We start from the raw sequence: 288,358 nt of genomic DNA, 5'->3' as shown, positions 1-288,358 counted from the left end.
CTCAAAACTAACAGATTGTCACATAAAGACATTCAATACCTATTGGATAAATGAATTACTAAATGAATACTTGGACATTATTTTTACCCTATATAAGCAAATTCTCAGCATAGGAGAAAATAGGTAAAAAATAATTTATTGCATACCTAATCTTGCTTCTAAGTCTGTCTTTACCCCTTTGCACCTAAAATTATTTTCATCTATTTTTCTCTCTTGGTTTTACCAGCATTTTCAAAGTACTTTATGTGGAATATTTATTCTTTAGTATGCTAAATAAATTTTACCAGCTAAAAGTCATATTTATCGAATATGTTTGCAATATTCAGGGTTCGTTTTTAATGTAATTTCTGTGATCTCAGAAATTTGATTAAAGTGCAGATACAGAAACTATGACAGGTAATATCACATGTAACCTAAGTTCCCCAACTATGACCACTGCTGGTAGATTTTCTCTTTTTCTTATTTGTTTGCTCATTATCTGTACATTTCTTTGCATCGTACTCAATTTATAGGTTACTTACAGTGCTTGCAAGAACAAAGGAAAATGCTAGGCTAAACGGCAAATAAAAGTGGAAATTAAATAATAACTAAAAAAATGAAAACATACGCTCTTAGATCATATATAATTTTTAGACTTGTTCTACTAAGTCAGCTACAAGATTCTTTCTGACACAGAAAAATAATCACAATCAGTTACAATAAGAAAAATTAGTTAAATACAAAATATCTTGAGAAGCTCATATTTTCAAGACAATGGAAGTTAAGAATAATTTTTTTTCTTATAGAGTCTCATGAAAAAGAGAGAAAATATCAACAAGATCTCTAAAATATGTTCCATATTAAAAGTCTCATGACTATCTTTTATAATACTCAAAATATAACCTTAGATATCAAGATTGAACTAATAGAATATCTGAGAGATTAATAAAGTATAGTGTTCTTCTTGTATGATATTTTATGATTTTCAGGTTCTATCCAATTATATTATTTCACTAGTTCAAATATTAAATATAACTAAAAAATACTAAATTATGTTCTATTAAGTTGACTATAACTTATTAACTTCCACTACTCTACTAGAGCTATATAATATTATTCTGGATGCCATATTTGTTCAAATACATTCCACAAAGGGTCTAGGATGACATTGGGGGTGATTTTACTATTAAAATTATCACCTTTTATTCACCCAATGATGCTGCCATACACTGGAAAAATAAAAGGATGTCTGAACTGTATTTTTTTAATTCTGAGTATAATATAGAGAGCATAACAAAAGCTTATAACTTATTTCCACATATTTTTACTGTTCAGCTGTATAAAAACCATATGCAAAAAAATGCTGGAAAATGTCTTTCAAATATTTTATGTTATTTTATTTTAATTTTTGCTTTCATGATGACCATATAGGTTTTTAACTCAGAATGTTATTATAATGAGAAACAACAGTCATCACCCTTATGCGTCAACTGAAAGATGATACTAATTTGGCATTTGGCGTGAAAGAATGATAGCTACAGGAGCAGCTACATCCTATACAGCCATCTGTAGTCTCTTAAAGACTTTAACATCAGTTCTTGATCGGAAGCTGGCATTTTTAAAGGTCATCTGGCTTCTCAGTGCTAGTCAATTACTGAACAAGAGAGTACCACTGACAGTTAAACACTCTGCAGAATTAGCTAAAGCACTGCAGAAAGACACCAAGCACTTCTTACAGAAATATTCTGCATACATTTCAGAAAATCCTCCTGGTATTTTCAAATCAACTTATGTTCAGCTGTACATAAACAATTCTATTTCTGTCTCCAAAGAAATTCTCAAACTACAGGTTGTAGAAAATGGTCAGAATTTCAATCGTTATTTCTGTTTTGAGGTCCTGATTTGGAATTCTTCCTTTAATGCTTTCTTACAATAGTATTTTGAGATAATATCCTTAAAAATGAACTGAATTCTATAGTAATAATATTACATAAAAAATATAATCTATTTTCACATACATACATATGTAGTATCCAAGATACTACGGTGAAGCCTACATAGACTATAAACCCATCACTAGACTACAATCTTTATGAGTGTATATTTTTTTTGTCAGTTTTGTTCAGTGCCATATGTCCAGTGCCTAGATCAATGCCTGGCTTTGAATAGTTAATAAATATCAATTGAAGTGAAGAATAAAAAAAAGGGAGAAAAAATAGAATTGGCTATCTTTTCAATATCTAGTTATTGAGCAACCAGAATAAACATAATTATGAGGTAAGCATTGATATTTAGGAGGTGGCGCTTATGTAATGAAAAGAACACAAACTATGGGGTTTGAAGAGAGCTTTTTACATGTTTAAGACATCTAGCTTGTTTCTGAGCTCTGAATTAAAACAGTTTGGGTGAGAATTCCAATTCTAACTGCAACTTGTTGAATGGCCGTGTATAAAAGATTTTCTTGTCCACAGGGTTTTCAAATAAAAGGCAAAGGTAAAATTATTAAATACTTACCTCCTTGGTTTAACCTGAAGATTTAATGAGGTAATAGAATAAAAATATTTGTCATCTACTGTGGGTTGAGTTGTGTCTCCCTAAAAGACATGTTCAAGTTCTAACCCCTGGTCCTCTGGTACCTGTGAATATGAGCTTATTTGAGATAGAGTCTTTGTACATATAATAAAGTTAAGATGAAATCATATAGGAATAGGATGGGCCCTCAGTACACTAACAGGTACCCTTATAAGAGGACAGGACACAAAGAGAAATAGGGTAGAAGGCTATGTGAAGATGGAGGCAGAATGTGGAGTGATGTAGCTGTATCCAAGGAATGCCAAGAGCCACCAGAACCTACAAGAAGGCAAAGAAGGAGTCCTTCCTGGAGACTTTGCAGAGGTCGTGGCCCTTCTGACACCTTTGTTTTAAAATTCTTGCTTCCAGAACTCAGGAAAATAGGTTTATGTTGTATTAGCTACCCAGTTTGTGGTGGTTTATAGGGCAGCTCTAGGAAAATAATACAGTGTAGTTAAGGTTCAATAAATATTATCTCTTTATAAAATATTATCACTCCATGACATTATTTTCTCATAAAAATGAAACATAATAACATCTAACTTGCTATATTAATGTCAGAATGTTTTAAAAATATGTTATCAACTGCTTTCTTGTACTGATCTCTGACAGATGTTGATATAGTTTGGCTCTGTGTCCCTGCCCAAATCTGATGTTGAATTGTAAGCCCCAATTTTGGGGGAAGGGCCTGGTAGGAGGTGCTTGGATCACGGGGGAGGATTTTCCCTTTGCTGTTCTTGTGATAGTGAATGAGTTCTCATGAGATCTGATTGTTTGAAAGTGTGTAGCGTGTCCCCCTTTCTCTCTCTCTCTCTCTCTCTATCTCCTGCCAGCCATGTGAATATGTGCTTGCTACCCCTTCACCTTCTGCCATGATTGCAAGTTTCCTGAGGTCTCCCCAGAAGTAGAATTGTTTTTAGTTCTGTACAGCCCACAGAACCTTAAGCCAATTAAATCTATTTTATTTATAAATTACCCAGTTTCAGGTATGTCTGTTTAGCATTGTGAGAACAGAATAAGACAGGTGTTATCATGAGAACATATTTTAACTGTAGATTTTATAAAAGAAATATTTTTGAGGAGTAGGTCTTGTGAGAGCATGTATCCATGTGCAATGGAGATATATACTTACCAAAAGGCAAATCACTATATATTTTAATCAGTATCTTAGAAAACTTGGTGTACCATTTTGTGCATGAGTTCCTTAATAAATACTATCTGATAAATCTCACTGATATAAGTGGTACTAAACATTTATCTTTTAGTATTTTTGAGGCTAATATTATTAGCATGAGAAATTATGGAGGAAAAACAGCTTAAAGCAAATATAAACATTCAAAATTATGCAGACTATGAAACTTTAAAGTAAAGCATATAATTTATTTTTCCCCTATGTTTGATATCTAGCAGAAAAAAAAAATCCAACTGAATTAAGAATGGTAATCCAGATAGATGATTGTCCTTTTGGTCCCAGATGGCACTGACATAAAACTCATCCCTTCGTTGGCTTCCAGACAGCATCTAATCATAGCAGTATAATTTGTTTTTTATAATTTTATTCAAGATATGTGGGGTTACAAGAAGGGTCAAATTGCATTGTACACTGAATACTGCATTTTATTTGAATAATTCCAGTGTCATTTTTTTCTCTAATTTGTTATTTATTTATTTATTTATTTATTTATTTATTTATTTATTTCTGGCTGCTCTTACCCATGTAACACCCAGCTTTCTGGCTTTCTTTCTTTCTTCCAGGGAAAGTGCACTTGGCTCCTTTCAGTTCCATTAAATTGACCTTTGATTAAGTAAAACAATTAGTCTGTTTGTCTGTTACTTCTATAAGCGAGTATTTCAATACCAAAAGGTTTTCAGCAAGAAAAAGTCTTAACATATATTTGGCACAACTTCACATCCTCACTTAGAACTCACTGTCTCTTTCACATCCTTCCAGGTTATTTTAAGAATAAAATCACAATCATTTTTAAATTTTACCTTCCTCTATTTCTTTAACTCTAAAAGAAAACTCTTTTTACATACTCTGTGATACAAATACAGTACCTTAGAAAGGAAAACAGGCTTACAGTATAATTTCTCACTAATTATCAATCTGAAATCATAGGATGTAAATGGTGTCTACTATCAGGCTCTTTCTTTCTCTTCTCAAATATATTTCTATTTATCTGAGAAACTGATTACAAATTTTGTCAAACACACAAAATAAAAAGAAAAGATGCTTACGTATCTAGCCTCTGCCTTGATATATATTGATTTTCTAGGTACCTTAAAATAGAGTTAAGATTCAGCGCACATCTAGAGGAAATCTGCTCCAAGGGGCAATGTATTGGGAAGCTACAGAAATAGGGTTAAGTAGAGCTCTCAGTGAGCTCACAAACAGTGAGAGGACAGACACGTATGTAACTAAGCAACAAACAAATGATACATGTGCCGTTAGAGGACTCCAAAATCAAAAGTTGTTTTTAAAAACATGGTTGCACTACTCACATTTTGATACTGAGTAATTTTCTTAACATCTTTGTGCCTCAGTTTGTTGTATATGAAAATGGAGTCCTAATAACACTCAACTCAGAGGGAGGTTACAGTTACATAGGAGGACTTAGTTCTGGTGTTGCACCGTAGGGTGACTACAGTTGACAATAATGTATTTTTATTTCCTAGCTAAGAAAGAGGATTTTGAATGTTCTCATCACAAAAAAATGACAAGTATTTGAGGTGATGGATATGCTAATTACCCTGATTTGATTATTACCCAATGTATACATGTATTGAAACATCGCACTGTACCCGCAAATATCTAAAACTATGAATCAATTAAAACCATGAATCAATTAAAACCAAAATAGAACTTTAAAAAATGATACAATTCCTATAAAACTCTTTGATTCCTGTGTGGTACATTTTAAGTACAAAAATACATGTTTGTTCTTATTAATGCTGTTATTCATATGAGAATGAATAAATACAATTTGAACCAATTTTTTCTCTTCTAAAACTTGAATGTCTTCCTTTTCTTTGTTCTCAGCTGATACCCTTTGCATTTATATTATGACGATATCAAGGAAGGAAGATGCCAATGCTTTTAATTTTTCAAAATTACAAAAAATAATAAGTGTGCATACTTGAACTGCAGTTGCACCATATTCTCCACTTTTTCTCCTCTTATAAAGAAAAAGCATATATTTTCTAATTCAAGACCAAATCCTAGCCCCTTATTATGTAAAGTACAACTGAAGGGCAAAATTTCCCCAGCTCAACCATTTCAGGTAAATTGAATCAGAATGTTCAGTATTTCTCCAACTTTCCTGAATTACGTATGAATTCCTGGGAATCTTGTTAAAATGCAGATTCTGATTTCGTAGGTCAGGGATGGGGATAGTTTTTGTTTTTCTAACAATCTTCCAGAAGCTGATAATGCTGCTGGCTCATGGACCACATTTTCCTTAGCAAGAACCTCACAGATAGATTCCTCTATCCCACAAGGATTCCTTCTTTTCTGTAACACTTTTCATGCAGTGTAACAAACTATCCCTACGCGATAGATCAATTATAACTTTACAACTATTCTGGTCTCTCTTTCATAAAGTAATATTTCCCCACCTAATTTTCAATGTTCTGCCAAACTGGTACTCTCTTAATTTGTAAATGTGACAGGCTATTTTCCTCCCTGGAGACTTTATCCATGTATTTTCCTATTACCAGAATACACTCTAGCTTAATCTCTGTTGTGTCCTTAAGTGTTTGATTCCTTCTATTTTTATGTCTCACCATGTCACTGATATGATTTAGCTTTGTGTCCCCACCCGAATCTCATCTCCAATTATAATCCCCACATGCTGAGGGAGGGACTTGGTGGGAGGTGATTGGATTGTGAGGGCGATTTTCCCCATGCTGTTTTCATTATAGTGAGTGAGTTCTCAAGAGATCTGATGGTTTAAAAGTATTAGGCAATACCCCCTTTTCTCTCTCTCTCTCTCTCTCTTGCTCCACCTTGGTAATAAGTGCCTTGCTTTCCCTTCACCTTGTACCATGATTGTAGGTTTCCTGAGGCATCACCACGCATGTGCAACTGTGAGTCAATTAAACCTCTTCTTCTATAAGTTACCCAACCTCAGGCAGTTCTTTATAGCTGTGCAAAAATGGACTAATACAGTCATCTCTTTGAAGAGCCCTTTAAGAATATCCAAAGAAAAGCAATCCAGCATATACTTGTTATGTTGTGTCTTCAGCAACACTACAACTCTTTTTTTTGGAGATGGAGTTTCGCTCTTGTCACCTAGGCTGGAGTGCAATGGCAGCATCTTGGCTTACTGCAACCTCCGCCTCCAGAGTTCAAGAGATTCTCTGGCCTCAGCCTCACAAACAGCTGGGATTACAGGTGCCCGCCACCTTGCCAGGCAAATTTTTGTATTTTTAGTAGAGACGGAGTGTCATCATGTTGGCCAGGCGGCTCTCAAACTCCTGGGCTCAAGTGATCCACCCATGTCGCCCTCCTAAAGTGCTGGGATTACAGGTGTGAGCCACCATGCCAGGCCCAACCCTCTGTTTTCTTTGTGGCAGATATAGTCTGGATGTTTGTCCACTCCAAATCTCATTTTGAACTGTAATTCTCACTTGAGTTAATTTTTGTACATGATGTCAGAAAGGGATTCAGTTTCAATCTTCTGCATATGGCTAGTCAGGGACAGAAAACCAAATACTGCATGTTCTCCCTTATAAATAGGATCTAAATGATGAGAACACATAGAGGGAAGCAACAGACATTGGGGCCTTTTCTAGGGTGGAGGCTGGGAGGGGAGAGAGAGGATAAGGAAAAATAACTAATGGGTAGTAGGCTTAATACCTGGTTTATGAAGTGATATGTATAAAAATCCCCATGACACAAGTTTTACCTTTCTAGCAAACCTGCAGTTGTATCTCTGAACTTAAATTTTTTTTTAAATACAAAGAAATGTAATTTCCAGTGTTGAAGTTGGGGCGTCATTAATTGCTTAATACAATTTCCTTAGTGCTGAGGGAGTTCTCGCTCAGTTAATTCACACAAGACGTGGTTGTTTAAAAGGGTCTGGAAGCTCCTCCTTTGTGATCATAATCCCACTCCTGCTAAGTGCCCTGCTGTCCACCGTGATTGTAAGCTTCCTGAGGCCTTCACCAGAAGCTGAATAGATGTTAGCACCATGCTTCCTGTACAGACTGCAGAACCATGAGCCAATCGAACCTCTTTTCTTTATAAATTACCCAGCCTCAGGTATTTTATACTAACGCAAAAACAGCCTAACACAGTTGATAACTTTTTAGTCATCTCTCAGAGATAGTGCTTCACCAAATGAATAATAATTTGTGTTAATTTCCTATTGCTGTCTTAGAAGTAACACTACAAGGTTAGTGACTTAAAATGGCACATATTTATAATTTACAGTTCTAGAGGCCCGAAATCTAAAATGAATTGGAGGAGCTCTAGGACCCATCGTGCCCACTTTCTGTTTGTGAAGACATGTATTTCGTTAGAGGAGCTAAGTTCTATCCACTAGCCATATATATTAAGGTATCTACCTGAACAGGCACTATGTTTGAGGTTTTTATTTCTGTGTGTGTGTGTGTGTGTGTGTTTATGTAAAGACAGATCAGGTTGTGTTTGAGTGATGAGCAGGGATGTATGAACAAGAGTATAAGAGATGTATTTCCAAATTCTAAAGAGATTTAGATAAGATTTTGCTTTGTTAGTTTCTGTTTGTTTAGCTGGTTTTGAAAAAAAATAGATAATAGATCTGCTATTTAAAATGTTTAAAATAACATTTAAAAACTGTTTTCATCTGTTCCATCAGAAAGTATGTGATTTTAGAGCACCTGTGACAACAATATTAGCATTCACACAAGGAATTAAATCGGTAAACAGTATTGGGGTACCTAAAGACAGGTGGAAGGCAGTAAACTTAGGCAAGGTGGAGCTATAGCTAGAACAACTGCGTAGTAGACACTTCATGGTGATTCTAGTTATCAGACTCATCTGTGATAACAATAATACCCTGGTTTTATTTAATTTCTCAGAAATTCCAGTTGATATTTGGATGGAACTTTTCATAAGGTTTAGGATTAGGTAAGGCTATTGAACTGTTGGGTGCTTAAGGACATGTCATTAGACATTAATATTGATTATGAACTTGGTATCCACAATGATGGTCATTCTTTAATGACCTTAAATCTTTCTAGCCCCATTCTCAATGTGGTATGTTTGGTGCATACAGGTTGGCTAAACATTGAAAAAAAGAAACCTGAGTTATAATGAAACTGAGGTTCCTTTACGGGCCTTGGGTTTTCTGATTGATGATATCCTAGTTAGTTGCTTGCAAACAAAAAAAAAAAGGTCAGGGAAGAAGAAATGAGGTTTACTATTAGAAAGGAGACAAATAATAAAAGTCTAATATCTTACTTCCTTCTAAGCAAAATTGAGCCCAATAACAAAATGATACTTTGTTTAACATGAAAATAAAATATTAATCTTTAGCACAATGAGTTTGACATACTTGAAGATATTAGTAAATGAGTGTTAAGGCCCCGAAGCTTGAAGCTAGAAGCTAGAAAATTTCTAAATCACTTTGTCTAAATAAAAAGCATAATCATTCATCACCTGACATCGAGAAGATTTCAAGTTATGTGGGATAGATTCAGAAATAAAGCAAAGTAAAAGATTTCCCTAGGTTCTGTGAGGATTGTTTCTGATACTTTTTATGTGCTGCTCTTTGAATAAGCATCTTGTACAAGACTGTGTCTAAGAAAATAACTCTGCCATACTCATCCCAAAATTAATCACTTTAGTGTGAATGACACATCCAGTGTGTGATTCAGTGAGGGTTGCATGCAAATTGCAAAGAATCTGAATTTAGAGCTCTCCCCATTTTCCCATGTATCTTTGAATTCTGTTATTTCTGTTTGCACTAATAACAGTTACTTACACACCACTTTCCTCAAAGCAAAGAGACAGAGGGAATGGCTCATCACTAAATTTGAGTTGGAGAGAGGAGCCTGATGCAAGCTCATAATCCTTTCCAGATTGTGAAATTACCTTCATGAATTCTCTCTGCTGCTGAAATATTCCCAAGGGACCTTTATTCTAATTTCATAAAAGAAGAGAAGGAAACGATTTTTTTTTTTTTTTTTTTTTTTTTTTTTTGGAGACGAAGTCTCGCTCTGTCGCCCAGGCTGCAGTGCAGTGGCACAATCTCGGCTCACTGCAAGCTCCGCCTCCCGGGTTCACGCCATTCTCCTGCCTCAGCCTCCCGAGTATCTGGGACTGCAGGCGCCCGCCACCACGCCCAGCTAATTTTTTGTATTTTTAGTAGAGACGGGGTTTCACCGTGTTGGCCAGGATGGTCTCGATCTCCTGACCTCATGATCCACCCGCCTCGGCATCCCAAAGTGCTGGGATTACGGGCATGAGCGACCACGCCCTGCGGAAACAATTGTTTGTGTATGGCAATCACAAGGGTCGGTTGCCTCATATAAACTGTATGTATCTTCCTCACTCATTTCTCTCATGGTGGAAAAAAAGTAGGCCACCATATTTCTTGAAGAAAAAAATTTTTTGAAGAATATTTCTCTTGAAGAATGTGACAGGGAAAGAGACATATTCAGGCCCACTGCTTTCTAATGAGAATTGGTAGTATGGAATCGGCTACATGGAAGGCAACAGCTACAAAAAAAACCCCTCTACTTGGGATAACAGATTTGGTTGGGTACAAAAAATGAAACATTATATGGGGGGATTTCTGAAAAACAACAGCCATCTAGAGGTCCAGCTAGGAAGAGAAGATTGTGAAGGGTATTTAGTAAAATATCACCTGTGGAATATTTTATGTTCCTCCAAATAATATCTCTCTTAGAACTCGAAATTTTTATGAAGTAAATTTTCCTAGAGTAGTAATTGCATAAACATTGATTAATGGTATGTGTAATCTTTACCCTACCCGAGGTGTCCCCAATCCCCAGGCCACAGATGGGTACCGGTCCATGGCCTGTTCGGAACCAGGCTGTACAGCAGATGGTGAGTGGTGGAAGGACCTCCTGTTGGTTCAACTGTGGCATTAGATTCTTATAGGAGCATGAACCCTATTGTGAACTGTGCATGTGAGGGATCTGGGTTGTGTGATCCTTATGAGAATCTAATGCCTGATGATCTGAGGTAGAACAGTTTCACCCTGAAACCATCATCCATCATCCCTCACCCTCCATCCCTGGAAAAATTGTCTTCCACAAAACTGGTCGCTGGTGCCAAAAAAGTTGAGAACTGCTGCCCTACCTCATGCCCTAAACGCACTAGGGATTCACCTGTCTTCTTTATAGTTTTTCTGCCAAGACTGCTATACTAGCTGCTTCCTTTTTCTAAAACTTTTTGGACTTATTATTTAATTGATGAGAAATAACTGAATGTGGTAACCCACTCCTCCAGAGTGGATCCAGAGTTTGCTTTTCCAACCAGAAGCAAGTTACCTGGCTCACACAGGTTCTGAATCCTTAAGGATTGAGTGAGAATTTTTTCATGCATGGTAAAAAAGCTGACTTATCCAGACCTTGTATGATAAAATCTCATTCCAAATGGAATACTGTATTAAATTCTAAAAAAATTATATTCAGATCCTCAAGTGTCTTCAGAAAACTTGAGTGATCTTCCCTAGAAGCAAAGTCAAAAGAAGAATTTGAGGAATCCTATGTGTAACAGTGAACTAGTACAAGGCCCCTAGTACACACACTTGTTTTGAGTGGGTTAGGAAATGAGACTTATTCATTGGCCCAATATAGAGGAGAATTCCTTTAATCATTCAATCTAAAATCTATTGGAGTATTAAAACAAAAACTGAATTTTAGAGAAAATATATATTTAATTTTCAATATCTTTTTTCTTTCCCAGGATTCTTAGCCCACAAGAGCACAAGCAGTGAACTTCATCTCCAGGTATTCATATTTTTATGTAGTCCTCTCTGACCATAAACCATAAACATGACTGATTTGTAGAATTAATAGCATACTGTGGCTTTCAAGTTTAGGTTATAAAAGAAATCGTGATTTCATTTTGTTTTATTTAATATTTTGCTCTGAGGGAAGCCTACTGCCATGTTGTAAGGACATTCAAACAGCCATGTGGAGAGGTCCACATGGTCTGAAGCTGTCGCCTTTTGTTGATGGCCAAGACCAACTTATCATCCATGTTAGCCAGCCATCTTGGATATAAATCTCCCAGACATAGGGGAGCCTTACTATGACTGTAGTCCTGGCTAAAATCTTAACTGCAACTTCCTGTGAGTCTCCAAAGCAGGACAATTAAACTTTTATGCACCTGATTTTCTGACCCAGAAACAATGTAAGAAAAAACACATTTATTATTTTAAGCCACTAAATTGTGAGGACATTTATTATACAGCAATAGATCATTAATAGCCCCTGTTCTTCTTTTCTTTTCTCTTTCTTCTATGTTTTAATTCTAATCATCCAAAATAATATATTTTCTTACAATCAGTAATCTGGGGTATAAGTGACCATATTAAGTCTTGCCTTTAAATATAATGAGCTTACTAGCACACCCACATTTCAGAGTTATCATAAGAACTCTTTTCTTGCAAATTATAATTGGGTTTCAATAGAAAAAATATATATACACATATATTCATGTTTAATATGTATTTATGTATAAATTCATATTTATGTATATATGCATCTACATACATTAAAGTATTATATAGATGTATATATATTTATAAAGTAGGAACCTGAGATAAACAGACTTTAGCGGAGGAAGTTATCTTTTGGCTTTTTTATCTACTATTCTCTTTTGTTCCCCTTTTGTTTTTATGATTTGATTTGTTACTGTGTTTTACAGGCACAAAAATGTTTATCTTTCAATAGCAGCAATAATAATATCCAATATATAATTTTACAAATAGCTACTGGTTTTTTTCTCTGACTTTTACATTAAGCACTGACAGTTCAGCTTTTATAGTTTATTTACAATGTAATTAGGGTGGGTAAATTTCATATTAAGATAAAATGAACAGAAAAATATTACCAAAAATAACAAATGGAAAATGGAATGCGATACAATATAAAATTGTATCTAACAGAAAATATAGTATATTAATATTGACAAGTTGATGCAAAGTGTGGAGATCCATTTAAAAAATGAAATCACACCCTTTATTCAGACTTTAAAGCTAAAATAACCTAAGACTGTAGAATGTTTCTTATTTATCTCTTAACTCCTGGGCTAGTTTCCAGATTATTGTCATAGTATTAATTTGCTTAATACATTGTTTTGTAAGTTTAGTTTCATTTCAAGGATTTCTTCAGAATTTCCAGATATGGTTTTTACTGTTTTATTAATGATATTGACATTTTTATTATTATTTATAGTACATGTTCTTTCTTGTTTGGATGCTTGGCAGTTCACACTTTGTACGTAAAGAATTATCCCTACAACTGCTTGCATTTCCACTCGCCTTCTTATACCGAAAAACAAAATTGACAAATTAGTATATGATAAAAACTTTTTAGTATGTTATAACATTATAAGTAATACACAATAAAATTTTCCCAAGTGATTCCTGACTTTTAATTACTTATTTATATGTTTTTTTCCAGTCCGAAAATCTTTCTTGGACTTCTTTTTGTTAGACTATCTAGAAACCAGGATTATTTTTAAAGGAATAATTATGACATCTCACAAATGTAGTTTGTCTTTTAAATTCCAGTGTATTCTGCCCTTTTGTATGGCTCCTTCTGTGTTTTTTTCTAAAACTTTTTCAGAAGTAGATATTAGATTTTGCTTTCCTGAAATTATGCATGTTTTTCAGTATCTTTTTTTGACGTTATTATTTTGTTATTGCATGTGGGTGTGTATGTGTGTATTTGTGTATTTGTGTGTGTTTAATGTGTTTGATGTTTATCATATTTGCAGTGTGGTCATGTTTGGCTGAGAAGTTTGTGAATAATATAGCTTAAGAATTCATAGATTTTTATGTTTGAGGTATTGGACAAAAATATCCATTTCTTCCCAGATGTAGATAAAGGAGACTGGGGAAAGAGAGTGACCAAATCGTTAATCACCGAGATAATTAAAATGGAAATAGTCCTGGAAGGCACCTGTTGTGGCCTTTCCTGAAAGTATCTTTGTTCAGATATGTTTAATGCCTAAGTCCTAAAGGAGATCAACTTAATTATCTCTAGTACATATTTTAAGTGTTAGAAATTTTAATTGAAATAAAGACATTTTGAATTTAACTATGATAGTATTTATGAGCAATTATCATGAATCTTAGAATTGTCACCAAGAGTTAAAATTATTATGTTATTTCTGAGTAAATTTTATAATTATTGCAAAAGGTCATCCAGTAGAGTTTAGTTAAAATCATTTGTCTTAGCAATAAATGTAAAATATTTCTACTTGCTACTAAGCAAAATATAGAAATAGAAATGAGCTTTCATTTAAATTATTTATACATATATAGACAGATTTTTGAATTGAACTTTTGTCTGTGGGTCTCGTGAACAATAGCTTTCACATAATTTATAGTAATCATTCTAAAATTTAAAAATTTCCAGCAAATGTAAGAAAAATAAAAAGATGACGAATCCAAAATTCTTATTCCAAATTTTGTGACAATAGCCACACCCTCCCTGAGGGTCCTTGAATCTCTGATTTTATTTGAGTGACCTAGAGGTTGACACATTTTAACAGTGAAATAGGTTAGCTTTCGTTATTCATTTGATAATAAAAGCCATAGGAGTAGCCACGAGACATCAGGAAGAATGATCATATATACATTAGTGTCCCTGCTAGATTTCATACTCCTCACAATTTTTTAGTTTTTTCCAAACCCAGTCCCTTAACCATGGCCAACCCATATCTAACCAAATATCCTGTAGTTAAAAGTCAGCACTGCCCAGGACACAGATATAATATTTTTGTTTGAAGAATGAATAAAGACTAGAGCTGCCTGCGGACCCAGGTAAGATGACTAGCCCTTCCAATTTGAGTAGAACAGGAGGTATAGCAACACACTGGACTTTTGGTGACAAAATTGGTACATTCTCGAATAAAAAGGGAAAGCTGGTTTTCCTAGGAGTATTGGTGTAGGAATTAATACCACTGCCATAACTTAAGTACATATGTTATTGGTCAGTTTGGTAGACAGAATAATAACTCCATAAAGATACCTACCTCCTAATTTCAAGGGAATGTGAAGTGTAACTTTAAATGACAAAAGCAACTTTGCAGATGAGATTAAGATTCTTGAGAGAGGTAAAATATTTTGGATTTTTGAGGTGGTGCAATATAGTCACAAGCGCTTTTATAAAAGAGAAGTAGAATGGTCAGAAGTAGAAAGCTATTGTGATTACAAAAGCAGGGGGAGATTTGAAGATGCAAAGCCTCTGGCTTTGAAGATGAAGAAAGATCAGATGACCTAAGAAATCAAGGTGGCCTTCAGATGCTGGAAAAGAAAAGAAATGGGTTGTGCCCTGGAGACTCCAGAAGAGACTAGCCCTGAAGTCATAATGACTTTAGCCTACAGAGATTAATTCTGGACTTCCCACCTCCAGCAGTGTATAGTAATAAAATTTTGCTGCCTTAAGCCATTCAGTTTGTGATAATTTGTTAGAGCAGCAATAAGAAACTAAATAAAGTCCAATTCACTGAGTTTTGTTGTTATTTCTTGGACAATTTAAATGCTTTTGAAAAATCATTGTGTTTCCTTTTATCCATATGATTAAAAACATATTAGCTATTAACTACTAATATCTTACTTTTGCAAATAATTATATGCATGATAATGTCTGCTTGGTTAAAATGTAATTTCTAACATCCTTTTCCTGTTTTCCATAATTTTCTTTCTGACTAACCTATCAGAGACACAGGAAATATACTGTTGTGTCATCAAGAGCATGCAGCACATTGGAATGTGAGATTTGTATTTAAAACTTGATTTCAAAATGAATAGCTTAGGCAATTAACACAATGCATTTAATCAACCAGAATCAGGCCTTGTGTCCAACTCTAGCTATAACAGAGGTGAGGAATTTTGTAACTGTCCTTTTTAACCTGCAGAGGATGGACAGAGCACCGAGGCCGAGGCGGGTGGATCACGACGTCAGGAGATCGAGACCATCCTGGCTAACATGGTGAAACCCCGTCTCTACTAAAAATACAAAAAATTAGCGAGGCGTGGTGGCGGGCGCCTGTAGTCCCAGCTACTCGGGAGGCTGAGTCAGGAGAATAGCGTGAACCCGGGAGGCGGAGCTTGCAGTGAGCCGAGATCGCGCCACCGCACTCCAGCCTGGGCGACAGAGAGAGACTCCGTCTCAAAAAAAAAAAAAAAAAGAGACTCAGTTGGGAACTACTGGTGTTTAGCTAGCCAAAAGAGTCTGCCAAAAGGTTGGTCCTGAAGCCCCAAGGGAAATACAAGTCTGCTAGGGGTTCCACATGTACACTAACAACGGCTCATTGGAGGGTTTGGATGGCACTAGGAGTTAAGACTTGATTTTATAGACAGAATATATGGCTGGAAAACAATTGTAAGAATTTTAAAGGGCAGAAAAGATGAGTAATTCTGCAAAAACTAATGAGACTGTAAAAATGGTATGGTCAATATCATAATAGAATTCATCAATTGTTTTCAAAAGAGAAAATTGTTAACATGTTGGAAAAGTATTAATAAATGTAAAGGCATGCATGGATCTGCTCAGTTTGGACTATATTATTAGCTTTTTAATGTTGAACACATTATTTCACCCTTTTGAGTTTAATTTCGTCACATATGTTGAAATTGATGACATTAATATTTGGTTATTAAAATGAAATAAAATAAGTAGACATATAATGCAGCTACTGATCCCTGGAAAGTCTTCTGAATAGTTTTTTCCACTCTTCATCCTATACATCCAGTTTATTTTTTCTCCTTAAAAATTATTCATTAACAAAGACTCAATAATTTTAAATTCATAAAAACCTAGTCAATGGATTACAGTTTAGTTTGTTATGAAAAAATGTGTTTTCTTAACAAAACAGAGTTGTAAAATATTTCTTATTAAGCTATTAATTAGTGATATATTGAAAATGATCTTTCATCAAAGCACATTGTCAATAGTAGTAAGCAATATTTAGATAATCTCATATTTTTAATTAAAAGAATCAAAAAGTTTGCAGGTGTGAAAAAGTCATTTTCTTCACTGGTGGCCAGGTTCCTGGATGAGGCACCTATAATAAAAGAGATTAAAAGAGAGAAGCCTACAGATTCATTTAATGTAAATTTTACATGACATGTGAGCCTTCAGAAGTGTTTCCAGAGAAATAGGAGCCCCTGTGTATTTCTGTGCTCGGATTTGATGAGGAGTGGTCAGTTGTGGGGAAGTATGATTGGACAAAAGATATGTTCTGATGGTAATGAACTGGTGGTACTTAGCAGGCCTGTTTGTTCAGATGTTTGTTGACAGGTGTGTGTCTTTGAGAATGACAATGTTTCTTTCTTCTGGATATAGGGAGGCCACCTGTGGAAAAAGATCTTTTGACCTGCTTCAGGGGAGAAGGGTGAGGGAAAGGGGACAGTGGACTCCCTACTTCTTCTTTTTTCTTGAATGTCAGTGTGTCATATTGGGGTAGTGTGTCCTGAACCTCATCAGGTGAAAGTCATACTTGAAGTTCATCTTCTTAGAAATTGCATTTTATTTATTCATTTATTGATTGATTTTGTAAAGACGGGGTTTTGCCATGTTGTCCAGATTGGTCTTGAACTCCCGGGCTCAAGTGGTCCTTCCAACTTGGCCTCCCAAAGTGCTGGGATTATAGGCATGAGTCACCATGCAGGCTGGAAATTTTATAAGAATGTAAACATAATGCTATTGGTATACTATTTTTTAACTTAATTTTGAGTTGCCTTTGGTGCATACACTCATAATTAGAAAGTTTGAGTTAAATATTGAAGACCAATTAAAAGTTTCAAATGATTAATAAGCATGAGATTATTAACCAGCAAAATGACATTTGTGGTCAATGAAACTATACAAGCAAATTATAAGGCACAAAAAAACAAATACAAAAGGAAGTATAACAAATGGATGATAATTTTTGATATAGAACCATTTAAAAATTGGCAATACTACAAGGTAGACATGATTCTTGCTGTGTACTTTACAAATGTCAGTGTTATTACCTTTTATTCACATTGAATAATGATGGATCCTTGCAGTCAGTTTCCTATAACCCTCAGGATGTGATGTATGTGATATATGAGCTACGGTCAAATTTTATTTCATAAATCAAAAGAATGTGTCTTTCAATGACACAAATAAAATGTAAAGGTTAAGTGCTTCATCTTCTAGACTATGAGGATAGAACTGTATATTTATGAAAACATCTTTAAATATTTTTCCATTTCCATATTTTATTAAAAACAAATATTATTTTATTTCTCTTTAAATGTCTTGTTTTACTTTGTAGTTTTGTATGACATGTAAATAGAAAGGGAGAAACATATTTCCACTGTAATAAGGATCTTGGTTTTATTCCATAATATTTAATCACCAAAATAGAATTTTTAAAAAGTGTAAAACATTCACTTCCATAAAACACCCAGAGTCCTCGCGTTTACGTTTCTAAATCATTACACATGATCCATTATGTATCAGTGAAAATGTCAAACATTTAAAATGATCTCTGTTCATTTAATGAGTCATTTAAGATGCTATTTTATTTTTTCTTTCTGTAGAAACCATTGAAAGCTAATTCATATAAGTATATCACACATTGTCATATTTTTATAGTATTGCATATGGAATGACTGTACTACTAAATCAAGTTTAAATAGTCATAGTATAGTTTAACCAGAAATCAACAACCAACAACATTGTCACTCAGGGAAACAAAACAAACAAAAATCATGCTTCCAGGGCACGTCTATTACTTTTTTATTTTTGTTCCTCTATTTATGACAACCTCCTCTTCCTTTAAAGACTTTGCTTATGCCCCATTCCCACCCCCTCACTGTATCACTCATCTTATTTCTGTTTCTGGATTTTCCTACTCTTCCTCTCTCCTTCAAACCATATTTTTCAGCTTGGAACTATCTATATATTTATTTAGTAATTTACACTGACTTATGTATGTTCTTGGTACTCATTTCTATCCATACACAGATTTTGACCTTTTACACTGACCACTGAGATATTGTTTCTCAAACTGGTCGATCATAATAATAACTTAATAATACATAGTGAGCAGGAATCCCTATAAATTCAAAACTTTTCACCAAAAATACAGAATTCTCTAAAAATCACTGGCTTTACTTTTCAAATTTATGGTAAAGTTTTTATTTCACTCTGTGATATGTTGACTACATGAAACAAAACTCTAAATTGCTTAGCTGATATTGTGAAATGCAGATTTTCTTAAACCAGGACAGGCACAGTGGTTCACTCTTGTAGTCCCAACACTGGGAAACCAAGGAGGGCAGATAGCTTGAGCCCAGGAGTTTGAAAGCAGCTTGAGCAACGTGATGACACCCTATCTCTACATGTCTATAGTCCCAGCACTCAGGAGGTTGAAGAGGGAGGATAACCTAAGCCCAGGGAGGCCAAGGCTTCAGTGAGCTGTGATCACACCACTGCACTTCAGCCTGGGTGACAGAGAGGAGACACTGTCTCAAAAAAAAAAAAAAAAAAAAAAAAAATCTAAAATCCAGATAATTTTTTTGATTTGAAAACACAAAATCAGATGAATTGGTATGAAGTATCTGTAGTGTTCATTTTCTCTGTTTACATGAATATTGGTGTTTTATTGCATATATATGATGTGTTTGTTTAGCTATATAATACACTAGACTACATAGTATATGCATCAAATTAGATTTTAAAAAACCAAACATTTAATTTGAAACCCATTTGCCTGCATGAATTTCTATGTAATGCGGACCAGAACCAGCTAAATTGCATAATAATCCTTTCCTTGTATTTGCAAGTATAATTATGGCTTTCGGGTTTCTTCTGGTTAATTAGCTCATATGTGCAGTTCAGAGTGAGGGCTAGATTCTATTTGGAGAAGAAATGATCTACATCTTACAAATGTATTATGAGTGCAGGTGTTAACTCTTCTTTGCAAATGTGGAGACTGAGAAAAGGAAAGATGAGATAGCTTGCCTAAGATCATATTACCAGGTCACCACTGAATCACAGCAAAGCACCTTCCTCAATGATTATATTATTGCTTTTCTCTCTCTCATCTATAATTCCTGCAGTATTCTCTGAGATAGGATTCTTAGTCTCAGAAATGAATGTAAGCTGCGATATTACTAGGTGACAATAGTTAGAAAACATCAATATTTTATCTGCAGCTTTCAGTTGCCTGTAATATGGCATTATGGCAAGCCCCAAGGAAGAGAGACATAGATTTTTAAATGTGGTTCTATTGTTGATACTTAGGGAAGATCAGCATGAGCTCAAAATCTGATTCTTGTGTTTAGTGAAAATCAAGGTTAGGTGAATTTAGGGTGCTACTATTTCTGGGAAAAAGTAATTGCATGATTAATTGATTCATTATTGTTAAATAGTCTTGTCTTTTTATGTCCATGCTAGTTTATACTTTAAGATTTCTATACAGAAGTATTTTCAAGAAATTGAAGCACTATTGAGTTAAAGGCAGTAAAAAATGTCACAACAGTTCAAATCAGTGGTAAATACAAGTCATGGAGAAAATTATTATTACATGATTCATCCTAACTTAAGAATTAAAGGTATTCTTTTGCTTACAATATCACCTGTGCTTTTTCAAGTATATTTCACTTAAATAAAAGAGTGAAAAATATAAAATACCACATGTAAGCAACCTGCCAAATACTCATGCATTATGGGTACTGAGGTCCCATAAGAAATGGAAATTTTTAAATCAGCAAATAGCTATATAGTTTATTGCAGTATTTTACATTAGTAAATCTTTAAATTACACTTTATTGTCCTGTAATACAAATATGACTAAATGACAGGTTGTCTTTTATGTTTCAAATATAACAGAATATAATCATATCAAATAATTTACCATAGGCCTTTAAAACTACATATAAATATGTGTTATATTTTTATCTTAGTCCATTTTGGCTGATATCAAAAAAGTACCCCAAACTGGGTAGGTAATAAACAACAGAAATTGTTTCTTACAATTCTGGAGGTTGGAAAGTCCAAGATCAGGGTACCAGCAGATTCACTGGTCAGAGCCTACTTCCCGGTTCATAAAATGTGATCTTTTCATTGTGTTTTCATATTGTGGACATGGCAGAAAGCTCCCTTGGGCCTTTCTTATAAGAGCATTCATTCCATTCATGTGGGCAAAGCCCTCACACCCTAATCACCAACAAAAATGTCCGAACTCCTAATACCATCACTCTGAGCATTAGGATTTCAACATAGGAATTTTGGGAGGACACAAACATTCAGACTATAGCCATCATTATACACAAAAATAATAAATATACCACTTAAAATTTCATGTTTATAAACTGACATTTATTCTTAAGGGAAAAAGTATTTGTTTACAAAGAGCTTTATAATTACTTATGTTACTGCAACTTATTAAATGAACTCAGTTTGCAAATAACCTTAGGATACATGAAAAATGAAGCATTATCAGAAGATAATATACAGTCATGAATTGCTTAAGAACATGGATACATTTTGATAAATGCATCATTAGGCAATTTTGTCACTGTGCAAACATCATAGCATGTACTTTCACATATACAACAGAAACCTCTATTGTATAGCATACAACCCACCTAGGCTGGATGGTACAGCTTATGACTCCTAGGCTACAAACCTGTATAGCAGGTTACTATACTGAATACTGTAGGTGACTGTAACACAATGATAAGTATTTGAGCATCTAAACATAGAAAATCTACAGGCAAATATGGTATAAAAGACAAAAAATAGTACACCTGTATAGGATAACTCCACTATAATCTTACAGGACCACCATCATATATATGGCGCATTGTTGACTGAAACATCCTTATGTTGCACATGAATAACCAGTTTTCTGAGAACCACACATTCTAGTTTAGGTTGTATTCAATAATAAAACTGTTTTATTTCTTTACTACCTTTGCAGAAGAGTTTTCTCGATTCTTCTACCCTTTATTGCATATTTGTAAGCCTACGAATGAATTTGAAGAGAAACTTTATTGAAAGTCAACTGAATTTTGAGCCAAGTCATGATTAATACAGCATTTGCATCTGGGTTTTTGTACTAGGTACAGGGAGTGAGAATGGACAGCAGGAAAGTCTTCATTTACTGCAACCTATTGAGTAACTGCATCAGCCAGAATCATTTATTTGAGGCAAAATGTCACATTAATTACCTTCTTGTGAAATCTGGGGCTTTGGCTAGCCACTGCCTTATGATACGCCAGAATTTAAGTAGGGAAATTCCCACCCAAGACTCTAGGAAAATGTCAAAATCAAAGATCAGGTAAAGCTATGAGTACAGTGAGAAAACAAAGTAAACATAAACTAGAGCAAGGGCCACAGAATTGGTAAATTAGAAGAAACAGGAGATGTACAAAAAACTAAATGTGAGTATCAAGATATAAAAGCCAAGGGAATAAGTGCAGAAGCTAGCAGATCAAGAGCAAGTCTAAAAAATTAAAAAATAATACCTAAAAGAGGTTATCATAAGACTATCATAACAGAAAATATATTTACTTTTCAATGAGTGGAATTGGATAACCATAAAGGTCTTAATCCTCATCCTTTTCATTCTAAGTAGGCTGAGGAGGAGGAGGGAGAAGAGGGGTTGGTCTTGCTGTCTTAGAGGTGGCAGAGGCAGAAGAAAATCCACTTATGAGTGGGCACTCGCAGTTCAAACGTGTTGTTCACGGGGCAGCTATAGACGTAATACACAGAAATACATTGAGTACAACATTACCTAATTCAAAGTGCTCCAAGAGTGTACATTAAAAACACACAAACACAAAACCTCTAAAACTTTTATGTAAAGAACCATCAGCTAGTCAAAAGAGAAGTTAAAATCTTCATTGATTGTGGGGGATGAGTCAGAGTGGTGGGAAAAAGTATAGGGAAAGGACGCAAACCTTCTGAAAGGTTGGAAGGTTCTTCGGAGCCCCGGGGGAGAATAGCTAAAGGCAGCTGTTACGATATTTTTATATATACTGTTGCTGTTGAGCTGATAACTGTTTTCCCATGATGAAATCCTAACTTTAAAATCCCCTAGAACTTGGAAATCCCCTGCAGGCACAAATTACTTACTGCACAGTCACTTCACTTTCGTTTACTAGGATTCCCTCGCGATCCGCCGCAGAGTTCCTCACACTGGGCACCACCTGCGGGGTCTGTCCCGCAGACCTTGGCTGATGGATGAAATGAGTACTCAGACACAGGTATGCAGCGTAAGAGCAGCTAGGTGACTGCCCCACTCTAGTGGCCAGAGAGCAGCCCTGAGAAGCTGGAGCGGCTTGCTTTCATTCAGTGCAGGCACAGTGCCAAAAACCTGGAGCCAACACAACCTGTAGGTAATTAACCTTTATTGTTACCTTTCAGGGAATGTCATGCGTGCTGATGACCAAAGGTCAGTTCCGGGTCAAGATAAGTAAACAAGCCTGTTTAAGATAAATTCCTCCACACTCTTTTGTACCTACTCCTTGCCCTCTGCCTCAGGGTTGTAGAACAACCACCTACAGCTGTTCTACCCCGCGGCTCTGCAGAACCTTCTGACCATTCAGAAGGTTTGCATCCTTTCCCTATAGTTTTTCCCACCACTCTGACCGATCCCCTACAATTGATTTTTCTGAATGAGTATCCTTGATTCACTATTAGCAGGAAAAATGTATGTTAGAGGATAATTTTATTCCATGATGTGTGCTCTGACTTTCTGGCACATATGTGTCTGAATATTTATCTTCCTGCTTGTAAATGTGTGTGTGTGTGTGTGTGTGTGTATATATGTATATACACATATATATGAATATAAACGTGATTTTATCTTACTTGCAGATGTAGAAGTTAATTTCTAAATTGATCAAATGCATAGAAAGATGAAACATGTTCTAGTTTGAAATAGACACGGTTTTGATTTTTGCTGGTCTTCACTTCCCTGCAGAGAATTTTTTAAATAGTTTCTAAGGAAGATAATAATGCAGTATCCCTGAGTGACTGTCTCATCTTGAGACAGCACAAATTATAGTTTCTAAATCATAATGAATTCGAATTAAATTTTGGCACAGTAATGAGGTTACACCATTTCATGCTTTGTCCTTGCTTCAGTCTTTGTTTTGAAAAGAAAGTGTAAGATTGTTAACAGCTGATATTATCAAAGCAGATAATGGTAATACAGACATCTTTTCTGACAGATTTTGACAGAATGCATACCATGGAAACAATCTCTCAGCAACAAAATTGTTCAAATTGGGAAATAATGCCCAGGTCTACTTATCCTTTTTACTTACACTTCTGTGATTTTCTTTAAGCTACTCTAATTTCCCTGTTAAGAAAACTCCAAGGATAAAAATATAGACTGCATTAATACTGTGTTCTATTTGAATTAGAAAATCAAAGCAGAGAATCATGGCTTGAAGCTTCCCTTAGATATAATCGAAAGTAGCACATTCATTTTAGATAGGAGAAAACCAAGATTCAGGATGCCAATGTGCATTGCCCAGGGCCATTTAGCTACTGACTGGCAGAGACTCCAGGGAAATAGAATTATCCTTGTTCTTTGTCAGGGGCTATCTTACTTAACTGGTAACAAATGTAGAACATAAATGGAAGAACTCATCGGCATTATTAGGAATGAAGTATACTTTACACAACATTTATTTATTTATTTATGAGATGGAGTCTCACTCTGACGCCGAGGCTGGAGTGCAGTGGTGCGATCTCCACTCACTGCAAACTCCACCTCCAGGTTCAAGTGATTTTCCTGCTTCAGCCTCCTGAGTAGTTGGGATTACAGGCACACACCACCATGCCCAGCTTATTTGTTGTATTTTTAGTAGAGACAGGGTTTCGCCATGTTGGCCAGGCTGTTCTCGAACTCCTGACCTCAGGTGATTCGCCCACTTCAGCCTCCCAAAGTCCTGGGATTACAGGTGTGAGCCACTGCACCCCAGCCTAGTTTTAAGAAAAATCTGATTCTAGAAAATACTTTCTTTATAAATCCTTTCTATTAATATTATGTGTGAAACTCATATCGATTAAGAGTATATAGAATTTAAACATTATAGTAAATAATGTTTCATTAAATAAGCCCTCAATGAAAAGCCCTCATTAAATATCACACAATATATTTTCTTAAGACCATCCAGAAAATGATTACATATAAGAAATTGCTTATAATTGTAAAAGAGTCTTATTTCAAATTATACCATGAAAACCAAAGACTTTGAATAATGACATTTTATTTGTACAAATTTCAAGGGTACAAGTGCAATTTTTTTAGATAGTTATATTGTATAGTGGTGAAGACTGGGGTTTTAGTGTACCCATCACTCAAATAATGTACATTGTACCCATTAAGTGATTTCTCATTTTCTACTGCCCTCTCATACCCTTACCTTTCCAAGTATTCACTATCTAATTTTTCATTCTCTATGTCCATATATACACATGAATAATGATTTATGAATAATTATTAAAAATATAAATGCTTCCTCTATTCTATAAGTAGATATATCACCCACATAAATGTATTTGATTTTAATTTATTTCATTTTGTTTACATAGCATGTATTTTCTTATATGAGCAGCTGCAATCTGTTTAAAGATTAAAAAAATCCAGAATGCTCCTTTAGTTGTGCAATTCTGAACAATTAGTTCCAGTGTTGTCTCTGGAACTTTGGATCTAAAAATATAAAGAAAGACAGCAAAAGAAAATATGCTTTAGTTAGTTTAAAACCAGAATGCTTCCATACATTTATAATAGCCATGTCTTTGGGAAATTATAATATAGTCTATCGAGTCAACGCATTAGTATTGCAGCCAATACATTCGTATTTCCATGTGCTTTTGCTTAGTCATTCTTTCAACAAGTGTTTAATGAAGACATTTTATGTGCTAGGTTCTATGTACATTGGTGGAATGATGGTGAACAAAACCACACAAGATTGTTAACAACCCAAAGCTTCATTCTAATGAAATAGACATTAACCAATCAAATAATCACAAAACATGCAAGTACATATAAAAATGTCATAGCTCTGATGAAACAGTACATGATGTAGCCTTGAAAGGGTGCAAGAGGAGGACTTTATCCTTTCAAACAGGTCAAGGGAATCTCCCCGGAAAATGTGAAATTTAACTTAATATTAGAAGATTACAATTTAACAAAGTAGAAGGATGTGTGAGGAGGCAAAGTGAATAATGTCCCAGGATACGGAGATAATGAAAGTAATTTTGGACGGAAATGTCACGTTTGCAGTAAAAGGACAGAATAACTGATGTCTGGAGAGAATGGGAAGGGCATTGTAAGGCAAAGCTGGAGAGGCCTATGAGGGCAGACCTTCTATGTTCTGTTGATTAGCTTAAGAGAAATGGGACTCTAGATCTCTTATTTTATATTAATCAAGACAATAAAAATATTAAATAATTTCCCCAAAAATGTAAAAAAAAAAGAGAAATGGGAATACATTGATTTGTGTGTTTAATTTTATTTTTAAACATACAGAGTAACATAAATAAGAGCTGAACTTCGTAAAAATATTGCTGAATGCAGAATAAATAAAACGGTTTGAAGGAGGCCAAAGTTAATTATGTGTCTAGATCTTAGAGTGAAAATGTAGTTTTGCTTGTGAAAATAGACGATTTTAAACAAAATTTAAGAGAAAAATAATTGACAGGACGTGATGAGGGATTGGATCATGAAGACTGCAGGAATGTGATAGCATGGTTTCCTGCTTGTATAATTGGGTGGAATCAGTTGTTATTCACTGGGACAGGCAATGCCAGAAAATAACCACTTATAAGGGTGGAAATATCATAAGTTCATTTGGTTTTGTTGGGTCTAATCTACCCTATAGTCTGCCAGGAGTGATTCAAGTAGCCATCTTTGTTATAGATCTGGAGCTGAGTAATTTTTTTTTTTTTTTTTTTTTTTTTTTTTTTTTGAGACGGAGTCTCGCTCTGTCGCCCAGGCTGGAGTGCAGTGGCGCCATCTCGGCTCACTGCAGGCTCTGCCTCCCAGGTTCATGCCATTCTCCTGCCTCAGCCTCCCGAGTAGCTGGGACTACAGGCGCCTGCCACCGTGCTTGGCTAATTTTTTGTATTTTTAGTAGAGACAGGGTTTCACCGTGTTAGCCATGATGGTCTCGATCTCCTGATCTTGTGATTTGCCCGCCTTGGCCTCCCAAAGTGCTGAGATTACAGGCGTGAGCCACTGTGCCCGGCCAAGAGTATTTTAAATGAAAGAGTTATATATGGAAGCTGTTCTGACTAGAGGTAACTGTTTTGTAAGAAGTAACTTTGGCTGACAATGTAGAACTGTTATTAAAATCGTGTTCATCTCAAGCTAATTTAATGCAATCACATCCTAAAATCCACTCACAAATATGACTTTTATGCAAATGAATAGAACCTTCTTTATTCTGAAATTAGTGCTGATCTTCAATTTACTACTTACGGACATACTGAAATTTGAACTACAGTCTAATTGCAACAAATAGCATTATCTGAATAGCAATTTTTCTTTACATATGGATTCAAATACATGCCAAAATAGAGTTCATCACCCAAGACAAGTTTTGACTGATTTGCCTGAGTAGTGAAGACACTGGTATCAAAAGCACTAAAATGTATTTTAATTACTCTCGATGGATTGTTGAAGACATTGTTGCTTATATTCTAGATTTCTGAAACTATCAGTAGTGTAATTTGGGATGTTTCTTAGTTATCGTGCTGTGGGAATCACCTTATATGTGAACCTTATGAAAAAGGCTTCAAATGTTATCTCTTAACTAAGGCTTCATCATTATTTATGGTATCGTTTGTTCTTTCAATTTAACATGTAGAAAGAGATTATATGATAAGCACCAGGCATACCACGAATAATAAGACAAAAGTTCTTACCTTTGAGTCACTTACAGTCACTCAGAGTGAGACTATAAATTTAAAGTGCTAGAAAGTGTTACGGGAGGAACACAGCATTCAGGGTCAAGTAATAACCCAGAAGAAAGGGTGGTCAATTTTACTTGGAGGTGAAGCTTAAGTCTTGAAAGAGTAAAAAGGAAAGTGTTCTTTCTTCAGATAGGATTAAGATTAAGTACAGTTGATGGCAGAGATGCATTTTCTTAGAGACCTATGTCACATCTTCTCCTCTTTTCTAAATCACCTACAACTTTCTTTTACTGCCTTATTCCAAAATAGTTTTCTTCACTAAGTAAATGGAAGGAATGAGAGGAAAATTTCTACAAGTATTTACCATCAAGTCTATTAAATCTCACTGAATCTATGTTCTTTGTCTTCCTTTCTATCACAATGAATACACTGTTTGCTTTCTTATTTAAGGCAAAAATATCCACTGGTACGCTGTATCCCTTCCCTTTTCGACTATCATTTCATGAACTGTCCTGTCTTCTCCCTCACTCCCTCCCTTCCATCCTTCCTGACTTCCTTCCTTCCTCCCTTCCTATGAAGCTGGCTGGGCTTCTGGGACCGGTGGGGACTTGGAGAACTTTTCTGTCTAGCTAAAGGATTGTAAACACACCAATCAGTGCTCTGTGTCTAGCTAAAGGTTTGTCAATGCACCGATCAGCACTCTGTAAAAACGGACCAGTCAGCATTCTGTAAAATGGACCAATCAGCGCTCTGGAAAAAGGACCAATCAGCAGGACATGGGTGGGGCCAAATAAGGGAATAAAAGCTGGCCACCCGAGCCAGCCTCTGCAACCTGCTGGGGTCCCCTTCCATGCTGTGGAAGCTATATTCTTTCGCTCTTCACAATAAATCTTGCTGCTGCTCACTCTTTGGGTCCCCGCTACCTTTATGAACTGTAACACTCACTGCGAAGGTCACAGCTTCACTCGTAAAGACAGCGAGACCAAGAACGCACCAGAAGGAAGAAACTCCGCACACATCTGAACATCTGAAGGAACAAACTCTGGACACACCATGTTTAAGAACTGTAACACTCACTGTGAGGGTCCGCAGCTTCATTGTTGAAGTCAGCGAGCCCAAGAACCCACCGGAAGGAATAAATTCTGGACTCCCTCCCTCCCTCCCTTTCTTCCTTCCTTCCTTCCGTTTTTTTTTTTGACGGAGTCTCACCCTGTCACCCGGGCTGCAGTGCAATGGCATGATCTCGGCTCACTGCAACCTCTGCCTCACAGATTCAAGGGATCCTCCTGCCTCAGCCTTCTGAGTAGCTGAGATTACAGGCATGAGCTACCACGCCCAGATAAGTTTTGTATTTTTAGTAGAGACGGGGGTTTCATCATTTTCTCCAGGCTGGTCTCGAAATCCTGACCTTGTGATCTGGCCACTTCGGCCTCCCAAATTGCTGGAATTACAGACATGAGCCACTGTGCCCAGATGACTGTCCAGTCTATTTGCCCTACCAGTCCATTTTCTATTGAGTCATTTGCATCAACATAAACACTGGTTTTAGTATCTCCCACCTTCAAGAACTCTTTTTAGATTCCAAACTCCTACCAATTAGTATAAACTTCATTAGCTCCTCACATAGAAGAAATGATTTTAATAAGTGCTGGTTTCCTTCTCTCTTTGTCCTTTGTGCACACTTCAGTAGTGATTAAATTCCCACTACTCCATTGACACAACTCGTGTCAGAATTACTAATGGGTTCCAGATGACAAATCCAATGGAAAGCATAAGATCTCCTCGTCTGTCTCAAGCATCAGTAGCGTTTGACAAAAATAATTATCTGATTAAGTCTCTTGAATTTTAAAATAATTTATATATTGATGAGATTCAAATTTATGTCTCAAGTATAGATCTTACTCCTTAACTCCAGAAAAGTACTTTCTCAATTACACTTCAAACTTAATGTGAACAAAAAAACTGTTTGTAAACCCCTATCAAAACTAAACCTTCTGCAGTATACCAACCTCAATGAAAAGACATTTCTATTATTTCACTTGCTCAGAACAAATCTAAGGAATCATCTTTGAAACTTCATCATATCTCATCATATCTCATATTCAATACATTGAAAATACCATTGTTTGTTCCACTAAAATTTATCTCTTTTTTTTTTTTTTTTTTTTTACTGCTACTCACCATTTCCACTGCAGCCATCCATGTCTGTGACACCAAGTTTGGTTCTTTATAAACATGTCACATCATATCATCCAAGTGTGTTTAGAAAAATGCAAACGTTAAACTGACTCCATAATATAGTTAGGATGTGTTTGTGTTTTAGGCATTTTGGAAGGCATAACAGAATACCATAAACTAGATAGTTTAAACAATATTTTTTTTTTCTCACGAGTTCTGGTTGCTAGGAATTCCAAGATAAAAGTGCTGGTAGATCTGCTGTCTGGTGAAGGCAATCTTCCTGATTTGCAGATGGCCACTATCTTGCGTTGTCCTCACATTTATTTTGCTTTTGGTTCTGACAACTGTACAAGAAATATGGTGCCAGCATCTCCTGCTGGTGAAGCCTCAGGAAGTATATAATCATGGCAGAAAGCAAAGGCGGAACAGGCATGCTTTTAACATCTAAGATTCAATGGCAGTAAAAGCATTGTGTAGAAATTCCCATTCCATACTACTCAGTCATAAAAAATAATGAAATAATGTCTTTTGCAGCAAGGGATGGATTTGGAGGCCATAATTCTAAGTGAAATAACTCAGGAATAAAACTGAATACTATATGTTTTCACCTACAAGCTATGGGTAGGCAATGGCATACATACAAAGTGGCATAATGTACATTGGAAACTCAGAAGTAGGGAGGATTGGGGGGGATTAGGGAAAAAAAAAACTACATATTGGGTACCTCATATACTACTTGGGTGACAGGTGCACTAAATCTCAGACTTTACCACTATACAATTCATCCATGTTACCAAAGTCCACTTGACCTTCAAAACTATTGTAATAAAAACATATATCAAGAAAGGAAAATAAAACAATGATGATGAAAAAAGAGAAATTACATTTTCAAAAGGTAGAAATTGGCCTAAAGAAAGGGACAACAGACCCCATGCAAGTCTAAAACTCAGCAGGGCAGACATTACGTATTAAAGCTCCAAAATAATCTCCCTTGACTGCATGCCCCACATGATGGTGTAACGAGTAGGCTTCCAAAGAATTGGGCAACCCCATTGTTATGGCTTTGCTGAGTGTAGCTCACGTGACTGCTCTCATGGTTTGGGTTTGAATGCCTATGGCTTTTTCAGGCTGAAGGAGCACACTGATGGTGTTTCTACTATTCTGGGGTCTGGAGGTAGGTGGTCCCCTTCCCATAGCTCCACTAGGCAATGTCCTGCTGGGGACTTTGTATGAGGGCTCCAACTCCACGTTTCCCCTTGGCATTGATATAGCAGAGTATCTCTGTGGGGGCTCCCCTGCCTAAGCACCCAGGCTTTCCCATACATCCTCTGAAATCTAGCTGAGAGCTGCAAAGCCTCCTTTATTCTTGCATTCTGTGTGCCTGCAGGATCTACACTACATGGAAACTGTCAAGACTTATGCCCTCCAAAACAGTGACCCGAGTTATACCTAGCGCCCTTTGAGCTAAGGGTGGAGGCAGAGTGGTGGGTGGGATGCGGTAAGCAGTGTTCTGAGGCAACACAGGGCAGTGGCACCCCAGGCCTGGCACCTGAAGCCAGTCTGTTCTTTTAGGCCTCTGGGCCTCTGATGAGAGGGATGGCCTCAAATATTCCTAAAAAAACTTTGAGTCCTTTTTCTCATTGTCTTGAATATTAGCACTTGGCTGCCTTTTAGTTAAGCTAATCTCTTTAGAAAGTAGTGGCTCCATAGGCTGTTTGGATTCTTCTCCTGAAAATGCTCTTTCCTTCTCAACCACATGGCCAGCCTGTAAATTTTCCAAATTTTTATGCTTTGCTTTTCTTTCAATTACAAGTTTCAATTTTAAGTCATTTTTTGCTCCCATATCTGTTCATAGACTGTGAGAAGCAGCCAGACCATTTTTTATCACTTCGCTGCTTAGAATTTTCTTCCACTAGATACTCTAAGTCATCACTGTTAAGTTCAGGCTTCCAAGAAGTTATCAAGTATGTACATAATACAGCCAAGTTCTTTGCTAAGGTGTAACAGGGTGACCTTTACTCTATTTCCAAAAAAAAAAAAAAAAAAAAAAAAATTCCTTATTTCTATCTGAGACTTCATCATCCTGGACTTCATTATCAATATTTAAATCAGCATTTTTGTTACAATTACTTAACCATTCTCTAAGAAGTTACAACTTTCCTTTATCTTTCTGCTTTCTTCTGAGCCATCCAAACTTCTCCAACCTCTGTCCATTAGCTAGGTCCATAGCCACTTCCACAATTTTAGGCACCCCACGCCTGGTACCAACTGCTTGTATTTGTATTAGTCTGTTTTGCATTGCTATAAAGAAACACCTGAGATGGGGTAATTTACAAAGAAAACAAGTTTATTTTGCTCATGTTTCTGACAACCATACAAGAAGCATGGTGCCCACATCTGTTTCTGATGAGGCCTCAGGGAGCTTACAATCATGGAAGAAGGCAAACAGGGAGCAGGTGTGTCAGATGGCAAATGAGGGATCAACAGAGGGGGAGAAAGTGCCAAGCTCTTTTTAACAATCAGATCTTATGTAAACAAATAGAGGGAGAACTCCCTTATTACCATGGGGAGGGCAGGAAGGGAGTCCTAAGAAATCTGTTGCTGTAATCCAAACACTTCCCACTATGCCCCTCCTCCAACATTGGTGGGCTCAAATTCCAACATGAAACTAAGAAGGGCAAATATGTAAACAAGATCTCTCTCACTCTCTCTCTGTCTTTCTCTCTCTCTCTCTCTGTGTATGTGTGTGTGTGTGAAAGAGAGAGAGAGAACATAGGGCATGCAGGTTCTTTCCTTTCTTTCCTTATTCCATTATGGGCCCTTATTTGATTATGAGGGCTAAACTTTAATGACATAATTACTTCTCAAAATCCCATCTCCAACTTCAATTTCCATTACATTGGAGATCAGGCTTTAATATATGAATTGTGCAGGGATATAAGCATTCCATCTATAGCAGTTTGTATAGAAAAAAAAATGGCTAATTATTGTTTTTCCCCCAGTGAACTATTGCAATTTCTTTACATTCTTCTGTAAAATCTCAAGGTTCTACTTTATTCAGTATTTTCTGATATAAATAAATAATTATATGAGCCTATCATGTGTTTGGCATCACATCAAGTAATAGGTATACAAAATGAATGAAAAAGACAAGATATCATTGACTACAGAGAACAACATCATTTAATTTCTACATAGAAAAACAAGTGCTATGATTGGAGGGCATAGTTTTAAACTATACTTAACAGAGGAATTCCAGATGCTCTTTATTCTAGACTCTGCAGATTTAATCATCAGGTAAACTAAATACTTGTCTAAGCACCAACAAGGCAAGGATATCAGCTAAACAAATAACTCTATTAAATTCTTTTATTCCTAAAAATGTCTCCGGGAACTTTTAAAACTGCCTCTGTTTCCTTGCTTCTTCAAGTGTTACAAAGCACAAAAGTCTTTAACCACATTTTTCCAAGAATAATTCTGCCTCCTTAATTGTATTAGCATATATGCGGTACTAGAGCCTTTTGTTTAATGCTTATGACTACATTTACCTAAAAACAGAAAAGAGCGTTATTGAATTCTGATGGGTAGAGCCATATGCCATTTCAAACCTAAAATTCTGCTATACCAACCAATTAAATTTATATGTGGTAGACCACAAAAAGTTAGAAGCAAACGTGTTATTTTTCCAGTTCCTACTTACCCCTACTCTAATGGCTTATTTGACCTTGCCAGGGGCTTTAATTGGGACTTCAGAGTGAGATAACCAGGAGCTTCACAGGCAGAGGAGGAACTTGTTTTTTGGTTTGTTTGTTTGTTTTTTTGCTGAGGTTGTGGTTATCTTTTTTGTATTTTGTCAAAGAACATTTTTAAATTCAAATATAGAATCCTGGAACAAATATGTAATGTACCTACTGTGCAAAATGGGGTAAAATAATGATGACCCAAAAGTAAAGTTAAAAAGAGATCACGCTACACAATGGAGAGTCTATTTTGCATTGATGTTAGTAATACAAGAAGTGAGGTGGAAGTAGAAGAAAAGAGAGACTGACATGGCAGAAATAGAATCTTCAAAGAGCAGAAAAGAAAAGAAAATGTGGGGGAAAAGAGAGCAAAGGATATAGAGAACTTATATAAATTTTCTCAGTGAGTACAACAAAGTTTTAATAGAATTAGTAATTCTTACACATTGGTTTGTTTCAGAGGGAGGCATTGCAGAGAGACCCCTTTCAAAGCACACAGGAAGTGGCTGAAGTCAAGAAAGAAACAGAAGAACAATTTGAATGAAGATGGATCAAAAAGAAGACAGACATTTCTAAAAAGCCATCTTTAAATATACCGTTTTACAAGCTCCCTAGTAAATATCTTGAGACAAAATTGGATGACTACACATTTAGCATGTTATCATGATGCTTTGAAAATATGTATGTGTACATATATATGTAATATTTATACACAAAATGTATAACATAATATTTCATATGACAATAAATATAAATGTAAATATAAATTTGACTTAAGAAGGGAGTATATGTTGAAAGCGTTGAAGTAAGCTTAGATGATCACCTTAAATGTTGTTACTGTCTTTGTTGCCATAGAATAAACACTTAAAGAGAAATAACAACTTTGTTTTAAGTTTGGAGCATATTTTTGGCCCTGGGATTATTGATTAGAGAGATTAATATGTATTTTCCTTATTTCGTCTGTAAAATTTAAGTTATTTTTAAACAGTTATTTTATTTACACATAATGTCAGGCTGGCACCTGGAACAATAAATGTGGAGTTTTATTGTAAACTTGATCCAAGTATTTGAAACTCAATAATTTTTACAGTGCTAATTGATATATTACATGGTTCTAAGAATTTAGAAGAAGGAAATAATAATTTAAGATGATATCAAATTAAGTATTACAAATTCCCACTATTCCCTTTTTGGGGTAATTGAATAGTTGCTGAGTTTATATAAAAAAAGTTGAATTTAGATGAGATTGGAAATTATGCTATTAAGTTGACCTTATGTAGAACTAATGCACGCTTTAGGGGAAAATTTTCTTTCAGTTGGACTTGAAGAGATCCTTTAATTTCTTAAATTATCCATTTGGAACATTTACTTAAATAAATAGTCATAAAATTCTGTGAACTTTAAATTCTGTGAACCAAAGGCTCCTACCTTTGGTCCCCACTATCTTCCACTCTGAAATGTAATGTGTAATCATTTCACCATGAGCCTCTGATAAACTCACCACATGGGAAAAGAGTAAATGTTTTCCAATCATATCTACAAAAAATATGACTATGGCTTTTGGTGATCAGAAGTAAGCATACATCTCTTAGGTGTTGGAAAATGAGTTTGTCCTTGCCATAACCTGTAGGTATATATTTTTTCCTGCTAACATGGTTTCACAGCAGAACCGAAAGTCAGTTCACAGTCATACACATGCCGTTCAGCTTGATAGTTTTAAGACTTGAGATAACTGTGTTTGATGGTTATATGTCTAGAAAGAGAACAAACTGAGTGGACATCATCAATCTTTTTATTCTGAGAATGTCATAACAATCGCTAACACTTGAGAAATATGTAATAAAGCCTATGCTCTCTTATGTGGCTTATATGAAATGCTAAATTCAATGGCATTTAAATATGGCCAAAGAAAGTTATACTTTTAAATGTTTTAGATGAATCACTAGGTTAAACAATTGGTTATGTGACAGTTTACAGCACCAAAATCAGATGCTGTAAGATGCTATTCTGAGAATCTTTATTGAATATGCAGATAATGCTTCCTAAATTTAACCACAGAATATTTTTTTCTTAATGCAACTTGCAAGATGGATAGTCCTTGAAATATAATTTGAGAAATTCTAGTCAGCTGTTTCAAACTTAATTATTTTCCTCAAATTTTCCATTTCTAGCACTCCTCAGTTAACAGTAAACCACATTTCATTAAATAGAAACTCACTAAAATTTTTATCAGAATTTCAGCAAAATTGTTTGTACTTGCATCAGTTTGTTTCACTCATCTCCTACTTGAAAAAATGCCTCAAACTATACAGTGAGTTCCATTGACTCTTGTCTTCTCGGAATTCTCTTCGATCTCAGTTCTTTCTATGTCTTCAGTTTCTCCAATCTTACTTATTGTCCTCATTATCACTTACACATCATTTTCTCTTTTGAAGTTCTACAGAAAGGCATTATGATATGACTCATGTTGCATCTCAAACTGCAGGGTCATCCCCAACGACAAATTGTCAGAATTGTTGCCCTAGAAACTCTGATGTGACTCTGGAATCTTTCAGTCAGAGATCTCTGACCAAAACTAAAATATTAAGATTTCAAAAGTGACTTAATAGCATGGATTTTTGCAGAAATACTTGGAGTGCTCCCTTTTGAAATTATCAGACATTTTTCTTACAAAAAGAAAGAAATGGAAGATGCTATTTAGAGAGAGAGACTGAAGTCATTGAAGTTTGGGAGAAACACTTGTCCTGGTTTGTCAGAGAATAGCTATTATTCTGGCTACTAATTCACAAAAATCATTTATCCTTCTTCCTGAAACTATATCTAGATTATAGTTTCCAACTTCCCTTACATGTGGTTATGTGTTTGCATTTTGGCCACCTTAATGTGGAAGGGAATTAGGTATAACACTTCCAGCCTATTCAAAAAAGCCCCATACTAAACTCTCTATTTTTCTGTCTCTCCCTCTCACTCTTTAATTATCTCTCTATCTTGTTCTCTCCTTATCTCTGTTTCAATCTCCATCTCTCTCTCTCTTTTGCTTACAGGCCAAACGTAAAGGATGTTGTAATTACAAGATTGAAGGGATCAGTTGAGTTCTTGAGTTGCTGTGCGGAAAATCACTTTCAGTAAAAACATACAGAACCGCTAAATGAGCACAAAATAAACCTCACTTATCTTGAATTACATCAACGAGACTTGAAGTTTGTTTCTCTCTTATTTATTAGTGAGGAATAACTTTTGCTCATGATATTTAGATGGCATATGAGTTATACTGATGAGATTCTTTGAAAGTGCTGTGATACAGGAAGAATCTGCTATATTTAGGAAGGAAATCCTTAATCGAAAAGTTTCAACATAATGTATGTGTTTGTTTACATGTACAAGATGCAGACTACACGGAACGAAGAGCAGGGTTATTTTACAGCACTACATTTCAGGTGCCAACTTTCTTATCTCCTCTTCCTTTGTTAATTTTTTTGTGATCCACACCTGGGAAAGTCAAGAATATTAGTTAGCAGGTGAGGAAGAAAATGATCAAAAGATTTGATGGACTAACGTCTATAGCAAATGATTAATCCACAGAAGACTCTGGCTGGAGTAGCTGAGGGTATTAGACCATAAAACAAGTTCTGAGTTTTGATGTGTGTACTATCTATTGTTTCTGCTCTTACTGTGTTTTTGGCCTCAAAATTTAAGAGCGAAGTCAAGTGAATACCAATAGTGCTTATCTTCAGATCCTTGAGTCTCTTTATGTAATGCTGAAAATTTACATAAATAGTTCACTTAATACTTATGATTAAAAATACCCCTGTTTTTTTAAAATACACACAACCAAGATCTGGCTGTGGAAATCAATAATTAAACTGCCCTTTTTCTAGCTTGTTGGGTTTGATAAATGATCTGAGTCTGGATCAAAATCAGAATTGAATGAATATCATGTCATTTTCACAGATGCAGCACATATTACAAGAGAAAATAGGAATGTCCTATGAAGAGTTCAATAGAGAAGCTGGCCTATATTCTGATATTGGAATAAATAAACAGGCTGGGAGATAGCAGATTGAGTAGGAGATTAGGTGTCTTGGCTAGATTTCTGTATAGAATTTGCTAAGTATGAGGCCTTTCACTTAATGGCATGAGGATCCTAAGGACTAAATTTGGTGGCTGTTCCCAAATCTAAAATTGTTTCTATTCTACATGTGGAGGATGGCTAATGGATAACCTAGATTCAATATTTTTCTTCCAAAACAGTATTTTGAGTATTTGGAGGATTACTAATGGATAAGCTAGATTCCATTTTTTTCTTCCAAAACAGTATCTTTGATATTATTAGTTATATATTTTTCTAATTAGAAGACTTGATCTGAATTATTTCATAATAATTTTGGGAGGGTTTATGATAAAATTAGTCTCTAGCAGAGAGATCCAAAAATAACTTAGTTACTTAAAAATGACATAAATTTCTTTTTCTTTTATGTATTAACTCAATGTCCATCTCAGTTTTTTCCAATGACTGAGAGCTGAAAACTCTGTTCTGTATGGTCTTCAGCTTCGCTATTCTCCTTGAGATTTGAGGCCTGTTTATTTTCCCATTATATACTAATATATTTAACTCCCTCAGGCACTATTTTCATCTTTAGACTCCATGATTTAATGAATCCTTAAGCAAGCAAATTTTGGGATTGAATAAAATCTTCAGTTCGGAAGCTAGACTGGTCTTCTGATAAAATGTTCCTGAATTATAATATAGTGATTACATCTGCAGAAGTTGGAGGCAGATTGTCTAGGGAAAATAACCAGCTCTGTTATTTATTAACTGTGAGAAGTTATTTGGTCTCTCTGTCCCTGTTTGCTCATCTCAAAAAATGTCTCTAATAACACCAACCTCACTGGTAGATTAAATCAATTAATAAATTTAAGGAACATAGAATAGTGGCAAAGCCATTGTAAATGCTCAGTAAGTAGTATTGAATATTATCCACTATAATAATAAGTACCTTTAGGGAAGGTAAAGATGAGGTAGATTGTTATTCTCTTTCTGCCTCTTTTTATTGTTTTATTTCCACTCCCCGAAGTACCTGGCATATATTAGACACTGAAATATTTGTTGAGTTAATCAATTTCAAGTATTCCAAAATATTCTTTCATTATATAACTATTATTAATACAAAGAATCCAGAAATCAAAGCTCATTTAATGTAATTGATATAACTTAACATTTGTGAGCTAAAATATCCGTATCATGATGAGATTTTCTGAATTTGAATCCTTGACCTGCCCCCCTCTAAGTTTTATTTAACCTCCCTGAGCCTCGTTTATCTTATCAATAATGTAGGTTTAAAAATAGTACACCCCTCAAATGTATGATCAAGTAAGATTACATACCTAAAGTGCTTAGCTTCATGCTTGGAAAAATAATAAATGCACTATAGGTACTTTTATTAGTATATTATTGTTATTTAGCACTTAAATACTCATTAAAAGTGTATGGGTACTCTATGCTGTCATTACATTAACATTCACTAGGCCTACTTTATTCCCTTGTTGTTTTGTCTTTCATTAACTTTTAAAATGCTTGTTTCCTCAGTAGATATGTTTCATACCGTTTTATATTCCATCTGCTCTCACTGGTATATGACTGCAATGAATGCCAACTGCTGATTCATTCTAGTGATTTAGAGAAACAGTGTTCTTTAGATATAAAATCAAGTAAACCATTTTCTCCATGATCAATTACTCATGTCTTTTTTCCTAAAAAGAGATATTATTTAACAGGGCTGCCATTCAGGAACCTCTCAGAGACATGATCTTCTCCCAATATCTTCTTCATTTAAATGAAATATTTTTGCCATTGTGTCCCAGAATAGCAAACCTTCTCTCAGGCATTGGTTCACTGATCCTATAAGCACAGTTGCTAAGAGAGATCTTCACAGATTTTTTTTCCATTTATTGATCTTTTATTAATTGTCTCACTGATAAAGGACAAGAAGGTGAGCTTTGACTTTATCATTGTTATTATTATTCATGATTCTTTGTAGTGGAGACAATTCCTTTGGAAAGACTGCTATCCCTCATTTAATTTTCTCTCTTCAGCATCACTTGGAACAATCTCTAACTGTTATTTGGTAAGATATTTCTAATATCCTCCACTCTTAAAACAAGGGTTATTCACCCTAAATATCTATTATTTAGATTATATATATATCTCAGTTTATATATATATCTCAGTTTACATATATATCTCAGTTTATGTATGTGCATATATAGGTGTATATATATCATATATATATCATATATATATCATATATATAATATCATATCATATATATATCATATATATGATATTATATATGATATTAACTGACTCTGGAGCATAGGCATGTGCTATGACCTAAAGATAAATGAACAAGTAGGATTTGATTTCTACTCTCCCGGACCTAACACACTACTGAGAGAGATGCTGAATTTAAATAAAATGATGTTACACAGCTGGTGCATTTAAAGCCAATATTGAACGGATCTAATGCATTAAATTCTGAAAAATGAGGGGAAATGTACACATCTTAGGATGTTAATTGAGCTGACTTTTGAAATTCTTGAATTTTCCTTACATTATTGTTGGTCACTATATTTTAAAAGACAACCTATTACCAAGAAGTAGGAATCATTTATTTTAGACATATAGGCTTTTTCTTTCTCATATTTTCTACAAGAAGACTGCCAAGATGAATAAAGTACAAAATTCAACTAAATCATTAAAAAATCACATTTCATGAGGATTTATTAACTCTCAAATTTTAGGAAGCCAATTACCTTTAATTTTTTTTACGCTTATTAATAGGAAAAAGTGATTGCCATATATGCTAAGATCTAATACTTCCAAAATGACCCTTTTTGTCTTAAGTACAGCACTTTTTGAACTATGGAATAATTGCATAATTATAAAATTTGACCTACAAAATGTTTCATAACAATAGATGTCTGTACGTGTAGAAAAATTGTTTTTCTACATATGTTTGATTAATCAGAATGGTGTTACTATTACTAGAGAAATTTGTGATTCTATCCCAGACATTTAGAATTGAGAATAAATTAAATAAGAATTGAGAATAAATTTAATTTCCAAATTTCTTATGAAAATTGAAATCATATGGATTTATACAAACTGAGTATTTTGGTAATATTATCCTGCAAAAATAATTTGAAGTTGTTTTCACTTTAGATTATCCTTTGATTTATAACTTACATGACAACTTTATTTAAAATCTTTTGAGCAAATCACAGTCCTATAATATCATATTCAGGTTGTTTTATTGTCTACCTTGCATTAGAAGAACATTTTCCAGAATTCGATCCTTTGGAAAGAGTTGACAAAAAATTTTTCAGCTTGTTCAGAATCCAATTAGGAGACGGAACTCATGTATTTAGGTCAATTGAATGATCAGCTGCCTGAACAGCTATTTGGTATGCATTAAACAAGTTTCAGTACAAAGCACTATGTTAGAGTTTGCTTCTGGGTTTTAAGGAAGAACTGTTATAGAATCTTCAGGGCAAAAGAGCATGGGGGTCTCTTCCTCTCTGAACAAGCATGTGCCCGTGGGCCCTGCTGGCTGAGCCTGCTCAGTGTTTGTGGAGAATAACAGGGAAGTAGTGCACGTATCTCTCTCGGGTTCTTTTTGACAATCTACTTTAATATAAGCCCTTGAACTTCAGTGGTGCTTCTTAGTGCTATGTATTTTAGGTTGGTTAGCCTTATTTCAACAGCAATGATTCCACACAATCCTTTGAACACAATGCAAAGGATCAATCAAATCATACATTCTGGAGCCACAGTGTCTTTCTTTTAAATCCTCAATCTTCTTGCTTTTAGCTTTGTGGCCAAATACGTCTCTGTGTTTCTGTTTCCTCAACTGTGGAATAGAGATAAAAATGACAGCAACCTCAAAGTATTTTCAAACGAATAAATGTATACATAAACAAAAATACCCAACACAATGCCCAGTACCTAAGATCACACAGTAAACATTTTTATATGTATAGAGTGTGATGAAGTTGGATAGGACTTTCACCACGGGCTCCTAAAAGAGCCCTACTGGCTCTTTTTTTTTTTTTTTGGTTCTTTCTAGATCCATTTTCCATGTTTCTTTAATCTTCTCTGTTGATAAGCTACATGCTGCTGTCTCCTAAAATCTATAGACTGCATCACTGGACTTTCTTGTCTTTAAGTTTCCCATAGGGTTTCACCAATGGGAAACGCCAGTAGATAAGAGAGCAAATGGGGAGAAAGGGCAATATATTGTTGTCTCTGCTTCCGCGAGTAAGGTATTAGACTGATTCCTCTGCCACAGATCCTGACTAAGGACCATACTCCAGTGTTGTTCTTGAAACACTGCTTCTCTCCTTATTTTTCGGGACTCTGGGGAAAGTCTTCTGTCACTGGTCCCTGGGTGCTTCACTGTTCTTTGTTGGTTCTCTTAATTCTGTAAACTCTTTCATATAGAATCTCTTTCTTCAGTTAAACACATTGAACATGTTGAATATGACATCTTTTTGTTTTGATGAATTAAATATGAGGGCAAAAATGTGTCATTAAAAACTTTTTTCAGACTCACTAAAATATCCCTAAAATGTCTCTGCTTTCCAAACCTGAGGCATCTTCCTTCATCTATTTGTACATGCTTAATATTATAAAGAAGCAAGGGGTTAACCATGAAATGTCAGAGGTTACAAAAATATCTTGTTCGTGGAAAATGGGTATTTGGATCCTCTTCCTCAATGTGCAGGAGAGGAAATCATTCTTCTGCTATCTGTTGCTATATAAAAAGTCTCTCCAAAATGTAGTGGCACAAAACCAACCATTTCATTTGGATCACATTCCATGGATCGGCAATTTGTCCTAGGCTTTCATGGGTGGCCCTTCTCATATTGACTTAGATATTATTTTCTGGGCTTAATGATAGTTCTAGAGCATTAACTGTAACAGCTAAGAGTCTCTCTTTACATAAGTCTGAATTCTTATCCTCCAGGAGGCTAGTCAGGCTTGTTCCCGTGGTGGAGGAATGTTTCTTGGGGCAAGGGCAGAAGCTAAAGGTCCTCTTGAGGTTCAGAACTGGCACAGATTACTTCTTTCCTAGTCTATAGGGTTAATGCAAATTAGCTCAGATTCCCTCAAGGGATGAGGGAATAGACAACAGTTTTGGGTGGGAGAGGTTGTAGAGAATCTGTGTCCATTTTTTCGATCTACCCCAGTCCTAAATCCCAAAATCAGGTGAAGGATTGCTACAAAAAAAGCAAACATTATTCACAAAACCGTTGTGGGATATCTTTTAGAAAATGAAATTCAGCTTCTTTTCTCCCCTTAACTAGGCTTTGCTAATCTCTCGAATAAGTGATTTGCACTATTGTTATAATCAGAGCAGAACAGAGCATAGTGAGAATCTTTTGGGGGGAAATCTGACATGTTTCCTATGAACATGATTCTGGAGGCAGTTTTCACTAATGTTTAGGTATTGAAAGCTTTGATACTTATTGAAACCGCCCATTGATGGTAAGAACAATGTGGAATAAGACTGCCCTTTTTTTTTTATACTTTAAGTTTTAGGGTACATGTGCACAATGTGCAGGTTTGTTACATATGTATACATGTGCCATGTTGGTGTGCTGCACCCATTAACTCGTCATTTATATTAGGTATATCTCCTAATGCTATCCCTCCCCCCTCCCCCCACGGCACAACAGGCTCCGTATGTGATGTTCCCCTTCCCGTGTCCAAGTGTTCTCATTGTTCAGTTCCTACCTATAAGTGAGAACATGTGGTGTTTGGTTTTTTGTCCTTGCTATAGTTTGCTGCACTTTTAAAGAGGGAGGCTCTCTCCCGACTCCTTAATGCTACCCCTCACCACATTCTCCATGACTCTTAGAGGCCAAAGAAGAGTATCTTGGAATTTCTGTAGTTTCAGTAGTCCCCTGGGAAGGCTCTCAGAAGCATAGAGAGTTTACCTGAAGTAAAGGCACAAATGATCTCTAGAAAATGGGAGAACATTGATTTGTGAATATGAAGGCAATTGGTCAAGTTAGTAAATGGTACTATACAAAACTGATTCAGTTCTTACTGAAGGAGATGAAGTTTTCATAGACATTACTAGAATCTGATAGTATTTTTTAAATGTTATCTTTGTAAGTGTTGTCTTGAGTCTTTAAGTTTCTTCAGGAGTCCTATCAAAAATTTAATATTTAAAATAATGCTATTAACCCAAACATTTGACTGTCCTATGGGAATGGGTATATACATTCGGTCAGACATTGAGCTTTGAAGGAGCCTGATTGCCACTTTGTTTACCCAATCTCCAACATACTGCTTGGCTCACACTGGAGTCTCAAACACCTTTAGAAGACAAACCCATTAAAACATTGTGTTTACATGAAAGGTCACAGTTTATTATAGAACAGATTTTAGCACAATGGTTTTCACAATAATTTTTGTAATGCTTACAAAGGTAAATAAGTGTTTATTTTTCCCTGAAACTACCTGTTAGAAGCTAATCAGAAAACAATTAAGTTATATGATCTTGACATATTAACCTTAACTTAAAAACATAATTATATACAGACACTCCTTGAATTACAAAGAGGTTAACCTATGTGAGCTGACGATATTGCAAGAAACAACACATTGAACATCATAGCTTAGCTTAGCCTACCTTATATGTGCTCAGAACACTTATATTAGCCTAGACTGGGGCAAAGTTACCTGACAACAACAGTACGCTGTAGTATATCCGTTGTTTACCCTCATGATCACGTGGCTGAGTGACAGCTACAGCTCACTGCTGCTGCCCAGAACAGTGAGAGAGAGGATCCCACTGCTCACTACTAAATGTGTATGGCTTCTGCAACCATGGGAAAGTCAAAAAATTGTTAAGTTGAATCACTGCAAGAGGACTCTCTGTATATGTATGTGGAAATTATATATATATAATATATAAATATCTTATATATAAGATATATATAATATATAAATATATATCTCATATATAAGATATATATAATATATTATATATTTTATATATATATATATATATATTTCATTACCAATGGAAATGTTATACCTGTTCCAGGGAAGTAAGTGTCAATGAAGCTTCATCAGGATTTTGAGTACAGAATTCTTTTGGCCCCATGCAGTTGACAATCGCATTACACATATTTATAAGTACCTATTCATCTTATTGTAAAAACAGTTTCAGAAGGAAAGATTTCTCTATTGGATAAGTATAGTATTAAGGAAACTAATCACTTAGAAGATCGGCACTTCAACAGCTCCAAAAGTGCAAATGGAAAAAAAAATAACATAGTTTAAATAAGATAAGCAAGACAAACAAGGGAAGGTCAAGCATTTTGTTCTTACTACTTAATGTCCCCCAGTTACCTATTTTTAACTCCTGTCAGTACGGATTGTTAGCCTTTGTATTCATAAAGTACATTTGGCTAGAAAGATGATAAATGCTATAAGAACACGTGAGAACTTTCATAAGAGCATATTCTTTTTTAAATCATTGTCATCTTGGTTCTCAGTGGGTTAGAATTCAACTCATTTCTATGGTTGTTTTTTCTCTATCTGGGATTTAATTTTAAATTAAATTTTAATGAAGTAGTTTCCTTCTCCTCATAAATTGGAGAAAAATGAGAATGAACATTCTTCTTCTTTCCTCAGAATAGACTTCTGCTTCTACAGTACTTGAAAATACAACTACCCTAGAGATTTGTCGCATATATTTTAGCTTGGGGCTTTCCTTTATGATCACTTACATTTACTACTTTTCCTCTTGGACTCTTCAGAGAAATCTGTAAAATGAGCTTTTTCATCAAAGATGAGCAGAATTTCCACTTAATCTTAAATTAATATTTTAACCCCAATTCACAAATGTTGTTTTTGCTGCATATGCAGAAATTTATCAAAAATAGATGCCTAAAATTGTTAAGTACACATTTGTTTTTGTTCTGAAATATTATTTTATTTGTAGGCTTCTGTTGCCTAGTGGCATTCATATGTATCCTTAAATGGAAGAAGAATATAGTATTTTGAGGGTAATAGAACACATTTTTAAACTACTGAAAAAAAGCATATCATGCTAATTAATTAATTTGTTATACATAAGCCAATAGCAAGCAGTTTAGTTCTATTAGTTTCAATTGAATTAGAGCAGATTTTAACATAAAAATTTTTAGAAATTCCAATCACTCTTACAGTTACCATAGATTTAAATTTAAATATCTTTTAGCATTTGTCCTAAATTACTTGTTATTCAGTGAGCAAAGCTAATGGTTATTGCATTGGAGATTTAATAAATAAAAGTTGAGAATATTTAATAAAATTTCATGATAATAAGCACGAGAGTACATTAATAATGAAAAAATGCAGAATGAGATTTTTCATCATAGCTGGAAGGTTAAGGAATTAATTTTACAGACCATGAAATGGAAATAGCTTCCCCACCGTATTATTAACCAATGCTTAGATCAGTATAATCAAGTCCTTTATTCAGAGCATGTCTATTCTCATATTTAATGGCACTAAATAGGCATTTCCATCAGTTCAATAGGTTAATATAATTCAATAAATAATATCCAAGTAAGAAGTAGATCACATCATGTGATGATTCCTTGATAAGATGCCTTATTTTATTAAGCAAATACATCAACAATTCTGAAGCTAACGTAAGTATAATTTTTTTAGCTACATTTTTACAAGTTACACAGTATATTAGCATGCTGCCACCAATACAGAATGTGACCATTGTAGTGAATGGAAAATAAGTGGGATATTTAGAAACGATGTTTCCCAGATAGATCTTTCCCAATAAACGATGAATTGTGATTCAAAGTGTGGATTATGTTTCTATAAAAATTAAAATATCAGTTTTTAAACATATTCAGATAACATAACCCTCCACACTGTCAAAATATATCGTTATATAGATGTCAGCATATGACAGGGAACCAATACATTAACTTCTGTTTAACAAAATGTTATACTAGTTTTTGCCCTTGGCAGCGTATGGAGCTTTCTGTCATTACAAAGTTGTCTCAGCACTGTAGAAAATATTTGCACTTTGACACATTTAAAGTCATGCTGGAGAAATGGGTGGATATGTGTGGAGCAGAGCAAAGGACTGCTAAAATACCTCCTTGGTTCACCTCTGAGATTTTATTTAATTGAATACCATTGACAAAAAACAAAACAAATAAACAAAACAAAAACACAACATCTTATTCAGAGGCCAGAGAAAAATAAATATTGAAATTAGTGTCACCTTTGTTCATTTATCTAGTTTCTCATTTACCCAGAAAGATGTTCTTAAATTCCAGGCTATTCTCTTTATGATGGATGTAGCTAATATCAGGTGTGATGTTCAATATTATTTCTTGGAATTAGACTTAACTGCTGCTAGCCCTCATCTTCATTTGATTGCTCCACAGATTAATTCAAAAATGGTCTTTCACAGTTTTAAAGCATCATAGGGATATGTCAGACATATGGTCTCACTCCTGATCTCAAATCTCTATTTGTCACGGTACTTCCTATCTGTCTTCAAGGTGTGAATACAAATTTATCTATTAGTGTTTGTTTTTGCAGAAGTCTCAGACACTTCAGCTTTCAATGAAAAGTGGACTTATATCTAACCCTACAAACACACCACATGATGTATCCACAGTCAAATAATATTATACAAAATTCTGTGAGAATTTCTCCAATCAGAGACTATTTTTTCCCTTTGAGAGGGATAATTGACAGAAATTTTCTGATGTGCTGCATTTTAGCTTTACTGTTATGATTTTTTTGGACGTTGATTTTATAGTTACTAAAAATTATTTCTTAAAAATTTGGATATTTTCTATAAGGCAGATATTATTATATTGTTCTTTAATGACATTTCTCATTTTTCCACCTAGCCTATCCTTATTTTCAGCCTTTCAAGAATGGTAATGAATATAATATAAGTACACAGTAAATCTTCATTGTAGGTACTATACTAAACTGCTTGCTTTATACTACGGCAGGGGACATTGCTTTAATATACTGCAGTTTTAAGTTAGCTTTGGCTATTTATTATTAGACTTTTAATGGCATCAGTTTCAGATATTACCCTTATCAAGAACTTGTTTGTATAATTTCAGATCCTTTCTTTACAAGAAAAATGTCATATTTTTTGTTTTTTCAAAACTCCAAACTCTTATTAGACCATTCATTATTTTTTCTTCTCTCTCAGCAAATTGAATATAATATTATATTATCTGAGAAAAATAATTTGATTAGACAGTTCCCAGCTCAATGCCACCATCCTCTGAGTTTTATACAATGATGCTGATCTGGAATAATATACTGATTAAAAGGAAAGTCTACTGAGTCAGATTGTCTGAATTTAAAACTTTCCTCCACATTTTACCAACTTGTGATGTTATATAGGTTTCAGTTTCCTATTACATAGAGTGGAGATAACAATTATAACCAAGTGAAAGACTTTTGAGAATTCAATGAGTAATCCCTGTAAAATGATTAGTACAATGCCTGGCATTTATCAAGTATTCAATTCATGTTCACTGGGCTTCACATATGTTAATACATGTTGTTATTCTATGCCTCTATTTACGAAACTCTTTAGTCTTTCAATAATCCAATATAAATCACCCTACAGTTAAAATCACAAATACATTCTATACTAATATATAGTATTTAACAAATAAATACAATAAAATTTTGAGCCATTTCTTTATAAGAAAATCTTTAGAAGATATTATCTTTAAAGTATTGTGAAGATGGGGATAAAAAGGCAATGCAAAATATTTATCTTTAAATGTTTATCAGAGTTCTGTGTGTATTAAGTTGCAGTTAGCCTAATCAAATGACCATATTAGACATCGGTAACTTTGCAAAGGCTGATGGACCTTCACTTACAGTTTGGTATGGACATTGACACTAACGATGCCCCCCACACATCAAGAGGTTATGGAAAGGTTGATCATTTATGTAATTGAGGTCTCTGGGGAGAGCAGGAAGGACTCGCAGGAAGGACTCTCAGGAAGATCCTAAATGGCTAGAGAGAGGAAGGAAAGAGACTTGCCTAGGTTTTTATTGTACAAGCTGGTGAGATCTTGCTCATGTAGCGAGGATTTATGAGATTTGAATTTCTTGCCTGCACCAAAGGAGGGAACACCAGCGCTTTCTTGCCAGCTCGTCCAGAAGCGGGGATCAAGGGGAAAAGGGAAGGATGAGGCTCGAAAGCTATCAGCAGTCAAACATCAAAAAATTGAGTCAGACTCCTTGTTAACAAACCGTGACATTAAATTTTAGTAGCAAAATTGGCTGAGTTTAATCAACCAGAGAGTGTCTTACATATGTTATTCAAAGGTACCTTTGACTGATTTTTACTGGATATAGTAATCTTCATTCAACAATTTTTAAACAATATAATGTGACTTGAAAACTCCTAAAAATGTGAAGCCAAAAACACATTTTGTTAATTTCTGTTATTTCTAAGCCCTTATCACATACCACTTTATATTTTAGTTAATTGTGTTTATTGAACTGAATTCCAAAATCTTAAGAAAATAAGAGGTGCGCATTATACTATTTTAAATTTCTTGCATGGCTTTGCATAATGCTAGTATTTAAAAAGAATTTATAAAATTAATAAATCAATTAATTGTTCACTTACATAAGACTCTATCCATGGAGTTTTTTAGACATAGCATCCTGAAGAAAATAAATTAAAATTTGAAGCATCAAGAATACTTTTGATTAAAATCATTACTTTTATAAGTATAATAATCCTATATTTAATAAAAAAGGCTCTAATGTATTTTCTATGAAAAAAAATGTTTGAAACTACCATGTCATAAAACTGAAGCATTCTTAAGAAGTTAAATTATAAAGTGGTTATAAATGTGACATGCTCTGATAATTAGAACTCTTAATTCAAGTAAATATATAGGAATTGTATACTTGCCTGGCTTCATTTGCTGCCATATAAATGCTGTTCTGGGTCATGTTATAATTGGCTATTAAATGAATGTGTGCATAATAAATTTCTAATATATGAAAGGCATTAAATGAATCTAGAATACAATGCACTGAAAAGTAGTATTGAATGAATGTGAAGACAAATAAAAAAATCTGAATACTTACATTCATCTCAAGAACATAATCACCTGAAAAGATATTTTTCTTGTAATTTTCTACATATGAATTTCTTATTTGCTAATATGAATAAGGATTACGTACTGGACTTAAAATCATCAAAAATCAAAAATAAGGTATTTATTAACAGCATTTATAACATTTAAAAAATTGTAGCTAATGTTACATAATAGAAGTTACCAACTTAAATGCTCAATACCTGCAAGGAGCAGCAGATAATATAATTTAATAAAACAGCGTGTAAGTATCCGTAAGAGAGATTTCTGATGACCAAGGAGTTAAAATACATCCTTCCTTCTAGCACAACTCCAAAGTGCCCAATACAGCCAGAGCAAAAAGCACAATTGATTACCAGGAATATTTTTAAAGTATAACAAAGCTACAATATTAGACAAAAATAAACAATAACATCATTTGGGAGATGTGTAGTCCAAATTATCTTATACTTGGGAGGAGACAGAGCAAGGAAAACAAACAGAATGTGATTGCTGTGGGATATGGGACTCGGAACTCTAGCTCTTCAGGGGAGATCAAGGCCATCCCCAGTTGCTGGTAGAATGAAACACCAGAATGAGGGCTCAGCACAGGTAGAGTGAGGAACTGGTCTGTCCAGACTGAAGCAGTTCAGCAAACTGCAGGAGAGATTTCCTCAAGAATCTAAAATCGATTCCCTACTTGTTTGTGTCTGAAGCTGAAATTTAGACAACTGCCATAGAGTCTGGGGCAGAATTAGTAATAAGGAAACATAGAAAACCAAGCCAAAAATGTCATGGAATAGCATACACCATAACATATATATTTTTGATTACACTAAAATTAAATATAATAGAAAGATAAGCCTCTTATTTGTGAAATATAGCTATATATCATTGAAAAATTATTACTCTCAAGAGTTTTGTACTTATCTGTTCATAAATAATAAGAATGTTAAAACATCTAAAAGAAAACTGTCATAGGCATGAAGTGGCAAGTTATAAAATTACCTTAGTGGGACATAAATATAATGAATAAATGCTTCAATTAACTTAACTGTTGTATTATTTTAGAAAATCTACAGAAAATAATTTATAGGTAAAATATCTTGATTTTTAAATGCGGTCAATAGTGTGGTAACTTGTTACAGTTTTAAACACAATATGAGCTAGCAATATATTTTCCAAAACAAACAAAACAAAACAAAACACTGACTACAGGTCAGATGAGGTTCAATGTCTCTGGGTTGCTATTGTCAGTGTTTTTTTTTTTTTTTTTTTTTTTTGAGATGGAGTTTTGCTCTTAGTGCCCAAGCTAGAGTGCAATGACACGATCTTGGCTCACTGCAACCCCCCGCCTCTGGGGTTCAAGCAATTCTCCGACCTCAACCTCCCAAGGAGCTGGAATTACAGGTGCGTGACACTAAGCCTGGCTAATTTTTTGTATTTTTAGTAGAAATGGGGTTTTACCATGTTAGCCAGGCTGGTCTTGAACTCCTGGCCTCAGGTGATCTGCTTGCCTCTGCCTCCCAAAGTTCTGGGATTACAGGCATGAGCCACTGTGCCTGGCTGCTATTTTCACCATAAAGATTGAAGTAGCTGATATTTCTACAGCATTATAAACTATTATATAAGTGCATTTATTCTAAAAAAAGAGTGCCAATATTTTTATTGAAATTTGGAAAAAAAATTAATCATATTTAAGTAAGGCAACATTTTCTTAGAGCTTAACTGTTCAGTTTGCCAGAAACTATATTCCATGACCCGAGTACAAGATAATAGCGGGCTAAAAGCTGCCCAATAACTAGGCCATCATAAAGTTAATTACAATTGCAGAAGAGAAGTGTACATATTTTTATTCCTTCTCTGTGTGAGCTTGTGTTTTGATTCTGACATTTAGAATTGACGGTCTGAAATGTAGTAAAATTCCTTTACCGTTATCTTTTAGAAACCAAGATTATTAAATACAATTTTAGTTGCGTCAGGTTTTTATTTTTTAACTTGAAAAATTATTCAAGTTTTTCAGAAATTTTGAAAAGATTCTTTCGAATAGTGATTTAATTGTGATCAACCAGAATTTAGCAAACTATCTTTCAATTTAACAGTCTAGAGTATATTCAATATTGTGTTGAAGGCAGGTACATTGTTGCAAATTTGAGTATAATTTTCCCTTTTTTTTCACATTTATTTATTTATTTATTTATTTATTTATTTATTTATTTATGTTTGAGACAGGGTCTTGCTCTGTTGCCTAGGCTGGAGTGCAGTGGTGTGATTATAACTTGCTGCAGCCTTGAACTACTGGGCTCAAACCATCCTCCTGACTCAGCCTTCCAATTAACTAGGACTACAGGCATGCACAACTCCACCTAGCTAATTTTTTTAAAAAAATTCTGTAAAATGAGTTTCCCCCTGTGTTGCCCAGGCTGGTCTCGAACTCCTGACCTCAGCAATCCTGCCACCTCAGTCTCCCAAAGTGCTGGGATTACAGGCATGAGGCATGAGCCACCACTCCCAGCCACATTTTATTTTTCATTTCCCATGTATTTATAATATTCTACAAAATTTAAAAAATGCTCATATACAAATATTGAGCATTTTATTCAACATTGGGCAAGTATTTGCAGCATGCCAACAAGTTATGAGACAACAATCTGGGCACGTGAGATACTTTAATGAATAAAATATATAAAAATTGTTGTCCAGAGAGATCAAGCATTCTAGTAGAAGTAGACAGACACAAAGTTAAAGGATAAACAAATTCTCTATCAAGTTGACTGGTGCTATGTGCTGTGGCAAACATTTATTTTTAAAAATAGAGAAAGGAGAAATGGCTGTGGAGGATGGTGATTTTAAATAGACTGTTCAATGTAGTTCTCACTAAGACAGTCACATTTAAAAGTGTTCTTGAAGGTAGTTATGAAGTTAACTTTGTGGATATCCGGGGAAAGATTATTCCAAAGAAAGTAATTAGCCAGCCGAATGGAAAAAAATGCTTGCCAGTTTTGAGGAAAAACAAGGAGCCCAGAATAATCTAATTGAAATGAGTGAAAGAAATGAGAATAATTTATCAGAGAAACACTGGGAATCTGATCTGACAGGTCCTTAGAGGCCACTGTGAGGACTGCGTCTCAATGCAAATGAACAATTGGTAAGTTCTGAAAAGAGAACTGAGATGTCCAAACTTAGCTAGTTAAAAAAAGAAGCATACCTGCTCTGTATTTGGTTGACAATAGATGGCAGGAGCGGAAGCTAGTGAGAAGAAACACTTAGAAGAACACTGCAATAATCCAAGTATGGGTGTTAGACCAGCATTGTAGCAGGAGATATGATGAAAAGACATTGTATATCAGTTAAATTCTGAAGGTATCACTAGTAGGATTTTCTACAGTATTAGATATGGAAGATAACAGAATGAAATAAATGAAGATTGACTGCTTGGTTTATGGCCTGGACAATTCGAAGGATAGAGCTGACATTAACTGAGATGGGGCAAGTTGAGAAACGACAGGAGTGAAAATTAGTAGCTAAAATTTGGACATGTTACTTTTGACATGTTTATTCCAGCAGAAATTTAGAATAGTTGGATATATGTTTGGATTATTAGATAGAGGTGAAAGTGGGAGGCATAAAATCAGAAAATTTCAATCTATATCTTAGATACAGGTATAGATATAGACGTGTATAGTAACATGGAAAATTGCTAAGAATACCGAGGACCTGAATTTAACTAGAAAAGAAAAAAGCCTGGACAACTCTAAAATAGAGAGCAAGAAAAGAAGAGAAAGAACCAATAAAGAAGACTGGGTGAAGTTAAAGAGCAATCAACAGAATAAAGAATCCTGGAGGCTAATTATGATACTTGTGCCAAACTGAAAGGAATGATCAATATCCGCCACTGACTAAGGTGAGGTATTATTACTTTTTTCTTGTTTGTTTGCTTGCTTTTATTGTTAATTCCATTTTATTTTCTTTACTAAATTTGGTATTTAAGTCATTGAAATTGATTCAATGTGCCTGACAGCAAAATTGAATGGAATAATATCTCCGCTGTGTATTAAAATGCAAACAGTGTAGACAGGTTATTCATACTGAAAGAAATTCAGATATAAATATAGACATATCCTAAAAATTATTGAACTTTCTAAATAAAACAATGAAATTAAGTTTAATTATATTTGGGATAATGGTTACTCAATTTATTTTAATTTAATTCTATTTTAGTTTGACATAATCAGAGCTAATTAATTTAGTTTGGTAAGTACACATTAAGAATAAATTATCTTCAAATTTTAACAACCCCATAGTTCATGAGAATAAAGTAACAGAAACAAATCTTACTGAGAATGTTGTGTGTATCTAGTAAAATAAATTCCAAATTCAACAGGGTGAATATTATGATGTCTGTTTTTCTGAAGAATTTCAACGATTCATTTAGTTTGCTAGTAAGGAAATAATAAAATCTGGTCCATCTGGCTCCTGAATGCATTTTTCCTATTATGGACATTTCATAGATTACTGGAAAAGTATAGAAAGTGTTAGTGTTACACAGATCTGTTAATTTCCTTCATTCAATCAGATCCTCTGATTCATTGCTTTTAAGTCAGGTATATAAAAACAATCACATACCAGTTAATATTAATTCTTGTAGCTCTGTCCTTCTTACAAAGACTACCATAGGGCAGTCATTTCACAGATCAAGAAAAGTGAGAACTTTGAAACTGACTTCATTATTTCTCAAAAAAAGACAGCCAAATAATATTTCGCAAGTTAAAATATTTAATGTCTCATTCTGTCTAATGACAATATGACTCTCTCATATCAATCAGAGATCTACAGCTTGTAGGTAGCTTGGTTTGTTGCAGTGTTCTTAGTATTTCAAGCATGGTAAGCCCAGGCAAGCTATGTAACTACGAATTTCCTCATCTCTCCTGCCACATAATGTCTTCTTTTTTTAAACAGCCATTACATGTACAGTCAGTATAGGTCTTCTTAGAGCTGATTTACTTATTGTTATTTAACCTTGTAGTGATTACAGAATAAAGTGATCATAAGAGGCCTTGCTCGATGCCTAACTTATTTTTAATCACCTCAAGCCACTCTACATATCCTATTCGAGTATTTGTCTGATCTATGATGGATGAGTTTTGGCAATGGGGGAACTAATTCCTTTCTAAGATAAAACTAAAATTATCTAAATTAAAACTGAAACTAAAAATCTTTCTGTTTCCTGGGTGATTGTGTCCTGAGAAACATTTCAAGTAATTCTTAATAGTCCAGTATGTTTTTTTTCTTAGCATTAAATTCAATCTTTAATGTGTGTTAGCTACTGAAGATAAAGTTCTTGAGTTAGTCCTGGTCTACAAAAACTTTACAACATAGTGATATAACAACAAATAAGTACATGTTTATAATTTTGTATTTGCTCGGTAAAATCTTTTGGTAACAGACTAGACAAAGTTAAATTTCTCCTATATGAATTCCACCTAGGAATCACCATGAGCATGGCATCTGCTGCCTAAAGGATGAATAATTAAAGAGGAATAAAAGGTTAATTCTTGGCACAGAAAATAGATAACATGCAATCTCTCTGTGAAGTTCCCCTATCTTGGTTTAAATTTTACACTGTAGGCCATATCAGAGCCAGATTACACATGGCAGTCTTTCAAATATTTGCAGATGATGATTGTTTACGATTCCCATCTCTTCTTCTCTCCCATGCTTTGAGGTGCCTATATTCTATTTTCTGGACAATCGCAATCATTAGTTAACCATTACATTCTTTTAGGTTTCTTTTCTCTACTTTTCCTTAGCTCTTTCAAAATTTTCTCAAATATAATGACTTGGAATTTCCTCAATAAAATAATAAATTTAAAAACAAGCTCTCTAGTCTTCAATACACATTTTAAACATGTTACCCACCCCTGAGCACATATTCCATTAATTGTCTCATCATGAAGAAAAAAAAAATTAGAACTGTGATTTCTCATTTTAGAGAAGGTTGATTTAGATTTTTTCTATATCTACATAACATTACTGATACACACTTCATTTACTCTCAAATACAATCCACTAGTTGATCCATAGTAAAGACTTGCAATAAAAACTTAAAGTTTATTATCCACAACTATATATATGTATATATATATAATATTTTATATTCCAAATGTGTCTCATACTCTATTGATGGTTAGACATCAGTGGTTCTATAAACATTAGTCAATATTTAAGTGATGAAACGGAAAAATAACAATTTGTACCAAAGCTATTTTATAGTTTCACTACATTGTAGGTCCAAATCCATGCAGTAGTTTCTGAACTGCTTATTCCCTGAGTGAATCATGTTTTACATTTAAAGGTGTAAAACATTTTTGTTATAAATGAGATCAGATCTGCCTCTAGGAATTAAATAAAATGAAATGTGTTTTATAAATACTAGTTTATTTCATAAAAATACAAAAATATAAATATACATTTATAAAAATATGAATGAATTAACACAAAGACATTCTTCAACTAAATAAATATGGCAGTAATAGTCATTCCTATTTCATTAGGGATATATCTTCTTCATATTAATTTACAAAGCGGTTGCACAATATTTAGTTTAATTGTAAAGGTGACTGAAAGTCAGTTAAGAAAACATTTATAAATTATTATACCTAAGAAAAGGCACAAAAAGCCTTTTACTTATTTTTATTGATTATTGATGTGATATATTTTCCTTCTGAGACTGTTAGGCAAAGAGGGTGAACTGGTTATTACTTTTTTAAAAATCTGTATCATTCGTATTCATTCACAAAGACTTACTGATTAAGCAAATCCCTACTTGACAACACCTACGTATTGTTTGTAATTTCAATTTTTGAAAGATTTCCTCCCAGGAAGAGAATGCAGGCCACTCAATCTAATAACATAGACAGTACTTCCACTAATATTGATTAAGTCAAACAATCCTCTTAGTCTCGGTCACTATCATCACCCCCATACATATCGGCAAGTTTTTTGAAACGAGGCCCCCAGTCACTGAGGTAATCATAATCTTGGTTACAATCAGCTGTGAGAGATTCCAAAGAACTGAGCGAATCTGCTATGGAATCATTCCCTTCATAGGCATACGTTGCCAGCGAATCATATGGAGGTGCACTTGGGTCTGCGTCGTTTTCTTTTAATCTTCGATGGATAAAATCTTGTACATCAATATTTTCCCACAGAGGCACAGTCCTCCTTATCTGAAAAATAGTTTCAGGCATTACATCCCGTCTAAGTTTACTGTCTTCTCTTGCCTCTGGATTCCTTAATGTGCCAATGTCAAAAGCTTGGGTATCTTCTTCCCCGCCGCCTTCATCGTTGTAGGTCACAATGTTGTCCCGGACATCGTCTTTTGAAATTATCAGAGGTTCCTTTTTTCTTTGCCTCTTCAATGCAGCAAACAACACGACTAAAACTATTAATAAGAAATGGGAAAATAGTGAGATTTCATGAGTCAGGATAAAATAGAGTACACTTCTGAGTGTGAAATGTGTTTGGTGCAGGAGATATTAAGATTGATCGAATAAAAAGAATTAACTACCCTGTACAAATACAGAGTTCCTCTAGGCAATGACTGGATGCACTGTATTGATAAAGGAGCAGATATTACCATGCCTTTAATTTACTGTCAAGACATACTCTCCTATGAACTTCTGGCTTTATTCAAGTACAACTATTATATTTATCCAACTGCAATTGCCTGACACCTCAGCAGTCTTTCCAAATGTGCACTCATTTCAAATACAAAAACGCTAAAGCTCTACTCATGGTGATATTGATCATTCCTTTCACTTTGGCACAAGTATCATTTCTTAATGATTCAAGGGAATATATGCAAAACATTACTCATATATAGATACATATATACTTGTATGTGCATTATATTTATATATTATGAGTGTACATACACACATACATGAATATGTATGAGTCACTGATTTTACCACTTCCCGTATCTCATAGGTTTAACTAAATTCCTTTACTGGTCTAATTTTATAGGAGGCTTAGAAAGCTGAAATATAACTTTAAAAGTTACAATATAAAACTCAAACTCAAACTCATCTTTAACTTATTTTGCAAAACACCTCAGACTGTATCTTGTTAATGAGGACTTCCTTGACATACAAGGTCCGATTTAAGCTTTTGGAATGAAACGTTAATTGTATTCCCTCTATTTGCTGTATTATTTTTATTGTTTACATGTCTATGTTACAAAGTTAACTGTGAACTTCCCCTCATATAATATATTTTCTTATTTCTCATTATAATACTGGAATTCAAATTATGTGTACTGGAAGATGAACCTTTTTCTAATAAATGCATGTTGCAATTAATAAGATTCATTTTAAAAGAAGCAAACACGATTTTTAAAATATAAATTTTCCATTAAAGATTGCACAAGCCCATAACTTTACATATAAGAAAGGTGAGAATAAAATCAAGAAAATATCTTCAAAACACACTTCAGCATTACCAGGGAAAAATACAAACTAGATTTCCTTTACTTTAGGGTTCTTAACTGTTTGTCAGTATTATTTATGCTTCACAGAAAATAAGAAAATGTTGGCTGAAGAAGCTATTATTCTTTTTCTCAATTTTTACATTGAGATTAAACAAAGCATACTCATTGTCATTGAGACTACACTTCAACATGGCCCATGAGGCCCCTATAACTACACTAAAGCCCTGTCCAGTGTTATTTTCACATTGGCCAGCAGACTTTTCTCGGCTCTTCCTAACTGAAAGTAAGATTTTACGAAAGATAATTAGAAGTATCTGTAGTTAGCCTTCACAGAATGGGCTTTGGAAGCTGAGCTATATTCAGGATCATCTTAGAGATATACATAAAAAAAAACTGCAATAAAAATGAGACCTCCGCACTCTTGTTTTAAAAGGTGGACATAAGATTAATTAAGTCCAACATGGATCTGACATCTATCAAATTTGAGCCATGCACTAGAAAAAGAGATTTCTTTCTAAATTTAATATTAAATAAATTTATAAGTTCTCCACTTTTCAATCAGTAAAATAACAATTGTGTAGTCAAATTGTATTAAGGGTTTCTCAGCTAATAAAAATGTACTAATTCCCACAAATGGTCCTGAGAATCTGTTCTGAGCTTTTCCTTTTCTACCGTATTAAAATTATCCGATCATTTCTTAGATTGAGGTTATTAATCTGGGGCACGTGAACAGAATTCAGGAAGAATAGGATAAGAAATGAAAAAAAAGTACATCATTATTTCCATCCATCTGTAACTCAAATTTAGCATTTTTTTCAATAGGATTATTGGCATAAACTATGGTGATAGTGGCGGTGTGTGTGACAGATATTTCATATTGCATTACAGTTTGACAGATAAATCAAACCATAGTTAGACTTGCTCCAGAACCCAGCATGCATGATTTGATAAGCAAGCACGGTTTTCTTTGTGTTTTTTGTTTCATTTGTGTAAGTGTATTTCCTTTTTGTCTTACATGTTTTACTCTAATACATTTAAATCATCATTCTGGCTAGATCCATTCTTTTCATCAGGCTGCCAAAAGTGTCCCTACAACCAAAAAGTTTAAAAAGCCCTGCCCTAGATTTTAATCTTCCATCTTGCCTTATAAAATAGATATAAACTAAGAGCTACATTTCTTCAAAATGTACAAAAGTACATTTAAAATATTATTGTCAGTGCTATGTCACTATCTTATGAAAAGCGAACTCTCTTAACTATAGAAATGCATTAACTACATCCAGCTATTACCATAAAGACTCAAAATAACAATAAAGTGCTTTAATAACTTTGCAAATATAAATTTCTAAATTAGAAGCAATTTTAACTACAATAATAAAAAATTACTCCACATTTAGGCAATGAGCTGGGAAAGTGAAAAATAAGAAATTAGTGCTTTCCATATTGCTCAAGGAACAACGGTGGCTGACTGCAGAACAGAAGAGGAAACCTTCTAGGATTTCTGCATAGAAAAAAATAGTATCAAATTAATTTGACAATGTTAAAATATCTAAACTGATTTGGGGGGATGCTTTCAGTTCCCTATGTGTGCGTGACTGTCTTTGTGTGTATGCACATTACATTAATATAGAAATTTTAAAAATGATCTAACGATAAACGTATTTACATGTTGTTCTAAATTAGGAAAGTGGAACTTCCTGAGCGAATAAAACAATATGAAATCAGTAGCACTTAGCTAAAAGGCTAAGCCAAATTTTTATCTCCATAGGAATACAAAAATATTTTACAGAGGAGTTGAACTCTCTAGCAGTAGGTGGGGATTGAAACTGCTGATGGTGATGGTAGCAGTGTGTTTGTTCTAAACCACACTGAGAAAATGTTTTTCAAAATAGTTGGAACATCTTAACTGAGACAAATATTTTTCCCTCACTTTCATCAATCCCCTACTGAAGTCCTGCAAGGATATCTGGCCAAAGGGATTTCATCCAGATAGCTTGAAAGGATTTGCAGAGAAAAGGAGCCAGCACATACGAGCATTAGAACATAAATTTGGCTAGCTCTCCTGCCCTAAGCATAAGCATTTGGGCTGAATATTTGATAGAAACAATTTTTTTGGGAATGTTTTCCAGTGGAACAACTGTTTAATTGAATTAAATCATTGTCCTGTTAGTGCATGCTCAAATAAAACATTCGCTGTTGGAACATGACTTTATTTAGAAAATATTGCAGGGCTAGGTATGACCACAGCGACATAGTGATATTTTTTAAAACAGAATTTTAACTTTTTAATTTGTTATGTCACACCAATGCACAACAAGTTATATAGGGGAAAATGTCTAATTACTGTGACAACTTTAACGAATTTGCATGTTAGACATCTGATATAGATAATTCAGAATATGTTAGTAACTGTTAACAGTTAGTAACTGTAAGGGCAAAGTAGTCTTTGGTTTGGGAATAATAGAAAGGAGAACTCTATGGTAGAGTAATCTGTGTTTGAATACTAGCTAAAGCTTTTTCTAAATGAGTGACTGAGTAAATTATGTAGCCTTTCTCTAGAAGAAAAGTATTTACCTTATACAGTTGATGCAAAGATGAAATCAATGAAATCAAATGTCCTTAGAACAGTGAACATAGTCAAACATATAATAGCTAATGCTATAAAATATATATTTTTAAATACGCATGTGTATAGCATTTGTTAGATGTTTCTTTTTGGTCTCTGGAAAGCTGGGCCTATCCCCTCACACAAAAACGCTTATTTTTTCCTAATTGAAAGAAGAATTTTAATAAAAAGTGAAAATGCTCTATCTTTATCTATAGAGGAAATTGTTATTCAGTGCACCATGCTCAGACAGTGAGGGAGAGATTTTTGTGAGTTAAAGGATCATTCAGAGGGGCAGAGCTTACTAAGCAGTATGAGGACACAGAGTAGAATCGCAACGAGAGCTCCCGTGCTCAGGCCGGCTGATAGGATCAGGGCTTCTGCGGTGCAGGATTGCATGTTTCCTTGATTATCGCAGGCACACACACGAATAGTGAGTGTACCAGTGCTGCTTTGAATTGGATAATCGTTGTCGAAGATTAAAATCGGCAATAAGTAGGTGCTCATTTTGTTGCGACTGTAGCCATCTTTCCGAGTCATGATTCCTGCTGTATTATCTGGGGGAGAAAACATGTAAAAAAACAAAAACTTTCGTATGTGTTTTTAACTGTGTATCTTAAAGTTTCATAATTTTTAGTTTTAGAAATTTTCTTATACCTTTATTATCTACAATGGTGAAATTCGGATTGAGAGTAAATTCTGGCACTGGTTCAAAAAAGAATTTGTGACCTCGGGGAGGGTCATCCTTATCCATGACACTGACAGTCTGAATCAACTGAAACCAAAATTAATTAATTAAGCCTAAGGCAATTTTCTTGTTATTACAAGATATCTTAAATCCATGTATTTGTGCTTTAAATACATCACGAAAACAAAGCAAGAAAACAAAATAAATGCCATTTTCAGAAAATTATGCCAATGTCTTATTTTTTACAGTTTTGTCTTACATGACTTATTTAGTTAAGAGTGGAAGACATCCATTAAGCAATGGTTTGCAAGGTATCTTAATGCATTATTGTCTTATACCTGGCCAGCTTAAAGAAAAATTCAATCCCTCCAATACCTATCCTCTTTTGATATTGTTGAAAGGCACAGTCCATTGTATTATTAATTGATGAGCAATCTGTTACTTCCACTAGACAATAATTCTTCAAAGGATGAGTACACAGAAGATGCATTTTTAAAAACACCAATGCTTAGCACAATCACTCCTATATATTAACAATATTATTGATATATTTTTAAAATAAATAAATTTGTCATGTACTATCAGAAAGAAAATGATTTTGAAGCTATGGACACCATTACTATAATTAAACTATTTTATTTAAATTGTTTGCTTTTCCTTTAACAGTATTTGCAAAGACAGATATACAAAGAAATGCTTTTAAGATTTTGTAAAATCAATGTTGAAGTTTCAAAATTAGAGCACCTCTTGGCTGAGCTAGTGTAAGTAAATAAGAAGTGTGTCCTAATGGAATATGGAACAGCCAACTATGGGTTGGGCAGAAAAATTTCACTGAGCATTTTATAGTGGAAAAAGCACTGAGCTACACATTGGGGTGCCTCCCATCTGTGTGATTTGAAATCACAGCCATTTAATTACTCTGACTTTTAACGTTCTCTTCTACAAAAATAGACAGGTCTCATAGTCTAACACTGTGTGGCGAAAAGTTATTGAAATTCACAATAGTTTAAGCTTTCCATTGTTTGACTGTATACCTTTTATAACTATACTAACCTACATACTCACTAGTCAGTGCTATTTTCACTTTAATTTTATATTAACGATAATTACATCATTTTGACAGCGTGATATGTAACTGTATTTTTAATAAAGTGCTTTTGAAAGTGCACAATTTTTAATAAACTTTTCTCCTTAGAAAATTGGAATATAAGAAAATAATTATATAGGATCTAATATTTTTGCTCAACCTTCTGTTCCTACATAGCAATAACAAATCTAACTTTTAGTAATAATTTAAATCATAAAAAGTTGGTCTTTTAGTTATATATGACATTTGAAGTCTTGAAATTATTAGATGGGCTTTGTATAAGTATATTTTATGAGGATATACATATACTTAAAATCTATTTTATTTTTAACTTTGTTAAATTCAATTAGGGTAATATATATTAAATAATTATAATTAGTTAATATCAATTATACTTAATTTTTATAAAATATTAGCATATAATATATCAATAACACACATGAATCAGTAAAAGACAAGCATACTGATAGATAAGTGAGTAAAGAATATTTATATGTGATTGTAGGTTGACTTGTGTTCCCCCAAAATATCTGTTTAAGTCCTAAATCCCAGTACCTGTGAATGTGGCTTATTTGGATATAGGCTGTTTGCAGATAAAATCAAGTTAAAATAAGATCATTCTAAATTAAGGAGGACTCTAATTCGATGACTGGAGTCCTCATAAGAAGAAGCAAATTTGGACACAGAAACAGATACAGGAAGAATGCCATGAAATGATGGAGACAGAGATTGGAGTAATTGGCGTCCACAAGCCAAAGGATGTCAAGGATGGCTGGCAAGCACATGAAGCTAGAAAGTGCCAAGGGAGGATAGTCTCCTAGAACCTTTAGAGAGAGCATAGATAGCCCTGTTGCATGTTAATTTTATACTTCCAGCCTCCAAAACTATGAGAAATAAAATTCTGTGTTTTAAGTCATTCTGTTTGTGGTAATTTGTCATGGCAGCCCTTGGAAACTAATACAGCTGTAAATTATTTTTAAGTCCACGTTTTTATGAAAAAAAAATGTTTGGCCTTAATGATTTTAAAAGAATTCACACTAAAAGTGTTATGAGAAATTTACATATTGGCAGACATTTAAAATCTAGAGTTGCCAAATATATATGCAATCATATGTATTTGGTGGGAATATCACCTAGTTTACGACAGATTTGGAGAAGTATTTGGGAATAGTTATTAATATTTATAGATACAATTTAATTTTTCCTACTTTGAGAATTATATCAAAAGAAAGAGTACCAGGTGGTAAGCAAGCAAAATGTACTACAGTGTTCATTATAGTATGACTGGGGTACTGCTAGGGTAACATTTTGTGGATAAACCAAATTTCCATTGAGAAGGTAATAATTGAATAAGTAATATGTAACTATGTTATGAAAATTAAGAATCAAATTCAAAAAAATCATTTACTAAACTGAGATGCCCATTATATGTTGCAAAATGAAAAAGAAAAGCACATTTTTATCCAAATAGCTATGTGAAAATTCCATGTTATTACAAATAAAAATCTCATTTGCATTTTTGTATATGTAGGTGGAATGTGCTGCGTATCTCTGTCTTAGTCAGCTGGGCTGCCATAACAATCCCACACACTCAATGGCTTAAACTACAGAAATGCATTTTCTCATAGTTCTGGAGAATGTAAGGTGGAGATCTAGAGGCTAGCATGGTTGGCTTCTGGTGAGGGCTTGCAAATATTAATAGCTACCTTCTCCCTGAGTGCTCTCATATGGCTTTTCCTTGGCCCACGAATTCAGGGACAGGGAGAAAGAGAGAGCATGAGCTCTCTGTTATCTTTTCTTTGTATGCTAATTCCATCAGATCAGGCTCTATCCCCTTATAACTTCACTTCATCTTAATCACTTCTTTGAAACACCATCTCCAAATACAATGACACTAGGGTTACATTTTCAAGATTTGAATTTGGAGGAGGGCTACAAACATTCAGTTTATAATATTCTCTACTGGAATAGAAGAAAAACTGTATTTCAGTTTATTTTCTACCTTAAAGAGACACGACAGAATTAAAGATGATTCTTAACATCTACCTATTTTATCTTTAAAGTAGTTAATTACATGGTTAAATTACTTTTGGTAAAATTTATGCAGTTACTGTTATTGAAAAATACTACATTTTTTGTCAAAAATGAGCATATTCTGCATTTATTTAAAATTACTTTATACACATTTGAAAGAATTACTTTGTAAGAAGACTTCATAATTCTTTTACAAACAAATCTACTTCATTTCAATGATATGAAACTTTAAAACTTACAAAATATCACTCATATCAAAATCTGAAACTATTAAAAGTGGCAAAATGTAATCAAGAAAACAATGATTATGATTACCTTTATAATAACATGAAACAATTTCATTTTCATACTTCAGGTTTTATTTAATGATATATTTTCATTCTATTAGTGAAGATAACTCAGCATAAGCATAATTATGAATGCAGGTAACAGCTTCTACATATGTGATATTCACTATAAAACTAGTATATAAATTAAAACATATGTTATAATATTCCCTACTATATTATTGATTCCATTATAAAAACATTTTTAAATCACCTTTTTTAAAAATCACTGTGAGTTCTTTGTTAAGGATAAATGGTGGACAAGAAGTATTGACAAGAAGCCTGCACAAAAGAAATCCTGCAAATAAAGTGATGTAATGTCATTTGACTTTGTAATGAGAAAATATATTCTTTTAAGTTTTTAATGATTTTATTTACCTGCCCAGGTTTTGCATTTTCACAAACAAATGTTTCATAATACATGGCAAATTCCGGAGCATGGTCATTTATATCTAGAATTCTGATGAAGACAGGGATGTGGCTACTTTGTTTTGGGTTATCTGCAATGAGAACACGTGTAAGATTTCAGTCTCATTTACACAGAAGCAGTGAAACCACTCACCCATTTGTAGCTTAGCAACAGATCCTTTTTGTGGTGTTCACTTTCTCAATTGGGCTGCTGATGAATATCTCAGCTCTCTTACATGGTCCAAAAGAAAAGCACAATAAAATTGAGGAAAACATAATTGAAAATGAAGTATTATTTGTAATAGATAATTTTCTTAGATTATTTTTATGAGGTTAAATTATATTTCTCTCCTATATAAGGTGTAAAAGAAAATCAAATTTGAAATGAATGATTTGATAATCCTTAAAAATAATTTAAAAATGTGTTGATATTCTAAGCCATTTCTCTAAGATCTTGCTAAGGATACAATCATACCACTCAAGAAAATGAGTCTAGCTGGTGCTATTATTTTACCACTTTGATGAAAGACAGTGTCTTCAGGTAGATGTAGCTCCAACTTACTTATTTCTGTGGCTGTAACAGTGATGTTATGCCAAGGAGATGATTCCCGGTCAAGGGCTTTCAAAGTGAAAATAGAACCATTTTCTGAGTGAATGCCGAAAATACGGTCCATATCAGTATGCCGATCAACAGAGTACCTGGCAGAAGACAGACTCATAAATCCAGGCATTCTTCTAAGGTTATTAGTTCTACTCTTTCTTAAAGTTATAGGTAATTTCCACAATGATCTGACAAAGACATGAAATGCAAAATGCTAACAACTTTCTTGAATTTTTATTTTATAGAATTGTTATTTGAGCAATTTCATATATTTGACTCTTTCTACTTACTATATTATCCTATGTGTACTTTAGAACTGTTATTTATACACATGAATCTGGATGGCAGCTGTTAAAGTGAGTTCTTAAGTATCACTTGGTTCACTTATCCTATCATAGGCCTACTGCAGTGCTTGAGACACTTTAAACAGTAATGTTAAACTTGACTGAGTCAATAGTAATGAATAAATCAAAAGTATGTTAAAAAATACATAACTGTGTCCAGAGTCCTCTATAAGTGAATATCGAGAAGGCTATTATAAAATACAGTGCTCTTGAATGTTTTTTTATTCAAGGAATATCCAGCTGAATCAAGGTCTTTCTCTACTCTATCCCTCCAACTTATTTCAAATCAAAATGAAATGTTATATCACCACAGAGTTCTGTGACTTTCTCTTCAGGGCTGTATGTGGAAGAGGTCATTGTAAGCTTTGTATCTTATTAAAGATAAGACTCTGCAGTTGGCAAAATAATATCTCCTCTCCCTAAGAGGTCTATACCCTAATCCCCAGAACCTGTGAAGATGTTGTTTTACACAGCAAAAGTAATTTTGCAGATGTGATTAAGGTTAAAAACACTGAAACAGGGAATTATCCCTGATTATCAAGGTGTGTCTAGTTTAATCCTATGAGCCCTTAAAAGTGGAATGGGACGACCAGGTGCGGTGGCTCACGCCTGTAATCCCAAAATTTTGGAGGCCGAGGGGAGTGGATTATCTGAAGTCAGGAGGTCGAGACTAGCCTGACAAACATGGTGAAACCCCGTCTCTACTAAAAATACAAAAACTAGCCAGGCATGGTGGCAGACACCTGTAATCCCAGCTACTCGGGAGGCTGAGGCAGGAGAATCACTTGAACCCAGGAGGCAGAGGTTGCAGTGAGCCGAGATGGCACCACTGCACTCCAGCCTGGGTGACAGAGTGAGACTCCATCTCAAAAACAAACAAACAAACAAACAAACAAAGTGAAATGGGAAGGCAGAAAATTGGTTTAGAGAGATGAAACAGAAGAAAAAAAGAGATTTGAAGACTAAGAAGTACTTGACCCATTGTTGCTGGCTTTAAAGCTGAAGGAATGGAGCCACAAACCAATAAAAAATGAACATAGGCAGCCTCTAAAAACTAGGAATGGTCCTTAAGCTGACATCCAGCAAGGAAACAGGGGCCTTCCCCACACAACTGCAAGGACTTGAAATCCGTTCACAACCTGAATGATCAAGGAAGCAATTCCCTGCCTAGAATATACGGAAAGAAATATGGCCCTGTTCACACCGCCCACCTTGACTCTAGCCCAGTGAGACACATACTGAACTTCTGATCTACAAAAGTTCAGACCTATCTATAAGATAATAATACATTTATAGTATTTTTGTGGCAGCAATAGAAATCTAACATATCCTTAAAAGATAAATTTTTGAAAAGATTATATGAAAGTCCTTCAGTTACATCAGACCATGTTATGCCGTACTAGTTAATTCTTTACATCTTTTTGAGATTTCTGTTGCAGTCTTTAATTGAGCCATATCAGAAAGTGAGTGCTTCTCAAACATTAACATTTAGGTGAATCACATACGAATCCTGTTAAAAACAGAGTTTGATTCAGTAGGTCTGGGGTGGGAGCTGAGATTGTGCATTTTTAACAAACTCTTAAATGAATCCTATGCTGTAGCTCCACAGGCTAGGTTTTATATAGCAGTTTTAGGCTATGGGATGAAGTGATTAGAATAAGAACAGAAACAGGAAAAGCAATGAAAGACAATTAACAGGCTAATCAGCCTCTGGTGTAGTCCTCATTTTTCTAGGTATCTTATTAAGGCATCTTATCTTATTATGAACTCCCTTTTGATCAAGTGAATTGGGAAATTACAGCTCCCACTGTAAATCTTAAATAAATTCACAGTTTGGTGCTGGCTTTGGCAAACATAAGTAATAGACATTTAGGTTTTGAAACATTATGAAGTACTGGCATTTTTTTGTTGTTGTTGTTGTTTTTCTTTTCTTTTTTTGAGACTGAGTCTCACTCAGTCGCCCAGGCTGCAGTGCAGTGGCGCGATCTCGGCTCACTGCAAGCTCCGCCTTCCAGGTTTCCGTCATTCTCCTGCCTCAGCCTCCCGAGTAGCTGGAACTACAGGCGCCCGCCACCACGCGCGGCTAATTTTTTTTTGTATTTTTAGTAGAGACAGGGTTTCACCGTGTTAGCCAGGATGGTCTCGATCTCATGACCTCGTGATCCGCCCGCCTCGGCCTCCCAAAGTGCTAGGACTACAGGCGTGAGCCGCCACACCCTGCCAGTATTGGCAATTTTTAAATTATTGGGTGAACATACATTAACCTAAATTGTATGATTCGTTTGAATTGTTTATTAAAGGACATACTATTTAATCTATTGTTTAAGAATTATGCTGAACTTAAGGGATCTATTAAGTAAATGGGTCTGATCATAATTTTAACAATTTAATATAGTACATGAAGATGCTTGCTTCATTTATTTTCTGCTAAATTTTATAAAACAATTATTGCTGAGTCATAGATACTGCTTCAAAGAGAGTATTTGGGCCTTTGGAAAAAAGTTATTGGGTGTCATCTCAGTGGTGGAATGGCTAAAAACTTATGTACTTGGTCTCAGGTTTTACCTCACTCCCAGTACATGGAACCAGTTCAGTTGTCTCTGTTTTGTCATTCAATAGGATTTTACAATGCACAACGGAAGTACATGCAAATGATAGTATTCCCTCAGTTTTTCAATAATCATTATTGTAATCTTTTCACATGGTGTTATGAAAAGAATTTAGGCACTTAAAATACACTCATTTGACATATGATTGCTGCCCAAGAGTAGCCTATATTTCTTGGGTGGGAAGTCCTAAGGCAATAAAGGAGAAATAGAAACCTAGATATAAAAATATGTAAAAATGCATAACAGCATATATGTATTTTTTATTTTATTTTATTTTATTTTTTTCTGGAAGCAAATGTCATGCTGGCTTTTAGCCAACAATTGTTTGTCAGAGTATTATCAGAGATAGATCCGATTTGCAAAATAACAATGTAGTAAAATTGAGCATGCAAGTCATACTGAAATTTTTCTTTTAAACCTCTATTTCCAGTTATGCTAACATGAAACAAAATATTATGTTTCCTACCTATAGGTTTCAACCCTTTCACAATTCCTGATGTGGGCTTTATTGATGTTGGGACCAAATCACTATTATAAGGTTTTTTAGAGAAAAGCAAATAAAGTCATTGGAACAACAAAAATATTTTATTTTCCTTAGCTACACAAATTCTGCTTATGAATAAAAACAAACCTAAAATGTACACAAAGAAAGTGGAAGCAAAAGAACATAATTACATCTGTGCATTGAATGGAGCTCAATTCATAATATTCACCTGTAAATATTTCTCTCTATTGTTGGAAAGGTCAGTAGTTAACCATTACCTGCTTATGTCTGAATAGATCTTGGATTTATTCCTACTGTTTGCATTGAAGGTCAAAGAGGAAAATAAAATTTCCTTTTGTGCTCATTGCTAGTTGCCCTAGAGTTTAGCCTAGAGATTTTGATGATATTTCTACGACTGAGGAATAGCTAACAATTGCAACATGATAAAAATCAAGCTTTGATACACTTGTATCTTTTTTCAGGATCAAAATAGATTTGGGTTTCTGGCCACCTTACTCTTAGGTACAACCTTGAAAGACACTGTTTTTCACTTTAAGAATTCATGAAGGCACTCATGGACGATACAGAAATAGCTCACTTTTAACTTTGACAGTGCCAACTTCCAGGTCTATATTCAAATTTTTGTTTCCAGTGCAAGTGATGTCTCACAATTTGTCAAAGCTCAGAGATAATTTTCTTTTATTTAGCAGCCAAACTTCTATTTTCACCCAGAATAGCACATTCGGATTTACTTATTAATAATAAATACATTGGATTACAAAAAATGATCAGAAAGAGCCTGATAAACCCTTAACACAGAACAAAGCTATTTCTATGTTCCAGCAGATGGCCTACTATAACAACAATATTTTATTGATCCCCCTGCATTGAATTTTGAACAATCAGTTTAAAAAGGCCATTGTCATAATTTTGTATGAATACTCTCTGCAGAGACAGGATCCAATCATATAGGCATCAAATAACATGTGAAAGAGAGCACAAGGGCTCTCTTCCCACAAAAGCTGAACTCTGCTTTTCATTTTTCTTATTTGCTTTATATTTTTATGTTCTACCATTAAAAGTCAAGCATGTATCAGATATCTATATTTTTACCTAGCACAAATAATCTAAACTCAATTATAGACACCAGAATAAATGAGTAATATGCAGAAATATGTCAAGAATGCATTCCCTTTTCTCTGCTAGATTCCATATATTTCTTCCACTGACTAACTCAATTTAAGTAGGACATAATTTGCTTTTTACTTTTCAGCTACTGCTTTCCAGAAACATGTTTTCATAGCTGTGACCTAGCCAAACTTCATTATCCCTCAAAAATGAATGTTGAGTATTAGCTATACAATGACATTATTTATAATTTCATTTGAAAAAATAGTTCAAATCTTTTTTGCAGAGATTAGTGATATTATTGTTAGATTATTATTATTTTACCTTTTGCAATAAAATCAAGCAAATATGAGAGAAGCACCACTATACAGGAATGCACTTACACATTTATTCCAGTTTATTTTGAAGTCATGGACATTTTATTGAGGCATAATTAAATCCCTCACCAGAAAGTTTGTTTTGTTACTTTTCAATTCCACAGCAGTAGAAAGGATCTTTTAAAAATCATTGAACTTTAAATATGTTAAGCATAAAATAGGTGTAAAATGAGGCAACATGTTATTTCAGATCTTGTAAAGCTATAATCAACCCTATAACTTTGGAGATTCATGATTACTAATGAGGTGAAGCAGAGCTGACAACAGCTGCTAATTGTAACCATAATCTCATGTTGCAAGTGGCAGATGTATTTCAGAAAATATATTTGATGAACAGATTTAATCGTGGATGAGAATTAGTTCCCAATCTTTCCCTGGAAAAATGTTTCTCTGTGATGCTTGTCATAGCCTATTTCTGCTCTGAGATCAGTCATCCTTCTAAATTTGATCGTAGCAAACAAAACAGTCCCATGTTACAATGTTGCATTCTTGTTGAATTATTGCTGATTTTTCTTCGCACTATAATTGGATATCTAAGGCTTTTTTGCATACATTTTGAATGCTAACAGAAACCGTCCTCTGTGCTATGCTTTCCGGTATGGCCTTACAAATTGGCAGAATTGGTAGTACCATCTGAAGAATACAATTTGAGATTAATTTCTCTCAATATTTTTCCACTCCTTATAATAATCTTGAGATGCTACAGGTGAAATTATAATTGATTATTTCTGGGACTTGAGTACCCTATGCAAAACAAAGATTTCCGGATGACCTTTAAACTGAACTTTTTTAAAGCCATTTTTTAAACACTGGGAAGCAAGTTTGCAAATTTTACTATCAGTCTTTGAATGAGAAATTTTACTTTTGAAATTATATCTTTGGGAAATTATCAGATATAGGAGAGGTTTTATATACACACATGGAAATTATCAGATATGGAGAGATTTTATAGGCACATACACACCAAGTATATGTGTGTATGTAAAGATTGTATATATGACTAATCTAAATATTTATGATGTATAATATACATGATAGTATATCATTTATACAATAGAATGAAATGAAATGAATTTCATTTCATTATACAATAGAATGAAATGAAAATTTCATTTCATTATACAATAGAATGAAATGAAAATTTCATTTCATTATACAATAGAATGAAATGAAGGCAGAAATAAATAAGTTATTTGAAACCTATAAGAACAAAGACACATATAACAGAATCTCTGGGACACAGCTAAAGCAGTGTTTAGAGAGAAATTTATAGCACTAAATGCCCACAGGAGAAAGTGGGAAAGAGCTAAACGACACCCAAACATCACAATTAAAAGAAATAGAGAAGCAAGAGCAAGCAAATTCAAAAGCTAGCAGAAGACAAGAAATAACTAAGATCAGAGCAGAGCTGAAGGAGATAGAGACACAAAAAAACCCTCAAAAAAATCAATGAATTCGGGAGTAGTTTTTTTTTTAAAAGATTAAGAAATAGGTGGACCACTTGCCAGACTAATAAAGAAGAAAAGAGAGAAGAATCAAATAGACACAATAAAAAATGATAAAGGGAATATCACCAGTGATCCCACAGAAATACAAACTACCATTAGAGAATACTATAAAAACCTCTATGCATATAAACTAAAAAAACTAGAAGAAATTCATAAATTCCTGGACACATACACCCTCCAAAGACTAAACCAGGAAGAAGTCGAATCCCTGAATAGACCAATAACAAATTCTGAAATTCAGGCAGTAAGTAATAACCTACCAACAAAAAAAAGCCCAAGAATAGATGGATTCACAGCCAAATTTCACCAGAGATACATAGAGGAGCTGGTACCATTTCTTCTGAAACTATTCCAAACAATAGAAAAAGAGGGACTCTCCCCAACTCATTTTATGAGGCCAGCATCTTTCTGATAACAAAACATGGCAGAGACACAACAAAAAAAGAAAATTTCAGGCCAATAACCCTGATAAACATTGATGTGAAAATCCTCAGTAATATACTGGCAAACTCAATCTAGCAGCACATCAAAAAGCTTATCAACCACGATCAAGTTGGCTTCATCCCTGGGATGCAAGACTGGTTCAATATGCATAAATCAATAAAGTAAGCCATCATATAAACAGAGCCAATGACAAAAACCACATGATTATCTCAATAGATGAAGGAAAGGCCTTCAGTAAACTTCAACACCCTTTCATGCTATAAAATTTCAATAAACTAGGTATGGATGGAACGTATCTCAAAATAGTAAGAGTTATTTATGACAAACCCACAGCCAATATCATACTGAATAGGCACAGGCTGGAAACATTCCCTTTGAAAACTGGCACAAGACAAGGATGTCCTCTCTCACCACTCCTATTCATTCAACACAGTATTGGAAGTTCAAGCCAGGGCAATCAGGCAAGAGAAAGAAATAAAGGGTATTCAAATAGGAAGAGAGGAAGTCAAATTGTGTCTGTTTGCAGATGACATGACTGTATATTTAGAAAACCCCATCGTCTCAGCCCCAAATCTCCTTAACCTGATAAGCAAATTCAGCAAAATCTCAGGATATAAAATCAATGTGCAAAAATCACAAGCATTCCTATACACCAATAACAGAAAAACAGAGAGCCAAATCATGAGTGAACTCCCATTCACAATCGCTACAAAGAGAATAAAATACCTAGGAATAAAGCTTACAAGGGATGTGAAGTACATCTTCAAGGAGAACTACAAATCACTGCTCAAAGAAATAAGGGAGGACACAAACAAAGGAAAAAACGTTCCATGCTCATGGATAGGAAGAATCAGTATCGTGAAAATGACCATACTGCTCAAAGTAATTTGTAGATTCAATGCTATCCCCATCAAGCCACCATTGACTTTCTTCACAGAATTAGAAAAAACTAGTTTAAATTTCATATGGAACCAAAAAAGAGCCCTTATAGCAAAGACAATCCTAAGCAAAAAGAACAAAGCTGGAGGCATCACGCTACCTGACTTCAAACTATACTGCAAGTCTTCAGTAACCAAAACAGCATGTTACTGGCACCAAAACAGATACACAGACCAATGGAACAGAACAGAGCCAGCAATAATGCCACATATCTACAGCCATCTGATCTTTGACAAACCTGACAAAAGCAAGAAATGGGGAAAGGATTCCCTATTTAATAAATGGTGTTGGGAAACCTGGCTAGCCATATGTGGAAAACTGAATCTAGATCCTTTCCTTACACATTATACAAAAATTCACTCAAGATGGACTGAAGACATAAACGTAAGACCTAAAACCTAAAAACCCTAGAAGAAAACCTAGGCAATACCATTCACGACATAGGCATAGGCGAAGACTTCATGACTAAAACACCAAAAGCAATGACAACAAAAGCCAAAATTGATAAATGAGATCTAATTAAACTAAACGGCTTCTGCACAGCAAAAGAAACTAGCATCAGAGTGATCAGGCAAACTATAGAATGGGAGAAAATTTTTGCAATCTATCCATCTGACAAAGAGCTAACATCCAGAATCTTCAAAGAACTTAAACAAATTTACAAGAAAAAATGAACAATCCTATCAAAAGGTGAGTGAAGGATATGAACAGACACTTCTCAAAAGAAGACATTTATGCGGCCAACAAACATATGAAAAAAAGCTCATCATCACTGGTGATTAGAGAAATGCAAATCAAAACCACAATGAGACACCATCTCACATCAGTTAGAATGGCAATCATTAAAAAGTGAGGAAGCAAAGGACGCTGGAGAGTATGTGGAGAAATAGGAACACTTTTACACTGTTGGTGGGAATGTAAATTAGTTCAACCATTGTAGAAGACAGTGTGGTGATTCCTCAAGGATCTAGAACCAGAAATACCATTTGACCCAGCAATCCCACTACTGGGTATATACCCAAAGGTTTATAAATCATTCTACTATAAAGACACATGCACACTTATATTTATTGCACCACTATTCACAATAGCAAAGACTTGGACCAACCCAAATGTCTATCAATGATAGACTGTATATACACCATGGAATACTATGCAGCCATAAAAATAATGAGTTCATGTCCTTTGCAGGGACATGGATGAAGCTGGAAATCATCATCTCAACAAATTAACACAGGAACAGAAAACCAAACACCACATGTTCTCACTCATAAATGAAAGTTGAACAAGGAGAATACATAGACACAGGGAGAACATCACACACTGGGGCCCGTAGAGGGTAAATGGAGTTGAACAATGAGAACCCATGGACACAGGGTGGGGAACATCACACACCGGGGCCTGTCGGGGATTGGGGGAGCTAGGGGAGGGATAGCATTAGGAAAAATACCTAATGTAGATGACGGTTTGATGGGTGTAGCAAACCACCGTAGCACGTGTATATCTATGTAACAAACCTGCCGGTTAAACACATGTATCACAGAACTTAAAGTATAATTAAAAAAAAAAAAAGAAAAAAAGAAGCAAAAAATATATAAAACCAGAAGTTAGATTTTTTTTGAGAAAATAAATAAATTTCAAAAAAGTTTTGTCACACTGATCAGGATAAAGTAGATAAAGTAGATAAAAGTTAACAATATTAAAGATAGCTTTCATCACTACAGATATCAAAAGGGTAATGTGAAAATATTTTGAACAACTTTATGTTAATACATTTGACAACTTAGATGAGATTTACAAATTCCCTGAGAGATAAAAATTTAAAAACAAAACTTAGCTCATTAAATAATTAGATAACCAGAATAATTCTGTAACTACTAGAGAAATAAAATATGTAGATACAACTCATATAAAAAACAAAATTACAGCCCCAAATATTGTCATTTTTAAATCCTACCAAACATTAAGGAAACATTCTAATTCTATGCAAACTCTTTCAGAAAATTAAAGAGCATATTATATATCCTACTGTATTCTATGAATTAGTACTTCCATTTTACCAAATTTAGACAAAAACATTACAGAAAAACAAAACTATAGAAGGTATCTCTTATAAGCATCATGCAAAAGTGACTAAGTGGCTAATTTATTTTACAAAATAAGTAGCCTTGGTGACCTAGAAGGGGCATCATGCCTCTTTTTTTTTTCCTTCTTTTTTTTTTTATTTTATTTTATTTTATTTTTTAATTATACTTTAAGTTTTAGGGTACATGTGCACATTGTGCAGGTTAGTTATATACGTATACATGTGCATCATGCCTCTTGCAAGGTGCCCAGCATTTACTGAATTCCTAATAAGCAAATATGCTAGATGAATGAAGAAAAGATAACATGGATTATTAAAAAGATTTGGTCTCATTCAGACTCAAAAATGTTCAATTGTCCAGCAATAACATGGTTCATCATATAAGTTGATATAATGTCATTGTTTACAGTTTTCCAATAATGTGTGATTGCACTGAAACAAGTTACAATCAATTACTTCTAAAATGAATGTAGGATTTCTAGCATAAAAATATGGTGCAACAGACACTAAGGAGAAATCAAGACACAACCAACATTGATGATTTTTTTGAAACATGACAAATACTATAAAAAAACAGACACTTGTTGAGCATTTGTAGCTACTGGTATGACCAACCCCTTGTCCTTTAAAAAATAGATGAATACTTATTTCCATTTCAGTACTGCAGAAAACATAAAAATAATTTACACTCTTTTCTAATAAACCCTCATACAAAAGACACCAACAAGCACTCATATACCATTTCAATAAAACACAAATCTACATTGCTTTGGATATGAACACGCTAGTGCATATACATTGGTCATTGGACAGCTAGATTAATTTTTCATTTTATTTCAAGAGTTCTACTTTAAGCAATATGAACATTTTAATTAAGCATTTTATGTATTATGGTAAAAATCCTGCCAGAGGTAATCTCCAATAATAACAAGAAGGTGTGTTTCAAAATGATGTTAAACAATATAACAAGTACATAATTTGATACTGATAATTTATTTTTTTAAAACAGATGTTTAGTGAATTATACTGTAATAAACCTAAAACTAACCCTAATTTTCAATCTAATATAAGCTCTAGGCATTAACTACACATTGGATTTTATGGACTGTTTCTTAATTACAAAGGTTTACATGTTCTTAATCTCACCAACAAATTAAATCATCATTAAAATATATTTAGTGCAACAAATTGCTTTATGAATTAACATATTTGGATAGTCCTAAAATGAAAATTAAATGGTTATATATTTAGTATTGTGATTATTAATTTGCTATATGTAAAGGACAACATGAAAAGAATTTAACCATTTTCCCTAACTAATTAAATTTTAAGCAAAGTAGAATTTTAGATAATTTATTAGTCATATATTTAACAGATTAATGTATTGTCTATCTCTTCAGCTGTCTATATGTTCCTCCACACATCCACCTATCATTATTCATCCCATGCATTAATCTATATATGCCCCAACTACATTTAAATTCCCCTTTGAACAATATATGAGATTCATTTATATTTCTGACATATTTAAAACCTTTAAAATGGTGAAAACTATTCAAAATTTGGAAAGATACGCTATACAAATTAATACTTTTACCTTTCTTATTCACTTAAATGTCATCTCTTTAGTAATACTCTGTTATGAGAATATAATTGACATAATATTCTTCAAAAATGTTGATATGTGTTAGGCCTTACTAACAATTTTCAAAAGAAAATGTTTCATAATTTCTAGGAAAACATTTTTTTCTAATTTATTTATTTAGTTCATTATTAATTTGAACTTTTATTTAACCAAGAGGGACAATGAGACAAGGACTACGGCAACAATAAAGGTATTAAAATCATTGACTCTGGCATTAAACTGCCTGGTTCTTAAAATCAGCTTTGCTAATAAACAATGGGCAAATTACTTAAGTACTTGGTGCCTCAGTTTTATCCTCCCCCGGAACAAATTATAATACTATCTACCTTGTACCCAGAGCATTTCAAAGACAGCCAAGCTAAGAATTTGTTCTCTGGAAGTGTTTGGTATGATTACTGTGCTTGATTATACATTGTGCAACCATTTTTTCACACAGTTTGTAAATAGTGAGATTATTATATTTCTAAAAACATAATAAATGTTTTCAAAGTACTTACTTTATTAAATTGTTCCTGGCATCTGGATCGTATGCTGTAACCTGTCCAATGATACTGCCCTCCTTTACATCTTCATCTACTTCTATCAAGTAAGAGACTTTAGTGAACACAGGAGGCTCATCTATATCTTCCACAGATATTTTGACCACAGCTGTATCTTTGAAAGGTCCCAGATGTAAGAATCGTGGATCAGGGTGAGTGTTACTTGCATCCACTCTTAAAGTGTAGAGCATTTGATTTTCAAAATCTAAATTCTGGAGTTAAATAACATAAAAGAAATTAGCATAATTCAGAAGATATGACAATGGAAGATGATTTCAAAGTTTAACAGCCAGCGATCATGATTATACCAACAATTCTATTTAAATGACAATGATTGCTTCATAGGTATATGAAATAAATTTATAAATATATGTTTTGCCATACACTTATTCACAGAGGGTTAACTTAATATAATGGCATACACATTGAGATTGATTCTCACTTAGTAATATGCTTCATTTTTTTGGTGACAAGTAAATGAAGTATTATCTAATGGATTTATACGTTACGTATTATCATTATTAAAGTTATGCAGTTATAATCAGAAGAAAAATATAAACTAGAAGTATAGAATAAAAATTATTTCTACTTCAATTATTTGAGCACTTGTGGAAAGTAAGATATGAATAAAAAGTGAAATAAGGACAATATGAAATGATAATATTGAGCTGTATTATTAGATGTAAAGATTGAGAATGTTCTCCCACATTGCATTGAAAATCGAGGCAACCAATGGAAAACACAAAGCATCTTCAGGCTTTATTTATTTAAATATATCATCACACTTACAATGAAAATATTTTGAAAAGTGCATGAAATAATGATGGCTGTGTGTTTATTTTTTCCTCTATGGAGAAATACAAAACAAGTACCTTGAAGTTTATCTAATTTTAATTTGACTGTTTTCTGGTTTTAGCATGAGCAACTGAGGTTTTAAGTGTTAATTATGAAGACATTTAACTTGCTTGAAGTGATATCACAACTATTCTCATTTATCTGAAGGATAGACAGCATGTAAAAGATGGGAGAAAATAAATCCCAGGCTTTCCTTCCCTTTACTGAAAAGCAAACGTAAATTATAAAGCACTCAATGAAAAAATGAAGACAGTGAAAAGAAACCTGTTTGACAGTTATAATCCCTTCCTGTGTATCCTTGTCAGTGATGACATCGAACATGTCTGCACCATCTCCTTCAGCAATGCTATACTCCATTTCTGCATTTTCCCCCACGTCAGGGTCATTGGCTTTTATCCTTCCAAGATGAGTTCCAAGAGGTACAGACTCAGGAGAATTAAATTGATACGTACCTATAAATTAAGTAAGAGCTGTTTTGACATTTCATCTTTATATAACATTTTTTCATTTCCTCTGCATTTTTAACTTAAATACATTAATTTTAAATAGGGAGAGTTTTTATCATATTGAATTGTAAGCTGTCAAAATTGTATATTTATTAATTTGGAAAAATAATTTATAAAACAGAACACTCTCATTTAGTAAATGAGAAGTGTAAGTCCCAGAAAAAAAAAAAATTAGAGAATGTCCCAAAGTTATTTAGACTATAGATGGTAGGCCTGATGTAAGAATCCAGAACTTTTGGCTTAAAAGAACATGAAAAACAACTATTTACTGCTCATCTGGGGCTTTCAAAATGGTCATCACACTTTTTTTTTAACATGTATTCAATTATTTTTTAAAAATGCATTTATTATTTTATTCTAAATCAGGAATAAAAAATAATGCCATACAGACCAATGTTTCTTTTTTTTGCTGTTTGTTTTAGTTTTAATATCTTTTAGTGGGGCATGGATGTTTGTATTTTTTGTAGGTTCAGGCAAGTGTTATACTGTATTCTGGTAACCCTAAAAGCATTTTAGTTTGTGGCTACCTATTCAAGAGACAATAGAAAAAAGAAAACTTTAATGTTAATGAAGGTCAGAAATATTTTTAAACACTTAACAATGTGCTGCAGTCTATACAAGGTCAAAAGTCTTATATGCTAATTTATTTAATCCTCACACTAGTCCTCAAAGGACCAATTTAGCTATATCATCTTCAGGGGCAGGTCTTAAGGAAATTATCCTGCAGACTTGGGAAAGGGAGGATGCAAGAAACCAATTCTTTCTGACTTCAAAGTCTATATTCTTTCCAATTTATTTGGTGGTTAAGAATATGAGTAAATAAATTCAACTGCCTGGATTTGAATTCTGACCACCTGGCCAGTTAGTTAAATTCTCTAAACTTTGATGTCTGCGTCTAAGAAATAAGGATGATAATGATAGTAATTCACTCATAGGTTTGTTTTATGGGTTACAAAAATTTAGTTCTGGGTCTAGTCCTTAATATTTTATTATTACTCTTATAGTTCCAAAGTTTTGTTAGCATTATTATAGATAACAGAATTACAGAATGTCAAGGCATTAAAAATGCATCGAGTAATACTCTTTATAAAGGAATATGAATGCAAAGATTAAGTTTATGTTATTTAGGCTTCTTATTTATGTTCTCAGCAAACTTTATTGTTTTACATATAACATATGAATATGTCCACCAATCAAAGATCAATACAACATTTTAAATATACTTGGCCTGGAAAAATGTTTTACTGTATTGAGATTAGCGATATGAATTTAAGTTTCAGCTTTTAATTGAATATTTCGAAATAGGGGTCCTTATATATTTATTCACTGCAAAATAACAAATTTCAGCAGAGAATGGAAATCTTTTTCTGCAGGACATCATGAAATGCAAAGCATCCATGGTTTAATGTCCATCCTAAAATGGTGACAACTGAAAGAGTGTTAACTGATGTAATCTTCATAACTTAGTAACAGAGATACTACCAAACTTGAATACGTCTAAAATGCCCTCACAAACATAGTAAACCATAACTCTATGGGCCACTAGGAAAATATAAAAATGATGCTAAATAAGCCCATCTGCACTGATGTCTTTAAACTATCAAGAAGTCTGTGTTTCAGAATCAGTTAGATAAGAGATTATAAGTCTGCGTGTAAAACAAGGTAGCTGAGGTAAGAAAAGTGAGAGACACAGGATTTGAATCCAGATAGCCAGACATGAGAGCCCACCCTCCTAACCAAGAAGTGGATCCAAAGGAAAATGTTGAGACAATCTCAGTGAATGATGAGAAAGGAAGTCTGGAAAACTTTATAATCCTTCAAAGTTAGAGAAGTTAATTTAAAAGTTGCCAGAGAAGCTTAATACTTTTCTTCCACTACATACTCCAAAAAATGATGAAAATAATCACCATCACTCTCTATTTGTGGGAAATTGTGGGGTTTTTTTGGTAGAGGAATGGATTATGGTTTTTTCTTTATGCATAAACCAATAGCAAAACTACTAGTATGAAATGTGAATATTAAACTCGGCTACTAGTGTATTTGAGAAGTTTTTGGACATGAGATCACTGAAACATTTCTTACTCTGGGGAAATCGAGGAGGGTTGTTGTTGACATCTGTCAGTGTGATGTTCACTGTGGTGGTTCCAGAAAGGCCTCCCATCTGGCCACCCATGTCTTTGGCCTGTATAACAACCTGGTACTGCTCTCTATTTTCTCTGCTCATGTCTGGTAATGCAGTTTTTATTATGCCTTTTGGAAAAAGCAGACAAAAGTTTTGCAATTAAATCGCTGAGTTTTAAAATTAAGCTAGACAACACTCATTTTACAAAAGTTGATTATAACAAACATAAAATGTCAGTGTATTTAAATATGTCTTTCAATCCATAACCACTTTAAGATAATTCACAGAACAGGAAGGATTTCCCCATGGGCTATTGTTCATGAAATGGGTTTTGCTAAATCAATGTATTTAATTTTTTTGATTACAAAAATTAACTTCAGTCAAAAATCTTTAGACATATACAGTTGTTTAATTTTGATAATTGTCATATTCAAGTTTTGAGTATTCTCTATGCCACATAATGTGCTGAATCTCTGTGAAATTTTGTATTTAGTGTTTCAAATTTAAACCCAATGAATAATAGTTTAAAGAGCTAAGCGTTCAAATAAGTTATTAAAATAATAGAAAGTTTGCATTTGTTTACATTCAATAATGACAGGAAACAAATAGAAACATGAAACTGAATGAATAATGGTTTTAAAATACTTTTAAAATCTCTAAATTAATTATGCATCTTAATGTATTATACAATAAGAAGTCAGCCAAGTTTAAATGTTGTACCTGATTCTGGGTCCACTGAAAAATATGGCTGTCCTTGCAATATGCTATAGACCACTTTGGCACTATTTCCATAGTTGGCGTCATCTGCATCTGTTGCAGTTACTTGTATAACAGATGTACCTACATGAAACCCCCATCCCCAAACAGAGACATTTACATACTTCCAAATTTGAAACAATCTTTCTTAAAAATATGTTGCTCTCAGTGTTTTGTAATTAGACGATGTTGTATGTTTGAAGAAATTTATTTAAATACTTCCTCAAAAAAGTTACTTTCCTTTCTCATTTTCTATAAACTGAAGTGTTTCTTAATTTTTTTGTTTATCTAAGAAAAAGTATCAAAATATATTATCAGTAAGGTGAATATAATAAGACTAATTAATGCATCACATTTTTAATTGATTGGAAATGTTTTAGGGCAAACATTCTTAAAATGAATATAACACACATGAAATTTGTAATTAATACATTTACCACTAACTGGAAACATGTATTTAAAAGATAAATCTAACATTTTTTAACCTGCTGCTGCTTTTTATTCTGGTATATTTGACTGTGAATGGTAAATAAAATAAAAAAAAAGAGACAATTTCTATGAAGAAATAAACCAAAATGCTGTGAAATTGACCTGCAAGATATTTTTTGTTCCCAAGATATATCTAATTATGAAGGGCCTATGCCTCTCTTTTAAATATAGATAATATGGTTCTTATGATTACCCCTATTGATATGCTGCATAATACTGGTTATTTGCTGCACATTTGTAAATCATTATTCTCCAAAAGAAGATGTAAAGTGTGTAATTCTGTGTCACATGCAATACTGCAATTTAACCTTACTATCTAATTTTATATCATTAAATTTAAATTATGTTAAATTTTGTTTCAAATCTTTCAAAACATAAAAGTGCTTTAAAAGCAGGGATCAGCATAATAAAATATATTGATGAATTTTTAAAATTATCTTTTCCTGAATTTCTATAAAGATTCAAAGCATGGTTCTGACATCACCCTTAACTGAAGCCTACTAGGTGTGCCCTTGGACAAAGCTAGATTGTAGGATATTTTTCAGTATATTTTACATAATTTCTAAAAGTTTGAGTCTGACTCTTACATACATTTTAAAGATTTTGAAAACGGGAGGAATTGCATATTGGCCCTACCACCTAATTTAATAGCCCACATACATTACACACTCAATAACTTGTCTAATTGAATTACGGTGGATGTTTCTCAAATGTTGCGTGTATATGTGTATGCCAATTCCAAAAATTAATATATAGTAATTAAGATCAATACTAACAGCTCATTTCCTGTCAATATGTTTGAATGTTAACACATCAATTGAGCAAGGCTTTTTAACGTTTTCTCAAAATTAATTAGCATAACAATGACAACTTGAGCTCATTCTCTTGAGGCCTCTGTTTTCTCAACTGTAATGGAATTGATGTGTCCTGTGAGTGAATGGAAACATTGCATATTTACTGAATCCATCCCAGCTGTAAGCTTTCATCATTAAAAAATATCCACCCACGTGTTCATTAGATGAAAGCAAAAATGATAAAGTGATTTACATTCCCCCCACACAAATCACTTTATGATGTGCAGAAGTTCAACAAAGTGTTTTTTTTTTGAAATTTACATGTAATGTCCTTTTTGTATAACCCTATGTGATATATATTAGAATAAGTGTGGTTTTCACAATTGGAGGTTACTGAAATATGAATTATTAAGCATTACCAATATGCTGAAAATACAAGTAGTTCGTTCATCAATTTTAGGACATTTCTTGAGTTACCCATTTTATTTTTCTTTTAACATGAACATTATTGTAAGCTTTCATAATGGGTACAGGTAAAAACAATCTTTTATATTTATTTGACTCTTTCAAATAATATTTTTGTGGAATTTTAATTTCGATTATTAGCTCTATTAGTCGGTAGATGATCTTTGAAGTTACGCAAAGACGCTTAACAAAGAGAAAGAAGTTAATATAAACAAAAGGAATAAACTATACGATGTGGCCAAAAAGCTAAAAGCACACATAAAATACTTGTTCCACCTCTCAGAGCTCTGGTAATAATTAAGAATGCTTTTAAACACTGGTAGTCACTGACAAAATATCATTGATATGTTATTTTTTAGCAAACTGAGAGACAGTGTGTTAGATTATAGGGAACAAAGAGTTGTAGTTTTTTTCAGAGGTGTAATTAAAAGTTAAAAGCATTTAGTAATAAAATTAAATAGAAAATGGTTTATATGTTTTATATTAATTTCTTTTTTTTTTTGAGATGGAGTCTTGCTCTGTAGCCCAGGCTGGAGTGCAGTGGCGCAATCTCGGCTCACTACAACCTCCGCCTCCCAGGTTCACGCCATTCTCCTGCCTCAGCCTCCCGAGTAGCTGGGACTACAGGTGCCCGCCACCAAGCCTGGCTAATCTTTTTTGTATTTTTAGTAGAGACGGGGTTTCCCATGTTAGCCAGGATGGTCTCGATCTCCTGACCTCATGATCGCCCATCTTGGCCTCCCAAAGTGCTGGGATTACAGGCGTGAGCCACCGTGCCCAGCCATTTTATACTAATTTTATAAATGTTTCTTTATAGAGACAAAATAAAAGAGAATACACATGGATATTTACATCCCACTAAATTTTCCAAAATATGTATAATTTTTATTTGTTCTTTAGTTATTTAAAATAAATATTTTATTTTCATATTAAAGATAAAAATATAGTAAGTAAAATATAGTGAAACTTGAATGACAAATTTATATATTGCATCTCATATCAAAGAGGTGAACACGATTTTGAGCCCATTATTTTTGCAATTCACATTTTTATGAGTTTTGCATATAATATCTTACTTTAAATAGAAAATATGTTAAGGAATCGAAGTTTACTGTAATTCTTAACTCATTATTTACTTAACTGTATAACTAATAATCTTTAGGAAAAATTTCAAAGACTCAAAGGCTAATTCTATAATAGTAAATCATAAAGAAATGTTAAAAGCTGATAAATAACTCGGTGGCTAAAGATTTCGGGGAACCAAAAGCATTCCTCTGGATATGGGAGAAAAATTCATCAATATAATTATTATTATAATTTAAAGATAAGAAAAGTTTAGATTACACAATGAAACCAAGTTATGCCAGTTGGTCTTACATATATATTTACATATCATATTAGAGGAAGTTAAATGAATTCATTTTACTACACTATACAAAATAAACTTCATATATAAAAGAAAAAACATCCCTCTATATATTTGTGCCTTATATGCAAATATGAAAATGTTTTGAATCTAGTGTTTGAAATATTTAAAATCACAAATGTAAATGCCCCCAAAACCTAGGCCTCGTATCTATCTATCTATCTATCTATCTATCTATCTATCTATCTATCTGTCTGTCTATCTGGCATTAATTATCTCTCTATATAAACAATAAAATATTTTTACATAAAATAAATATTTTACATAAAATAAATAAAATATTTTTATTTACAATAAAATATTTGTATACAAATATTACTTAGTATAAATGTTACTAATTTAAACGGTTTTCTAGAAACAGATAGTATTGAGGAGGGGAAATACTGCCTTTATTCTTCTTTAACAAACAGCAATTTTGTGGCATGGTAATGTCAGAAAATATGTATCACAGCCTATTATGTTGTATAACATGTAAAAGCTTTCTCTCTCACACACACATTCTCTTTATCTGTATCTATGTGTATCTGTCTATCATCTGTCTTTCCGTATGTCTGGAGTGGTTGATAGAATGGTAAAACCAACTAAAGGTTAAAGAAACAGAATCACTCTATGAACTAGAGGAAACAAAGAAAAGAGGTGAATAGTATGGGCTTTTTCCTGCCCTGTAGCCTAAGGCCTGTCTTTTGAGCACTGTAGAAAAGAGACTGGAATATTTTGACTTGGTTCAATGTGAGAATAAGATAATGAAAGTTACAGAAAGTGAAAAAGGAATTTATTCTTCACACCTCTATATGAATCTGGTTTTGACAGAGTCAACTGTTTTCTTCTGCCATAGGGCGATGACAGCCACTAACTTGAGGAGCAAGGGTAAACAGTGCCCTTGACATAAATGTTTGTGCTGTGGGGGCCACTAATAAGAGAAGTAGGGGTGATGTTTTCAGACAGTGTTATGGAATTATAAGGGGTCCATTAATTCGATGTCCAGGAATTTAAATCACGCTTTGTTAGATATAAGTTTATTTTACTGTGAAATGCAAACTCTTTAAGGGCAGAGTCCATATCTAGTTTGTTCAACACTTTATACTTAAAACCCAGCAGAGAATCTAGTGCAAAATCCTAAGAACTAACTTTCGCAGAATGCTTAATGTAGACTAGACATAGTTCTCAGCACCTGACTAGTTTTTATTACTTAATCCTCATGATACATGTGGGATGTGGGCCTTGGCGTACATAGAAGTTGCTAATGACCACAAACCCGGTATGTCATAGCGCTGGACTAGGTCTAAGTCCATTATAAATATATTTGGTCAAGAATTTTCTTTATAAATACTTTACCAAACGGCCTATCTCTCTGGTGTTAGAAATACAATTGGATACATTATTGAATCCACACATAGCGAACCTCTGGGACATGAAGAATTCATTGACTGAGTTATTTTTGTTGTCTGTAAAAAATTACAAAGGGATTCCTGGTTGGGGGTCAAAATGTTAGGAGGAGGACTGGATAGGTTTTTGAGAGTGAAGGTAGGGGAAATTTCCAGTCACTGAGAAAGGAAGCATCCCCAGTCACCAAATTTACAAAACAAAAATTTGCCTAGGTGAAGACGAAAGCATGCACATGAAGCAAGTTGATAGAAAATATTTAATCAATAGTGTAATGATCACAAGAAAAAAAAGTAGAAATAGAAATGGAAAATACAAAACATTGTAATCGAAGTGTATCGCATTATCTTTAAATATATATCTTTGTATATCTTCCAGATTATATGTTCTGATTAGAATACGCTAGTGTATTTCAGATTTCATGAGTTTATTGGAGTCATTTTATTTTAACCGAAAATGGGTTGGGCATTTGGCACTAAAAATCCAATGTGAAATATGGCATATGATTGTGACAGACAGAAACTGAAGCAGAGGGAAACAACAAGGGAAGGAGTTGGTAAGAGAGAAGAGGAAGAAACAAATACTTTAAGAAATAAAAATGAATGGAAATAAGGGGCAGATAAATAGACATCAACAGAAAATAACATTGTAAAGAAGAGTAGGGCAATAATAGAGAAACCTTATCTTACTTATTCCATAAGACTCTATTTCTTCACAAAGCTAATACTTGCAGTTTTTAACTCTTTGATTTAAATGAAAATATCTTGTACTATCTGAAAATAATTTTAGAATTAAATCATTGTGTATTATTTATAGATGTATTCTTAATTCTTTGATTATGCATCAGATTTAACTGTTAATATATGGGATACACAAGGCATGACAGAGTTCCTAAATATTACTTGTTAGTTTTCCTATGTAAATTGGTTTATTTGGATACATAGGAGTAAAGAAAATCACACCTGCAATAATTATAATAAGTTAGTCTTTTATTTTCCTTTAAATAAGGTAGGAGAGTTACAATAAAAGATCGATACAAGTTTAGGAGGTAAAATACATCTACTTTTTATTTAGACACATTTATGTGGTTATATATAGTGATATATGTGATTATATATAGTTTTATATATATACAGATATATATAGATATGTATGTATTAAAATGCAGGGGCTTTATCCCCTTATATTCTTATTTAGATTTAATTAAAATGAGAAGGACATTTGATTTAAAGTAATAAATACGAAAGATACTAATTTAGAGGAGTTACTCACGATTGAATAAATTAAAAGATTTCCAGACTAGATTCTGAATAATAAATAATAAACATAACTATTTAACAGAGAAAAATAGTAAGGCATAAAATTGTCCAGCTATCTCTGTGATATGGTTTGGCTATGTTCCCACCCAAATCTTATCTTGAATTGTAACTCCCACAATTCCCATGTGTCACGGGAGGCCCTGATGGGAAGGTGATTGAATTATGGGGGAGGGTCTTTTCTGCATCTGTCTCCTGAGAGTGAATAAGTCTCAAGACATCTGATGGTTTTAAAAACAGGAGTTTCCCTGCACAAGCTCTCTTTCTTTGCCTGCTGCCATCCATGTAAGACATGATTTGCACGCAACTCCTTGCCTTCTGCCGTGATGATTGTGAGGCCTCCCCAGCCATGTGGAACTGTAATTCCATTAAATCTCCTTTTCTTCCCAGTCTCGGATATGACTTTATCAACAGCATGAAAACAGACTAATACACTCTGCATCTATTAACTTTTGTTTTTCTTTTTAAAATTAGGCTAGTAGTAACTTGGCCAAGTCAGTTTAATTCTTCTGGGCTCATGTTTTTGTATTTATTAAAATAGGCAATTAAACCAAGTATAGTATCTTCTGCATATGCATATTGTATATAATATATTATACATTTATATTTAGGTAATGGAAGCACATACAAAGTTATAGGTGTACCAAAGTGGAAGCAAGTAATATAATGTTAGTATTAGTGATGAAGAATAACAATTGTCCTCTACAAATAGGATTAAAATTTATCTGTATTCTTAAATCTTTATTTTTTAGTTCCAAAAGCTGCAGCCAGAGCCATACCTCTGCCTGCTACTATATCCTTGTCTCATTTTGTGGGAATTCTAGCCAGGTAGTAAATGCAACTGACAATGGCTCAAATCCTTGTATCTGCAACCTACACTGATCCAAAGTTGTACTGCTTACACTTTAAAGCTTATGTAAATGAAATATAGATTGCCTTACAGAAAGAGAGTTTGTACAATATGAACTACAAAACATCTTTCATGCATAAACTTATATATTGTATATTTTATTATGAGTGATGGAACCAGTGAAGGATTCTAAAATATATACATATATGTTTGTGTGTGTGTGTGTGTGTATTTCAATTCTGATATTGTTACTCAACAAATATTAATAGAAACTAGTTGTATTAGTATTTCATATGAGACAAAATACATTTGAATTATGTACACAGGTGACAAATAGTAATACACAGAGTAAAATATAATAGTCCATTAAGTATCAGAAAACAATGTAGGAGAAAATACAGGTTATGTGCGATTAAATATCAATAGTCTCTGATAGGGAAATACTTGTTTTTTCAAAAAAGTGGGGTACTTCTTTGAAATATTTTGTGTATTCACATTTAAAATAATTATTCTTAAAGTTTCTCATATTCAAATATTTCCATTATCTTAATTATACTTTTTACTTTTCTAGGTATGTCAAACCTTTCTGGGAAAGGATAAGTGAAAGTTTTATATTGTAAGGTTTCAACATATCTGGTAAAATAATATGTACACAAGAGAAACGATGATATTTTACAAAAGGTACTAACAAAAACAGAATTACTTTAAAATAATCATCAATGGGAAGTTGATGAGTGTAATTTTATATGTACCTTAATCTCACATATAAACCCATTTAAAAAAACATGGTATGTGTCTAAATTAGTCCACTGGTCGACCTATACAAACCAATCTAGTACTTTCCATGCAACTAAGATACTAAAAAATATAACAGGAAACATATCCACTCATTTTTTGTATTAGAGCTTTATGATTTCACAGGACTCCTGTCTAATTTGATAAATTCCTTTTGTTTTATTAGAGTGAATACCTGAAAGTGCTATTTCAGTTCTATTTAACTGTGTTTTCCTCAGTTAGATGACATTTCATTTGAGGTGAGAATAAATAAGTTTTTAAAAATTCTTGGCTCTTCCTGCTAAATATCTCACATAGTTAACATTTTACATTAAACATTCAGTAAAGGTGGATAAGTTTGTTTCTCCTTCTATAGAAATTATTTTAGACTGAAACATATATTAGTTATAAGAATGTCAAAATCATACACTGAAAACTGGTTTTGAAATAGTATTCAACTAAATTGTATCAAATTTGGGAAATTGGCTGCAGATCTTGTAAATTAAGTTTATGTCAGTTATTTTAGAAATATTTTTATGATGTGAATCAGTTCTCATTGTCTCATTAACAAACCTAAACCTTTTATATTAATAGAGTTAAATGTAGTCATACACATATAAAACTCCACACAAGTGGTATCTAAAATGGTGGGCAGCCTTAAGAAGTGAAACAATTATTTTCAGTTTGCATAAGGCAATGTTCAGTGGTAGAATGTGCACAAAAATAACATAAAGAGACTTGCAATCTTGTCATGATGCTACCAGGTTATTTGATCTTAATTCAGTTGCTTAATCTTTCTGAATCTTGAGTTTCTAATTAACAGAATAGGGATTTAAAGTTCTATTTCTCATGCCTACCACATAAGTTGGCTTTAATGATCAAATGAGAAAACACTTCAGTAGAAATTTGCCAAATGCAAGCATTGTTATTCAAAATAATGCAAGCAAAATTGTCCAAAACTGCTGATACTATCTATTATTCTTTTGATTTCTGGCAAAAATACATTCCACTTGACTGCCATTTGAATGCCAGTTAGTAGAGTTGAGGGTATTGATTGAAATAAAATGAATTAACTGCTATTGATAATCATATTTTATATAAATTACAACATAACAGAATTAAGATATATAGAAATAAAAATAGAAGAGTTAGTTTAAGCTGAATAGTAGTTAACAGTTATAACTCTTATTTTGAAAGAGGCCACATATCATAACCACAAGTCAATAATAATTACCTGAGCAAACAAACAAATAAAAAGTAGTTTACATGGATTAGAATATACCTACCGACTCCAGACATTTCAGGAACACTGGCAGTGTATAAGTCTTTTGTAAATTTTGGCTCATTGTCATTGATATCATGAATTTTAATGATAAATTCCGATTCCGGTTCCACCTGCCGCCCAGTTTTTCTGTCTATAGCCTTGGCACGAAGAATGTACAGAGATTTTTCTTCTCTGTCTAGTTTCTTTGCAGCATGAATGTCTCCTGTATTTTCATCTATAACAAATAGACTGCCAGCCCCATCTCCTGTTAGTATGTATTTTAAATTTCCATCTCCTTTATCTTGGTCAGTGTGAAGCTTTAGAGAGGTAGAAAAGAAGAGTTCTGTAAATATATACATTATCATTACATAAAACATAATTTTGGCGCTATCTATTCGTCTCCATATAACAGCTCTGCAATAATTATCTTAATGGTTACCTTGACTTTTGCTGTGAGAGGGAGTTAAATATTTCAGTTCTTATTATACTCAAAATTTTTAAGTCATATTTAGACATCATAATGGACTAGATTTAAAATAATGTGAAAATTAATATGTATCTGTCAAAACAAATATATTTATGAATAAAATGTTACCAAGATTTAAACCTCCAGTGCATTACAAAAAAATCCATTAACCTACATCTTGAGTGTAAAAGATTAATTAATGTTGATTACATTTAAAATGACTAAGCTCTAAGATATGATTTGAGAGATTTCTGAAGGTATTATAATGACAAGTTTAGAATAGCTACCTTAATTTTTAACTGATTTTATTCTCCTTCAGTACAGAGTATCCCCTTATCTGTGGGGGATACATTTTATAAGTGGATCCCTGAAACTGTGGAGAGTACTGAACCCTGTATATATTGTGTTTTTTCCTATATGTACCTTCCTATGACAAAGTTTAATTAATAAATTAGGCACAATAAGTGATAAGCAACAATAACTAATGATAAAATTGAGCAATTATAACCATATACCGTAACAAAAGTTATTTGAATGGTCTGTCTTTCTCTCTCTCTCAAAATATCTTGTTGTTATTTACTGTGGGTAATTAAAACCTCAGAAAGTGAAACCATGATTAAGGGGGAACTACTGTAGAACATTGATTGTAGATTCACAGGCTCTGTATTCAGAGAGACTAACCAGAGAGAGAAAGAGATTTGTAATTACTTATTTTCTATACGACTCTGAGAGAATACTTTTTCAACCACGATGTTCTCATTTTTAGAAAATGTTTTATTTTTTATACCTTTTAGATTTCAAGTAATATAAAACTCACAGCTTGTCCTCTGGCCACATGAACTATGTCTTAGGAAAAAATAGGATTATGTTTTCATAAATTATCTTCTTTTCAATGATAAATGCCCATCTGTAAAAATAACTTCTTAATGTAGGAGGCTGATCATTGAATATTTACAACAAACAGACCATGTAATCCTAGGAATTACGAATTGAAAAACAACCTTAAAGATTTTACAATCCTAACACGATTCGGAAAATAATTTTTTAAAATTAATTGAAAACAATAATTGTTTTTATCATAGAATTATGACTACAGTATATTTTGATATATGCTTACATTATAAAATTATTAAATCAAACTAATTAACAAATTCATCACTTCACATATTTATCTTTTTTCTGTGGTGAGAACATTTACAAGGATGTGGATGCAGATGGGAGATATTGATCAAGGAATGCAAAATTTTATTTATTCAGGAGTAATAATCTTCAGTGGTCTTTTGCCCTGCATGGTGACTATAATAAATAATAAACTATATATTTGAAATTATCAAGAAAGTAAATTTTAAATAAAACTGGAGTTTTAACTAGTTTACCCCTGCTATGTTGACTTACATCATATACTTTACAATTCCCATTTACATCCTGACCTCACCTATTTCTTCAGCATTCCATTTTATCTTTGAATTATTTGACTATTTAAATTATGTTTTTAAATCATAGCCAAAATTAGAAATGTTTCACATTTTACACCTCCTTTGCAAGCTCAGCATCAAAATAATTGTCACACGTAGCCTTCCCATCTCTGAAATATCTTCTCAAGACATCTGTCTTCATCTCTATGGCTACATCATGTATTTTCCTTCATCTTATCTTCTCTGGACCACCAGAGCAATCTTCTAATCATGCTGCTTCCACTCTTGCTCTACTCCAAGCAATTTTTCATACTAAAGAGGGTGATTTTTCCACATCACAAATGTAGTCTTATTACAATCTAGATTAAACATCTTCAAGTCACAGCATTTAAGAACTATAAACCTGAAGTCATAAAAACCAGAGTTAGCATCACGCACATTTTGGTGTTATATTGGCCTGTGGTTTGCTTGTTTGTTTTTAAATCTAAGTTTATTTTATTGAAAAAATATAATTTCTTAAAACTTTACTTTTATTATTATTGTAATTGCTTGAATTCTATAACCTTATTTATACATCCTGGATAATCTGGCCCTGAATTCCAGAGGCATCTCTGCCTCTTTTCCCTCTTGCTATACCTTCTATACATAGCAATTGTTTTGTTTTGTCTTTATGTCTCAGAAGGCCTGTTCTAGCTTTCAAGCCTGATGTTTGCATCTGTTTCCCTCACCTTTTTACACCTTTACCTTCTTTTTTGTATTTTCCTCTAACTAAGTATTTGTCATATTTCATTTTACAATTTCCTCCTTAGGGAGGCCTTTCCTGACTCACTAGATTAGGATGGATGAGCCTGCTCTTGACTTGCATAGCACACTTCATTCCCTATCATGATACTCATCACATTTGATGTAATTGTTTACCATGCCCACTAAACTGTAAAATACATAAGGGAAAGACTGATATTCTTCTATTAAGTCACTCAACATATATTTCTTGAAGACCATAAATATTTCCTCTTTTTAACATTAACTTTTCACATAAAATCAGATCATAAATAAAACTTGCCTTTTTAACATAAGTTGAATGGATATACTTGAATTTGAATGGCTAGACTTAGCAAAGTGGATTGCACACCTCAGTATGGGTGACTAGTCTTTAAACAATCCCTTAAAGTCCTGAGTACAAAATAAAAAGCTGAGTAAGAGAGAATTTACTCTCTTTGCCTATCTGCAAGCCAATGTATCAATCTTCTCCTGCCTTTGGACTCAGACTTGATGTGGAACTCAATACCATATATATTCTCTAGCATCTCAGTATTTTGAACTCAGACTGAAACTATACCATAGTTCTCCCGGGTCTTCAGCTTGCCAACTGCAGCTCTTGGAACTTTCTGGCCTCTATAATCTTGAGAACCAACTCCTTATAATAAAATTACATATGTTTTATGTGTCTCTGGAGAATCCAGGCTAATAAGACATCTGAGTTTAACATTTTTTAAAAAATGGATTTGTGGAAGAGGAGGTGGAGTAAGGTGGCCAAGTTCAAGCCTACAGTGAAAATTCCTCCCACAGGAACATCAGATTGAACAACTATCCACAAAAAAAGCACCTTCATAAGAATGAAAAATCAGGTGAGTGACCACAGTACCTGATTTTACCATCATATTAATAAAAGAGGCACTGAAAAAGGTAGAAAAGACAGTCTTGAATTGGCTGGACCACTCTTCTCTCATCCCCTTGCACCAGCCACATGGCGAGGAGTGAATCTATGTGCTGGAGCAGGTGAATGTAGTGATTGTGAAACTTTGCATTGGAACTCAATGCTGCCCTGTCACAGTGGAAAGCAACTTAGGGTAGAAGTCAGCTGGCACCCATGGAGAAAGCATTTAGACTAACCCTGGCCAGAGGGGAATTGCCCATCCCAGTGGTCAGAAGCCAAATGCCAGCAAGTCCTGCCACCATGGGCTAAAGGGTTCTGGGGTCTAAAATAAACTTGAAGGGCAGTCTAGGCCACAAAAATTGTAATTCTTGGACAAGTCCTGGTGCCTTGCTCGGCTCAGAGCCAGTGGACTTGGGGGGGATTTGACCTAGTGAGACACCAACTAGGGCAGCCAAATGTGTACTTGTGCCACCTCTCTCCCAACCACCAACAGCACAACTAGCACCTCTGGGAGGGATCTTTTCCTCTGCTTGAAAATAGGAGGTGGGAGGGGAAAGAGGATTTTGTCTTGCAACTTGGATACCGGCTCAGCCACAGTAGGATAGGGCAGAGTCCTGAGGCCTCCATTTCCAGACACACCCTGGGCCAGAAGGGAATGTCCTATCCTTAAGGGAAGAATCCAATTTTGGCAGGATTCATCATCTGCTGACTAAAGGAGCCCCTGGACCCTGAATTATCAGCAGTGGTAGGCAAGTAACACTTGCTGTGGGCCTTGGGTAAGACTCAGAGCTGTACTGGCTTCAGGTGTGATCAAGCACATTCCCAGCTGTGGTGGTCGTGGGAAGAGAATCCTGCTTGAGGAAAGCAGAGGGACTTTATCTTGCAGCTGGTGGACCAGATTGGCCACAGTGGGGTAGAGCACCAAAAGTAATCCTGGGGTACCAATTATGGGCCTTGGCTCTTGAACAGCATTTCTGAACCTGCCTGGGGACAGAGGGAAGCCCACTTCCCTGAAGGGAGAGACCCAGGCCTGGCAGCTGACAAAAGAGCCCTTGGGCCTTGAGTGAACACTGGCGGTAGCTAGGCAGTACTTGTCATGGGCCTGAGGTGGTATGGTTACAGGGAAAGACTCTTCTGCTTGAGGAAAGGGGAGGAAAGACTGAGGGATTTTTTTCATGTGGTTTGGATGCCAGCTTAGCTTTAGTACAGTAGAGAACCCACATAGATTTCTAAGGTTCCTGACTTCAGGTCTTGGATATTGGGTGGCATCTCTGGACCCATCTAGGACCAGGGGAAACTCACTGCCTTGAAAGGAAGAATATAAGCCTGGCTAGATTCACTGTGTGTTAATTTTAGAGCCCTCCAAACTTGAGTGAACACAGACGGTAGCCAAGCAGTGGTTACTGTGGGCCTTGGGAGACACCCAGTGCAGTCCCAGTGGCGGGGGCCACAGGGGTGCTTGTGTCACCCCTACCCCAGCTGCAGGCAGCTCAGCGCAGAGAGACAGACTCCGTTTGCTTGAAGAAAAGTGGGAAAAGAAAGAAAGCAAGAGTCTTTGCCTGGTAATGCAGGTAATTCTCCCAGATCTCACTCAAGACCACCAAAGCAGTACCTCTATGAGTCTGCAAGAGCCACAGCATTAATTACTGAGCCTGGGATTCTCTTATGCAGATATGGCTTCAGTGACAAAGACACCAAAGATTACAACACCCATGTTCCTTCAAATACTTGAGAAGCCTTCCCAAGAAGGATGAGTCAAACAAGCACAGACTGAAAAGACTACAATAAATACCAAACTCTTGAATGCTTTGTCACTGATGAACATCTTCAAGTATTCAGACTAGTGAGGAAAACATGACTTCGTCAAATGAACAAAATAGGGCACCAGGTACTAATTCTGGAAAGACAGAGCTATCTGACCTTTCAAACAGAGGATTCATAATACTGTTTTTGTTAGAGTAGGCAGATAGCTAGACATGAGCAGGAGGGACAGCCCCTGAGAAAAGAGAAGTCTGGAAAATCTCACATCCCAGAGACCACCTAAAATATGCATACCAGATATGAGCAGAGAAGATGGGAAGTACCTATGCTGAAAGGAACACCCTTAAGATGCCCAGTAATTACTCACTCTGTAGTTAACCTGTCAGAATATAGGTTATAAGGAAGAGAAGAGGGCAAAAGAGAAATTCCTAAGAGATACCAAGGCACGGTAAGTATAGATTCGACCACGATTCAACCTTCCCGGGGTGACAGGAATAAGCAATGCAGCCATTGGGTAGAATTTGTATCCAACACCGGACCCACACATGCACACCAAGTAATAGTCACTGAGAATCCCACCATCCTGGAATGGGAACTAGGTAAGGACTAAAGCACAAGTGGGAAAACTGGACAAACAAAAAGGTGGAGACTTAAGACAGAAACAGAAACTTCAAGAAAATATCTGGCATCAATAAAAACCAATGCAGAACTCTCGGGGCTACTGCTGATTCATTCACTTTCGACAGCCTGCTCTGCCTCATCTTTGAGTGTACTTTCTCTCTGAGTAAACTCTCTGCTCTCTACTTTTCTTCAGTAAATTCTCTATTTTTGCCTAAATGGTCTCTTTGCCGAATTCCTTCTCCCAAGTGAGTCTAAGAACCGAGGACTCCACACTTCCCGGTAACATATTGAGGAAACTCAAGAAAACACAGAGAAGGAATTCAGAATTCTATCAGATAAATTTAACAAAGAGATTAAAATAACTAAAAGGAATCAAGCAGAAATTCTGGAGCTGAAAAAATGCAAACTGAAGAATGCATCAGAGTATCTTAAAAGCGGGATTGATCAAACAGAAGAAACAATTAGCTTGAAGACAGGCTATTTGAAAAAACAGAATAGTCCAAAAAAAAAAAAAAAAGAGAGAGAGAAAGAGAGAATAAAAATGAATGAAGGATGTCTACAAGATCTAGAAAACTGCCTCAAAAGGGAAAATTAAGTTATTGGCCTTAAAGAGGAGAGAGAGAGATGAGAGTAGAAAGTTTATTCAAAGAAATAATAACAGAGAACTTCCAAAATTTAGAGAAAAATATTAATATTCAAGGACAAGAAGTTTATAGAACACAAAGCAGATTTAACCCAAATAAGACCAACAAGACATTTACTAATCAAACTTCCAAAGGTCAAGGACACATAAAGAAAGCATCCTAAAAGCAGCAAGAGAATATAAAAAAACAACATACAAAGGAGCTTAAATGCACCTGGCAACAGATATCTCAGTGGAAAACTTACAGGACAAGAGAGAGTGGCACAACATATTTAAAGTGCTAAAGGAAAAAAAATCACTTTTATTCTAAAATAGTATATCCAGTAGAAATATCCTTAAGAATTGAAGGAGAAATAAAGATTTACATAGACAAACAAAAGTCAGGGGACTTCATCAACACCAGACCTGACCTACAAGAAATGCTAAAGGGAGTTCCTTAATGTAAAGGAAAAAGATATTAATGAGCAATAAGAAATCATCTGAAGGTACAAAACTCACTAGCAATAGTAAGTACCCAGAAAGACACAGAATATTATAACATATTATAAGACTGTAATTACTGTGTATAAACTACTCATATCTTGACTAGAAAGATAAAAACAACCAATTAAAAATAACTACAACTTTTTAAGACATAGTATAATAAGATATAAACAGAAAAACAAAAAGTTAAAAAGCAAGCAGATGAAGTTAAAATGTAGAGTTTTTATTAGTTTTCTCTTTGCTTGCTTGTTTGTTTATGCAATTAGTGTGGAGTGGATAATGAGGTTAAAAAAAAGAAAGAAAGAAAGGAATGAAGGAAGACAAACAACCAGAAAAAAAAAATGGAGGATTAAATTCCTACTTCTCAATAATAACAATAGATGTAAATGGTTTAAACCCTCCTATCTAAGACATAGTGTAGTTACATGAATTAAAAAAAAAAAAAAAAAACAAGACCCAACAATCTGGTTGAATGGATGAAAAAAAGAAAGACAAAGCAATCTATTGTATTCAGGAAACACTACATCTATGAAGACGCACATTGACAGAAAATAAAGGGATGGAAAAACGTATTCTATGCCAGTAAAAACAACAACAACAACAACAAAAAGCAGGAGTAGCTATATTTAGACAAAATAGATACCAAGACGGAAATATAAAAAGAGACAAAGAAAATTATTACTATATTATAATAAAGGAGTCAATTCAGCAAGAAGATATAACAATTGTAAATTGAGCAACCTATATATACAACCTTAGCACACCTATATATACAAAGCAAACATTGTTAGAACTAAAGGGAAAAACAGATCTTAATACAATAATAGCTAGAGACTTCAACACACCACTGTCAGCATTGGAAAGATCATCTAGACAAAAAAATCAACAAAGAAACATTGGAACTTAATCTGTACTGTAAACCAAATGGACACAGTCAATATTTACAGAAGATTTTATCTAATGGCTGCGGAACATACATTCTTATTGATAATTTTCAAGGATAGATCATATGTTAGGCCACAAAACATATTTTGAAAATCTAAACAATTGAAATAATATCAAGCATGTTCTCTGACCACAATGGAATAAAACTAGAACTCAAACACATGAGGAATTTTAGAAACTATACAAAAACATCGAAATTAATCAATATGCTCCACAATGATAAGTGGGTCAATGAATAAATTAAGAAGAAAATTAGAAAAGTTCTTGAAACTAATGAAACCTACTAAAACCTACAGAATACAGAAAAAGCAATAGGAAGAGGAAAGTTCATAGCAATAAGCACTTATATCAAAAAAGTAGAAACACTTCAAATAACCTAATAATACATCATAAGACACTGAAAAAGCAAGAGAAAACTAAGCCCAAAGTTAGTAAAACAAAAGAAATAATAAAGATCAGAACAGAAATAAATGAAATTGAAACAAGAAAAACAATACAGAAGATCAATGAAACAGAAACATGGTTTGTTGAAAAGATTAACAAAATCAACAATCATTTATCCAGGCTAAATAAAAAAGAAGTAAATAAGTAAAATAAGTAAAATCGAAGATAAAAAATGACATATTATGACTGAGACCAGAGAAATTCAAAGGATCATTACAGGTTCTAAGAGCAATTATATGCCAATAAATTGGAAAACGTAGAAGAAATGAATAAATTTCCAGACACATTCAACCCACCAAGATTGGACCATGAAGAAATCCAAAACCTAAACAGATGAATAATAATGAATAAGACTGCAGTTGTAATAAAAAAAGTGTTCCAACAAAGAAAAGCCCAAGATCAATGACTTCACTGCTGAATTTTACCAATCTAAAAATAATTCAAACCAACTATAGTCAAACTATTTAAAAAAATAGAGGAGGAAATATATATATATTATATTATATATATTATATATATAAAATAAATATTTTATATATATTATATATATAAAATATTATTTTATATATATAATATATATAAAATAATATTTTATATATTATATATAAAATAATATTTTATATATATTATATATAAAATAATATTTTATATATATTATATATAAAATAATATTTTATATAAATATATAAAAATACTTTCAGTTCTAGAGTACACATGCACAACATGCAGGTTTGTTACATAGGTATATATGTGCCATGTTGGTTTGCTGCACCCATTAACTCGTGATTTACATTAGGCGTTTCTCTTAATGCTATCTATTCCTACCCCAGCCCCCCATCCCAAGACAGGCCCCGGTGTGTGATGTTCCCCACTCTGTGTCCAAATGTTCTCATTGTTCAGTTCCCACCTATAAGTAAGAACATGCAGTGCTTAGTTTTCTGTCCTTGTGATAGTTTGCCAAGAATGATGGTTTTCAGTTTCATTCATGTCCCTGCAAAGGACATGAACTCAACATTTTTTATGGCTGTATAATATTCCATGGTGTATATGTGTCACCTTTTTTTAATCCAGTCTATCACTGATGGACATGTGGGTTGGTGCCAAGTCTTTCCTATTGTGAATAGTGCCGCAATAAACATACATGTGCATGTGTCTTTGTAGTAGCATGATTTATAATCCTTTGGGCATATATCCAGTAATGGCATCACTGGGTCAAATGGTATTTCCAGTTCTAGATCCTTGAGGAATTGCCACACTGTCTTCCACAATGGTTGAACTAATTTACACTCCCAAAAGCATTGTAAAAGCTTTCCTATTTCTCCACATCTTCTCCAGCATCTGTTGTTTCCTGACTTTTTAATGATCGCCATTCTAACTGGTGTGAGATGGTGTCTCGTGGTTTTGATTTGCATTTCTCTGATGACCAGTGATGATGAGCATTTTTTCATGTGTCTGTTGGCTGTATAAATGTCTTCTTTTGAGAAGTGTCTGTTCATATCCTTTGCCCACTTTGTGATGGGGTTGTTTGTTTTATTCTTGTAAGTTTGTTTAAGTTCTTTGTAGATTCTGGATATTAGCCCTTTGTCAGATGGGTAGATTGCAAATATTTTCTCCCATTCTGTAGGTTGCTTGTTCACTCTCATGGTAGTTTCTTTGGCTATACAGAAGTTTTTTAGTTTAATTAGATCCCATTTGTCTGTTTTAGCTTTTGTTGCCATTGCTTTTGATGTTTTAGTCCTGAAGTCCTCGTTCATGCCTATGTCCTGAATGATATTGCCTAGGTTTTCTTCCAGGGTTTTTATGGTTTTAAGTCTAAAATTTAAGTCTTTAATCCATCTTGAATTAATTTTTGTATAAGGTGAAAGGAAGGGATCCAGTTTCAGCTTTCTACATATGGCTACCCAGTTTTCCCAGCACCATTTATTAAATATGGAATCCTTTCCCCATTTCTTGTTTTTGTCAGGTTTGTCACATGATTATCTCAATAGAGGCAGAAAAGGCCTTTGACAAAATTCAGCAGCCTTCATGCTGAAAACTCTCCATAAACTAGGCATTGATGGAACGTATCTCAAAATAATAAGAGCATTTATGACACACCCACAGCCAATATCATACTGAATGGGCAAAAACTGGAAGTATTCCCTTTGAAAACTGGCACAAGACAGGGATGCCCTCTCTCACCATTCCTATTCAACATAGTGTTGGAAGTTCTGGTCAGGGCAATCAGGCAAGATAAATAAATAAAGTGTATTCAATTAGGAAAAGAGGAGGTCAAATTGTCCCTGTTTGCAGATGGCATGATTGTATATTTAGAAAACCCCATCGTCTCAGCCCCAAATCTCCTTAAGCTGATAAGCAACTTCAGCAAAGTCTCAGGATACAAAATCAACGTGCAAAAATCACAAGCATTCTTATACACCAATTAACAGACAAACAGAGAGCCAAATCATGAGTGAACTCCCATTCAAAATTGCTACAAAGAGAATAAAATACCTAGGAATCCAACCTACAAGGGATTTGAAAGACTTCTTCAAGGAAAACTACAAACCACTGCTCAACGAAGTAAAAGAGCACAGAAACAAATGGAAGAACATTTCATGCTCATGGATAGGAAGAATCAATATCATGAAAATGGCCATACTGCCCAAGGTAATGTATAGATTCAATGCCATCCCCATCAAGCTACTAATGACTTTCTTCACAGAATTGGAAAAAAAAAAAACTACTTTAAAGTTCATATGGAACCAAAAAAGAGCCCACATAGCCAAGACAATCCTAAGAAAATAGGACAAAGCTGGAGGCATCATGCTACCTGACTTCAAACTATACTACAAGGCTACAGTAACCAAAACAGCATGGTACTGGTACCAAAACAGATATATAGACCAATGGAACAGAACAGAGGCCTCAGAAACACCACCACACATCTATAACCATCTGATCTTTGACAAACTTGACAAAAACAAGAAATGGGGAAAGGAGGAAGTACTTCTAAACTCATTCTGTGAAGCCAGTATTACCCTGATACCATAGTCAGGCAAAAATACAGCCCCCCCCAAAAAAAAATAGAAAAAGAAAGAAAAGAAAACTGCAGGCCAAAATCTCTGATAAATATTGACAAGAAAATCCTCAACAAATTCTAGCAAACTGAATTCAATAACAGATTAAAAAGAATATTTATCATGTCCAAGTGGGGTTTATTCCTGGGATGCAAGGATGGTTCAGCACATGCAACCCCAAGCGATGTGATATAGTGTATCAACAGAATAAAGGGAAAACCATGTGGTTACTTATAATAATGTTGAAAAAGCATTTAATAGAATTCAACATCCCTTCGTGATAAAAACCCTAAAAACATAGGGATAGAAAAAAACATACTTTAACACAACATGAGCCATATATGAAAGATCCCCAGCTAGTATACTGGGGAAAAAGTGAAATCCTTTCCTCTAAGATTTGGAGAAGACAAGGATGCCCAAGTTCACCACTGTTATTCAACATAGCAGTGTAAGTCACAGAGCAGTTAAACAAGATAAAGACATAAATGGCATCCATTGTGGATGCCATTATAATTAGGATAGCTTTGGCTACTCTAGGTCTTCTATATTTAGAAGGAAATATATTTGGAGTGGACTTAGACCTAGTCTGGCTCTATCACATACTGGGTTTGCGGTCATTAGCAACTTCTATGTACCCCAAGGCCCACATCCCACATGTATCATGAGGATTAAGTAATAAAAACCAATCAGCTACTGAGAACTATGTCTAGTCTACATTAAGCATTCTGTGAAAGTTACTTCTTAGGATTTTGCACTAGATTCTCTGCTGGGTTTTAAGTATAAAGTGTTGAACAAACTAGATATGGACTCTGCCCTTAAAGAGTTTGCATTTCACAGTAAAATAAACTTATATCTAACAAAGCATGATTTAAATTCCTGGACATCGAATTAATGGACCCCTTGTAATTCCACGACACTGTCTGAAAACATCACCCCTACTTCTCTTATTAGTGTCCCCCACAGCACAAACATTTGTGTCATGGGCACTGTTTACCCCTGCTCCTCAAGTTAGTGGCTGTCATCGCCCTATGGCAGAAGAAAACAGTTGACTCTGTCAAAACCAGATTCATATAGAGGTGTGAAGAATAAACTCCTTTTTCACTTCCTGTAACTTAAGTTAAATTATACATGTTTTTAGATGATATAATCTTATATTTTGAAAAACCTAAAGACCCCACCAAAAAACTGTTAGAACTAATAAAACCAATTCAGTAAAATTGCAGGATACAAAATCAACATACAAGAAACAATAACATTTTTATATTCCAACAGTAAGCAATGTGAAAAAGAAATGAAGAAACTTATCCCATTTACAACAGCTACAAGTACAACAAAATACATAAGAGTTTACTTCACGAAAGAAATGAGAGATCTCTGCAATAAAATCTATAAAACATTAATGCAAGAAAGGAGAGGATGCAATAAAATAGAAAGAATTTTATGTTCATAGTTTGGAAGGATCAATATTGTTAAATATCCACACTACTCAAAGCAATACACAGAGTCAGTGTAATCCCAATGTAAATACCAGTGACATTCTTCTTAAGAATAGAAAAAGAATCTTAAAATTTTTATGGAATCACAGAAGACCTAGAGTAGCCAAAGGTACCTTAAGCACAAAGAACCAAACTGTAGGAATCACATTACCTGACTTCAAATTATACCACAGAGTTATAGTAACCAGAATAGCTTCATACTGGTGTGAAAACAGACGTAGACCAATCGAACAGAATAGAAAACCCAGAAATAAATCCGCACATCCGCAGAGAACTCATTTTCAACAAAAGTGCCAAGAATATATGCTGAGGAAAGGACAGCCTTTTCAATAAATAACGTTGGGAAAACTGGATAGCCATATAAAGAAGAATGAAACTAGATTCCTCTCTCTCACCATATACAAAAATTAAATCAAAATGAACTAAAAACTTAAATCTAAGATTTCAAGTTAGGAAACTACTAAAAGAAAACATTTGATAACCTCTCCAGGACATTGGTTTGGGCAAAAATTAGTTAAGCAATACCCCATAAGCACAGGCAACAAAAGCAAAAATGGAAGAATGGGACTATATCAAGTTAAAAAGCATCTGTGCAGCAAAAGAAACAATCAACAAAGCAAAGAGACAACCTAAAGAATGAGAAAAAATGCAAACTATTCATCTGACAAGGGATTAATAACTGAATGTATAATGAGCTCAAACAACTCTGTAAGAAAGAAAATCTAAGTATTCGATTTAAAAATGGACAAAATATCTCAATCAACATTTTCAAAAGAAGAAATGCAAATGGCAAACACTTATATGAAAATGTGTTCAACATCGTTGATCATCAGAGAAATGCAAATCAAACCTACAATGAGATATCATCTAATTCCAATTTAAATGGCTTTTATCCAAAAGACAAACAATAACAGATGCTGGTGAGGATATCAGGAAAAGACACGCCTTGTATATTGTTGGCAGGAATGTAAATTAGTACCAACACTGTGGAAAGCAGTTTAGAGGTTCTTCAGAAAACTAGAAATGGAACTAGCATATGATTCGGCAATCCCACAGATACGTACATAGCCAAGATAAAGGAAAACAGTATGTTGAAGAGACATCTGCACTCTCATGTTTAACTGAGGCACTATTCACCATAGCCAAGATTTAGAAGCAACCTAAGTGTTCATCAAGAGACAAATGGATAAAGAAAATGAGGTACATGTACACAATGGAGTACTACTCACCCATAAAAAATAGTGAGATTCTGTCATTTCAAAAACACAGGTGGAACTGGAGGTCATTATGTTAAGTGGAATGAGCCAGGCACAGAAAGACCAACTTTACATATTCTCATTTATTTGTGGGATCATTTACTGTGTTCATGGAGACAGAGAGTAGAATTATGGTTACCAGAGGCTGGGAAGTTTAGTATCAAATGGGGAGGAAGGGGAGTGGTTAATGGGTACAAAAATATAGTTAGGGGGAATGAATAAGATCTAGTATTTGATAGCACAACAAGGATTGTCAAAAATAATTTATTGCACATTTAAAAATAACTAAAAGAGTATAATTGGATTGTTTATACCACAGAGAAAGCATAAAAGCTTAAGGTAGTGGACATGCCATTTACCCTGATGTGATTATTATGCATTGTAGGCCTGTATCAAAATATCTCATGTGCCCCACAAATATATCCACCCATTATATACCTACATAAATATAAAAAATTCAAAATAATTATATAAAAATATTTTTAAAATTAGGACAAATTACTTCCCAATCAAGTTTGTTTTTTAAAAAATTAGGAGTAAGATTTGCTTTGGATGTTGGTTTTATCTTTTTGTTTGTTATAAGTTTATGGAGATATAATTGATAGCCAATAAAAACTGCACATGTTTAATGTATATAAAATTGTCCCTTGGTATAGATGGAGGATTGGTTTCAGGGCTCTATATATGCCAAAATTCAAGCATACTCTAGTCATGCAGTTGACCCTGTGGAAATCACCTATGTGAAAAGTTGGCCCTTCATATATTTGGGTTTCACATCCTGCAAACATTCTATTTTTCATCCATGTTTGGTTGAAAAAAATCTGCATATAAGTGGACCTGCACAATTCAAACCCATGTTGTTCAAGGGGGAAATGTAATTTGATCAGTTGGACATATGCATAGAGCTGTGATGGATATGTTTACTAACATCATGGTGGTAGTGATGTAACTGTCATTTTACTTCTTTTTTAACCTGTTATTAATTGCAAAGGTATAACAAACAGCCCAACTCTTATCATCAGCTATTCTTAACTTTTCTTAAACATATTTTAAATTTTCTAACTTCTTGTCCAATTTTAATTAGGAAAACCATAGAGTAATTTTAATCATTATAATACAATAATGATAAAATACATTTCCAAGACATGTTTTAGAATAGTGTGTTTCACTTCAGCCATAAATGTATTTCTTCGTTTATTTTAGACAAATTAGCTTGTATCTTTAAGCCATCTTATATTAGATATTAGCTTCATAATTAGCATATTATTTTGTGGTTTTAAGATAAAAGAAAACCAATTATAATCCTACCTCTATGCAATGTATTTCCACTATAAAGATTTTCAGTTTAGGCTAATATGCATTACCTGTACTTGAGCTCTCATAGCAAACCACCACAAACCTGGACAAAATATGTAAATTCACTGTTTTTAGAAATTGGACAGCAGAAAAGAAGCAACATGACAAGGTATACATTCCCTCTAGCATTCTGTCTGGACAAGAATTTTACTGCAGGGAAGTAGAGTATGTGCAGAGATTGGAAATCCTGCTGCGAGGAGAAAACAGATCAGAGTTCAGGGCTGCTATTGTGGAACCAGTTGTCTGGGCAGAGTATAAAGGGAAAAGAGCCACAGAGAAGAGCCCAATCAAGATATCTTTGTAAGAGTTTTGTTAACATTTGTATTGGAATCATAAACTGTGCGTGAACAGTATGCCTGAAATTTTAACAAATAATTTCAGATGGTATAAAATACAGAAAGAGGTGAAAGTTTTGACACACCAGAATGGTCTAGTCTCAAATAAACATTGTGAACATTAAGATAAGATTTGACAAAAATCATGCATTAGAAGTAAAACCTACATTGCGTGAGTAAAGATTACCTCATAAGAAAAAAATTCAAGCTAAAATAGACCCACTTAAACAAAGCTTAAAATCAAGACATGGAAGGGCATTGTATCATGAAAATGTCCAGAATAAAGTAATATAAAAATTACTACACTTAGGAAGTACCAGAAGAATGCGTGCTATGAAATATATGTATACGAAGTGTGTGTGTGTGTCTGTATGTGTGTGTGGTATGCCAATGGAAGCAGAAGTGCAGTCAACCCAGACATGGGAATTAACAGACATGCATGTAATTAGACTTCAAAGAATATACGAAAATTTGCAATCAGAAAATGGAGAAAAGAATATGGCGCAGAAGAATTTTTTAAAAAGAGATAATGGTGACCTGTTTCAAGTTAGAAGATCAATCCTCACATCTATGTTCAGTGAATTTCAACCAAGATAATTACAAATAAATGTAAGCATAGGCACAACATAGTCAAATTGATAAAAGCTAAAGTTTTAGATAAAATATTTGTATTTTCTAAATTCTTCATGATAACATCAGTGATTATTTAGAAGTGTTATTACTTTTCAAATATTTGAATATCATTATTTTTTTATTATTGGTTTCTAGTTTGATTCTATTGTCAAAAAAATCTTAAAAGCATCCAAGGAATAAACATATGCTCAGAAAACAGAACAAGAGAGACACTTGACTTCGTATCAAAAATACTAGAAGGCAGATTTGTTCAGTAAAAATATCTTTCAAAAAAAATTATTATTTTACAAATTTAATAGACAAAAAGAGTAATCTGAGAAAAAAGACCTGAATATAATGGTATGCAAAGCAGCAAATATTTTTCATACGAGCCCCAGTATGCATTAACAATAAAAGAAAAAAAAACAAAATATTTGTAATGTCATCAAAATTAAGATCTCATCAAAAGAAAATCCATTTTGATGGTGTTCTGATAAGTGCATGCATGTTAAGAATTGTTGTTTTCCCAAATGACCAATCTTCTTATCATTATGTAATGTTCCAACTTATCTATGATAATTTTCCTTGTTCTATCTTCTTTGATTAGAGTTAGCTTCGGAATGTCTTTATCTCTTTAATCTATATTTGACTTTATATTTAAAGCGTGTTTATTGAAGACAGCATATTGCTGAGTCTTGAATTTTAAATACACTCTATTTCTGTCATTTGTATATTTAGACTATTCACATTTAAATAAATTATTGTCTTATTGGATTCATATCCAACATATTTGTAAGTATTTTCTATTAATGTCCCTGATTGTTTGTCTTGTTCAGTCTTTATGTTAGTTTCCAATTTTTTCCTGCCTTGTCTAGGTATAATTGAGCTTTGTCTATGATTCCATTTCCTTTCCACTCTAAGCAAATTAATTATAATTTAAAATATTTGGTGTTTTGCTTTAGAGTATTATATGTATTACATATATAATTATATAGATAAAAGTTTAGATATATTATTTGTAAATATATTATATTAATGTATTATTTATATTTTACTTAAATATAAATATAATTCTATTTATATTATAGAAATATAATTATATTTATATTATACAAATATAATTTTAAAAATATAAATATAGTTATATTTAACTTGAATATATATAATTAATAAATATATATGATTTTATATAATTGCATAAATGTATTACAAAATAAAATAATATAAAATTCATGGTAAAATTTCACCTCGGGAGACTACAAAAGATGAGTAAATTAAACCTGAGGTAAATTCAGCATTGCTGACACTTTGATCTTGGACTTCCATCCTCTAGAACCATGAAAAATATTTGTTTTTGTTAAGTCCAAAAAAATAAATAGGAAAAAGGGAAAGAAGTCAATGAAATCGACAATGAGAGATCATAAAAGGAATCAATGAAACTAAAAGCTGGACATACAAATAAAATGGATAAAACTCTAGCCAGGCTAACTAAAAAAAAAAAGAAGGCAGGGCGCACTGGCTCACGCCTGTAATTCCAGCACTTTGGGAGGCCGAGGCGGGTGGATCACAAGTCAAGAGATCGAGACCATCCAGGCCAACATGGTGAAACTCCATCTCTACTAAAAATACAAAAATTAGCTGGGCGTGGTGGCGCGCGTCTGTAGTCCCAACTGCTTGGGAGGTTGAGGCAGGAGAATCGCTTGAACCCAGACCAGGGAAGCGGAGGTTGCAGTGAGCTGAGATCAAGCCACTGCACTCCAGCCAGGCGACAGAGCAAGACTCCATCAAAATAAAATAAAATAAAATAAAATAAAACAAAATAATAAGAAAAAAAGAGAGAAGACACATTACTACTATTAGATATCACGACTAATCCCATGAACACAGGATAGTAAACAAATATTATAAACAATTCTTCCTTAGTCCATTTGTATTGCTATAAAGGAATTCCTGATCCCCAGTAATTTATAAAGAAAAGTGGTTTCTTTGGCTCAAAGTTCTTCAGGTTGTATAAGAAGCATGGTGCCAGCATCTGCATCTGATGAGAGCCTCAGATGGCTACCACTAATGGCAGAAGGCAAAGGAGAACAGGCATTGTATGGCAAGAAAGGAAGAAAGAGAGAGGGGAGAAAGGTGCTAGGTTCTTTTCAACAACCAGTTCTTGATGGAACTAAGAGTAAGAACTCAAGGCCAGGTGTGGTGACTCCAACCAGTAATCCCAACATTTTAGGAGGCTGAGGCAGGCAGATGTCTTGACCCCATGAGTTTGTGACCAGCCTGAACAACATCATGAGACTCCATCTCTATAATAATTACAAAAATTAATCAGGCATTGTGGTATGCCCTGTAGTCCCAGATGCTAGGGAGGATGAGGTGGTAGGATTGCTTGAGCCTGGGAAATTGAGGCTATAGTGAACTGTGATTGTGCCACTGCACTCTAGCCTGGGCTACAGAACAAGACCCATCTCAAAAAAACAAAAAAATAGTAAGAACTCATTCACTCCAGGGAGAATATCACCAAGTCATTAGTGAGGGACTTGCCTCCTTGATCTAATCACCTCCCACCAGGCCCCACCTCCAACCATGGGGATCACATTTCGACATGAGACTTGGTGTAGTCAAACAAGCTATATCCAAGCCATTCTGTGCCACAAATTTGAGAACTTAGATGAAATGAACCAATTCATTAAATGCCATCATCTACCACTGTTACATCAAGAGAACTAGTCTATATAGGCTTACAGAAAAAATGAATTAACAATTAATATCCTTAAAAAAGTGAAAGCACCAGCCCAGATGGCTGCACTGGTGAATTCTATCCAACATTTAAGAAAGAATTGCTACAAATTCTCTAAAATCTGTTTCAGAAAGTAGAAGCAGAAGAGCACATCTTAACTATAGGAAGCCATAATTACCCTAATACAAAAATAAAGATACTGAAAGAAAAAAAAACACAGACCAGTGTCTCTCATGAACATGGATGTAAAAATTATCAAAATAAATTATCAGATATAATCCAACAGTGTATACAAATAATTACAACATGACCAACTGGGGGTTATTCCAGGTATGCAAGACTGATTGAACACTCAGAAGTGAATTAGGTAATCTGTCATATCAAGAGGCTAAAAAAAGGCATATGATCATACAAATAGATTTAGAAAAAGTACTTAACAGTTTCCAAAACATATTCATGATAAAAAGCTAGTAAGAGCAAGCTAAAAATAAAGGAGAATATTTTCTAAATGATGACAAAGGACATCTACAAAAATTTGTACAGACAATATACTTAATGGTGAAAATCTAGATGCTTTACCCCTAACATGAGAAACAAGGCAAGAATGTAGCCTCTTAATCACTCCTATTCAACATATTACTAGACATCCTACCTAATGCCATAACACAAGAAAGGAAAATAATAAGTACACAGATTGTGAAGGAAGAAATAAAACTCTCTTTGTGCACATATAATATGATTGTTCCTGTACAAAATCTCAAGGTATCCAAAACAACAAACTTCTGGATCTAATCAGTGAAATGCAAATTAAAACTACAATGAGATACTAGTTTACTTCTGCAAGAATGGCCACAACTAAAAAGTCCAAAAATAATAGATGTTGGTGGAGATGTGGTGAACAGGGAATACTTTTAAACTGCTGGAGGGAATGTAAACCAGTACAACCACTATGGAAAACAGTATGAAGATCCCTTAAAGAACTAAAAGTAGAACTACCACTGGATCCAGCAATCCCACTACTGGGTATCTAACCGATGAAAAAGAAGTCATTATATGAAATAGACACATGCACATGCATGTTTATAGCAGCACCATTTGCAATTGCAAAACTATGGAACCAACCTAAGTGCCTATCAATCAGCAAGTGAATAAAGTGGCATATATATACCATGGACTACTACTCAGCCATGACAAGGAATGAAATAATGTCTTTCACAGCAACTTGGATGCAGCTGGAGACTATTATGGAAAGGCCAAATAATGGGATGGAAAACCAAATATCATATATTTTCATTCATAAGTAGGGGCTAAGCTATAAGGATGCGAAGGCGTGAGAATGATATAATGGACTTTGAGGATTTGGTGGGGAAGAGTGGGGGGGTGAGAGAAAAAAGTGTACATATTGGGTACAGTGTACACTGCTAGAGTGATGGGTACACAAAAATCTCAGAAATCGCCACTGAAGAACTTATGCTTGTAGCCAAAACCGCCTGTATCCGCAAGCCATTGAAATAAAAATTTTAAAAATATACAAAATTCAGTATATTTCTATAGCAATTACCACTTGGGATTGTCATTAAAAAGACAAAATTATCTACATTAATGCCAAAAAAGTAAAATACTTAGGTATAAATTTAGCAATATATGTACAAGTATAAAACTTCTGATGGAAGAAATCAAGAAACTAAATAAATGGAAACTGAATAAATATTTCATGTTGCTGAATAGGACCACTCAGTATTTTAAAGAGTCTTTCGAACTTGATCTATGGATTCAATGCAATTCCACTCAAAGTTAAAGCAAAGGTAACTACATCTAATGTTTCCATGAAAAGGTAAAAAATTCAGAATAGCCAACATAATATGGAGAAAATGAAAGTTGTATAACTGACATTACTCAAAGTAAAGACTTACTATAAAAATACAGTAATCAAGACAGTGTAGTACTGGTGAATAAGTAAACAAATAGATCAATGAAACAGAATAGAGATCCCAGAAATATACTCAAACAAATATAGTCAACTGATCTCTCACAAACAAGAAAAGACAGTCTTTTCAACAAATTATTCTGGACACTGGGCATCTGCATTGAAAAATTAATATAGACCTTATAGCCTTCACACACACACACGCACACACACACACACACCACTCAAAATGTGTTTTTAGATAATAGACTTAAAAGTAAAATGTAATGTATAAACTTTTAGGCAATAACATAGGAGAGAGTATGTCACTCGGGTTTGAAATATTTTTTAGATACAACACCAAAAGAATGATCCATGAAAGAAAAATTGATAAACTGAACTTCATTAAAGTTAAAACCATCTACCTAGTGAAAGATAGTGCTAGGGTAATAGAAAAAAAAGCCACATACTGAAAAATAAAATGTTAGCCAAACACACATGTGGCAAAAGACTTGTATCCAAAAGGTACAAAGAACTCTTAAGAAAATAAATAGCCCAATTAGAAAATGGCTAAAGATCTGAACAGACACCTCACCAAAGAAGACACACATGGCAAATAAGCATATCAAAAATGTGCAACATCATATTTCATTAGTGAATGGCAAACTAAAACAATGAGACAGCACTACACTCCTATCAGAATGCATTAAGTCCAAAGCACTGACAACATTAAATGCCAGTAAGGATTTGGAGCAATGAGAACTCAGTCATTACTGGTAAAATGCTTTAATAAAATATTAAAGTTACTTTGGTGGACAGTTTGTGAGTTTCCTACAAAGCTAAACAGTCACAGCATATGATCTAGCAATTATATTACCTGGTTGAAAAGCCTGTTGCATGAATATGTATAGCAACTTTATGCATAACTGGAATCAAACAAGATGTCCCTCAATAGTTGAAGTAATAAATCATGGTACATCCCTATAATGGAATATTATTCAGTAATAAATAATGAGCTGTCAATCTACAAAAAGATATAGAAGGAAATTAAATTCATGTTGCTAAGACAAAGAAGCTAGTCTGAAAAAGACTATATACCATAGGATTCTAATTATATGACATCTGGAAAAGGCAAAACTATGAAGCAAGTACAATGTTCAGTGATTGCCAGGACCTCAGGAGGAGTTAGGGAGAGAGGAGTAGATGGGGCACAGGGGAATTTTTAGGTGGTGAAATTAGTCTGTATAATATCAAAATGGTGGATGCAAGACATTATCCATTTGGGAAAACCCATTGAACTGCCCAACACACACAAAAATGAACCCCGATGTGAACTATGCACTTTAGTTAATAATAATACAGTAATATTGGAATATCATTTTTTAAAATGTACCATGATAATGAAAGATATTTATAACATGAAAAATTCTACTGGGGGCAAGGTGTAGAGGGAGGATATAGAAACTCTTTGTATTTCCTGCTTAATTTTTCTGTAAACCTAAAACTTCTCTAAAAATAAAAATCTATTAATTCAAAACAAACAAAAATGCATAGTTACAAAAAAATCAATGTAAAAAAGTGAAAAAGCCATAGGCTGGAATAAAATATTTAGAGAGTATATATTTAAAAAGAACTCATTATCTATTATATATATTTACATATATATTATAAATCAATGAGCAGAATGAACCAATACAAAATAGGTAAAAGAAAAACAGGCATTTCACAAAATTAGATGCTTGTATATTCAAAAAACTTAAAATCTTGCTCAACACATTATGCTTTAGTAAAATGTAGGTGGAAATCTCAGAATAGGATACTATATATATAATAGAAAAGCTATAGTTAAGTAAATTTTTAAAAATCGGGTGTGCAAGATGTTGTAATTTGAAGCAAAAATTATTTTACTTTTCTAATAAACTCTCTGGCAATTTTGAATAAAATTAATTATACACCTAACCTAAGACAGAGTAAGTGCATTCTTCGGCATTTGCACATATATGTCAATGCTCTCTTCAAATACATGTATAAAATTATTCATTTAAGTTTTATTTATGATAGCCCAATAACCAACAGGGGAACTGATCAACAAATTGGGGTATATTCATGCAACCCAATACTGCTCAGCGATTAAAAAATAAAACACTGATGTATTCAGCAACTTGTAGGTTCTGAGATATATTATATCAACTACAAAAGTCAAATATATAAATGTGCATCTGGTATGATTCCAATTATATAAAGTTCAAGAACAGAAAAGATTCGTAAGAGTAACTCAGATGATACTAGTTTTCCTTGTCTACGACAGTGACAACAGAAAATAAAATGAAGAGAAATAGTAACAACAACAATTTAAAATATTGTGTGAAATTACAATAAATTTGTAGGATTTATATCAATAAAATATTATATCTTCAGGATGTGACATAAATAATTTAAATAGAGGAATAATTTCACCAAGTTATTGGAAAGAAATGTTTAATATTGTAAATATGTCGATTCTCCCAATATCACTTTCTTAAATCAAGACTAATGATTATTTTTAAACTTAATCTATTATAAATTTTAGCTGGAATCTGAAAAATGTCAAAAGTTAATGCAAAAAATACGAACAGGTAAAATTGTTTTAATCTATGTATCAACTAGTATTGTTAATATGAAATGAGCTCTTAGACTTAAATACAAAAACAAACACTAATTGAAAACCGTATTCAGAAGGTAATCTCATTTCACAAAAGAAATTATAAATAACAAATAAGCAAAAATATTTATTTTAACTGGTTACCAAAAGTTTAGAAAAGTATATATACATATATATTTATATATATGTATATATACTGTCTCTACTGTTAATAAATATATATATATTCTCAAATTTACAGTGATAAAATAATGATTATAGATGATGTTAGGAAGCAATAATAGAAATATTAACTCCTAATCGATGTGTGAATTTATTCAAAAAATGCGGCAAGCAAATGATGATTTCCTTTAAATTAAATATGCATACTTTTTGGCACAATTATCCTAATGCAGTTTTTTTCTACTTAGAAAATATAAAAAACACATACTTCTAAGTATATTTATGAAGATGTCTATCCTAATTATGTTTTATTAAAATAAGAACAATAATATACCATAGAGAATTGTTTAGGCATGAATGCATGGCTTTTTCCCTATCATTAAGTAGAAGAAATAAAAGTAAAACTAATTTGTAAAAAACACACATGGCCAGGCATGGTGGCTCACCCTGTAATCCCAGCACTTTGGGAGGCTGAGGCGACTGGATCACTTGAGCCCAGGAGTTTGAGACCAGCCTGGCCAAATGGAGAAACCCTGTCTCTACTGTTAATAAAAATGCAAACAAAAATTATCCAGGCATGGTGGTGCGTGCCTGTAATCCCAGCTAGTCAGGAGACTGAGGCAGGAGAATTGTTTGAACCCAGGAGGCAGAGGTTGCAGTGAGCCAAGATTGCGCCACTGCATACTAGCCTGGGCGACAGAGCGAGACTCAGTTGCAAAAAAAAAAAAAAAGAAAGGAGATTTTCTTTGACAAATTACCTAGTAAAAAATGAGAGTATGTATAGGATGGATGGCATAATTCCTAGAACATGATATAATGTATTTTTTCTAAAAGTTGAAGAAAGACACTGGCAAAAGACTTGAACATTTTCAGAGGCTTTTAACTTGCTTCACTTTCCCTGAAAAGATTCCCAGGATCCTATAGTAGTAGTTAAAAAGGAGCTATCTATTTAAAATAATGCAAAATTGATTAAAGGTACACATTATTAAAAACCAGATATTTGAAGAATATGCAGGGCCAGGAGATTCACAATTGTTAAAGCTGCCATTAGAATATCCTACCAAAAGGTTATAAAAGGTTATAAAAGTGATGACATTTGATATGTGGTTTTCAGGACCTGGCCCAAGCCCAAATGCCTCTTTTACTAAGGAAATATCCAATAACACCCTAGTAGATATCCAGGAATTATTGCTTTTTTTCAGTGACAAAAACATTTCTTCTTTTCAGACACTAACAGGGAGCAGAGCCATTGTCTACATATATGTTAAATCATGAGAGATCTGAAATAAGACAAACAACATAGAACAGTGGAATTGATTTTGAAAAACGAGGTACTATTAAACTGGTAAGAACAATTAACCTGAAAATATTACTGTAGGAAATTAATTTGTATTTAAAAAACCAAGGGCACCTTGCTTGTTTAGTAAAACTAATTCAGAAACATTTGAGAGAGGCAGTATTTTCTACCTCCCATAGCGTGTTACTGAAAATAAACTTATCCAGGCTGAAGCCTATGTAATAGATAGGGTTTTCATAGAACATAAATTGTGCTTAGCACAGAGTAGGGGTTTAATAAATAATCACTGAATGAGAAAGTGAATGAATGTCTTCCACCAACTCACATAAACATACCATCTTATACTAGTCACTTTCAGATGGCTTCAAACAACTTAGGATTGCTCAGTTTTAAATCAGAATTAATGCCACATCATTGGATTGTCAGGGAGTGACTCTTGCTAGCTATAAACAATGATGAATAATCAGTCCACCTGATTCTGGGAACATATTAGTGTTCCATGAGATGAATGCAGATTGGTTTTGATGCTTTCTATATAGGCATACATTTGCTATGTCATCAAGGGTAATTTACTCAGCTGGAGGTAATTCTTCCATATGAGAGAACTTCCAGACTCTTTGAAACCATGAGGAAACATCTGCTTGTTTTCTATGCCCCTTCGGGATGACAGCGTTGTGCTGGTCACACCTCAGGGAGTCAATGTCTCTGTCATCCCATACAGATTTTTCCACTCAGCTGCTCCCTGTCATTGTGACACAGAAAATATGAACCAGACTATTGCCTATCACAGTTAGGGATGCTCCTCTTGTCCTTTCTAAACTCTAAGGTTTTCTGGGAGTTCATTATGTTGAGGACAACTCCCAAAACCAAAGCTGATGGAAAAGCCCCTGCAACAGAAACTGTTACAATATCTCCAAATCTTTCACAGAGCAGGTAATGTTGTGTGCTTGGGTAGTGATCAGCAGATATGGGGAAAGGAAAAATAGCTTTGAATGACTAGATAGTCTATGAATAATTTTACTGTCCCACACTTGCTGTTTTCTCTTGCTTATAACGGTCAAGGAAACTGGGTAATTTTCAAAGAATAGGAATTTATTTCTTACAGTTATGGAGGCTGGGAAGTCCAAGGTGCAGAGGGCACATCTGATGAGAGCCTTGTTGCCATGGGAACTCTCTGCAGAGTGGCACAGGGCATCACATGGCAAGAGGGCTATGCATGCTAAGGTGCTAGCTAGGATCTCTCTTCTTATAAAACCACCAGTTCCCCTCCTGTGATAACCTCTTCATGTTGCTTATAAAGACATACTCAGGATTGGGCAATTTATTAAGGAAAGAGGTTTAATTGACTCACAGTTCAGCAAGGCTAGGGAGGCCTCAGGAAACACAATCATGGTGGAAGGGGAAGCAAACACATCCTTATTCACATGGTGGCAGCAAGAAGTGTTGAGCAAAAGGGAAAAAGCCTCTTATAAAACCATCAGATCTCCTGAGAACTCACTCAGTGTCACAAGAACAGCAGCATGGCAGTAACCACCCCCACAATTCAATTACTTCCCACTGGGTCCCTCCCACAACACATGGGGATTGTGGGAACTACAATTCAAGATGAGATTTGGGTGGGGACACAGCCAAACTATATCAACCTCTTAATCCATAAATGGGTTAATCCATTTATGAGGTCACAGCCCTCATGATTTAATCCCCTCTTAACGGCCCCACATTTCAGTAATGCCACAGTGAGGCTAAGTTTCAACATCAGTTCTGAAGAGGACATTTAAACTATAGTACTTGCTTACAACAGTTGCCTTAAACTGGACTGTGATAATTCTGTGCTTATTCCCAGGATGCACGAAAGTTTGGTACTGACTTTTGGCCAAGACAGGATAAGATAAGCAAGCAACTGATTCATAATATGCTGTTTAAAATTCTAAACACCCCGGGTGGCATCCTGAGTCATTTTGTTTATACTGTTTAGGATCCTGTAGATACACGCCTTATGTCTGGTTTAACCAGTTACATAGACTAACTTGGCTACATAACCTCATATAAATGATCTCTTTGGAAACTTTTGCAAAGTTACTCTAAAACCAAATATTTTGCACATATCTTGGTGTTTCAAAATCTGACCAAGATTTTGACTTTTTGTTTCTGTTTTGTTTTCAGTAATTGTAATGCAAAGGATGTGTCCCTTGTATCTAGAAGTCCCTGCTGCCAGTGAAAATTGTGGACAGTAATGAAGAAATACAATTTTAAAGGTCACTTTAATTAATTATCCTGTTATATGGGACAAGACCAAATAAGCTGAGTTCTGTGGGATGGGAAGTTACCTTCCTGCCAATACTAGCATAAAATTTTGCCCAGATACTTTAAGAAAACTAAGTGAAACAAACAAAAACCAAAAATGCAAACACAAAACCTTGATCTTTCAACTCTCCTCATAGACACCTCATATCCCAACAACACATCACTGGGGAAAATAGCTAACTCAGGGGTGGGGCGCGGTGGCTTATGCCTGCAATCCCAGCACTTTGGGAGGCCGAGGCGGGCAGATCACCTGAGGTCGGGAGTTCGAGACCAGCCTGACCAACATGGAAAAACCCTGCCTCTACTAAAAAAATACAAAATTAGCCTGACGTGGTGGCTTGTGCCTGTAATTCCAGCTACTCATGAGGCTGAGGCAGGAGAATCGCTTGAACCTGGGAGGCGGGGGTTTTGGTGAGCTGAGATCACGCCACTGCACTCCAGTCTGGGCGACAGTGAGACTCCATCTCAAAAAAAAAAAAAAAAAAGCTAACTCAGGAATCTCACGAGGCTCCAGAGGGCAAGGAGAATATATCAGGATTATACTAGACAAATATTTCAAAGGGCTAAGACTGTTTAAAGGCAGATACTTCAATTGAGGCTGTGAACCTGAATAAATGGATGCAAAATCTATAGCACATGTTGTTGGAAATTGACTGAGACATGGAAGTGGGAAGGTGATGGCAGGAAGATAACAGATGATGCATGATACACAAGCATACTTTCTAAAACATATGCCTCCAAGAGACAATTAAATCCCATTCAAGTGACAATTAAGTAATGCTAATTACATCAGTGTTATTTAAAGTTTACATGAGATAATGTTTGCAAAGTCTTAGCTCAGTTTATATTATATAACATACATTCAATAAATTAGAGTGTGATTAAAACTGCTCTTTGGTTATGTTTACATTAAATTCAGCCTATGAGATTTGATTATTATATTTCTAATTATTCTAATTCACAACAATTGCATTCTCTCATTCTTATTGATCATATCTACCACGTTTCCTGTTATTTTTGCTTTGCTCGTGATTATGTTTAGTCCATATTATGGTACATTTTTTTCTTCTCATTCACTAATTCATGTTTTTGGATTTGATTTTTCCTCTGTAAATGCTGCTCTTTACTTCCTCCAATGTAATCACATTTTTTATTTCTTTAGATTCTTGCTACCTCTCACTGATTTTCCATTTCCTATCTTTATTTTTTTTACTTTATATCTTTTATTTTATCTTTATCCTTGACTCTTTTCTATAGAGACAGTTCTATTTTGAGGAAAATCAAATGGCTTTCCAAAATATCTTGTCTCTAAAAAGGATAACTTGGCTGGGCAGAATCTCATGCCTGTAATCCCAGCACTTTGGGAGGCTGGGGCAAGAGGATCGCTTGAGTCCAGGAGTTTGAGATCAGCCTGGAAAACACAGAAGACCCCGTTTCCCCCCAAACTTTTAAAAACATTAGCTGGGCATAGTGGCACATGCCTGTAGTTCCAGCTACTCAGGAGCCTGAGACAGGAGGAGTGCTTGAGCTCAGGAAGTCAAGACTGCAGTCAGCCATGATCCTGCCACGCACTCCAGCCTGACAGAGTGAGACACTGTCTCACAAAATAAATAGATAAATAAATAAAACAAAATAAAAAGGTAATTTATTATTAGCTATTCCTTTGAAATTATTGCATACTTGCATATTCAAATATATCAGTATTTTTAAATCCTGATTTCTCTGTTTTTTCTTTTACTTATATGTCCAAAAGTATGCATTTCAGCTCCATTTCCAACACCGACAGGAAGCTAATCTCATGTAATCTTACTTTCTCTTCTTAACTTATACTATTTAATAGTGAAACAAAATTATATGAGAATAAAGCTAAAATTAAAATAATAATAAAACTTAAATCTTTGATATGCACTGTTAGTAGAACTCTGAGTGAAACTCTATCATCCAGGAGGGTTGGATGTTGGATGTCCCCTTAAAACATTTCTCCTATTTGTACTCTAGTGTGTTTTAGAGTTGCCATCTAATGTTTTATACGGAAAATTTGAGAAATAGAAGTCTGTTGGTTTTACATTTTTACTTTTTTTTTAGCTAATATGGGGAGGAGTTGTATAATTCTACTCCAATTGTCCTCTTAAACCCGAATTACCCTTCTGTTATTTATGTTTCCTTGCTTTTTTTTTCCCTCACCTGAACCAATTGCATGACTAATATCCAATGGCTACTGAGAAATGAACAGTCAAATGTGGTTTTCAATATGTTCTTACAAGCTTTAACTCAAGAATCATTTTATTTTTTCATTAAAATAATGCATATCAATTATTGCATGCATATCAAAAAGGAAACATTTTTTCAAAAAGGCTAATCTTCATTTAAATAAATAATTCATTAGAAAATAAAAGTTTCTTTATTGATATACATATGGCTATTACCTTTTACTTCTTAATTGCTTTATGTTTATAAATATGTGGTAATGTTGCTAACGAATTGCAATAATTATTTTATTTAGTTCCAATTTTTTATGTCACTATTTTAAAATCAGCATTTAGACTTGCTCCTCAAATAGCTTAAGAGTCAGTTACCTAATCAAACAAATTTTCAAGTTCACAATAAAAAAGGGCATGTGGTCATATCACATTTTCTTATATTGTTGATTATTCTAATTTTTTAAAAGAAATACTCTGCTGCGGAAGAGTTTAAATCAAAAACTCTGAATTAAAAAGTGTCAATGATAATAGCAGAAACCTGGAAAGAGAAAGGGCTAAGTCAAATAAAGAATATGAAAGATTTATGGCTTATGGTAATGAGAAAGCAGATAATCAGCAGGCTTGCTATCCATTCTTTTCCGTCACTGGGGGAACATGCTTTAGAAAGAAAGAAGGTAGGTGACTTTGGTATAATCTCCTTGCAAGTGGATTATTTAACAAACAAACCAAGAGAAAATGAAGAAGAAAATCTTGAGTCGTGTAATTCTTTAACAGGAGATTCATGGCTTAGGATTGCTATTTTAAATTTCCTAGACACTATGAGTAATGGGATATGGCTTTCTGTATAATGTTACATAAGCTACATAATTATCTGAGTAAAAAATTGAGATGTTTGATAACTTGAAAGTTTCTAGCTGTGTGAAAGAGACAATCACACCTCTCTCTTGGAAGCCTTATATTTTGAGCTGGCCTAGAGGGAATTCTCAATGCAGGAAGGAAGATGTGGTGACTTACATTGAATATCCCAGATTCCTTCCTGATTCCTCTGCATTCTTGATTGTTTGTATGCTTGAGTTTAACAGCAAAGCTTGATATTGAGCCATGTTTCTGATTAATTTAAGTCTTATTTATAAACACTTTTTTGCTCAGACTGATGCTATTGGACAGGATTGTATTGAAACCCACTAATTATCATAGCTAACGTACCCATTTAGAAGAAAAAAAGGAGAGGATAAGTATGATAAAGATTTAATGCCAAGAAGTGAGGCTATGTATATTTATTTGCTAGTAAGTGGCAAGTTTTGAAGCAGATGATGAAATGTCTCACCAACTGAATTTAAAGGTAATAGCTTTAAAGCTTTATAAATAGGTTAAGGGAATTAAACAGAGAAGAAAGTAATTTTTAAAAGGCAGCAAAAATCTTATTCTCTGGCAGTTATTATCATTGCTGGTACAAGCCTCACTTTTCAAAGAGAAAAAATTGGTAGCAGGCCTTCTCATGATTCTGTGGCTACTTGGGAAGATGTCCTATTTACTCACAAAGTAATAAAAGAACACAAATTGCCTGAAAAACTGAATAAGTAGCTGTAGGTCAAAAATAAATGACTACCGAATCCTGAGCTTATTCTATTAAGCAGTGAGAAAACTCTAGATAAATACCATCAGGAGTCAGGCAAACCCTCACTGTTTAAATTAAAATTAACAGTGGTGAGATGGTGTCAGGGATGAACGCTTGAATGCAAAGTGTGCTAAAGAGAGTTTTCAGTGATTGTATAACTTTTACCTGATACATAATTGTGATGGATATTATTATGTATGAAGATGACCTGCTGACTTTACTTTTTTCACAGGAGTGTTTGACTATATCTGCCATTCAACCAGATTTAATGGCAATCTTTGAATTGTCCTAGTCCTCTTTGGTGGAAAACATTAAGCAATGTAGAATTTAGGGAATTAAGCAATATATCACTCCTAAGCTTAAGGAAATGATCATGCTGAGAAATTTGTTTTCACAAATTCCCTTTTAAACAATTTTTCATGGCTAGTAAGCTAAATTTCTATTCATAGAAAGAAATATAAATGTGAATGAAGTCCTGAAAAAAGTAACCATTAAAACTGTTACAGAGGGTGGTGGCCCAAGCAGTCCCACAAGGCTCTTATAATCCAGCTGTTCAATGATGTTAGAATATGTGCATCCAAAACATACAGTCTGCAGTTTTGACAGAACTCAATTATGGCTACTTAGCAGAGACCTCTTGAGTTTTTGACACCAAAGGTTGCCTAAGGAAGCTTTATGTATAGCTTATTCAAAAGTAAATTGCTAATACTAGTCAAAAACACTTTCATCATGAAAGGACATGAGATATTTATGAACCTAGAAAATAGACTCTGCTATGGGTAATGACAAATAAGCATTGAAATAAGGAAAGAGCAGCACCGTGAAGCTCTATTACGAAGAAATGATGTTTTAGAGAGCATGGCATGAAGGAGAATTTCAGATGTGCACACCACATAGGCACATCTATGAGCAAGTTGTTTTATTGGCCAAAAGCTGAAGGTAGAGTCTTCCAACAGTCTCTAGCCTCCATCACTGTGTGGCACAAACCTTTTGATCGCCTCCTGGCCAAGACACAGCAGGCTGCCTGGTTCACTCATGGGATCTCCAAGATGTAGGGTTGCCTTGCTCTTTGGCAATTAGAATAAATACTATTTACGGATGATAAAACTGTAATTGCAAAAAGTAAAGGAAATTTTGAATACCAAGAGTCGAAACCTCTCCATTTATTGGTGAAGAGAAATTGGTCCCCACCTTCAGGGAAGTGCTTGGATATTCACAGACTTTTGGGCTATAGCCTTGCTCTGCGGTCAGACAAATCAAAGGGAGACTTAATTTATTCTTAAAGTCCAAACAGTCTACATGTATCCTTAATGTAGATTGTTTATGAATGCCAAACAAGGAAACAGCAAGAACAACAACACAGAGATGACAGTTCATAAAGGAAATGAAATGCTTAGGCAGTGCCTTAGGCAGGCTAGAGCTGTTTGGGTTCCTAAAAGAAAACAATATTTGGGGCTTAGCCAATTACTGATGGGCCGAGAGATGAAACACTTTTCTAGAATTCAACAAAATATTCAATGTGCCCAGAAACTCACCCAATATCAACAGAAGAAACATTTCTTGAAAATATCTGTGGTTACAAGTCCCCAAAGACTGGGATGGCACATAGCACATATCACACAGCCTCTACTGCTAACTCTATGGGTTAGGAATATGCATCATGTGGCACTACCACTAGTTCTTATGTCACCTTTCCTGATCATGTAACAGATGTAACATGAGAGAATGCATTTACAAGTTTAGAACGGCAAATTCCCTGTCAATGTGGCCTACATGTATATATGTTTTCTACTCAAGATACAGGTTCCTGTTATTAATATATGGAAAGAATCAAGGAAACATACATTTGATGAACATACCACAGTGCTTATTATAGTCAGAGAAGTGTGTTAATCAATAGGCAATTGAAACACTTGCTATTGACAATGGGTGACAAAAAAGGCTCTATCTATGGATTGGCTTAATTGTTTAAGTGAACACGACCTAAGTTTGAGAATGAGAGGACAGACGTTGCAATCTTCAGTCGAATGATTTCTTAGAATCTAGAGGCAGGAATGATGGGGTGGGAGAACGCTATTAACCAATGCTCCATTTTTCCATCTAACAATATTTTTTCATTCTTTCTTATCCACTGGTGTCAGACTCACCTTAAATACATTCTCTTGAAATTGTGTTTACTTAAAGAATGTCTTATACTTAGTACTGATGTCATTGAATTTACCAGTTCATATTTCTAGGCTTAGGGTTAGGATTAGCAATTTACCAGTGCATATTTATGACTCATATTGAAATGAGGCATACATTTGACCCTTTTGGCTTAACAAGGGCTACCAGTAAATGCAGCTCCATTACCAGGCAACGAGGTTTGTCTTTTATTCTCTAGATGTCAAATTTCTCATCAGCTTGGAGTGGAGGTGAGAAGGGGTACTGATACGTGTTAGTAAGGTGGCGCTTATTACCAGATTTGTGGGCGATTGATATAGCTGCTGAGTTTAAAGCCAACTTTAGGTGGAAGAAAATGTAATAAGTTGAAATGGGAGATACAACAAATGGAAAAGATACTTGTAAAAGGATTAATATTCCAAGGAAGGCTGCATCTACAAATTAAACAATGAGCATGTCAGCACAAGACAACAAAACTCTTAATTATTCTCTCAGATCTGACAATGACCAATGGCAAGTTGTAGGAGAAACTTCAGGAGTTGTTATTCTCACAGAAGAAACATTAAACTCATGTTCATCATGCCACAGCAACAACATATATGATGACTTGATCACCACTGGCCCCATTTTTCTAAATATTCTTCGGGTATGTTTTAGGAACTCATCTTGGATACTGAGTAGGATTGAAATAACATTCCTAGAAGGTTGTCAGCATGATGAAAAAGTCTTGCTTGTTAACACAAATAAGGACATAAGTAAGTATCTCTTTTGTAGGAGACTTCCCATGGCTGGAAATAGGTCATGAGAGAAAACAAAACTCTATTTGTATAAATTAATTTATAAGAACTTTAGCAGACGTTTCAAAAATGGTGGAAAACAGCTTATTCATTAAAAAGAAAGGTTATGAGATATCATAATCACTGATGTCTTTATTGTTAATGACTGTGTGGCTTAGAGAGCCAAAGGAATTTCAAATGTTTGAATAACTATGTTAAACTTAAGTGTAGTGGGACATCAGAGTGAATTGGGGCTTTAATCATTTTTTTCTAACGGTTTGGATATCCCACATAAAAAGGGGTTTTCTTCCCCATCATGCAACTGGGTTTCAATGATAGAGAGGCAAAACTGTTATTGCTACTGGGTATAGAAGGATTAAGTAAGACACTCACACTGGAAGCTAGTGTTCTACAATGTTTCCTGTGATAAGTGGAATATTGTTATGTCCACAAACAAAATGAATTCCATAATTCACAGAATGATGTCCTTTGGTCACTATCTCAGTGCGTGGAAGTGTATGGGACATGGAAAAATACTATATTTATCCCTCTGACAAAGGTATATGATGAACAAAGCATTTGATAATTCATTTATAGAATTTAAATTAAAACCAGATTATGTAAATGATAATTTCTCAAGATGAAAAAATATTTTATGTTCTGAATAGAAGTCACCACTTGCTAAAATGCCTCTAGAAACTTTCCAGGGAAGGAAGTAAAGTTGGTCTCATAAAAATTAATGCTGACATTCTTCTGACTTTTTGATATCTTTTACAATCACATCAGTTCCTGCTGCATCAGTGATGATTTTTAATAAAAATAAAAAATGAAATATTTTGTATAAAAATTACACATTCCATAAATACTGACATCAACATACATAGAAAAAAAGATCAAATAACTATGGTAGGTAGGGGAATAAAGATAATTACACTGATAAAATAATATTAAAACAAATCTGGAGTATCATTATGTTTAACAAATTTTGTGAAGAAAAATCTTGTTAACATTATATGGGTAAAATCCAATTTGTTGTTAGGATGTCAGATTACTCTTTATAGAAAACATGGCACAGAGTATAAGGCAGAATATAGAGATGTAATTTCAAAATATATAGTAGAGATACTGACTAAGCAAGAGGGTAGACTGAGAAGTTAAACAGTTGTTATCTTGTGCATTTTTTTGCAGTGCTGGGGAGACACTCCTTGGAATAATAAAAGGCATGTGCTGGCTCGCGCCTGTAATCCCAGCACTTTGGGAAGTCAAGGCGGGCAGATCATGAAGTCAGGAGTTCGAGGCCAGCCTGACCAACATGGTGAAACCCTGTCTCTACTAAAAATACAAAAAATTAGCCAGGCATGGTGGCACGTGCCTGTAATCCCAGCTACTCAGGAGGCTGAGGCAGGAGAATCACTTGAACCCGGGAGGCGGAAGTTGCAGTGAGTGGAGATCCCGCCATTGCACTTAGCCTGGGTGACAAAGCAAGACTCTGTCTCAAAAAAAAAAAAAAAAAAAGGTATGTGCATATGATCTAATCTCCTTGTAACCATGCTCAGAACAGATGTCCTAAAAACAAACTAATGGTATTTAGCAGGAGGAGAATACTTACCTTTAGATGCTTTAGTGGAATGTCCCCACTTTAGGGTTGCTTTTGGTAATTAAATCAAAAATCTGTGATTAATTTGTCATACTCCCTGGAAAACGTCGCATAAGCTATATAAGTATAAAATGGAGATGTTTCATAACCTAAATATATTTTCTAAAGCAAGTGACTGCCCATCTTACTTGGGGACCTGTTCTTTACATGCCAGTGGAGAGTACATTCTGCAGAGATCTGGGGAGGCACACAGAATATTCTGAGTTTTTTCCTATATATTTTTCTGTAGATTGTATATCCTTGAAATCATGAAGTAAGTTTTATGTTGGGTAGTATCTCTGATCCAAGTGAGTCTGATTTAACAATAGTTACTCACTTGTCTTAGCGTAGAAGGAAAGGACAGTTATTTATAATTTAATCAGAGATATCCTCAGGTTGTTTTCACAGATTTCTCTTTTCTTGGCACAAATGTGCCCATTACAATTTCTTCTTCAACATGTATGCTATGGCTCACATGTTTGTCCCCTTTCAACACTCATGTTAAAATTTATTTAATTTAATTTAATTTAATTTAATTTAATTTAATTTTATTTTATTTTATTTTATGACAGAGTATTGCTCTGTTGCCCAGGCTGGAGTGCAGTGGCGCGATGTTGGCTCACTGCAACCTCCGCCTCTCGGGTTCAAGCCTCCCTAGTGGCTGAGATGACAGGTGCCTGTCACCACACCTGGCTAATTTTTGTATTTTTAGTAGAGACGGGGTTTCACCTTGCTGGCCAGGCTGGTTTCGAATTACTAACCTCAAGTGATCTGCCTGCCTTGGCCTCCTAAAGTGCTGGGATCACAGGCGTGAGCCACCGCGCCCAGACTCATGTTGAAATTTAATTAACTCAATGTGGCAGTATTGAGAGGGAGGTCCCTTAAGAAGTGATTGGGTCTGCCGGGCGTCTTGGCTCACGCCTGTAATCCCAGCACTTTGGGAGGCCGAGGCGGGCAGATCATGATGAGGTCAGGAGATCGAGACCATCCTGGCTAACACGGTGAAAACCCGTCTCTACTAAAAATACAAAAAAAAAAAAAAAAGCCGGGCGTGGTGGCAGGCGCCTGTGGTCCCAGCTACTCGAGAAGCTGAGGCAGGAGAACGGTATGAACCCGGGAGGCAGAGCTTGCAGTGAGCTTAGATCGGGCCACTGCACTCCAGCCTGGGCGACAGAGAAAGACTCCGTCTCAAGAAAAAAAAAAAAAAAAAGAAAGAAAAAAAGAGGTGATTGGGTCATGAGGGCTTGGTCCTCATGAAAAGATGAAAAGTAGTCCTCATGAATAGATGAATCCACTCATGGATTAATGGATTAATGGGTTAATGGACAAATGGTGTATCATGGGATTGATACTGGAGGCTTTATAAGAAAAGGAAGAGAGACCTGAGCTCGGGCTGGGAATCTTGCTGGTTATAAGAATAATTTTCACTGAGTTAAACCAAAAATGTTTCTATTCCAAAAAAAAAACAAAAACAAAAACAAAAGCAGTTTAAAGAGAATACAGTCAAAGTTGAAAGGTGAGTCAATTATTAAAGAATTTCATAATTAGGGAGGATGTTATATAATTGACATTCTATGCAGTAGCAGCATAAAGCACGCTGCCTGCTGTAGTTTCTTCACATTAACTTCAGCGTATCCTACTGAAGGTTTTATCATTCTGGAACATTTTTCTCTACCTTTTGTTGTAAAACATTAAAGTTCACATTTAGCAATATATCAAACACTCTTCTTTAGAAAACCTAATGAGCCAACCATTTGACACATACAGATTATACTCTAATTTTGATTTAATTATTATTTAGTGGATTGAAAATATAACTATTATTCTATTAAATATTTCTCTATTGTGCTACAAAAATATTTTCTAAAAACAAACTAAAACTTAGGCACTTGTACACTACAATTGTAATCATAATGCATTTTCTCCTAGACATTACCATAGATATTGCTTTAGTGAATTTGTTATTATACCAAAATAAAAATCCATATTCTCATTTTCTATTTACACTTTCTCCCTAAGTCGTTTAACCAGTTGAATGACAAGACAACCATGTGTAATGGCTCTCACAACCACATCTCTATCCTGACTGTTCAACTGATTTTTTTGAATCCAATATTTAAATGCCTGCCTTGCATTCCCACCAATGTCAAATGAGCCATTTAAAATTTTATATGGAAAATTATCTATTTCTCTCCAAGTCTTCCACTACACATGCCTATACCTTTTGTTTCCTCTCTCTCATCCCTTCATTCCATCCATCAGAAAGTTCTGTATCTTAATCTCTTCTTCTAACATTTAAGTGCAAGCCACCACTGTTGACCACCTGAATTATTTCTATGGCTTCCTAAAAACCAGGCTCCCTAAGCCTCTCTCTCCTTTAGAATCCATGTTCCACAAAACAACCAGAATGATCCTTTTCAAAATATGAATCAGTTTTTAGAATTACTTGCTTAAAAGGCACCCATAGCTTTTCTGTATACTATATGAAACATAAAACACACACACACACACAGATAAAAAAATAAATAAGTGAATAAATAAAAAACAAAAGATTACCATGGATTCCAAAAACTTACATGAGTTTGGCTATTATCTATCTTTCCAAACTTACCTGGTCATTATGTCTCTCTTCAGTCATTAAACTATATCCGTAATGGCTTTTGTTCTTTACCATGTATCTCAATGTAATTTGGTACAAGCTCTTTAATTCAGAGTGACAGCTGGATTACCAGGTCTCTGTTGGAATTTTATCACGAAAGGTATTTAAATAAAGATTTTTCTGACTATTTAATATTCTCCATTTCTTTCCGTAAGTGTATAAATTTCAACTAGCAACAATGCTTCCCATGCTTCCTTCATTTGTGATTGTCAATTTTAATATTAATCCTAACTGCAGTTTTGCACATTTTTAAAGCTTTTCGCTATTATACAGCCTTTTTTTTTTTTTTTGAGACAGAGTCTCGCTCTGTTGCCCAGGCTGGAGTGCAGTGGCGCCATCTCGGCTCACTGCAAGCTTCGCCTCCCGGGTTCACGCCATTCGCCTGCCTCAGCCTCCCGAGTAGCTGGCACTACAGGTGCCCGCCACTACGCCCAGCTAAGTTTTTGTATTTTCAGTAGAGACGGGGTTTCACCGTGTTAGCCAGGATGGTCTCAATCTCCTGACCTCGTGATCCGCCTGTCTCGGCCTCCTAAAGTGCAGGGATTACAGGCGTGAGCCACCGCGCCCAGCCCTATAACAGCGTTTTTTTTATTCTTGAAAAAAACCAAATCACCACTATTTGGTTTTAAGAACTCCCCTATTGTGGTGAAGATAATGGTAGAAATTAAAGTGTAAAAATATAAACTAAAATAAATCTAACAAAATTTCAAAATATTAAATGCAGACTCTGTCATGTATGTCATCATAAGATTCAACATAAATAATTTATAATGGGCCAGGTGTGGTGGCTTATACCTGTAATCCCCACAATTTAGGAGAGTCTGAGGTGGGAGGACTGCTTCAGCCTGGGATGTTGAGGCCGTATTGGACTGTGGTTGCACCACTACACACCAGCCTGGCAACAGAATGAGAACATTACTCAAAAAAAGTTAAAATTAAAAAATTTTTCATAGATTGTTTGGATGTCATCCTAATAAGCTGTTACTCACTGTAACTTAAAACCAAGAATCTCCGTACACTATTTCTCAACTCTTCTTTTCCAGTTTTCTTTTCAAATATCGGACCCCACTATCTGAAATGTTTTATCTCCTCTTCTTTCATAAATTTCTGGTATTTCAAGGAAATGTTAAATGTAGCAATCATGAGAATCCCTTATTTATGTCCTGGATAAATTTCCTACTGGTTCTGTAACAAGCAACCACAACCTTTGTGTCCTAAGGCAACATATGTGTGTTATCTTGCAATCCTCCTGGTCTGACAAGTGTAAATAAATTAAAATCAAGTTATCAGCAGGACCACATTCCTTTCCTCAGGGCTCAAGGGGAGAATTCATTTCCATGCCTTTTTAACTTTTTTGGGGCTGCCTGAATTCCTTGGCTCGTAGCCCCATTCTAAAACCAGCAAGGGCAGGTCCAATAATTTTCACGTGATATCTCCCAGATGTTTCTTTTGTGGCAGTATCTCTCTCTCTCTCTCTGTGTGTGTGTTTCTCATTATTTCAATTTCAGCTGGCTACCAATATCAATTCCCTTTTGTTATAAATGGCACTAGAGCCACAGATTCTGGGATTTAGGACATGGGCGTATTTAGGAGCCATCATTCATCTTATCACATATCTTCACAGTTTCTCACTGCAGTCTTTCTACACTTAGCAGATGTACTACTCATACACTGTGCACTAGGCTAAACTGAACATCAGTATAGGACAGTGGTTAAATGCATGTTGGTCAGAGGCAGACAGAATGGAATCAAATCCTAGGTCTGCAAATTCACACCAATGTGATTTGAGAGAATAATTTAACCTTTTTATATCACCCTCCTAGTGTTTGAAAGTGAGTTTCTTCCAAAACTTACACTAAAATTTAATTGCCATTTTAACAGTATTAAGACAGGAGAACTGTAAGAGATACTTAGGCCATGAAGGTTCTGCCCTTGTTGAGGGGGTTGGTACTTGATAAGATTTGGCTGTGTCCCCACCCAAATCTCATTTGGAATTGTAGCTCTCATAATTCCCATGTGTCTTGGGAGGGACCTGGTGGAAGATAATTGAATCATGGGGACAGGTCTTTTTCCTGTGCTGTTCTTGGGATGGTGAATAAGTCTCACAAGATCTGAATTCCCCTGCACAAATTCTCTTCTCTTGTCTGCTGCTTTTTACCTTCTGCCATGATTGTGAGGCTTCCTAAGCCACGTGGAACTTTGAGTCCATTAAACCTCTTTTTTTTTCTTTTTGTAAATTGCCCAGTCTCTGGTATGTCTTTATCAGCAGTGTGAAAATGGACTAACATAGTACTGTTATAAAAGACCAAGTTGGTATTAGCCTAGAAGGAAAAGAAAGTACTTATCATTCTTTAATCAGAGACATCCTAAGGCTGTTTTCACAGATATCACTTTTCTTGGGTCAAATATGCTCACAAAACTTTCATCTTCAACATATAGGCTATGGTTTGAATATTTGTTCCCTCAAAAGTCATGTTGAAATGTAATCTCCAGTGTGTCTGTATTAGCCCCCTGCCACCCTCCACAGACTCCACAGGCTTTCTACTTTCCACCATGGCATGACACAGAGAGAAGATCCTTACAGGATGGTAGCACCTTGATACTGGATTTCCTGGCCTCCAATATCAAATTTATTAAGCTAATACATTTCTATTGATTAGAAATTACCCAGTTTCAGTCATGCTGTTATGGGATCACAGATTAGATTGACATTCCCTTTTCTCCATAAAATCATCATCACAATAGCAATCACTATTATTACTAGGGATTATATTTGTTAAAATATATAAACATTAAGAATAGTGTCTGGGTCATGGTTGTACTCAACAGTATTAGAGATAGTCATTAGCATATTGCAATGCCATTGTCTTTCCATGTGCTTTTTTTTTCGTTTCACTTTGGCCATTTAATTACTTTGATACCCTGAGTATTTATTTTTTAATTTTTTTCTACAATATTATAATAGAATTAATAGAATATTATGGTAGAATATACCCCTGATTTTTATGTATTTTCCTGCACCATCAATAATTTCTTTTGGGGGTTAAATTTTAATACCTCATTTTTGATTTTTGTCTAAAATACTAAAGGAAATAAAAGACTATGAAATTTTTAATCACATTTGTTTTAGGAGTGCTGTGAAGGCATTTTATATGTTATTATTGAGAAGCATTTACATATAATCCAGATAAGAAATGTTTTTAAAAATCATAGGCTGTAAATAATAAAATCTAGTTATTGAAAATTATCTTTGGCAGGGCCTGGTGGCTCACATCTGTAATCCCAGCACTTTGGGAGGCCGAGGCGGGCAGATCACCTGAGGTCAGGAGTTCCAGACAAGCCTGGCCAACATGGTGAAACCCTGTCTCTACTAAAAATACAAAAATTAGCCGGGCGTGGAGGGGTGTGCCTGTAATCCCAGTTACTCAGGAGGCTGAGGAAGGAGAATTGCTTGAACTTGGGAGGCGGAGGTTGCAGTGAGCTGAGATCATGCCACTGCACTCCAGCCTGGGGAACAGAGGAGACTGTCTCAAAAAAAAAATCTTTACTTCTTGTTGAATTAATATTTCTTTGAATATTTTGAATTACATGCTATTTTCTTTGGTGGCAAATATGATGCACAATAATAGGTACAATGCAGATTCCATGGTATAAAAATGTATGCTTTCTTTACCACAAATTAATTAATATTTTCTGGCACTGCTTATATTTCAAACAAATTAACCATTATTTTATATATGGATTCTATTTAAATATTATCTCAATGTTATTGTGAGACTTCTGATTTAAAACGACAGATGAAGCAAAGTTAGTCTCCCATTCAGTTTCACATTTATTGGAATATAAAAAAATTACAGTAAACTCCTTCATAATAATTTTGAGAAGAAATTCTAGCAAGTTCCTGGAGAGGAGCAAATGGGTGAGATGATTCAGAGGAAAGAGACAAAAGATTCAGAAAACAACAATAGCAACAAAGAATACTTGAGTGAGGAATGGAAGAGTCTTTATTTTGCTGTTAAGTACATGTGAATCTCTGAGGTGAGCAGCAGAGGAGAGTAAAAATGAGAAGAAAATGAACATTAGTGGTCATTAACCAAAGAACAGTCTGTACACAGCACCTTTGGTTGGATTCTATTACTCATCTTCCCCAAACCAGCACTGTGAAAGAGACGGTTTGTATCCAAATTGAAATAAGGCATATGCTTTCTGAGAAAATCAGAAACATATCTTACACAAGTCTTTCTTGTTTGTTTAACTAAACGATGACCTCCCCGTTTGCCTGCCTGATCTCTCTGCATGCCTCCTGAGATAAAGCCTGTCATTCCACAGGCATCTTTAAGGCACACAAAGCTGAAGTTCAGCGGTAAGTCAGAAAAAGTGGCAGTAATATCAGTTATAGATATAAACAGACAAAAAAATTATCATGATATATTTGGGGAAAACTGGCAACCTGTAAATACTTTTATATTAAAAAATAAACCAAGAAGACACTGCCTCAGTACAAGAAAAAGTTGTTTTAAACAAATTCTAGATTGTGTGCTTAGTATAGGCAGAAATAACATACATTCATTTATGTAAAAGAGTTCACTGTAAAAGAAGGACAAAAAGAAATGGAGATCTAGAAATACTTTATCTAATAAAAAGCATGCAGAAATATTAATATGAATGACTGGACAAAAATAAGGATATAAATAAAATGATGGCAATAATTAACTCAAAATAGATCAATGGCCTATGTTTAAGAACTACAAATTCAAAACTCTTAGGAGAAAGCATAAAGGTAAATCTTCATGACCTGAATTTGGCAATATATTCTTAGTATGATGTCAAAAACACAAACAACAAAAGACAATATATGTAAATTGGACTTCATAAAAACAAACTATTGTACATCAAAGGACACTACCAAAAAGATAAAGATAACTTTCATAATAAGAAGAATTATTTGCAAAACATATATCTTATAAGTGTTTAGGATTCATAATATATAAAGAACTCTTAGAACTCAACAACAAAAAGACAACACCATTTTTATACAAATGAATAAATGGCTTGAAAATAAATTTCCTCAAAGAAAATATACAAATGGCCAACAAACATATAAAAAATGCTCTATGAGATTAGTCATTAGGTCAATGCTAAACAAAACCAAATTGAGATACCACTCCACACTGAATAGAGTAGGCATATTTTAAGAATGGGAACTAGTAAGTCTAGGCAAGGTTGTAGAGAAATTGGAATACTCATATATTGCTGGTGGGCATATAAGTGGGTGCAACCACTGGTGAAAAACAGGTTGATGGTACCTCAAAAAGTTAAACAGAATTATTATATGACTCAGCAATTCTATTTCTTCTTATTTACCCCAAATAACTGAAAATATGTTTTCACACGAATACTTGTATGTAAATGTTCAAAGCTGCCTTATTTATAATAGACAAAGGAAGAAACCAAAGATCTATCAATGGATGAATGGCTGAACAAAATGCAATGTATCAATTTATGCAATAGAATATTACTCAACCTTAAGAATAAAGTACTGATACAACACAGAGTGTTGATAAACCTCAAAAACGTTTTGCTAAGTGAAAGAAGCCAGCAGCAAAAAGTCACCTAATGTATGATTTTTAAATATAACGTATAAAATAAATACAAAATATCCAGAAAAGGGAAATACATTGTGGCAGAAAACAGATTAGTGATTGTCAGTGTTCGGGAACTGGGGTACTAGGGCGTGATTATTTAATGTGTATAGGGTTTCTTTTTGGGGTGATGAAAATGTTTTGGAAATAAATAGTGGTGTAAGTTGATCACCATTGAAAATGTACTAAATTCCACTGAATAGTGCACTTCAAAATGGTTAATTTTATGTTAATAGTATCTCAAAAAGTAAATCTATGAAACATAGGAATTTGGATCATCTTTAATTCTTGTTCTCTTCTATTATGAAATTGCAAAATACTATGTAAACAGAAGACATCCTAAATGTTTTCAGAGAGAAAAAAACAAGAAAATCACCTGTCCAGGAATGTGTATTATCTGAACAGTAGACTTCCTAGCAATGACCTCGGACACTGAAATATAAAGAAATGATCAATGCTGGTCATGTTCTAAGGATACATTATTTTTAAACTTCAATTCCATAATTTAAAAATTATGAATTAAATGCGTAGATAAAATCAAGAGTTTACCTCCCATATGCTGCTTCTAAAATAACCGAAAGGTTTAGACAACATAAAACTTTCCAATCACTAGTATGCTTACGATGCTAAAGGTTTTCTGTTGAGGATAGCATTTTCACATTTCTACATATAAAGACAATCAGTTACTTTGAAAATAAAAATCTCTGGATAGTATTCAGAGTTCAATTAGAAAACAAACGAAAAAGTAACATGATTTTAGATTAGAGAAGAAAATTCCTGTGATCTTGAAGCTTTGACTGTTTTCATTTAAGTCATTTAGGCAACACCATTTTACTGAAAATGTATGCTAATACAATGATAACACTTTATATGCACTAGTATATACTAAATAAATTTAGATAATTATCATTGTAAATCTTATTTAATATGTTGTTCTTTTCCAGACTCTTTCAGTAGCATATGAAATAATTATAAAAATAAATTAGGTAAAAGTTTTCATTGTAAAAGTAATTCTATCCACACTTTGAAAATCTGGGCATCCTCGGGATTTTATTTTCATATGCATGTGTATTTTACTACTAACAATAATACTTTAAAACATATACATTACTTTGTATAACTATTAAATCTTTTGTAAAGCAAAAAGTAAACACCAAATCAAAAGTGCATGCACATTTGACTCCCAATTTATGCTTTGGTAAGTAACTTGATTTCAATGGCTGGAAAGTAGAGTCCTTCCTCTCTTGTTGCTCCTTGTCCTCCTTCTCTTAAAGTTGATTGCCCATTTCTCAGGCCATCATGGATTAACATTGATTGATAGTCATTAATTTTATTTCCTGTGTATTTTAAGTTGACAAATACAATCTGTATATATTTATGGCAAGCAACAAGGTGTTTTGATACGTGCATTCACTGTGGAATGACTAAATCAAGCTAATGAACATATGCACATACTTACCATTTTTTGTGAAGAAAACACTCAGAATCTACTCTTTCAGCAATTTTTAAGTATGCAACATGTTATTGTCAGCTATAGTTACCACATTGTGCACTAGATCTTTTGAATTTATTCTTCCTAAATACAATTTTGTATTCTTGGGCCAACATCTCCCCAATCACCCCTCAATGGTTATAATTTTTAAAATATCTACTATAGCTTCAATTGTAAATGGAGTATGAGTTGGTATAATCTGACCTCTTAAAATTATGGATAGAATTGCATAAACTCTTTCTATGTCTCATTGAATTACAAAGTCCTCTTCATTAGCTAAACAAGCACCTAGGATACCTATATTCTATCACTTTTCCTCATCTTGGTTGTTTTCCATGTAATTCCAAATATTTTAATTTAAAAATAAATAAATAAAATAAAAAAACTAATCCATTTAATTTCCACTCAAACAAACCAATTAACCTACCAACCTGTATGCAATTTTTATTGTGTTGTAGGAGATCATATTTATTATATGAAAGACTTAGCATGCAGTTTCATCACCACCCGTAAACCTAGCACCATGAGTGCATTATCCAGAAGCCCTTTTTTTTAAAAAAATTGTCATACTTTAAGTTCTTGGATACACGTGCACAACGTGCAGGTTTCTTACATAGGTGTACACGTGTCATGTTGGTTTGCCACACCCATCAACTCATCATTTACATTAGGTATTTCTCCTAATGCTATCCCTTCCCTCGCCCCAACTCCCCAACAAGCCCTGGTGTGTGATGTCCTCCTCCCTGTGTCCATGTGTTCTCATTGTTAAACTCTCACTTTTGAGTGAGAACATGCGGTGTTTGTTTTTCGGTTCTTGTGTTAGTTTGCTGATAATGATGGTTTCCAGCATCATTTACGTCCCTGCAAAGGACATAAACGCATCTTTTTTATGGCTTCATAGTATTCCATGGTGTATATTTGCCACATATTCTTTATCCAGTCTATCATTGATGGGCATTTCTGTTGGTTCCGTCTTTGCTATTGTGAACAGTGCCACAATAAACATACTTGTGCATGTGTCTTTATAATAGAATGATTTATAATCCTTTGGGTATACACCCAGTAATGGGATTGCTGGGTCAAATGATATTTCTAGTTCTAGATCCTTGAGGAATCGCCACACTGTCTTCCACAATGTTTGGATTAATTTACACTCGTGCCAATAGTGTAAAAGCATTCCTATTTCTCCACATCATCTCCGGCATCTGATGTTTCCTGACTTTTTAATGACCACCATTCTAACTGGTGTGAGATAGTATCTCATTGTGGTTTTGATTTGCATTTCTCTAATGCCCAGTGATGATGAGCATTTTTTTTTAAGTTTGTTGGCTGCATAAATGTCTTCTTTTGAGAAGCGTCTGTTGAAGCCCTTTTTACTAACAACCTGCATCATTCTCAGTAAACTATCGCAAGAACAAAAAACCAAACACCGCATATTCTCACTCATAGGTGGGAATTGAACAATGAGATCACATGGACACAGGAAGGGGAATATCACACTCTGGGGACTGTTGTGGGGTGGGGGGAGGGGGGAGGGATAGCATTGGGAGATATACCTAATGCTAGATGACGAGTTAGTGGGTGCAGCGCACCAGCATGGCACATGTATACATATGTAACTAACCTGCACAATGTGCACATGTACCCTAAAACTTAAAGTATAATAAAAAAATAAATAAATAAAAATAAATAAATAAATAAATAAATACACACACACACACAAAAAAAAAACAACCTGAAGTTTCCTTACTGACTCTCACTCTCATGCCTCTCCACAGAAAGAGGTGACAGTCTTCTGTCACTGTAGTCTTTTTATTTTATTTTATTTATTTTATTTTATTATACTTTAAGTTCTAGAGTCATGTGTTCTGTCCTCTTCTGTTGTGCTGCCTTCCCATCAGATAAAAATAACGTTTCTCATTTTAACTATTTTTTGTTGGTTTAGATCCTGCTCACCTCCTCAAGATGTCGTTCTCTAATTAGTTTATCAATTTTTAAACCAAAATTTTCTTAGTAAAAGGAACCCTCCTGATAACCAACTCAATATATTTTCCTACAGAAAAATTTATTCTCTTGAACACATTTACCTTCACAGTGGTTTTATAAAACTATAAAAGAACGTTAAAAAATAACCCATGTTAGCATTAAACAAGTTCAAAAACAATTATTATGATGCAGATAAATACTGAGTTATTATTAATCAGAACTTATTAAATCGCATTAGAATTAATCACATAGAAATAACGGTAATAAAACACGCATTTAGACCTTTGCCCTTTTAGAGAAACAGTGCTAGTTTTGCCTGGAGGAAAATGTAAAGGCAGTGCAGTAAAAACAGTAAAATAATGTACCTCCTAGAAGGATAGCAGTGGATCTAGCTTCTGGCTCTAGTCCCCTTTGAGGTGCTAAATTGGACTAGTTTTTAGTTGATTTTGTGTAAGTCAATTATGTCTTAGACTCTCAAAATGTATATAGAAAATAGATTTAATTATAAAGGTATCAAATGCCAATTATATCTGTTTTGGTTTATGATGATAGCAATTGTTCATTGTGGATATTTGAGCCCATAGAGAACATTTTTTATAACTTATTGAAAAGTTGTAAAATTAGCACCAAATGAATACATAAGTGAGCAAATAAAATAATAGCCACCATTGACCTTCTTTCAAAAGGTTCTGAGATGGAGAAACTTGGGAGATTTTACTTCATTATTTTGTATATTTTTCCTAGAAAAATGAGCACAAATTCAAATGGACCCTTACCATATATTCTGCGAACATTAGTGCACATTGGTGATTATGCCTTTGGCCTTCTTTAAAAAAAAAAAGATACATCATTTCAATGGATATTATGATGCAATTCCCAGAGATTAGGAAACTGGATGAATGTTAATTGAATCACAAAATAAGGGGGAAAATTTATCTTTAATTGGAATGTATAGGTTAATAGAAAGAAATAACACTGATGTGGAGTTTGAAAAGCTTTCACAAGACTACTATGATCTTAGAAAAAACAATTAATCTATGTTTCTAACTTAAAGAGCTTTTACCAAATTATATGTGAGGTCCAAGGCAGATTTAACGTTAAAATTTTCCATAAAATAAAAAAGAAAATATGAGTGCTCATGTTAAATATAATAAAAAATTGTGAAGGGTATTTTCACAAGCTCTATAATAAAGCTCTCATACTGTTTTATACTTTATTGTTTTGTTCAAGAAAAGGCTCTTGTCTTCACAAAACTTACATTCAGTAGAAAGCAAGACTCTATGCTGATTAATACACACACACACACACACAAGCACACGCATTCATGGTAGAACATGGGGAAATATTTTTCAGTTCTATATTTCACTAAAGCCAGGTTTCTAAGACCACCAAAAAGAAACAGTTGTTTCTACTATCTAAGACTTTGCTTCACTGAGTTATGGTGTGTCCTTTCTCAATGAATGAATAGAATGTAAAATCATAAAATGTGTACAACTATAAATCATGTGTTGTTATATCTCTTTCCTCAGAAAAATTAAGTGTGTCGATTGAATGGTAGTGGTAGTACTACTAAATTTCCACTCAACCAACCAATGAACCAACCAACCTATATGCAGTTTGTATTGTGTTGTAGGAGATCATATTTATTATATGAAAGACTTAGCACGCAGTTTCATCACCACTCATAAACCTAGCACTATGAGTGCATTATCTTGAAGCCCTTTTTTTTATTGTTATACTTTAAGTTCTGGGGTACATTTGGACAATGTGCAGGTTTGTTACATAGGTATACACTTGCCATGTTGGTTTGCTGCACCCATCAACTCTTCATTACATTAGATAATTCTCCTAATGCTATCCCACCTGCCCCACTCCCACCACCCCCCAACAGGCCCCAGTGTGTGAGTTTCCCCCGCTATGTCCATGTGTTCTCATTGTTCATCTCCCGCTTATGAGTGAGAACATGTGGTGTTTTGCTTTCATGAATCTAACACCTTTTCTAAACACCTTTTCTATATACTGTTATACTTAAGCATCTGGAATTATTTTTCCCTTAAAAATAAATAAAACAGCTCTTAATTTAGCAAAATTTCAAATGCTTATGTCTGTGGTAAAAACTTCCAACTACTAACTTTTATTCTTATTGGTCTCTTACTGATTTTACAAGGGACAGACGCTGAGTAGATTCATCAATTACTACAAGACTTTCAGAATATCATTTTCCTGTAATATCCCCTCTTAACAGAACAATCAAGTTATTCTATCAAAAAATGAAATCTTTTAAAATTAAAACACTCACATGCCATTAATAATGATATTTACACAGGAGAAATCTATTAAATAGCTTCTTGTATTTCATCCTTAAAATATTTCTGGCTGGGCACAGTAGCTTGCACCTGTAATCCCAGCACTTTGGGAGGCTGAGGTGGGCAGATTACCTGAGGTCAGGAGTTCACAACCTGCCTGGCCAACACAGTGAAACCCCATCTCTAGTAATAATACAAAAATTAGTCAGGCGTGGTGGCGGGTGCCTGTAATCCCAGCTACTCGGGAGGCTGAGGCAGGAGAATCACTTGAACCTGAGAGGCAGAGGTTACAGTGAGTGGAGATCATGCCATTGGAATCCAGCGTGGATGACAGAGTGAGACTCTGTCTTAATAATAATAATAATAATAATAATAAATATTTCTCTTTAACAGCTGGTGATACATTTATGAGCTTTATGAACAGGAAACAAAAATTGGACAACTAGAAACTACATTAATTTTTTTAGCCTAATTATTTGATCATTTCTGGGTTTTACCCAAGAAATGAAGAACACAGAGTGACAGTAAGAGCCAGAGTACTAGATTACTTTGGTCCGTTTTTGCCCCAAGATGTATATAGTACAGATTCACAAGCATTGCAACAGCGATAGCAAAAAACTTCAAACTCATAGACATTAAATTAGTCTATGAAAATATAAAATAGAAAGGAAAACACTTTCTACTTTCACAAGCATTGAAAATGTTGAATAATCACATCCAACTTTTTGATCAACTTATGTTATATCATATAGTATTTTTCACAATGGAAATTTGAGGCTATAAACCTGTGTGTTCTAATCAACCTGAGCTCCCTTTCTGAACTAGGCACTTATTTCCCCAGCTTCACTGATGTGCTTCTCTTCAGTCTTTGCTGCTGAGGGAAAGGGAACCATTTCACCCAAACCCTGCCCTGGAGTTCCTCATATCCAGTGGCTGATTGATTCAGGATGCAAAGGGCCGGTCTCCGTGTCTAAATTTGGGGCAGCTCTGTAAAGCAATTCCAGCCCTGAAGTTCCTCATGGGATTGGCTCTGGCAAATGTATTACATTTTGACTTCTCTCTCTGTCCAGTCCTGACCCCTGCAGTGCCTCACAGGTCTTGTTCCAAGAAGGCTCTAATAAAACTCCCTCATGCAAATCTCGGCCTCAACATCTGCCTCCCAGGGAACAATCAATCTAAATTGCAACCATTATTCAAACTATTCTTCTGAACACAGGTCACCCAATCTCTTGTAATTATATTTGCAAATAATAAAAATACTTTATTTGCATGGTTGTAACCTAAAGCATCATTTTTTTCCCTTTTTACTTTTCCTACAATAAATGAGATGTCTCTATTAGCTTTCTTCAAGTTTTCTTCTAGTGCTCCTTAAAGATTTCTTCACAATTTGCCTTCTACTCACAACAGTAAAATGTTCTTTCAGAGTTAACAAACTCAATATTTATCTTCGTCTAGTTAAATGAATAACACACATTTATAGCAAATTATTCTTGCTTAAGCTCTGTGATATTACATTCTTCTGATTCCCTTATACCCTCTTCTCATCTTCACTTCTTATGCTCTTTTAGGAATTACTAGCTCTTTTTCTGCTCCCCGAACATAAATCCTCAGTGGTCAGTCTATCTTCTATTGACTTGTCATTTCTTCCATTGTCTACTTGTGTCTCATCTTCTCTCTGCTTTTAAAAATTTTTTTAAGTGTATTTATTTATTTATTTTGTGACAGGATCTCACTCTGTTGCCCAGGCTGGAGTGCAGTGGTGAGATCACAGCTCGTTGCAGCCTGGATTTCCCAAGCTTAAGCGATCCTCTCACCTCAGCCTTCCAAGTAGCTGGGACCACATACATGCCACACCACGCCTGGCTAATTTTTTATTATATTTTTATTTTATTTTATTTTTTTGTGGATACAGGTTCTCACTACCTTTCCCAGGTTGGTCTTAAACTGCTAGGCTCAAGTGATCCTCCTGCCTATACCTCCCGAAATGCTGGGATTGCAGGCATGAGCCACTGCACCTGGCTTGTCTTTTCTTCTATCCTTTTCTCTTTTCCTCCCAAACTTGTTGCTCTGGTAATTTAATTCCCACCAGTGTCATCAAACACTATATTTATCTAAGTTTTTCTAAAACAGTAGACTTGCTCATGAGTTTCAGGACCAGGAGTCTATTGGACTTCTGCCTGGATTACTCCTCTGGAAATTAAAATTATATCAATCCAAATTTAAAGTAATTTTAAGTTAATATTGTTAGAAAAGTTATTTAATTACTGTAATTACCAGTCTCCTCAGAAAGAGTATTTATGCACGTATTCACTTATTAACTATCAAAATATATTCTAGGTACTTTTTTAGATACTAGAAATATAGCAATAAGCCACACAAATAAAAATGCCTGATGAATGGAGCTTACATTCTAGATGTACTCACAACATCCTATTTTAAGTTACAAGCATTCCTGTGAACATCAATTTTTTACACCTTTTTTTTTTTTTCAATGCTAGGTCTTCCTCTGTCACCCACGCTGGAGCATAGCGGCACAACCATAGCTCACTGTAACAGCAAATTCCTGGGCTCAAGCAAGCCTCCCACCTCAGCCTCTCAAGTAGCTGGGACTACAGATGTCAGGTGCCACTATGTCTGGTTAACTTTTTCTTTTTTAAAATTTTTTGCAGAGATGGAGTCTTCCTATGTTGCCCAGGCTGGTCTTGAACTCTTGGCTTCAAGCGATTCTCTCATCTCTGCCTCCCAAAATGCTGTGATTACAGACATGAGCCACTGTATGTACCTATTTTTCAAATATCATAATCTGTTTTGCATCATCATTTATTAAAAGTTTTAGAACCTATTGTATTTTAGTAACTATGCTCTACATTATATTTGCGGAGATAACACAAAAATTAATTTAATGGAATTCACATATTAGTTGGATGTCAAACATCCAAACAAAAGAACTACAGAGTGCTATTACCAAAGTATATACAGAAATAAATTCAGGAAAGAGAAGAAATCCAGAGACGATTACAGGGAAACGTTTCTGGAATTGATGGTGTCTGAGGTATTTTTATTTTTATTTTTTTTGAGACAGAGTCTCGCTCTGTTGCCCAGGCTGGAGTGCAGTGGCACAATCTCGGCTCACTACAACCTCCACATCTCAGGTTCAAGCGATTCTCCAGCCTCAGCCTCCTGAGTAGCTGGGACTACAGGAGCGCGTTACCACACCCAGCTGATTTTTGTATTTTTAGTAGAGATGGTGTTTCATCATGTTGGCCAGGCTGGTCTTGAACTCTTGACCTCAGGAGATTCACCCACCTTGGCCTCTCAAAGTGCTGAGGGTACATTTTTAAAAATGAATAGTTATTATCTCAAGTAAATGGCAAACCAAATGGGTGGAGATGGTCCATGGCATTTAAAAATCAACAAATTAGAAAATCCCAGGAAGTATGAGAAGCATGGTATGATATTAATATAATAAGCATTTCAGTATGGTTGGGCGGCAAATCTTTGGCAAGGGAAGCTTCTAGAATTCAAAGAGGGAGATGGGGCCGTATTTAAACCGTTTTCATGCCTTCAAAATGGATAGAGGTATTAGTACTGTTCCTTAATATAAAAGCAATATGCAAATATGGTAAATAATTAAGATACTAAACATGTATATAATGCAAAGTTAATACAATTGATCCCATCTGTCCTCACCTCACTGAACTGAAACACACAGTCTGATATATCAGAGGTTATAAATATGTAGCTATTAGCTGACGTTTGCCCTCCTAAAACCTCAAATCCCTTGCACTTTTCTTTTTACTACACAATTTATCTCAGAAAGATCCTCATATCATTTATGTAGTTCTACATATTCATTTTCCACAGTGAAGAAATTTTTCATTCTTTTTAAACAATCTTCAATGAACTGATAGGAGGTTCCTTTGTTATTATCATTAGCTATTTTATTGAGTACAATAATGGATATTCTTGTACATGTATTTTCACATATATCTAAGAATATATCCGCTGAATAAATCTGTAGTTGGAGAATTGTCCAAAGTATAAACTGTTATTTTATGTTTTGTTATTTTTGGATACTCTAGCTAAAATGTACTTCATAATCCCCTGCCAAGCATTAAATTCCTTTATTTTACAAGACTGATTGGAGAAGAACTACATTTCACTATTGTTTTAATATTATTATTGTCATTGTGAGTGAAGCCAAAAATCTGTTCATATGTTAATTGATCAGAAAACGATGATGATCATTTCAAATGTTTGAAAAATCAGTGTGATAAATTGAAACATGGAAATAAGGCAAAATTAAGGAGCCTATTTTTGTAGGTTTTGAAATAAAATTATGTTTTCCTTTGTTAATATGTTCCTGCTCTCAATGCCACTGGACTCTAAGATTCTTGTAAATATTTGTTGTGAAACTGAAATGTCACAGAGAAGGGCTTAAAACTAACATATTTAATCCATAGCTGTATAGTTTGATTGCACTGGTATTGATACTTCAATAACTCACAAGCTTTTTTCCCTGATATCAATGTTCATTAATTCTGTTGATTCTCTTTTCCTTGTTTTATTGAAAATTGTCATCAAAGATCTTAGATGTTCATTTTCCTTGTCCTTTGCTGATTTTACTGGCTGGTTAAAAAAAAATGTGTGTAATGTGTGTGTATGTCTGTGAGTGCATATGTACAAATATATACATATATATATATAATATATATACACACATATATACACCCATGCAACTGACCCTGAGTCATCTTATTCTCAATACTTCTTTATACCAAAACCAATTTTAAGTCTAGGAGGTTTATTTTTATATTCTTAAGTTATAGCAAAGTTAACAATATAGTTATGAGATTAATGAATCCAATTAAGTTAAATATAATGGTGTAATTAAGCTAAATAGTTATTAAATTAATAGTTAATGAATATAATTAAAATACTTTAAAAATACCAAATTATAATATTTAACATGAATCTATTTTGTGTTGCTTTTATGAAAGTGTCACCAGACTAAATATTTATTCATTTTCCCCTTCATATATACTGTGTAAATTATAGTTATTGATCTTATTGTTCTTTCTGATCAGTTCTTTTTTCAAGTAGCTATGTAAAGAAATGACCATGAGTCACGTTATTTTACAGTAAAGAATAATCCTATTAGGTTTATCTATAGTTTTCTAACAATTTACCTAACATGAGAAATGTGAAGAAAAACAACCTCACTGCATCTATATATACACATACACATGATTGACATGATTTCATGTATTGTATAAATGTTTCTCCCAATATATTGTTGCTTCACGATCAAGCTTTATTGTTCAAGTTACATCCTATTTAGCTGACTTGTTAACCTAAAATTAGCATAGAAAATAGCTAAATGATTGCAACAACTCCAAAGAAGTTTGATAGAATAATTGACTATCCCTTGGAATTTATGCAGTTGTAATCAGAACCTTCCTTGCTCTGCCTTCACTGACTGTTTTTCCATATATTTACATAGGCTAGACCTCATTTATTTTCTTAAAAAAAATCTCATTTTGCAAAACTGACCTTGACCTGTATGCCTGTATAAATATAAATAGATGATTTTTCTTATAAAACTTGCAAGTCCTTCAGTGATTCAAATGTCTAGTGTAAATATAGTAAGAATGGTCCTGGGATGTTCACATATAATTCAAGTTGAATACCAACATAAACTCTCATTTCCTCTAAATTTTCTGATCCATAGAGGGGAAAAGAATGTTAGCAGTAAAAACATTAGAAATGCTTCTGACATAGAAGGGGCCATTCTTATCACAATTCCCACATTTCAGCTACCTTTTGTCCTATGAAGTTCCTTTTGACATAAATGCAAACTCTGCTTCTTTTCAGCTTTATGCAAAGCTAAAATGGGAGCCTCTACTTCTAGCCTTGACCAGAAAGTCAGAAAAGAGAATGTGTACTTTATGATTCCAGCCTTATTCACCATGAAAATGGTCAAGATGAAGCACGCATTACCAGGAGTGAAATGGCATGAGAGAAAATTAGGATTCACTCATCGGTCATATTATATCTCATAGAATACAAACGAAGGATTTAGCCTTGAACACATCATTTTCAAGAGGCAATTTTTACACTCTGGGGAGTGCTAACTACAGAAATGTATTTTCACTGTCACTATTTCATTCCAACTTTAGCGAAATACCTGCTTAGTAGGATCAGCATTAAGTAATCCATTGTGCTCTCAATGTATAAAATTCACTAAATATAAGAACTACAGTAGAAAAAGAATTGAGTGAATCATTATCTTGCAACGTATTATTTGTATATGTTGCTAAAATCAGCTACATGGCTGAAATGTAGGATTTGCTTTAGGATATTTGCTTCTGAAGTTTAATCTCTTTACAATGAAATCTGTTTGTACTGATCTAACAAATGTGTTTCTGTGCATGTGTGTGTATACATGCCTGCAGCGTGCTAAGGGGATAGGAAACGTAAGGGGGTTAGGTAATTTTTCTTTTCACAGCCTGCACACAAGTGCATTAAAATACACACACACACACACACACACACACCTATGTAATAAGAAAATATAAAAACACTATAAAATATATAATAACAGAACACAGAGACAGCAACCACTGACCGGCAGGTGAGAAAATGGCTCCTAAAAAGTGACATCAGATGAACACCTTTTAAATCTCAACAGGATTTACTATTCATAGAATAAAATGGAAGGTATGAATAAACTGGGGAAGTGAAGTGATTAAATGGTAAATTAAATATTGGTGTGATTAGGGGTTAATAATAGTGAACGTCCTATTTTAAAGGTTTTAAAAGAATGGCAATCTAGATGTATTCGAGCATTTTCCCTATGCAAGAGTCATTAAAATCTTTGAGGAGGATAACATTGTGATATGTAATTTAGGGAAAACGTACTGTAGTAACAGGATAAAAAACTTATTTCAAAGGGGAAAAGGAAACCAGATGTAATAAGACCAGTTAGGGGTCTAATATAAGAAAGTCAACTGGAAACATTGAAAGATTGACGGCTGTCAGCAGCAACTAATATGCAACCATATCTTGGAGTTTGGAAGAGAAATCAAAAGAACCAGATTAATCACAGGAGTCACAAAAAAGGCAGAGACATCAATAATAAGCTCAATGCATTTGTTTTTCTGGAATCTATTTTTCTTATACAGTTGTCCCTCAGTATATGTGGGGGCTGAGTTCCAGGAAACCCATGTATATCAAAATCTGAGAATACTCACGTTCTTCCATTGGCCCTGTGGAACCCCCCCCACAAAAGAAAACTCAGCCCTCCCTATATAAGGATTTCTCTTCCCACTTTTCAATCTGAGTTTGGGTGAAAAGTCTGCCTACAAGTGGACATACGCAGTTAAATCAGTGTCGTTAAAGGATCAACTGTACTTTCTCTACTGGATGCTTTTCAGCGGTCCTGTGACATGAAATATTAAAACAATTTCTACCAGGCTTTAACAACATATGGTCAAACACTGAAAAAAGTCCTCTGCTCCTGCACTTTAGTTGCAGATTGTGGGTAGGAGGAAGAAACTAAGATGTGAGAATGATGACACTTAATCTTGATGCTGCTAACTGTAGCAAAGTAATAGTAAACTCAGATTTCTTTTTTTTTTTTTTGAGATGAAGTCTCGCTCTGTCACCCAGGCTACAGTGCAGTGGCACGATCTCAGCTCACTGTAACCTCCGCCTCCCAGGTTCAAGCAATTCTTCTGCCTCAGCCTTCCAAGTAGCTGCGACTACAAGCGTGCGCTACCACGCTCGGCTAATTTTTGTATTTTTAGTAGAGATGGGGTTTCACTATGTTGACCAGGCTGGTCTCGAACTCCTGACCTCGTGATCTTCCTGCCTCGGCCTCCCAAAGTGCTGGTAATACAGGCGTGAGCCACCACGTCTAGTCTTAAACTTAGATTTTTATCTGACTTGGAAGCAATATCTGATCACTGGGTATCAGTGGGGCTTTAAATTGATTACTGGAGCTCTAAAATTGACTACTGAATGTGCTCTCTATACCAGATCTATATTATGACTTCAGTTAATGACCTAAGAAATTGGAACACTTGAGCCACAATGGTCTGTTTAGCCTCTGGAAGGTCCCACTAGGTATCTGATTGCACCAACGTATCATTTTCTTTTGTACATTAGCTTACAATCCCCTTTTTAGTATCTATTTTATTTTGTATTTTTTTTTTTTTTTACAAAAGATGTTCCTTGAAGATTAGCAGCACAAGACATATTAACAACTGATGTTGTTACTTGAAATTCAAGACCGAATTTAAATTTATTGCAAACATGTAATTATATAACACTATTCGTCAATTTCAACCTCTTCCATGGCCAAAGCTTTTCGAGTAATTCCAACTAGAAGAAATTTCACCAATTCGAGTGTCTCGCTCTCTGCCCTGATACATGTTAGGGAGTCCGTGTTAATAAATATTTATTTGAATGGATTTTCTTTCTTTCTGTGTTATTATCCCATTTTCTTTTTTAATATGATGAACACATTTAAGGTTCAAAACAGTGTTTACAATGCATTTTTATATTTTAAAATGCAGTGAAACATCAACAAAACAATATGTAATGTCTAGGCTTTTTAATATGCCCCCATTTTAATTATCTTGCATAGTATGTTTTAAAACTTACTTTTTTCCTACTCTGCTCTATTTGTTAAGATCATTTATTCATGTTAAGAAAAGGCTGTCTATAGCCGGGTGTGATGGCTCACGTCTGTAATCCTAACACTTCGGGAGGCCAAGGCAGGCAGATCACCTGAGATCAGGAGTTCAAGACCAGCCTAGCTAACACGATGAAACCTCGTCTCTACTAAAACACAAAAATTAGCCGGGCATGATAGTGGGTGCCTGTATTCCCAGCTACTCAGGAGGCTGAGACTAGAGAATCGCTTGAACCTGGGAGACAGTGGTTGCAGTGAGGTGAGATTGCGCCACTGCACTTCAGCCAGGGCAGCTGAGTGAGACTCCATCTAAAAAAACATAGAAAAGAAAGAAGTTAAAAAAGTCCATCTATAGCAAGCAAAATAATGAGCTTGTACTTATGAAGACAAATAACTAAAAGAAACATGATAGGTGCTTTTTTTTATCTTTGTAGAATTCCAACAAAGCAGTTCTATAGGTTTGAAAGATATTTGCCTGTTCATTTGAGATCTCCTATCTTGTGTTTAATCAGTGCCGTGATTACAATAGGACTATAAAGAATGTTATAGTCCTGTGCTCAAAGAACCTAGATTAAAATCAACAATGAATTGAGTGTAAATGTGTGCCAGGCACTGAACTGGCTGGATAGTTTCAGGAATAAACTTGTCTGAATGGATATTGATGGGAGTATTTTTATAAAATAAAAAAGACAAAACAGTGATGTGAGTGTTAATTTATTTTGATTTTTTCAAGATTTATTGAGGTATACAAATGACAAATACAAAATGTATCTACTTAAGGTGTACAATATGATGTTTTGATATACATATAAATTATGAAGTGAGCACACTTAACCTAATTAACATATCCATCACCTCATATAGTTACCCTTTTGTGTGTGTGTGTGTGTGTGTGTGTGTGCGTGTGTTGAGAAAACAATATCTACTCTCTTCGCAAATTTCAAGTATACAACAGAGTATTGTAACTGTAGTCACCATGCTGTACATTTGATCTCTAGAATCTATCCATCCTATCACTATCAGTTTTGACCCTTTGACCAACAGCTCTCCATTTTCCCCACCCTTAGCCCCATATCTGTTATATACATATAATAGAATTAAAAAACAGAAAGTTTACAAGATAAAGGCTGACTATGACCTTTGACATCTGCCCTCACTTTCTGATTGACATGTGAGTGGAAGTGCTCACAGAATTGCCCTGGAAAGAAGGGAAGCTACTTCCTGATTTCACAGCCACTTGAGACATTGTTACCAGAAGAGAAGGGATGTGACTCTCGAATAGACTTGCGAGATCTAGACCAGAAGTGACTAGAAAATATTTACGTACCGCCAAAGCAGATTCCAATTTGAAGGTCTGAATTATTTTCCAATAAGGAAGCATTGAACTCTCATGTTTCTTAACATGCTGAAGCACCTCAAAATATACAAAGTCTTATTCTTAAGAGTGACATATTGAAATAAGAGAATGAGTCATACTATCACCTATGATATAAAACTCTCTACCTAATGAATTGAAACGTGAACCTGAAATAGTAAGTATAGCTTTGGGGTAAACAACAAGAGAGTTTATTTTGACTTAGCACATTTGAAAAATTTTTAAATACTACAATATTATAAGCCTTAGTGTGACACATGCATATTCACATTGTGCTGTGTTTCTCAAAAGCAATCCTGGTGTTCAGGTTTTTCTCTTCACAAAGTTGTTGTGTTGGACAGATATACCCATTGAGGATTATTAAGAAAGTCTGACCCAAACAAACAAATGTACAGATAGACAAAAATTTATTGACACTGGCCAGCAACCAAAGAGGAAGAACTGCAAAATTTATGGCCTTAATTTAAGCTTCTTATAGCCTATATCATAACCAAGCTTTCCCTCTGAGGGTAATTCCCAATTATGGGTAGTAGAGACTGTATAGATAGAGCTCAAACAGAGAGAAGCAATATTATTGTGCTGAGGAGACCGAGGTTAGCGTTTAAGCCTGAGACAGTGGTAAGAAATTGGAAGGCACGATCTTAGAGAGGGGTCACAGAGAGTGGAACCTCCAGGTCTCTTTTTAAAATGCCCAACTGTTTTGTTGTTGTCTAAACTTCACATGCACAAGACAGAAATCCAAGTCACTTAGTAGAAAATGTTTGCAAGAAATCTAAGGAAATAAACAGAAATTTAATGAGGAGGAAAGAGAAATTGGAGTTCAATCCTCCACCAAGTTAGTGTGAATTTGAGAGTGCTTCAAAAGTTCTGTAGATCTCAAGCAGGGGCAAGTCCTAGACATAATGACAAACCTGAACTATTTCTACCTTAACATAAACTCTATATGAACAGAAATAGTGATGAAACAGATTGGATGAAATATTGATAATCAGTGAATCTGGCTAAAGAGTATACAGAAGTTGGCAGAATTTGAGTGACCCTCCTATAAGATTGAAAAACGTTAAGTTACCAAAAATACACAGGCATATTGATTGTGATAACATTTAATCTTTAGGTTATATTACAGTCCTCTAATTTTTTGTTTGTTTGTTTTGTTATTTGAGACAGGGTCTCACCCAGGTTAGTGTGCAGTGGTGCGATCTTGGCTGACGGCAACTTCTGCTTCCCAGGCTTAAGCAATCCTCCCACCTCAGCCTCCCGAAGAGCCCAGACCACAGGCGCAGGACACCACACCAGGCTAATTTTGTGTATTTTTGTGTAAAGATGAGGTTTTGCCATGTTGCACAGGCTGGTCTTGAACTCCTGAGCTCAAGTAGCCTTCTAATTTTTATGCATATTTGATTTCTCCATATATTGCTTCCTTTTATGTTTCTAGCATTTTTTAATTGTTGAACATCTTATTATGCATACTGGCCACTTGGATATCATCTTTTGTGAATTATCTATTAAGTCTTTTTGCTTTAATTTATATTGTCTCTTATGTTTTTCCTATCAATTTATACATATTAGTAAGCATAAAATATTATGTTATCTGTATTATTGTATGTATTATATTTACTAAAATTACTGTCTCTTATTTGCAGATATATTATTTGTTTATACCACTAAATGAAGATTTCAGAATCTATACTCTAAGAACAAGGAAATAGTCTAATATAATCATAGTATTATTATACATTTAAATTAAATAATTTTAACAATAGAATTATATTCCACATTAGAAGAAACAGTCCATCTTCTAATATGCCCATTGTTCTAGTAATGTCATTATGTCAATTTCTAACTTAAATTCAAAATTCAATGCAAGATTATACATTTTCTTAAATAGGCATTTCATGTTAGTTTCTTTACTCTCAAACAGTTTCTCAGACTAATGGAAACTGACAAGATAATTTTATGAAAATCTAAAGGACTTTGAAAGTCACAGTGATCTTCTAAAGGAGGACTACAATTGGGGAGCTTACATGACCAGACAGACAAATAAAACCATAATGCCTCAATAATTAAGGCAGTTTGGTATTGACATCAAATATAATTGACCCTTTTGTTTTCAATAACTATAAGTAACATTCTACAAAGTATATTAAAATTTTATATAGAGATATATGTGTGTGTGTGTGTGTGTATATATATATATATACACACACACACACACACATATATATATATATATGGCACTAAATAATAACCAGGAGCAAACAAAGACTGGAAAGATTACAAGCAAATAGAGGATAAAAAGAATTCTACATTAATTTCTTTGAGGGAATACTTCATTTCATGTGTCATGTAAAATATGAAGTTTAAGAATTAAGGGTCAGGATTTAAGGCTGCCATATTGGTTAACAATTGAAAGGAGAAAGATCCAGGAATGGAGGAAGCCACAGAGGAGGTAGCCCTAAAATTGGCATATGCATGCATGACACCTAAACTGAACATGTATACAGTAAGACACAAGTAAGAACTCAGAGACATTTGAAGCACTTCAGATACTGAGAAGAGTTTAAAATTCAAGTTCCTTTTAAGTAGATGTGCTTGGTAAACACTTTGGGGTTTCCAGTGAAACGTTAGTAGAGCAATAACTTAAGAGTAAGGAAACTGTACTAAGAAGGGTTACACTACAGGACTCAGGGAATAAACAAAATAATAGTCTGCCTAGAAATTTCTAAAACCAAACCTACACAGGATCAAAGTAGCATCCAGTGCAATTTTACTTCCTGCTGGAACGAAACTCGACACTCTTTAAAGCAAGATAATAGAATTTCTGTAATGTGTTAATCACAATGTCTAGTATATAATCTAAGCTTTCTAGAGAGTAAAAAAACAGAAACACTCTAACACATAATAAAAAAAAGATAGTGAATAGAAATAGACTTAAAGAAGACCCTGATATTGAATTTAATGGGACAAAGACTTATAAATAATTGACATCAATATATTGAAGAATTTACAGAGAATACTAAAATAATAGGAAGTATATGAGAAATGCCATAAAATATGTAAAAATTCTAACAGATAATAAAGGAAACCAAGAACTGAAATTATAATAACTGAATTAAAAATGTATAATGGTAGATTAGACACAGAAACATAAGAAACAATAAATCTGAAAATAAATTTTCCAAATTTAAGCACAGAGACAATATTATATTAACCAAAAATAGTTTCCAACTATGGGACGATATGAAATGCCCTAAAGTATTTTATACTTGTATTTGAAGTTTCTAAAAGGAGGAGATAGTGGCCACAAAAATAACTTTTTTTAAAAATGCTCATTTAATTTTAAAATCCGATGAAAACAACTCACTGATCTAAGGAGGCCAGTGAATTTCAAACAGGATTAAAAAGAAAAAAAACAGAGATAGGTATCAAATTAAGAATACTGAAAGCAAAGATATAAATAGAACTTTAAAAGCAGCCAGAAAAACATACATATTACATATAGGGCAGCAACAATAAGAATAACGGCTAACTTTTGATTAAAAGTAATATAATTCACAATACAATGTAACAATTTTAAGTGCTAAAAGGAAAATAAACTGTCAGATTAATCCATGGTTCTATATCCAGTTAAAATATTTTTCAAAAATGAAAATGAAATAAAGATATTTCTATTAACGAAAAGCTAAGAAAACTTGTTTCCAGCAGACCCACACTACAAGTAATGCTGAAAGAATCCTTCAAGTTGAAGGGAAATGATGTCACACAGAAATTCTGAACTATAGATAAGAATAAAAAGCACTGACTAGACATATTTATATAAATTAATAGAAAAGATTATCTTTATTTCTAAAAGTTTTAAAATAAATAATGAATTGTTTAATAATAAACATTAACAATGCATTATGAAGTTTACTATATATATAAGAAAAATATATGACAAAAATAGAACAAAGTCTTGCAAGATAAATTATACTATTGTAAGATGAGTGTATTATATGCTAAAATATACACTATTAATTCAATTTATACTGTAACAAATTAATAATGAATCCTGAGATGCCTTAAATACAGACTAAAAACATAAAAACACAAAGAAGTATAGCCAAGAATAGCCAATAAAGAGCATAAACATAGATGTTTAAAAAAATGATTAATTGTTCCAAAAGATGATAGAAAAAAATAAAAAAAACAGAAACAAAGTTATAAAGAACAACTGGGGGGAACAGAAAACAAGAAAACGGCAGACTTAAATCCAAATATATCAATAATGGCATTATATATGAATGGGTTTAAGCCAATTAAATGCCAAATATTGTCAGACTGTGTAAAAAGAATAAACCAACTCTGAGCCCTTTATATGACAATAAATCCTTACAGCTGGATTTTTAATAGACTTAAACAGAAAGCCTGAGAGCAAGAGAATGATAAAAGATAAACCACAGAAGCACATTCATGAGAAAAGTTGTGTGGGTAAATTCTTAGGAGGCAAAGTTAACCTCAAGTAAGTGGTATTATCACAGATAAAGGGTGGTATTCATAATGATGAAATATTTAATCAGAAATATAAAGAAAGATCATTAGATATGTACCTAATAACTGCATTAAAATAAATGAGAAAAAAATGACAGTGGTAAAGAGAAAAATTTTAAAATGGAGCATTTAAAACTCTTACTCCCAGGAAGAATTTAAATATGGAGACACAAAATATGGAATGCTAGAGAACTGAACAACACCATTGTTAAATTTTTCCTAAAATTCTTTTCCTAAGAATACTATACCCAGCAAGTATGTAATAAACATTCAAGAATATAAGAAACATTTACCAAAGTAGTTTTAAAATGTAGTTTTTTCTAAAAAATCTGTGGGAGAATATTATTATAGTTTTTCAAGAGAAACATTTGTTATTGGAAAATATTGAGGAAGTTGGAAGTTTCACAAAATAGTCATGTACAAATATTTTCTCTTTTTGTAGAAAAAAAAAGGCCTCTTCTTAGATTTGCCTAGTCACTCACTTATTCATTATTATTGAACACTTTTTTTATGCTTCTGTTTTTAACATAAATTTCTGATATGATGAATTAGTAATCACCTTCCTCGGAAATTCTGGCTACGAATTAGAATATTTACTGAGTAAATTTTACTAAATGTATACTCAATTGTCTATCTAAAGTGACCCCAATTACCTGAAAAAAATGTTTAAAGAAAGTTAGATATTTTCACAATATTTCCCTGGCATTTTTTCCATAAACACCACCACCACAGCTATAAGACTCTTAATATCAGTTATTAGGATTTATAATGCAGAAATTATAAAAGACTTGCTTGAGTACAGTTGCAATATTTGTGAATATCTGGTACAAATGTCTGGTCATCAGAAAAAGGAAACATGGTAGTTTCTAAACAAACATGCATACATTATTAATTTGGAGATGATTCTAGTGCAAAATTAAGCTAAATACAGTTTATGTATTAGGAATTCAGTCTATTGAGTCAGAAGAAAAAATGTCTACTTTTTCTGAACTGAGGCTATTAGTAGGTCTTTCTCACAGCAATGAGCAATAATAGCATTGCATTTATAATAGAGAAATTCTTTAAGATAAGGACCAATTAATCTTATTTACTATGATTTCTAGGACTTAAGATAGTGTTCCACACTGTAGGTGCTCAGTTTTTTTCAAAATTAATTGAACGATAATATTACACGGGACTAAATTTCACATTAAAATACAGTCCCAACCAGACAAATATCTAGCATAACTAACGCCCCATGTCGGTACATTGGTTTTTTGTTGGTGGAAGAGAAGAGGTATAAATTTTTGAAATGCCATTGGCTAATATGTACCCAGAACTTTAAAATTATTCATATATTTCAATTTTGAGAATTCTCCCTCCAGTAATCTAGCCTTAAAAAGGATAATTTATAATACATAATCATCCCTCGGTATCCGTGGGTGATTGGTTCCAGGAATCCCTGCAGATACCAAAATGTGCAAATGCTCAAGTCCCTATATAAAATGGTGCAGAATTTACATTTAACCAATGCACATCATTCTGTTTACTTAAAATCATTTCTAGATTACTTATAATACCTAATACCCTCTAAATGCAATGTAAACAATTGTTATACTATATTGTTTAGGGAGTAATGACAAGAAAAAGAAGTCTGTACATTTTCACTAAAGGTGCAACAATCCTTTATTTTTCTCTGAATATTTTCAGTCTACTGTTGGTTGAATAAACATATGTGGAATCCACATATATGGAGAGCCAACTGTACTAAAAATATCAGGTAGAAAATTTGGGAGGTGGAGGCAGGTGGATCATGTTTTTATACATGCTTGCATGTATAAAACCAGAGAGTCTAAACCAAATGTGTGGAAAATTTTTAAATTTTTATGATTTTATATATGACATAATATGACATGGCTGATACTAACATTTTAACAGTATGCCAGAATGTAGCATTGACAGAGAAAAGCAAGATAAAACAGGTATAAAAACAATAGAAAATCAACAGTGTTAAAAATAAAACTAGCAAATAGGTAGAAAAATATTTAGACAACTTACCCTCGTCTTAGTGAAATCATCATAAATATCTTAGGTTTTTTAAAATTATTTTTAAATTTTATGTTCCTGATTTTTAACAGGGAGCACATACTGCTTTTATAATGACATCATCATCATCATCATTTATAGCCTTGTACATAAATAATTCTCCCCATCCCTCTCTCCATACCCTTCTGAAGATAATGTCACTTCCGTCACTTGTTGTTTCCCTCCCTCCGTCTTGTCCTTCCTGATGAGTATATAAAGGTGGATTCGATCATCTGCAAGTTTTTCCCTCCCTCCGACCCTTCCTCCCTTCCTTCCTTATTGATGAGTGTATATATAAAGGTGGATTTGATCATGTGCAAGTTTAGAAGATGAGGAAGAACATGTTGGAATATTAGAAGTAGTTCAAAAACACTGAAATCAGTGGTGGAAGTGTAAAACAAAATTAAACATACAACTTGGTAGCCATATTAAGAACCATTTTCTACCACACTTAATATTTTTTAAATGGCTTCACAGTTATGAGAACCCTCCAATATAATGGAAATATAGGAAAGGAATCAGAAGAACAGCAAAGAGGAAGTTTGACTTTGATGTACCATTTGTCAGAAAAAGGGAATATATTTCTATAAAATTTTCTCTGCTTTTTCTATTTTTCATAATGTCAATTTCTCAGGATTCAGATTAATAAAGAATAAAGATTTTTAAAATAGTAGCTGAATATTAATTTTGAGTAAACCTATATTGTCAAAAATTTGGGGAAAGAAATCCAACACAGAGTGAAAGCCCAAATGTCACAGAAACTAGGAGACAATGTAGAAGATGTATCCAAATAATTCAACTTGTGCTATGAATAAGTTTTTTTTTTTTTTTTTTTTTTTTTTTTTTTTTTTTTTTTTTTTTTTTTTTTGAGATGGAGTCTTGCTCCATCGCCCAGGCCAGAGTCCAGTGGCGCGATCTCGGCTCACTGGCTCACTGCAACCTCCGCCTCCTGGGTTCAAGTGATTCTCTTGCCTCAGCCTCCCGAGTAGCTAGGATTACAGGCACCTGCCACCACACCTGGATAATATTTGTATTTTTTTTTAGTAGAGATGGGGTTTCACCATCTTGGCAAGGCTGGTCTCAAACTCCTGACCTCGTGATTTACCCGCCTCCGCCTCCCAAAGTGTTAGGATTGCAGGCGTGAGCCACCGCGCCTGGTCTATGAATAAGATTTTAAGAGATGATCTCATAGTTTTGAGGGATAATTCTAGCTAGGGAAAATGAAATGGGTTTTATGTAAGATTGTGCACAGAAGTTGTGGTAAGACATAGAGTGAACAACAACAACAACAACAAACAGACATGAGATTATGGAAAAGTGGGTAAGATAATCCCTGGGAAGGGGTCTGCAGATGTGATGAACAAAAGGTCAGGTGTATGGAAGAAGAAATATCATGTTGACTAGAACTCAGGTTACAAAGTTATGGGGACATAGAACATAGGCTGGAATTTCCAAGAATACTAACGGACAATTTGAATTCAACTTAAGTGAATTTCAGTTAATTTTCTAGAGGTATTTTGTGCTAGAGATTGGGATTATTCAAGAGATATTGTATAAACTGCTTCTGATCATTACAAAAATAAGTATAAATAAAGTCAAGGAAAAGATAAGTTTAGTGTGCTAAAGCAGTTTTCCAGCAAAGTGATTACACAGTATTGGCAGTGAAAAATAAAACATGGAGCTATATGTTAACAGTGAGCTTTTATAGAATTCAGTGCTAAACTTGCCTCAGTATGCTGTCCTTAAAGCATAGTCATAATGTTTAATTTTTGTGTGTGTTCTGAGTTATAAACAACTAATGCATAAAGAGAATTTTGGAATACAATGTATTTACAAATCAAAAGCAGCTGCTCCATGTACTGCACTATAAGTAATGATACTTACAAACCTTTATAAACATATTTTACTTAGATTCTGGAAAACACTGTGATATACTATAACAACTCATCAAAACTCTTTAAATAAATTTGAGATTTTATTTCTATTTCTATTTCTAATTTATATTCCATCAGTTACTTCTACATATCAAACTGACATACCTGAAAAGCTTAAGAAAAAGTTACCTATTCAAGCCCATTATTTTATATATACTTCAGCTATATATTAATATTTAGTGCACAAACTAGCATATGTAAACGTGAAAGTGTCACTCCACCTTTTGATACACAATCAAATATAAAACAGAGTCCTACCAATTTTTCTTTTGTTAACTGTGTTTCCTGTTGTTTTAGGTAACAGATAAACCAATTGCAACCATGAACGCAGAGCTCAATCAATGTTAAAATCCCTTTCCACTCTAGAATCTATGATTACATTCATGATTTCAGAATGGGATAACAAAAGTTTCTAAATTAAAATTATAAAGACTTGAGAGGTAACTCTGCAACAAAGATACCTTATTTAATAGTGGCTACCTATAGATGGCTCATTAGCTCCACGTTCCTTGCTCTGCACAAAGCAAGTGCTAAATACATATTTTTAAATTAAAATGTAATGGTCATTTAAGTTGATATTCTAAATTACTAAATGAATCTTCACAATTGTGAAAAATAAACACCATTTTATTCCTTGTGAAAAATAAATACTATGTCTGCTGTGTCTGGGTATTGGGTTTCTCTTCATAAAATAAATGTGGTTTAACAACCAGATATTAAAATCAAATCGGTAAATTCTATTCAATTCTCATTACTAATTGGGATATAGTTAATTGATTATTGATCCATGATAAGCAGGGATTATTCTGGACTTTGAACTTATGTATAACAAAATAAAGTGCTATAAAGATTCTCTAACTGAATAGTAGGGACATTTGCTATGCTTCTTGTTATTTTAATTTCTCTCCTGAGCAGTATTGCAATTCTACCTAAATAATTCAGTCACAAGTGTCTCTTCAAATTATAGAGAAGCTAGATGACAATTATTATGACTTTTTTTCCTTCTTGGGGAACAGTACAACATTTCGCTTATTACATAAAACAATATTAGTAAATCTCTGATAGTTTCAGTTAAGAATGACCAACCAAATTTCAAATTGCATTATTGTGAAAAACAAAAACTTGCTATTTATTCCAACATTTCTGACTTCTCTCCTATATTGCAAATATCTGAAATGCCATAAAAAATTCTGCAGTATTGCCTTATTAAAATTATCTTAACTCATTTTCTTACTCTTCTAATCCATCCTGACAATGAAAGAAAACTCATTATTTCAGTTCTGTGCTCCCAACATAACTGATTTGTACAAAGGCTTTTAACAGATAATTTACATTTCATGCTGTATGTAAAAACAACCAATCCTAGAATTCTGGACCTTTCACAGTGAAGGTCTAACTTTATCCTATTAGACTAGCCTCTTTTTTTCTTTTATTGTGCTATATACATGCAATTCTACTTTCTTAGATTTGTCCACATGCACATATTTATGAAAATATTTCTGGCTCTTCTTGTCCCTAATGGCAGGCCTTTCCAAAAACTTAGAAAAGACCAGAAATTTGGAGTTAAAGAAATCTTAATGACAATGTAAATCAACCTAACAAGAATCTGAGGGTTGTCAAGTTTAAACAACTTCTAAATTATAATATTTACTACGTGTCACAATCAAGACTAAATCTTATAAGTTGCATGTTTGTGTGTATGCATGTATATAATTTATTAAATTTTGCTGCACTATTTTATTTTTCTAAAACTGCTTCCTCTCAATTCAGGATCAAACCCTCGTTTTAACCTTTAAAAATATATCTTCCCAATTTCACGCAATTTTACAGCACCTGTAAATTAATATGGTGCCCATCATTTTCTTTTTTTTTTTTTTTTTTTTTTTTTTTTTTTTTTTTTTTCAGGTTTTATCTTTTTTTTTTTTTTTATCTTTTTTTTTTTTATTATACTTTAAGTTTTAGGGTACATGTGCACATTGTGCAGGTTAGTTACATATGTATACATGTGCCATGCTGGTGGTATATCTCCCAATGCTATCCCTCCCCCCTCCCCCCACCCCACAACAGTCCCCAGAGTGTGATATTCCCCTTCCTGTGTCCATGTGATCTCATTGTTCAATTCCCACCTATGAGTGAGAATATGCAGTGTTTGGTTTTTTGTTCTTGCGATAGTTTACTGAGAATGATGGTTTCCAATTTCATCCATGTCCCTCATTGTGATTCGCAGCTTCTATAAAACTATAAAGAAACCATGTAAATTTCTTCCCATTAGAAGCTGCTTAGCCTTTCCCAATCCTGGTCCGTTGTGAATACGACAGGCCTTTTCTTTACAGGGGATGCTGTCAATGGATCCTGGAAGACTAGGTTGAGGTCTACCCAGGGAGACCAGAAGCATTGTGGTCAAAAAGACAATCTGTGAGGTGCTCAAGAAGTTAAATCCCTATCAGAACTCATATGTTTGACTAAGTTTAGAGTTAAGGGTCCAGTTAGCCACTATATATGCAAATAAATAGTGATGTCAAAAGCCAGAAAAGCAGGATAAAGAGAGAGTAAATGCCCTTAATAAGTTAGTAAAAGCTAAGATGTGGTTGAAAGTCAGCCCACTTTTATAATGAACTAGCTATGCGGTAATGGAATATCTCAGATAAGTCCCTATTAAAAAAAAAGAAAGAGTTTTTTCTTTAAAAAGTAGTATAAGTATTTTATTTTGCTGAGGTGTCTATTTCATATACATATTATTTCCTACTGGAAACACAGAAATAGTTGACGGTGGTTTTGGTTTCATTGTATTTATTTCCCCCAGACATCTGATATTATAATGAGTGCTCCATTTGTGGTTCATAACCCCGTTGTCAAGAATAAATTGGCAAAAAAATCGCACATCCTAACTTGTCCATGCATAAATCCAAAATGCCATTTTTCCAACAAAAATGAAAAAAATATGAAAGGTAATTAAAGCTATGCATGTACATTTAGTAATTGTTTATGACAGATTATGGAATTAATTAAAAGGAAGCATGATTGCACACAAAATTTTAAACTATAATGTATAGTTAAAATGTGAGAACAGGAATGGTGGTCAATTTAGAAATTAATTAATGTACACTCAATTTTTAGAGGAAGTATTTTTGTTTTCAGCTTAAAATAAATGCTTGCTGTAGCGCCTTAACTGCCTTAGGATTATGAGCAACTCTTTTATCTGTGGCTATTCTTCTGTATCTGTGAATCTCCAAGGATAAAACTGATTCTGTAAGGCCTTGTGACCTCAATGTGTCCTTTATACACTTCCTTGGAGAATCGTAAGGCAATTTCACGTCCTTAGACAAAAAACATTTGCTAGCTGAACTTGAATTTCCTGATGTTAGTTATTAACTGTAGTGTGAAAAGTGATGTTAAATGAGGGATGCCTGAGGATGCCATATGACTAACCTGAGAAGAAATAACAGGCAAAAAGGAACCAGCAAGGGAACTGAATGGGGTGGAATGAGCATGACCTATGGAACCAGAAAAGAGAAATTTCAAAAGAAGAGAAAATAATAGGCTTTTGATAAAGGAGGCTGCTTTTGATTGGCCCACACACAGAAAGAAGAATTAGATCAAAATTTTGGCAATTTCACAGAGCAAATGTATTCCTGTTTTAAAAGCTACAGGCATGACATTTGTGATATTAGGCACTTGTATTCTTTTTTTTTTTTTTTCATTTTTGGCCTGATCTAATTTATGTGCCTGGTGCTGTCAGTGAGTCAAACAATATGCAAACCATTACAGTCTCTCCAAGTACATATATGCCATGACTCAAAAAATAAATAAATTTATGATCTGTAGACTGCAAGTATTTAAAATTGTTCATTTTGTTGTAAAAATTTTAACATTTCTCAGCATTGGGTGTAAATTGGGAACAATTATAGTTAACAAATGAATTGTCCTGAGTTTAGAATAGTATGAATGTGATCGGTAAGGAAAAGGATGATAGATACATAGAAAATTATGGATGTTGGAAAGGTCACGCCACTAAAGAAAGAAAATTAGAGAGATAATGAGCTAAAGAAAAAGCAGTCTCTAAACACCAATGAAAGAGAGGCAATGAACCTGCTTCCTCAAAATTGAACATAAGAAGGGAGTTACATATTCTCTATTATTGTCTGCTTCTGACTGGTAATGAGCAACTTTGTTCCTACTAACACAGAAGCATATCTTCTTAAAGATAGTGTCTTCTTTCTCATTTTTTTAAATCTTGTCTTTATCCTTCTGCCTTAAACACTTTTGTCTAGATTACAAGCAGGAAGCAGGAAGCTCACCCTAGCGCATATTAAGAAATAGAAATATCTAGAAGTACTTTATTTCTCATACAGAGTATACTATTCCTAATTATGAAAAACTATTTATCAATAGATGTGAAGAAGAGTTTTATTTAGATAATACACATATGATTAAATAATATCTAGCTGATTAATAATGAATCACATCCATCCACATATGACTTAGTAGTTTACGCTTATTATTGACATTGATTTACATTTAGAACCCAAATATGGTTCCTTGTTCTTCCCCACTAAAATAGTTTGCAATATCACACCTTCAGAACATAATTAGTTAAATATTTTTTAATAATCGCTAGTGAAAAGAAAAGTTGCTGGAAAAAAATAAATAGCTGTCATTTTCAGCTTTTAGATTTCTCATACAAAAATTCTTACCTTGCCTACATATTGTGTGTCAGTACCTGTGTACTCTTCCAATAAGAAGAACTGATTCCACATCCAGCCACGCTTGGTGCGACGTAGCATTTTACCGTCATCTTTTGTCAGACCCACTATCTTTTTGCTTGATAAATAACTGTTAGGTTTTTCTTGTAATAGGATGGTGTCAACTGTATGGAACATATAGGTCCAGATGAATAATAGTATACAATGGTAAGTCCTCATTATCTGCAACTTCAGCGGGTTGTCAAATTCAATGTATTGTTTGTTTTTCCTAAAGAGTAAGGAGAAAAAAAAGATGGCTGTATTAGCTTGAGTTTCACTTTCCCACAACGTGTAAACTGAAAAACTTATTCCAGACATTATTTAAATTTTATTATGTACTATATATACATTATATTTCTATATCAGTGAACGGTCATGAAAAACTCATTTATCACATAGATAAGTAGAAAGACATATATAGCTCAAGTAGACTAAACAGGAATTTAGCAGCTAATTTAAAATTACTATAAAACAATCAGATACATACTAATATTTTTGTAATTTAAAACACTATTTTGAAAAATAAGTTCTACGGCATACAAATTATCACAGCAAATGTTCCATAGTCCTTAAGACTAATAAAAGTAGAATATTTATTAACATATACATACGTGTATGAAATTACATATTCTAAAGACTACTTCTCATAATCCATCATTTTTAGTAAACTGTTTTTCTCCTCTGCTCCCTATCTTCCTCTTTACAATCCTCCTCATCCATCAGGTTGAAATGTTGCCTCAAGGCAAATTATATGGTACCAAATATACTTAGGATTGTGTCTTGCAATACTTAGCACCATGTCGATCTTTTCCAATCAATAACTATTTTTTTCCAGCAATTAATCTAGTAGGACACTCAAATTTATTTGAGACTGAGGAGTACACGCTCTAAATAAAAGCATTTTGCATGGTAATTAAGAACAAATTTATTTCCTAAAATAATAAGAAAAAATAGCATACAAAGTTGATATTGCAAAATTAGATAACACATGTTATGTATAGGATAATCTGATCCAGAATTTTGAAACAATGTCTACCTGTTAATACAATAAGTTGATTATTCTTGTATGAAAATCATTGTTCACTTGGTATTTCAGAATTGGTTTTATTTGTTATCAAATTGGTTTTAATTTGTATGATACTTAATTTAGAAGATGTGAGATGATAATCGCTATGATCTATTAAGCAATGGAAATCAATCTCAAACTAGTAGGCAAAAAAGTCATTGGGTTATACAATCAAATTAAGTGTGGAAAAGAAAATAACAAAAGGAGCAAAGAAGTAGTTCGGCATTTCCTCATCATGAAAACTAGAATTAGGGGCTTTAGTATTATATTCTCTCTCTCTCTTCTCTGTCTCTCTCTCTCTCTCTCTTTCTCTCTCTCTCATTTTCTCTTTCACCCTGACTAAACCCCCTCAACCTGAATAAATTGTGTGGGTGATAATATCTCCAGAATTCAGATATAAAATCTTCAGTTTCAAAAAGCAACTGATAGTCTTTTCTAATTGGAGTTTTAAAAATCCTGGGAATGGACTCTGATTTACCTGGTTTAAGCCAGAAACCCAATGTTGGACCAAGCATCTATGAATTCAGTAATGGGAATAACAAGGTATAAAGGTGAAATATAAGGATCTAGCTTGGCTTTGTGCCCTACTGTCTGTGATATTTTCAAATACCGACCTATATCACTTGGTCTTCATTAATACCTGACCCACAAGGTATTGTTAATTTTATTTTACACTTTTATCAATACAAAGTAATAGTCGTGTACATTGCAGTGACTTATTTTATTTTGAAGATAGCAAATCTGAGGTGTGATGAGTTTAAGTAACATGACAAAAGTCATGCAGGTAATAAGTATTAGAACCAGGTTTCAGACACACAGACTTAAACACCGTTTTTAATATAAGACAATGCATGTAGAAGAGTTATCACAGTGCTAGCACAAAACTCAACATATTAGCATTATCATCATGATCATCACAACCATCATCATTATCATTGTCATCATCAAGCATCGTTGCTCATATTATAGGCATAGAGACATGGGTCCAACTCAGCAGAAAGAAGAATGGTAATTGGCAGGTGGTATTATAGATTCTTGCTATGGTCCAGAGCAACAGGTTCTGTCCAACACATCTTTGTACCTTGATTTCCACGCCTATTATTTTAAAAATTGGTCACTCTTAGCTCTTAATGCAAACATATGGTTACAAATATATGCTGCTCTTAATACATATATATGGTTAAGCTCCAGAATTACAGTAATACAAAATTACACCATTTTTCAATGCTGAAATCTCAGGTTATGGTTATTATCATCAGGACTTTATGTGGCTATTTGTAATCCTGTAAACTATGGAATAATTGGTAAATTTGACCACAGCCAATATAAAACCCTGAATTAGATATCAGAAATTTAAAATGTTAAATAATGCTTAGAAAAATGTGCAGTGGAAGAGTAACACTTAGTGGTCACTGGCCCAGAACATGCTCCATGTTTTGTAGCTGAGTGATGCTGTAGTGGAAAATGAACAGCCAGAGAATCTCAAGGACAGCTGTTATCTTACTTTGATAAAATACAACAAACTCCTTAGTTGACCACACTGGTTACCCTGGTTTCTTCCCACTGGTAGAATTTGTTTTGATCATTGACCTTGCTTATAACCCTTGCCAGAGAAATCAAAGGGTACTCTCCATTTCCTGGGGTCAGTTCTAACTATGATGCCCATTTTGTGTGGAACATAGGCCTTTGAGCGGAATAATCTAGTTTTATGAGATGGGGCAATAGACTTAGGCAGGGGCTAGGATCCCATAGGAGTTTATAAACTACAGTAAGAAATTCTCATTCATTTTCAGTGCGATTGAAAGCAGTTGGAAGATTTTAACATGATATGTTTAGAAAAGATCAACTGCTGCAGACTAGAAAATAGGTTAGAGGGCAGGAAAGGGATTTGGTTAAGAGAGAGATCAGTTAGGGTCTTTTACTTCTAGTCCAGTAAGAGATGATGAAGGCATATAGAGAAGTGGTTTGAAGTAGACACTGAAACGCTGCTCAGATTCCCTTTGATCCTTTAATGTGGCCAGACACCCACACTACATACACTACAATTTTTCTATGCTTTTGCTTCTAATGGTCTGCCCCTGCAACTGTCTTTGAACAACTTCCCTTGGCTACTGGAACCTCTTTGTCCACATGCACAAGATGCCTAATGTGCTGCAAGTTTACAGACATCTGTAATATCCCATTGCCAGTATGTAACAGGTGCCAAAGTATGAAACTCAACATATTACCTACATTCTAGAGCTTTCCTACAGAATCGTAATGAAGCTGGGATTTTGATACCTTTGTTTGGCTTCTTTTCCATCCCTGTCCTATTACTCCACTTAATCCTGAAATTCCTTACGTGGAACAAAATTTTTAACGGATCAATTGCCCAAAAATCCTTGTCTCAGGGTTTGTTTCTGGGAAATCAGAACTAATATGTGGATCTAATTCACATATGTAGATATTTACAAGAGTAGATAATATCATCTTATATATTGGTTATGGAGGGTGAAGAAAAAATAAAAATAAGGTGTAACTTCTAGATTATTTATGAACTAGGTGGATGACTGAGTGATTTCTTGAGTGTCATTTATATCAGGAGAAAAGCGGATCTATTGGAAAAATAAAGAATCCATTCTTTTCTTATTCTTGGTCAAAATAAAGAAGTAATTTTTATACTTCTATCACCAACCCCATTTGGGCATAATTAAAAATAGGGAGCAAAGTGGTTCTAATGATTTTATACTATGACTTGAATACATATGCACACATATATATATTACATATAGATATGGATACATATACAGATGAATATATAAATGCATATGTACAAATGTATATATATATGATCAGGCATTGGATTCTCATAAGCAGCACGCAACCTAGTTCCCTTGCACACCCAGCTCACAATAGGATTTGCATTCCAGTGGGAATTGAATGCTGCTGATGATCTCACAAGAGGCAGAGCTCAGGTGGTAATGCTCTCCTGACTGCTGCTCACCTCCTGCTGTGCAGCCTGGTCCCTAACAGGCCATGGACCAGTACTGGTGTGCAGACTGGGGGTTGGGGGGCCCTGCTCCAGGTGATAATATTAGGAATGGGGCTGTTGGGAGTTGATTATGTCATGGAGGTAGAGCTCTTATGAATGAGATGGTGCCCTTGTAAGAGAGGCATGAGAGGGTTCTCTTGCCTTTTGACCATGTGAAGACACAGCAGAACAATGGCCATCTATGAACCAGGAAACTGGCCCTCACCAGACACCAAATCTGCCATGCCTTGCTTGATGTTAGACTTCCCAGGCTTCAGTACAGTGAGAAATTAATTTCTGCTGTTTATAAGCCACCTAGTAAAATAATTGGTTATGGCAGCACAAACTAAGTTTAGTACCAGAAGTGGGTTGCTACTATAACAAATATCTAAAAATGTGGAAGTGGCTTTGGAACTGGGTAATAATAGGTAAAGGCTGAGAGAGTTTTAAGGCGCATGCTAGGAAAGGTCTGCATTGCTATGAATAGATCATTGAGGATGATTCTGGTGAGGTCATAGAAAGAAAAGAGAACAATAGAGAAATGCTTAATCTTCTTCAAGAATATCTAAATAATGGCCGGGCGTGGTGGCTCAGGCCTGTAATCCTAGCACATTAGAAGGCCGAGGCGGGCGGATCACCTGAGGTCAGGAGTTCGAGACCAGCCTGACCAACATGGAGAAACTCTGTCTCTACTAAAAATACAAAATTAGTCTGGTGTAGTGGCGCATGCCTGTAATCCCAGCTACTTGGGAGGCTGAGGCAGGAGAATCACTTGAACCCGGGAGGCGGAAGTTGCAGTGAGCCCAGATCAGATTGCTCCATTGCACTCTAACCTGGGCAACAAGGGTGAAACTCCGTCTCCAAAAAAAAAAAAAAAAAAAAAAAAAAAAAGCATATCTAAATAACATGGAACAGAATGTTGATAAAAATATGGACAGTAAATGCCATTCTAGTGAACTTCCAGATGGAAATGGGGGGAACACGTTGTTGGAAATTTGAGAAAAGGGTATCCTTGTTATAAAGTAGAAAAGAACTTGGCTAAATTGTGTTTATGTTCCAGTGTTTTACAGAATGTAAAATTTGGGAGCAGTGAAATAGAATACATAGCTAAAGAGATTTCTAAGAAAATTGTTGAAGGAGCATATTGGCTTCTCTTTATAGCAAAATGTGAGACACAAAAATTACTTAAAATGAAATTGTTTAGCAAGAATAAAACAAAGTTTAAACATCTGAAAAATTTTCAGGCTATTCATATTGCAAAAATGAGAAAGTATCTGAGAGTGAATACTAAAGTTGTGGCTAAATGTCTTTTGATAAAGGGGTTAGTAGGGGTGTGAACCATAGACTTAATATGACAGCCCAGGAGGAAAGCTGCCAGTTCGAAGTGAAGAAGAAGGATATGGGAAGGAATGAAAGAAGGCTGGTGGATTTCTTGGATTTTATAGGCCAGCTCCATACAGCTATTCAGCTGCAAAAAAAAAAAAAAAAAAAAAAAGAACTATTATTCAAGACAAGAGAAGGATGACTCGAAAGATAATTCAGGTATGTGCTGTTGGTTTCAAAGGAGGGGCCATTGCCTCACTTTCAACATGCCAGATAGTTTCTTCACAGGGCTTCAGGGTAGGGGTGGTCACCCAGAACCATGGGGATGGGACTGCCACCCCAGGAGGTTCAGAAAGTGAGACCACTGCCCCAGTGGACTTGGATTGCAGAGCACTAAGCCAAAGAGAATTATTCTCAAGGCTTAAAATCTCATGGAGTTCACCTTGTTGGGTTTTAAACTTGCTTTGGACCTGTCATCCTTTCCTTCTTTCCTATTCCTCCCTTTTAGAATAAGTATGTTTATCTTATCATTGCTTATCCCATTATTGTATTTTGAGAGCACATTACCTGCTTGCTATCAGTGGTTCATATGTGGACAAAAATTTTACTCAGGATAAATAATACCTTATGTCTCATCCATATCTTATTTACATGATATTAGATGAGATTTTGGACTTCATACAGTTGATGCTGGAATAAGTATAGACTTTGGGGCCTATTGGGATGAAATGAATGCGTTTTATATGTGAAAAGGACATGGGAGAACTAGGGTAGACTATTATAGACTAAATATTTGTGGCCCATCAAAATTCATATGCTAAAATCTTAACCCCCAGACTCATAGTATTAGGAGGTGGGGCCTTTAGGAGATACCAGGGTTAGATTAGATCATGAGAGTGGAGTCTCTAATGATGAGATTTGTCCCTTTAGAAGGACATGAAGGTACCTGAGCTTTTTTTCCTGTTTTTGTTTTGTTTTGTTTTGTTTTTTGTTTGTTTGTTTGTTTTTTTTGCTCTTGGCTATGTGAAGATACAAGGAGAAAATGGTTGTCTGTAAACCAGAAAGAGTGCTGTCATCAGACAGCAGACCTGCTGGTGCATTCATCTTGGATTCCCCAGTTTCCAGAATTTTCAGAAATAAAAATTTGTTGTTTAAGCCACACAGTCTATGGTATCTTGATATAGCAGAATGGACTGACTAGAACAAAGTGATATTGCTCCATATGTGCCAACTTGAAGACCTCCTATGTGTTTTAAGCACTTGCCCAATTCACGGACTTCTTGCCTTTGCTCATGCTCTCACCTGCATCTATCTTATCTCGCTCATCCATAGCCATCTCCTCATTCTTTCAGTTTTTATATTATATTCTGTTTTGGGGGAAGTCTCTGAACAACCTTTTGAAAAATAGCTTACCCTGTTTTAGTCTCTATTGCTTTCTGTTATATCATCCATTCATTTCCTTCACATGATTTACCACTACTTTTATTATCTCTTTCATTTAATGGATTATATGCTTATTGACTGTTTCCACTAGTTTAAATGTAACACATATAGTGGTTAAATAGTTTGCAAGGTATTGTGTCTTGCATAAAAGTTATTGACATGCAGTCAGCACTTAATATGTATCTGCAAAAATTAATTGCTTAATTCTTTAATGCCTAATATAAATAATTACTACTTTGAGCCTCGGATCATGTATGACATTGACTTAACATTCCAGTGCATAAACAAACTGATAGAGAAATAGAAAGAGTTGAACTGGGAGAAAATAGGCCTTTTGAAAACATTCAGGTTTTTTTTCCCCTAACAAATGGGATAAAATCTGCAGTGATGTAGAGTAATTCTCATAAAAATTTGCATAACATGAGATTCTGTATAAACTTCACAACACGATTGGTATAAATTACAGAATGTTTGCTTCAACTATATAGTCCTTTGATGGTATATCTTCTTTATTTTTCTCATAATTCTTTATAAATTTATTTTTCATTTAGAGAACATCAGTACAACTCTCTTGGGGCCAATTTAACACCTGTACATTCCTCTGCTTTTGGACAAAAGTGCATACCCAAAAGGATTTTCTGTTGCATTTTTATTTTAAAGATAGCAAGCTTTTTATCCCGTTGGATTTATTTAAAATTCTTCATATTACCTATTCAATAGGGAAAAGCTGATTACTAAGTTTTCTATGCCTAATTATTTGTCAGCATTAAATGCTTTGCATTTTAATCACATTTTTGTTGATAAATAAATACTATCAGATGTACTATAAAGTACAATGTTTTAAATGTGGTTCAACTTTGATTTTGTAATCAGGGAACTCACTCAAATCTTGTTAACTTTAAAAACTGAAAATTGTTTCATTATTATTCTTTTGCTCTCTTAATTATATTCCAATTATATTTGAGAAAAATGTCTGCTATTAAATATTTGTATGTCAAAAAAGGTGAAGTACTGTAATTAAATAGGATTTTCAGCATATAAAATGCACATCTAAAATTAAATTAAATTATGTGCTTTCTCCTCTCTATACCTACACATATACACTTACAGAAGTTTTAACTCAGATAAGGTATTTTAATTATTCTAATCTTTTTCTTCAAAGTTTCTCAGCTGAAATGTACAAATAAACCAAGTGTTTGTGATTAATTTTAATATTATCATACTATTTTGATCAATAATGAACTTCAACATACATTAATCTATTGATCTTCAAAATGCAAAAACAAAACAAAACTGTGTGATACGGTCATATAATTTAAATATTTTTTCAAATAATGTTTCTGAGGTTTGGCTAGATGAAACAAATGATTTCTCATCACCCAATAATCTTGTGGTTTTGGAAAATGTCATACATATGTTGTTTGATTCCTAGATTCCTGTGATTTTCCAATACTCTGTTTTGTCTCTCATACCAGTTGGGGAGACAAGTCTTGACAGCTTAGGTAAGCAAATAACACATATATAAAGAACACATTCTATAAATATAAGTAACACCAAAATGATGTATCTTCTAAAATCAAATAACTTTTGAGGGATATATGCTTAAATTTATTTTTTCTTATTAATTTTGGTTACATTTATTATATAACCATGTATGTGTACATGTATAAATATACACATATTTAATCATTAGTTTGTTAAGCTTAATATATATATCTATATCTCTATATATCTATATCTATAGATTTATATATAGATATAGATATAGATATGCTTTTTAAAACCATTTACTGAATTTTTAAGAACTCTGTGCCCAAGTGCTGGCATGTAATTTGGTATACTACCTTTATCCAAATTAATGGTGTAAAATTACTTTAAGAAAAACAGAATTAGCAGAAATATGAGCTGTCATCTTCATATAAGCAATCCTCAATGGCTATCACCATCAAATGTCCAGCTGAAAAAATTTAGTTTCATGCCTTCCCTAAGGCAAAAAATCTAGTATCAGAAGAGAAGCTCTTGAATGACCTTTTGCTAATGGTTTATCAAAATAAAAATAATAACATCATATATTATAAAATATGATATGTATAGAATATATGAAATGATAGAACATAAAGATTTAGAAACAACCCATTGCCAGAATATGAGAAAATTAACTGTTGTCTGTAATGATGGTGGAGCTAGTTTAATAAATAAACAAGGATCGATTGTTTTCTGAGATGCATATGTATGTGTGTATAAACATATATGTATGTGTGTGTGTGTATATATATATGTCCACTTTCAATTTAAAGGACAAACATAAGCAATTTTTCTGACAATATTGGATTGACCCCTTGAATGGAAATCCAGGGAATCAAAAATTGTATATGGTCTTCCATTGCAAAGATGTCCATCTTGGAGATGGCCAAGATACTATGATATCTATTGAACTAATGCAGCTTTAGAATAAAACAACACAAAGAAAAAAAACAGAAAATGGAGAGTGATATAATATTGTATATATTTTAACTTGAACATATACCTTATGAGCAAATCATTTTAATCAGTGCCGGAGATGGAAAAGCAACAGTTAACAGAAAGCTGTCTATGGTCCTGACATGCTGACATGTTTAAGATTGTTGGCTAACAAGCTATTAGTGATGGAGCAAGTAGAATTTGTTATTATCACAAACAAATGGTCATTTTTTTTTTTTTTTGAGACGGAATCCACTCTGTCTCCAGGCTGGAGTGCAGTGGTGTGATCTCGGCTCACCACAACCTCTGCCTCCTGGGTTCAAGCAATCCTCCTGCCTCAGACTCTCAAGTAGCTGGGACTACAGGCACATGCCATCATACCCAGCTAATTTTTGTATTTTAGTAGAGAAGTTGTTTCACCATGTTAGCCCTGATGGTCTCGATCTCTTGACCTCATGATCTGCCCTCCTTGGCCTCCCAAAGTGCTGGGATTACAGGAGTGAGCCACCATGCCTGATTGGTTAATGTTTTTAAACACTAGAAACTATAGAAAAGGTTTTAAAGTTGATATGCCAAAATATATAATATGGAGCATGAAATTGGACTATAATAAAGCCAAGGGCATTCCACACCCAGCATATAAGCATAAGTCCATGTGTTAATACTTGCCTTTGAGCAATAGAAACAACCAATGCCCAACAGGGCTTCTATACACAACAGATTGGGGTCTGTGAACCTATGGAAAATCAGAGGAAAAGATTGCAAACATTTTCTCCCATTCTGTAGGTTGCCTATTCACTCTGATGTTTATTGTGGCACTATTCACAATAGCAAAGACTTGGAGCCAACCCAAATGTCCATCAATGATAGACTGGATTAAGAAAATGTGGCACATATACACCATGGAATACTATGCAGCCATAAAAAATGATGAGTTCATGTCCTTTGAAGGGATATGGATGAAGCTGGAAACCATCATTCTCAGCAAACTATCACAAGGACAAAAAAAAAAAAACACCACATGTTCTCACTCATAGGTGGGAATTGAACAATGAGAACACATGGACACAGGAAGGGGAACATCACACACCGGGGTCTGTTGTGGGGTGGTGAGAGGGGGGAGGGATAGCATTTGGAGATATACCTAATGTTAAATGATGAGTTACTGGGTGCAGCACACCAACATGGGACATGTATACATATGTAACTGACCTGCACGTTGTGCACATGTACCCTAAAACTTAAAGTATAATAATAATAATAAAAAGAAAATCAGAGGAAAAGAAAGTTTTATAAGGGAAGGAGTAATTAAGCTGATGTAAAAGACAGAAGTATTCAATTTCACCACATCCTACCATCTGAGTGGACTTCCCTTAAGATTACACAAGATTTTATGAAGAATCAGTCAATATCATTAATATATTAAAAAGTTATTAAAAATGGGAACAAAATAAGATATGCATCTATGTCTTTTAAAAACGCACATGAGGCCGGGCGTGGTGGCTCACGCCCATACTCCCAGCACTTTGAGAGGCTGAGGTGGGCAGATCAAGAGGCCAGGAGATCGATACCATCCTGGCCAACATGGTGAAATCCTGTCTCTACTAAAAATACAAAACTTAGCTGGGTGTGATGGTGTGCACCTGTGGTCCCAGCTACTTGGGAGGCTGAGGCAGGGGAATCACTTGAACCCAAGAGGCAGAGGTTGCAGTGAGCCGAGATCATGCCCTGCAGCCTGGTGACGGAGCGAGACTCCGTCTAAAAAAAAATAAAAATAAATAAAAATAAAGGAAAAATAAATATACATGAGCTATAATATTCATTCTCCAAAGCTGATACAAATCATGCCATATGCAATGACTTCTCTTCATATAAGGATAGCAGTGAGTTAAGCAGATACACTTATTCAATAGAGATAGTGGCAGAAGAAAAACAAATAATAAATTTAATGGCAAATGTTACCAAGTGTTATGAATAAAAACAAAGCAAAATAATTTCCAAACTTGCTATGTAGGTACAGTAATCATGATAGCATGGTATTGCAGAAAGAACAGACGATAGGGTCATTGAATAGAATAGAGTCCAGAATAGACCCACACAAATACTGTCAACTCTCATTTGACAAAGGGACAAAGGCAATTCAATGTAGAAAGAATAATCTTCTCAACAAATGGTGCTGAAAAAACTAGGCATCCATATGCAAAAAAATTGAAAATAAATATATGCAGAGAGCTTTCACTTTTTACTTGAAGTAACACAAAATGGATCCTAGATATAAATGTAAAATTACAAATTTTATTTTTTTCCAACTGTATAGGAGGCTTTTTCAGAGGACAAAAGGACTTTGTCTTCCCAGAAAACAAATCCTACCCTTTGCTTTATGATGCAGATAAAAATATTACAAAATTTCTTGAAGAAAATGCTGAAGAATATCTTAATGACCTTGGGTTTGGCAATGAGTTTTAGAAAAAACTCAAAATGCCAAAAGTATCTTGGGTCTGACGATGAATTTTAGATACAACACTAAAAGTATGATTCATTAAAAAAATGATAACATGGATTCTGTTAAAATTGAAAACTTATTTTTTTGTGTAAAACAGTGTTAAGAGAATGGAAAGATAAGGCAGACTGGAAGAAAATATTTGTAACGCGTATCTGATAAGGACTTTTATCTAAAATATAAAAAGAACATTGAAAACTCTACAATAAGAATACAAAAATATCATCAAAAGTTCTGCAAAGATATCTTATCAAAGAAGATATACATATAAGAAATAAGCATAAAAATGGCCAAAATTTTTTGCAGTTAGTGAATTGCAAATTAAAACAAGATGCTATGACATACCTATTATATCTGAATGGTGAAAATCCAAAAATTGAGAATTTCAAATGCTGTCACAGATATGGAGCAACAGTAACTCTTTCGCTGCTGATGAGAATGCAAAATGATACTGCCACTTTGGAAAACTATTTGGAAGATTCTACACACCCATACACTCAACAAAACAAAGATACTAAATTGATGGGGTTGTTTTAAAGGGACAAAGGATGACATAATCACAGTGACCAAAGTTGGAACAACTTAAGCCACAGTTAAGCTTTCTAGTAAACCACATAACATGGGAATCACACTTACATATATACTTGATTGAAAAATAATGTCCACAGGAAAACTTACATATTAATGTTTATAGAACCTTTATTCTTAATCTCCAAAAATTGGTGGGAAAAACCTAGATTTTTAATAGATGAATAGATAAACAGATTGTGATAGATTCCTATAATTGAACATTACTCAGGAATTAAATGAAATTAGCTACCAAGTCACACAAAGACAAAAGGAAATTTAAATTCAAAAATGCTAAGGGAGAGCATCTTTTCTGAAAAGGCTACATATTGAATGATTTAAGTTATATGACATTCTGCAATAGGCAAAACTTTGCATATAGTAAAAGATGAGTGGTTTCCAGTGGTTTGAAAAGACAAGAAGGATGAACAGGTGAAGCAAAGGAGACATTTTGGGCAGTGACACCATTTTGTATAATACTGCAATGGTAGATACATGACATTATGCACTTACCAAAACCCACAGAACTTTATATAAATGCTTATTATGAATGAACCTTAATGAATACAAATTAAAAGAAAAAAACATTTAGTAGGTAGGAGCTGGAAAGATGGCTCCAGGAAAGAATTCAGGCTGTAACAAGATAATCTAACTGTATTATAAATGTATGAAACAACCTCAGTGAAGAGAGTGGGAGGAAAACATGCTGGCGTAAGTAATTTTCCAAAGTTGAGTGCAGTTTCTAAGACTAAATGGAAAAAAATTGCACAGAGGCACTGGACTCTAGTTAATAAAGCTGTTTTCTGCAAGGGTATGTGTTGACAATTCTCTTGCTGCTATATTTGTATACTGGAACTGAACAATTAAGTAAGTAGTTGGCAGATGTTGGGAATCAGGTTTCTTATTTTTGGTGTGGGAATTTACAGATAACCAACAGGAGGTTACCATGATCCATGGGGTAATAATTAAGAGCTGAAGACACCAATGTAAAATCATTTATTTTAATATAGATATAGATGGCTACATTTTGAAATATTTATAGATATGTATATTTACACAAATTAGTATACACACATATATATTCTTTACTCTGTCAGCTGAGATAGCCTAAAAGCAATGTCATCCATTACTAATGAACTCATCTATAACCTAGCTCTTAGTGTCTAATACCATTTTCCATCAAAAAGAATCAGGATCCTTCAAAAAATGGCTAAGATTAGAGAAGGAAATATGTGATGAACTTGAAGCATCTCATAGTGTCAGAAATTAAAGCAGTGCTTAACATACACAATCACACACACTCTCTCTCTCTCTCAACAAAACGCTGCTACATTGATGGAGGTTTTCTAAAGGGAAAGGTTGGAACAATTCACAGTGACCAAAGTTGGAAAAACTTGAGCAACAGAATAAATAAAGAAGCATTCCTACAGAGTGGGAGAAAAATTTTGCCATCTACTCATCTGACAAAGGGCTAATATTCAGAATCTACAAAGAACTCAAACAAACTTACAAGAAAAAAACAAACAACCCCATCAAAAAGTGGGGGAGGATATAAACAGATACTTCTCAAAAGAAGACATTTATGCAGCCAAAAGACACATGAAAAAATGCTCATAATCACTGGCCATCAGAGAAATGCAAATCAAAACCACAATGAGATGCCATCTCACACCAGTTAGAATGGCGATCATTAAATGTCAGGAAACAACAGGTGCTGGAGAGGATGTGGAGAAACAAGAACACTTTTACACTGTTGGTGGGACTGTAAACTAGTTCAACCCTTGTGGAAGACAGTGTAGTGATTCCTCAAGGATCTAGAATTAGAAATACCATTTGACCCAGCCATCCCATTACTGGGTATATACCCAAAGGAATATAAATCATGCTGCTATAAAGACACATGCACACGTATGTTTATTGCGGCACTATTCACAATAGCAAAGACTTGGAACCAACCCAAATGTCCAACAATGATAGACTGGATTAAGAAAATGTGGCACATATACACTATGGAATACTATGCAGCCATAAAAAATGATGAGTTCATTTCCTTTATAGGGACATGGATGAAGCTGGAAACCATCATTCTCAGCAAACTAACGCAAGGACAAAAAACCAAACACTGCATGTTCTCACTCATAGGTGAGAATGGAACAATGAGAACACTTGGACACAGGAAGGTGAACATCACATACCAGGGCCTGTCGTGGGGTGGGGGGAGGGGGAGGGATAGCATTAGGAGATACACCTAATGTAAATGATGAGTTACCGGGTGCAGCACACCAACATGGCACATGTACACATATATAACAAACCTGCACGTAGTGCACATATACCCTAGAACTTAAAGTATAATAAAAAATGATAAAAATAAAAAATAAATAAGTGAAATAAAAAGACAAAAAAAAGAAGCATTGTGTTATAACCCAATAGGTGAAATAAATTCAGGTTGAATATTCTTTAAATAAAATGCTTCAGAACAGAAATGTTTCGGTTTTGGATCTTTTCGGATTTTGAAATATTTACATTATTCTTATGGGTTGAGCATTTCAAAGCTGAAAAACCCAAATTCAAAATGCGTCAATGGGAATTTCATTTGAGCATCAGGTTGGCACTCAAACAGTTTTGAATTGTGGAGCATTTCAGATTTCAGAGTTTTGAATTTTGGATGTTCTACCGGTATCTGTAAGTTTATACTGATATAAATAAACAATTGAACCAATAGATAATTGGGCAAGGAGATAATTTCTCTTAAAAATGAATTCTAAATAATGTATGTGAATACTCTGCCCTCAAGGAGGAAGAGTGTAAATCCTCGCTTCCTAAGTGTAGGATGCACAGAGTAATTTCCTTCCAAAAAGGACCGTGTAGAAATTGCAAGAAACAAATAACTTTCCAGTGGAGAAATCTGACAAGCTACCTCAAGTCCAATATCACAATATTAAAACAAGGGTAGTAAGTACCCTCCTTACAATATGTTGAAAATGGCACATGATCTCCATGGTCCTTCACCCCAGACCCATGAGCTCAGTGAAAACAAAACAAAACAAAACAAACAAACAAAAAACGAGGAAATTCCAACAAAGTGGCATTCTACAAAATACCTGATGGGTACTTCTTAACACTGCCAAAGTCAACAAAAATAGTAAATTTTCTCAGAAATCTGAGAAAATATCTTTGTCAAGAGAAGCATAAGAAGACATCACTGCTAAATGAAATGTGGTATCCTGGATGGAATCTTAGAAGAAAAAACATAGGAGGTATAAATTAAGGAAATCTGAACAAACTATAAAGTTTAAATATAAAATATATCAATATTTCTTCATTAATTGTAAAATATGTACTATACCAATGTAACATGTTAATAATAGGCAAAACTGGTTGAAAGGTATATTGAAATATTATGTACTAGCTTCTCAGTTTTTATGTAAATCTAAAATTGTTCTAAAAAATTACGAATAAGAAGAATAAAGCCAGTTGAGTGGAAGGAGGATAAATTAGGGAGGTAGTTACTTTTGATATTGTGGTCAAAGAATGCCTCTCTGAAAAAAAAAAAAAAAAAAAAAAAGAGGGCCTCTCTCTTATGGTGACATTTGAGCAGAAAGCTGAAGGGAGATAGGGCATGAGACATGATGATATCATTGGGAACAGCATTCCAGAGAAGAGGCCCAGCAAAATGTATGTGTGAGAGAAGGTGGGTGGAGAAAGGATGTTTAGGACAGAAGCTTACAAGTCACAGAAAGAACAAAAGTGCCCCTACAGCTGAGTGAATAAGGAGAGCTTTACAGACAATAAAACTGAAGGGACAGCAGGATTTCAGAGTCTTGCAACCCATAAATTTAATCTTCATGATATCTAAATCACATAAGGATTTGTGGCAGAAGAGGATCACGACATAACAAATGATAGCTCTGGCTGCTACATAAAACATAGACATTACAAGATAAGAAAGGACGAAGAGGAAATAATGAGGAGATTGAAATATCCTGGTCAAAAAAAGGCAAGGAGAGACAACTGGAAATAAATTAATAGAAGTGGAGGAGTGAGGGATGAATTTAAGGCTTTGCCTTGAACAACAGATTAGTGCTGTCATTTACTAATGAGAGACACATGAGATGTTCAGGTTGTGTGTGGGAGTAGAAAGTCAAGGTTTTGATTTTGAATGTTAAGATCGATCAATATGCCCTATTTAACATCCAAGTGGAAATAATAACTCAAATATGCATTTAACATCCAAGTGGAAATATCAAACATGCATTTGGATAATGAAGTCTAGAATTTACAGCAGATTTTTAATACTGAGATTTATCAGTATATTACACAGTTATTAAAAATATGGAAGTGGTTGAAATTTTACATTATTAATAAAAAACCATAATGCAATTTCAGTATCAATGGAGAGCAACAAAGTGCAACTGTTAAAATTGAAGTTTGAGCTTATAAGATTTGATATTCAGCTAATATGCTGGGAAAAAGGCACAGACATGGACAGCATTCAGTGCTATTAAGTGGGTAATAGGATGGACAATTCTTAGTATAAAAAGAGAAACTATAATAATTCTTTAAGTATTATTAATGGTGAGAGCAAAATACATTCAATTCTTTTTCAAATTAATTTAGAAAATACATCAAAGTTTCTAAAATTATGTACAGTATTTGATTAACTCAAATTCTAGAACGTTTCTTAAGAAATTAGTCATATGCAACCTAGGCAATACCATCGTGGACATAGGAAGGGCAAAGCTTTCATGACAAGGGCACCAAAAGCAACTGCAATGCAAGCAAAGAACATGAACTGACACTTCTCAAAAGAAGACATACATGCGGCCAACAGCATATGAAAAAAAGCTCAGTATCACTGATCATTAGAAAAATACAAATCAAAACCACAATAAGACCCCATCTCACACCAGTCAGAATGGCCATTATTAAAAAGTCAAAAAGTAATGGATGCTGACGAGGTCGTGGAGAAAAGCAAACACATGCGCTGATGGTGGGGGTGTAAACTAGTTCAACTACTATGGAAAGCAGGATAGCAATGCCTCAAAGAACTAAAAGCAGAATTACCATTCGACCCAGCAATCCCATTACTGGGTATATATCCAGAGGAATATAAATCATTCTACCACAAAGACACATGTATGTGTATGTTCATTGCAGCACTGTTCAGAAAAGCAAAGACATAAAACCAAATTAAATGTCCATCAATGACAGACTGGATAAAAAATAATTGTGGTACATAGATACCATGGAATACTATGCAGCCGTAAGAAGGAATGCAGTCATGTCTTTGCTTGAACGTGGATGGAGCTGGAGGCTATTATCCTACGCAAGCTGATGCAGGAATAGAAAACCAAATATCACATGTTGTCACTTATAAGTAGGAGCTAAATGATGAGAACTCAATGAAGACCAAGAAGGAAACGACAGACAATAGGAGCTACTTGGAGGTGGAGGCTGGAAGGAGGGAGTGGAGTAGAAAAGATAACTGTTGGGTACTGGGCTTAATACCTGGGTGACTACATAATCTGTACAGCAAACCTCTGTGATACAAATGCACCTTTGTAACAAACCTTCACAAGTACCTTCGAACCTATAATAAAAGTTTTTTAAAAAATAAAAAAATAAAATAAAATTAGTCATATGAGAGGTTTAGATAAACACATTTATCAAATCATTTATTAGATTTACCAGAAATTATGGTTACTGTATGATTCATTTTCAGGTCTTCATTTTCCTCAGTGCTACAAAAGGTAAACTCAGAACTGTATACCTGGGCTCACTAGTTCATTAGTCCTGGGTTGGGTTTAGCCAGTGTGAAGCACAGGCAGGAGATCAAGGGTAGGAGGAGAGGAGTTCTATTCTCCTCTATGCAGCACCACTAAGAGTTGGCTGCTTTACAGTGAGCCACAGCTTCTTTCAGATGGTGCTCTGCTAAGATAACAGGATGCTCTCTCTGGAGTAATATCTGCTCCCAACCGGTGTTTCTTCAGGGCCAGGATGTGTAAGAGGCTCATTCTGTTGAGAATTCCTGCTTTAGTAGCATCCCTAGTCAGCTCCCTTAACTGTACCCACATCCTCTGTTAAGTCCTTCCCAATGATTGCATTTGAGTACGTCATCTGCTTCCTGAAAATACCTTGACAGAATTAGGGAAAGGTGAATAGATCATGCTGCTCCCATGGAATAGAGCATCATATCATGAAGTCATCAAAAAATCTATGTATTGTTGTCGCCCTTTCATCAAATAAATATGAAGTGTCTACTGATTTTCTAGGCATTTTTCTTGGTGGACAGAACAGCAGGCTCCTTGAGGAGTTTTCACTCTAGAAACATAGTCTACATACATAACCAGAGAGTTTGTGACACATCCCTGAATAGAATACTGCCCCTAGAAGTCATTTATTGAATAATATTTAATCTACTGAGAAAATGAAAGAAAAACTTTGATTTATATAGCAAGTTTTTAATCAGCAGAGAAAGCTATAAATGAATTTTCAGCCTATGGTTTCATGTCAGCTTCCAGCTTCAGAAATGAACATCAGAGTTTGTCAGATGCAAGCTAATGAGTGTCTTACATGAGCCAGCCTACACAAAGTACTTTTCATTTGAGAAAAAGCACACAGTGTTAAAACTTGTCTATATTTAAAACTGTATTTGATTTGACAGAGCTTCTGTCTTAAGTTAGCTGGAGAAAGCAATAGTTCAGCCCAAACTGTTAGCCAGTTTATGTCTGTGGGTAGGGAGGGGAGGATGGCAATGGGTAGGTGGATGGGGAGGGTGTGCATGGCAATATTGAGAAGAGAAATGGGAATTAAACAGCTATATAAGGGCAAATTATAAAATGTATGCAAATTTATAACTTATAAAAGTAGAGATACACATGATACATAATATAGTAATCAATTATTCAAGAGTTTATTATGAATTTTTAAGAAAAATCTCAACTTTTCTCCTTCAATGAAACTTTTTGTCAACCTGGTGACAGAATTATATTTTTAAAGCACAAATAAATATATAAAAATGGACTATTACATAGGAAACCAATTTTATTAAAATAGACCTATGAAACACTTTTTAAAACAGTTATGGTAAAATAATATTTGTGTATCTCAATTAATTCAATAAATAACAAAATCAAGCAGAAGGTCTAATCATTGCCAAAATTTCAAAGAAGTAATACACATACAAGGTATTTAGTATAATATTTGTTTTCTACTGATGATAAATTCATGGATATTTCTCATACTGCTGTGAATTGATACCCATAGTCATAATTGAGGAGGACACTAAATTTCAATTAGATATTAGGACGAATATTAATTTTTTTCAGGTTAAATTTATGGGCTCCATGTTAAACAGACTTAGAACAACTTTCAAAAAAAAAGACATTTACATTTGGATAACTGTGTAATTTTACATAGACGTTATACATGTGGAACAGAAAAACTGAATGAACAGTTAACCTGGAATGAGGAGATACGGATTAATATTCTGAGTTTGTCACTATTTTAATGAGTTTACTGGAATTTATTAACTAGGTTTTATTTTTATTATATCTAGCATGGGAATCATGAGCTGACCTTACAAGGAGATAAGCTGACTAAATAAAACTATGTGTATAAACCAGGCGCAGTGGCTCATGCCTGTAATCCCAGCATTTTGGGAGGTTGAGGCGGGTGGATCACTTGAGGCCTGAAGTTTGAGACCAGCCTGGCCAACATGATGAAACCCCATCTCCACTAAAAATACAAAAATCAGCTGAGTGTGGTGGCGGGTGCCTGTAATTCCAGCTACTTGAGAGGCTAAGTCATGATAATCACTTGAACAGGGGAGGCATTGATTACAGTGAGCTGACATTGCACTACTGCACTCCAGCCTGGGCAATGGAGTGAGACCCTCTTTCAAAAAAAAAAAAGTATATGTGTAGCAAGAACCTAAGAAATAAGTACATCTATAATATAAAATTACAGTCTTTTTCTTTCAAGAATAAATTATTGATTAGGTCACAATATAATCATTTACTATTAAAGGGCAATAAAAACAATGTGCATTTACCCAGAAAACTGTAAATGATATTTGAGAGGTTCCTTGTAAACTTACATTTGCCATTTTAAAGACATAAGCACATTCAGTTTATAGTAAGTGTTAATGTGATTGCATGGTAGATGCTGCAGTGCTCCCTGCAGATCTCATTTACCAAGCCAGTCCACAAATATTATGAACTGGACTATGACAGCTCATTGTTTGTAATACCACTATAATTATTTGTTCTACCTCTGCCAAGGCAAGGAAAAATAACTTTGCAATTGAAGTTCAATCTTATAACATCTCCACCCAGAATTGACACTCACGGATTCCAGTACATTTTCATGAACCAAATAAGGTTACTTTGTCTAACTTCAAAGGCATTAGTGAAGAACCATCTTACCACGCACTTAGAAGTTAGAAATATCTGGTAAATAACATGATGATCATGGTGACTCACCGCAAGGTTACCAAATATGAGAATGATTCTTTCTCCCGTGGAGAAATACTCAAGAAAGGCAGCTCACAAGCCTTATCCAGGATTGTTATCAAGTTCAAATTGAAGGATTTGATAATTTATACGTTGATCCAGTTTGTGTTTGGGTTGGAGGATCAGGGATAGTGAGAGAATGAGGAGGAAAAATAACAAGTTGTAGTTTCTACATCAAGTTTATAGGAAGCATCACAAGACAAAGAAACCTATGCATTAAAAGATATTGTATCTGCTCTCCCACATGCGATAAACAGTGGTGACACAGAGGTAGTGTAAACACAATAAATGCTTTACCTCTAAAAGGAGAAGAAAGAGAAACACATGGCAGCCAATGGAATTTTGTCCTATTGCCAGCCCCCCTAATCTGGGAGTTGAGAATTAGGCGCAAAAGTATTCAATTTTTCTGCTAAGAGGGGCTCCCCTATCTACTATTCTGTGGGTCCATTCACCTTCTGGAATACTTTCATTTTCATTAATCTCATTGGCCAGCACCAAAGAAGGCAATGGATACTATATATACACTCCTTGAGAGTCGTACAGATTTCTTAGCCAGCTCATTGGCTATGGAAATTGATGGCCCTGAGGTTATTTCAGCCTCAACAAGACTCAGACTTCCTTTGTCTGGCCTGGTGGTTTCTCTGGCAGGATAACTCTCTTAAAAACGAAATGCCTTATCTATTTGACTCCAGTCAGTTTTATGTGTCAAGAGATATGCCACAGAAATAGTATCTTTTTAAGCATACTTCTTAGAATTTCTGTATTTGTTTTCTTACTCTGACTCCATAGACTTTGCTGTGTCTATTAAATTATGGGTCCCTTGGCCTTATTGAGCTTTGTTAGGTGAGACACAGCTTTAACCTGAGGCATTTTGTCCAATTAAAAGGATTTACTGAGAACTGAACCCTTGGCGGAGTCCTTAATCTTCCTTATATAATCATTCAGAAGTTTAAAAATAGATGAACAGCCATTCACTTGATATGAGATCTATCTTGTTAACAAATTGTTAAATGCACAGTATATTATTGTTAACTATAAGGACAATATTATACTGCAGCTCTCTAGAATTTTGTTTTTCATTTGAAATAACTGAAACATTACACTCTTTGAACAGCACTTGTATCAATGTTTCCCTCCCCTCAGTCACTGGTAACCCCCATTCTACTTTGTGCTGTTATTAGTTTAACTACTTTAGATCCTCATGTAAGTGGAATGATGATGTATTTGTCTTTATAACAAATGATATTAGCCAGTTACACACAAAGGTGTATCCTTATTTCTATCTTTCATCAAGGAGTGTCAGAGACATTTGTATCTTTCCTGTACCCCAGCAGTCCCTCATGTGTGCCTCATCTCCATTACTTTATGTCTTGCCAATAATTTGTCAAAAGACTTTCTAAACTTATCCCTTTCTTACAGTACTTTGAAAATACAGCCACAGTGACAAGCACAGCCTAGGAATATTCTGTTTTCCCACATTTTGCCCTAAAATCCTACATTGAGTGCAGGATCTGCCTTCCAAGTTATCACAAGTGACAGTTTTACCAAATGTTACACCTTCGAGAAAAATTCATCTTCATCTTTTTAGACTCTAATGAGGCTTTCTTCACTGCTGGATGGCCAGGCCTTAAGCCAATGCTGCAAATTTCATACATACTTTTAAGACAGCATTTCATTTCTGGTAGATATATGTGCACCAGTTGCAGGGGCATGAGTTATTTTGTGGAAACAGACAAATCTCAAAATCACAGTGTCTTTAAAAGCAAATGTTTATTCTTGTTTATGCTATATGACCACTGTGGTTTTCCAGGGAGGCTGATAACACTTTATCAACAGGAATCTAAGGAATGGAAAGTTCCATCACCATGTTCCCATAATTGTCAAGAAAAGAGAGGGAACCTGGAAAATCTTATGGCCCTTAAGCTTTCCACAGGTGAGACACATTCACTTGCATTCACATTTCAATGGGCATAAAGAATTCCATGATTATTTCTAAAGTTAGAGGTGGGGGAGAGGTGCAATCAAGACTATTATCTCTCGAAGTGAGGGAAAGCCAGAAATATTTGGTCAACAATTCTGATGATTATTTTGCTGGCATATGAACATGTTTTTTATAGGTTGAACTGTGTCTCACCAAAAGATATATTTAAGTCCCAACCCCTGGCACCTAGGAATCTGACCTTACGTGGAAACAGAACTGTTGACAATGTAATCAGGTTAAGACGAAGTCTTCCTGAATTAGAATGGACCATAACTCAATATTACTGGGGTTCTTAAAAGAAGAGCAGAAGAGACACAGACAGCAGGCACAGAGGGAAGATGACCATGTGAAGAAGGAGGCAGAGATTGCACAAGAAACCACAACACCAGAAGCTAGAAAAGACAAAGAAAGATGCTACAATCTTTGGAGGGACTATGGCCCTATCAACACCTTGCTTTCAGATTTAGGCCTCCAGAACTGAGAGAGAACACATTTCTGCTGTTTTAAGCCACCTAGTTTTTCATGCATTGCTATGGCAGCCTTAGGAAACTTATAGTGTTAAAGTTAATTTTTATTATTCATGTATAATATTTCCTTAACTATCACAGGTAAAGGTAAGAGATTTTTCAGCTATGCTTTAGCAGCATTGAGTCCATATTACAAAGAACAGAGAGTTAATATGAATAGTTTTTAAGTTCTACTTGTAAATACTTGCAAATGTTCCAGAAAGCTGTGCTACTTAGTAGTTGTGTAACTTTTGGCAAGGCACCAATCTCTCTCTCTGCCTCTGTTTCTTATTTTTTTCCCTAATTTGTAAAATAAGATTTGTTATAATAATAATAAAACTCATGACATTGATGCAAATTCTCTTAGAAAGTCTAGAAAAAATGCTCTATTAAATGACATATCACTCTCTCTTTTCTACACTATGATTCCAAAACAGAATAGGGACTTTTCAAATCTATATACAATCTTGCCTCAATATCCACAGGGACTAGGATCCACTATACCCTTAGATAACCAAACTTGCAGATGTTCAGTTTCCTTACATAAAATGGTACATTTTCAGCATACAACCTATGCACTTCTCCCACATACTTAAAATTATCTCTAGATTACTTAAAATATGTAATTCTACTTAAATGCTGTATAAAAAACTGTTGTACTCAGTTGTTTTTATTTGTGTTATTACTGTTATTGTATTATTATTATTTTTTAATATTTTCAATCTACCATTGGCTGAATCTGTAGATGGCAATTATGAATATTTCATTAGGATTTTATCTAAATAATCTATTATTATGCTTGAAACAAATCTTAAAAATCTCTTTCCTTCAGTCTATATGTATGAAAACACCAGCAGAATTCCGTTAATATTCTGGGGCTGTACTGTAAAATAAATGTTATCAGCTCAATAATAAAAATTTCTTGGCACCAATGCCAATTTAAATGTTACTATAGCAATCACCATGGTAATGCTTTCAATTAGTCTCCAGCATAACATGAGTCTAATGTACCATTTGGCAACATCATAATGGATCTACAGATTATTTGTATGAGCCAAATAAAATCTACAAGACCCAAAAAATCAAACAAGAAACGATTAAGAAAGTATCCCTTGGTTTCAAAGTGTAAAAACGTACTCTAACTTAACTTCAAAAATATTTTCGTGTAAAAACACATTAGCGTGTTTTCCTTTGCCAATCACCTATTAGAACTCAGTAAAATTACAAGGAATATTTCCTTAATAGCTTGATGCCAAACACTGATATTAAAATTCTAGTGTTTATTTCAGCTGGAAAGCCCATCTGAAAATGAGCAAACTCGCATGTTGTTTGAACCATTATTATTAAAATCTGTGGGAGGGTGAGTGAAACAAGGAGATGATAATAATAGTCATTTATTAGTGTTATAACTAGCATTTATTAAGCATGGGTCAGGCCTTGTCCTAAGTGCCTCACAGTTTGCAGTGGCCATTTGTTTGTTAAAATAATCAATTTGGAGGTCATTAGATTAAGGCAGCTCCAGGGCCCTGGGTCTCTACATGAGTAAACCTAAACCCAACTCAATGTAAATGGTCATATCCTAGGAATACAAAACTTGAGCATACCCAGTCAAAAACTGGCACCTAAAGTTTAACTAGGAACTTTAAGGCACTTTTTTAGTTTAATCAGTCAAATATTTTCTTTTTCTGACTTCTGCAAACATTTGTAAAAGTTTTCTCCTTGCACCCCATCAGTGAAATCCAACTGCTTGAGGTCTGGTGCTGCCTGATCCATGAATTGCTGTCTGCTAAAATAAACTCTTTAGAATTTTAATATGCCTACATTTATCTTTTAACATACTCTATTCACAAACAACCCTAGGTCTCCCTCTTTCAGAACATAGGATGAGGCTTCACCAGCATCTCGCTATTATATGTGGCTATTTGGCCATTGAAGTTTGAGTGAATATGATACGTTATTTCTGGAAAAAGGGTTTATGAGCTTCTCCATGATCGTGCCATGGGCTTTTTCCTTTGCCATGCCAAGTAGCAACACTTCCAGGCCAGATTCCAAAATGAAGACAAGAATCCACCTCTACAGCCCTACCAACCGACCTGTGATGAATATATATTGCAAGAAAAAAATACTGTTTACATTTGTTTTAAGCTCACTGAGATTTCAAGGCTCTGTCTTACCATTTTAACTGTAGTTTTTAATTTATTACTCACACCTATTTTAAATTATGTAACAGTGTCTAAATTCACTCGAGGAAGGTCCTGTTATTCCCATTCTATATCCCACACAAAATGAAAATTCAGATCAATTAAATATATTTCCTGAGATAACACATCTATAAGGTGATAAAGAAGAAAGCAGAAATAAGCTTTGAGAACTGATATCTGGCACATGCCCTGGCAACTAGGAACTAGGTTCTGGTTTTCTTTGCTGAACACTAACAACTTAACAGAATATCATCATCAGCTGAGCTCATTCAACAGCTGTGATTGAACAGACAAAAGCAAGGCCACTGTACATCTCAAATATGAACAGATATCTTCCTTTCCTGGTTACTGCTTCGTTATCAATCACATCAAACTGTGTTTTTCCAGCCTCCTCAATAGAAATTAATATACAAGTACAGAATTACCCCCACTTCCTGACAGTACCCAATCAAGGATAGATCAAGCTTTTTAAAGCACTCCTGAGGTGCCCCTAGCATTTCTGAAGCTCTAATATTTCTATATTAACCCCTTCCGACCAAGTATCTGAAAAGTTCCCATGATGGCAGTAAGTCTTGCTGCAGGAAGTTAATGCACCGAACTGTGGTTGACTATAGCTGTGTTCCTAGGGATCCTGTGAAAGCTGGACTTTGACAGTGGTAGTTGAGACTTCTACTCAGGAGGTCTGTCTTTAGCACCCACAATGTAACCACTATGTTGTAATCCAAATAAAGCAGTATAAGTTTGGAAAACTAATAAGATAATTATCGCAGGTGGTTTTCTTTCTAAAAACTATCCATGATAGACAGTTTTTATTGAACATATATATACACACCAAATATGTACATCATACTTATATACCAGATAAACATATACACATATATAAATATAGATATAGATTTATAAGGAAACATTAAGAAATACATTTTGCAGAGGGTTGAACTATGTATACTACCAGTTCTTGGATTTTAATTATCACTGGTTCATACAAGAACCTTCTCTTGTTTCACTGTTTTATTTTTATCCAGATCTGCCCACTCTGAACCCCTCAATTCATCTAAGAGTTTTTCAATAAATAAGAATCTGTGAATCCAAAGTGTTTTAAATAAAAATTAATTATCCTTATCACATCCACAGAGTTTAATGTAGAAATATGATCTGGTTTTGTAGGATAAATAACGGACCAAAAGTTAAAGTGACTCAAGGTGCTCAGTCTGCGCTTTAGAAGACTGGGATGCACGGATCACATAACCGTAAAAAACTTTCAACAATTTGAATGTTATCTTTCACTTTACACATATTTCACATAAGTAGATTCCATTTCTAAAACACTGTAAAGTTAAAAATGATTAAATTTTAATTAGAATTACTGCACAATTGAAGAAATTAATAGAGGCCTGACTGCAATATTCCTGTTACAAAATCACAGAATTCTACCCAAGGAGGTAGAATTATAATATAAATAATACCCAAGGAGGGTATTATTTTATCTCTAAATGATCGTGTTCTCACTATTGATATTTATTAAGACTTTTTTTCTATAAGAGGAAATCTAAAATGTAAAAATGAATCAATGCTAATTTCTTAAAATCAGGCTTTATTGAAATTACTTTTATTTCTTGTGCATACTTCTCTGAAGAAACCTCATTTAACTGTGCCACAAAATACGGGCAGTTTACTTTTTAATTTTTTTCCTATGTATTTAGCAAAGCAACATTTGTTTGTTGTTTAAGCAGCATCATTAGGCATTAGATATATGATATACCAAAATATATTTATCAAAGCCAATAAAAAGTAACCTCAAATGTTTTCCTCTTAGGAAGTTGCCTGTTACTAAATATAAATATAAATTATAAAATATATGACATGCTTTCTTAAATATTAATAATGATTCCCAGAATTATTTGAAGCATGTTTCTGCTGCATAATATTATAACCATGCACTCTGCCAAACACTTCACACAAAAGCTTTTGCAAATGAGAGTCACCACTTTTCAGAGCTGTCTTTTATAATAGAATTCTGCTTATTAAGTATATGAGGGTCACCTGTGTCAACAGCACTAGTCAGAACATTTACCATGTCATTATCTCCTGATAATGACAATGAAAAATTATTTTTAGTTGATGATTTTGTCATCCTAATCTAATGAGACATCATCAGTCATCATCAGAACTGACTTAGGTAAATAGAAAGAGGATTGTACAGACAAAGACAAATTCAAACATGTACTGACATCTTACATAATTTTTATTAGTGAGATAATCTATCCTTTAACATTTCCACATAATTTAATATGAATAATCACTACTTTTGAACAGCTGTTTTCTCCTTAACTGTAACCATCCTCAGAGATGAATAGTATAATATCTCAATAAATCTCCAACTTGACAATACCAGCATGTGAGTATCTACTATTAATCAACTTTATCTTGGATTTTCGAGAACACTGATATAATGTCAAGTATAAGTTTTAGCCATACATTTAAAAGTCATTTTTATCATTCAGTGATAGACTAAATAGACTGTAATGGGTTGAGGAGAGATCATCGTTTGATGAAAAAGTACATTACTCATCGGAAAATGCCACCATGTGAGCACAATTACAGGATTTATAAAAAGTTTAATTACTGTACATATTAGAGTATGCCACAAATTCAGAAAGAGAACCCATTTTTCCAATATGCTTAAAATGCATGTGCTATATATTTCATAAGAATGTATTTTTAAGGTTTATGTATTTGTGAGCTTTGAGTTTTCCAAATATTGCATTTCAGAATCTGAGAATTTAGTTCTGTCCATTTTGAGAGGAATTTTAGTATAATTGGCAGCATAATTTTCTCCAAAAGTAGTAGCTTTAAATCTAAAAGTAATTTAAAGCCGATATGAAAATTATCCATAAAATAAATTTCTGTTATTTTTAGCCATTAAAAATTCATTTAAGAGTCAAAACTTGGGTTATAAGCTTTTTATTTGTGAGATTTTGGTGAGATTGAGAGAAAAAATAAAGAAGCACAGAGAAAGTTTAAAAGAGCACATTGTTTCTTGATCCACTGAAATAAAGGGAGCATTTTTATTCATTCAATATTAAATCCTTATAGTTTTCTAAAGTGTTGTGTCCATATCACTTGGAGCTCTGAAATCCGGAGTGTTAACAAGTGTTGTCATTTTTAAATTATTTCTTTGTTTGCTTTTCTCCAATATCACAAGCCTCAAGTTTAATAATTGGAGAAACTCTTCAGCCCAAAACTGTTCTTTCTATTCTTCTTTATATTCTTTCTATGTGTTTTTTCTATTCTTCTTCATTGTTTGTTTTGTTGTTGTTGCTGTTTGTCATATATATTTCAAAGTACTTTTCAAAAAATACTATTTCATTCTTGTATTACCTTAATCATAAGAGACACACATACTCTTCAGGTACATTGAGAGTGAAGGAACAAAATAGTAGAGGAGGAGATTTGAGGTGACAGAAAGACTCATTCTTATTTTTGGTATTGTCCTTTATTTTCCTAACATCAAAAATATTATTGTTTTTCCTTAATTATTTTAATTATGATCCTCAACTGAAGAAATGCTTTCCACTCAAGGGAATTTTTTTAAAAAATGTTCAGAGGGATTGCTTTTCTGTTTCACAATGCTTGAGTCCACTGAAAATTTTTTTGAGGGGGCAAGCTAAACGCTCTGCAAAGGTCAAAGCAGTCCCAAATGTCAAAACATTTTCTCCTGCCCCACATTTAAGTAGGTGAAAAGCCTGTTCACAACATATCTCTGCCTAAGACCTAACTTAGTTCTTTGGTGTTTGTGTTTGTTTGTTTTAGTTTTTATTTATTCAACATTTTAACTCTCGGTTATATTTATTTCATCATCAAGTTTCACATAAAGTATGCTAAATTTTCCAACTACCTCATAAATCAACGGAAGACCCAAAGTATATTTTGTTTAGAAAGTTGCCATTAAAAAGCATTTAGAAAGCCACATTGCTGAAGGCAAAGACACTTGGGAGGTAGAAGCTGGCAGGAATCCAGCATTCTTTGATCTATCTCCATTTCTATCTGTCTAATTCACATATAGGTTATTTAATGTATATTATATTGTAGTAGTGATGTAGCACGTATTTTAGTATACATTGTTTTTTATTTTCTCATTTATATTATGCTTTGAAAATTATGTTGACAATTTTTGAGAAATGCTTTATATGTGACAGTAATATTAACTTTGATTTTTTTCTATTCAGAATAGTAAAAACAAGTGTTGGTTCTAATAAGACTGAGAGACACAAATCATATTTTTTATCTACTTTTACAAAAAAAAGGTTAAGATCTATCTTCTTTCTCAGAAGATTATTTGGATTGACTTCTATATTACAGATGGGTTATTTCATAAACTTTGGTAACCCCAAAATTGAAAAGCCTTTTAAACTGATTTAAGCTCCTAGTTACATATGGGAAGAGAATTTTAAAAAATTATTTTCACATATTGTATATAGAATTTTCCTCAGGTATGTATCATCTTGATTTAAATACATACACACATACATGTAAAATTAAATATATATGTAAAATTAAATATATATATAAAATTCAGAGATAAAAATATCAAATATTTCTAACCCATATGTAATTGTAATTAAAGACAAAATATTATTAACAAAAAGTACAGCATTTATTTCTAAGATTCCACTATTAGTAAGTTCAACTTGTCTTTATGGAAATCTTTCTGTTCCCAGGGAGCCCTCTAAATCATGTAATCATGTAGACATATTCTAAGTGATGGTCCTACGCTTTTTAATGGAGACATCCAAATGCTCATGTGTCATACTGAGATATTAAGCATTCCCTTTAATAATGTATTTTTTTAATGTTGGTACCTCTGGGATAATATTATCAGAGTAAATTATATTATTTTTGAAAATCTAGTCTTACAATCTGAGAAGGATTGAGGATTTTGGAGTCCCAAATTAAAATTCGTGTCAGGGTAGTACCTCTTGGTTAGGAAGATGTAAACCAGCTGCACAGCAGCAGGCAGAGAGCAGAGGACTCCTAGATGTCCAGCAGTCCAGTCTGGACTGGGGCACTACCAGGACAACAGAATTTTGAGTTAGCAGTGATTTATTGGGTTTTAGTTTTTCTTTCCTCAGGCTTTGTGTTCCCTACATCATCTTTATTCCTTTGTCCCAATGTAAAATACGTTTTTATTATTATTACTATATTATTATGTCCTATTATTAATAGTGCTGGGATAAACAAGAGGAACCTAATTTAGGCTAAGCACTGAAATCTGCCCAGAAATTGTGGGAGGAATCCCAAAAAAAGTAGTAACAGGTAAAATTCAGAATTGAAATAGTTGGTGAAGTAGACTCAATTTCATGGAAGGTTGAACTAGAATGAAGTATTTGGGTATGACGAGAAAGGAAAGCTATGGAAGAATGGAAAACCTAGATGTACATCTCCTATTACAGATGAGACTATACCAATGGAGATGCAGATATTAATAAAGTTGATGTCATAGGTTAGCCAGACTATCTCCAAATAATGACATTTTTGGATGTTTTTTAAAATTTGATCTTTTGTTTTTTTTCTAAAATGCTAATCCCATCTTAGTAATTTGTATGTAATATTTGAAAAATAACATTATTTAACACATTTTATAACCTAGAATTAATCCCAGTCTACTTTGTAATTGTTTCACTCTATTCTATCATTAGAAAATATTAGCAAATTATCTAGAGTTATTTTTTATGATCTTGGTGTCACTTTGTGAGCAGGTTGAGGTAATGTAATTGTTATATGTAGCATTTACATATGCTGAAATCAAGCTCATGGTAAAGCTTTTGCATATTTCTTAACACACAGAGAAGAAAAATTAGTACAAAGATAGTATTCAGCTCCCATTTAGCTGAGAAAATATTGGTCATTCAATTATGAAATACGTAAATAAGTAAATCAACACAAATGAAAGAGAGTTTTAAATGTGCTCATCAGAAACAATAATCTTATATATCCTTTGAAATAAAATAAGTTTTAAATATAACAGAAAATTTAAGACAGAGTCATTTCTCTACATGCAAAATTCTTAATATTCATCTACCACATATGGAATTTGAAGTTTTTCATATTATTGAGTTCTCCAAACAATGATTGCAATTTGAAGTATCTGTGAAATTAAATACAAGAAGTGTCAGCCTGTTGGAAGGTTGGGTTTAGAAAGTGGACACCACTGGAACAGGTGATATTAACTTATATTCTTTGTTCTGACTGCACTGTGATAATATATTCATTATAATTTATTTTATATAACTTGTGATGGCATTAATATTTCATAATATAGGCTTATAGTATTTAAATATGAAAACAATTATCTGAATTGCCTACTATGTTATTTTGAGTACAAATAATGCCATGTCAATTAATATTTAATTTTAAAAAACAATTATTTAAAACGGTTGTTTGTTTCCAAAGTAAGGGTTAAGCAAATACACTTAAACAGCTTAAAAATAAAAATGAAAATATACCTCTGCATTTATACTTTTAGATGTGTAAAATAATTACTTAACTTCTTTTTTTCTGGAAACCAACAATTCCATGAATTTTATATTTACACAATTGGCATTTACTGCTATTAAATATTAAAATACTATACTTAATTACTGCAGAATAATAAACTAAAAAAATTAACCAAATGTGATGATAATTTGCTTTTCAGTAGCTTGAATTATTTTAGTGTTAGTACTGAATTATTTTAAGTGATGTTATTATAAGGTAAGATATATGTCTATCTTAAGTGTTTATTTTGTGCATATTATTGTTAATTATACATTTTTTAAGAAAGTTGCACAGACTTTTGTTTTATACGTCTTGATCTCGATGTATTATTTTCTATGCCATTATGAAAATAACTGAGAAAAAATTTTAAGAACATTTAAGATAAGAATTCACACATGCACACACACACACACTATATATATATATATGCCTAGTGTTCAATACATTTTAAGGTTCTTCTTGGTTATTAAATGCTTTAAGTGTAGCTAGTACATAGTTCATGGGATAATTGAGCTCAGATATTTTATTTGGATAAACAGTATTTTAAAACCCTCATACAATTGACTGTTAATTCTTTTAGAATAATGTGTATTTAAACACTGTTATCAAAATACATCCTTAATTTTGGGAAGTGTTCAATGGCTGATAAATCAACTAGTAAAACTACTTCTAAGTGTAGATTTGGCTTACTTTGTTTTGAAAACTGATGAAAATGATTATTTTATAGAGTTTAATCATGGAATAAATATTGACTCAAATATTATAAAATGCCAGTAGAAATGAGGGCATATTAGGGGAGTCTCTCCTATTTTCATATTATAATCTGGGCCATCCAAAAGAGGGAGCTAAAGCATTGTGCTAAGCAGTTTGGTTTTATGAATGTGAGGTTTGGAGCAGTTTTACACATGAATTGCACACTGTGTCTATATGTACATTTAACTGAGTTTGACGTTGACTTATTAATGACATATTAGTAGTCAGCACTTATGATCTACAATTGTATATTCCCCCAGAAGAAAATGTTTTTCAACAATCAGAAAATAATAAAAATATATTACAAAATTTGGAAGAAATATTAATTAAAATTTCTTCCTAAATTTTGAGTCTTATAAAAGGAAGGAGAAAAATCATATAAGCCTCATATAACTTCCATCACATGATTTATTTCCCTACACTTATACAAGTAAGACTAATAACATTGAAGTTTTGTCCATATTCATGAATACTCTTTTAAAATAGTATAAAACATGATGCAGTTATAAAGTTCCAAACAGGAGTGTATAAGATTTTATATAACGTCAACAATATCATTGGCAAAGAGATCCTGTATGCTAATTATGTGTGGTTTATCCAACACAGCTGCTCTTCATGTTCCCCATAGACTGGGGCAAGATATCATTATAAATAAAGGTTCATTGCTAGAGTAAAAGAGAATCTGTAGAACTTTATTGTAAAACTGCATTTTACAACAGGATTAATTTAATTAGTGAATAGATTAATTTCCTTCTTCATAACATCATGAAGAAATCTCTAACTCCAGAAGGAAATCACAAGAAGAGGAGATAATTTACCTATAAATAATTAATTTTCATGTAAATAGACTGTGAAAACAAAATGTTTAATTCACTATCGGATACTCTCGTGTTGTTATGTTTCCTCCAGACATTACATTGAAACAGAGGGTGTTGCTCTTTTGTGAATTGGGGGTGCTTATCTTACACCTTCATGCTTTTCTTATTACTCCCATAACACTATAGATAAAACACTGTTAAGAATAGTAATTTCTGATGCATCTAGTATCTGAAGTGCCTTACAGAGAATTTTTTTAATACATAAACCAATGAAATATCAAGCACAGAATTTTGGAAACATGCCAATATATAATCTCTCAATGAAATAACTGATTGTACATGTTTTTTTAATCTAGTTTTTCACAAATTGAGTTTTTTTAAAGGATCATTGGACCTTAGAATTATTTATTCTTTGAATGATTCCAACATTTACCTTTAAAATTGTCAGACTGACATGTATACTTTGTCTTCTTCAAAGGATTGAACAGTTGTATTGACAAATTTCTCCATACCATACAATTCCTTGATATAATAATTTGTATATGCAAATAGTGTAAAACATAGCACAATGTTATAGTTGCATAAACATATATAACGAGTTCAGTCAAATGAGTTGATTACTAATTGAATTAGTCATACCACACAAATAATTTAAAATAGATAACTGATGACTGAAACATATGTTTCTTTTAGGTGGCTGATAACTGAATTTGTTACGGGGTAATGCCAGATGTGACTGTCTTGACTGCACAGTTTAAGCAGAGTGTTCTGCAGACAGGGTAAATGAATACATTTCTGAATATTTCTGAATATGTCGGACAATAATGAAATTCTAAACCGCATTCTTTTTATACACAGAAAGACTGATATCCATGTGGGAAAATTTAGGCAATATGGAAGTCAATGGAACAGACTCAGTTCTGGTGCTAAACCGGTCACCAACACAGAGGACTCCACATCTTAGAAAAGGTCTTCAGGGAGGCCAGTTCTGAGGCCATGATATTTAGACTTTTGGATACTTCCAAGTAGTTCAGTTATTTGTATTGTTCTTTTTTTTATTATTTTCCTTATAGGATGGAAGCTTATTACAAAAGTGGTTGAAAGTTTAATACGACTATTTTCAAGCAAAGTTGTAAATGACTTTGAAACTGAAAGAGCCCTTAGATGTCTTCTAGCCTCTTTCCATCATTTTAAAAATGAAGACGTTAAGCCCCAGTGTGGAAAATGAATACAAGATCCCTCTTTCTGATCTTTTGACTCCCATCCATTGCTCTCTTTACAATACTAATGGTGTAATGTATATGGTGGAGTGTAATTCCACCACATACAATTTGGGAAATGTTTAGTTAACTCTTTAGTACTGGAAGATAGAATAGACACTTTGCATAAATCAATTCTTTCTTCTTCACTCGGGAGGCTCGGTTGATTCATCATATTTTTGTTTTAGGAAGATTTTCATAGAAAGCCAGGCCCAACCACAGTAGTGAATTCAATGGTACTCATTTTTCTCTGTTTGTTACTTATGCTTAATACAATGCCATATTTTACATGTAAAGGATTATGAAACAAAAATAATTTTGTAAAAATATATAGATTCTCATTGGTAATGAATTCTTATTTATATAACTACTCTAGTAGGCCTGGATTCTACTCTTTTTTGTTTGTTTGTTTGTTTGCTGCAGGGTCACTTTTTAAACAATTTCTCAGGGTGTTGGTATTCTTACCTGTAAAATCAGTTAATTAATTATACTGTAAATTTGCTTTCTTCTTGCTGTAATAATCCGTAACTATATTGAATCATTCTTTTCTTAAAGTTCTTATATCCAACAGAGATAAAATCTTGTAGGATTAACATTTTTATTTAAAAATAGCATGTAAGGGCCAGGCATGGTGGCTCAAGCCTGTAATCACAGCACTTTGGGAGGCTGAGGCCAGCAGATCACCTGAGGTCAGGAGTTCAAGACCAGTCTGGCCAACATGGTGAAACCCCATCTCTACTAAAAATACAACACTTAGCTGGGCATGGTGGTGGGCACCTGCAATGGCATCTACTACTCGGGAGGCTGAGGTAGGAGGTTTGCTTGAACCCGGGAGGCTGAGGTTGCAGTGAGCCCAGATTATGCCACTACATTCCAGCCTGGGTGACAAAGCTAGACTCTGTCTCAAAAATAAATAAATAAATAAATAAATAAATAAATAAATAAATAAATAAATAATAAAAATAAACATAGAATTTAATTTCATTAGAAACCATTTTAACTTGACCCTATTTTTATTAATGATGAAAACTGGACAAATATTTTCTAAGAACCATGTTTTTCACACATTTTCAAATATATTTTTCATACTCTCATAAATAGAGATTTTTATTCTCTGTGCCCTTGGAAAGTATGACCACTTACATAATTTTTAACTATTTTTCAATGTTTTCAATATGTTCTTATTGTTACTCCCACTCTGCATTCATGATTAATTATATGGTATTTTTAAAAGCCAGTGTAAATTTCTTTTGAAAAAATGTAGTGTCACATCAAGTAAAATCCCAGTCAGGACAAAACATCTTTTCAATCATTTATTTGGAGGTATAATTATGTTTTGTTTTCCACCTTCTTAAGAGTCTAGGCAAGAAAAACTAAAATATGTAAGGAAAAGTGTTACTACTCTTCTCAAACACAGTAGTGAAATTATCTTGAGCCACTATTAGAAACTGACAGTTTGAGTATATATTTGAGTGAATGTAATAATAATAAACAAGAGTAACAATAAACTCTTTGATACTTGCATTACCACAGTCATTAACAACAATTCCAAGAATTCTAATTATCTACATTTTTGCATGAGAAAACTGATATTTGGAGAAATGAAATAAATTAATTGATACGACATTGAAACTTATATTCTGACTAAGAGCCTGAATTCTTAACCATTACGTTTAATATTTAGGTATACTAGAGTTGATTTCTACTCTGTAGCTGAAAACATAGGGCTAGTAGTTTGAGCTGGGAATGGAGGTGCAGGAAAGTAGGAGACATAGAGTTAGCATCGGATCAAAAGTCATAAATACCATACCACTTACAATGCAGCATATGATTTAGTATGATAGTTAAGCAATGCAGAAAAAAATAATAATTTAGCAAAACATGATTCACCCAAAATACAGTGTTGCATTTCCCTATAGAAAATATCTATTAATTTTTTTGTGATATAATCTTAGAAATCCAAATTGGGTATTATTTATTTCTTACAACATTTCAGCCAAAATGTGTAATCTATTGTGTAGATTGAGAAACATATTATCTGTGTGTTATTTGGGGAAAGAATATTGGCATTACAACTGTTTAATTCACACAAGTGGTATAGACCTATCAATGTATTTTGAGTAACACGCTGACAGATATTAAGGAAAGGTTTCCAAGCATTCTGCTAAGAGCTTAAAGTTCAATGTTTAGTAAATACATTGCATATCAGGAGATTCAAGAAAAGATGACTGGGCTCATCACCTAATACAGATATGGTACGGAAAATAACTGGAGACCAATCAGAAGACTGACCAGAGTCCTGATACAAAGAAACACAGGTTACTTTAGTACAATTAACTCAGAAAGCTTAACTGGAGATCATCAAAAGAATAAGTCAATAAAGAGGGAAGAGAAGCCATAAAAGTACCAAAGAAATAAAGGTTGGCATGAAGCAATAGACAAAGTGCTAACAGTGAAACCTGCAAGACAACAGTTTCTGGGAAGTAGAGAAGAAATGCCATTGTGTAATTAGGTTCCTTCTTTTGGAAACTGTACTTAAAGGATGGAAAATGTTCAAGATAAACAATCACACAGATAGGGAAGGACTTGACCTTTGGCGACATTTGAGAGAAGTCTAGAACAACAGGTTCTTATTCTCTCGTGCCTCCATGAAGAATAGAACCTCCCTCAACATTCAGACTAAAGGAGCGTCAATCCTGTTAACAGAATTATATTTTTTGGAGAGTTGTAAGATTGTGTCCTGTATTATTATAAATAAAGATGCAGAAGTTGACAGTGACATATACTGATATATATTCTTACACTAAGGTCCCACTTCCTGCCTTAGCTTCAGTGAGTCTTTCACTTATAACCAGGAGGCACTGGAGAACTAAGTTTTTTGGACACTCACAGTTAAAATTTTAATACTTTATAGTAGCTGCTTGAACTCTCTGTTTGAAATTTATTAATAGCAATATTTAATGAAATTCTAACTTTGTATACCTAAAAAGATGAACGTTATATCATATTGGAATATCTTATTTAATCAAGCAAGAAAAAAATAGAATGTAGGTTTTAATTAATAAAACACTGAAACAAGAAATGGAAAGTGTCCAGTTCACATTCTTATTATATGTTTATAATTGCTGAGATAAGCATAATATAACAATGTGGGGTTTATGAATTAAATTAACTAGAGTTAGAATTCTATTCTAACATGAGTAAATTTCATTAACATACCAGGGCTGTTTCACCTGTCATTTTTGCTACCCAAAATGGTATGTGTCATAATATTTCCTTCTCCTCATTTGGATCCAATTCAAATGTCACCTTCTCCAAGAAACCTCCCTCACCAAGTTCATAAAGCTCTACTTACCTCTCCAGTCACTCTCCATTATACCACCTGTTTACACAGAATTTAAAAATATTTTAATTATTCTTTTTGTTATTTGTATCACTCCTCTAGAAAATACCTTCTTGTGATTAAAAACTTTGTATCATACTCACTGCTACAATATTAGCACCCAGAAAAATGTATGATGCATAGTAAAGTTTGAACAAACATTTGGTGTTAATGCTTGACTATAGAAAAAAAATTAGTAAATAATATAAATTTAAATATTTTGTATATTTTATAAACATTAACTCCAGTTGACAATGCATTAGGAAAACCAGCAAATCATTAACATTCACCAAAAATATACTGTTCAAATTAATTTTGGTGAATGTTACTTGCAAGTATGCAATCATTACTACCATTTTTGTTAGAATCATATTTTTCAAACCACAATAAAATCCTTATATAAATGAATCATCTTTCATAAGTTGTAGTCATTTTAAGGTCAAGAATGGCATTCACTTTATAGTTGTTAATGCAATTCAAGACTAAAAGGGGGAAGTCGTAAATAGATTAAAAAACCAAACTCAAATACTTGGCATTAAAATAGATTATGATATGAGAGCCTATGAAATTTTATTATTATTGACTTAAAAGACTTTCATCATTCACTCACATCTCCAAGATCCATGAGTAATATACTCATTTTAACTTCAAGCGATAAAGTGTAGAGTGTTCTATCTATGATATTGAGTATTCTATATTAATTTCAAGTAATATAAACTTACAACACAAAAATTGTTCAAAATATTAAGTATTTCCATTGTGTGCTATGTCAACTTAAGGAACCTTATGATATGAATATTTACATTCAGACTTAGCCTATCTAATTTCAAGAACAATGAAATTAATCATTAAATTAATCTAGGCCACTCTCCTACTTTTGTATATGGTGGGTCTCAATACCCTTTACCCAGATATAAAGTACCTGAACCATAACCTTCTTAAGAATAATGGTAGTCATTAAAGAAGCCATCAATTGTGTCTCCTCATAAAACCCTACAATGTAGTTACTGCTAATATCTTAGTTTTGCACAGGAAGCTCCTGGAGCCCCAAGGCATTAGAAGACTTTCTCAAACTCACACATGAAGTATAGAGTATAACTAATTTTTGTAAGTAGGATATCTGGCTCCAGGACTCTACCTGCCCTTACCCTGACTATCAAAAAATATTGCCTACTGAACTTCTTGTTTACTACATTTTATACATGGGACAATTTGCACCCAGAAGTAAAGATAACCTACTAGCAAAACAGAGAAAGTAAATGTGGGAGCTGGGAAGAGATCACGGGTCTCCACATGCATGGGGCTGACATCATCAGCCTAGTGCACTTTTGTTTTTATTCTGATAAAATTGTGTTGTTGATCATAAACGTTTTAATTTATGAACTGTTAAGCAGTCCATACATTTTTGGGGGGATATGAAACTCTCCATGGATAACATGAAAGCTGTAGTCTTTCTTCCAGTAAACTCAAATTAAAACATAAATACAATATTTTTGGACAGATTTCAGAATAGTTTTGACTATTTAAAATGTATACTTTGACATTATAGGGCAGTAGCCCTCAGGTTTTTGTGATCAAGAATTTCTAGGCCAGGCATGGTGGCTCACGCCTGTAATCCTAGCACTTTGGGAAGCTGAAGTGGACAGATCACTTGTGCTCAGGAATTCAAGACCAGCCTGGCCAACGTGGTGAAACCCATCTGTACCAAAAAATACAAAAGTTAGCTGGGAATGGTGGCACGCACCTGTAGTCCCAGATACTTGGGAGGTTGAATCACAATAATCACTTGAACCCAAGAGGCAGAGGTTGCAGTGAGCCAAGATCCTGCCACTGCACTCCAGCCTGGGCGACAGAGTGAGACCTGCCTCAAAAAAAAAAAAAAAAAAAAAAAAAAATCCTTGGTAACAATAAATACCCCAGACTCCTCTTTCTGAATTTACTGTATACTGCATAGGGCTTGATATAGTCTTTAATAATTGATAGGTACTGTTGTAATGGACTGGTAGTTGAGAATGATATTTGAATAACAGAAAATCATATGAAAAAGGGCATGAAGTCAGGCAAGGACAAGTCTTTTCCACAAAGTGTGGTATCTGTTTTGACGAGAGTGATTTTCACTAGAGTGATTTTGAAAGTACACTTGGAGATAATTCAATTCCTCAAGTATTTCCTGACAAAATTCTGTTTCAAGTACATTTTTAGGTACTGGTTTATAGATATAAATGAAAAACCATATTTTAAGACTCAGAATATAGCAGAAAAAAATTAAAATACAGGAAAAAACCAATTGCCAAAAACCAAAAACTTAGATTCAAGAAATGTACTTCCTTACATTTCTGGATGTGATGGAGTGTTGGTAGGGATACAGAGAGAGAAGATTACTTGAACAGATCCTTACTTGACAAAATTATATTTTGTAGAATGTATCAATAGTTAAAGGAATTGTTGGCCAGGTGAACAACTAAAAGATTACTTAAATATTATGGCAAAAGAGGTGTTAATTTTCTCAAGAAGAATGATCCAAGGACTAAATAGGAAAGGCCAATGTAAGATATAGTAAAGGTTATATCTCACTCAATTTGACAACATCTTATTTTAAAAGAGATAATTACAAATCATGGAAACTTTTTTTTTTCTATATGAAGCTTTTGGAAACATTGAGGAATAATGAAAACATGACCTTTAACTAATTTGAAATGTTATAGCATAATTATTGTGTTAATTCATATTAAGATTATTGGTTTCAATTTTATAGGCAATATCAAAGAGAATTCACTTCACACAGGGTTAGTTCCTGGTAGGATATGATCTATAAAATATTTCTCACATAATTGGAGCAATGTGGGATGTTTATACTGAAGAGAAAATATAGTAGGCTAAACAAAATTTTCTTTGAATGAATTTAATGCTATTAAATAGAGGTGGAATAAAGATCAGTTCCAAGCTATCTAGACAAAACAAAGTCAGAGAGAGAGAAAGTTACAAGCAGATATTTTATCACAATGACAAGAAAAGAATCTCTATGTGAAGTTGTTTGAAACAGTGGTCTACAAGTGAAGGTGCTCTTCCCAGCGCAGCAGGTGCAGCCTCATCACAGCACAGTACCTAAGATGTAGTAAGTGTTCAATAAGGAGAAAATTTAAATGTAAGGCGATGACATAACCAGCTAATGGATGGATGAATAAATTATTACCAAAAAAAATCTAAAGATCTTTTTCCTGATTGCGAGTCTAAATGAGAGGAAAATGAAGGGCTCATACAGGATCCCAAATAGACTTCTCAAGGAATCTGCACACATTTGGGAGATCACACTACAGTGGTGGTGTTTTGAGAAGCATTGCTTCCTACACCTACAAATTATAAGATGGGCTGACATCGCTATGACATGGAAGTGAGACACAAGATCAGCTTCTTAATGTGAAAAGTTAGATACGTCAATTATGGGGCTCCCGAGGCCAAGCAGAAAGTATAAAAACATTTTGCCACTTTGTCTCTCCACTCCACCTACCTCCATTAAAGGTAGTAATAAGTATACAAGGATATCCTTTGCTTTTCAAGCCTCAGTTTTGCTCAACAATTCTTCAAAATTCTCATGCAACTGTATACCTGCAGGACTGCATTGTTGGAAGTGTAGACAGGTCTTCTTGTTAGCAAAAGTACTTCTCCTCGTTCTACTTATCTCTTCTTCGTGAATTGTGACCTTGACAATACTCAACTCCCTGTAAGGTTCATTTCCCGTAGTAGGGAGAGATGGGGGGAGAGGAGAGGAGGTTCTAAAGCTGATCATAAAATACATTGATCCATTTTTATTAGTTTCCACATCTAAGGAGTTTCTGATGTTGAAAAAGCCACTTTTTTTAGCAATTAACTGAATAATCTCCCAAAATGAATGCCAGGTTAAAAAGGAGAAGCACTTTTAGTTAAATTTATTCCGTCTTTGAAGTAAAAGAGGGGGGTAGGGAATAATGAACCAGGGAAAGCAGAAAAGCAGGGGGGATGGAAACAGAAGTAGCAGAGAAGCAGGGATTAAAAAAAAAAAAGCTGTACTGAAGTCAAGAAACACAGGTGGTCAAAAGCAAAAATATAAATAAGTCATCACAGTTTATTGCAAGGAGAAGACTTAACTGCTTTCTAGGTATCAGCATAGATTTATGCTCAATTTGTTAGAAAGCAGTAGACAACATACAACCTAAGTCAACTTTATTTTAGCCATCAAATGATTTAGAATTAAAGCATAACAAAAAAATACAGAAGGAGTGTGGATATCTTTCCTCAAAGATTATATTTAAAGGAGCAAATACATATAACACTCAGCACATGAATCTAGTATATTAAATATAGTGAGAGTAATTCTTTACATCTAGATATAATTATATACTTAGTATATTATTTGAATTTTTTTAGTGTATATGTTATCTAGAACATTTTAAATCACATGCTAACTACTAAAAATATCTTCTGTAATCTTATATGCTTTTTCTGCAGGCTAACATTGGTTACAAATCTACTTTTTTTCAAGTTGGTTATTTAATATGTTTAAATTTTTCTCACCATGAAGGTAATTAAAGATCACTTTCATACAAGGCTGCTTAACATAAGCCAAAAACTGAGAAAGAAATATAACTAAAACATTACATAATTAGAATTGGATAAATGATTACAACTGCTATTTTAATAAAAAATTCATATCACTGAAGGTTTATAAAACATCCCTTGTTCATAGAAAACCACTATATTGTATGACTATACATAGAATTCTAAAATGATAAAATACTTATTTTTCAAGGTATCTTTTCAAATTCATACTTTATAGAACAAAATATTATTTTTAAGTCGTTAGGATACATTTCTTCAAATAGATAACTGAAGTAGAATTTTCAATCTGGGTTAAAATCTCCTCACACTCTTTCTGTATAGGCCTTTTACTCACATTTTCTTGTAATTTAGGAAGATTACAATTTATGGTCATTGCAATATAAATATAAGACATACATAAGTTGCATATTTACTCTGCAGTAACATTGTATTATTTCCTGAATGTGTGTTTAAAAATTTATTCAATGTAAGACTTCAACAGACCTAGTTTAGTCTTAGGCGTATGGAAGAATTTTCTTGCCCATGTTTAATAAAGGTTTGCAGTGATCCCAAAGCCAATGCTTTATTTGTCAACTAGCAAACTTGCATGCCTAATAGGTCTGGAAGGAGCAAAAGGTCTACAATGGCAACATTTTTCAATGTAAACGGTTGTGTGACTGTGCTACTGAGTCTGCTATGGACTCCCACGCCTCTCATGTCTTCATTCTGTCATTTGGTCTCTGTAGGTTTCAACATTAAACTTTGGGTATAAATGCTTATGAACTCCCAGTAGCTAGTGACACATACTTATTTCAAGAAATTTTATCAGAACAATTCTCTTCTTAATTTTCTAAAATCACAAATGATTCCAAAGTTGAAACTTACTTTCCTATTTAAATAAAATCATCTGACATATTTAGCTATTGAAAAACCAAGTTTAACAAAGGTCACAGGTCCAAAGTTGTGAGGGTGAGACACATAACACATATTTATATATTTAGCTGTCTATAGAGATATATATAAATATGAACAGACTATTGATAAAAACTTTCCATTTCAATATGCTGAAATAGCCCTATAATATTTTTAAGAGCACTTTATTATTGATATACACCATTTGTATTTTAATAGAACTTCATATTTTAAACTAAAATTAATTATAATTATAAAGATAAATATATTTATTACAAGTGTAATAATATTCTTTATTGTCAGTGATTGTATTAGGCATCTGAATTCTAAACTAAACAAAAAAGACAGATGAATATCATTTGAATAAATAAGTGTACATATTATTATAATAGTTAATTATTTAATTTTTGGAAAATTATGTATTGTCAGAATCTGACATCTTATTTAATGCTAGTGTATGAAAAAGCTGAATTAAAACCATATTCAATATGTCACATCATCTAGACAAACTGGCAAAACTTAGGGGAGGCAGAAAACTATTTTCTCTTTTCCAACAGTTGAACCTATTCCACTCCCTGTTTAATACATGTGTAAATGCTTTATTAAGTTGTAACATTAATAAGTTGTGACATTAATCTAGAAGGAGTGGTAGCAATAAAATATTTCTGTTTTATGAATTACTGTAGATCACACACAAGAAAAAAGCAATACTATTTAAACTTAGTATCATTTTTAATATAAAGTAAATATACAATCAAGCACATTGTTAATTTACCTAGAAATACAACAAATATTTAATAGCTTATTGACTCTTGGGGAAAATAGCCAAATAAATAATTAAAAATTTCACCATATAATATATTTGCTTTGTATTATACATGACTAATGTAAAATTATAATAATTTTATTTCCTGATAATAATTATCTTTTTATCTAAACATAGTTTGAGATAGCATTAACTTCTATGTTATATATTTCTCATCCACTGTAAATGTGGGTAAAAAGATAATAAATTTTGTGAGGTGTTCAAGAATTGTGAACATTCAATAAAGAATAATTATTTCTAGATACAGTTAAAAAAATAAAATTCTAATTTTTCCTATTCAAAAAATTATCCAAGTCAACCATTGTAGATGGACTATAATTGAGTTTAAGATTTTCCAAAAATAAAAAATTTTCAAATGGTATTTTATCATTTGTTTATAATATAATATCTAATATTGACTAATAAAGGAGTTATTTTAGTTCCTCCTGTTACACCATTGTAATAATTAAATATTATAATTAATTTATGTGAACATTGAATGTTCACAATTTTTGAATTAATTCATTGTGCTTTCTTTCTGTTTTCCATATGTATTCTGGATGCATACACACACAAACATACAGACATAGCTATAGATACAGATATACAGAAATATGAATGAAGAAACATATGCAGATATAAAGATATAAAGACATAGATAGACAGACAGACAGATAGATAGATAGATGTCACTTTGTAATTTCAACTAAGTTTACTCTTAACTTTCTGTTAAGTTTTCTTGAACTGTTAAGTTTTCCTTAACAGGAAACTGTTACATTTCCTCTGCGGTTTACTTACCATTAAAATTTAAAAAAAAAAAAAACAAAAAGACACAATTTTTTTTATGTGTTCTTTATATTGTGAAGCATTTATAACATATATATGGGAATATTTTAAAACATATTTCTAGAACTTATGTAATAATACTACAGTAACCTGCTTTGGTAGAAAAAAATACAAATACATTTTAGAGTTGGCTGATTGTCTGGGGAAAACTCCCTTAGACAACTTTTAAGACTGAATTCCCAGTTTTATAAAAGCAGCATATTTTATATAATGTCTTTTGACCCAGGAAGTGAATTACTGTTGCTCTTTTGCCTGGATTACACTTTGTTATATGCATTATTTGTTGTCTCCCCTGTTATACAGCTTCCGGTGTATATTGTTTCTTTTTTTATATGACTTTCCAAAGATGTTCTTTTACTAAATATGAGGAAAAAGCTTATTACGCTTTGGAAACTGTGTTAATAATATATAAAGTATGTCAACTGCAGCATATTCTAATATAAATTCTGTTAGATATATGCTTCTTTCAAGATCGAATACATTAATGAACTTGTTAAATCTTTCATATTCAAATTTAAATAATAATTATTAGTTACTACTATTTCCACTGTAAATTGAATTAGTGTTTGGAGTAGAAATTAAAATGAAGTCATCTACGCTCTTCAGAATTGTAAAGTCAATTTCAAAATCTGATATGAGGGGTTGGCTTTTTAATCCATATTTATGAAACAATCATATGCTCGTGTTCCATCGACCAATTAGAGAGATCAAAAATTATCTTGCTCATCAAGAGAAATAGAAGATATACAAGAATGCTTATTTCTCCTGCAATTGGTTTATAATTTGCTAAATTAATAGGACAGAAAAAAACTCAGAAAAACTTTGAATGTCATTTTAAGAAAATATTCAGCTCTTTACTTTTTTTACTTTTATTCCTAAAATATAAATAAATAAATAATACATCTCTCTCTTACACACACACACACACACACACACACACTCACACAGAGCATCTGACCACAACACCCCATGATGTTTCCACTTTCCTCTCATAGCCAATGAGATCCATTATAATGACTTTTATGTTTGGAGAGGTGTTTCTTAGAAATGTTAATATGAAATCTCTTGGTCAGGCTCCAGAGACCCTGCTTTTGTTCAGGCACTTTGCATTTGTAATGTGGCTAGAAGACTATGTCTTACTAGTGCTAAATTTAGGGATAAGTGCATTAACATGTTAGGGCTGTTATGGAAATGTAGAAGAGTGCTATAAAGACATTTTCCTCACTGTACACTCCTTACCATATTTTAATAATAAGGATAATGGTGCTTCCAGGCAGAGAAATTGAAATGACTCATAAGACAAAAAAAAAACTTTTTTAGATTATTTATAACAATCCAGAATTCATTGTTTTCAATAATCTATACAACTCTATCTAATCTATCATCTATGTATTTATCTATCTATCATCTATGTATCTGTCTATCATCTCTTTATGTATTTTTCTATATTTCCAATTTGAGTTTCATGGCTTAATAGGATAAGTTTCCACATAGTATTGCATATATATATATATATATATATATATACACACACACATATATTTAACTTGACAGTCTTGGATATGGAACCCGATCTTTCTAAGCCTCTGCTTTAGCATGTGTCAAATTAAAGATGGAGAGAGTTAAAACCCCTCTTCTAAAGTTCCAAAATGTTATGTAAACACCTAAATAAGATAATGTCATGGGTATTGAGAGTTATTCGGGATATCTTTGAAAAGACAACTTGTTTCTGAAAACAAATATGCAAGATACAGAAAAAGAAATTGCTTTATCTTAGGAAACATGTTTTATGTTCTACAATAAAAATGACCATATTTATAAATTAAGCATCAGGTAAAAACAAACAAGACTCATTTTAAATCAATGTCCTTTGGATTCTATTTAGCATGCTTTCTTCTTCTTTAAGAAAATTTAACTTTAAGCAGATGATTTACAAGGTAAAATACCCAAGAAACTAACTAGAGTTTTTATTACAAAAAATCTCACCATGAATCAAAATTACTCTATGTTAATATTGCTATTGACGTGTGTGTGTGTGTGTGTGTGTGTGTGTGTGTGTGTATGTGTATGTGTGTCCTTGAAGTCAAAAGTATTACATTGGACATTTTTTAAGATATCTTTTTTTCTAATGTAAGATTATTTCTACATCATATTTAAATGTGCCTTTGAGTGAGCAAAATTAGTCTTAAAGAATATAGCAAATTAATGATAAATTATATTGAAGCATCTGCATTAATATTGAATAATTATCTATCTAGACTGTTTACTTTCATAGAGAACAAGTTACAGCCAATGTTTATTCATGACACATTCACATATATTTTTAAAATTAACTTTCACCTTAATTTATACTTTCTTGCATATTATATGTTGCCACATTAATTGCATATTTTATATTATATAATTTGTAAGCACTCTCTAAAGCATTCTTATTAACTACACCCATATACTGTAGAAATATTGTGGGGAAGGAGCATCTGCCTCATATCACTATTGATGCCTGAATAGAGCTAAGCCAGTAGAATAAAAACAATCTAATTAACTTTGCTTTAAAAATCTTACTTGGTGAATGTACCATGGACGGGACACTGCATTGGCTAAGCTTGGCATGTATAGTGGTTACAGGAAAACACCAGAACAAATCCCTCCATGTAAGGTGACGTTCAGATGAGCTTCTGATTCAACACACGATTTATCAAGTTGAGCAACACAACATTTAAAAGAATAATTTCAAGATCAACTTTGATATTATACTCTTCTTACACACAGGCAGTGGTATGAGACATTTTTATTTCCTTCATGCAATGAATGCAATAACAGTAGCATAGTTATGTAAACCATTTCAAATATTTTAAAACTATCAAATACTGTAATAAAAGAAAAATAATATTTTTTATCCTAGAAAAATTATTATCTCATAGGACTATTGTTTTTATTAGTACTACCAAATCTGACTTTAGTGAATTATTCTTAAATTCATACTACTCTCTGCTTTCTCTAAATCATTTTTTCTATTTATTTCCAGAATTGGATTTGCTCATAATATGTACTTATCTTACATTTTTTTTCATTTTTCAAAACACATATAGAAGTGTTGGTATTTCAACATGTTGGCATATATCTATTAAGTGCATATAATTATTTATCTACTCCTCATTTGGAAAAACTTTAGTCAAACCCATAACATATTTGGTGACAAGACTACAAACACATGCTATTTATGTTATGTTCAAGTTCTTTGGTGCTATGTGCTGTAATAGCATGTTATTTCATTTTCCTTATCTTTCAAAAGATCTATGTTTCAAACCTGGACTAGCCAGTTTTATAGTTGCAGAAATGTATTTCACAATTGACACACATTGCCTAGGCAATGATGTAGTGTCTGCATGTGAAAAATAGGGTTCTTCTTCTGCAGAATGTAGGAGGAGGTTTTTTACAAAATTGAGAATCTTGAATAATCAAATTCATTCTTAACGGCTGTGCCTGAAGATGGGTAACTCTTCCAAATTCATAGATAAAGAAAAGGGAGTCGAAGGAAGATTCCCTTCTGTCTTGCAAAAGTTACCACTTTTTTTGATGTCACAAAGTCATTCATTCTTCATGCTAAAAAGATTTAGAAACCTTGTGAAAAAATCCCTATTAGGAATCTCACCTACCTATAATACAAAATATAAAATGACAACACATCTCCGGGGAAGACCACCAATTTCTCCTCCAATCTGTAGTCCATTATATCTTCATCAAAAGTTGATGATACAAATAAATGTAAACTTATCTACTACAATTAATAACTTTCTTTTTATTACACCTTTGTTATTTAAAACAGATTATGAGAATTTTACCCTGGTAACAGTCTCTAACTGTCAATACTAAAGAATTTTGATGACCTTATAGCTAAAATCCAAGCCTTTATTGAGACAAGCCTACCTGCAAAAATTTATTTGATGTGAATGGTGATCTTGAGCATGCGATGGAAAACACAATAAAACAATGCTCCACCAAATCAATGCATTTCCCACATCACTTCAAATTTTTTAAATGCCAATTTTGGCTTAGAAACACTCTCCCTTTCTTGTGGCTTTCATCTACCTAGTCATCATTACATTAAGACATATTTGCCTACAATAATAGAAAGCAATTATAGCTTACAGATGTATACATTCAGAGTGTCGACCTGAGTGGGAGCCACAAATATGTGAAGAAAACTCTTTTACCAGGTAAAGTGATCACCTTAATCCTGACATCCAATATGCATCTGTGGCATTTTTACTATTCATATATTGTTTCATTTATAATATTGAAAATAAAGAAAGCATTTCTTATTCAATTATTAATAAAGATGCCCTTATTTTTGACAATTTTGACTCAAGTGATTTAAACAAAAGTTATGAGAAGACCAGGAGTCCATTTCAAATTATTATAATAATCATATACATGAACACATAAATATGTGAGTAATTGAAAGCCACCACGATCAACTGATACAATTTTAAGTTTAGTTTTATTTTTACGACAATATTCCATATGCAAATATGAGGACTATAAAAAGAGCTTGAGTAGGTATCAGCTTTGTAAAAGTAAAATAAGAAGCAAATGTTGCAAGTTTTGTCACTGAGCATGTAAACATTTTACTCAAATACTACTAAAATGTATTCTTATGTGCTTCCAAGTGTTGAGAGAGAGAGAGAGCAAAATATAGCAACTAGGAGAAAAGCAATATTTGTACTACTTCGTTATAAGAAAGCAAAAACTGAATAGCTTACATTGTCAAGCAAAGTAAATAACACTTACCTTGCTTAACAATGGAACTGAGTTTAGCCCTACTCCGCACTGACAGTTCCGTTGTTGCTTCTGTCTCGGTCCTTCTCTTCTCTTTTTATAGTATCTTCACAGCTGAATCTTCATGCATCTCAGTGTGGCTTTCTCTTCGAGCATCACTTTTAACTCAGACAGGCAGGAAGCTGAAGGCAAAGGAACTCTCTATCTGATTGGTTTCCATTCAGCGTTTCTGATTAATAAGAGCCGTCCCTCAAATAGGAAGATATTGCCGCTGATGGCGCTGCAGGGCGCCAGGTTTGGGCTTGGGGGAGTGAGGACTTCTTTGGGCACAGTGATTTGCAAGCGAATGAAGTGGGAGGACTCAGAAAGGAGGGCTTTGTCAAAGACCCCCGTAAGAGAAAACGACCCAGTGTTTTTAGTCTCGGTTAATCAGCTCTCCTTAATCTGTTTGCAATTGGGAGAGAAAGGTCACAGCATGTCTGTAATCTGTAAATCATCTGTAGAAAATATATATCACAGGGAGAGTGCTGTTGCTCAAAAGAAATTTTGTTTATGGTTCCTGCAGAATTTACTACTACCTATTTCAATTCAGTGTCAAAATGTCAACTTTAAGAAAAAGAGGAGAAAAAAATACAGACAATATATATCATTGATAACGATGAATTTTTTACCTGTGCCTCTACGAGTTTATAATCTAAAATAGTCTTTTAGAAACATTGGTAAACATCTAAAACTTAATGATTGACATATCTGTTTTCAGTAATTGACATATCTGTTTTCAGTAAAGATAATGGTTTTAAGAATAATTTTAAATTTCTAGAACGACTTTGCTTTTTACCGGATAATGCAATTGAATGAGTTTCATCTTCCCTGGAAATAACCAAAAATAATGGTGACCATAGCCACATCACAAAAACTACATGATCCACCTGTTAGAGTCCCTGTTGTACATTGTACACCTCTTAGAGCGGGTGGACCAAAGCTAAAGTCAAACCCTGCTTCAGAAAGAAGTCTGTTTAGTATTTCCGGAAATGGCACAATAAGAAAGATATTGATTGGTAGATAAATCCTTCTGAAAAGAAGTTCTAGTAATAGTTGTATGAAATGCACGGTGGGGATATGGCTCACTTTATAACGGCTCGTTAAGTCACAGTAAGTAAATAGCTTAAGTGCGAAAAAATATCAATATCCTATTTGATGCTTCAAAGGAAAACTGACAATACAAAAAAAATTCAACTTCTTTTTTTTCCCCCAATGGTAAAGCTTATCCATGAAATGTAGATAATAGAGGTGCCCATCGGAGGCTTGTGCATTATGGAAATTCGTTTCTTTAAAAGGAAAACAAATGTTTAAAAAAAACACACACACAATTTTACATATCCCCAAATAAAATGTGACACTACTAAAACGTGGTGATTGAACATGGAGTGAATGGCTTTTAAATACTTCTGTGTTTGAAGTGTAGGAGGTGGACAAAAAAAAGGGAACTTCATTTTGTTCATCTATAAATAAAGAAAAAGAAGGAAGAAATAAAGCCTTATGCGTATTCCCAGGGCTAGATAGATTCAAGTGGTTAAGACAGCTTGGTGAATTCTTCATGGAGGCTAAGACTGTTTTCTTGAGGCAAAGACACTTAATTTAAAATTCACAGGCTCCTTTAGACTTATGTCTTCTGGGTCTACTTGCTCCTATAAATAAAGCTACATATTATAGAAGCCTCTTTATTAATACTGAGATAAAGTAATGTATGTAAAGCAGAAAAAAGAAACCAAACAAAATATTTTATCATAGTTTAAGGTAGACATTCACAAATAAAAGCTTTAAATCCCTAATGTTGCATACATTTTATTTCCCACTGAAATCCAACTGTGGGAAAAGGCTGTTTTGTGTGAAATCCACAATTCAACAGAGCAGTCTAAATCCTGATTTGAAGATATTTTTATTACTCTGAGAAAAAAAAGAAAAAAAAAAGGGTTGCCAAATGAAAGGTCTTCTACCTTTCTCTTGTTTGATATGGAACCAGCATTTGAAAACAAAGGAAACCCTGGAATTGTCAAAAATTCTTTTATATCATGTGTATAGCTACTTGTAAGTTTTCAAATGTGAGTAGCATTCTGTATCACATGAAAACAACTTTTCATACTTGCAGTAATGTGTATGAATATTTAGCAAACATTTTGTACAAAAGTATTAGTCATTATTTACATTAGCAGAGTATATGCCCTCCTTTTATGTATTTAGACAAAAAAATTAACAGTAAATTTAAAATATTATTTGAAGTACTCTTTCCAAGATTAGTTTGAATTTACTTTTTCTTAATTATTTGGTATATTGAACATATTACCTTATTGTGGAAAAAAATTATATGGATATTTTTCTTTTCTTCTTCTTTGAACATAATGCATTGTCATACTTAAGGACTCCATCTATTTAATGCTGTTCGAAAAAATGGATAGATCTCTGCCACATACAAAATTTCATTTTTTTGTATTTTAGTATGATAAATATATTCCTTTGCATAACGGTAATTTTGCAAATTGTTGAGAAAGAAAAACTGAAAAAAATAGACACAATGCCAGTTTATCTTGTACTGAAATAGAAAATAAACTTTATAGTAAAGCGAGTTTTTAAGCTTACAACTGTAAGTCCTTTAGTCTTCAGACAGGCCCATAAAGACATATTTATGGTATTGTACCAGGAAAATCTAGAGACAGAATCTCCCTGTGCTATGAGACCATTCATAGGAACACCCTGAAATTTAAGACCACTCTTTGCTCTTGGTAACAGACATTCACACCTTCCTAACTAAAACTGAAATACTTTGCTCAATAGCTCTTGCATGTCACTACTAAATATATCCCTTTCCAGACCTCAGCACCAAGGGCTTGCTCCTATGACCTGAAGATTAAACTATACTAAGAATCAAGCAAAAATTATAAATTCCCTTCTTTTCTCTAGCAAGCCATTGACATCAATCCCATCATTGTCCACATTTGATTGCTTATCAGGCCTTCTCAGAAGTTTAAGCTGCTCTGGTCATCTACCAGGACCATGATTCTAATTACTCTCTGGCTTGAAATACCCTCAGGTCTTAGTGAAACCCCTTCAGTCCAATTATGCCCATTGATGGATCTCAGTGTGACACCGCAAAATCCTTTGAGTCCTTCAACTTTTCTTTGAACATTCTCTGCAGCTACCTGCTGTAACGGAAAGCTGGCTATTGTCTGAAGATTCTTTTTTTATTTTTGGTTTCTCACAAGAAAAGTGATATTACTCTCACAGCCATGTACAACAGTGCCTGGAGTTGAGATAGATGATCTTCTGCCTTGTCATTACTGGGCCACTTTTCTTCACCCCTTTCTCCATGCTTGCCATCAGCTGATTTCTTGTTTAACTCTACTTGTCAAAATCATTTGAAGACCAAATCATTACTCCTTCTCATTCATTGAAACTGAATACCTGTGTTCGTATCTTATTATTATTTTTATTATGTTTTATTATTTTGGTTTATGATAATGAAGGTCCTCATTCTTAAGAAATTTAGTAGCCACTTACATGATCCCCAATAATACACCCACTCCTTCCTTGCCTTGACTTTCACATTCCCAGTAATCATTTCCTCCTCTCCATTCCAGTTTGCAATCCTATGGCCACACTTTATTGAGAAGAGAAAATTATTCTTTTTCTTCTGAATAACCATAATGACTTTTCTCTATTCCATGCCTCAAGGTGGACTAGCAATGAATTGACTCAGAACTAAACTGGATTAGCCTTAAAGGCTATTCGATTTCTACTTGCCTTTTATGACTGGCAAATAGATTCCTCCAGAGGACAAAATCAGAGGGAAGAATGTTCATTTTATCCTTATGGCCTTATCTCAACAAGACAGATCAAAGGATCTGGTACCTACTGCTCTCTTCTAGTGTGGAGATTCTCTTCAAGAGAGTTCCCTGTGTACTTAGCCCAAGCACTCCTTTCTGTGAGATGGAGAAAACTAAGGAACTAAAAGCATTATATTGATTTTCTCTGTTACATTTTTTTTTCCAGATAAACTTTGCTTTGCACTTATGCTGTGTGTCATGCTTATGCTTGTTCCTGACCTTAATACCCAGACTTTCAATTAGCAAAACCAGTATGACTTCCAAAATATGTTTTTTCAAAAATTCTGATTTTGCTATTATGACATCTACAATTAAGTCTTTCCTTCTGTGATCTGATGCCAGCTATCCCTCCTTCCTTTAGGCCCTGCCATTGACAATTCTTTTTCTTCTTCTTTTTTTTTTTGTTTTTAATGTTTGTCATCTCTCTGAGATCTCCTTTCTCTGCTTACTTAGGTTTTTCCTGAAACCCATTATCAAAATCACACTCTTACATACTGTCTGGTTTTGCTATCATTCTGTGATTGCATGAGTATGTAATAATTTTTTAATGAAAAGATAAAGAAAAGGGGGCTATATATTGGATTTGTAGCCATAAAATATGGAGCAGGGACAGAATCTGGGATGCTTGGAATCGTGGTTGATGGGGTTATCTGCATCCCAATAATGCAGCAACAGCAGCACTTTGGCATCGGAGTTTCTGTTCTCAGCTTCCCTTTTTTCTTCATTGTTCAGGGAGCTTCAACAAATTCCAGGCCTTATCTTGAAGATGAAAGTTCAGTAAGCTCAAAACATCCTTGAAGTCTATACTTGGATGTGCATAAACTATGCAGAACATGGACGGCTTATAACAGTGACCCCCTAGTTTTTAAAATTCTGCTTATACTTATGCTTACTTATCTCCTGTATACGACTCTCATCATTACTATTATTACCCTACCATGACTACAACTAATGCCGCCACCACCACTAATAATAATAATAGCACTAATAATAATAATAGCAATGGTTTTAATTTATTGTATACTTACAATAGCCTTCTATTAATGTTAGCCTTCTATAAATGTCATTTCTTAAAACAGCTCTACAAGGCAGATTTTATTTTTTCTTGATGGGATATAAGGAAACCGATGCTTAGTAAGGTTATTTGTCAAAATCTACTTAGCTAGGCAGTTGATACAATCAGGAGTAGAAACCAGTCCTATTTAAGTTCACTGCCAATCCTGTTAACCACTACCCTATAAAGCTGACTTCAATTGTCCCATTGGCAGCAAAGTGTATCACAACTAAGACACTGATGACCAAAGGTAAATGGAATATTGTATATCCCCTAGAAAAAAAGTCTCATCCTCAAAGTTTCTATATTATATAGATATATATCTAAACTGTTTGTCCTTGCTAAAAAGATTTTTTAATATAAAACACTGGAAATTTTAGTAAGAAATCAGATTACAAAAACAAGCAAATTTATAAATAATTTGCCAAAAATTGTTTATAAAAGATATGGCAAATTATAAAAGCTCTATATGCATAAAGCACATTTTAAAAAATGTTTAGGTTCATGGGTAAGATTTTTGGAAATAATTTAAAGTGCTTTTCCAGAGCATGTTAGATAAGTATTATAAAAAATATGTAATAACAAACATTTCTACATTAAGGAAAAATATGTTTTACAATCTAAATTAGTTTTATTCAACTTTGTATCCTCTAAGCACATGGCAAAGCACAAAGTGGTCAACCATTAAATGGTACATTATGTGATTAATACGTTATGAAAACGTAAAAACACACAGTCACCTGTTTTTTTTTTTAATTAAAATAACTTAATTATATTCTTATTCAGGAATGCCATGTGCTTATCTGAAAAGTCAAAAAACACAGAATACAATCAGAAAAACAAAGTAAAATCATTTGAAAACATACAATTTCTATTGTCATAATTTTAGCATGCAGTTAAACCATTCACATAATTAATTTTCAATAAATGGGATCATATTGCAGATTGCTTTTATCATGAATGCTTTTTTTTAACACTATGTATTTTTTTACTTTCTCCATTTTTATTCCTCTTTTATTTACCACTCCATTTTTCCAATGCAGGGACAGAAATTAGCAGCCTCTCTTGTAATTTTCTGTACCCTAGATTGTCATATTAAAAACATATCCATCTGTTGATCTACCTGCTGCTTATATTTATCTTTAGTTTTTTAATTAAAAAAAGCATATTTCATTATTTTCTGTGCATATTGCTTTCTACTTAACAATATAATGTATAAATCTCCTCGAGTTAACTGATATATTGTTTTAAGGGCTGCTAAATATCCGATTCTGTTTAGTATCCATGGACGTTTTATTTCTTCAAGGTTGGTGTGTATCCATTATGAACATAGGTAAAGTACACAATTATTATTCTCTAATATTTTCAATGTTTCTGTTTTAAATTTTTATGAAGAATATATTCAGAATATGATACCTGCATTGCATTGGGAATATTTTAAATAGAATTTAATATTATATTACCTACAGGCTATAATTCATATTTCCCTAAGGATTTTACTCTTTTTTTTTTTTTTTGGTCATTACTTTTGTTAAATTTCACTCCCTAGTAACTTTCTATTGGTCTCTTCAGTTATCTTTTCAAATAAGTGTTCATTCTTAATTTTTAATTAAAATATAACCTTTTTATATGTCAAATTCTCATACTTGCTGGATTATATTGTATTCTCCTTGAGAAAAATGAAAAACTGAATTTTAAAATTAGACTGACACTAATCAGTGATCTTACCCACTCTCAAGCATTATGGATTATTTCAATAAGACAGGTAGCCACAGGCACAGTTGAATCTAGAAGTCTAGGGCCAGGTCACTTGTTACCACATCGGAGTTGCCTGGACCAGCTTTAAACACATGAAGCCTCCACTTAATATGCTGGAGTATATTAATCACAAAAATAGACCATTTAGTTCACAAAACATTTCTGTTTTACATTGTTAGATGACACAGTTTTCAGTTATATTTACCACAAACAATCTTTAACAACTGGGTATATCTTGGTAAATGTGTTCTGTAAATAAGCAAATTATATTGATATATTAACCAGGATATATATTATCAGCATATTTATAAGGAACTAGACTGGACCACCTTCTCCCTTTCTTGAGACACATGCTTCAATAATAGGAAAAAAAAAATGTTCCACCAGTCTTTTTTGGTAACAATACCTTGCTGCTTTAATAGTAATGGCTTTGTACTACATTTACTAGTTGGTATGCCAAATCCACCTCCTGATTCTTTGCATAATTTTTTAAAATTTTTTTACAGCTTTACCTGTCTTCCATAAGAAATGCTCAAGACAGGAAGTACACAAACAATTATGAGTTCTACTCTTTCTATTATATAGGGAGTAGGCTTATACCACTTCATATTAGAGTGGTCTGGTACATAATGTCTTAGCACCTACCATTGTTACATAAAGTCTACGGTCATCTTTGCTATTCATACAGATGAAGGTGTTCTTACCTATATAACAGTCTACCATTCAAGAAGACTCATTGTTATCAAAAGACATAATTCTTTATCACCGTGCCTTATTTTCTTTAATCTAATCTAATTAATAGGAACTGGCTTCTTAACCTTGTATTTACATTTTTATCTAGTTTGAGCTTTTGTGATGAAACTCAGTAGAGCCCTCTTGCTCACCTGCTCGGGCCTTCCAAGTCAATTGCCTCATTCTTGTGCATTCTCATCCCAATGGATTACCTCACCATCTGTAAACACTCTGCTCTCACAAAATTTCCCAAATGTTTACTAACTCCCTCCTTGAATTCACCTGTGTTCATCACATACAGTCTTTATATCATCTGTTAGGAAAAATGACTGAAAGAATAATGATTGAATAAAGGATAATTAGAAAAATGAACAGTTCTTTTAAAATTGAGGAAATACATAGAATGAAAAGCACAAATTGTACTTCATACTTCATGTCTATTTCTATTTATTGTTTGTTTTAAAATGTTTCCGACATAGGGTATAAAATACATACAGTTTAAAGAATAATAACGTAATGAATGTGCATGTATTCAAATTCAGATTAACACACTACTATTTTTTATTAACACACTACTAGCATCCTATCGAATACTCCATTTATATCACACACCATCTTCCATTTTTCAAAAGTCATAGAACACTGGGATAGTGGCCAGGTTACCAAGCTTTTTGAACTAAAAATTTAAGATCTGATATTCTTGGTAAAATCCTTTTTTTTTTTTTTAATCTGCTTTCAAGCTTCCAAAATGTAGCTATCTTTTCCTTCCCTGGTAGTTCCTTCTTTTTTGGATTGTTTTTATTTGCTTATCAGAAAGGAGTGAAATTACATATCTGTTCAATTTTCAGATTGATCCAGGTTTATGTTTAGATTATTAGTTCATTAATAAATGAGAAGAGCAACAACAGCAACAGTAATTTTAAAAATTACATTTCCTCCACCAAATTTAAAAAGAAATATATAAATTGAGAGACTTCAATATTGAAGTATATCAAAATTGAATATTTGAATTAACAATTCAAATTCTAAAACATTGCTTCTTAAAGGTCTTTATGAGTTAACAGCATCTCAAAGCTTCAAAAGAGGAGCCTGATTATGCAAACAGCAGAAATTATAAAGCAGTGAGAGAAGAAAAATGAATTTCACAATAAATAAGTTCATATTTATCTCTGTGTGTACGATGTTTTCATTAGTTAATAGCAATTGCTAATAAGACTTCATAAGGAGCCATCCATATCTTTCAGATAAATACCTTGCAAAACTTTCTGCTAATGTTGCTCCTTTTTTTTTTTGCCAAACTCCTTTAGCAATAAAATCCAATTTCTATTTTCAGTCCTTCATTTTTTTCTTTTTGAATTTAAAAACAAATTATAATATCGTTGAATTTGTATTTATTTAACTATTGCCAACTTTTCTTTCTGTTTTCACAATATATGCACTATATCAAGACATTACATCATTTTAGTAAATATTTTATAAATTGTACACATTGTACTAAATATATTTAGTTGCTTATACATATATAAACTTCAAATATATTTATATATAAATATAATTATATAAGATATGTTATATATCATATATATATATTCTTTGGTATACAGCCAGAAAATGATTGAAAAATGGAAAGCTCTGAGTTAAACATGACTGTAACATCATCTCCATAAATAAGTAAAGCTATAAAGAATAACTCCATGAACACAGTACTTTGCTGGAAGCACTGAAGCACCAGACAAGAAAGACTGAGTTTCTTCTCTAAAGACACCAAAGGTACAATTTATATCCCGCAGAGTGAAAGTGACCTTGAGAAGTTTTCTTTTTAAACCAACTAAAAGGACAGGCTTTTGACTCTTACCTATTGTCTGTCTACTTAGCATATTAGCATACATCCCAGGCTGGCCTAAGGAGGTCAGAGGTTATCAGCCCTGGTCACACAGTATCATCTGAGATTAGGCTGCTGGGTAAAGCCCAGACTTTGGAATTTCAATAGGTCCCGTAATGATTTCAACATACATATAGATCAGAAAACAACTACAGGCTAGTGAGTTAAACTAATAGATTTACAGTTCCAGTCCCTGGTTATGCTCAGGAGACAGTAAGTATGTGATATCTGGAGGTCCCAAAGGTTTCAGATACCAGTAATTTCAATCTCAGTATGCGGTGTTCATGGGAAATGGAATTGCTCACACTTCCCTAAATATCCTGGTTTTCTTGTTTTTGTTTTTTTTTTCCCCCAAGACCTTCATGCACTCACATAAAATTTCTACCAGAAGAGTCCTGTTATCTGTATTTTTTTTAATCCTTGAAGGCAATGTAAATGCCACCTTCTCCCTGGAGGCATTGAGGCGTCTCTTATTTTTCCACTACTCTTTAGATATTTCTACTGGGCTTATATTTCGTTCTGCCTCTTTTGTGTTTGTTGTTGATGACAAATCCGTCTTCCTCCATCAGACTGTAAGTTCCTTGGAGACTGTAATATTTTCTCATTTACACATCGTGACATTACCAGCACTTATGTTACCTGCTTGGCATATAGTGGGACTCATAAAGGGGGCTTTCTAATTTGTAAATTAGTCAATTGGTTAATATATGTATCTAATTTTTTTTCCAAAAGATGAGCTGTCTGCAATTACCTCATTATTTGTAAAATATAACTTATCTATACAGCAGAATAATTTAACAGGCAAAGCTAAAGTAACAACGATTATAAACACATCTTAAAAAGAAATATAATATTAGTCAACACTTGGTTTTATAGTTTCAGCTATTTTGTATGAAGTTTAATACCTTAGTAACTTCATATTAATTTCAGGTCTTAAAATATCAAAACACAGTGAGAAAAATTAGACTATACTAGTGTTTTTGTTTTGTTTTGTTTAAAGTATAATTGGTGTTATTTTTTAACAATAAAAGCTATCATTTTATGAAACCCAACTACGATGGTTACTACGGTAGGTACCCTCTAAATTTAACTACTTGGATCCCCACAATGACATACAAAGCATGCATAAATTTTCTTACCCTACAGATAAGGAAACTTAGCCTCAGAAATGGTCAAATGTGACACCCAAATCTCACAGCTTGCAGGGCACAGGTGTGACTGAACACTGGTGTGCTTTACTCTGACACCTTTGTTATTTCTAGCATGCTGTATATAAGATGCTATTTCTAGCATGTATATAAGATGTATATAAGCTGTATATAGGATGTATATAAGCTGTATATAAGATGTTATTTCCAGCATGCTGTATATAAGAACATCAGATTGCATATTCTGGGCACAAATGTCTTATTTTCCTTTTGTAAGTTACCCTTCAGGGAAGTGATACCTCATGCTGTCTATATGAATCTAGTCAAATTACTCGTATCTCACAGATCTCCGTTTTCACTCAACAAAGGAAGAAATAATGTTCTTATCATAGAGTCTCTGTGAGGACCAAATGAGGCAATGACATGGTTACAAAGAACTAGGTCTCAAATGATGGACACCAAATCTGGAATTTTTGTTTTTAAAACAGAAGTGCACTTACATGGACAAGGCTCCAGTCTACCTCAAGAGTTCTTCCAGTCTCATTGGCCTAACTTCATTATTCTGTATTTTACGTCATCCTATATTTTACTGACTATACCTCTAGTTTGGCTACTGGACCAGATTAGTGTTTGGTTTTGCTTCATTCATTCATAGTTGAAGTCTTCAACTGGATGTTTTACATTTTGGGATTCCAGACTAATCCTGATAGATAATACTGACTTAAAGGCAATGTAAATGCCACCTTCTTTCAGTAGCATTATAGCCTGAGTATAGAATATGAACTCCGTTATGCAAAATAATGCAAGGGCACGATTAGAAAATCACTATTTTGCAGGTAGAGAACAAAGTCTGCCAAAGAAGAAAATTGAAATTGTATCTAATAAACTTCTGCAGTGTGCACCATTAGAGCACATCCTCTATCTTACAGGGGAGAAAAGCACCGTAATAAAACATTATGGTGGTAATGTCATCAATTTTAGATTTGAGCTTTATATAGTACCTACTCCTACACTATCGTCCTGAGTCTGCACATATTTCTACATACTTTAGATGGGGCATCACTCTGGATGTGTTAGGCTTGATATATAATTTATTATATTTAATGTGTGTGTGTTTTTAAAAGGTACCTTTTAACCTGTGAAGCTTTATGTTTTAATCAGAATGCTTAGATCATTTATGTTTAATGTAATTGCTGATATAGTTGGTTTCAAATCTGCCATATTGTTCTTTGTGTTCTATGTCTCATATGTTCCTTTATTCTTCCCTTCTTGGCATCTTGTACGTTATATATTTTTGTTATCTTATTTTTCCTCTTAGACTAGATTTTTTTGTTTTGCCTTTTATTACTATACATCTACCGGTTATCTTAGAAGTTTAAAATGTAGCCTTAATATGCTAGAAACAACAATACATATTTTTATTATTAGAGACAAGTCAGTATTTTTACAGCATCAAAAACAATGTAAAAATCATTGTAATTAATTTACCTAATTTTCTCTACCTGCTTTTTCATGATCTTAGTTATGCATTTTGTTTACATATGTCCAATAATGCAAGACGATATATTTAATATCACTTTAAATGATAAAAATCATTTTATATTTAATAGTATTATAAAATATAAAAACCATTCCAGTAATGTTTATTTCTTCTTAGCCTTTTTTGGCTTTAATTTGATATATGCATTTTCCATTTTGAAGGTCTACTTGGAAACAACCTCTCTTAGCTTTCATTTTTCTGAAAATATTATTATTTCATCTTTACTTTGAAGGACATTTTCACTGGATATAGAATCTTTGTTAATAATTCTATTGTCTTTCAGCACTTTAAAGTCTTCTGCTGAGACAAACTTTCTGTGGAAAAGTCAGGTTTTTTTCATATCGATAAAAATATGCTTTTTAAAATTTTCATTGGCTGATTTTAAGATTTATAATTTATATTTCATTCTCTGCAGTTGGTGATGATATTCCTAGGTAAGTTTCTTCTGCATTTCTTCTTGTGGTTTATTCACTCATGTTCTTGAATAGGTAGTTTGGCGGCTTTTTAAAAGATTTTGAAAATTATTTTCCATTATTTATTTTATGAAATTGCTCTGTTTATTTTTTCTCTCTCCTCTTTTACTCTATGTTTGTTAGTTTGTCGTGCACTACATCTCTATTACAATCTTTCTTTCTTTTCTTTTTTTTCTCTTCCTCTCTTCCATGTTGGATGTCTCCTCTTGGATTGTACTCAAGTTTTTGAATCCCATTTTGTGTTCACTAAGACTACAATAGCCTGCTGCTAACTCGTGCTTTTTTATACCTTTTGTCAACTCTTTTCTCTATTTAACTAATCAATCCCCAGTGTTAATTCTTGTGCTTACCCCAATATCTGGATCATTTTCAGGTTCTACTTCCATTGACAACTTTACCTCCTGAATATCACCTGATAGATTTATCTCGTAACATCTCTCATGCTTTTTACCATCTACTGAACATTGTGGAAACTTCTTACTGAGATTTTGGTTATGTTGTCTTCTTTGATAATTGTTCTGGTATACAGACTAATTCTCTTGAATCCCCTTAACCCTGTTGAAACTTGGTTTTTAACCCTGTTGAGACTTGGTTTGGGGTCAATTAGGGCAGATTTATTTCTGTTAGTTCTTTTCCTTAGTGTTCTTCAAGGCCTCAATTAAATTCAGAATCTTCTCTAATTTATATTTGTCCAAAATGAGCTCATACATCAAAGAACTGTCAGCATTGTGTAACCTCTGATATGTTATTTGATTCCCAGTCTCCCAGTATCTGTTCTCTCCTAACTATGTAAACTATTGCCTTGAATAAGTATAGTTGAGGACGACTAAAGGATCTTTACACAGATATTGGAAACTGGTATATGTAGTTTCTACTTTTCTTGTATCCTATCTCCAAAACTTAGCTGTTATAGCTGCCTTGGTTTCCAATCTCTCTTTCATCCATGCAACATTATAGCCATTATTTTAACTTACTTTATATTTTCCTGTGCACCTTTGAAAAACACACTCAGGGAAAATGCTGAAATAAATGTGAAAACTCACCTTTTATTCTTCTCTTATGCTATCTATCATCTATCTATGTTGTCTAGATTTAATAGCTGTTTAAGATAGAAGGCAAACTTGCTAATAGCTATTCTATCATAAGTAGAATGGAAACACTCTTATTTAATTTTTTTTTCTTCTGTACAACCATAATGGCTTTTCTCTATTCCATGCCTCAAGGTAGACTAGCAATGAATTGACTCAGAACTAAACTGGATTAGCCTGAAAGGATATTTGATTTCTACTTGCCTTTTATGACTGGCAAATGGATTCCTCCAGAGGACAAAATCAGAGGGAAGAATGTTCATTTTATCCTTATGGCCTTATCTCAACAAGACAGATCAAAGGATCTGGTACCCACTGCTCTCTCCTAGGGTGGAGATCATCTTCAAGAGCGTTCCCTGTGTACCTAGCCCAAGCACTCCTTTCTGTGAGATGGAGAAAACTAAGGAACTAAAAGCATTATATTGATTTTCTATGTTACATTTTTTTTTTCCAGATAAACGCTGATTTGCACTTATGCTGTGTGTCATGGTTATGCTTGATCCTGACCCTAATACCCAAACATAAACACTGAAAAAAAAAAAAAAGTTTTACTGACTAGTTTAGTCATTATTTATATTTTTGTGTCTGTTTAGGCAAAAAGTTCTGACACAATTAACACCATTTAGTTTGAAAAGGTGAAGTATTTCTACTCCATATAACCACTAGAGGAGATTACAGGATTCAATAAGTTTTCCCATAATAATAATAGGTGCATGGAAATTTATTTAAATGAAACGTTTTTGAGGGCTCAATAGAATGACATATGTAAATTTATGGATTTCAATTCTTGCTGCAAATTAGAACACCATGAAGAGAAGTTCTTTAAGATGCCAGTGCACAGCATGCTTAATTAAGATGGTATGGAATCCAGGAGTATTAAATACCAATAAACAATAAAACTTTTTGGATGGGTCTAGCATGTAAACGGATGTAAACATATATTTTATCTTGTCACTTTCTTATGTACAATTTTCAATCCTCCAGGTAGTTTATAGGCAAAAGTTAAGTCCACACTGTAAGATGATATATAACCACACATATTGAATTATCAAAGCATATTCACACAAGTCAACAATCTTACCTAAAACGAAACCTCAATAATGATTCAAGGGACACATCAACTCTGCATTTCTTTTTTTTTTCTTTTTTCAGATGGAGTTTTGCTCTGTTGCCCATGCTGGAGTGCAGTGGCGCAATCTCTGCTCACTGCAAGCTCCGCCTCCTGGGTTCACGCCATTCTCCTGCCTCAGCACCGCGGGTAGCTGGGATTACAAGCACCCGCCACCCCGCCTACCTAATTTTTTATATTTTTAGTAGAAACGGGGTTTCACCGTGTTAGCCAGGATGGTCTCGATTTCCTGACCTCGTGATCCGCCTGCTTCAGCATCCCAAAATGCTGAGATTACAGGGATGAGTCACTGCGCCCTGCCTCTGCATTTATTTTTTTTTTCGAAACGGAGTCTGGCTCTGTCGCCCAGGCTGGAGTGCAGTGGCAGAGTCTCAGCTCACTGCAACCTCCGCCTCTTGGGTTCAAGTGATTCTCCTGCCTCAGCCTCCCAAGTAGCCTGGATTACAGGTACACGCCACGACGCCCGGCTAATTTTTTGTATTTTTGGTAGAGACGGGGTTTCACCATGTTGGTCAGGCTGGTCTCGAACTCCTGACCTCAGGTGATCCATTCACCTGAGCCTCCCAAAGTGCTGGGATTACAGGCGTGAGCCACCGCGCCCTACCAACTCTGCATTTCTTTATGGAGTGGGCTGAATCAGTCAGATGTGGCTTCTTCTTATTCTTTTTCTTTTTTGTTTTTCCTTTCAAACTAAGAATGTGTTTTTGTAGTAGCATAAGAAATGTTATAATATGTGTGGAGAATTGTTCTCGCTTTAAGTCTTTTTGGTTTGGATTTTTTAGAGTATATACTTCACCAGACACACAAATAGGAAAAGTCTGAAGAAGTATTTTCCATATTTCAGTCTGCTAAAATTCATATAGCTATAAATCACATATTTATTTATAATAAGTGAACTAAAAATTTAGGCGTACACTGCTAAAGAGCATTTTAATATAACTTCTCGGGACTCAATATATACTACGTCTATAAGGTGCTGTGGTAGAGAAACATTGGTGCCTCAATTAGATTAACTCCAAGTAGGGAGAGGGTGACCCATGGGTCTGCTATTGTTTTTTCTTTCCGGAGGGCTTCTGCTATGGTTTGGATATTTGCCCCTTCCAAATCTCATGTTGAAATATGATCCCACTGTTGGAAGTGGAGCTTAATGGTAGGTTGGTTATGTCAAGGCAATCCCTCATGAATAGATTAATGCTCTCCCTCAAGGGTGAACGAGTTTTTGCTTCACTAGTTCCTGCAAGAGCTTGCAGCTAAAAAGAGCCTGGCACCCCCTCCTCTCTTGCTTCCTCTCTTGTCAGGTGATTTCCGCACACACCGGCTCCCCTTCACCTTCCTTCTTGAGTGGAAGCAACCTAAGACCCTCACCAGATGAAGGCACTGGTGCCATCCATGCGACTTGTACAGCTTGCAGAACGGTGAGCCAAATAAACTTCTTTTCTCTATAAATTACCAGCCTCAGGTGTTCCTTTATAGCAACACAAAACAGAATAAGACAGCTTATGTGACTCCTTATGGCATAAAATCTTTTTGTTGCACATATTCCAGAATCAGGTAGCTAAATATGACAGTCTTATTTTTGCTCAATATGCTGTTTCCTCTGCTAGAAAACTTTCTATTCATTTTAATCTTCTCCCTGCCCATTCTACCTTCTAACTCAATGTACCTGAAGAACACAAATTCCACCCTTAAGACTTGGCTCAAATATTAACTTATCTTTAAGTCTTTCTCCTACCAGCTCAAGCAGAATTAAGAACTTCCTCCTTTATGTTTCCATAAACCGCTGGGCATAATTCTTTATTAGCATATTTATGTTTAATATATTGTGTACTGGACACTATACACTTCAAGCAGAACATCTTTTTTCTACTATTATTTGTGTTCCTATCACTCACTAGTACATGGATGAGGGAAGTAAATAATACTAAGTAAAAAAAAATTACGATATGAATAAAATGCAATAATACATTTTATATATTGAGTAATATTGGTGTGATATATTCAGTGCCTTAGATTAAATATCCATGATTATCCTAACCATTATTCTATGTAATATTAAACAAACAAACAAACAATAGCAATAATTGGGGCTGAGAAAGTTTTCATAATAGCCAGTCCGATTTTCTACTCTTCTACTCTGGAATCCATATTACAAGATTCTAGAATCCAAACCTGGTTTTCTATGACTCTTGAGTACATATTCTTTCAATTAATCAAAACTGACAATGTGATTATCATTTTGATAGGAAATTTTAACAAATTTGTTATTATATTTTAAATTGTGGAAATGGCATTTTAAGACAATAGGAAATAAAATATAACATTTTAATTAAAATAAATGGAATAGAATGATCAAAATGAGTTAACTTGAATGTAATCTCTTATAAACATACATACGCATTTAATATTTTAGAAAATATACACTTCTGATGTCATTAAGTAGCTCTCATGACATCAAGGAACTGCATGACACTCCTAAAAGTAAATAAAATATTCAGAGTATCTTAGGTTTAGTATATGCATATATAAAATATGTTTGTATAACTCTTTATAGTAAGCCAGTGACTAATTTAAATGTTGCCACTAAAAACTTATAAACTTGTAAATTTCATAATCAAACAAATATCTTATAAATCTTTGAAAACATATACACATGATTTACTTCAAGTTGTTACAAAAAGTCAAGCGTGGATTATTTATATATACAGATCGAAAGGAATTATTCGGTTTGAATGGCAATTTATGCCATCTTGTTGAAATCCTTATTTTGTTATTTACCAATTTAAAAGAAGAAAAGGAACTTGTGACAGTGTATTTCATTATAAACTGTTTAGTGGGATAAATTTAAGCAGAATTGCATATCTCCCATTGTTCTACTATGAAAGTGCTATAAGGCTTCTCGGTGATATTTCCTTTGATCATAGAATTAAGTTTTCTGTCTCAAACAGGTTTTATCAATCATATAATTATTAAGTTAAAACTGTTTCTTATTTCAGCACCCTAAGGCTTTTCTCCAGCCATTACATAATACTACTGATTAAATGAAAGAAATATAACTCCATAGTATAAAAGGTTATTTAAACTTAAATTACCAAACACACCAAGACCAGGCTTACTATTAAATTGATTTTTCAAGTACTTGACATAGTTTCAAATTTATTTGTGCAGATGTGTCATTCTCTCTATCTCTCTCTTTTTCTGTTTATTTCTTTTTCTCTTCTCCACTTGAAATGATTTCTAGTTTGGGACACATTATTGGCAAGTAGTAACTAACCATGAAACTATTGCACCGATATTGGAAGCTTGATTTCAGTGTGCAAATAAAAGAGTCTTTTACAGTTCCTTAGATATGTCAGTGTTTATACTAAGTTACAAAATATTACAAGATTAGATTATGCAATCTAGTACTCGTAAAACTAGAAAAATAAATTTTAATTTCTTAAATTTTCTATACCTTACTTAAAGGCCTGGACCTAAATAGAATTTTGCAGAATCCGTTAATAGAATGATATAGAGAAAGAAATAGTGAAAATCCAATGAAAATTAGTAGACATAAAAACATGAGTTTGTATTAACTCTGCTTAGTCTCTGAAATATCAAAAGTGCCAAAGGGACATATCTGTATATCTGCCCATTTATGGACTATCCAGCCCACAAGCAAACAGGCGAGACCATTCTATATTACATTTAATTAATCGTTTCTAACATTATGTGTGACCATGAAGCCAGATCAATTTATATATGAGATTAATTGTTGTTGACATTGATTAATTTATTAAGGTATTCCTGGGAAAACATAGTGTCTTGATTTGCCTTTCTCAGAACCAGGTCTTGAGACCACATCTTGATTCTATGTAGTTCACTTTGAAGGTCAGCTCAGGTAGAAAAATCAGGTCATAGTACCAAAAAAAGGAAGGTAGCCTATAAAGGGTTGTTATCAGTCAAGTTATCACTAAGCATTTGGAGCCTAATCCCACTGAGAAAGTCCAGAAGCCAGAATAAAACATGTATTTACTAATTATCCTGCTTAAAGGGCAAGTGAGCTGAAGTATGTGTATTCTGTTTTTCTTTAGGCTTTGGTTGAGGTCTGCTTCTGAGGGAAGGATGTCAATTCTACAATATTTTCTGTGTGCAGAAAGTTTAGCAAAGTGTGTTTAGAGAAAGCACACAGGCTATCAGTAGAAAGTTGGATAGGTGTGCAATAAAAATGAGACAACATTGATTATAACTGGTCCCCAACTAATACTGAGTACCTTACATGCCTGGTTTAGAAGCAAGTATGAAAAAGAGTGTGAACTGTGACCCCGGAGATCAGAAGCCCATTAGCTCAGTAATGTTTCTAGGCTTCCAGTGGACTGAAGTATGTTGACATATTCCCTACAATGTTAAGGCCATGCTATAAATGGCATTTCCGACCACCAAGAAAGACATCATGCTTAGGAGAGTCTGTGTATGTTACAGGCGACTTATACATCATTCAGCATGCTATTGGCCCCCATTAACTAAATAATCCATAAAGCTGCTAGATTTACTGGAGACAAAGAAGTCTTGTAACAATTCCAAGCTTCACAGACAGATCCTGCTGTGGCCAATGCTTAGTTCTAACCTGTTAACAGCGGAGAACAAAACTGAGCTGCCGTATTCCAATATTATCCAGTATGTTAGCATGTTTAGTACACTGGACCCCTCCATCAAATGGAGGGCATTCATGTGTCATCACTAGAAGAGGTAATTTTTCTGGAAATAGATTCGACTTTCTGGATATAGATTTGACTTTCTAGCTGAAAATACCTATCTCAAAAGCACCATCATATGGATTTACATAATATTTTGTTCATCTCCATTTTATTCCTCAAAACATCAATTTTGTCCAGGGAACTCACAATAGAGAAAATAAAGTGAGGTAGTAAGACTAAGGTCAGATAATTTTAAAATATTTTACACAACTCTTTCCCCAAAGCAGCTTGCCTGATAGACTGGTCTACTGTGAACTCATTTATGGCACTGGCTGAGTGGTGACCACTATCACTGTTGAAGTGCTGTCCTGTGATGTAGTTTATGCTTGTTACCAGCATGTAGTTTATGATGTAGTTCATGCCTTTTTACCAGCAACCAATACAATGTGCCTTTTTCCCCATAGCCAGGATATGGAAATATATGAAAACAAAGATGTGGAAATGGGAGTGACTTCTCCCTCTATTACTTCTAATTATAGGCATACACTAGCAAATAAAAAAGAAAAAAGAAGTCTTTTTATCTCCAATCGGTAAGATCTACCGGGTGAGGGGAGCCTATAAGGTTTCCATTAAACTGGAAGCTTAGATCATCACCTGACCATTTTGAACAACCCTTGCCATTGAAACTACAGACAATTCAGTGAGTTACTGTACTAACTAGGTTCATTGTTATTTTCGGGAAGAAACAGAATGGTTACTACACAATCAAATCAAGAAGAGATATATTTGCAACCCAGAAGATTATCTGGGCCTTTGCTTTTTATCCCAAGCTCACAGAAAAAAATTAATGAAAATCTAGTTATTGAAAACAGGCAGGATTGTCAAATCCCTTCAGGAAGAAAGTTTTAGATTACCTCTTCAAGTAAGAACCAATTGAGCTTTCCAACAAGGAGAAAAGAAACAAGTAGTGCACAATGAAGAAATAAAATTATATTACAAATTATGACCACATGGCCAGTTGCAGGATTGAAGATGGTGGTAGCTAGGCTACCTGTTTTCTTTTTTATTATGTTATTCATAGATTTTACACAAACAATGATCCTTTTACGCATTTGTCTTGAATTAACAAGGTGATTATTTATCCTGAAACATACAATTCAATATTTAAGTAACAGTATTTCTAAGAATGATTGTGACTGAGCTACCAAAAATATAATTATCACTTATAGATTGATAAAATTAAATTTTGTGCTTTGTGTCTCCATTTTTAGGGAAAGTTTGAGTACCTCTTCAGTTACACGAGAAATAATTGCTTCCAGTTTGGAAGAAGAATAATGTGTTTGTATGTTTTACTTTATTCTGAAATTACGTGTGTTTAAAAGGGCTGGATATAAACACTGGGTTGGCAAAGGGTTGGTTTGTGCCATGTCTGATTTTGATATAACATCATTCTGACCTTCTTCTTTGACCTATAATCTCTGCATCTCATAAGCGACGCCAGGAGTGACATTTTCCCAAATTCCTTTCCATATGTGATTCTAGTTCAGAGTTTTCAATGTGAGGTACTCTAATGAGATTCGGAGGGCAAAAGGGAAGAAAAAGATTATGCTCTAAAAAATATTTACAACCAGAAGCAAGGGTAAATACAATTTATAGGGACTTCTTAGTGAGCTCCTGAGAAGCATCCATTTTAGAACTTCAGGTTAAGATATTTTGTGGTGACTTCCTTGCTCTATAATAACAGCTTTAATAACAGCTTTTCGGAACTTTATGATGGTTTCTCTGACCTTTGTTTCCCTAGTGTTTCCAACAGTGGTGTAAGTCCTCGTCCTTATATTACATCTTTCAAACTTGCGAGGCATTTAGTGGCCTCTGTTTTCTTGGTCACATGTTGACTATTACACTTGGACTTTAAAAATACCCATCATTTTCCTCTGTCCATTTTCTGAGACATTTCTTTAAGTTACCTTGAAGTGCCATTTCCCAGTCATATCCTGATATCAACGAACAGTGGCTTTGTTAACTTTTCCTTGTCCCTCCCTGTCAACTGATACCTATATCTGCATCCTCACCTGATTTATTTTCTCATAATCTATCAAGAATCAGCAAGCAAACAAGTAATAAAGCTCCATATTAGATCTCACCATACATATATGAATCTAATTTTCAAATACTGAATGATAACTGTTATTTAAATAACATATGTCACTAACCAAGCAAATATGCACAGCAAGTATTACCAGATTGTTTTCAAACCTATTAAATCAGTATTTCATTTTTTACTTAAAAAACATTTAATGAAGATGTATTTTATGTTGGGAAATGAGCTAAAACATAAAGACATAACTGTAAATAAGACCTCTTTTCTCTTAAAGAGGATCACATTCTACTGGTAAAGAAACACCAAGGAAATCAGTGGGAAAAAACGTAACACTGTGAGTTTTAGACACCAGTGATAAGCACAGAGATAATTATGATTTGATACAAAGGAGTTAGCTGTATAAATCTGACATTTATGCATAATAGGCCAGTAGGCATATGCTACTTTAATAGGCTAGTCTAGATATTCACTAAGCCATCATTTTCCTAATAGTTTCAATTCCTAACCGTTTCAATTACCATGAAGGGTTAAGTGTTGTCAGCGATCTTTTCTTTAGGCTAATTTAGATGCCCTCATGATTTTCTGTATATGTATGACTTGGAGATTAGAAAACAATGATTCAGTGCATATTCAGATTAGCAACTCAAATAGATTTGCATACATTAGCTGAACACCTACGTCTGTGAAGAGTTTTATCTATCTCTCTTCAGCAATACTATAGTATCTTCAGGATGGATTTTTGTATTTTAGCTTCCATTGTTGCCTCTGAATTTATCAACGAAACAACAAGTTATTCAATAAAGAGAGTCAATCAGATAATTTACCAGGCCAAAATAATTTGTAGATAGTTCATGGCATATGAAGTAAAGTTAAATTCTCCACCTGAGCTTATAGAGACTTCATAATCTGCCTACTTCCTCTTTTCTCATTCTTATGTAGTATTTTCGATTCATACTAGTTTTTTTTTTTTCTCAATTCCTGGAGCACACCATGCTCTATTTCACGCTTCACATTTATTTATTTTTTTTTCACTTAGCTAAAATGCTTTTTCCCTTGATCTAGCAATGGCCAGTTTATACATATTCTTTAGTTTTCAAATTAAATGCCACCATAGAAATAATTTTCTAACCAGCCAAACAGCCTCACTCTTCCTTCCTTGGTGCATTTACTCTTTACACAGTATTCATGTATTTTCTTTCTAGTCCTTCTCATAATCTAGAATTACTTTATCATAGAAAGAATGTTCTTGCTCACCACTCAACCCCTTTTGTCTGGCACAAAGTAAGTACTCAGACGCGTGCTGGATGAATGAATAAATAAATGAATAACTACAAGGTAAAGATGTGTGACAATATAAACAACATAGACCTTTCTACATATACACAACATGTGACAGACATGGAAGTACCCCCACAGGATTTTCTTTCAAAAAGGAGCTTCATAAGAGAAATGCAGTTAAATGGTAATCCCCATTTGCACTTCTCTTAGCATCAATTCTAGCATTTGAACCAAGGCTATGCTGTCTCCAAACAGCTCTAAAAAAAACTGAAAATGGTAGGCTACTGGCAGCACACAATTTCAGCCCAATGCCATCCTCCTCTAATGGGCAACATTTGCACTTGAACTCCACATTAGAATGGCTGGGACTTTCTCAGAGCTGTTCTAGATTCTGGGCTTCTCTGAAATATTCTTTTCTTCTCTCCTTTTGTAGGTAGCAGACCTGCACCACAGCCTGAAGCTCTTCCTGTCTATACATTCTCTTTCAACTTTGTCTGGCACAGGCTTGACTCACAATAAATCACTTGCAATTCTAACTTTATCTTGAACTGTGGTTTTTTAAAAAAACTGACACAGTAGTTGTGTCAGAAGTGGTCTCAGAAATCGACAATATGATGAGGCTTAGAGATTGGACCACTTGCCAACTGGCTGATGGAGTACGTGGGATCTGAATAGTTCCTAGCACAAAGTAGTAGTCCAAAGATTCAAAATTCTTTAGGCTGTGATTTGGAAAAAAATATGGCAATGAAGTAACCTGCCTTTGCCACTAAATCCAGATTCAGGCATTTTTTTAGCTATAGAGGGAAATAACTGTAAATATATTAAAGATGTCTCACTTTAACTAAAGTGTGTTGATTCTTTTCAGAGGGACAAAAAGAAATCGAAGGTGACTATCAAAAGTAAAAGTGATTTTTGAGTGACAAAGAGACACTTTGCAGCACATAAAGAGGACTTTATCTTTTCTAGCAAAAGTGTGGACACCAGTGATGGGCTTACTAAGAATTTGATAGTTATGGCTGAAAACCATCAAAGATGATTGAATTATCAGCCAAGGCAAGTCTCTTATGCCAAGGTCAGGGCCCTGGTAGAGAAAGTCTGGGCTTCTCACACATAAGATGAATACATTTGGGCAGATTCCAATAAGAGTATGGCTCTGCCGATTTCTTTAATTCTCAGAGCCCAAAAAGTAAGTGCACCCCTTGCTAATAAGAACTAGCATTTCCCGGCCGAGCACGGTGGCTCACGCCTGTAATCCCAGCACTTTGGGAGTCCGAGGCGGGCAGATCACGAGGTCAGGAGATCGAGACCATCCTGGCTAACACGGTGAAACCCTGTCTCTACTAAAAAAATACAAAAAATTAGCCAGGCGTGGTGGCGGGCGCCTGTAGTCCCAGCTACTCGGGAGGCTGAGGCAGGAGAATGGCGTGAACCCGGGAGGCAGAGCTTGCAGTGAGCCGAGATTGCACCACTGCACTCCAGCTTGGGCGACAGAGCGTGACTCCGTCTCAAAAAAAAAAAAAAAAAAAAGAAAAAGAATTAGCATTTCCCCTGTGTGAAAATACACTTCAGGGGAGACGTCTCTTGCTCAAGGCATGATTTCTCTCACCTCTACTCCTAGATTGCAGGCTTTTGACTTCCAGGTCCACTAATATTAAATCAAAGCATATGCAAGCTGGAGATGTGCTGGGAATAATGAGGGAAAAAAAAGGCTTTATATCCCAGTGTTGCTAGCAAGTGCAAGTAGGAACCTATGCAGTACCAGTGGGATTGGATTTGGGGATATCAGTCGGCTTGATCATTGGGGTAAGAACACGAAACCAAATGAGCAAGAGTTCATTAGTCTGAGAATACTAATTTGGCCACATGGTTGCAAGTTAACTACATTAGGTTCCTTTCTTCTATTCTAAATAGGCCAGAGGTTCATCCTGAGAAGAATAGATGTGTATTCCAGATGTGGATTTGCCTTTCCTGCTTATCAGATCCTCAGCCAGCAGCACTATTCAGGTTCTTACAGAATGTTTTATCTATAGATATAGAATACCATACCGTAATATAGCATTTAAATAGCAGACATGCTTCATAGCAAAGGAGTTATCACACCATCCAGAAGTAGTTGACCACATATGGGATAGGAGTGATCTTCTGAAGGAGCTGATAAAGCACCAGCCTTGCAGCAATACTGTACTCTGTGAGTGCCATTCTCTAGGATGCAGTCTACCCACAGAATCAGAATCGACTGCATGGGACAGCACTGCCAATTGTAAGACTACATAGGGGTGACAACAGAGGGATGTAAACGAACTCACACAAATGAGCACACACACAAAGCAGAGTCCTAAGTGGAATAAAATGTTTAAATGGTTAAGGTAGCACATACCAAGTGAGAAGCTACTGGTGTCATTTTTCAGAAGATAATTCAGACAGTTTACACTTAAATTGATTAAAAATTAAGTTCTTCAGTCTAACTAGGCAGATTTCAACTGTTCAATAATGACAGGTGGCTACCAACTTCCATATTAGACAGAGAAGAAAGTGCTACTGGATAGTGCTGATAGAGAAGGGTAGAAATGAACTATAATGATAAACGAACATAGAGAAAATATTTTTGCAAACATTCTCAAAATCCTAAAGATTATAAAGATTATTAATAGTAGATACAAATTATATTAGCTAAATCAAAGAAAATCATAGTGATTTCAAAGTGACAATTTTTAAAATTTAAAAATGAAAATAAAATGCTCCATGTTCTGTAGTGTTTAATATTTATCTTTTACAGCATCAATATTTGGTAGTGTTATTCAGTTGTTGGCATATGCAATACCTCATCATTTTACTTCTCTTCTACTCTCTCAGTTGTGTAGTCTGTCTCTCTCCAAGACGTTCCTTATTCCTTTTTCTCCCTAATTGTCTATGTTTCTTTTTCTCTTTATAGCCTCTCTCGCAGTCTCATCAGCAGTGCAGTTTTGAGCAAAGTGTCAAAGCTGTCTAAACCTCAGTTCCTACATCAATGAAATGGAGTTGACAGTAACGTTTGTGATATTTTGATTAAACTTAAAGTACTGGCATTTTTTGCTGGGTATCTTATTAATAAAGAGTTAGGATCTTGACCCGCACAAAAGACATCAATGAAGATCATAGAGAAATTAACATTTTTGAGGCATTAATGATTGTTGGTGGGACTTTTCCTAAAATAAAATTTAACTTTTCTGGTCTTATTTATTCAGAGATAAAAATACTCAGGGAGAAAAAAAATTATATGAATTTTTAAATCATACACTTTTGGACGAGTACAGCACATCCTAGTGAAAATGCCTGATACATTTCTTAGGAGATGTAAAGCTAGGATGCATAGGTAAGATCTGGGCCACAGTACTGGATTGTATGGCCACAATAGAGAATAGAGTGGCAGTCATAACTTGCGGTTGTGCATTGTGGGGAACATTTTGTTAAAACATAAAGAGATTGTGGTTCAATAGACTATACTAAATCTTTAATGTTTTTCCTCTTTAGTGTCTTTATGTCTTGTTTCTTACTAATACATAGTTGCAAATAGAGCTTTCATTTTTTCATCTAAATTTGCTAGCATAAAAAATTTAAAAACTAAAACAGATGATGTTGGATATGACAATTATTTCACTGTACTTGAGGAATTTACTTAAAATAGTCAATCTCAGTTGACATTCATGAAAACCACTAAGGCATTTGCTTGGGTATTGAATGACTACTGAAGTGAACATGGCCTGGGAATTTTGATCATCATTTATTTGTATTGCTTTCTCATGGTCAAAAATGGTACCAATAAATATGATAATTTTTGCAATCTACAAAGAAGTTATTGTATTAATTTTCAGATAACACTTGAGGCTCCTTCCAGCTCGATGATTATGCAATAATATAAACATTACAGATTTTATGGTATGCATTTTAATCATAAAGTGAAACTTGGTGTGCTAGGAAAAATTTCCAGTTTCTAAATGAGATAATTCATGAAAATTAATTTTATTAAAAGGTAAGCTCTAACACAGTTTTCTTATAGACTAGTATTTCTCATATATATCTGTGTTAATACATAATATTACATAAATATAAATTTTCCTGAGGGAAAAATGCTATTATAGATAACTTTCTGTTTATGATTATTACACCAGTATGCTTACTGGATCTCACAAAAACAACACCTTATTTCAGATTGCACCCTCAATGTGCTAAAGAATGTTTTATTCCCATGTGATTTGTTCAAAGAATGTTAACAATGAATAATAACAAAGACATACATAGTCTGATTACAATAAGGAATATTAGTAGGCTTGAATCAAATATTAATATTAATACTACAATTAACTACTAAAATAGGTTGTAACTTGCTCAAATAAATTTGCTCTTAAGTAACTTTATGTAGAAAATTTGAAATGCTGAATAAAACATAAAATAAACTGAGTTTTCAGAAGAAACCTCTCTCTTATACAATTAAATTTAGTACAAAATAGCATTGTATTTTGTTGTGTTTAAATGAGAATATTTGCTTCAAAATTCTGAGAAACTTGCATATACAACATATATATTATCTAATGATATATTCCCATGACAAATATTTACATACAGCCATCAGTATGAAATATAGAAATTAAGGATACCTAATGGCAGTATTTTTTGTTTCTTCTTATGTTATAGACTTCTTATTAAATTGTACAAGCTATTAGTAGTATATGTGGATCACTGAATACATTATTCATAGAGTGATATGCAATCATACTTTTCTCACTGAGGAAATAGGTTATCGTCTATGACCGGGAATATTTTAATAGAGTTTAAGCTTTGCTGAAAGTAGGATATATACTATTGCATTGTAGTTTAAATATAATTTCTATAAACTAAAATATTTAATAATGCTTCCAGTGAGAAGACATTATTTTATTTATTCCCTTCCCATACAATTATTAAATTCATACTATATCCAGGAATTTTGTTGTTTACCAGTTATAAGGTAGTAAACAAAACAGACACAATGGCTCATTTTATGTTTCAACTTGACTGTGATGTCCTGTAGTGGTTAATTTTAGGTGTTAACTTGACTGGATTAAGGGTTGCCCAGATAGCATCCCTTAAAACATTATTTCTGGGTGTGTCTGCAAGGGTGTTTCTAGAGAAAATTAGCATTTGAATAAGTAGAATAAATAAAGATCTCTTCCCACCAACAGAGTTAGACATTATTCAATTGACTAAAGTCCTGGATACAGCAATTAGACAGAAGAAGGGCACATTTTCTATCTCTTTTGGTGCTGGACATCCTTCTTCTCCTGGGAGAAGTTCTCACACATGGGAACTTCAAGTGCTTAAGCATTTGAATTATGAGACTTATGCCACGTCTCCTCTCATTCTCAGGGCTTCAGATCTGGGCTGAATTACAGCACTGACTTTCTTGGTTCTCCAGCTTCCAGATGGCAGACTGTGGGACTCCTTGACCTCTGTAATTTCATGAGCCAATTCCCATAATACATCTTCTCATATCTATATGTATATATCTTGTTGGTTCTGTTTCTCTGGAGAATCCTGACTAACCCAGATTACATTTCCATAGACATCTCTATGGGTGGGGAAATAATACTCCAGAACAGGGATTCAGCAAACTATGGCCCGTGAGCCAAATCTAGCCCAGCAACTTGTTTTTTGTAAATTTAGTTTTCTTTTAGCTCAGTTACTCAAATTCATTCACGTTTTATCTAAGGCTGTTTCAACTTCAACAGCAGGGTTGAATCAGAGCCAAATGCTGTATGTTTCCCAAACCTATACAATATATGATCTAGATTTTATTTTATTTTATTTTATTTATTTATTTTTGAGACAGAGTTTCACTCTGTCACCAGGCTAGAGTGCAGTGTCACATTCTTGGCTCACTGCAACCTCCACCTTCCAAGTTCAAAAGATTCTCCCGCCTCAGCCTCCCAAGTAGCTGGGACTATAGGCGCAAGCCACCACACCCAGCTAATTTTTGTATTTTTAGTAGAGACGGGGTTTCACCATGTTGGCCAGGATGGTCTCGATCTCTTGACTTTGTGTTCCGCCCGCCTCGGCCTCCCAAAGTGCTGGGATTACAGGCATGAGCCACTGCGCCCAGCCTATCTAGCTTTTTAATGAAAAAGTCTGCCAACCTTTATTCCAGAATATAAAGCAAATTTCAAAATAATTATCTGTCAATATTTTATTAAACTTAACAAAAATTCTAAAATGTAGAAAAGATAGCAAAATGTGTAGGAAACCCCATATAACAATTATTGCAATATACAGAAAAAATTTAATTTAGTCAAATTATTAATAATTCACAACTAATATATTTATAAATAATAAAAATAAATGATTTTTATTTGATGCAGTCAATTAATAAATGGCAGCTATAATCTTAAGCAAGACACAACTATCAATGCATATTAGACTAGTTTAAAAACTACATTAAATATATAATATATATTTTATAAATATTACGTATTTTTAATATATAAGATGTTATTTTATATTTATTAAATATATAAAAATATATTCCCATCTAAGAACAAGACAAAATAATAAACAAAAACAAACAGAAATTATAGTGTCAAAATACACATTTTCAATGGAAATCATTAAGATGCTCATAATCTATGCACATTTTTTGTAAATTACATATATATTTTCTCTATATATTTATCTTTTTGTTGGGTGGATAATTAGCTGTTTTGTAATAGTTTTTATTTACTGGCAGCTCATACTTGGCATCTGTTTTGGTTTGACCTTATCTATATCCTACCAGCCATAAAATTTTTAGTACCACCCCTGGTTTTATGGTTATTCAGTAAGTGTTACATAGTTATTATTTTAAAAACTCAATATTAGAAATAGGAATGTCTGTCCTATTTCAGGAAAAAAATATTTGTGGGTGAAAAGCAAATCCTTTATGGTAAATTTTTGTGATTTCAAATTAAAAAGTGATGTATCTAAACTCACCTATTATAATCTCATAGAATCCACGTAACCGCCTCATGTAATTTTCATAACAATCTCATGACATCATTATAATGTCCTTATTCTAATTTTAATGATCAAAAAACAAAATAGAGTGGTTAAATTAGTTAGAAAAACCAGTTGCAAGATACAACTAACACAGTTGTCTAGGTCTACTTAGCTCATAGATGTATGATTATACCCACAATATTAATAATATTACACCATTTGAAAGCTACTCTAACTCTTCTATCATCTCTTTTTTTCCTGTTTTAAGAATATATTTTGTAACTTACATGATAAATTTCCAAGAACATATTATCTTGTCCTCATTTGGTTATTATCTGAGAATGATAATATCCATTAGAGATCTCAAATAATTACAATTTTCAAATGGAGACAATAATGCACTGTGATGTGAATATTCCAGAAGGACCAGGATTAATTGCACATTTCCTCAAACTTGTTTGAATTTTTGTATTCTCTCTTGGGATAAGAGAAATAAGAGGTAATGTTACAAGACTATATCTAAAAGATTAAGAATTCCACAAAGTGTTTATTCATATGAAATGCATTAATTTAAAAAGTCTTATTAGTTTAAGTGTTTCTGATTTCTTTTCTCGGAGTTTTTTGAAGAATCACGTACAGTTCCTAAATCTTTACCAACTTCTGCCTAAGGACAGCAGAATTACAATGATATAAATGCAAACTCAAGAAGGTTATTACCATAATATTCTACTCTTTGCACTCCTCACTGAACTATAGAATAAATTCAATCTCTCATTATTCAGAATGACCAACCAGCTATACTTTCTTTGAAAAAGATGATCAGGTTATACAATGAAAAGCTATTTTACTACTTTTGTAAAGAAACTCTTTGGAAACCCTTGCATCATATTTCTATACGGAAAGTGACTACTGGCACTGTTTGTATATCACCAATTTCAGCTTCACGTTCCCAGGCTGATGACATTAACAGTTACCTTTCCACTTCAGAAACCTGGGGATTGGGTTTACCATGTTCATTCAACTGAGAAAATGTGGAAACCAATGTGTAATTTTCACTAAAAAGGTGAATCCAAACAAATAAAATGAATAAAAATGACTAGCAGCAAGATTCCCACCCTGGAAAATTACTTTGACACAAGCCCAAATAGAATCTATATTCATAATTTCTAAAGAAAGTGGAGTTTGAAAGTATACTGCTTTATTGAAAGTCATCTCTTCATAGTCCATATTTCCATTGTACAGCATTAGTAAAATCTATATCCTGTCCTCCATCTTTGGACAACTTAATATTACTATTTTCTGAAATATTAAAATTGTATTTCTCTATTTATCTGCCTATCATCTATCAATCAATCTTCCAATTTACATTTTATTTCTATTACTTGTTCTGAAATATGATAAGAAGTAATCTCATCTGACTGACACAGGAAAGCTATATAGGAGACAACTTCTAATAAAAGAAAAGCACAAAGAGTAAGTGACTAATTTCAAAATATTTTAGAAATGTAAACCTTAAGCCATTTACTTTTTAAAATTTTTTTTGAGATAAACTGCTGATTAATTTATTAAACACTAATGACTTTAGTGGCATATATATTTGGATTTACTTATCAAGTGTTAATAATATTAGACTATTGAGATAAGTGGGCACACAATTTAACTATACATTTCATTAACTGAGCTAAGCACTGTCCATTCAGCTCTTATATTGCCTCAGGCACTGATAGAAACACATTAGATTATCACATCAACCTTACTAAATATGCACTATTATAATCTGTTATTTTTTAGTTGATAAATTATTACATAGAGGTTCACATTTTGCCCAACACCACAAAATTTGTAAGTAGCAGAGCAGGTATTTGAACCCAGGTAGTCTAATTCCATAATAAGCTTATTTTGCCACTATAGAACAACTGCCTCTTTCTATAAATAGCAATGGCATAAGATGAGGTGTGCCATTTATTTCTCAACCAAAAGCTTAAAGTATATACATCCCAAAGCTCTCAGGATAAATCATATTATTATTATTTCATTTATCAAAAAATTATTGAATATCTACTCTGCAATAGGAATTATAAGTGTCAAGGACATAGCAGCATATAAGACAATGCTTCACTCCTCATAGATCCTGAGTTTGTGGCTCATGTTCTCTAACTTTATGTTTAGCCAAACCACCATCCCAATTGAACTATTCCAATTCCAATTTTATCTGCTGCCATCCAGGCACTATAGATAATTCTAATACAATAGTGTTTGTAAAAATCGCCATCTACAAAGATTACAGAGACAAGGTCATGGACATGAGAAAATTTACAACATCATCCATGGACATGCCTTGAATATAAAAGAGAAAAAACAATTTAAGATTAAAAAAAATTCAAATGTATTTTGGCAACCTTTGCATAGAAGGACATAATTTTTCATTTTGTTCAATTACATCTGATTTTGTCAGAATCCTTTGCTGCAGTGGAAAGAATATCAAAGAGAAACAACATCAGAGATAAAATAAGTCTGCTTAAACTTGAGAGTTTTCCCCCCACTTCTGGGATTTGGGGCAGTTACAACTAATGTCTTTTGTTTATGATTTTTTGGTTTAATTTTTAAGTTCTATTTTAAGACTTGCTTCTTCCTTTAGAAACTTAAAGGAAGCAATATGATAGGTATTAAAATACTCTGGATAGAATAAATATGAATAAAGTAAATCTAAGTAATTGGTTAAATTTTACTTTACCAAAATAGGTCAGTTATAAGTATGATTGGTACAAAGTAATTATTCTCACTTATTTTATTTTTTTAATATGCTCATTGGAGAAATTTAGACCATTATGTGATTTAAATAAGATTATTTATTTTTCAGTTAGCTTAACTTACTTTTCAAATGTTTTAAGTTTTAGTCAATTATTTCAGTTTTGTTCTTTCTGCTCAAACTTGGAAAGCCACAGAAGCACAACACTGAGGCAGATAGATCACGTTTCTCATCTCCCTTGTCCCTAGACACAGTCACATGACTAAATCTGGCCACTGGAACGAGGCAGATTAGAGCATAGTACTCCCAGTCCTAGTCATTAAATCATCTCACAGTAGCCACAAACAAAACTTAACAGCTTCAAATAAGTGGACCTATTAAATAGACTATGGTAAATTCAAGGGCAGCATGTACAATATGTCTATTTAATAATAATATTGATCTCAGTATGCAAATATAGTTATGTAAGTAGATAGGAACCAAATCAGAAGGGGCAAGCAAATACACCTTCAAATGAAACATACAGATACTCACATTGGAATTAATCAAGAAAACAACCTGACCCACAGACAATGAAGTAAAGCAAGCTAGGACAACCACCCACTTGGGAGCAACATCCCTGACCAGGGAAGTGGTGAGTGAATGCGTGACCCTGGGAAACCATGCTTCTCCCAAAGATCTTTGTAACCCTCAAGTCAGGAGATTTCCTATTGAACCCACTCCACCAGGTACTTCAGTCTTCAGTCTGACAGACAAAGCTACATGGAATCTCCACACATGCAGCTACTCAGGCATGTGTGGAGACCCTGTAGCCTTAGATACTCTGACTTTCTGACAGAAGTAGCTGCAGCTTCATCAAAGTGGAAGGTTGGACTCATATACATATCCCTAGGAAAGATACTGAATCCACGGGATGAGCAGCAACAGGCCGCAGGCCCCGCTTCCACAGTACCTCACAAGGTAAGACCCACTAGCTTGGAATTCCAGCTAACTACCAGTATCGGCATTGCACTACTCTAAGAAGGAGCTCCTTTGGGGGTGAGGGTTGGTCGAGCTGTCATCTTGGCTGTTTGGGTGTCTTAGCTGTTCCAGCCTTCAGGCTTTGGAGAGTCTAAGCCGACCTAGGGCAAAAGGCATCGCCTAGTACAGCACAGCTGCTCTACCAAAATGTAGGCTGACTGCTGCTCTAAGTGAGTGTTCAATCCCATTCCTCCTCAATGGGCAAGAACTCCCAACCGGGGCCTCCAGCCACCCCCACCCAAGGTCTCTAGCTAACAGAGATCTGAATTCCCCATAGGACAGCACTGCAAGAGGGAGAGGCAGGCTGCCATTTTGCTGTTTGGGTGACTTAGTATTTCCAGCCTTTGGGCTTCAGAATGTCTGAAACAATAGGTGGGGGGAGCTGAAGTGGACCCCCAGCACAGCATGGCTGCTCTACCAAGATGTGGCTAGACTGTTTTTTAAAGTGAGTCTCAATCCCATTCTTTCTCCCTGGGCAGGACCTCCCAGCTGGGGTCTCCAGTCACTTCCTACAGGTGCTTTGGGCTGGCAACAGGTTTGTGCCTCCCTGGGACAAAGCTCCAGAGGGAGGGATAGGCTGCTATTTTGTTGTTTCACAGCTTTCACTGGTGACATCTCCAGGTTCTGAAAAATCTGAGGTGACTAGGGACTGGAGCAGACCCAAGCAGTTATATGGAAAAGTGGCCAGACTGTTATGTGGGTGCCCATTCCCATGTTTTCTCACTGGGCAAGTCCTCCAGGCCTGAGCCTCCAGCCACCCCCTGCCAGAGCTATCAAACCTGGACAGAGCCTTCAGGGGCAACTGAAAACCTCCCTGCAACAGTCTCTCCAAGGGAACTGACCATGCTACCCATGGACTAATCAAGGATCAAAGACCATAAGTGCCTTATCCACACCTCCAACAAGCTGCAGTCAACCCAAGGAAAGGAGGCCAGTCCGTCTCCCATAAGTCCCACACATCGCCAACTGCTCATCACCAGACAAGGAGCCCCTGGCTTATGCACACAGCACAAACCCATCATCTGGGGCTGAATGCACTGAGCGGGTGCTGACCTGCATCTCTCTGGGATATAGCTCCCAAGAGTTAAGCAAATAAGCCTTGGCCACAACCACTGCTAAGATATCTTCCTCTGCTGCCTCTTATTTAGGGAAGGAACACAAACACTGATATTGCCCCAGAAGTGCAATGAGCAGGCCAAGAATGCCAAGTCATAAACTACAGCCAGCAATTAAGGGGTAGAGAAACCCACACTTTCAAAACACAGAGAGGGAACATGGTTGGAAATGTGAAGAAACATAGGGGAGCCACACAACCGAGCAGTAGTCTACCTAAGAGGTCACCTGCTGAATCAAACCCCAAAGCTTCAATACCAAAAATACCTCACCAATATATCCACCTCTGAAACCAGAGTCAAAAAGTCAGCTTCAAATAAAGATCCTACACAATGCCTTGGCCAGGTGAAAATATCCAGAAAATAAGTCTATTGATTGTACTCAATCTACACTGCAGTTAAAGGAACACCCACATGGAACAATGAGAAAGAACCAATGCAAGAACTCTAGTAACTCAAATGGCCAAAGTGCCACAGGTCCTCCAAATGACTGCGCCTTAACCAGGCCAAACTGGCTGTAATGACAGAAGTAGAATTCTAAATATGGATAGGACCAAAGATCATTGAGATTCAGGAGAATGGCAAAACCCAATCCAAGGAAAATAAGAATCATAATATAGTGATACAAGAGCTGAAGGACAATATAGCCAGTATAAAAAAGAACCTAACGGGTCTGACAGGGCTGAATAACATAATTTAAGAATTTCACAATGCAATCACAAGTATTAACAGTAGGATGAAACAAGCTGAAGAAAGAATCTCAGAACTTGAAGACTGATTATCTGAAGTAAGACACCAGACAAAAATAAGGAAAAAAGAATAAAAATGAATGAACAAAACCTCCAACAAGTATGGGATTATGCAAAGAGGCCAAATCTATAAATCACTGGCATCCCTGAAAATGAGGAGGAGAAGGCAAACAACTTGAAAAATATGTTTCAGGATATATCCCATAAAAACTTCCCCAACCTTGCTAGAGAGGCCAACAGTCAAATTCAGGAAACAGAGGACTCCCAAATAGTCTATATGAAAAGAGCATCCCCTAGACACATAATCATCAGATTTTCCAAGGCTGAAATTAATGAAAGAACGTAAAAGGCAGCTAGAGAGAAAGAACAAGTCACTACAAAGGGAACCCCATCCAGCTAACAGCAGTCCTCTTAGCTGGAACCCTACAAGCCAGAAGAGATTGGGGGCCTATATTTAACATTCTTAAAGAAAAAAAATCTTCATCCTAGAATTTCATATCCAGCTAAACTAAGCTTACCAAGTGAAGGAGAAATAAAATCCTTTTCAGATAAGCAAATATTGAGAGACTTTATTCCCACCAACCTGCCTTACAAGAGATCTTGAATGAAGCACTAAATATAGAAAGGAAAGACCACTACTAGCTAATACAAAAACGCACTTAAACACACAGACAAGTGTCACTGTAAAGCAATCACGCAAACAAGCCAACATAATAACCAGCTAATAGCACAATGACAGGATCAAATCCACACATATCAATACTAACCTAGAGGGTAAACTGGCTAAATTCCCCACTTAAAAGGCACAGAATGGCAAGCTGGATTAAAAAAGCAAGGCCCATTGGTAAGATATCTTCAAGAGACCCATCTCACCCATAATGACACATGGGATCAAAATAAGCAAGTGGAAAAAAAAATCTACTAAGCAAACGAAAAACAGAAAAAAACAGGGGTTGCAATCCTAATTTCAGACACAACACATTTGAAACCAACAAAAGAAGACAAAGAAGGACATTACATAATGGTAAAGGATTCAATTCAACAAGAAGGCCTAACTATTCTAAATATATATGCACCCTACACAGGAGCACCCAGATTCATAAAGCAAGTTCTTGGAGACCTACAAAGAGACTTACACTCCCACACAATAATAGTGGGAGACTTCAATACTTTACTGACAGTATTAGAAAGATTTTTGAGGCCAAAAATTAACAGATATTCAAGACCTAAACTCAGCATTACACCAAATAGAGTTGATAGGTGTTCACCCAAAACTAACAGAATATACATTTTTCTCATGTCTACATGACACATACTCTAAAAGCAACCACATGATTGGACATAAAACAATCCTTGACAAAAGTAAAAGTACCAACATCATACCAAACACACTCTTGGACAACAGCGCAATAAAAATCAAAGTCAACACAAAGAAAATTGTTCAAAACCATAAAATTACATGGAAATTAAACAACATGGTCTTGCATAACTTTTGGATAAATAATAAAATTAAGGCAGAAATCAAGAAGTTCTTTGAAAATAATGAGAGCAAAGATACAACTTATCAGAATATCCGGGACACGGCTAATGCAGTGTGAAAGGAAATTCATAGCACTGATGCCCATATCAAACAGTAAGAAAGTTTTCACATTAACAACCTAACTTTGCAACTGAAAGAATTAGAGAAACAAGAAAAAATCAACCCCAAAGCTAGCAAAAGATGAGAAATAACAAAAATTAGAGCTGAACTGAAGGAAATCGAGACATGAAAAACCATTAAAAAAAATCAAGGAATTCAGGAGTTGGTTTTCTGAATAAAGTAATAAAATAGGTTACTAGGTAGACTAAGAAGAAAAAAAGAGAAGATCTAATAAACACAATTATAAATGACAGAGGGAACGTTACTACTGACCCCACAAAAATAAAAACAACCATTAGAAGCTATTATGAACACCTCTATGCACACAGATTAGAAAACCTAGAAGAGACAGATAAATTCTGGGACAAATACACCCTCATAAGACTGAGTCAGGAATAAATTGATTCCCTGGACAGACAAATAATATGCTCTGAAATTGTATCAGTAATAAATAGCCTACCAACCAGAAAAAGCACAGGACCTGATGGATTCACAGCTGAATTCTACTCGGTGTACAAAGAAAAGCTGGTTTAATTCCTACAGAAACTATTTCACAAAAAGGAGTTGGGACTTCTTTCCAACTCACTTTATGAGGCCAGCATCATCTTGATAACAAAACCTGACAGAGACACAACAAAAAAAGAATACTTCAGGCCAATATTCTTGGTGAACATTGACGCAAAAATCCTTGACAAAATACTTGCAAACTGAATCCAGCAACACATCAAAAAGCTAATCCATCATGAGCAAGTCAGCTTCATCCCCAGGAGGTAAGGTTTTGTTCAACATATGAAAATCAATAAATGTGATTCATCAAATAAACAGAACTAAAGACAATAACCACTTGATTACCTCAATAGATGCAGAAAAGGCTTTTGAAAAATTCAACATTCCTTGATGTTAATAACTCTCAATAAACTAGATATTGAAGGAACATACCTAAAAATGATAAGAGCCATCTATGACAAAACCACAGCCAACATTATACTGAATGGGCCAAAGCTAGAAGCATTCCCCTTGAAAACTGGCAGAAGACTAGGATGCCCTCTCTCACGATTTCTATTTAGCATATTATTTGAAATCCTAGCCAGAGTAATCAGGCAAGATAAAAAAAAAAATAAAGGGCATCCAAATAGGGGGAGAGGAAGTCAAACTGTCTTTACTTTGCAGATGACAAATTCTTTATCTAGAAAACCTCATGCTTTTGGCCCAAAAGGTCCTTCAGCTGATAAACAACTTCAGCAAAGTTTTAGGATACAAAATCAATGTACAAAAAGCACTAGCATTCCTGTATACCAACAACAACCAAACTGAGAGCCAAATTAGAATGGCAAATCCAAATGACAATTGCCACACAAACAAAATGAAATACAGCTAACTAGGGAAGTGAAAGATCTCTACAATGAGAATTATAAAACAACACTCAAATAAATCAGAGAACAAAAAATAAATTAAAAAACATCCCATGCTCATGGATAGGAAGAATTAGCATCATTAAAATGGCTATACGACCGAAAGCAATTTACAGATTCAGTGATATTAGTATCAAACCACCAACAACATTCTTTACAGAACTAGAAAAAAATATTTTAAAATATAGATGGAACCAAAAAAACAGCCCAAATAGCCAAGTCGATCCTAAACAAAAAGAACAAAGCTGGAGGAATCACATTACCTGACTTAGAATTATACTAAAAGGATACAGTGACCAAAACAACATGGTACTTGTACAAAAACAGGCGCATAGACCAATGAAACAGAATAGAGAGCCTAGAAACAAGGCAGCATATCTATGATCATCTTATCTTTGACAAAGCTGACAAAAACAAACAATGGGGAAATGACACCCTATTCAATAAATAGTACTGGGATAACTGGCTAGCCATATGCAGAAGATTAAAGCTGGACCCTTTCCTTACACTATATACAAATGTCAACTCAAGATGGATTATGGACTTAAATGTAAAACACAAATTATAAAAACCCTGGAAGACAACTATGGAATACCATCCTGAACATAGAAACAGGCAAAGATTTCATGACAAAGACACTTAAAGTAATCACCACAAAAGCAAAAATTGACAAATGGAATCTAAATAATTTAAGAGCTTCTGCACAGCAAGAGAAACTGTTAACAGGGTAAACACATAACCTACAGAATGGGAGAAAATATTTGCAAACTATGCATCTGACAAAGGTCTAATATCAGCATCTATAAGGAACTTAAGCAAATTTACAAGAGAAAAAAACTCATTCAAAAGTGGGCAAAGTGCATTAACTGACACTTCTCAAAAGAAGACATGCATGCGGCCAATAAACATATAAAAAAAGCTCAATATAATTGATTATTAGAGAAATGCAAATTAAAACCACAATGAGATACTGTATTAGTCTGTATTCACACTGCTGATAAAGACATACCTGAGGTGGGCCAGGTGCGGTGGCTCACACCTGTAATCCCAGCACTTTGGGAGGCCGAGGGGGGCGGATCACAAAGTCAGGAAATCGAGACCATCCTGGCTAACATGGTGAAACCCCATCTTTATTAAAAATACAAAAAAATTAGCCAGGCATGGTGGTGGGCACCTGTAGTCCCTGCTACTCAGGAGGCTGAGGCAGGAGAATGGCATGAACCCAGGAAGCAGAGCTTGCAGTGAGCTGAGATCGTGCCACTGCCCTCCAGCCTGGGCAACAGAGTGAGACTCCATCTCAAAAAAAAAAAAAAAAAAAAAAAAAAAAAAAAAGACATACCTAAGGTAGAAAAGAAAAAGAGGTTTAATTAGGCTTACAGTTCCACATAGCTGGGGAGGCCTCAGAATTATGGCGGGAGGTGAAAGGCACTTCTTACATGGCAGCAGCAAGAGAAAATGAGAAAGAAGCAAAAGTGGAAACTCCTTATAAACCCATCAGATCTCATGAGACTTATTCTGTATCACAAGAGTAGCACAGGAAAGATTGGCCCCCGTTATTCAATTACCTCCCCCAGGGTCCCTCCCACAACACATGGGAATTCTGGGAGATACAATTCAAGTTGAGATTTCAGTGGGGACACAGCCAACCCATATCATTCTACCCATGGCCCCTCCAAATCCCATGTCCTTATGTTTCAATACCAATCATGCCTTCCCAACAGTTCACTAAAGTCTTAACTCATTTCAGCATTAACCCAAAAGTCCACAGTCCAAAGTTTCATCTGAGACAAGGCAAGTCCCTTCCACCTATGAGCCTGTAAAATCAAAAGCAAGCTAGGTACTTCCTAGATACAATGGGGGTACATGTATTGGGTAAATACGGCTGTTCCTAATGGGAGAAATTGGCCAAAACAAGGGGCCACAGGGCCATGCAAATCTGAAAGCCAAAGGGGCAGTCAAATTTTAAAGCTCCAAAATGATCTCCTTTGACTCTGGGTCTCACATCCAGGTCATGCCGATGCAAAAGATGGTTCTGATGGTCTTGGGCAACACCCCTGCTGTAGCTTTGAAGGATACAGCCTCCTTCCTGGCTGCTTTCACGGGCTGGCATTGAGTGTCTGCAACTTTTCCAGGCACACAGCACAAGCTGTTGGTGGATCTACCATTCTGAACATAGGAACAGGCAAAGATTCATGACAAAGACACAAAAAGTAATCTCCACAAAAGCAAAAATTGACAAATGGAATCTAAATAATTTAAGAGCTTCTGCACAGCAAAAGAAACTATTAACAGAGTAAACACAAAACCTACAGAATGGGAGAAAATATTTGCAAACTATGCATCTGACAAAGGTCTAATATCAGCAACTATAAGGAACTTAAGTAAATTCCTTAAAGGTCTGGAGGATGGTGGCCCTCTTCTCACAGTTCCACTAAGCAGTGCCTCAGTAGGGACTCTGTGTAGGGGCTCCAACCCCACATTTTCCTTCCACAATTCCCTAGCAGAGGTTCTCCATGAGGGCTCTGCCCCTGCAGCAAACTTTTGCCTGGGCATCCAGGCATTTCCATCCGTCTTCTGAAATCTAGGTGGAGGTTCCCAAACCTCAATTCTTGATTTCTGTGCAGCTGCAGATTAAACACCACATGGAAGCTGCCAAGGCTTGGGGCTTCCACCCTCAGAAACTCTATGTTGTCCCTTTTCAGCCATGGCTGGAGCAGCTGGGATAAAGGGCACCAAGTCCCTATGCTGCACACAGCACGGGGAAACCCTGGGCCCTACCCACAAAAGCACTTTTTCCTCCAAGGTCTTGGGGCTTGTGATGGGAGGGGCTACAATGAAGACCTCTGACATGCCCTGGAGACATTTTCCCCATGGTATTGAGGATTAACAATATGCTCCTTGCTGCTAATGCAAATTTCTGCAGCCAGCTTGAATTTCTCCTCAGAAAACAGGTTTTTCTTTTCTATAGCATAGTCAGGCTGCAAATTTTCTGAACTTTTATGCTCTGTTTCCCTTTTAAAACGGAATGCCCTTAACAGCACCCAAGTCACTTCTTGAATGCTTTGCTGCTTAGAAATTTTTTTCACTAGATACCCTAAATCATCTCTCTCAAGTTTAAAGTTCCACAGATCTCTAGGGCAGGGGCAAAATGCCACCAGTGTCTTTGCTAAAACATAGCAAGAGTCACATTTTTTCCAGTTCCCAACAAGTTCCTCATCTCCACCTGAGACCACCTCAGCCTGGATCTTATTATCTATATTGCTATCAGCATTTTGGAAAAAGCCATTTAACAAGTCTCTAGGAAGTTCCAAACTTTCCCACATTTTCCTGTCTTCTGAACCCTCCAAACTGTTCCAACCTCTGCCTGTTACCCAGTTCCAAAGTTGCTTCCACATTTTGGGGTATCTTTTGAGCAATGCTTCACTCTACTGGTACCAATTTACTATACTAGCCTGTATTTACACGGCTGATAATAACATACCTAAGACTGAGAAGAAAAAGAGATTTAATTGGACTTACATTTCCACATGGGTGGGAAGTCCTCAGAATCATGGAAGGAGGCAAAAGGCACTTCTTAAGTTGTAGCAGCAAGAGAAAATGAGAAAGAAGCAAAAGTAGAAACCCCTGATAAACCCACCAGATCTAGTGAAATTTATTCACTATCATGAGACTAGCATGGGAAAGACTTGCCCCCATGATTCAGTTACCTCCCCCTGGGACCTTCGTGGGAATTCTGGGAGATACAATTCAAGATGAGATTTCGGTGGGGACACAGGCAAACCATATCACATACCATCTCACACCAATCAGAATGACTATTATTAAAGGGTCAAAAAATTACAGATGCTGGTGAGGTTGTGGGGAAAAGCATACTCTTACACACTGTTGGTGGGAGTGTAAATTAGTACAACCATTGTGGAAAGCAGCATGGCGATTCCTCAAAGAGCTAAAAGCAGTACTACCATTTGACCCAGCAATGCCATTAGTAGGTACATACCTAGAGGAATATAAAGCATTCTACCATAAAGATGCATGCACATGAATGTTCACTGCAGCACTGTTCACAATAGCAAAGACATGGAATCAATCTAAATGCTCATTAATGACAGACTAGATAAAGAAAATATGGCACACATACACCATGGAATATTACGTAGCCATAGAAAAGAATGAGATCACGTCTTTTGCAGGAACATGGATGGAGCTGGAGGCTATTATCCTTAGCAAACTAATGCAGAAACAGAAAACCAAATACCACATGTTCTCACTTATAAGTGGGAGCTAAATGAGAATAACTTATGAACCCAAAGACGTAAACAAGAGACACAGGGGTCTACTTGAGGAGGGAGTGTGAGAGGAGGGAGAAGAACAGGAAAGAAAATTATTGAGTACTGGGCTTAATACCTGGGTGATGTAATAATATGTACAACAAACCCCTATGTCACGTGTTTATATATGTAACAAACCTTCTCGTGTACCCACAAATCTAAAAGAAAATTTTTAAATTAAGTAAATAAGTTATGATAGAAAAAAGAACTATCTAGAGTATTATCTGGTATTGAAGAATATCTTTCTCTTTTAGACCTATCCTGGCATCTAAGTAACTATACCTAAAAATCCATTACATAAGTTTTGCTCCCAATCTTCTTAAATAACTCATCAACATAAGCAATAAGAGAAAAAATTAGTGATGATTAAATTCAGGCTGAGTTTGTGGTTCAAGCCTTGATAAGTTCTACCACTTGGGTGTACTGAGAAAACAAAGCTATAATTTACCAAGAGCATTGCAGAATTAACGTGGGTTATTCCTAAGGCCACCTCTGATTAGAAGTCAAGGAAAAATACACAATTTAATGATTACACTCTTACTGTTTGCAGGAACTGCTGGCCTCATGGCAAGTCACAGATTGGACTATGGTCTCTGGGCTGTAGAGCTATCACAAGATTTTTTTTTGATTTGCAAGAGGTTAATTCTAATGAATGATATGAGCCAACTTCAGGATGAGGACTATTTTTTAAATTGCATTACCATCTTATTAAAAAAAAAGGTTGTTTCTTATACATTTCTGTGACAAGTGCAAAAACATGATTCTCCATTATGCAGGGCTAAATTAACGATAAAGTTTCAAGAAATTTGAAACCAACTAGCAAGTTCCTTCATTGTTAAAACTGTATTAGGATTACTGGCCTAAGTTTCTCATATTTCTTATATTCATGCCCAATGTCAAGTATAAACTATAATTTAGAACAAAAAGAAGGACAAGTTAAATAAAATACCATTCTTTTCCTCAATATGCAGTATTTTATAGACAGAATTATCAATGCCTATTTTCAATGAGAAGCCTACTCACGAATACCTAGAAGTCCAATGAAAGGTTTAGAGAGGATTGAAGAAAAAAAATATAAGCATTTGTTACCAAAAGTTAGAATTTTTTATATCCTAAGTATTTTACTAAGCATCAGGAAACCTAATCCTAGTTTCATGACTAACAGAATACATGCATTTGCATCTAACCTTAAAATGTTTCTTTGTTGTATAGAAAGTTTCAACAATAAAACCTTATTTTGCTTTAAAATATGTAAATTAATGCAAACTTGCAGATCCAGAGCCTGAAAAATATTTCTGAATCTGACTCCAAAAATATTAGATAGTCAGCAAGTAATTATTTAAATTAAAAATGGAAACGCCAACTCATCTTCCTTGAATTGCATTCTTCCAAATACTGCTTTGCGAGTGCGCAAAAGGCTTCTATTAATACATTTTTTATTTCAACTTTAGCTTGTGTATGTAAAACTTAATCATAAGGTTGATATGTACTAGGGGATATTAGAATAATTAAAATAAAGGCTTTAAACTGCACTTTCTTATGAAAAATTACACAGCTTTCTACATGAAGGGCTGCAACAAGTTACCCACAAAGCAATCAAATAGAGGTAGGATTGATTGTGAGGAGCAAAAACTTTCAAGGCTCAACATTGATGGACAGACACACCTAGCTTGTATTGTGGCTTTCCTTAATACTCATGGGTCTTCATCAAATTACATAATGCTTCTAAATTTCAACTTGCTTTTTTCATAAAATGGTTATTAGAATTTTTTTCAGCTGAGTCAATGTGATTATTTTCATATATTGCTTAGCACAGTATCTTGTACATAATAGCTATGCAACAATTGCAATTTTTTTAAAATTATTTTCTATTTTGTATATAGTCATTTCAAAAAAGAGTGCTTTTACTTTAAGAGCCATTATGTGAATACATACTTCTTTTATCAGATTTTGGGGGAATGTATTTAAAGAATAATATCAGGCTTGTGTGGTAGAGCCGCAGCAGACTCCGCACAATTAATTAACTCAAAAGTTCATTCTTCAGACCCTGGCCTGATCCCAGGTCATCCTTGTTTTTATCTTTCTGAACTGGCTTGGTTTCCTTAACAGCTTGTTCCCTTTCTATGAATGAGTCCAAAATATTCTGCTACAAAAAAAAACAGAGAAGAAACAAAAAAATCCTTTTCTGCAGCTAATATCCACTAGATTTCATTTTCAGGAACCACTCCAGGTTCAGCTTTCTGCTTTCTATACTATGTTACTCTGATTTAGCCACAGTCATGCCTGGATTCTTCCTTTCTGACGTGGCCTCTTCAAATGCATATTACTGCCTCTTGTATCAAGCCTCAGTTCCAAGATTTGCACTTAAAAAGAGTCAGTTCTCCCCGCCGCCTTTTAGGCCAACTCTAGCTACATGGAAAAAATAAACATCTGATTTCCAGAGAAGGTTGTTCAAAAATCCTTCATAATTTTCCAAAACGTAGTCTTTTCTCTTTTCCTTCAGCCTTATTATTGGCTATTCATTCTATTCTAGCTCTCCCGCCTTTGTATCTAAAAAGACTGAATAGAATTCACAATGACAGCTAAAGCAAAGGAGTAATCACTTTAATTCCTCATGTTAAACATAATTCTTAGTGGAGATACCACAAGATTAGATTCTTAAAATGTCAAGAAAAGATAGCCATTTGACAAAAAACAGTAGGGAATTCTAATCAAAAAGATCATCAATTGAAAAAAAAAAACCATGAATGCATGAAACAAAAGCATATTTGGGAAATTCCTAGTATGTATAGCTCAGTTTGCTGACCACATGGCTAAGAAAATAAACAATAACAAAATAAAAGACTGGAAATATAGGTAGGGCCTAAATCATGGAGGATCTTTTATGCTATGCATAATGATTAGAAGTCTATCTTATTGACAAGAATACTGAGCAGCAAAACACTATTTTCAAACTTGTGTTTTAGGAAAATTCTGTTTGGAATAGATTTTTATCTTAGAAAAAACATTCAACCTTGAACCTAGGAGGCGGAGCTTGCAGTCAGCCAAGGTAGCGCCATTGCACTGCAGCCTGGGTGACAAGAGTGAGACTCCGTCCCACAAAAAAGAAAAAAACATTCAACCTCATTTCCTTTTACACTCCTGACAGTAAAATCGTATTACTTTCCTTTCCTTTTCCATCGCTTCTACCATCATACTTCTAAATCTAACAAGTTTCATTTAGATGTGAAGATATAGAAATAAAATGGCTTGGCCTGAAATAGTAGTTGTGAAAGCAATGCTTTATTTTCCAAAACAGGCTATAAATTCATAATTATCACTGAAACTCAAAAACCCTTATGGGGTTGGCAAGCTAAGTGGCATTATTTACATTTGCAGATGAAAATGAGAGGCCTAGAAAGGTCAATTTATTATTGAAAGTTATACTATAAAACGTGGAGCCTGGGCAGTCTCTTACACGTAACTAAAAATGGCAGAGCAGGAACTTCTGTCTCTGCAAACTATGGGCTTTCTCTTTAAACATGATGAAAAATGCTAGACGAGATAAAAAGATAAAAACTAACGGATAGCAAATATAAATGTTTATGAGTAGGGACATGGGTGGTGTAGGGTTGATTGATACACGAAGGCCTTTGTGAGGACTCATCTTCATGGAAGTTTAATTATTGCAAGTACTTTAAGAAAGCATGACAGGAACAATAAACCTCAAACTCAACAATGATTGCTACCTAGAAAAATATGCTTGAAATATTCTTTTTACTATATTAGAAAAGTTGATTCAATACAAAATAAGCTCCTAATGTGGAAGTGATCACTAAAAAGGTAAAAAAGTGAAGTTGGCTGGGCGCGTTGGCTCACGCCTGTAATCCCGGCACTTTGGGAGGCCGAGGCGGGCAGATCACGAGGTCAGGAGATTGAGACCATCCTGGCTAACACGGTGAAACCCAGTCTCTATTAAAAAAAAAAAAAAAAAAAAAACACACACACACACACACAAAGTTAGCCGGGTGTGGTGGCAGGCGCCTGTAGTCCCAGCTACTCTGGAGGCTGAGGCAGGAGAATGGCGTGAACCCAGGAGGTGGAGCTTGCAGTGAGCTGAGATCATGCCCCTGCACTCCAGCCTGGGCGACGAGCAAGACTCCGTCTCAAAAAAAAAAAAAAAAAAAAAAAAGTGAAGTTAAGGGCCTTCTTTATGATAATGAATACAAGGGAAGAAAAACAAAAGCAAAACATAGTTAGTATCAAAGACTGTGATAGTTGGACTATTTACATTTTTTTCTCCTGAAAATTTCTTAAAAACCAACTTGGTTCCATTATAATTTCCCTAATTTAAGAACCATTTCTGGAATCTAGCAATTGTCATAAACACAAAGAATCACAAGTGGCCATTCCATTTTCCAGGACAGCCATCTGGTACCAGAGTTTGCTGCCTGTAATCAAGAATAGTTTAACCCAGGCAACTGGTTGATTCTGTTACAAATTCCTTTATAGAAACACTAACAAATCTTACTCTGCCTAATTACCTGTCTACTGATAACATCATCAGTTACATGATATCCTGTTCCTGAACTGAGGTTAGAACCAAACTTCACAGATGACACAGGGACAAAGTATCCCCAATACTCTTTAAGAAACCCTGTGTCCTGAGTGGTGCAAGCTCACTGGTCTGCAAGCGACAGGAAGTTAATACAAAGTAGGAAACAAGGACAATATGAAAGTCAAATGGAATCATAACAAGCTGGAAAACATACTCCAAAAGTTTATTTCTGCAAAATAAACTTTTTGACGATAAAGCAGAAGATGAAACAGAAATTCTGATTGCTATACAAATTCTTCCAAATTTACATTTTAATGCCTTTTCAATACTGGCCTAACAAAATGTTTCTGGAAAGTGTAGAATTTCTCTTCTTCCTTTTGAACCTCGGTTATTTTTTAGGTACTCTGAGCCTGAAACCAGCTAGCTAAACCGTCTAGAACAATGTGTCAAGTTGACTCAATTAAGGACAAAATAAAAATAAATTTCCATGGAAATAGAGAGTTGTATTCACATGAATGCCAAAATAATGCCTGATGAATAACAGTATTACAGTGAATACAAATGAAATCATAATTTGCCATTTACTTAATTTGTGCTATTAAATGCTTGATAAGAATGTCAGAAGTGTTTTTAAAATGCTCATTAAAATGGTTTATTATAATGATGAGGTAGAATTACTATTAAAGGATTAATATGAATCAAGCATGTATTGGGAAAGGATTGAAAGGAAAAATGCAGAGAAAAAAGAAAATGTAACCCCAAATATAGATCATGAATACATATGTTCTGAGAATGTCATAGAAGAATTATGCAGCATTTAAAAGCACAAAATTTTTGAAAAAATAAAATGTATACCTTAAGCACTCTTTAATATAAATGCATACCTAAATGTAAGAAAAAAATGCTAATAAATACTTTCATATTTTCAAGATTTCATGGTTAAGGTATATAAATTACATGTTATATTTCAATGACATATGAGTTGATATAATTATAATTCTTAAAATATACTTTACCATGTAAGAAATTCATATGCATTTTTGAAACTTTATTATTGGTTTTTGTGGACATTTTATGCTTAACAATGTAAAGACAGTTATCCTTGCAATATTTTTAAAACATAGTTTATAATATAGACATAGTGAACATCCTTTATTTATATAAATACTGTTTATTTGTAATACTCAATTTCCATTGCATTTGAATTCTATCAGGAAAGTTTTTAGTGTAAAATAATACAGTCTCTAGAATTGAACAGTTTTAGTTTCAGAAGGAATATTCACAAGCAACGTCAAAGGAGAAATGAAAAATTATCTGCTGAATTTGGCTCATGTATTTTGAAAAGCAGCTTATATAAGCCAACCCAAAATTCTATCATCTGATGGAATAACAAGCATGTTTTCACACATTGAATGTTTTAATCCTATTTGTCAGTTTGTTAGCTTGCTTTTCCAAATCTCTCATTTAAATTGGCCCACGGAATCTCTGGTTAACTTAAGTCTAGCAAAAAGAAATGAGTCTCTGACACTAGGCTGTTAAAAGGTCAACAAGAGTGACAGCTTCAGCATCTCAATTGCAGATTTTCAGCTAAAAGCCAACTAATGTCAAGATTAAGTCAAAGCCAAGACCTCATCATAACAAACAGATTGTCAAAACAGGAAAGCAGTGCACGGTTTATAATAGGAAGCATAAGAAGCTGGCTTTCTGTAAATTTAAGGGCATGACAGAAATCTGAGGGGCCCTCAAAAACCCAACCTACCACTTTGCCATTGAAACATTAAATCTTGGAGGTTTGTTGATCTTCCATATATAATGAAAAAGAGACAGATGTTTTTGTGTCTGTGGTGGTAGTTTGGGAAGGGGAAATGTTTAACACACATCAGCTTTCAATTACTTTATTAATTTTGACTTTTGTAATAAATATAGAAGTAGTAAAATCAATTAGAAGTAGTAGAAACAAATGAAGTAATTTAGCAATAGATTAGTGCTGAATCAACAAATACGAAATGACACTGATGGTAGGAATGCAAACCAAAGATGAAATTGGCATATGTACATATTTTTCTCATTTAAAACTTTATTTTGGCAGTTATTCAGGACAGAGATAACTTTAGAAAGAAACTGACATAAAAGTTGTAAAATTAATAGCAGATATTATTGGAAATGAGCTTTGGATCAATTTACAGAGCTGTATTGGTATCTTAAAATGATATGATTGCATATTTAAACTTGAAGATATATCCCAAAAACTTGACATAATTTATAATGAGGTATCATTTGCCATCACATATGCACACAATAAAATACAACTGATATATATTGACCGTATACTATGCACCATACTCCCTTCTAGATTTTTGAAATAAATTAGAGAATAAAAAACAAATTCCTGCCTTTATGTTGTGTACATTTTCATAAGCTGGAAGGTGTTAAGGGCTATGTAAAAATATACATGTCGCAATGGGAATTTGGATGTGCGTGTGTGTGTGCATGCACGTGCATGCTAGCATGGATGCATGAGCATGTATGTGTGTGTTTTTGTGTGTGCTTAGAGACTTGCAATTTTATTTCATTTTACTTTGTTTTATTTATTTATTTATTTATTTATTTTTACATTTTGAGATGCAGTCTTGCTCTGTCTCCCAGACTGGAATGCAGTGGCCTGATCTCGACTCATTGCAACCTCTGCCTCCCAGTTTCAAGCAATTCTTCTGCTTCAGCCTCCTGTGTAGCTGGGATTACAGGCACACACCACCATGCCCAGCTGATTTATATATGTATATATTTTTAGTAGGAACAGGGTTTCACCATGTTGGTTAGGTTGGTCTCAAACTCCTGACCGTAAGAGATCTGCCTGCCTTGGCCACTCAAAGTGCTGAGAGTATAGGCGTGAGCTACCTTGCCCTGCCAAGAGTTGCAGTTTTAAATATAATACTGTGTTCAAGGCAGGATGAATTGATAAAACATTTTTGCAAAGATCTGAAGAAGACTATCATGAGCATCTTGAATAATAATTTAAAATCATAACATGATTAAATTTAAAATATATAAATAAGAAATGTTGATGAAAAAGGGATGGATAAATGGGCAGATATATGTTAAAGCAAATATAATAAAATATTAAATGAGAGGTAGTGGGTATTCACAATAAATTTCTTTCACCTTTACAGAATGTTTAAACATTTTAAATAAAATTTTGGAACAAAAAGCGTAGAAGGATTTTCTCTGTACACACATATTCTAATTTTTACATATCTTCCTTGTCTTTCTTTTTTCTTTCCCAGTCCTTATGCCTCTATTTCTAAAAATTACATATGAAAATTTATTTTAAATTATATTCTGTTTTCTACTATCTTGGCAACCACTAATTTCCATAAATAATGTTTACTTTTCTCACATGACTTTACATTCAGAACTTCACTTCTAAACATTAAGATTTTCTTTAACTTTCCTTGCTAAATTTCAGAGCTTGGGGAAACCAGAGGGTAAGCCTCAGATAAAGTCATACAATGAAGTTTAAATATCAAAACAAAACAAAACAAAAATAATCTCTAGAAAGGCATCTTTTTTTTCAAAAGATGGACAGTAATACTTGCCTAACTACTCCCAAATTTTGACCCGATTCCAAGAAATAGAATGACTTAAATATGACAAAGACTAATTGTCAACTATGTATTCAATTACAAGTAGATTTTAAAATTGGAAACTCATAATTGAATTTTATAACGTATTGAATAAAATCTCTAAAATTAGAGTACATATAGCTCATGCTATCAATTATTATGTGAGTTAAAACAAAAAACCAAGCTTCCTTTTTTAAGAACCTTATTTCTATATGAATGTACTTCTGAAAGAGATTCTAATTAAAGAGAGGAATCCTTAATTTCCAAATACTAGCTCCCGTGAGGTCAAAATACCTTATATCCTGCACCAAAAACAGTAGATACTCGCTTGTGTTGAAATACTTAACTAAAGAGATTCCAGCTCAAAATACAGGTCATAGCACCGCATCAAATCCATACATATTCATGTGTTTTTCTTTCGTTATCATATATGTTAAGTTATTCTCGTGTAGAGAGGCAGTGTCTCCTTCCTAGTTTTCTTATTTTTGTGATTTATTTTTTCTCGCCACCCTCTCTTCCTTCATGTTAGCACAATGAATTTCAGGGATTTTAAGTGGTAGTTTTTTAAGAGAATATGGATACATGATCACATCTTTCATGTCTTAGCTAAACGGCCTTATTCCTTCATTCCCGTTGAACTTCAATTTTCTTATCTGTAAAAGTGGATAATAGCAATGACCCTATGAAATGTTGGGAAGAAGGATACAATAATAGATTCCAGGGATTCTGAAGGGTGGATGATTTTACTGAATTCTATTTATTATCACTTTGCTAGGCACCAATGTGGCATTTTGACAGTTTATTGGGAGATTTACATTTTTTAGCTTTTTTTCTTTTATAAATTTATTTAGCATAATATTTATAATATAATACATTCAGACATTTCAAGTGCTATATTTTCTCAAAGACATTTGTTTTTCCATTATAATTTCTATGTTGCTGTTTACCTCTGGCTAATCATGAGTTCAAACTTTAACAAAACATTTTACGTACCTTATAACCAAAAACTAATTTTTATAATGTTTTATAAAAACACCCCCAAATTTAACAACACACACATTTATAACCCATCAGTATCATCAGCAGCATAAAAATTAATAAATGGCATTAATAATGTCATTTTTATTAAAATGGTTGAACTTCTTTGATCACTTCCAATTTTTAAGGTAATATTATACATTGTTAATTATAAAAACAAAGATAAACTTTAAATAATAGACTGACATTTTGAACATGTTTAACTTCATGTAAAATGGTGTTCATAGATACAGATTTATAGGATAACCAAATCCCTTATTTGAAATTGCTCTTAGATGAAAAAGCAACTTGGGCAAGGCTTTGTCTCCTCCTCAGGGTGGCCCATATTTAGTTAATAATCTTGATGGAGTTTAAATGCCTGGCCATCGTGCTTCAAAATCCATTCATCCTAGCTCCAAAACATATCTTTGGACAAGCTAAGTCCTTTATTCCAAGGACATCCAAGTCTTACTCCCCACTCTGTCTAATCTTGCTTCCTTCCCTGAAACAGGCTTTCTTTCTGAGAATAAAGCTGCCCTGGCAAAAATCATAACCGTGGGAAAATTCTGACAGTGAAAAGGATCTGATGTAACCAACTCCATTTTGCTTTCGTCTTGCAAACCGCCCTTGGTCATTCCTGGGCTTGGACCACATCTTCTTTGGGAAAACTTTAATGTACAGTTTAAATGATGATAGCCCTTCCCTTCCATTAAACCACCTTTATAAAACTAGTGAAAGACCACCAGGTTAGGAGGATGAGAGAAGTGAGAATTATGCTAAGATATAGGCATTAAATGATTACCAGCCATTATTCCACAGGTCACATAATTTGCACCTTCCCCAATCACTTCTGCAGATAAAATCACCATTGTAGAACCAAAGACTGGCCTTTTGAGATATCTTTTCAGGCTTTTGCATCTCTGATGACTAGATGGCCCCACCCAGAGTGCTGTGGGCCCCGCTCAGAAGTGGACTAAATGCATGAGAACTATTTTCCATATCCTTATGATTGCATCTCCAACCAGTCAGTAACACCCATTCCCTAGCCAGCCCTCTCCCTGGGGAACTATCTTTGCAAAGCCCTAACCTCCAAATTCTGGGGAAGGCTGATTTCAGTAATAATAAATTCCAGTCACCCTTTTAGACAGCTGTCTGTGTATTAAAATCTTTCTCTATTGCAATTTCTTTGTCTTGATACATCAGCTCTATGTGGGAAGCAGGCAAAATAACTCATTGGGCAGTTATAAGAAAACATCTCAACCAGTTGCTTTTCCATTGATCTCAGATCATCAAATTCTATTTTCTGGGGGAACCAAATGTGAATGATTCTTAGAAAAAACAAAAATATGATATTTCTAGGTACTTGAAAAATTATCATTATGCTTTATATGAAAATAGGTAACTACAGTGAATTTCTACTTTATCTACAATATCCAGGCAAGTGCGTTGGCTGTAATTCTAACTCAGCTAGTGCCAGCAGTGTGGTCTTCTATGTTACTATAATTTCTCTAATTTTCTTATATGCATAATGTATTATTCATAGAGAAAACTCATGATATAATGAACTAAATAATGTAAGAAAGCACACTTAATCACTGCACTAACTTAGGTTAAACATTCTGAGTTAGGGCATGTTTTAGTAGATAAACATAGGATACATGCTCATCTTTTAACGACAGCAGTATTCATAGATAAAATTCTATAAATTCTTTGCATTTGAAACACAATCTCAACTTCAATTCCAAAATAAGAACAGAGACATAAATGAGCTTCATATTTATACTTGAATCAACTGAACAACCTCAGCAACCAGTAGGTGGCTTAAGAAAAAACAGTGCTGCTCACTTTGAGATGCAAGAACTTAAAAGTACACTTATGAGATTTCTTTTTAATGCTTGTAAGAGTAATGTAGTAAGAAATTCTCATCGTTATGCTGTCAACACTCAATCGTAAGCTGTAATGTCAAAGACCACACAGTTTCTTACAGTTCTATGAAATACAACACAAACCTAATAAATGATAGGAACATCAAAAACAGGTAATACACACTAAATTCTGGTTGTTTGCAAAACTCAAGTATTCTCAGAAGAAGAAACAAAAATTACAGGTGAGCGCTTACAGTATTAACTCCTTAACAAAAACCTTACTAAATAATAGCTTCTGGAAAACTTTTTACTTTTTTCCTTTCACACTGTGTGATTCTGTACTCTATTTCACAGAACAATGCTCCACTGAACGCTGTCACTCCCACAAATGGTATGGTAGCTGTCAGTGATTTTCAAAGAAAGCTGAATAATATGTGCATATCATATCTTAATGTGTTCAAAACACATGGACCTTTTTGGTGTGAATAGCGAATACCGAATGTGACCATAAGGTGACACATGGCTCATGCTGTGGGGCCAAACAGCATGAAACCACAAGCTTCATTAGTGATTCTTCTCATAACAGCTGGCCAATGGATCATGAAAATGATTCAGGAATATTAGGCTTTTTTTTTTTCTTTTTTTCACTTTCTGCATTCACAAGCAATTTGAACAGTTGGATTCCACATGTTGATGGGTTGTATTTCAACTTTCTGCTTTTTACTTTATACATTTCCATTCTAAAATCATACACCCTAACTCATGCATTTGTTACAGAAAACAAACCCATTTGAAGCTCTTAGTTGACTGTCTTCCAGTAAAAACACATGTCAGGAAATGATGCCTTTCCTTTAAGTTGAAAAAGTCCCTCAATTGTTTTTGAAGTAAGCCAAACTTTTCTTATTAAATACAAAATGAGGCCGGGTGCGGTGGCTCACACCTGTAATCCCAGCACTTTGGGAGGCCGAGGTGGGCGGATCACGAGGTCAGGAGATCCAGACCATCCTGGCTAACACAGCGAAACCCCGTCTCTACTAAAAATACAAGAAAAAATTAGCCGGGCGTGGTGGCGGGCGCCTGTAGTCCCAGCCACTCGGGAGGCTGAGGCAGGAGAATGGCGAGAACCCGGGAGGTGGAGCTTGCAGTGAGCCGAGATCACGCCACTGCAGTCCAGCCTGGGTGACAGAGCGAGACTCCGTCTCAAAAATAAATAAATAAATAAAAATTAAAAAAAAAAATAGCCTGGCGTGTTGGCAGGCGCCTGTAGTCCCAGCTACTCGGGAGACCGAGGCAGGAGAATGGCATGAATCCGGGAGGTGCAGCTTGCAGTGCGCGGAGATCGCGCCACTGCACTCCAGCCTGGGCGACAGAGCAAGACTCCGTCTTGAAAAAAAAAAAAAAAAAAAAAAAAATACAAAATGAGTTCATGTATTGTATTCTCAAAATAATAAAGTAAGACTGCAAATCTGAATGTAGACCTAACCTCATTTATTACAGCTGTACTGCTCTTCCCAGACTTCACAAGAGCAAAGAAAGCAGGAATTCAAATTAATTAATTTTCTGTCCATAAGAAACAGTTTGTATCACACTATTCAATGCTGGGGATATTGGAGTTTGGATGCATGATGTTTCTGAATGAGCATCCCTTCAACATAATATTCTCCTGATGTGAAAAGAAGAGTACCTATCAAAAAAAGGAAAAAAACCTTCTTCATCCTGAATATTAACTATTCTCACTGAAAGTATCAGCTAAAATTAGTTGGAGATTCATTTTTAAGTAAGTTGAGTCATCAGTGATATCCACTTTATTTTTATATGGAGTGGTCCAATATTACCTAACCCAGCCAACAGTGTTAGCTAAATAAATTATTGTAAAATAAAGTCCTATTTTTTTCTTTGAGGGCACTTTTAGCTACCTAAATTTAACCAATTTGCATTCTCAAATCAGCATGATGATTTTGACAAATGATATTAAACTACCTTAGAAAAAGAACTACCCGATCAATTATACAACTGACTAGTTTTGCTTCCACTGTAAGCCAGGGGAAGTAACTTTAAGAGTATCTAGAATTGTTAAAAATTAGTAAGTAGCTTATAGTCTATTTTATGTGTAGCATAACTTGAGCTTTGGAAATGCCTGTCTAAACATCTAGTAATATATTTCAGAAATAAAAATAAATTGAAAGGCATTATATTTAAAAGTATCAAAAGATTGAAAAATAAAATAGAAATAACACACGATTGGTACCTATTATTCTAAAGTACTCTGTAATTATACACATCATGTAATCTACCATGTTATGTTCCATCTCTAACCAGGAGACTCACATCATACACTATTTCCTGAGATAATTATCTTATACAATGAAATTTAATTATTTATTTTGCTTGAATAGTCATGACTTAACTTCATTTCTGACAGAGCTAACCTTTTTGCCTGAGGAATTTCTCAGGCTAACTATATAGGACCAGATTTTTCTCATTAAAAATGCCATTGAAATTTCTTAAATTATGAAAGTATAAGCAAGATTAAATATATTAACAATCCTTCTCAAACTTCTTTTATTCAGATTATTTTAGTTCTTTCCCATTTTGTACTGGCATCATATACAATTTTATGTAATATTCCTATATCTTTAACTGTAAAATACCTCTTGTCAAGGTCCATGGTAACTTGCTGTATGCCAAATCTGAAAAACATAAAACTTCTTTTTTTTTTTTTTTTTTTGAGACTGAGTCTCACTCTGTCGCCCAGGCTGGTGGGAGAAGGCGCGATCTCGGCTCACTGCAACCTCTACCTCCTGGGTTCAAGCGATTTTCCTGCCTCAGCTTCCTTACTCGCTGGGATTACAGGCATGCGCCACCACGCCTGGCTAATTTTTGTATTTTTGGTAGAGACGGGGTTTCGCCATGTTGGCCAGGCTGGTCTCAAACTTCTGACCTCAGGTGATCCACGCACCTCGGCCTCCCAAAGTGCTGGGATTACAGGCGTGAGCAGCCACACCCAGCCAAAACTTCTTTCATCTCGTGTGAGTATAACTGCCCAAGGGCTTCAGCTTGCCCGCTGCCTGGAGAGAGCTGATTCATTAAGACAGGGCAACTGCAATAGAGAAAGAGTAATTCACGCAAAGCAAGTTGTGCTGGACATGGGAGTTTTATTACTACTCAAATCAGTCTCTCCGAACACTCCGGGATCAGAGTTTTTAAGGATAATTTGGTGGGTAGGGAGCCAGTGAATCGGGAGTGCTGATTGGTTGGCTGGGGTATCAAATCACAGGTAGTCAAGCTGTTCTCTTCTGCTGAGTTAGTTCCTTGGTGGGGGCCGCAGAACTGACTGGCAGGTCAAAGTGGAGCCATCTGGCTGTTGGAAATGCAAAAAACCCAAAAGACACCTCAAAAGGCCGATCTTAGGTTCACAATAGTGATGTTAGCTTCAAGAGGAATGAGGAAGTTGCAAATCTTACGACCTCCAGAATAATGGCTGGTAATATTTAGAATTCCAGCCCCTCTCATTTTGACTTGGTGGCTCGTGACCTTTCATTTGTTTTTCAAGAACAGCTTAGCCTTTTGGGAAGGGCTATTATATATAAACTATACACTAAATTCCTTCCCAAATCTAGTTTGACCTGTGCCCAGGAATGAACAAGGACAGTTTAGAGGTTACAAGCAAGATGGGGTCAATTAGGTCTAATAAGTTTCACTGTCATAATTTTCTCAGTTATGATTTTTGCGAAGGTGACTTCAAGAGCTCTGCATGGCACTTAATAGAGATGACATTTTACTTCTTGAAACACACTAACTTCTTGTCTTCCATTGTGACTGACCAGTGGGTTCACCTTGTCTGCTGCCTAGACAGAGCCAATTTATAAAGAGAATTGCAATAGAGAAAGTGTAATTCACCCAGAGCTGGCTGTGAGAGAGACCATAGTTTTATTATTACTCAAATCAGTCTTCCCGAATGAGCATTCAGGGAGCAGAGTTTTTAAGGACAACTTGGTGGGTGGGGGGAAGCCGGTGAGCCAGGAATGCTGATTGGTCAGAGATGAAATCATAAGGAGTCAAAGCTGTCTTCTTGCACTGAGTCAGTTCCTGGGTGGGGGCCACAAGATCAGATGAACCAGTTTATTGATCTGGGTGGTGCCAGCTCATCCATCAAGTGCAGGGTCCATAAAATATCTCAAGCACTGATCATAGGAACAGTTAAGGAAGGGTCAGAATCTCACAGCCTGCAGTGGCATGACTCCTAAACCATAATTTCTAATCCTGTGGCGAATGTTAGTCCTACAAAGGCAATCTAGTCCCCAGGCAACAAGGAGGGCTGCCCTGGGAAAGGGCCACTATCATCTTTGCCTTAAACCGCAAACTATAAACTAAGTTTCTCTCAAAGTTATTTCAGCCTATGCCCAGGAATGAACAAAGACAGTCTGGAGCTTAGAAGCAAGATGGAGTCAGTTAAGTTAGATCTCTCTCACTGTCTGAGTCACAATCTTGCAAAGGTGGTTTCACCATGACACCATAATTTTATCATTTTCTTCCCACCTCATAGTACATTTCCTCTCAGTTACATATGCTGCCTCTAGTTCACTGAGCTAGAGATCCCTAGAGTTTGATGTTACACTGTCCCCATCTATATGTAGATGACTTTGCATTTATATCTTTACCCAGATGGGTGCCTTGAAATCCAGATTCATAAATCCCATGGTCTCCTTGATACCTCCATGTTGTTGTCTCATACATTTCTTAAGGTAACAAATCCAAATTTGATTCCTGACTTTACTCCACAACAGCCCTGTTTTTTCTCATCTTAAGGATACTACAGCTCACCCAGTTGCTCAAACCAAGGGGAATACACTTAATTCTTCTTTTCAACTAATTTCTCATATTGTGTTTATTTTGAAGAATTATCAGACTTATCTTGAAAATATAAAGGATAGGTAATCAATGATTCCTGTTTTTTATTACTGGCGCTTTAATCAAAGTATTGTTTATTATTGTCTGAACTAAATCAATAACCTTCTAATTGATTTCTCAGATTCTGCTATTGCCTCTATATAAATCAATTCGTTCATAGCATATTAATCTAAAAGCTTCTGTGATTAAAATATGCCAATGGCTTTTTCTATCATTAAAATAAAATCCAGGCTTATTTATATTCTTTCAATGTCTTACTTCATCTGACCCCTGAATAGTTCCACACCATTTTGATTAACACCTGCCTGCGTGGTTACTATTCTCCAAACACATCTTTCCTTCTGATGCTCAAGCATCTCAAACTCATTCTGCCTTTTCAGATTTGGGAATCTCAAGACCCTCTGCCAGATATTCTCTTAACATATTCCCTGTGGTGAAAGACCCTTGTCCTTCAGAATACAGCTCAAATATCACCTTCTCAGGTGATATCACATTTGCACATTTTATTCTATTTATTATGCAACAATAATTATCATTTTGCATCTTTTTTTCCTTCTTTCACTTTTTTATTGCCTGTCTCCCCTATTAGAATCTAAGCAGTATCTCAACAAAAAATGTCTGTTCTCAGCTCTATCCTGAGACCTAGGAGAATATCAGATTACTAAGATGTGTCTAATAAATATTTATTTTTCAACTATATAAACGAATTGTTTTATTATTTCTCTCTTTATACAAAAAAAAATCACCAAATAAGGTTTAGCAGTCCTACATGTTAATCCCTGTTCCAATAATGGCTGTCTTCTCTCATAAATGTGTGTAAATCTCTTCACTTCTCTGTGTCCCAATTTTCCTGGGGGATTGGGCTTAATCACATCTAAGCTCCTTTCCTGTGATTCTATTTCAATGAGCAAAGGTGTCTATATAATATTAAATGTATTTTATATTTCATTTTATATTTTTTCCCTTAGATTAAGATATAGCAAGGAATCTCATCACCTTGGAAAGTTTGAGGAAATTCACACCTAGATGAGATAGAAATGCAGTGCTTGTATCTTTCATTCTCTGTTTTTCTTTTAGATCAGCTCTTTCCATTTCTGCAGTTTCCTAGATATGTTGATGTTTAAAATCATCCCTGCCATTATAATTCTGAAGTTATTTTTATCTTTTTATTCTATAAAAACTTCTTTATAGTCTCATCCTCCTTGGGCCTCCAACTCAACAATTTCAAGGAGCATTTCAATGATTTTGCTTACAAATGTAAGCAGGAACTTTAATTGTCTCCACAAGAAGATGCTGAAATAGATAAAAGGTTGTGAAAACACCTACCAGAGTGAAAGCGTTTCTATGCAGGGACCTTCTAGCCCTCTAGCAAGGACTCCACTCAGTTGCAAAGCTAAATGCTTCCTTCTCCTTATATCATTTATTTTGTAATCTACGTCTGTGTTAAAAGACTTACAAAAAGAAGGATGGTATTCTGTTTTTTCAAGTTTGCACAACAAGAATGCCCTTTGCCCTTTTTGCACCAGGTTCATTCTTAGTGAATGCACTGCCGGATGGGCTAAGCCTGGGGAAAAGCAATCAAGAATGTTATGATGTTGCTTTAATACAAATTTCTGATTTGGCAGAGCCCTTTTACAACCATTTCTTATTAAAAGTTTGAGAATCAAGAAGCCTTTTCACAGCAAAATCTTTGGGCCAACTATGATTCACTAGCAATAAGCACTTCACATCATGTCTGCAATCATTATCAAGAGACTTGATTTGTACACATGAATGGAAGCTTCTTTTGGTTTTCCAGTTGCCAATTCAGTCATCTCCACTCCCAGATGTTAATCACCATCCTATAGCATCAGATTAAGAAATGGAAGAAAAAATATCCTCATTTACTGTCTGAAGAGGAGTATATGTATATCCTACAGAGATAAAAATTGCATACTAACAAAGTAGAAGACATTTTATTTTATATTTATATCCTGCTTCTAAATTATATGAATTTCCTTAGGAGGACTTGACTTATGTTCCCTTAAAAAATGTATTACAATCACAATTCATTTTTTACTTCATAGGCTATTTGACCTTTAAAAATATTCTCACACAAATAATAAATACTCTTGGTAACAAAAGAAATGATAAGTTGTAGACACACTTATGTATTGATTTATTCTTCCAGTGCAAGGTCCTGGATTTTTTGTCGTAGTTTTTTGTGAACCTTTTCACATTCTTCTCTGTAATTATACATACATACTCACATGCAGTTATTTTGTTTTATTTTCAGTGATATCTTGATATATATAATGTATAAGCAAATACACATGGTATATAAAAAACTTATAATAGATACATTTTATTTTTTCTACTTAATATTTTTTACTTATATTCTTGCCGATCATTTACAATCCAAATATTTTTTAAATAGGCATATTTCTTATGATGAATGTGCCATAATCATTTATTGTCAGTCCCCTATTTATAAACATTTAAGTGGTTATATACATTTTGCAGCTGCAAACTTTTCCCTAGATAGTAATGCCCCATGTTTCTTTATTTAGGCTTTTAAAAAGTTTTGTTTTCCTTAGGTACGGGGCTGAACTTCTAGTTTTAAAAATAATGTACATATTTTAATATTAATACTTCCTCCCACATTTTTTCTGAATGAATTTTGACAGTAATTGTCAGTAGCCTGCACTTACTCATTGCACATAAGATTACCATTCTTGGTTGAAGGCAAATAACTCATTGATATTTTAATTTACAATTAATAATGTCAAATTAACTTATTTTATCAAAACAGTTGATAGATATATAGTTCTATATACTTCTAGCTGAAGAGGACACACCTTTATTTTTGATAATTTTTAATGATAAATATTCTTAACATCATATTCCTGCTTACAGAATGTGAACTATTTCAATGTATATTAAAAAAAGGCCATGCAATTATCTTACTAGCAATAATACTTACTAGTAAGTATTGTTTTATTAACAATACTAATCAGTATATATGTAAATAAAATAATTTTAATTTTTTAATGATCCCTTGAAAATTAAATTTTGTTTACGATATATAAGAAAACAATGTATCCTAAGAGATGTTTTCTTTAGAAATTTATTATAAAATATTTAAGATCTATAGAGTCCTGTAAAACTATTTACAGGAATATCTTCATATGCACCATCTAGTATACAACTAAATAAATAAATAAAACCTTACCAAGTCAGTTGAAGTCATGTGTGTACTCTGTATCAATTGTGTAAACTCCTTTTGATAGAGATAACCAGTATCTTTAAATTTTTGTTTCTTATTCTCATGCATTTCTGAATATTTTGTAATATACATTGTTAATCAAATAATATATAGTGTTGCATTCTTTACATGTTGTTTAACTTTACAGATAAAATATTAATACTCTATGTCAGGGGTCCCCAACCCCCTGGCCGCAGAGTGGTACTTGTCCATGGACTGTTAAGAACCAGGCCGCACAGCAGGAGGTGAGTGGTAGGCAAGTAAGCATTACAGCCTGAGCTCCGCCTCCTGTCAGATTAGCTGTGGCATCGGATTCTCATAGGAACTCAAACCCTGTTGTGAACTGCAAGTTGAGGGATCTAGGTTGCTCGCTCCTTATGAGAAGCTAATTCCTGATGATCTGAGGTGGAACAGTTTCACCCCAAAACCATCCCCACAACATCTGTGGAAAAGTTGTCTTTCATGAAACCGGTCTCTAGTGCCAAAAAGATTGGGGACTGCTGTTGTATGTGTTCTTTTGGAATTTGTTTCTATTTCTCAACACCAGGTTTAAGATTTTCACCAATGTAATCTAGAGTTTATATATACAGCATTTGTCTATGTGTAGTATTTTATTCTATGGATATACCCATAATTTATTTACCCATTTTGTTTTTGATTGACATAGAGTTTGTTTCCAATATATTGCTCTAGTAAACTATGTTGTTACTCATGTCTTAAACATTATTTATTTGTTTATTTTTGCAAATGTATGAGAATTCCTTTGCATTATAACTAGAGGTAGAGTGGCTGGATTGTAGACTATAAACATCCACTCTACTATATATTGCAAAATATTTTCATAAGTGCAATTGTTATTTTCAAAATAATATATTAATGTCTTGGAAATGTATTCTATCATAAAAAAATTAAAACTATTTTTATTTTAAAATTTTGAATTTCATTATGCATTGTGTTTATAAATTACCTTTTTTGCAGTTACTAACATTTGGATATTTAAATCTCTATGAATAATAATTATTTATCTCTGTTCTGAATTTCATTGTATTTTAATGGTATTTTCACAGTTTTATCTATATACTTCATCCCTTTTATGAATAGTGTTTCTAAGTAATTTTACGGATTTCTGTTATGATTGTGAATAGGATTTTTAAACTAATTAAATTTCTAGCTAACTATGGACTGTATATCTTGCTCTTTTTTCAGTAAGTCAATCAAATCCTCTAATCTTAGTAGTTTTTATGTGAGACATGTTGATTTTCATAGTAACTTATTTTATTATTTCCAGTGATGTTGGTCTTGCTTAATATTTAAAATAATTTAATTAGAAATAATAGGTAGTGTGATTTAAATTTTTCAGCACAACAAACATATGAATAAATACTTTCATGAAGAAACACATTTCATTTGCTGTAATAAATATTTACTTTAGAAAGCATAATTTTTTCTCAGTTCAATTATGGGAAACCTTTATTTTATAAAATAAGATTTGTTTTCTCTTAAATATAGCAAATTCACATTTCAAAAAAGTAAAGAATAAATATTGCCACTCAATTAAAGTGACCTGTGCCACTGTTCTAGATGCCCTTAAAGAAGGATTAATTTAAGGTAGAATGTGTTTATAGGATCCAAATAGATGGGTTGAGAAATCACATCTGAGTAACCTGGAGAGATGCTTTTGGAACAAGTGAGCATTGAAGCTGAGGTGGAAAACGAAGTGGTGAATTCCTATTTGAATTCTGATTTTGAAATTTGGTGGCTATGTGAAATTGGAGAGTCAATTATTCTCTGTGATTCAAAGATCAGTTGTCTGTAAAATGAGGACTTTCAGTTATATAAAGCTAAACTAGCTTAATTATTTCTACTTCTGTATATAAGACAGAGCATAAATGTAAAGCATGCAGAGTGAGATATATGAAATTGTTTCTTCTGGATGCAATAACATTCAATGAGCAGAGAAGTGTGAATGATTATTAGAGCAAATTCTGGTAGGAATCATTAAATTCTGAGTTCTGTGCTGTTGATTCTATCTAATGGTGAGGTGGTTAGTATAACAGTCTATCTCTTCAACCCATACTAACAAAAATTATGAAGTTAGCCATGAACTTCAACAACACATTCTTTTTCTGTTTTAGAACATAACAAATGAACAAACAAACCATTTCAAAACAATGAACTCTTAAAAATTATTGTTAAAGTTCATGAACTTATATTTTTTGTCTTAATTTCTGGCTTTCTTACACGTGGTTAAGTATAATTCTGACACACTTAGCTCTCCCCGTTCTTGGCAAGTTATAAAAGAGCAATTGACCCACAGCAGAAAGAATTTGTAGAATAAGGGACAATGAAGTACTTATGAAGTATTATGTGCTGACTATTTAACCTGGAAGAAACAGATAGAAAGACATACTTTATAATATAGTACTTATGTGTACATTTATATATGTGTGTGCTTATGCATATGCAAAAGCAGTGTGTGTGTATATATAGACAGTATATGCATATATAAAAACAGCATATACATATATACATGTACATATGTATGTATATAAAAGTGTGCTTGCATGAGAGCACACACACACACACACACACACACACACACACACACACATATGTCTCTGTTTAGGACCAGCTGGTATAACAGCCATATGTAACTTAATGTGTATAGAATATTGCTCTATAAAACAGATCTAACATATGACCTAACCTGCAATATAAACTACTCTTTGTTTGGCAAATAAACAAAAAATGAGTATTTCCTAGGGAAATAAAAACAACATATTTGATTTTTCTGTTTTCATTCTTGTCAAGCACTACATTTGCTTTCACATTTCATAGTTAGGTAAAGCAGAGTAATTAACATCACATATTTATTCTTACTTCATTAGTGACATTTACACCTGCGCTATTACAAAAATGCGCTAATGTTTTATTTATGATTTCTTTATAGCCTTCCTTATTGCCATTCACATCATTCACATTTAACAAAGACAGAAACTAATAAAAGCCAGGTATTGGGTATTATTTATTTTGTCCCTGGCATGATAACACCTTTAATGAAAAAAGAAATAAAACTTAGGTGGCAGTAATTACCCCAGTCACATTTACCTCACTACGCAGATGGAGTATAATGCACTAAGTTTCTAGGCTGTGTCCTTCATGTATTCACATCACAGTGAAAAATACACAGAGCTGTCACTAAGCATAAGTCAAGCTGAACAAATGGTTTTTTAATTTGAACTAGAAAATACAGTCAACCTACTGTACTTGATCTTATATGGAAGGACATTACAAAGACCTAAAAGAGGTTAAAACATTTAAAATAGTGAAACTGAGAAGTGCAGGGTGATGGGGGTGAGATGTTTAAAGTGAAGCAATGTAACAATACATCAACATATGAATTAATAGAAATACTTTGCTATGAACATACATTATAGAAAAGGAATATTACAAAAGACATACAAGTTGAATGCAGATGAATATGTGTAAAAAAGAGGCTATAATGAGTCCTAAAGAGATTAATGATTTAGATTAAGAGACAAAGCTGAAATAGTGGGATAGTTATTAAAACCTTGTAGTCAAAAATCAGGATGGCAGAGTACTACAACCATTAATCTGCTAAATCTGATTTAGGGCAGTCACAAAAAAATGGCAAGTGCTTTTAACATATGGACCTATCCTGTTTGTGACAACTGTCCATAAATCAATGATGCATGAACAAAAGCTTTATGGAGGGCTAAATAAAACTGGAGTGTTCAAATTGGAGCGGTTTAAAAATGCTATAATAATTTTAGGACACATTTAATATATTATGCTCAAACATATTCTTCACAAAAAATGTGTTGCTTGCAAAGGCAAAGTGAAGATATTTAATTTAAATTTTTCATTTTCTATCAAATTATTTCCTTAAACTTAGAATGTGAAAAAAATATACATTGATTATGATATAATATGCACATTCACTAAATGTATTACCAATACAGAGAAGGTAGTTTGGTAGATATTTTATTTATATATATATATATATATATAAAGTCATATAATAATTACCTTAAGATAGATATTATTATTTCCATATAATAGATTAGGAACCAGGGGCCAGTTGAGTTGCATAATACATGCAATGAAGCTATTTTATTCAGACATTCTGACTTCAGGCTCAATGCTTTCTGAATTACCCTAGAAATTCTTACATTTCAGGTTTATTTCCAGGTACCTCACAGTATGACTGTATTTAGTGAGAAGGCCTTTCACGGGGCGATTAAGTTAAAATGAGGCCATTTAGGGATGCTCATCCAATCTGACTGGTGCCCTTTATAAGAGGAAATTTGGGCATACAAAGAGTCATCTAGGATGCACACACACAGAGGGAAGACCATGTGTGAACATATCAAAAAGACAGACATCTGGAAGCCCAGAAGAGAGGCATCAGAATAAAACTGCCTTGATCTTGGACTTCTAGCCTCCAGTCATTAAGTATATATACATAATATATACATAATATATACTTAAATATGTATTGCTTAAGCCAATCATACTGTTGTATTTTGTCACGGCAGCCTTAGAGAACCAATACACCTTCTGATCTAGGAAGTAGAAAAGATATTGTTAAACAGTAAAGTAGGTAATTATACTCAAATAATTACCATTATATAAATATATACACACACATAATGGAATATATATATATAATGAAATATATGTGAAATATAACTATGTGTGTGTGTATATATGTGTGTGTGTGTGTATACACAGTTTAAGCTTCCAGAATTTAAAAATATTTTGTCATTTCCTATTTATTTGTCTCATTATATGGAGTGATACTGGTTCAGATGATCTGGTTATGTGGCCCCTGGACCAACAACCTCAGGTTAGTGAATGGAGCTGGCATGTTTCTTTCTCCAGAAATTACTCAGACCCTACCCAGAACCTCAACCTAGTGTTGGAGACGCCCTTGATCTATTGCATTGCTTAATTCAAAAACTGTTGAAACTGAGCTCTTCTGTTAATAGTATTAAAAATATGAAATAACATTCTTGAGATCCTGTTAATAACAATTTAACTGTAGTAACCAGTTTGCTTCTCTCTCTTTATATTAGGTAAGACTTTCAAGATATAAAACAGGCTGGGCGCAGTGGCTCATGCCTGTAATCCCAGCACTTTGGGAGGCCCCGGCGGGCGGATCATGAGGTCAGGAGATGGAGGCCATCCTGGCTAACATGGTGAAACCCCGTTTCTACTAAAAAAGTACAAAAAAAAAAATTAGCCGTGCATAGTGGCGGGCGCCTGTAGTCCCAGCTACTTGGGAGGCTGAAGCAGGAGAATAGCGTGAACCCGGGAGGCAGAGGTTGCAGTGAACCAAGATCACACCACTGCACTCCAGCCTGGGCAACAGAGCGAGACTCCATCAAAAAAAAAGCAGAAAAAAAAAAAAAAAGATATAAAACGAATTGGGCTTGTAATCCCAGCACTTTGGGAGGCTATAGCTGGTGGATCACCTGAGGTCAGGAGTTTGAGACCAGCCTGGCCAATGTGGTGAAACCCCGTCTCCACTAAAAATACAAAAATTAGCCCGGAACGGTGGAGGGCACCTGTAATCACAGCTACTCAGGAGGCTGAGGCAGAAGAATTGCTTGAACCTGGGAGGCGGAGGTTGCAGTGAGCTGAGATCATACCATTGCACTCCAGCCGGGTGACAAGAGCAAAACTCCACCTCAATAAATAAATAAATAAATAAATAAATAAATAAATAAATAAATAAATAAGGAATTTACTGGTTATACTGTTTTCCAAAGAAAATTGTAGGGGTTGGAGTCAGGAGAAGATGGAAAGGCACCACCCCAACCACCATAAAAACTTTGTTTAAAAACAAAAATCTCCCAGTAGGAAAGTAGGATGAGACAGATAAAAGAGAATATCATTAATGATGAGGACAGAAAAGTTCCAAAACAAAAAGTACAAAAATGACTTATGAACTCTAAAATCACTTTAAAAGGTATTGAAAAATCAGAATACAGGTTTAAACACAAGCTGTTCAGGACAAGGATATTAGCTTTCCAACTAATTTTGAGATTTTAAATTTTACCATATTCCTTTGGAAACTTTAAATTCACAATGTATTTAACATCTTTAAAACTCAGAGAAGACATAGAAGCAGCTACCTGTTAGTTATCTAATTAATCAAATTTGTACAAATATTTTAGTGGAAATTCAGTCAGCATATCTAACTCAGAATTATTCAGTCAATGCATATTATTTTAAAAAATGATCAACAGCTAAAATCAAACAATAAAAAATAGGAGTTATTCTTACGGTACTCCTGGAAAAGTCTAGGCCTATAAGTCCCTATACACATGTCACTGCTATTTTATGTGGTATATTACTGAAGGTTCCTTGAATAAGGATAAAATGTACGGGAATTTTTTGTTCTTTACATTCTAAGTATTTTAAATATGGAAACATCATAAGCACTGGTTGCAAAGCATATTATTAAAATAGATTTTTAAAACTCTTATTTACTTATAAGAAGAAACAAATACTCAAGTTAAAAAAAAAGTTAGACATATTAATTTAACAGGATTTACTTGAGCAAAGAACAATTTATGGATCAGGCAGCACTCAGGACCAGAAGAGATTAAGAGAGCTCCATTTTAGCAGCATGAACGAGTGACATTTTATGAGCTGAATGTAGACATGAGGTAAAGAAATTACTTGATTGGCTACAGCCAGGCATTTGTTTATTTTAGGTGTAATCCTGTGGAAAGTCCTTAATTAGAGGACAATTGTCAGTTTCTGACAGGTAAATCTTACGTTTCATTTCAATCTTCACATTGGGCTTCAGCTTGTTTATGTAGGAATTCAAGACATGGGAGCTGTCTCAGCCTAATGGCCTCTCAACTGAAATTATTTTTAATGTTAAGAAAACTAAAATCCCTGAAATCTCTTCTAAGGCAGTTAAAACCAGATAACTAACTAATTGAAGACAATGAAAAGATTTTTGAGTATCATCTGACAACACTTTGTTAGCAGCAGAACTTATCCGACTCACACAGCACCAAAGTATGTTACTGGTGGCAAATCCATATGGGTCTGAAGGAACCTCAGTTCTTCTCTCCTCAGAAGAAAGAATTTGACTGAGGGGCATAAGGCAGAGGAGAGACCAAGGCCAGTTTTAGAGCAAAAGTGAAAGTTTATTAAAAAGCTTTAGAGCAGGAAACAAAAGGAAGCAAAGTACACTTGGAAGAAGGCTAAGCAGGTGAGTTGAAAGACAAGTGCACGATTTGCCCTTTGACTTAGGATTTTATATGTTGGCATATACTTCAAGGTCTTGCATCCTTTGTCCACTGATTCTTCCCTTAGGGTGAGCTGCACCCATGCACAGTGTCCTATGAGCACTTGGGAAGGGAGCACCCACAGTGTGTTTACTGGAGTTGTACATATGCTTACTTGAGGCATTCTTCCTCATCAGTCAAATATCCCTAGGAGGTCATATACAAGTAGAAATCTGTCATTTTGCATTTTAATGTGCATGCTTGAGCCCGCTTGCCCAAATCCAGAGATCTTATCAGGAAGCTGCTAATCACCAGTTTCAGGTGTTTTCCGTCACTGGGAGACTGCCTTTCCCTGGTGCTGGCTGTGATCAATTATTACTGTAGAGAGACAGTTAACAACTGCCTGGTGGCCTGACATGCCTGGTGCATGTGGAGTTGGGGAGCCCTTTCTTGCCCTGCTCATTCTGACCAGCTACCTACTATAACAATTTGATTTACTGAAATAAAAAAAAAATTAAAGCTGTGGTTTTTATGTAAACTTTTTTACTCTTTTAGATTAAGATTTGATAAACTTTTCTAATTAAAATGTTATCTTTATAATAAAATTAAGACTAAGACTGCACTCTTATAAAACAAACAGTATCATCATAGTATTTCTAATGAGAAAAACTGGAAAAAAGCATTGTTTTAAACTTTACTAATTCTGTAAATCAAAGCAAAGATACTAAACTAATACCAACTAAACGATAGTTGGCATTACGGTACTTTAAAACATAAGAGAGCTCAATGATGTAGTGAAAGAAAAATAGAGTAAGAGTTAAGTCTGAGGATCTAGTCCTGGTTCTGGGGCATCAGTTAAACAAGTGGCCTGGGTATGTTATTTAGACAAATAGCCCAAATATTCTCATCACTAACAGTAGCAGTTAGCTAAGGGATATTGCAACCCCTATCTGTATAGGGGAAAACATCTTTTTTTCTGTACCCTTCATAGTTTTTTACTGGGTTTTCTGTGAAAAAAACACAAATTAACAGGAGAAAAACAAATAACATTTATTAACATTTATAGTTAAATATATACATGGGAGACACCAGAAGGTGAGTAATTTTATAAAGTATATCTCAAAGAATACTTTTAAACTTTAGACTTAAATATCATCATTACCTAAAAGAAAAAAGTGTGTGGGGAAAGACCCGGTTAAGATGAAATGATGAGGAAAATCACCTTTAACAAAGGCATGGTTTGTTATGCAGATTTAATTCCATGCCTTCTTCATTCAGTCATTTCTCAATTCCTGGTGCAGAGAGGAAGACACCCCTACAAACAGAAATTATCTTTTTTGATGTAAATTTCTCTTACAGAAAGACAAATTTTCAGAGTGACTTGTGTCTGTTTCTCAGAGTAACCAGCTCAAAATAATCAATATGCCTAAGAAGCACTTTTTAGGGTGGCATATTCTGGTCTCCAACAGTCATATTTTGAGTGATGTGTTTGGAGTCCCACTGTCTGTATAGTCCATTCTCACTTATAAATAATAGAATATATTATTTATAAAATTATCTCCACTCTTATTGGACATAGTTCTAATTTAATTCTTTTAACATTTGAATACACTCAGAATGTAAAATTATTGAAATTTCTATAATAAAAATATAATTCTCATATTTTACAGTTGAAATATAAACAATATATCACCAACTGAAGTTAGACTAGAAGAACATATCCTTAAAAGAAATACTACGACTTCATATGTGTTTGAACTACAGTGATACTTCACCTTCTAAGAGCTTTAAAATATTCGATCATTGGACAATTTGTCTCTCAGATATATTCAATTGAGAATTTGTCCCTGGATATTTGTACTCAAATATACTACAACCAAAAGTTGAAACTTAGGTAACAGGAAATTGTTCTGATATATGTGTTACAGGAAAGTGGTCCTGATCCAGACCTCAAGAGAGGGTTCTTGGATGTCACACAAGAAAGAATCCAGGGCAAGTCCATAGAGTAAAGCGAAAGCAAGTTTATTAAGAAAGTAAAAAAATAAAAGAACGGCTACTCCATAGAATGGCACCAAGGGCTGCTGGTTGCTTATTTTTATGGTTAATTGTTGACTATATGCTAAACAAGGGATGTATTATTCACACCTCCCCTTTTTAGACCATATAGGGTAACTTCTTGATGCTGCCATGGCATTTGTGAACTGTCATGGTGATGGTGGAAGCAGTGAGAATGACCAGAGGTCACTCTTGTGGCCATCTTGGTTTTGGGGGGTTTTAGCCAGCTTCTTTACTGCATCCTGTTTTATCAGCAAGGTCTTTACGACCTGTATCTTGTGCCAATCTCCAATCTCATCCTGTGACTTAGAATGCCTAACCATCTGAGAATGAAGCCCAGTAGATTTCAGGCATATTTTACCCAGCTCCTATTCCAGATGGAGTTCCTCTGGTTCAAACGCCTCTGACATATGAAGTCAAAGGGAGTCGAAAGTATTATTTTCAGATTGATCACACCACATACATTCAGCAAAATATGAGTCTGACATACCAGAAATGATAATAGAAACAAAAATAAATTTCAGTGGGGTTAATGAGTAAAATTATTGTTTGTAAATTCAAAATATGAATCTAGACATATAATTTTTCCTTTTTGGGAATGTGTTATGTTAAAGAGAAACTTTGGACAGATTAAACTTAACAGAGTTTAACTGAGCAAAGAACAATTCATGAATTGAGCACCACCACCACACTCCCCTTACAGATAATGGAAGTGAGGAACAGAAACAGATTGGTTACAGCCTGGCATTTGTCTTATGCTAACACTGTTGTAACAGTTCATCACTTTTGGCTGAAACTTGGTGATTTGTACAAGAATAGGTTACAGTCTGTTTAAACATCCACTTCAAGTTACAGTTCACTATGTATGTAGGAACTTTTAAGCTGAACTTACAAGGAGGTTGCTTTAGGCTAAACTTAATTTAACAGTTACATGAATCGATATATGGAAACATATCTACAATTGTCTGAACATAAGTGACCTTGCACTTATGGTATAACAAATTATGCCACTTGAAGAAGGCAATGGCTAGTAAGGTTGAAGTGTTGACAATAATGGACTGCAGTGTATCTTGAAATGAACACACCTATTCATTGGGAGAAGTAAAATAAATTTTTTATAAAAAATAAAACCACTAAAAAATTAAAATTTGAGTGCTCGCTTTAGTAGTACATATATAAAATTGGAACGATACAGAGAAGATTAGCATGGCCTCTGTGTAAGGATGACACGCAAATTCATGAAGTGTTCCATATTTTTGGCCAGGATCATCCTGATACCAAAACCTGGCAGAGACACAACAAAAAAAGGAAACTTCAGGCCAATATCCCTGATGAACATCAATGTGAAAATGCTCAATAAAATACTGGCAAACCGAATCCAGCAGTACATCAAACAACTTATCCACCACTATCAATTTGGCTTCATTCCCAAGATGCAAGGCTGGTTCAGCATATGCAAATCAATAAATGTAATCCATCACATAAACAGAACCAATGACAAAAACCACTTCATTATCTCAATAGATACTGAAAAGGCCTTTGATAAATTCAACATCCCTTCATGATAAAAACTCACAATAAACTAGGTATTGATGGAACATATCTGAAAATAATGAGATCTATTTATGACAAAGCCACAGCCAATATAATCCTGAATGAGCAAAAGCTGGAAGCATTCCCTTTGAAAACCAGCACAAGATGAGGATCCCCCTCTCACCACTCCTATTCAACATAGTATTGGAAGTTCTGGCCAGGGCAATCAGACAAGTGAAAGAAATAATGGGTATTGAAAAAGGAAAAGAGGAAATCATATTATCTTTGTTTGTAGAATACATGATTCTTTATTTAGAAAACCCAATAATTTCAGCCCAAAGACTCCTTAAGCAGATAAGCAACTTCAGCAGTCTCAGGATACAAAATTAATGTGCAAAAATCACAAACATTCCTATACACCAACAATAGACAAGCAGAGAGCCAAATCATGAGTGAACACCCATTCACAATTGTTACAAAGAGAATAAAATATCTAAGCTTACAGCTAACAAGGGACATGTAGGACCTTTTCAGGGAGAACTAAAATCTACTGCTCAAGGGTATAAGAGAGGATACAAACAAATGGAAAAACATTCCACCCTCATGGATAGAAAGAATCAATATCATGAAAATGGCCATACTGCCCAAAGTAGTTTATAGATTCAATGCTATTCCCATCAAACTACCATTGATATTCTTCATGAAATTAGATAAAACTATTTTAAAATTCATATGGAACCAAAAACGACCTTGCATAGCCAAGACAATCCTAAGCAAAAGGAGGAAAGATGGATGCATCATGCTACCAGACTTCAAACTATACCACA

The 288,358-nt window shown here is 34.1% G+C and overlaps 1 protein-coding gene, 1 long non-coding RNA gene and 1 other non-coding gene across 3 annotated transcripts; 2 read left to right on the top strand and 1 right to left on the bottom strand.

The window, feature by feature from the left end:
• The first annotated feature begins 52,964 nt into the window (after nt 1–52,964).
• LOC129527882 (uncharacterized) lies at nt 52,965–152,778 on the top strand. Its single transcript, XR_008672975.2, has 3 exons — nt 52,965–53,649; nt 143,833–143,937; nt 152,404–152,778. It is a non-coding gene; the product is annotated as an uncharacterized lncRNA (long non-coding RNA).
• On the bottom strand, nt 55,921–215,061 carry CDH9 (cadherin 9). Its single transcript, XM_004059005.5, has 12 exons — nt 214,758–215,061; nt 164,459–164,735; nt 91,111–91,405; nt 82,292–82,411; nt 81,532–81,699; nt 79,208–79,395; nt 78,047–78,300; nt 65,947–66,083; nt 65,355–65,476; nt 61,499–61,616; nt 61,147–61,398; nt 55,921–57,189 (listed from the first exon to the last, which is right to left on the bottom strand). The coding sequence occupies exons 2-12, from the start codon at nt 164,684–164,686 to the stop codon at nt 56,702–56,704; spliced, it is 2,370 nt and encodes a 789-aa protein (XP_004059053.1). The 5' UTR covers nt 164,687–164,735; nt 214,758–215,061; the 3' UTR covers nt 55,921–56,701.
• A 72,089-nt stretch (nt 215,062–287,150) lies between these two features.
• LOC115931379 (U6 spliceosomal RNA) lies at nt 287,151–287,256 on the top strand. The gene has a single exon (XR_004067879.1). It is a non-coding gene; the product is annotated as a U6 spliceosomal RNA (small nuclear RNA).
• The last annotated feature ends 1,102 nt before the right edge of the window (nt 287,257–288,358 follow it).

This window comes from Gorilla gorilla, chromosome 19 (assembly GCF_029281585.2).
Source record: "Gorilla gorilla gorilla isolate KB3781 chromosome 19, NHGRI_mGorGor1-v2.1_pri, whole genome shotgun sequence".
NCBI classification, from domain to species: Eukaryota; Metazoa; Chordata; class Mammalia; order Primates; family Hominidae; genus Gorilla; species Gorilla gorilla.
Note: the sequence above shows the minus strand (reverse complement) of the source record. Positions and strands in the feature narration are given on the sequence as shown.

Coding starts and splice junctions, on each gene's coding strand:
- CDH9 (XM_004059005.5), bottom strand. CDS start 164,686: ATGAGGACTTACCATTGTATACTATTATTCATCTGGACCTATATGTTC. Junction 82,412..91,110: donor TCCTGAAATGTCTGGAGTCG/GTAGGTATATTC, acceptor GGTTTCATGTAG/GTACATCTGTTATACAAGTA. Junction 79,396..81,531: donor CCCTCCTCGATTTCCCCAGA/GTAAGAAATGTT, acceptor CTTAATTTATAG/GTACGTATCAATTTAATTCT.